Consider the following 249,128-nt stretch of genomic DNA (forward strand, 5'->3'; position numbering starts at 1 on the left):
AGGATCAATTCCCAACATCTCTGGCTAAAACTATCAGGCTAGAGGAAATATCCTTGTCTCAGACACAGGAGAGTGATGACCATCTTACAATATGCTTTGCTTGATGGACCTGTGGTCTGACCTGATAATGTTGTGCTCTGTTTAACCAGTGGAGGATTCTAAAAGGCAAGTTTGCTTCAGTTACAGCAGGGATGGGGAACCTCAGGCCTGAAGGCTAAATGTGGCCCACTAGGACTCTCGACCTGGCCCTTGGAATGCTACCTTGGCTGCACCTCCTCTTCTTCCCAGACTGTGTCCCTCCCCAAGCCTGCTTGGCAACCTCCATGAGTGCTTTTGCATGGCTGGCATATGTCTTTGAACACTGATGATGCTACCTGCTTGCTTGGTTGGAGGACAGAGAGGGGTGAGTGAATGTGCATGGAAACTAGCCTATTGTGCAAAGGTGAAATTGATTGCCTTGCTCCACCCACTTTTACCTCTGGCCACACCCACCACTGCAGCCCCCGGAAGGTTACCCAGAAAGGAATGTGGCCCTTGGCCTGGAAAACTCAGGAGCTCTCAAAACACAACAGCAAACATGTGAGTTAACAAGACTTCCATCCACGCATATCACCAAGTGCTTATTTCTGAAAGATATCTCCGTTGAAGTGCCTCTCTGATTGAGCAAGCCTGAAATGGTACTCGAAGGCATTTATCTTAACCATTATTAGATTTTGATTTAGGTCTCCCTAGACACTCCAGCCTGGCGATACGGCCCTGGGGTTCCTCCGAGAGCTTAAATACAGTTCATCTTTGGAGAATACCTTTTAACCCAAGGCAAGATTTTAAAAGCGGCTTTGTGTGTGTATGTGTGCATGTGTTTTTTTATTATACAAAAAAACCTTTCTACATTCCCTCCCACCACTACCAATTACTAATTTAACAGACAGAAATACAGCTATGATTTATTGATGGTTCCAATCCAATGGTAAATTTGCCTTAAGTATACACTGCAAGCATATACAGGAATCAAATGTGTAAGAACGCCCAATACTGTACCTAATGCCGCAAGCTTAAATGCACTTGCTAGGGCGTGAGCCTCACTGAGCGCACTGGGACTTGCTTCTGAGTAAATATGATAGGATTGTGCTGCAAGGCTCTCGAGGGGGTGAGATTATTTATTTATTTGAAACATTTTTAACCCGCCCTTCATCGCAAAGCGATACCAGGGTGCGGTAGGAAATAAATGAAAAGCACAAAATCTCAGTTCCAAGTCCAGAAAGAAATAAAAGCAAATATTAAAGCCACAGTGATAACCAATACTGAAGCCCAGAAAAGCATTAATGTCTCATGAGGGGCTAAAATAAGTGGGTTTTCAACTGGGACGGATCATGTAGTATTTCAAATGGATTGTTGGATATTACCACAGTACTTTAATTGATTTAAGCTGTATATTTTTATAGTCATCATTTTAATTATGACAGCTATAGCATATGTGATCTTTCTTGTATATTTGGTTGATCTCAATATGGCTTGTAAACTGCCTTGCCCATAGTACTGCAGAAAGGCAGGATAGAAATTAAAAATGAAATTACACTGATGCAGATTCACAAATTTAAAAATAATGGTGGGTGACAGTCATTGCTAGACATTATCCAGGAGGTGCTAATTAAGAAACAAATAGCCAGTCTCAAAACAAAAACAAAAAACTGTAGTCAGCACCCTTAACTACAGCTCCCAGAATTCTTTGTGGGAAACGATGACCATTTAAAGTGATATCATGAGGCTTTAAATGTATGGGGCGGGCGTGGCCTGAAACTTTTTTAACATCATGTTTTAAAATGTAGCAACCCACCTCATAACATTAGCATGAAGGGCAGGAAAATTAATAATAATAATAATAATAATAATAATAATAATAATACTGTCAAGGTAATCCATGCTAGTATCAGGCGATAGACTCTGCATTTCTGTCCAGCAATACTGGCTGCTATAGGCTACAGTGGTACCTCGGGTTACATATGCTTCAGGTTACATATACTTCAGGTTACAGACTCCGCTAACCCAGAAATAGTGCTTCAGGTTAAGAACTTTGCTTCAGGATGAGAACAGAAATCGTGCTCTGGCGGTGCGGCGGTAGCAGGAGGCCCCATTAGCTAAAGTGGTGCTTCAGGTTAAGAACAGTTTCAGGTTAAGAACAGACCTCCGGAACTAATTAAGTACTTAACCCGAGGTACCACTGTACTGCTTTTGTGTAATGTGGAGCCCACAACTTCCTTCAGGAGCAAATAGACTGACCACAATTATTGGCAAGATGAGCCACTGGTGAATGACTTGCTCCTGTTTATGTGAGCTCAGGATGTGGTCTGTGCCATTTGAGATGCAGGTTTCCAATTAGGGTAACATCAGCCGACTGCAAAAATGAAAGAGATGTGGATAGCTGTAAAACACACTAAGAATGCAAAATTGCGGGTAAGGTTTCTCCTGCTAGCTCCACACATCAGGGCCATCCCATTCTCTCACAAACCAGCTCATCCCACAAACCATACTGATCTGATCTCTCGTCAACGCGAAATCCAAAGCAGCTGCAAAGTATATGAGGTGCCAACACACATTCTTTCACTATCTCATTCCCCTTCCCCTCCCAAACATGGTTGCATTTAGTTCAACTCCACTTGGGAAGAACTAGCAGCTCAATCTTCAACACAGGCTTTACACAGATGGAAGTGAGGGTCACGGAGTTCAATGAGACTTGCACCCCAAATAAGGTGCATAGGATTGCAGTCTGAATTAGTCTGTGTTGTGCTTTGCCAGGAGTTGGGGGACAGGGTGGAGTTGTTAAAATTTTATACATGTGATCAACATCTTCAAGAGAGAGAGGTGGAGTTATGTAGCCTCTGTATCACCGCATCCAACAGATGCCTTTATGTGAAGTGCAGCTACCATGAAGGAAGCTATTGCAACCAGAGGCATCACTGCAATGGTACAACTTTACCAGCTATCCTTCATAGGGAGCTGGGAAGGTGAGGGGGAACACACATGGGTATGGATCCCTGGGATGTGCAGTACATCTCTCCACAGAGAGATATAGGAATGCCCTGTGGAATCCTTGTCTCCTTGTCAACAGAATCTCAGCGTTCCCATGAGCATACAGTGCTACCTCTGGTTATGTATTTAATTCATTCCAGAGGTCTGTTCTTAACCGGAAACTGTTCTTAACCTGAAGCACCACTTTAGCTAATGGGGCCTTCCGCTGCTGCCACACGATTTCTGTTCTCATCCTGAAGCAAAGTTCTAAACCTGAGGTACTATTTCTGGGTTAGCGGAGTCTGTAACCTGAAGCGTATGTAACCTGGGGTACCACTGTACTAGCATCTCCCTCATTTCTCAGTGGCTTTTTCTGGCTCCATTTCTGTCGGCGCTGACCAGCTGAGTTTGCAATTAGAAAGAACGATAGTAAAGATTTTAACAAGTATTGGTACCAGAAAATTGGGACAACACGTGGAAGATAAGGACAACTGCAGCATATGTATTTAGATGTAAAAAAAAGACATTAGCTTCAGACCAACAGAGTAATCCATTGTCAGGCACCAAACTACAACTGCCTGGTGAATTAAATCAAACACTTCAAAGTCATGGTTTTTTAAAAAAAAGATGTCACCAAGTAGTAAGATCATATTGTATGGTTTTAGAAAACCTCATGACCATCTTATTCCACATAACTGGTAAATGTGGGAAGCTAAAATGTACTTTCTCAATAGATGACCCTCAGAGACCTCAGTGGGAGTTTTGCCTTGGTTTCAATCTATTTCTTCTTCTTCTGTACACCACACACTACAAGGAAAGAAAAATACCACACAAAATTAAAGCGAACTCTTGCATAGAGTTAACATAAACACAAAAATATTGCCAGTGGGTATAAAGTTCTTGGCCATGCAAATACATTCCAATTATCCCAACGGGCCAATTAAGGAATGAACTATTTAAAGCACACAATTCCTTCATTTCATTTCTCTCCTTGTTTGCTTCTTGATGCGCCAGATGTTGTTGCTGGTGCTGTGAAAATATCATAATAAGATCATAATTATAAGGTTTGTTGAATTGTTGAGCAAAGGCTCCACTTATTTACATGTAAATGTGTACACTGGTAATTGAAGCATTGCAAAGCTTCTTTCTGTCTTCCTGACTCCAGGAAAATGTATATCTTGCCAGCAGTTGGAAGTCTCTCTCTCTCTCTCTCTCTCTCTCTCTCTCTCTCTCACACACACACACACACGGTTGGATTCAGAAAGGAAAGCTGTGATTTCTGCAAGTCCTTTCTCTACTTCCACTCTCAGTCCAGCCCTGCTTGTACTTTTTCAAGCCATGCTTTATGAAATATTAGAAGGAAAAAGATAAACACTTTTTTCTTTCTAATTTGCTACGCACACTTCACCACTGTGGGAATGTTGAGGGTGGCAGGAGAGGATATATTGTTTATGAATATCCTTCCTAACATGCAGTAGCAAGTTTCTTCACTTAGCAGAGTGCATTCCCCTTTTTATGCAGCAGAAAGCTGGTTGCAAACTCATGTGAGCTTCTTAAGACAACAAGCAATTCAGTCTGGCTTATCCAGATTGAGATATGCTCTAATATTCCTGTTAAGACCCCTTTGAATCCCTCCTAAAAGAATAAAAACACCGCAGTCTTATTCATAACTAACAAAAAGTAGTTTTACTCATGATCAGGCAGAGCACAGTGTGATCCCTGAAGGCAGGTTTTAGGTTTAAAGTTGCAAACATGTACAAACAGGTTTACCCCATATGAGAAATGACCTGGGGAACTGCTTTGGCAGTCAGTAGTCCAGTCCAGGTGATGCAGGAAGCAGGCAGGACAAACAGGAAGGTCAAAAAGAGAAAGGTAGCTACGTGATTGGACCTTTTGTTAGGTCAGGTAAGGTCACGCCCACCTTTTAGTCACACGCAAGGAAGGATGCTCCAGGCCAGGAGGAACAGGAAGTTTTGACTGGCTGGACTAAATATTCCCTTGCATGTCCACTCTAGCAAAACAAGGTATGTTGTACTTGACTGCTCTCAGTGGATTACATCACACAACCACAAGATCCCATGTCAGGGTACATGTGTTCAATAGAACACTTTCAAAAGCATGAAAATACCACTTAAAACTACCTACCTTATTTCTGTTATTGTAAGTTGTTTTAAAATGTCTTTAACATTGTGTTTTAGTTGTTGTGACCCACCCTGGGACTTTAGGGTGAAGGGCAGGTAAATAATAGTAATACAGTGGTACCTCGGGTTAAGTACTTAATTCGTTCCAGAAGTCCGTTCTTAACCTGAAACTATTCTTAATCTGAAGCACCACTTTAGCTAATGGGGCCTCCCGCTGCTGCCGCGCCACTGGAGCACGATTTCTGTTCTCATCCTGAAGCAAAGTTCTTAACCCGAGGTACTATTTCTGGGTTAGCGGAGTCTGTAACCTGAAGCGTATGTGTCAGAGCTGCTTCCAGATCCTAGCTCACAGAGGATCACGCTAGCCAGCGATCATTAAATAAAAGTCTTTATTGAGTTACAGTTTCCATTCTCAAGCTGCTGCGTGCAACTCTACGTCTCATGGTTAGATCGGCGAAGCCCCATCTGAGTCTCCGCCCCTTGTACACCAACTTAATATCCTAGCCTTGCTCCACCTTTTCCACCTGACTGTTCTTCTCTGGGTCCCTCTGCCCCCCGGGGTCTCTTCCTTCCGGGATTCCTCTGACGCTGACGCTGACCCCCCTGACTCTTCTCCCTCCTTTCGGCGGGCTTTAGGACCTGGCTCCCTTTCCGGGCTGCCTACTGCGCCACCTTCCTGTGCATTTGAACTTGGCACGCGCGCCCAACCTTCCACCTTCCGTCTGACCGTTTCTTCGCTCCCCGATGGAGGTGTGGCCACTCCTGACTCGTGCCCTCCCCCCTGTTGTGAGCTGCCAGCGCTTGATCCCTGGCGCCCTTCCTCTTCCCTGCTCTCTGGCGGTGACGCTGGTCCTGATTTCCAACTGCTCCCCTCTGAGTCCCCTCTGGCTCTATCTTCCTGGGGTGTCCCCCTAGGCTCCCCCCTTGCCCTGGCCACTGGTGCTCCTTTCTGTGAATCTTCTGATTCACTGGAAAGACTCGGAGATCTCGGGTCGTCGTCATCACTCATCTTTTCTTCTGCCTCCTCTCCCTCGCTCTCTGTTTCCTCCCTTGCCCTTGCCTCTGCTCCTGAACCCCTGACAGTATGTAACCTGAAGTGTATGTAACCCGAGGTACCACTGTAAGAATAGTAACAACAACAACATAATTAAAGCTGCACAGAGATTTCTATGGTACAGAATCTGATTTAAAAGGAACTCATCTGTTCCCAGAGTACAGGCAAATGAACCAGTTTGCTTAAGAGCTGAACTCTTGCAAAGTGCAGGCTGTTGGGATGGGTTGTTTTCTGTGGGAAGACCAAGCTACAATGTAGTATGTTTCCTCACATCCTTGGATTCTGTAATAGGTTTTGCCTCACTTGTTCTAGGACTGCTCTAGGAGTAATCACACAATGTGAACAACACTTCTTCCTAAAGTGAAGCCTTTGTGAGTTGCAGATGATGATGAGAAGAGGGCTTGGCTCACTGCACGTCAGCAGTTACAATTGCCACTAACTGGAGTTAGTGTTTTCTATAGTTGCACCCCTGCAACAATACATTTAAAAAGCTGTAGAATATTAATCAGCCCAAGGCTTGGTTGAAGAGGAACGTTTTTGCCTGGTGCCTAAATATGTATAATGAAGGCACCAGATAAACCTCCCTGGGGAGAGCATTTCATAAATGAGAAGCCACTACAGAGAAGGCCCATTCTTGTGTTCCCACCCTCTGGACGTCTCATGGATGAGGCACATGAAGAAGGACCTCAGATGATGATTGGAGAGTCTGGGTTGGCTTATATGGGAAGAGGCAGTCCTTGAGGTATTGTGGTCCTGAGCCATTTAAGGCTTTATAGGTCAAAACCAGCACTTTGAATTGGGCCTGGAAGTTAATTGGCAGTCAGTGCAGTCAGGCCAGAACTGGTGTAAAACTGTCTTGTCCCAGCAAACAACCTGGCCACTGAATTCTACACCAGCTGAAGCTTCCAAACCATCTTCAGAGGCAGCCCTGCATATAATGTGTTGCAGTAATCTAACCTAGAGGTTACCAGAGCATAGACAACAGAAGTTAGGCTATCCTTGTCCAGATAGGGGCACAACTGAGCCACCAGCTGATGGAAGGCACTCTGTACTGAGGCCACCTGAGCCCCAAGTGACAGCAAAGGTACCCCAATCTACATATCCATTCCTTCAGAGGGAGTGCAACCCCATCAAGAGCCATCTCACCCATCTAGTACTATTTTAAGAGTGATCATTCATGTTGTGCTTGTGATCATAGGTTGGTCCCTAGATTGAACCAGCAGGGCTCCTCTTACATTCTCACTCCCCTTCTTCCTTTAGCTTGCTTTTGAAGAACCCACCATGCTCTTCGCAGTACAATTTGGCAATAATTATTTCCTTCCTCGAGCCAAATATAAAAAGCTCCCACTTTCCTCAAGCCCGTCACTTTATGGCACACGCCCCAAATAGAAGAGACACTAACAGGGCTATTGTCAGCTCCTGTTATCAGTGGGATAGTACATTAAATTCTGTTTTATTTATGGGAATGCTGTGTGTAATAACTTATTCCCAAACACTGAATGACAAAAGAACCTCTCTAAGTGTGTGCTGCTCTCTTTCTTTCTTTCTTTCTTTCTTTCTTTCTTTCTTTCTTTGCTAGCATGTCATAAATGATGATGCAACTACACAGAAATTTGCAAAAGGAGGGTGGTAGTTCAGTGGTAGAGTCCTATCCCCAAATATGCAGCTAGAACTGGAAAGAACTGGGGAGAGGAAACTGCTTTATTTCAAGGCAGGCCATTGGTCATTGCTGCAGATCTCCAGCACATTTTTCTGTCCTCTCTGGAGATGTCAGGTATTGAACCTGGAATGTATCTGCATGCAAAGGACATGCTCTACTCCTGGATTACTGCTCTTCTGCCTGAGCTTGATGGGCAGTACAGTGGTACCTTGGGTTACAGACGCTTCAGGTTACAGACGCTTCAGGTTACAGACTCCTCTAACCCAGAAGTAGTACCTCGGGTTAAGAACTTTGCTTCAGGATGAGAACAGAAATCACACGACGACGGCACAGCGGCAGCAGGAGGCCCCATTAGCTAAAGTGGTATCTCAGGTTAAGGACAGTTTCAGGTTAAGAACGGAACTCCGGAATGAATTACGTTCTTAACCTGAGGTACCACTGTATAAGGCAACTTCCTACTTTCCCCAAAAATGGTGGTTCCTGGATAGATATTATTAGATTGTGAAGAAGTTAAGTGCAGGTTAGCTTGATTCATACTTGTTGCTTTTCATTGGCAAAGGTGGTGTAACCTACTCCTTAATTCAAGAGGCATTAGGGTGGACTGTGACCAGGATTCCCTGGCTGCTTGGTGACACACTTCATTCTCATGTCTCACATTCCATAATGAGTCTGTGAAATTAAGCTTTGAGCATTAATCCTTATATTTGTTCATATATGAAATGATAGAGGTTGCATGGAAATGCCTGAAGAGGGTCTCAGTGATTTGCTAAACAAATCACACATACCTTGGTATTTTTTCTCCCAAAGATGGACTGTGTTTGTGTACTGTCTTCAGTGCTTTCCCTCCAAAGCAATTCCTAATATTACATTATGTCAAGGATTGCCAATGTGGTGCCTTTGGGAGCTGGTGTGCCTCCTAGGACCTCCTAAGATGCTTGCAAAAAATAAATAACCTTCAAAAATCCACCATACAAAAGTGACTGGTTCAGATCCTGCTTGAATGGGCTTAAAGTTGCCTACGTTGAACAAAGCCCACCTTTCACTGGATGTCAGCATTGAGACCCACAGGCATCATCCATGCCAACCACCCAATCCTACAACAATGCACAGGCACAGTGGGAGACAGCTATAACCTTCAGATCCTGCTTGTAGGCATCTCGTTAGACATTGAGGGAAAGTGGGTTCAGAGTGAGATGTAGCTCTGATCCAGCAGGGCTCTTCTCATTTTCTCATGTTCTCAAGTGAATTATTAGACATGCATTCTCAGATTGATGCCAGCCATGAACGTTGCTAGTTTATATTAATTGTAAAATTGATTATGATGGATATGTTTCCATAAATAAGCAACTAATGCATTATATTCCAGATTCACCAGGGAGAAGAAATGTATCTTTTATTTCCCACCTATCTAACCTGCATTTTAAAAACCAGAGAATCAAGAAGGATTGGAGAAATAAATTCTAAATGGTGAATGCAAAAATATAAAAGCAGCAAAAATTATATCGGTTGATCTTCCACTTAGGATTTTCTGACATGCACCATTCTAAGAATCATGGTCTGAATGCCCTCACAATCTCTCTCTCTCTCTCTCTCTCATATCAAACAGCTGGTTATGAATCACCCTCCCACTATCTTTAAATGGATGATCAATAGAATATTTCCCCATAAAACATTTAGTTTGAAATCTGATTTTAAGTGCATTAGAGGGGGTTTTTGCACACCAAATGAGTGAATGTCATAATACATTGTCATCAAATATGAAGGAAATACAGCTCAGACGAATTGTCATATTTATTTATGAGTCCATAAAAACACATTGTGAAAGTCTTGGCACATTTTTTGGGGGAAGCCAGTTTGAACTTGGATGAAAAGTTAAAAGCCTTAAAGGCGATATGGCCCTGATTTATTATTGGAATGTTTTTAATTGCAGTTGCAACGAGTCACAGGTATAAAAGAGGTTCTGCTTTTAATGGCCGTGCCTCTTGTGAGGGTTTCCTGCTTCTTTAAAAATGATATACTTCCAAGATATTTCCTACCACTACCCTATTGATTTGGCAAGATTTACTGTAGATTAGTGTGCCTAGGGTGTGGAAACCCAAGTGGTCCCAGCTTCCCAAGAGTAGGGGCCTGTGGGAGATGCTCTATATATCCAGAAAGGTCCCACCTTCAGTGTAACGCATGTGTTGGAAAAACAACATGAGAGCAGTAAAGGATAATCCTTGGCTAAAAGAAAATCTGATTTCTTTGGGGATGTTTCCAAAATTCTCAACAAAACTTATCCCCAATTCTGGGAGCTTCATGTAAGCTGGTATTGCATCTGATGTGCAATGGCAGCATATGTGTTGCGGGAACAAAGGCACACAGTTGTTGGGATATATCTAGTGAAGTCACTGCATTCACAGAATGACTTCTGCTTGCACAACAGAACTTCCCCTCCCTTCCCATGTAACATCCCCCCAAATCTGTTCCAGAGTGTTGAGGAATCACACAGAGGAGATTCGAGAGGCTGTGGGAATGCACAGGGGGAGGAGAGAAATGAGAATTTCCATTGCACAAGTGGAAGTCGTCCTACACGTGTGATGACTTTGTTGGATACAACCAGTACCAGTGCTATTTTATTATTATTTTTTAGAAAAAGAGGTGCTGGAACTCACTATGAATGCCTCCCCTTTTCTCTTATAATGGCAATAGCACCTACCTGAGAGGTGATGGAACTGAGTTCCGGTGATTTCTGACTGGGGAAAAAGCCCTGGATACAACCCAATGTATTCAATGCCACTTCTTGCCTGGCCCTCAACTGACTTTAGCTATCCAGAAATGGGATGTTGAGTTTTCAGCAGAAAGTTCATTAACAGCTACCATTCTAGGTGCTGTGGCAGAGAAACGGCAAAATCTGATGAGAAGAATTATTAGAAACAGCAAGTCTCATAAGGCCATTATTTTAATCTATAGAAGGCTTAGCCAATGTAGAACATTCTTTTTAAATTGTAGAACATTCTTTTTCTAAATTGTATTTATTGGGTTTTGAATAACGTATAGGAGGATGGGGGGGGGGGGAGAACCGTGATCCCAAAAGGGTACCCAAGTCCTTTACAGCCAGAGAAAGCATCATGAATTAGTCTTGCATAGCAAAGAATTTACCATGCTTACAGAAAGTTATGTGTTTGTCTATCACTACAGGTGTGGCAAATGAACTAATAAATTACCACTGTCACAGCCTTTGCTCATCCTAATAGGTTCATGCAATCTTATTGAGTTCCCATCTAAATTCAGGCTTTATTCTGATTGCATTTACAGGATCCAGACCAGAGGAACGCCTCTACCATGTACCTCCTTCTTTGTAAGTGAAATAAAACCATACCATTTTACAAAGCATTTTCCTGATGTTATTGGTCTACAACTCCCAATATCTTTTAGCACTGACCATATGGGCTGGGACTGATGGGACTTGAGGTGCAGGCCATCATACTGGCTACCCGATAAAGTGTTGACATTTTGACGGTGGTGTGCCACTCTGGCTGCCCCAACACACTGTGGGTGTTGGAAGTGTCAGGACAAAGGCGGATCGAGGGGAATGCAAACAGTTTGGTCACACCAGGCATGGAGCTTCTAGGGTGCTGTAGCAAGACCACAATTATGACATCCAATGGAAGGCTCGGGGTGTGCTGGATGTCACACAGGGTGCCACTGAAATTTGAGACACCAAGGTCTGCCACTGTGTTGGGATGCAACTGAGCTTGTATTAAGGCTGATGGGTTTTGCATGGGGAGAGAGAGAGTGTGTGTGTCTTTCCAACTTAACCTGTACTGACCCTCCTTCTGATGCTTTCAGGGTTGCTGACCTTATTGCCTCTTGCCGCTTCTTCTTGATCCCACCTTGGGAGAGGAGATGTCTTTCCTTTGTCTTGCCTGCAGAGATGAAAAAGAAAGCATGGCGCTTTGCATAGCCAATGTGGTTTGAAAAGGTCCTAGTTCTTTCTATCAAGCATGTATTTCCTATAATAATCTTAGCTTCCTTATGTTTATACCCAAAGTCTCAGTGTGATTGCTTTCAGGGTAAAAGCATGCTCCAGGCAGGGATTCGTAGTTAAGCTCAACTTCTGCTGATGCACATAAACTCCAGATGCTAACAGTGGGCATTGGATAAGGTGCAGAAAAGTACGAGTAAAATGATCAGAAGTAGAGAAATTCCAATTCAACCCTCTGTTGAATTGGAACAAATGTCAATCCGTGGAAAACTTTATCTTTTGGACCGGTCCTAAAATATCTCCTAATCCCTCTTACCTTTCACAGTGGGTGGCTTTGTGGCATGGCACCTACAGATCACAGGTTGCTGACATTGCTCAGACATTAATGGACTGCAACTCCCATAAGGCCTTGACCATTGCCAAGCTGGCCAGAAATGAAGGGAGATGGAAGTGCTGCAGCAGGTCTTCTGCCCTTGCATTAAAAAGACAAAGAAATATTGTCTTTTGAAATATCTTCAGATTCATATTTCCAATTTGATCTTAGAACATCACCTCCTCCAAAACTGTGCCCTGGATTTCTCCTTGACTGACAAGCCACCACAGATTATTTCTCCTATTAAATCGAAATTGGTGTCATATACTACTTCAATGAGTTACCTTATCTAAGAGATTTGGCCTTCTTAGTTCTCATTCTCCACAATTAAAACACTTTATCACCATAATCACATGTGCCTTGTTGACATCCCATATATTCTTGGTGAGGTCTTCCCCACCCACACAGTGCCTTTTCTAGCATAGATTTCATCAGCTGGCAATAGCTGTTGAGAGAAGGCAAAATAATCAGACAGGTTCCACAAATAAGCCATCTTATACTCCTGTTTGTCAAAACAATTAGTGTTCGTTGTGGGTTTATTCAGTTAGATCTGCAGTGACTGATCACTATAAATTATGTATTAAGGTCGTCCACATATACTTGTTTATTCATGCATAGACCTGAAGAATTTCCACCTTCTCCATGCAAAAATACACACAGAAACAAACAAAAATACTCTAAACCTGAATGCAAAAAAAGCCCATTCTCTGGATCAAAAATCTACTTTGTTCTCTGCAGGAATTTTCACTCCAAGATTATATTCTTAAATTTCAGATCCTTTGAATCTTCTCTTCCATCTCTTGCTGCATAATTGCCCCTGCTGCCCCTCCCTTTTAGAAAAAAATTAAAGCCCACAGAATGACACTTTAAATGCTCAGTTTGAATTCAACCATTGTTTTATTTCCCCCTCCATTTTGGAAAGGTGCCGTTTAAAAAACCTGTCTGTCAACACACTCAGTAAATTGCCTTTTAAATTAAAACTCATTGCCCAAACTAATTCTTGGTGATGTTGCAAACAAAATTAAAGATTGCATGTAGAATCTAAGCCATCGTTTAAAAAGAAAAGGAACATTCATTTCTAATAGCAGGGATTTCTCTCCCCTGCCCGCAGCAAAACTGTTGCAATGAAATACAAATTTGAAGTTTGTGGGAGTAATTTGTGCCTAAGTGTCTATTTAAACAGGAATTGTTTCAACCAATGTACAAGTAGATTGGGGAAAATGGGGTTTCTGTGACCTCTAAAACCTGTTTGTTTGTTTGTTTTTTATGTCTTTCCTGAAAATAGTTCACAACATGTTTTGAAGGCATCTAGAAAGTCAAAACTATTTCCCCATGAAATGGAGAGCAGAACCCAAGAAGCCATTAATGCAAGGTTTATGCCAATGTTTACAACTCACCAAGAAAGAGCTTGCAAGGATTTTTTGACAGGCAATTTCCATCCCCTCCAGCCTGCTATGTGAGACGAAAGGGATTCAGCATAAGCAGTTGTGGAATTGCAAAGCAAGAAAAGAAGACATGATTTCTGATCCTACACACACACACACAATCAAAAGGGAGGGGTAGGGTGGGTGTTGTTTTAGTTAAAACAGGAAGAAGTTGAGTAGTATTCTACAAAGTTGCACAGATTTTGTATAGAAACATAGTTTAAAACACCAGGTGCCAATGGGTTATTTAAAATGGTTACCATACTGCAACTGATGAAGCAGGCTCTAGTCAACAAAAGCTTATACACATATTTAGTCTTTTATGATGCAATAAGACTCTTGTTTCTTGCTGCAACAGAGTAACACAGCTGCCTCTCTGGAACTGACACTGTGGTACTCGCGCCAATGTATACACATAGATTATGGCGTGGTGGGGGGAATTGCTAAAGGGCTGTAAAAGAGAGTGCTTAATTGCAAAAGGCCATCTTATAAAGCAACCCACGGCTGCCGGACACCATCCAGGTAATTAATCCTTTTTTCACCCCTATACTTTTTAATTAAGGAATGTACTGATTTGCATTATCTAAACCACAAAATTGATTTTTCATTTTCTCGTCCGTGGAATGATGTCTTGGGTGTCAGGATTCTCATTTGTTTGTAAAGACCAGAGCAAGAGAAATAAATTAATGTACTGTATTAAAAGCAGGGAGGTGGACAGAGACTTGCCAATGATTCAAGGTAGAGAGCCATTAACACAGACATATTCTTGAGGTTTGAACAACCTTTTCATTTCAGCTGTGCTCGGAGCATTCAGGAAGTGTGTCAAGAGCTTATATATTATATATTTTATTATATATGATATATCTAGATATATATACACAGATATAGTTGATGTACATTTTTAAATGGTCTGACATATAAAAGCATACATAAAAATTGCTGAGCCAAATGATTTAGAACAAGTCATTTTATTTCACTATAATTAATGTACTCTTCCCACTAGGGATTTATGCAATTAAATAATTAGCCATAATGTCACCCAAGGGTGTTCTTAATGACTTTTCGTATACATTTGTCTCTGTTAACAATAACTCAGCCTTATCAAGCTGATATTTTCCAGGGGAAACCTTTATTTTCTTTGTCTTTAAAAAAAAATTAAAGAAAAAAAAAGATTAGTCAGTTTTCTACTTTTAAGTTTGATTTGAAGCTTATTTCCACTCTTTTCAAAGAGTACAGATAGACCTTTAGGGGATCTAGTTGAGGTTTTCTATTTCTATTATTAAAGTACGTTAATAGCTATATAACATTATAGACCAACTTCTGCAAAAAGGGGGAAATGATTATTATTTTTAAAGGGAGTATTCATGGAATCAAAATGAAATTTCAGCTGCTGTTTGAGTGTAATCAGAACTACTCTTATGTCATAGACTCATAGAATTGTAGAGTTGTCAGTGTTTTAATATCCTGACTCGGACAGAAAAAGCAATGAAGACATTGTCACATGAGCATTTTATTATTATTAGAAAATCAACTACTGTAACTCTCTTGATGGCTTCATTCCAATTCACAGGGCTTCAAAATTACTGTGCTCTGGGCTGTTTCACACATAACACAACACAACAAATGTACTGTGCATCTACGCACAATAAAAAAATAGACCTAACCCCTATTTTCTCTGGTGCTTACCCATACAATGTGTGCATCTTCAAATGCTTATTAGTTGCGTTCACACATTGCTGCATTTTGGTGTAGAGCAACAACAACAACAAAGTTTTAAAATGAAACACCTGAAAAGACCCTAAATCACATTGATAGAAATGTTGCTAAGATTAATTCAGAGAGAGAGAAGAAATATCACCTTTATGAAGGCTGAGTAATGTCCACAATTCATTATATTAGTTTTCAGACTAAAAATCAGATTCTTTTTCTTTTTAACGACCCAAGGGGAGAGGAAATTGCAAAGCTTTCAGTTGTGGACCCTAATGTGGCATAGTTTTGGACTGGGAATAGGGAAACATGAGTTCAAATCTCCACTCTGCCATGATGTTCACTGAGTGACTAAGGATCAATCACTATTTCTTAGTTCACCCAGTTTCAGAAGCCTTCTTTAAAAAAAGAGATAGGATTTTTATTTTTACTTTGTCATGAGGATGGAGAAAGTCATGTACATGAGCTCCTTGGGAGAAGAGCAAGGTTTATACATAGTTAACCCTCCATCTCTTTTTTCCTTTTCTTTTCTTTTCTCTTTCTTTTCGCAATGCCATGTGACCTTCATCACATCCACACCCCAGTTTGCTCATCATGAATCAAACACCTCCTTCACTCTCTGAATGCAGGACAGGAGCAGTTCATTTTTACTTTCCAAATTACAGAAAAGTTTAGCTTTTTGTTAGGTCTGTTCTGTGTTTCATGTGGAAGAATGATGGGATACAAATATGATGAATCAACGCCTTTTTTTATAAACCATTTTGCTGTGAAGCTCACTGGGGCACCTTGGGCCAGTCACTGCCTCTCAGCCTAACCTACCTCACAGGGCTGTTGTGTGGATAAAAGGGGGTGGGACTAGGGTTGGGAAGGCCTAGGCTCATCAAAGTCTTGAAGCTCACCAGGGGATCTTGGTCCGGTGACCCTCTCTTGGCCTTGTCTACCTCACAGGGTTGTGGTCAGGATAAATGGGGGAGGTCAGAGAACCATGTACACCACCTTGCACTCCTTGTAGAAAAAGTGGGGCTTTAAATTATAAATGCTGGTAACTTTGCCTCAGCTCCTACTGTTGATGGTAGCTGAGAGATTGGAAGTCATCACCATAAGGCCTTCCCACCAGAATGAGTTTTACTGGGAAAACAGTAAGATAAGAGGAGCCTGTTGGATCAGCCCAATGGCCCATCTAGCCCTTCATCCTATTATCCTATTATCATGTGACCAAGCAGATACCTGGAGGGGGGAACCTACAGGGGGAGCAGGTCCCCCCCTGCTGCCCCCAGGTCAGGGGGTGGGCTCTGAAAAACCAGTTGCTGGCTATGAGGGAAGTTTGTTGTTTAGAATAGCTTTGCAAGGGCATTTGAAATGCAATGGTTGATTTAGAACTTAATAACCACTGGCTGCAGAAGAACTTGCTTTTTTGTGGTGGGGGTGGGGAGGTTATAAAAGACCAGAAAGCAGAAGGGACTCCAAAGGCCCTCAGCACAGTGGGGAAGAGAACTAGCAGGCTCACAGTCCCCAGTTTGCAAAGTTTGCAACTGAGTGAGAGATGCATTAGCAGAGATTTCTACCTGACTGAGCGTATTCCATCCCCTGCAGAAACAGGTTGACTCTGTTTATTCCCCCTCTTTGGCTTGTGGGAGAAGCGGGAGGGAGGAGAGAGTCCTCTCCCGCTGCTGCTCTAATCTATATCTAAAAGCTGTTTGATCAGATTTCCGGATTCACTCGCGGCTCTCTAGCGCCACCCTTAGAGAATGCGCGCAACTTCCATTGCTTTTCTGTTTGGTTTCCTGGGTCCCTCCACACACACACACGCACACTTGACTTTTAAGTTATTATATTTGCCTTCGCACATCAACCACTTCAGAGGGGGAGGCTTTGTGCCTTATTAGCTGATCCAAAAGAACAGCAAGGCGTAGCAGGAAGAATCCGAAGAGGGAGAAAAGGCTGACTTCTTTTCCTCCTCTGCCGTTCAAAACCTGTTGCAAGCGACTCTCTCTCTCCCTGTTGGGGTGGGTTTGGTCACACCCGAAGAATCGGAGGAACTGTGAACAGGCAGACGAGATCCGCTGCAGCGAGTCACAAAGGGATGTGCAACCAGAACCCGGTGTGGTTGCAAAACAAGGGAATATCCGTGGCGTTGCTCGTTTTACAACGGAGAGGTTAGAAAAAGATAACAGACGACATGCCTGCCCCTACCCACCGCCTCCCGCGACCCTTGATAACACACACTCCAGAATAACGCCTGGTTCGCTCTGGTTACGGGTACACGTGAAGAGTGAAAACTTCAGAATCACTTCTGATTACGAAGCTTACTCCGAAATAACTTGTGCTTTTCTTTGATACGCATACATTTAAAAGGCTCCTAAAGAACGCCTGGATTTTTGGATTTTTGTTTTGTTTTATACCTTCACATAGAGGCATAAAACAAATTAGCCTCCAATTAGCTTAAGGTATCGTACATAAGAAGAGAAGACTCCGGGATCACTCCGGGATTTTCTTTTACATAAACCGAGAGCGAGGGAAACTCTAATAAGGATTTTCTTAAATGCAAATAAAAACACACATATTCAGATGCGTGCGCGTGTGAGTATTAAATGCGCGCGCACCCCCCCAAACCCAGGTACGACAGAGAGAGAGAAGGCGGGGGACGAGGAATGTCCCCTTCGGTGCCAAGATCTCACATCGGTGGCCAACGGGCAGCGTCGTATCAAGTTGAATGGTTCAACGAGGGCCTTCCCATTTGTTAATTGATGCAATTACACCCCAGTGGCAATGGGCAGCCTGGTCTCTGGGCAGCCATCAATCATTCTCTCCTTGATCTGTCAGTGCCTCCTCTCTGCGGCTCTCCGCCGCCTCCCCTGGTGCTTCGCTGGGTTCCTGCTTATGCGAGGCCATTTCCAGATTCTGGTGGGGAGGGTCCCTTAGGAGCCCCGGATTTACACTGGACGAGATGCTCGGAAAAAGGAGGGCTGGTCCGGTGGGATCTAAGAGGGAGGGCGAGAGCAGAATAGAGGAGGAAGTCTCGTCTCTTCCCTCAACGCCCCAGCTAGGTCCTATTTGTCTGTTTCTGTCTGCCCCCACCCCCGGGGGAGGGAAAAAAAATAAGGGTGGGGGGACGAGCTGTTTATAGAAGGGTTTCAACTAATCATTTACCATACGGTCACAGACCCGTTCAGAGAAGGGTTTCTTTTCTGCCCTATTTTGAATTTTGGGATTTCTTGGGGACTAGCAAAAGGCAGAGAACTTTATTGAAAGTTCTTAAAACCCCGTGTGTATTTGTGTCTATTGGAAATATTCTGTGCCCCTTAAACAAAGGCGTCCCTTTTTAACCGGGCAGGAGAATATAAGTATTTTGAAGGTGCATAATCTGGCCCAGAAAGGGCAAAGTATATTTCGAGGTGAGCGAGAAGTGTCCCACATGTTAAGATATGGGAGGCAGTATATGTTAGTGACAGAGTCCATACACTGAGGAGGGGGGCTTGCCCCCTTCCCTCCTCTGGCGCCACCCATGGTGAGTCCCCATGTTAGAAGAGGCGCTCCTTTCCGTGCCAGGGTGAAAGGGAGAGGTCCCTTCTAAAACTCTATCTGGGTATGAGGTAGGCAGCTAGCAACTAAGACCAGTCTCGAACTTCAGCTCCCATCGCCTGTGGTCACTGACCACGCTGGCTGGGGGTCCAAGAGTATATGGAGGGCCACAGGTGAGCCACACCTGAAACACACACGCCAAAACCCCAACTATTTTTTTATTCGTATTCCAAAGTGGGCATTGGTGAACTGAGTCAATCAATTAACCGTAAAACAGATTAATCCATTGGATTAATTATTGAAAGGCATGGCAGTCCCGATTCTCCCAGTTCCTATCCCCTCTCTCAAACACGCTGATCCAATGCATGCTTACTCAGAAATAAGTGCCCTCCGGCCCTTCCCATTGAATTCAGTTGCACTTACTCCCAAGTAAGCGTGCATAAGGTTCCATGGCGTCCTACAGCTCAACACCGTAGAATGCATGTCCACCCAGGAGGAAGGTCCATTGAGTGGAACTTCGCTGACCGTGCATCGCACCCCGCGGATGCTCGGGATCCAGGAAGTCTGGTGCCACTCTAGAATCACCTGCTGCACCATTTCCCTGTTTGGAAACCTAGCTCATAAAACGTGGATCCCTTGTTTAGGAAAGACGAGTCAATGATAAGAGCGGGGGAGAGAAATACGTTGAAATCATTTGTGCACTGACGGCCGACAACGGGGGAAAATAATTTCTTTTACAGTAATATAATCATCACACGCCAATAAAAGTTGCGTCTTTTTACAGCCAGGTTAAATACGCATCTTCCAGGTGGTCGACGGATTGATCCAGAAGATCATAAAGTGCGTGTGGGTTGCCTGAGGGTGGAGGAGAGAGAACACAGCCTCGTTTGGAAAGGCTGCAGCAATACAAAGTTTCTGGCTGGAGGGACTACTGAAGCCCTCCATTAACTTTAGGATAGAGCAATTCCTGTGCATATATGTTCAGAGGTAAGCCCCATTGAGTACAATGAGTACCAGGCAAGTTTGCGTATGTTTTGAGACTTTTTTGTTATTGTGTGTGTTTAGATGGGGGGGGGGGCGTGTTAAGGAGAAAACCTTAAGAGTGGAGATTTAAAAAGGAGATGGGATAGTAATTCTTGCGCCATCAATATACAGGTCTTTATAAAGAGCAACCCGCGCAAAAAAGGGGCTTCTCGCAATTTACCAACCATATTTCGACCGGAAGAGGAGAAGAGAACGGGTAGGCGAGGGATGACTATGAGCAAAGAGTTTCACCGTGATCCTCTATTATTACAGTCTGACCCCTTCTCCTTTATTTAGCTATGGGTCCAGCAGGGAAAGGAGTGCTTGTGCAAAGGGGATTCCTACGCCCCCACTGTAGGGCCTACAGGGTGACAACGGCAGGCGACGAAGTTACTAAGGATTCTGGGTGCCCATGGGGTGGCCATGGGGTTGGGGACAGGTAAGCGAGTTATACTGATTGGGGAAATGGTCTTCCTGATCTGTCATTGGACCAATGAGCTCATCCCATGTTGATGTGAGGAGTGGAAAGGAGGAAAGAAAATCAGGTCGCGATCCTGTAGGCATTTTAGCTGGCGCTAAAGCCCATTTAACTCAACTGAGTTGAACATGCCTAGGACTGAGATTAGGATTGGACCTCATAGGACGGGTATAGAGTGGTAAACAGCAGCTCCCGAGAGTTCATTTGTTCCTGTGGGGTGAGTGGGGGAGCCCCCTAGGGGAAGCAAGTGTGTTTCCCTAGGTGGTGGTGAAGGAGACGTGGTGTTTCTTCCCGCTGGTGGCGATGGCGCTGCAGTGGAGGAACGTAAAGGTGAATTCTGTCCTTTTGTGTTCTCAAATCTGGGTTTGGGTTGTGTGACAAGAGAGAGGGGAGGGGAGAGGTATGGGAAAGCAAATAAATGAACAGCAACAACAAGAACTAGAGATTTATAGAGGGAGATATTTAACCCTTTCCCAGCAGGGACGGACAAGAATGAAGCTGCCCGTTTGTTTCACAGCAGAGGCACGATGAAGTCCTTTCCTGCGGTGATACATAGCAATTGTAATAGTTGTAATAGTTAATAATAATAATAATAATATATTCCAAAAGAAACCAAGCAAATAAACTAAGCTGTGGGAGAGAAAGGTTGTGTGAGCATGCATGTCTAATATTGTTGTTGTTTTGTTTTTGTTTTTTGCGGGGGCATCCCATGAATCCGTTTCCAACACAAACGGGTAGCAAAAGAGCGAGTAAGTTTAAGAATGCACCAGAACTCTTCCTTGGGCTGGGTGGCGCAAGCGGGAACTGGGAGTAAAGGAAACCGCGGGGAAGCTGGTTTGTCATGGAAGTCATCGCTTCTGCCTTGGTCGACAACAATGCACTTTTGTTGTATAGGCAGAAAGGGGCGTGGTTAGGGGCGGGCCTGAAGGGCGCCTGCACTTTCGAATTGACCACACGACTGCTTGTCATTACCTTCTGCAAAAAAAGAAAAGAAAAAAGAGGCAAGGTTAGGGCTCTGCCTTTAAATTTGACGTGCACAGAGGCCCCGTTCACGGAATAAATAACAACAACAATAACAACAATAATGTCAGATACAAACAAGGGCGCCTTTTAAGATGCTCAGCGCGAGGCTCAGGATTGGCACGAAGAACTCAGGATTACTTATGACGTCACTCGGCTCCGCTGGCTGGGGAGCGGCGCGCGAAAGGACTCGAACGGGAACAGAAAAACAATGCACAAGCGAACTCTTCCACGGCTTGCCAGCTTTGACGTTTCCTTCCCACCCACCTACTCCGGGCACCCCTCCACCACCATCATCACCAATTTCTTTTCAACATCCTCCTCTCCCCTCCCCCCCCCGCCTCTCCAACGAAACTCGTCCTCTGTTGAGCTGTTCTCCCCCTCCATAGATTCTATCTATCTATCCATCTATAAATGATCTATATCTATATTTATAGCCCCCCTCTCTTTCCAAGAAGCATCAGGATGAGGAGGGGGCGGGCGGGGAGCTCCGGCGGAGGCTGCGAGCCTCTTTTCCGCAGATGCCCGCTTGCAATCATTTATAATTCACGTGTGTAGAGAGGGAGGGCGGGGCGGGGGGGGGTGTTGCGAAGAGAAGAAATAAAAAATAATCCATCGCAATCCTGCTCGTAATTGATCGTCATCAAGAGGCAGCGTGGGGATGGGGGTGTGAAAAGGTGGGTCGGGAGGGAAGGAGGGGGAGGACTCAGTGGCGAAGGATTTGGGGAGGGGGGGAGAAAGGGGGGGTCACCCAAACCTCCGTTCAAAAAAAGAAAACCCACCCCAAACAAAACTGGAAAGCAACGATGTCTTTTTCACAGCTTGGATATCCTTACAACACGTCTTCTCAGGTAAGTCCAAACACCCACCACCACTTTTTTTTTTTTTTAGTGTGGGGGGAGAACCGGGTCTGTGGCGTGGCGTGCAATGTCAGGTATCTTTTCAAAGCCTCCTTTGCATTTATCTAGTTTTAATCATTTTTGTTTGTTTGTTTCAAATATCTGGAGGAGATGCTGCGTCGCCCCCTCCCACCTTCCTTTGATCTGTGTGATGGGTGTCTGCGTGCGCGTGTTTGAATGAATGGGAGATATGGTGAACCGGCAGACTGCTCCTACCCAAGTTTACTCAGGAGTAAGACAGGCTGTTTGCAATGGGACTCAATCCCAATGAGATTGCAATGGGTTCAATCCCAATGAGTTTGCAATGGGACTCAATCCCAACCTCACCAATGAAAGATGCAGAGGATCGCAGCAAGAATTTGTTTTCTCATGACTACCTGTTCAGTTTTAAGTGGTGGCAAGTTTAGGCGGAAGGGGGGCGGGTGTTCCTGAAGTTCAGTTGATCTGCAAATCTCTCATTGATTTTCCACTGAAGGCGATCCGTGTATGTGTTGTTTGGGTACAAGGTATTTATAGGACTGGCACAGTTTGGGTGTGCTCCCCCTCCTCTCAGCTCCAATAAATATTGACATACGGTTCTTTGAGTGAGAAAATAACTTGGAAATAAAGTTTTGCCAAGGCGACCAAAGCTGTTCTAAGATACTGACTTGGAAGATACTGACTTGGAAGGAAAGTCCTATCGATTCCAATGGAAATTATTGACTCGTCGCAGTTTTATCACGCGAAGAGGCATTCCTACGCATACCTGGTTGAGAAGTCAGTCCCGTTTTGGAAGGGGGCGATTGCTACTGAGCCCACACGCTTTCGTAGTCCAATTTAGATTTGGATTTCGGATTCTGCTTATTCCGGTGTAATCCACGAGAGTCAGCCCCCCCCCCAATTATTTGTTTTCTTTTTACCTGAGGGGTAGGCGGAGGTAGAGACCTGGGAGGGCGAGGTGTGTATGTGAGAGAAAGAATAACAGCGTATGCAGCCAATTAATTCAGTGTCATTTACTCTATTGTGTCATACGGTGTAATGCAAATTGCAAAAGTATACTATGACTTGATCTAGAATTCAGGAACCTACCTTACAGCGGTCCATCAAGTTCAGTATTGTCTACACTGACTGGCAGCCGTTCTCCAGGCTTTCAGGTGGGGGTGTATCTCCCAGGTTTATCTTATATATACTTTAAAGAGAGAGAAAATCGGTCTTTTAATTGACTGGTATCCGCTGCTCTCTCATGGGAGCAACCTTTCTGCTTCCTCTTGCTTTCCAAGCCTTCCTGCCTGACTTCGGTCCCAGGTGCCTCATCCCCGCCGACTTCGTGCCTCTGCGGATGAAGCTGGAAGCCTCCCACAGTATTACACCTGCACAGCCTCCCCTCCCCGCTACCTGCATTCCCCCCCCCCCCCATATAATTTAAGGGAAGGTGGTATCTTTTATGAGTCTCATCCGGCTTGCCACGATGGTACCTTCCCTCTCTCTCCCTTTCCATTAAGATTTTCAAGCCACTCGGTGGATCAGGAATTCTAAGCAAAACGTTACATTCGCTTTGGGGGCTTCCTTTGCTGTAAATTGGGGTTGGCTTAGGAGACTCTGCACTTCTGGCGTCCCGCTTTGGACAGCCTCCTCCGGACCCCTGGATCTCCACAGCCCTATTTACCGGCTGGATCCTACTCGGAAGGAAGCACCGTCCGTTTCTTCAGGGCTAACAAGGGCTTCTCCCCCAGCACCCAACCACCCACTCCAAATGTGCTTTGCAATTAACGTGAAATTGTTTCTCGACTTTCTTTCTTGCGTTTTTCTAATTATTTCTCTCTCCCTCTCTCTCTGAACTCCAGTTTTTCGTCTCAGCCACCTCTAGCACCACTTGCTGTGACTCAGGGACTCGATCCGTCTCCGATGTGTCCTCGGGATCTTCTTCCCAAACGGCCACCCTCTGCTGCCCCTCTTACGAGAACAGGCTGTTGGCCGGCTCTAGGACGGACCTCAATGCGGCGCTGGGGATGTACGGCTCGCCCTACGCAGCTGCGGCCGGCCAAAGTTACGCCAATTATCTCCCGTACGGAGCGGATCCGTCCACACTGTACACCACGCTGGTGAGTGAAGGGAAGGCACAGGCCTTCCGCTCCCCTATGACTTTCGCGCTACAATTTGGTTACTAAGAAGAAAAGGGGGCGCTAGTCCCTGTTGACCTGGTAATGCACCTAATCGTATTAGCAGTTTTGCAGCTGGGGGAGGGGAATCAGAATGCATTTACATTACAAGGCGATGATGTTTACTCGGAAGTAAAATCCTGCGCTGTTTCTTGATGTTTGGTTCCCTTCTGAGTGTCTTTCCTAGCGTACAATTCTTACTAGGAAATTATAAAGCCCCACTGAGATCCGTGCTACTTACTTCCGAGTAGACCTATTGGGATTTGGGGAGGTCCGTGTAGACCTGTTGGGTATTGAGAGTAACCTTAGGTACTCCAAGGTAGGAGTAGGCCCGCCCCACTGGACAGAACTGGGTCAAAGGTTTGGGATCCTTTCCGCAGGGCTGGGGGATATGCATAATGTTATTCTGAGCAAACATGCACAGACTCGGGCCGCCGGGCAGCGGTCCCTGTCCACACTCACCTGGAAGAGCGCGCGGGGAATTTAACTGGGATCTGCACAAAACCAAAGCGGCGTGGAAAGGAGGACTTGCGGTTGTACACAGATTCGGGTCCCCAAATTCCACAAGAGCAATTCTTAGACTCCAAGCAGAAACCTCTCCTCCACTTTCCATCGATGATTTGCGACTGTAAGCTCATTGAAGGCCGGGACCTATTGTTTTGTCTTGTTTCTTAATTGTCATGCGTTGCTCCCAAAACGATGTCAAGATAATGTAAAAATAAAATAAAATAAAGAGCTCCATCCCTGTACCTCGCTCATCATACACAAAAGGGTCTCTGCCCCGAGGTAGCTTGCAGTTATTACACTGATCAGGAGAGGAAACCAAAAAGAGGGAGACTATAAAAGAGAGAGACAATTCTATTGTCATCTCAGAAGTAATTCCTTGTGAGTCCAATGGAGCGTACACATCGGCAAATGTCATTATAATTACACCCTAAGGTCGTTTTCTAAAACTAGCATGCTTCAGAAACTTTATATTTATGATAAGTTCATTAAAAAACCTATCCCCCTTTTCTAGCCGATCCACCCATTCTTGACTTCCAAGCGAAACAAAATTTAGGAATTTTTAGTTAAAAAGCAGCAAAATGGGACAAGCTCTGCGTTAAAGTTGGTAGGATTTTAACAATGCAGCTCCCTACCTGTTTCTTTGCAAACAGGTCCCATTTGTTCAACGGCAATTGCTGCTCAGTAAATGTGTTTTAGGACTGCAGTTTCAGGATCGTACCATAGAGGTGAAAACCCAACATGGGAATTGTGTATGCGTATAGTCAACCCTGGCCTCAATGCAAACGGGAAGAAATAGCAACTTCGGAAATCGTCCCCAAATAGTCCTGTACTCAGCTGGGGCTTACCCCCATGAAAGCCTGGACAGCCTAAACGCTCTCATTAGTCCAAAAGGTACTTAATCCGGATTAAGGAATCCAGAGAATCGGGTGCGATTTCCCACAGTCATTGCTATTGGTTAGTTGGGGCATCTCGGCCCGGAGCAGGGTGGGCGGGAAAGGAAGGAAAAAGCATGCGGGATCTCCCTTCGTACTCAGCCTTAAAACACTTTTAATGTGTTTTCTAGAACTCCCAGTACGACATCAAGGACGGCTCCTCCGCTTTGCACGCGGGGATTGCACAGCCCACGGCCGCCGCCTACTACACCTACGAGCATTCCTTTGGGCAGTACCAATACGACAGGTAACAAGCGCTTTGATCAGCCGAGCGGGAGCTCTTTAGATCTGCCCGCGACTGTTGGGAGCTACAGCAGCGGCAAACCTCCGACATTCTCCCTCCCCCGCCCTATCAATTGACTCGTCTCTTTCTGTGTTAATCCCGGGCGATCTGGGGAGCAGCCCTCAGGAATAGCACGACTCCATTCGAAGGTTTGCTTTTGCAGTGGCGCCTGGAATGCTGGCGTGCTTTGCAAAGGGCAAAGGAGCCCCTTCCAATGCCTTTCAAGCGACTCCTCTGTACCTGATACTGAGTGGGATCACAATGACACATAGCAGCTCTCCAGGATTTCAAACAAGGAACCTTCTCACACGGCCAGAGTTGACTCTGGGGCCTTCTGCATACATTGCAGAGGGTGGTGATCCTATGGATATTCATTTACTGTCTTCATTTATATAGCTGTCCCGTAACAGAACTTTTGTGAGGGGCTCCCACAGCAATAAAATAATAGGCTAACATTAACATACAGTATAAAACAATAAAAACTAGAGCAAATCAACTGAGGGAGAAACTCTGGGAATCATAGCTCTGTGAGGGGAATACAAGTCTCCTCCTAACAACCCTCAGCAGCTACAGTTCCCAGAATTCTTTGGGGGGAAGCCATGACTTTTCAAAGCGGGGTCTTAATACTTTAAATGTACGTGTGAATGTGGCCTGTCTAGAGTGAAAGGCAACAGCTCTCCAGGAGATAGAAGCCCTTCTTGAGGATGCCTGAGACTAATCTGGGACTGTCTCCATGCAAATCTTGTCCTTTTGTCACTGACCTTTGTAAGCTAGTTACTCTGCTGTCAGTACAACCTTTCATCTGGCCTAGCAATTTATACATGCAAAAGAGGGCAGGCCAGCACCAAGACCTGTATTTTTTCATAATAATCACTATTATAATTATTAAGCAATATAGCATTGGGGTTTGCCTAAATCTTTTTATTTGGTTCAGGCCAATGGCATCCTGTTCTCACAGTGGCCAACCAGATGCCTGTGGGAAACAGTCAAGCAGGACCTGAGCAGGAGACCACTCTCCCTCCTGTGGTTTCCAGCAGTGGGTATTCAGATGCATTACTGCCTCTGACTGTGGAGGCAAAACACAGCCATTCTGGCTTGTAGCCATTGGTATCCTCCATAAATTCATCTTTCATAGCCATCAAAAATCCTCTTTCATAGCCATCCAAGTTGGTGCCCATCACTGCCTCCTGGGGCGATTCCATAGTTTAACTAGGTGCTATGTGAATAATTTATTCACTATGTGAAGTAATTATTTTTATCTGTGATGAATCTTCCAGCATTGTTCTAGTGTTATGAGACAGGGAGGAAAACTTTTCTCTACCCACTTTCTCCATGTCATGCATAATTTTATAAAACTGCAACCCAGATGAGGATCCTGCAATCCTCCAGATGTTGTTGGATCCCAACTTCCATCAGCCAGTGGGGCCAGTGATTAGGGATGATGATGATGATAATAAAGATATTATTTATACCCTGCTCATCTGGCTGGGTTTCCCCAGCCACTCTGGGCAGCTTCCAACCGAATTTTAAAAACAATACAACATCAAACATTAAAAACTTCCCTAAATGGGGCCGCCTTCAGTTGTCTTTTAATGATGGGAGCTGGAGTCCAACAACATATGGGAGATGCACAATTCCCCATAATTTCCCTACTTTCTGCTGGTAGACCTCTTCTGTCTTAAACTTCCCACAGCACTGAGAAGCCACAATGAGGAAAAGTATGGCCTGCTGCTTTTCTGTTGCTTTTGGGTGATGTGTGTGAGTGTTGTTAGGTTGAAGTCCTATATTCACTTACAAGAGAGTAAGCCCCATTGAACTTAGAGGGATTTACCTCTGAGTAAATAGGTACCACTCCAGCAGGAAGGTAAATGGCATTTTCATGAGCTGCTCTGGTTCACCAGAATGACCCGGATAAAGCGAGATGAGCGCTGCAACCCCAGAGTCAGCCACGACTGGACCTAATGGCCAGGGGTCCCTTTACCTTTAAACGTGCATAAGATGGTATTGCCAATAGGGCTCTGAAGAGGAAGTAGTTTCTATCTCACACTATCCTGTACTTTTCTTTTTTATATACGTAAATAGAAGAAAGTACTCACCACCTGCAAGATGCAAATGACTAGAATATTCAATTAAAATATATTTGAGTAACATTTCTCATTCTTGCCATCTTTTAGACCTGATGATAGCAAAAGGTGTAGAAATGCAATCCTTTGCAGGCATGCTCAGAAGTCCTATTGAGTTTAGTAGAACATGCTCCCCTGTAAGGGTATATAGAATTCTATCTAAACACTCTTATTGGGGAGTAAGCTCCATTGTATTCGGTGGATCAAACTTGTGAGTAAATTTGCCTAGAATCACCAACAAATGGCCTCCACAATTGGAGACATTATGCTGTTAGTTGCTGGAAACTGCAGGGGGGAAGATGCTCTTGTGCTCAGGTCTTGTCTGTGGGTATCCCGTAGGAATTTGGTTGGCACTGTGAGAACAGGATGCTGGACTAGATGGGCCACTAGTCTCATCCAGCAGGTGTGTCTTATGTTCTTAAGCCTATGAATGGGCTGTAGTTATCTTCTCATTGTTCATTTTGACACTGTTCCAATTTGTGGTTCCATTCTGCCTGAAAAGTAGCATATGCACCCCCATACTGGCTCAGAAAATCATGCTCAGCATCTCTATCTTTCTCCCAGATATGGAACAGTGGATTTTAGCAGCTCAGCCAGACGCAAGAATGCCACCCGAGAGACCACTAGCACTTTGAAGACGTGGCTGTATGAGCACCGGAAAAACCCCTACCCTACCAAAGGAGAGAAGATCATGCTGGCCATCATCACCAAGATGACCCTCACTCAGGTCTCTACCTGGTTCGCCAATGCTCGGAGAAGGCTCAAGAAAGAGAATAAGATGACCTGGTCTCCAAAAAACAAAGCAGGAGAAGAGAGGCGAGAGGATGGGAGAAGGAATGGTGAAGACTGTGGCAGTGAAAATGAAAGCAAAGGTAGGCTTGGAAATGGACTTGCTGGATGCCTCTTGATCTAATCTACTTTACAGAGTGGTTGTGAAGATATAATGGATTCTTTGGAAGAAAACATAAAATAAAGTAATTATTATATTGTATTTCCTGGAGCCATCTGGTTGACCACTGTGGAGTGCAGGGGGCTGGTCTTGATAGACCGGGGTGGAGAACTTTTGGGCCTCCAGAGGTTGCTGGACTGCAGAATCCATCAACCCCAGATGGCAGGATCAAGACTGATGGGAGTTGTAGTCCAGCAACATCTTGAGGGACACAGATATTCTCCAACTCTGAGATACTGTAGATCTTTGATCTGATCTCTCAAGGCTCCTCTTATGTTCAGTTGTTGATGCCCTGCTGGATCACACCAAATGTCTATCAAGTGGTCTACCAGATGCCTCCAGTAAGCCCACAGCGCCCCACCTGTGCTCAGTGGTGTACTGTCTCTGCTTTGAATACAGAATCCAGCCATCACAATGAATGGCCGTTGGTAGAACTGTATTATTATTTTTCATAAACCATCTTAAAAGCTATCTAAGATAATGGCCAACACCACATCTCTGTAGCAGGAAGTGCCATAAATTTGATTATATGTAGTGTGACTAAATACACACACACACACACACACACACACACACAATTTTGTCTAATGTCTAATTCAATATCGGATATGAAGGGAATGCCTTATTTGCTTCTTGTCCTTGGTATTTAGCTAGAGGTTGTCTGAATGTGAAAGTACTAAACTATCACTGTCTGTAAATGAGAAGTGCAAAGTTCTGATCTCCTTGCATTTTGGCATGGTAGTTCAGGGCTGGCTGGCCCAATACATTTTGCCGCTTGAGGCAAAACTAGTCAATTGTGCCCCCCTGCCACTTCTCCTCTTCCCTTCCCCCACCGCTACCGCCTCCTCCTCCTCTTCCACCTGAAGTGATTGGAGGTGGCATAGAAAAGCCCTGGCATGCTGAAGCTGGTGGTGGAGAAAAAAAGCCAGAGTGGAGAAGGCAGTGCTAGTGGTGGCCCCATTCTTCTCAAGTGGCAGCCATGAGTGAAAAACTCAAGAGGCAATAAGTGGTCTTCTCCTTGGGATCCCGGATTCACCACCCCTACCAGTTGTCCCCAGCCGGCCACCTGAGGTGACTACCTCATTGAGGCTAGTGTGTGGCCTGGCCTTGCAGTTACTCAACCTTCTTGTGGGTTGTTGTTGGTGTTTACACATATCCTTTCTGCCCCTGCTTTTCGTTCCAAAATACAGATCCCAAAAGATGCAAAGAAGAAAAGGAATTGCAGTTGAGCGATCTGGAGGACTTGGACGAGGAGGAGGCTGAAATCAAGCTGGAGGCTGAGCCGAAGCATCCACACCAAGAAGGCCCTGGTGTGGGCAGCACCTTGGCCGAGACAGAAAAAAACAACTGCAACCTTAGCCTGCCCAGCCACTTTCAGGCCTTCCCCTGTGCCAAAGCTGACTCGGCACTTACGGGGGACTTCCTTGGCCACAAGGGAGGAGCCACCTTGGTGGGTGGCCTTGGAAATCATGGCCAACCCTACGAAGCCCCTGAGAAGCCCAGGATCTGGTCTTTAGCTCACACAGCGGGGGCCAATGTGATTGTGGGACCCATGAGCCATCCTGCTCAAAGGACAGAGAGCCCTGACTGTTTGGTGCTAAGAGGAAGGCCCCCTGGGGCTGTGGGACAATGCGGTGAGGAGAGGCCCCTGGGCAGCCTTGTGAGAACACAGTCTATTCATGACAAGGCCTTGGAGGAGCTGGCTCAACCGACCAAGATCTTTAAGAATTCGACCTTCAACCTGCAGTCCATCTCTTTAAACTATGCTTCCTATCCCATGCTGGGCGAGACCTGTCAGTATTCAGCAGGAACTGAAGGTAGCCAGCTTCTTGAGATTCCCCCCTTTCTTTCCATATCCAGAAGCACTGCTTGATTTTAGTGAACGGAAGTTTATGTGGTGTGAAAAGCTCTGCCATGGTTTTCTAGGTCCAGGACCACATAATGCACAGCCATTTTTCATGTAGTTACTGGATGCTAAATTTCTCCCCTCTTTTTGGGGAAGGAGCACCGATGTCCTCTTCTGCATTATCCAAAAGATGAGTGAGCTTAACTTGGATTCTGAGAAATCTTTGACAAGTCGGTGGATTCACACAACCATTTTGAATTGGCAAAGTTATTCAGAACCTTCCTTGTCTTTGTGGTGAAACAGTGACTGGTTATCCTTCTGAAAATGTCTGAGGTGTGGGTTGATCCATGCGGTGGTGGAAACCAGGATATCATCAAAATGTGTCTGGATGTGTCAATGTCAGGCAGCTAAGTCAATGTGACAAAAATAGAAAGAGAAATTCAGAATTAAATTCAGGAGCCTTGGCCAGTTCAAAATGGTCTTGTGAATCCATCTGTTTCTCAAAGAACTTCTGGGAAGTAATGATCTTTCCATGTAGTAGAGTGTCACAACATGACAAGGAAAAGTCAATGTGCAATAAGTTCACCACTTATTTTAAAATACGTTAGTGGCAAAAATCAAATGTATGTCCAGCAAGAGAACAATATGGTGAAGCTGCTAGGTATCATATAGTTAGGTTTTGACTGAATGGTGAAAATGGACCTCTGTACATGCTCAGAGCCATGTCCTCACTGGTGATCCAACCTACAGGTACAGGGGGAAATAGCCCCTTTCCTTGAAAAGATTCAGATTTGATCTGAAATGATTTTTTGTAGGGGGGGGGGAGGTAGAAATTTCAATCTGGAATCTTCAACATAAGCCTTAAAACCTGAAGGATTCTTCGTATGTCTTGCTGATTAAAGTTAGCACAGCAAGGTTCAGCATTTGATTAGTGCATTCAATAAATCATAATAGAATTGTAGAGTTGGAAGGAACCCTGAGGGTCATCTAGTCCAACCCTCTGCCCACAGCTGTCCCAGGGTGGCCTTGAACCACTAACTTTCTGGTTAATAGCTGGACCCATTGTGCCACCCACTTTTGTGTGGTAACCAAGGCTCTACCCTTCAGATGAATTCCAATTTCTATCAGCCCCAGCCAATGTGTCCAGTGGTCCCTGAAGATGGGAGCTGTAGTCCAACAACATATGGAGGGAAAAACATTGGCTGCTTGTGCCCTAAAGACTAAAGATACATTAATGCAACCACATTTTGAATGTTACTCCCCACCCCTCACTCCCACCCTATGTTTGCTTCCCTGGGAGTATGGCTTACTGAACACACTGGAACTTATTTCTGAGTCAACTTCTGAAACTAGAACGTGAGGATCTCAGGTTGAAGTAAGTGCCACCTAGGGTCAAAATAAGCTGTCAGAAAACTGTCCTTCCTTTTAATATTTTTTTAGAGGTTGTTGTGTGTTTCTTCTGTGCTATGTATTGCTGTGGTGTTGCTGAAGTGCACCATTTGACTTCATGGAGACCTTCACCATCATAAGCGCATACAGGAATGCAGCATAATAATAATAATAATAATAATAATAATAATAATAATACTCCACCCATCTGGCTGGGTTTCCCCAGCCACTCTGAGCGGTTCACAGCGTATATAAAAACATAATAAAACATCAAACATTAAAATCCTACCAATACAGGGCTGCCTTCAGATGTCTTCTAAAAATTGTGTCCTTCTTTATCTCCTTGACATCTGAAGGGAGAGCATTCCACAGGAAGGGTGCCACTGACAAGCAGGGCCTTCTGGTTCCCTGTAACTTTGCTTCTCATAGTGAGGGAGCTGCCAGAAGACCCTCAGAGGAGGACCTCAGTGTCTGGGCAGAACAATGGAGGTGGAGATGCTGCTTCAGGTATACTGGGCCAAGGCCATTTAGGGCTTTGAGGGTTAGCACCAACACTTTGAATTGTCCATCTAGCTCACTATTGTCTACACTGACTAGATGCAGTTTTCCAGGGTTTCAGACCAGGGTTTCTCCCAGCCCTGCTTGGAAATGTCAAGGATTGAACCTGGGACCTTCTGGTTGCTCTACCACTGAGCTACAGCCCTCACTCTGTGCAAATGAATACTTCTGACAGACAAATGAGAGGTGTTAGCAAAGCAAAGCAAGCTTCAGGAACACACTTATAAATAAGCAAACAGAACCTACAATAAAATCTTGCAATGCATCCTGAGCTCTTACTAGGAGAGCTTCTGTTCAGGTTTCCTGCCAGCCATCCCTTCCTCTAGATACCATCAGTTGTTAAGGGGCTGAAGCAAGAACCTTTTCTTCTGCAATTTGTTTTCTTTTCCAACTGATGCTCTACATTCTGTAGGTACAAATCATGTTCAGTCTTTGTAAGGCTATATTATGGAGCTTTTGTCCATTTTTTAAAAAAAAACCTTTTTTTTTTTTTGTTGTATTTTTTGAAAAATTTCATGTTTCCCCAAATAGGTGATCATAGACACTCCTGCCTCACTTTTTGCATTATTTCAGTTGGCACTTAGCACTTGTTCATTACTGTAGTGATTATCCCTTTCCCCTTCTGAAATTCGTAGCATGGACATTCCTATAAGGACAGTGTTATGCTGAAACTTAGAGAGCTTCCTTAAATCTTGAACTGCATGTATGGAAATGACAAACAAGGAATGGGGTTTTTTTTCTTGCAGTGTTCCCTGAATTGTTACAGAGACATTTTACGGTATTAGATGATGGACCAAGTTATGGCTGGAAATACTGGCAAATATTGGAGAGACATGTCATTGTTATATCAAATTACAGAATTGCAGTATTGGAAGGGACCTACAAGGGCCATATAGCCAAACCCTGTGCAATGCAGGTATCACAGCTAAAGAATCCCTGAGACATGGCCACCCACCCTGTGTTTTGAAACCTCTTTACGGAGAGTCCACTACCATCTGTGGTAATCTGTTCCACTGTAGAACAGCTCTTACCATCAGAAAGTTCTTCCTACGGTTTAGGTAGAATCTCCTTTCCTGTAATTCAAATCCATTGGTTTGGGTCCTACCTTCTGGAGCAGCAGAAGACAATCTTGCTCTATCTTCCACGTGAAAGTGAATTTACCATTTCTTCTGCCACTGCAGCTCTGATAATATCATCTGATTATCTCTGATGGCTGCATCTCTCAGTTGACAGAGCTGGGATGATACAATCTCATACAGTGTAGAGATGCAGCAAAATCTGCCACACACACCTGACATGGAGGCCAATGAGAAGAAAACCAGGCCAGAACAGGGACTCATTCAGAGGCACAGAGGGCAACCTCTGTGAATGGGCTCACATGAATCTTTATTTCAGTTTGCAATACAACGGGAGTTTAATTTTGGGGATGGAAAGAAATAAGGCAGGGATGGGGAGCTTGTGGTCCTCCATATGTTGCTGGATTATAACCCTTCATGTGGCTTGGACTGATGTGGGTTGGAGTCCCAAAACATTTGGAATGCCACAGGTTCTGAAACGAAGGTCTGACAAGGGGGAAATGGCTAAGTTGCATTCAAATATCTCAGTGCTGGAGTTCTGACACCTGCTTAAGAAAGGTGATGGTGGGGCAGAGGTGGCAGTTTTCACCAGCTTCACTGCAGTTCCCCATGCCCACCAAGAATATAATTGCTCTGGAGGGTTGGGAGAACCAACTGGAGCAGCATGTGGTCCATTAGCACAGGGATGGAGTACCAATTGCCCTCTAAATATTGTTGGACTCAAACTCCCATTTGCCTCAGCCAGCGTGGCAAATGGTGAGAGATGATGGAAGTCCAAAAATTCCAGGCTCCTGTTTTTTGCAGTAATGCCTCCACTAGACCATTTGGATCCAGCATATTGATTATGGAGTCATTTGCAGTCAAAATCTGGGAATGTTGAAGAGAGTTGGGAAAGTTGTCCACTGACTCTGATCAAGTATGGTGGTTTTTAAAACAACAACAACAACACCCCAAACAAACATTTTCTTTTGTTAAAACAGGGTTTGGGAGAAACATGAGAGGCACTCAAGGTTCCCTAGACCTAAGCGAAGTCTGTCTCAGTCAGCATAAAGACAAACTGAGAACAGCTTTCAGGCCAGTGCTGAAGAGGTGAGAAAGGTGAGTGCCGGAAGAGTTTATACTGTAAGCTGTGATTGCTGAGAAATGCCTCAGTTTAGGATTTCCACCTTCCCCAAAGGTACCTTATCTGTAATTCATTGAGACATAGAAAGTTGCCTTAAACTGAGCCAGACCACTGATCCACATAGCTCAGTATTGTCTACACTGACTGACTGCAGCTCTCAAGGGTTTCAGACAGGGGTCTCTCTCAGCAATACCAGGAGATGCTGGGGATTGAACCTGGGGTCTTCTGCATTGAACCTGGGGTCTTCCCTAAAAATAAAAAACCCAGATGGACTCAGAAGAGTGGCAGCTAGTCTCTTAGGCATATAGGAAACTGCCTAGTACTTCAGTTCAAATATATACTCTATCATCTATCTATCATCTATATCTATCTATCTATCTATCTATCTATCTATCTATCTATCTATCTATCATCTATCTATCTATCTATCTATCTATCTATCTATCTATCATCATCTATCATCTATCTCTATCATCTATCTATCTATCATCTATCTATCTCTATCTATCATCTATCTATCTATCTATCTATCTATCTATCTATCTATCTATCTATCATCTATCTATCTATCTATCTATCTATCTATCTATCTATCCATCCACCTATTCCTTGGATAGAAAACTCTATTATCTGATTCCAATTTTGTACTTTTATGTTGGTGTAACCTGCCCTGGGTAGTTCAGAAATCTAATTACTATGAAGAATATTTTTCACTCAATGCCAGGTGATGTGCTGATCTCTTTTCTCTTTCTCAGGCTCATGAAATCCAGCATGCTGGTGAAACATCTCAAGAAGATTTGGAACTTGCAGGCTTTCAGAAGGAACACCCGTCATTCCCAATGCAAATTCCCTTTCTCTCTTTATCTCCGTGTGTATGTATGTGTGTTTCTTCTCCCTCTCTCTTTCTCTCCACACCCTCCAAAGCATGAACTGCAGCTACAGCTTCTCATGGTAATGGAAGAGAAGAGATGATATTATATATGCACAACTTTCAAGGGACACCAGAGGAAGTCCAACCAGGAAAGCAGCTGTAGGATCTTGTCTGTGCTACATTATATGAACACATCCCACACACTGAATTTTGCCACCAGATATATAATTGGACTAGTAATGTCTAGTAAGTTTCAAAAAAAGTTTCAAAAAATGCATTCTGATTTTTGGGGAGGCTTTGGCTTCTGTAATAGACCTACATTGTCTTCTGTGAGAGGCAAGCTGTCAACATGGTTGCTGAGAGATCGTTCAATCTTCCTCTGTTCCTCAAAAATCTATGTGGGATATGGGGGTTCTTCTTTCTTCCTCCATCTTTTCAAAAACAAACAAAAATGACACTTTTTAAAACCCCTTTGTCTTTTTTATTTTTTAAATAAGAGGTATTTGTCAGCCATGTTGTCTTGTACTCTGAAGGGGATTCTTTGGTAGTGCAAAATGCAAGTCTGTTATTTTCTGTCCTTGTACAAAGATATCACGGGAAAGTATTTTTTAAAGTCTCTAATTAAAAACCAAACAAATGAATGTTGTCAAAACAGAAGTGTGACCTTGAAAAGGCCGTGTGTGTGCGTGTGTGTGAGAGAGCAATACCAAGCTGTCATGCACTTTATTTATTTCTCATCTATTTATTTATTGCACTTCTCAACCACCCTTCATCCAAATAAACCCCAGGGCAATTTGCAAACAGATCAATAAAATGCAGATAAAAATACAAACTATCAATTCTGGTGCAAAATGTGGCAGCTAGGTTGTTTGTGGCAGCAAACTACCACCAGAATAAAGCAGCCAACTAGCAAAATTTGTACCAGTTACCAATCTGCTGCTGGTGTTGGTACTAACATAAAAATCCCTATATAGCTCAGGAGCATGTTACTTGAGAGACTGCCTTATCTTTTATACATCTTTTATACATGCTATAGTATGTATAGTATGCTTCTCCTGCAAGTTCCAAAGGCCTCAGAAACCTGCTCTGCAGGAACTCAGATTACAGTTTTTAGTGTGGCTGCCCCTGTTCTGTGGAAGAGCATTCCTGTTGAGATACAATAGGGATCCACTATTTGCACTTTCTGGAAACAATTGAAGACATTTTTGTATCCACAGGCTTTCCCAGATGGATAAATTGGTGTTTACCACAAGGGCCCGCTTGTTAGGGTTTTGGTCTTCTTTTAAATGTATTAGTTGTTTTTGTGTTTTTAACCGCTTTTAATTATTTTGTATGCAAATCACTTTGAGGCAGAGGTTTACAAAATGATTGATAAACCAGTGATGATAATGATAATAATGTATCAGCAATTGAAACAGGGTAGAAATACAACAGCCTGCATAATACACCCCAATTTCTGAAATCTTGGAGAGTCTAATCAGCAACACCAGAAGCCTGGATGAAGAAGTGTGCTCTTACTTGGCACCAGAAGCCCATTGATGCAATAGCTAAGTTCACCTCTAGGTAAAGGTAAAGGGGACCCCTGACTGTTAAGTCCAGTTGCGGACTACTCTGGGGTTGTAGAGTGGGCAATTCTGTGGCCTGGCTGCCACTATAAAAGGCTCTGTTTCATGTTGCCATACAGCAAACAAACCCCGCCCATGGGACAAGAGCCACTGTCGTGTGTCAAATAGACTGTTGGAATAAGAGCTGGGAGACAAGGGTTGAAATCTTAATTCAGTCATGAAGCTCACTGGGTGACCTTGGGCCAGTCTTGGGCTGGATTGTTGTGCGGATAAAAGGGGGAGAGGGGGCACCATATACTCCTTGGGTTCCTAGGGGGGAAGGTGGTATGATTGTAAGAACCTCAAGGCCCTGGTTACCTGGTATAAGAGACCCAACAGCTGCTGGAGTCCCAGGATGTTAAGGGTTTTGTATGTCAACATGAATACCTTAGTTTTTGCCCAGTAATGTTTTTCTTCACTAACAAACTTGGGGGCTAACGCAGACCACTTAAAATAGGTGTGACATGATCCTGCACAGATGCTGTAAGATAGGCACCCTACTATCTACAGTTTGCACAAGCTGAAGTTTCCAAACTGTTTCAAAGGGTAACCCCACATACAGTGCGTTACAGTAACCCAGACACAAGGTTACCAGAGCATGTAGAACTGTAGCTAGACTATATATATATGGAAGCGGCTATAGCTGACAAACCAGCCAGAGCTGGTAAAAGGCAGTCCTAGCCACTGAAGCCATTTGAATGTGACCCCATATAGAACAGGCCAATTATTAAATTCCCAGACATTAGAACCTCCCACCAACAGTTCCTCCATCTTGTCAGGATTCAACTCATGTAGGGAAAAGAGTGACTGTCCATCTGATCTGGTAATGCCAACTTTGGTCTCTCCCATTATTTACACTGGAAATGATTATAGTTGCTGGAGATTTGTTTATTTTGTTACATTTTTCTCTGATCCTCTACATATATACTTCTTCCACCTGCATGTTATCCTCTCAACAACCTTGTGAATCAGGTCAGGCTGAGAGAGTGACTTGCCCAATCTCAACCAGTGAGTTTAAGGGAGAGTTGAAAAAAGGTCTCCATGGTGCTTGTCTAACACTGTATAATGTTTAGAATTCAACTGCTATACTGCACTACACTGCATGGAAAGCATGTGCTCTGTCACTGCACTATGAGGTCCTTTCTTCTTTCCTGTCCTTTAGAATTATAGGGACAACAGACTAAGAGTTCATAATGTGCATAGGTCACAGAGTAGGACAAGAAACCTGGTCTGGCACTGGATTTCAGGACCTTGGACAGCTGGTTGGTCCTACAGTCTGTACTCGGGTCTGGGCACAGGAGATCCCACTCCTTTGAATATGTGTCTGGCTTGTTGAAAGAGAGCATGGCACTTCCTTCCGGGAGAGAATAACCATGTTCTGGAGCAGGCAAAGTAGGACATTGTTAGTGGGTCATCATCCCTAATTCAGTGAAAAGAGCAACACTGCACTGGACAAGGATGAGACAGAAAGGAGCAAACCCTTCTGCATTCTTCAGTTTTAATTAAAAGTGTCACAAAACACTTTCTCGACAGACTAATAACCCACACAGAGGCCAAGGGAAGAATGTGGCTTTGTTCCATCCACGCACCCATCCCCAGTCACTGGAAGCCTTGTCCATAATTTAATCACTGTGCTAATTAGGAGGTCATCTGTAGATCAACCCAATACCAGCTTTCCCCCAAGTTCAACAGGGTCAACATTTTACATTAAGTCATTTGTGATCAATAAAGCCCAATGGATTCTGCTTTCATAAATCAGTGCAATCAATCCAGGATATTGAGTCAAGATTGATTCATGGATTTGAGGCAAAAAAGGGGCAGTAACTTAGGGGTGAAGGGAGGTGTCGGGTTTGGGAGGCAATACGGTCTATGGCCCAAACTCATATTATTGTGGACTGATTAACACATGCTTACAATCACTTGGTTATCCAAACTTGAATTAAGAAAATTAGAAGAGCCTTGTTGGACCAGACCAAAGGCCTATCTTGTCCATCATTCTCCTTTCATAGTGGGCAACCAGATGCCTATGGGAAGTCTGTAAGCAAGTCATGATTGCAACAATGGCCCAATCATGATATCCAGCAACCATATCTTTTCTGGTATGGAAAATAATACAGTACTTGTGACTAGTAGCTGAATGAGTGAACAATCTCCACTGAAAAGCACGTAGTTTGGGGTGATACGGAGTGATGCTAGGACTATGACAAAGTCATTCTGCTAGGCAAACCCTCTGCTGATTCTGCAGTGATTGTGAGGAACATGCCCGAGTGAACCTATCCTAGGATTGAAAGGGTTTTGCCCTGGAATCATAAACCCATTACACTTGAAGGAAGACCCACAGATTTCAGTGAAAGGTTTCTAAATTTCGGGCACACTAGTTGATTTGCAGGGTTGTTGCCCATGAGTCACACTGGGCTTTGCCTCTTGTGATAAAGACATTCTGAGGGAAATTGTGGGGGGGTCACACTGGAAAGCAAAGTTTAAAAGACTGCAACAGAATTGCTGTACATAAACCTAACCAGTCTTGCTCCTTTTCTTTGTGGTTCCTACTCTGGCAAAACTTTCATATGCAAACAATTCAATAAGTTAAAAAAGAGTATAGACTTATTTTACCTCCTCCAGTTGGCAAAAACTCAATTCATAATGGTCATCCAGTTATCCTTTGGAACTAGTTATCACTTGAGCCATATTCAAGCATTCAGTACCTTTGGGTACCAAAGGCATGTAGGAGCCGGTGGGAATGCATAGGCTAGTCCTCCACCCTCAACAATGCCATGTGTGCTGGCAACATGTACCAGCTGGTGCATGAATGGCTCAGTCCGTAGTCACTGCAGTGTAGATAGACTTCCCTCCACAGGGACAGGAACCTTAGTTGGCTAGTGTTGCTACCCTCTTGGAGGAAGCCCCATGTTGGTTGAAGTGTCTTTTATGTTTCAGGGAAGATGTTGCTGGCATGCATGTAGTTAGCAAAGGGGAAGGACTAGCCCAGAGTATCCTGTGTGAATGCCTGTATGTGACTTGGTATGCAGAGAACTTGATTTTTCATCAATGTATTACTCAGCATTTTGTGGCTCATTGTGAACAAGTTGACTCCACAGGTTTGCCTTGTGAAGTCAAGTGAAAGGATTGCCTCTGACCATGTGATCTTGCATACATCCCTCCACCATCTAGGGTGTGGCGGATTAGGTTCAAGGACAGGGCCGTTGCTGTGGAACTTGCTGTCCCAGGAGACCTGACTCATTTATTCCCTTTCTGCTATCTGGTGACATGCTAAAATGGCTCAGGACTGAAAAAGGAAGATGTGGCTTAGCCCATGGTAAGTGCAAGCGTTGGCTTGCATGAGTGAAAACAGTCATCACAGATCATCAACCACCACTGACAGAGCATTCACAGCATCCGGCATCACCTCAAGCATGACCCTCTTTAACAGAGGCAGCTCACTGGTCCTGCAAGAACTCATTGAGTGGAACAAATGCAGGCATGTGTGAATCACTTCTTCCCGAGAGCAAAATGTAAGAGTTTATAAGAGTGACTGTTCTTGTGAATACCTTTTGGATGATTGAGGGCTGCTACAAGAGACCATTTGGTTATGTGTGCCATATGTGCACATTTGATGTGCATGATGCACATTCCCTAATATAAATCTAGCTCAATCCTTGGTCATATATATATATATATATATGAATATGATATCTTCCTGTCCGTTATCCTGTCCTTTTCTTGCATCCTTCTTGGGTAAGCCCAGGAGATCAAGGAAGAAGCAGCACAAGCTGGCGGGGTGACCTGCAGCTTAGAGGCAAAGAAATTAAGCTGTGAAAAGATAAACATTATTTCAAGTCGGATTTGAAGGATTAGTGCTTGTAATAAAGAGTATTAGGCCCATTCAGGGGCTTTTGCAAGGCAGCTTTCTTGGTTTCTCCTCCCCTTCCCTTTGCAGAAGAGACTCCAGGTACATCCCTGTATTCAATCGAGCTGCTCTTTCGGTTCCTACAAATCATTTAGCGAGGAGCTGGAAACCACTGCTGGTAGATGTAGGTCTCTCAGGACCAAGACCATCGGTATCCACCAGGCAAAGATCATTATTTCAGTGTACGTGATTCCTGATTGGCTGGGATCTTTCAATGGGAAATTAAAAAAAAGGAAAACATAGCCACCAAAGCAGGTCAAGAGGTACTAAAGTAACTTTGGACTGATGAATGCAGGAAGAGATAGTTTGGTGAAGGAGGTAGCTTTTTGTTAAGGCTTGCTCTGTAGAACCACAACTGCACAATCCAAGGATTTGGTTTTTTAGGACAAAACAAACATAAATTCAAAGCAATTATTCTCTAGAAAGATTCAAATCATGCATATGTATTTAAAGAACATTTGATGATGTGTGAGAGGCTGAAGCAGAAGTGGGGCTCAGCTGCATGACCCCACAATTCTCTCATGTGTTTTCTCAATGCCTTGGGGTTGTCTGAACCGTCCCCCCCACAACTAGGCTACTTTGTATAGTGTTGACTTGATCAATGCATTCATTAAAATCGTTCTTGTCCATTCTTGCCCAGATATATTAAAGAGTACAACTTATATCTGGGCATTTTTGGTGGTGGATAACAAGTTCCTCAAAGTGCTGACAGCACTGGCACAGCAGACATGTATATGCTGTCTAGCTAAGGCAGTGCCTGTGTTGAAGAACATCCTACTTCTATTCTGCATGGTTTTGATTTGAAATGCTCATGCATTCAGTTTGCAGGTCTGCTCCTTTTTTAAAAAAACAAATTCCTCTTGCAGGTACTACTATGCTCATAATTAGTACTGGGGAAAGGTTTTGCCCCAAACCTTTCAGAATCAAGAGGCTCATTTACTTTGTTTGGGAGATGAGGCAGGTCATGACAATGGGCTAAATAGTTGGCTCTGAGGCTGCAATACTATACAAATTTACCTAGGAGTCAGTTCTATTGAACCCTGTGAGACTTGTGTCTTATGACTGCACTGTTGGAATAATCGCTGATAGGTTAAGATCACCCCTTGTTTGGTAGGAGAAACATTGTCCACACTCTGGTCGGCTTCATTTGCCCATAGAAATGTGAGCAGAGAGCTAGTTGTGAATGGCTAGATAGTGTTATGATGTCTTGCCAACAAGTATGTGACTCATGACTGGCTGGGATAATTCATTAAGTTAAAGAAAGACAATATATGGTCCACAAATCAACGGAAGGGGGGGAATAGTGGGTACCCCAAAATTGGTGGTGCCCAGGATTTCTGAGTACTTATGAAAAAGTAGGATTAATAGCACTGAGTGGGACAGTCGCCTCAAAATTGGTATTTCCAAGCAAAATATTATCCTGAAGTACATTTTACTCATCACTATATTACACTATGAAGAAGCAAAAGGAAGAAGGACCCTTAACAAAGAACAATGGACACAAACAACACTAGCCATTTTCCCCATGTGCAAAAATGTGCAACAGCTAAAGTTAATCCAAGGATTCAGTCTAGACACATTTTGTGGTGCTGCAAATGGAACTGACTTATTTCCTTATTTTTTAAAAAGTGGAATGTGTGTGTAATTTGATGTGATTACAATATATCAACATAAATGTTCATAAATTCAGATTTCAAAACCAAACCACATCTAACTAATTATCACAAGAGCAGCAGAGGTCAACTGCAATCCAATGGAATGGTTTAGAAGATCCTAATCTGGATTGTTGTTTCAGACCAACTGAATCTTTCTTCATTCTGTAATAATTTCACAAACATGTATGTACACGCACGCACACACATGCGCGCGCGCACACACACACACACACACCTGCTTAATGTAAATATTATGTATTGTCATGAACTGTCAGAGCTGGAACTAAAAAATCTTAGCTGTGTGTGCATTTGTTCTGGGTTCAATGGAGGTTAGTGCATTTGGATGAATGGGGCACTGCCCTAACAGCCTCAATCTGCCCTCAGTCAGCCACCACCTGCCTGCCTTCTTACTTAAATCTAGGCCAGAAGGTAGCACTGGGCTGTCAGCTTCCTCCTATTTAGTCTTGTGTTGGCATTAGAGGAGGGAGAAAGAAAGACGCCGAACTCGGTGAGCTCTGCTTGTCATTGACTTTGGCTCTACTTACCATTGGCCATACCACCCATCACCCAACTGGTCCCAATGGGTGGCAACCATCACCATCTGGGTGGTGAGACAACAGAGCTTCAGTTTTATTATCTTCCAGCACAATCAAGTCCTCTCTGGTTCTGGACCCAGGTTGGCCACTGGGCTCTCCTGGACAGGAAGGGCTTTGAAGGTCCCCCTGTTTGGTCTGGGATTTGGCCTAAGCAATAAGGTCTTCCTGGTTCTACTATGTTCCTTGGTTCAGATTCTCTTGTTCAGCTCCTGATGCTTGGTTTTTGGCTCTTGCTTGTCTCTTTCAGCTGTCCAGTACTGGCTGGGGCTGATTAGAATTGTAGTACAAATGTGTAGAGGGCAACAGGTTGTTGAAGCCTGACTTTGTCTTTAGTGACTAAAGACAGAGGTAGAAACAAGGTGCCCCTCTTTCAAAGGGTGAGTAGTTGCCAGTGAAGGGCATGGTCTAAGACAGTGATGGCCAAACTTGGCCCTCCAGCTGTTTTTGGACTACAACTCCCATCATCCCTAGCTAACAGGACCAGTGGTCAGGGATGATGGGAATTGTAGTCCCAAAACAGCTGGAGGGCCATCAATGGTCTAGCAGGAGGATGTATGAATGGGGTGTGGTGTAAGGGGACTTCCCAGGGCCAGATGGAAAGGCTTGAAGGGCCACATTTGGCCCTCAGGCCTAACATCTCCCACCTCTTGGCTTCCCTCAGCTTTTGTGGCATGCCATGCAGTGTTAAAAGTCTTGTTTTGATCAACCTTTCCAAATTGCTGCTACTGCTTGGTACAATTCCAACCCTACCAATTTACATTAGGAAGATTAAATCAGAAAACGCCGATTGCAAGACACCCTTAAGAATGCAGCCGGTGTGGTTTTAAGCGCCAGGAACTGAATTAAGGTGACCTATCAGGAGTCTTTTAAGATTTGTATTTATTCCCCCACCCACCCCACTCCTTTCAATTCTCCTTTTATTAAAGGTCAAGCGAGCCTTGCTGCAGATTATCCAGCTATCTCAGACCTCCCTGCAATCTGTCATACCGGCAAGATATGTATCGCAAATCTCTCAAAATATAATCTTTCGGAATCATATTCTGAATACTGTTTTGATTAAAAATCAGACTGATGCGGAACTAATATGAAAAGGACTAGGCGTGTAGCAAGGGGAGGTCTTCAGATTTAATAATCAAAATAAACTAATGGGTTCAGCCAGATTGGTCTTTTCCAAAGGAAAGACACTCTCCACACATTCATTAAGTACAATGATTAAAATTTGTCAGAAGATCTTGGCTATAGATATATAAAAGACAGAGCGTTGTAGATGCTTATGCCCCCCCCCCCCGGGACTTGTTTACTCTAACAACAATGGTTTAGAAAAGGGTTTTTTTTTTTTTTTTCAGAACAAAAGAAAGTTATAAGGACTGATCCTGCCACATACATGAGGATCTTTTAAGGAAGGAATGGGAAACATGTGCTCCAGCCAAGTTGCTGAACCACAATTCCCATCATCCCTGACCATTGGCCAAGATGGCTGAGTCTGAGGTGGAGAATCTGGCCCAATAAATGTGACTGTTTAGGCTGCAGTCCTATCCCTATAACCATGGGAGTGAGCACCACAAAATGTAATGAGGCTTACTTTTGAGTAGATGTTAGTTGACAAATCACTTGTCCCTTAACCCATCAACTGGTGCATCAATTAAAATTAAATGCATTACTGAATCTTCAACTGAGTTGACTTTTTGAAAGGTAACATTGAATCAGGGAGCTTTTTGAAAGAAACCCACCAAAAGTGTTGAGCTTTTTGGGGAACACCCCCATTGTGATTTTAAGCTTTTGGAGCTGATTCCCCTGCTTTCCCCATACATCTGGGTTTCCTGATTGGGTAAAATTCCCACCCAAAGACCTGGGCATGTCATGACTTTTCCTGATGTATGGCAAGCCTACCAATTTAGTCCAGCATCCTGTTTTCACAGTCACCAAACAGATGCCAATAGGAAGCTCAGAAGCAGGACACAAGCCCAAGAGCACACTCCTCACTTCTGATTCCCAGTGACTTGTATTCAGAGACATGCTAGCTACTAGCCACTGAATCTGTATATTCCATTCAGTTGTCTAATCCTCTTTTACAGCCATAAAAAGGAAGTATCATTACCATATAATAAATTATTATTTATTATATCCATTCTGAAGGAAATCAGTCCTGAGTGCTCACTGGAAGGACAGATTCTGAAGTTGAGGCTCCAATACTTTGGCCACATCATGAGAAGAGAAGGCTCCCTGGAAAATACCCTGATGTTGGGAAAGATGGAGGGCACAAGGAGAAGGGGATGACAGAGGATGAGATGGTTGGTCAGTGTTCTCAAAGCTACCAGCATGAGTTTGGCCAAACTGCAGCAGGCAATGGAAGACAGAAGTGCCTGGCGTGCTCTGGTCCATGGGGTCACGAAGAGTCGGACACGACTAAACGACTAAACAACAACAAAATATAATAATAAATAATAAGCAATTATTAGAAGGGAAAATTCATGCCTGATTACCATAATGCACCAAAGGCAAAGTAGCCTAGAAAACAAAATTACTGTCCTCTTTGTTCCTCTTCTTTGGAGGGGATTCCATTTGGAGGAAGGAGGAAAATGCAGGGGGGTATACAAGTTTCTTATCCTGGAGGAGCACCATGTATGCCAGCTTGAGTTCCTTAGAGGAAAGGTGGGATATAAATACAACAAGCAATCAAACAATAGTAACAATATGTTAATGATTGCAGCCTATTGGTTTATCTTTTGTCACCAAAAGCCAGTTTCAGTATATATATATTTTTCTCTCTTTCTTCTGGCTCAGGCTTTGGCCTCCAGGGAAAGAAAATTATTAATTTAAGGGATAGTAACTGAGTGTGCCTCTCTCTGTGTCCTTCTCATCAAACTTGGCGTACTAGTCTATTTCCAGTTTATCTCAGAAGCCAGTTAGGACAGAGAGGTAGAGATAGCTCTTGTGACTTTATGGCTTTTTATGTAGTTCAGCACCAGCTCCTTGAAATGAACCTAGCAGCAATAGGGGGGTTTTTTTGGTGTAATGTGCTCCCAGTGAAAGACTCCAGCCTGCACCATATTGCCCAGTGCATCGTGTTGGACTACAACTCTCATAATCCCTGACCATTAACTGTGCTGGCTGGGGCTGATGACAATTGTAGTTTATAACACCTGAGAGGCACCAGATTGGGGAAGGCTGATCCTACTCCATCAGAAGGTGCACATATTGACATTTCCAAAGAGCTATCAAGGGCAGCCCTGGAAAAAGATCACTGGTGTAGTCTCATCTAAAAGTGATGGCAGTCACTGGGTTTGAGAGAACAAAGGCTAGAGATTTCTCACCAAATGATTGAGGCAAAACCAATAACAGCAATTTCCTGGCCTCTGTGAGATGTGACCATATTGCTTGTCAAGGGTTCTCATGCAGCAAGGGTATCTTATCTTCCCAGATGTCAAGGGCTCCGGATGCAATGCTTCTTGCTTTTAAGAGGGGAGGGGAGGAAAAAGAGCTCCCAGATTAGATAGAAATGTACAAGGTTCTGGATTGTCAATTCCCATTGTTCTCCAATTAGCAAACATACATACATTTCCCCCCAGATTATTTCCACCTGTTGCTCCCCCCCTCTCTTTTTGTATCTCATGAGATCGGCGGAACTGGGAACTCTCGATGGATGCCAACTGGGTTAGGAAGAAGGTTTTTTAAACATACACACACGCAAACACAAAGTTGAAATGCTAATGGAGTTCAATGCGGATTAGTATAGTCCATCTGCACAGTTGATTACACCCGGTCAAAGAGAGTGAAGGGAAGGAATGTGTGCACTGCATTGTATGGGATCATGTCTAGTCTCTCTTGGTATTTCTGGGACAGCTGATGCCACCCTCTCTTCATATAATGAAAGCTGCTAATGATTTTTTGTTGAAATTAATTGGAACATCCAGCAGAGCCCCTGGCACTCAAGTTATCCATGAAAAGCTGGCTTTGTACACTGGAGACTAGATGATTCCTCCACTCACCCCCTCCAAGAGTTCCAGTGCCCTTCTAGTGACCCAAGCGGCCTGTGGGATGATACTGGGGGAGTTCCACAGCCACAGCTGATGAGGAGCAGATCGAAGTGTGAGTGGCTTTCTTGACTTACATTTCCAATGTCATACTGGGGAAAAAGAAAACGAACCATTGCTTATTTTGTCTTTTCAATTTTATTTTTTTTGAGTAGGTGCTGGAGTGCAAGCCTACAGTTTTGGTCTTTGAAGTAGACACTCTGCTTCCAAGATCCCAAGGCACTCAAATGTACATGGAGTGAAGACAGACATTCTAAGGGTGAAGACAGATGTAACATTCCAAAAGAGAAGACAGTCACAACACTCTGCAAACACAGTCTAAATCAGCCTTTCTCAACCTGCTGGTCCCCAGATGTTGATGAACTACAACTCCCATCACCCCTTGTTAGCAAGGCCAGAGCTCAGGGATGATGGGAGTTGTAGTCCAACAACATCTGGGGACCCACAGGTTGAGAACCGCTGGTCTAAATGATTTGAATATTAATATGAGGTTCTTGTATTAATATACAAACCCATGAATATCTTGGGTCCAAGAAACCTTAAAGACTACCTGAGCCCTATATCCCAGCTTGATCTCTAAGTCTCCCTGTTCATTGTCCTCCATGATTCAGAAACCAGGCTAGATTCAACTAGAGGTTGGGCATTTAGTGTTGATGGGTTCATGCTCTGAAATATTCTTCCAGCAGAGATTCAACCTTGCTGCCAGCCTGTCTTTTGGCCCAGAGGCCGACAACCAAGGTCTGTTAACCCTGATCCCAGGTGTCATTTCAGGACTCCAGCATCTGCTCGTGGGCTCTTTCTAAGATTGTTTTTACCTGATTTATCTAAAAACAAACTGCAAGCCTGAACAAGGTGGATAACATCCTGGGAAAATTGAATGATTTTTTTAATCTGGATTTCCCTCCCTGCCTCAGCCCTACCACCAATCTATTAAGAAGGATCACTTCTTCTTCTTTTTTTAGCCCGAATATCAAAAGCTGGATTTTTGTGATGAACAGGAAACATCCTTGCGCTCTTCTGCTTTCCTGCAAGCTGTCACCTTGACTTTCTTAACTGTGATGTGGTGGTGTTCAGCTTTTCACTAGCTTCTAGAAGGAATAACAGCACTCAGATCAGAGAGAGAGAGAGAGAGAGAGAGAGAGAGAGAGAGAGAGATGCACGCAAATTTACATCTTTGAGTAAATTACCTTGGTGAGGGTCTCACTGGCATTGTACTCTGCAGCTTGCTTTGCAGCCCTTTTGCTTGGTCCCAGCTCCCACCAAACTAGCAGTTTGAAAGCACACCAAAAGCGCAAGTAGATAAATAGGTACTGCTCCAGCGGGAAGGTAAACAGCATTTCTGTGTGCTGCTCTGGTTTCGGTGTTCCATTGCGCCAAAAGTGGCTTAGTCATGCTGGTCACATGACCTGGAAAAACTGTCTGTGGACAAACACCTGCTCCCTCAGCCTGTAAAGCGAGATGAGCGCTGCAACCCCAGAGTCGTCTGCGACTGGACTTAACTGTCAGGGGTCCTTTACCTTTTAGTATAGAAAAATAAAGTTTTTTAAAAGAATAGAGGGCCAGGAGATCCAACATCCAGTGTAAAAGTCCTGTGCCTTAAGCCCCCTAACCAAGGTTCCTGGGCAGAGGCATACCTTATCAGCAGAGACAGAAGTCCAGTTAAATTTTGCATTTGATACATTCCAGGATCAGCACCATACCCTTTCTTTCTGAGACTTCCCCTTTACCCAGGGAGCCTCAGCCACCCATCAGAATTCCTTGAGCATCCACATCTATTGGAACTTAACCTGCTACATGAACCTTTTGTCTGAACTCTTATGTAAAAAAAACCTTGCCTCACTCAGGGCAATTAGGCGTCAAGTATCTAAACAGGAAATGAGAGAGATTTTCCTCATTTCCTTTCAATTACAGGGATAATGTAATCTCTCCTTCTATATACCCTTTAAAGAACCTTGGCTAAAAGGATAATGAATGCTAATAGGTAGAATTTGATAAAAGAATCAGATACACCAGTAATGTTGGACACCTACAAGTCAAACAGGAGGGCTTGAGGATGCATTAGGCGTTAGGTCTTTGCTGATGTACCAACAGATAATTGCTATGTTGTGTTTAAATATCTTCAATCTTCTAAGCAGCTGCCTGAGGCCAGTCATTGTATTTATTATTCATTATATTATATGTAAAAATTAGCGCGCATAGTGTGTGCTGGGTCACAGAGGTGCCACAAACCTCTCTCCCCGTACTTATTGTGTAAGAGTCATTTCAGCTATAATGATTAGTGGGGGGAACAGGTGAAGCACCATTATTTTGTGTTTCCTGCTTCCTGCATGTATGCATTATCTCCAGAGAGGGATTTTCTGTGGAGAGCATCAGTTTGCACACTACTCTTTGGAAGTAGATGAGAATATTCTTCTTTGAAAGTAATGGAGAAGCATAAGGGGACATGAAACTGAAAGCAACTGCACTTCTTGTGCAGTTGATTTGAGGTAGAAAATTGGATGTGCAATTGATTTGAGTTTCCTGTTCCCCAGCTTAAGTCAATTGCACTTCCTGTTTCCCCCATTTGGTGCTGTGTCCCCGAAAATGGCTCTCAGTGTTTTTGTCCATAGACAAGCAGCAGATCATGTGGTTACACTCTTCTGAGTGTGTACTACTCTAGGCTGCAAGTGGCTGCATGTGTGTAACAACCACCCAAAAACTGCCCCCACCCAAAGAAAAAATAATTAGGATGCTGGTAAGAAGAAGGCTATGATGGTACCCTTTGGTTTGGAATATTAGATTGCTTTCAGAAGTGAGGCCCATACTTCATATTTTGAATTGAAACAACTCCACATGCTCTCTGAAGTAGTGCAGTCTAGGTACAATTTTATTAAGCAATTTGTTATCTCTTTACTTGGAACATGGACAAGACACAAGTATGGAAAAGTGCCTGGTTTGACAAAAGGCCAGCTGGGAACATTAAACTAATACATCCTTAGAGGTCAGAAAAGCCCTGATCACTGTGGATGCAGCACTTTTGGGGGGTCTCACGTGCCTGTGAGGTTTGGCTGGCCCTTACCAGGGGGTGAGCCTTAAGAATGGCAAGCCCTGACGTGTGGAACTCCTTCCCAATAGAGGTTTGGCATGAGCCATCCCTGCTCATTTTTTATAAGTTTTTAAAAAAATAACTGGGTCATTCAGACACGACTTTCAAACCTGAGATTGTTTGCCAACCAGCTCTTAGTGATGTGCTTGATGTTTTTATTGCAATAGTGCATTTTAAAGACTGTATAACCCTGGTAATATTTTATAATGAAAGCTTATCAACATTTAAAATACATTTTAAAACAATACCAATGGTGCAACCCTATCCAAATCCATTCATGTTTATTATAGGATCCCGATACAACTTTACTATTTCCTTGCAGTTTTCATCACTGTTTATACTCTATTCATTTTGTTTTTAACATACTCTATTGCATGTGTGTTTTCTCCAAGGATGCCTTTCCCTGGTACTTGTCTGGGAAAGGGAGGAGGGATACATCGTACAAGACAATATGCAGTACCAAAACTACTGAGTGAGAAAGAAAAGAATAATAATAATAATAAAAGCCAACAGAAAACTGTAAGGACATCCCTGTGGAAGGGAAGGAGTGAAGAAGCAGGCTCATCTCCTTTGCTTTTGTTTTTTTAATAACCAATAAAATAAAATAAAATAAAGCCACAACTGTTTTACGGTTTCCTTCCATTGATTTCTCCCACCTGCTTTTTCTTCTAGGAATTCTTTTCTTGCCTTCCTACCTGGGTTCTTGGCCAATTTATTTTGCCTACTGCTGGAGTGTTAGCTGGGGACTTTGGGGATGAGGGATCTGCTAGCTTTCAGACATGCGAGGGTGGGGATTTTCAGCTGCATGTGCCTGTTAAAGTAAATAATTAGGGCTTGGAAAGAGGGAGGGAGGGGAAGTGGGGTGAGAGAGGAGGCAGCAATAAAACACTAGTCAGTGTGCTTTCCAGTTGATCCAATCTCTACACATTGGGCTCCCATATTTCTAGCATACTGTTGCCCACACAACATATACAAACTGAACATAGCATGGAGGGGCTCACGGCATTAACACTCCAGCAGACCCTCCTTAAATATGGTTAATGAAGGTTCAGGGAAGAGAAGGTGTGGATAAGATAATCAAGGGGAGGGCTATCAAACATGTATCAAGTAACTACACTCAGGATCGAGAATCAATCTAGATCGAAAGCAGCATGTTGAGGACAAGCGAGAATGATTCCAGACCAAGGAAAACAACATTAATGTGCTATGAATGGGTTAATGCATATGTAGCCAAACGCTATATTGCACTCACAATCAGGATGCTGTTCCAGTTGCTATATGTCAAAAAGGATATTCTTTAACTGGACAAGCTGGAGGAAAGGGACACAGAAATGGGTTGCGGAGGACTTTCCTTACAAGAAAAAGTTGTGGCATTTGGCTTGTAATTTAGGTAAGAAGGTGACCAACACGGGCTGGTGTGTTTGTGTGTGTGTGTGTTGAGAAAGTGACATTGTCTCATAAGGGAGACATTCAATGAAACTGGTCAACAAACTAGACAGTCCTATCATAGGAAGCACCTTATACCAAATCAGTCTAATGGTTCAACTAGCTCAGGACTGTCTAAACTGACTAGCAATGGGTATCTGCAGTTTCAGGCAGGGATCTTTCCTGGATGTCAGGGAACTGCCATCAGTGCCGGAGGGAGAGAGAGAGCTCCAGAGGGATCCCAGAGAGCGTCACGGGATTGGGAGAGGCAGCCCATCTTCTGGGGAAGGGAATCAGCCCAGCTCCAGTAGAGAAGGGGGGCAGATGGGGGAATCTGAGAGGGAGTCACAGGACTCCTTGCCTGGGAGCAGCGGGGGGAGGAAGGGTCCTCCGCTGCCTACGCCTTCCTTGCGCAGAAGGCTTCCGTGCAGGGAAAGTAGGAGGCGACTGGGCGTGAAAGAACTTCTTTGCTGGAAGAAGTTTAAGAAACGCCCACTGACGGATTCTGCCAGTGATTGAGACAGCCACGGGTGAGTGGCTGTCCGGACAGAAAAGGTTCACTTAGGCAACCCAGCCAGGTGTGGGCACCGGCTTACGCACGAGCAACCCCTTGAACCATCACACTAGCCTTACCTGGAGATGCTGGGGATTGAACCTGGGACTTTTTGCATACAAAGTGTGAACTCTACCATGCCCAATAATAAAAAGTTGCATTATAGTATGTCCATTGGTCCATTTTGTTCTCACTGATTTGCTGTTTTTCAGACTGTACATAAAAGCTCCGTTTCCTTATCATGTTAAGTGACTCATGCCCCAACAAATAAGATCTTTCCAGCACTTTAGAAGTAGGGGGAGAATGTGGCTCTGTGGTAGAGCATCTGCTTTGCATGCAGAAGGCTCCAGGTTCAATCCCTGGTATCTCCAGGTAGGGCTAGGAATGTTCCTTGTCTGAAACCCTGGAGAAAGCCTCTGCCAGTCAGGATTGCCAATACTTAACTACTTTGACCAGTGGTCATTATTTTGACATTATTTTTCAGCCATCAGCAAATGGACTGAGATCCATCCATTCAAAAGAATGGCAGCAAAATGGATTTACAAGTGTTGGTTTGTTCAAACAACAGTCTATTAAAATAACCTCTGGACATCCTGGCACGATTGCATGTTTACAAGGATGATGTATTTAGTTTTAATCAGGCCTTACAAGGATGTTCCCAAGTCAATTTTAAAAAGATTACTTCTAGTCTAGTCACATTTTAAGTGTTTGTGACATTATGCAAATAAGAGTCCACACAAAACAAAATCAGATGGCCAGATAATTGACCATTAATCTTTGATAAAAAAATGTCACATATAAAAAAAATTACAGGGCTTGGAAATCAGCTTAGTACGCAGTCTCCTGGGCCTTCTCTGAGTCAAATAACTCTTGTACATCCTAAGCGGATCTCTGATTGCTGTAAGTTGAAAAATAACAATTGCTTTTAAACAAACCCATAAAGAAATTGAAATCAATTGGGTCACACCTGGTGTAATTTAGAGCTGAATTTCGTCCACTGTGTGGTCAGATTTTTTATTATTATTAAAAAGATCCAAAACAAAACAAACAAGCCAAGGCATGTGCAGAAACAATGAACTCTGATTTGATGTACTACACGGTAATCTTCCTTCTAAGCCAGTCAAAACACAGCAGGTTGATGACAGAGCTTGGATTGAAATCCAATTTATTCATAAAGATACAGTGCTGTTTTAAACAAACTGTTCTTTTATGGAAATAATGATCCCTGATTGGCTGACAGAAACAAAGGTCTCTTTCATAAGCCAATAAAAACATGGAGAAGGACATTCAGAGTGCTGTGAGTTGCTGTTACTGTGCCCACAAGCATCCATCAGACCAGGAGTGCAATCCAACTCCTATTTAAGTCACAAACGAGGCACCCATTGATTGGTTTGGAGCAGGATCATACCTGAAATGGGCATCTCTCCATCCATCCTTTAGCACAATAAGCAAAGCTATCATGCACTGACATCTCTGATTCTGTATTGCTAAGATCTGGTAAGCAACGAGCCCGTTTTCAGAGTTGTTTTCCCTAAATGTCTCTGTGCTAGATAACCAATATTTGTGAAAACAGGCAGAATCTCACCAGCCAGCCAACTATATTTATTCAGCATCAGCTCTGCCAGCTCTTTCTGAGGCATGTTTTCTGAACCATGGTGGAAATGCCAGCATTTAAAAATCCGGTGGCCCTGTCATCATTAGTTCATTTTAGAGTCACTGCAAAATAACTGTTAATCACCATAAACCTAAACAACAAGTCCTTTTCGGAATTTTCGGCAAAAGGCTTCTGACGTTGCTAATAACGTAATGGCGAGGCGTCGGAATGCTTCCCCAGCATAACAAGCATCAGCACATAGCTTAATAAATCATTAGTCTACCCACAAGCAAATAAATATGTCTGAAAACCAAAGAGAGGAAAACAACATACAGCATGTGACATCAACAACTTTGAGGCTCCTCGCTTGTAGCATTAGAACTGAACTAGCATGCTAATATGACATTTACAAATAATACCTAACCGCAGCCTAATTAACTTATTGTGTGCATGCTAAAGCAGCATACATATTGTATTAGAAGGTGGGGGCGGGAGATGTTATTTGTTCTGTTGCATGGGAACTTAATATATTTGCATATTTAACAAATCGTTACAGGGAAGGGATTTATTTTTAAAAATGCAGAGACCGTCACTGTGCAGTAAGCACATTTCAAAGACACAACATTGTGTGTGTGTGTGTGTGTGTGTGTGTGTGTGTGAAGTGCCTTTCTATAGCTGACTGGCTTGAAGAAGGCTGAGTTGTTGTTGTTGCTGCTGCTTTATAGACAACCAATATGAATGAAACGTCTGGTGTTACTGTGACATGCGGAAGGATCTGCTAGTAGTCAAATTCTACTCTCTCAGACAGCACTGAAATGCTGAGAGTGGGGTGTAGCTCCATGGTAAAGCATCTGCTTTGCATTCAGAAGTCTCAAGCTAAATAGCATCCCCAACTAGGACTGGGAATGTCCCCTGATGACAACAACAACAAAAACATTTTATTACGGCCGTAGACCAGCATAATGTCCCCTGGCTGAAACCCTGGAGAGCCACTGCGAGTCGCCAACAGCATTGAGCTAGGTGTGCCCATGGTCTGACTTGGTCATGCAGCTTCCTACATCTCTAGGATCCCGGCCACGTTTGATTCCCCCTTCCTCCACTGCTCAAAAATATTTAAAGAATAGTGAGCATGTACTGATGATTACTATTATTTAAGTGCCATTAATGAGCATGGCATTTTAAAGAGGACGGGTCTCTGCCCAAAGAGGCTTGAAAACTCAAATCTGACAAAAGGCAGACAAGAACAGAAGAGACATCAAGGGAGGGAGGTGAGAAGTAAGCCCTCTTTATCTATTTTAAGGCATCAGCCAAAAGACTTCTTTTTTACCTGGGCATTTGACCCATAATTTGAATGGTTTTAAATGCTTGTGGCCTCTTTCAGTGGGATCTGTAAGACCTGCATTTTATTTGTATAGATGTGGGGTTTTGTTTTTGTTTTAACTGGTTGTGTTTTTCCACCCACAAAATGTATGAACCTAAATGTAGCTAGCCTTTGAAATTCACACTTCTCCCACCTTTGCAATGCAGTTCTCCAGCCAAAATATGTGTACAAAATGTGTACATTAAGAGAAAGTGCATAAAGCTCATTTATTAGTTATTATGTCAAACAAAACTGCATGCTATTTGGGAACAAATGTTTCAAATGCTTTTAAATTACCTGTGTTTTAAACTACCCCCCTCCTGAGAATTTATATTTTTTTAACCACTTAGATGTTTTCTTACAATCAAGCAGTATACAAATGTTGTTAAAGAAATAAGTGCATATATGGGCAGGGAATGCACCGAAATGTGTATATTGGGGGCGAGGATGCACACTAAAATGCTGATGAATTTTTATGAGGACTTTTTTTTTTAAATGCAAACTGATGTTGAAAAGTAGAAAACTGATGTTTGAAAAAAATCAGAAACCAAAATGGATAGATCCACCCATCCTTAAGCAGTCTACAAGCCATTTGTCCCAACATGCCAGAGACAGTGCTTATTTTTCAGTACTTGTCCCTGTTTGGGTTTTTGGAGATGCTTTCCATAAACTTTTCTAGTCTTCACATTAGTGCACCTGAGTCCTCCAAGTTTCAGCTCTTTTTCCTCTTACCTGTGCACAAGGGCCAGAACATCTTGACTCTGCTGGCATGCAAGCATAAATAACACGTAAATAATGCATGCACAGAGACCCCAAATGCCATGGCACAGCTTCCACTCCTCCCCAATTCCTCCAACTCCCTCTCCAGACAGTGAGTGTTGCTGAATATATTTGAGTTTGCAGCTATTCTGTACTAAGAACAGCCAAATTCTGACATCAGATTGAGCAGTTGATTCTACTTTCTTGGCTGTTATTTTAAAGAAATCCGAAATGGAGAGTTCATTAAAAGTATACAAGAGTCTCCCTATTTTTCAACTGTGACATAGTGGAAGGTGGATTTGTGGCAACCCTGGAGGAGGCTGAATATGAACCTGAAATTCCGAAGCTTCCATGCTCCTTCACAGGAGGAACCTGCACAATTTTGATTTGCTGTGAGCAAAATGAAAACCTGGTCAGATCATACCAAATTTCCATCTAGTCCAGCATCCTCTTTCTCAAAGTGGCCAACTAGATGCCACCTGAGAAGTCCATAAGCAGAACACAAGGCTCGGAGACCTCTCCTGCTGTTGTTGTTTATCAGCAGCTGGCAACCAGAGGTATCCTGCCTTTCATGGTGGAAGTAACATACAGTCCTCATGACTGTGCAGTGTCATGGAGGAAAGGACTCTCTAAGGGCAGGGAGAAAAATAGCTTATTTTCTCACAGAGAAGGAAATTCACTCAGCAATCTTCGTTCAGGGCTGGTGGGTCAGTACACCTCTCTTCTTCCTTCTTCTACCCTTTCTAGCTTCCAGACCAGTCCTACCATTTGGCAGAGTAAGGCAGATGACTTAGGTGGCAGCTGCCAGGAGAAAGTGTTGGTAGTCCCCATCTCCACTGTTCACCCTGAGCCACCTAATCTAGCCTGTCCTGCACCTCCTAAGCTAGCCTGCTGACCTCTGATGGGTAGTCTCCTGCTGACAGTGCTTAAAGGGGTAAAATGGCCAGCCCAGTATGGAATTTGGGAGGTGATGTCATTCTGTCTCTCAGGCAGCAAAATTTCTTGGACCATCTCTAACCGCTTTCTTTCTTTGTTTAGCCTGTTGACCTCTCATGCTGCTATCTATAACAGCTGAAGGCAGGAGTAGGGGTCATTTTTCAATCTGAGGGCCAGATTGATTTATTTGTAGCCTTTTGAGGGCCACATGCTAGCGGTGTGCAGGGCCAGAGGCAAAGGTGGGCAAACAATGAATATGTATATTACCTTTGTATAGTAGGCTAGTTCTGCTCATACACTCACTATGCTCTCTACCTTCCAGCAAGCTAAGCACAAGGCATAACCAGAGTTCAAGGACACATTCCAGCCAGGCAAAAATACCCGTGGTCCAAAGCAGTGAAGGCTGTGGCCTAGGGAAAGGTGATGTGGACTGGGGAGAATTCTGAGGCCCAGATAGAGAGACATGGGGGCCAGGTTTGGGCCCCAGTCATTGGCCCCTTGAGACTTGATGTTCCCTAAACCTGAGCTAAACCCATGGTCTACTGGCATCCATGAGTGAGGTTGTTTCTGGGACTTTTAAGCCCCAGGAATGGCTAGTCAGTATTTCAATGAGTTGGGCAACAGGACAAGTCCAGAAAAGCATGATTCACTGGGCAGGGTGGCATCTAAGGAATCTGTCTGCAGAGAGCAGAAGGCAGTAGTCTACAAGACAGTGACCTAGCTAGGCAAGGCCAGCATTAATTGTTGCTCAAGCAAGAAGAAAAACCTGACATGGAATTACATAGAACATATGTTCTTCTTGGTTAAAGACAGGGAGAAATTAGGGACAGGGGAGAAATCCAGTTCATATTTAAAGGCGAACCCACCAGATTCACATTATCTGAAACTGTATGCAAAGTGAAATACAGACATCCCTCAAAAATTGCTCATCTCTGAATTTTGCAACATTTGTCGAGCCAAGTGATGCTTAACAAAATGCATATAAGTGCATATATCCAATAAAATTAGCATGCAAAAATGCATTATATTAGGGGCAACTGCTTTGCTTATTTGGTAAAATTGTATACAAAAATGTACTGTATCTGTCAGGAGAAATTCATACTAAAAAGTTGATGGATTTTCATGAGTACTTTAAGCAAAAATTGCAACCTGATGCAGAAATGTGGAGAACTGGATTTAAGATTGGAAAAATGAGGAACTGAGAGAAACCAAAGTTGACTGATTCACACACATTGCTTAGAGCCCAGCTAGTCAGGCAGAGCAAAAGGGCTTCTGGGGTGGAGTCTGAAGGGGATAATGCATCTCCTTCCTCTTTGCAGCGTCCCTTGAGTAGATCACCATAACTGACATCAGCATGCACACCAGGATCTCCCAGCAGTCCAGATTTAGCTTCCAATTTCCCTTGCTCCACAGTTAATCAAGCAATGTTTTCACTCATAAGTTGTCCATATTTAGCCAAGAAAGCAACACTTCTTGTGTGGAAAGATGAAACCTAATATGTCTCAAGCTTTAAAACTATTTGTAATGAAAACTTCATTACAGAGACATATAACTCACCATCCATCATCTCTAAATAAGCAATCTCTAAAATGGAAAACTGTCTGTATTTAATTTGATGGACTGGCTGTTCATTGTTCTTATTCTTCTGGGGTTGAGGTTTATTTATTTGCTTTAAAAAGGCGGGGGGAGGGAGGAGAGACAGGTGAGTTAAAGAGAAAGCCTTGGAAATGGTTATTTGAAAACTGTATCTGTGATCTGTTTCTTTTTCCCCAAAGGCAGACTCTATTCTTGAAGTCAATTAGGCAGCCTTTGCCAACCTGGTGCCCTCCAGATTTTCTGGACTACAACTCCCATCAGCCCCAGCATTGGCTTTATGAACTTTGAAGCATCTGGCCTGCACCCTTTTATATATTTATTTCCCAATTTGGTTTTCCAAACACTGTTTCTTTGCGGTTTCCTGGAGCCCTCGTGACAAAGCCACATTTCGAGTTCCTGGAGGGCACTGCCGAACAGACAAAATTTGTTTCTAATTTTACATCTGCCAAAACACATTCCTGTGTTAACAAATACATGCCAGCAAAAATTGGTAGGCCCTCACCCGAAACTCCCTCAAGACAAAAAAAGCTAAGAGGAAATCAAATTACGACCAAAATGTAGCATAAATATTTTCACACTTCTCTCTCTCTCTCTCTCTCTCTCTCTCTCTCTCTTTGCTTGTGAAGCCTCATTCCCAAATGAAGGTTTTATTTCATTTCTTCCCCTGTCAGGATCTTCAGGGACTTTTCAGGATTGTGTGAAATGTGTTCTAACTGTATGCGACAGAGGATTGATGCAACATTCTTAGGGCATGCCCCAGATATGCCCTTTTCCTGATAAGGTAGTGGTGAATATAAATACACACACACACATATATCAATGGCAGAACATAAAACCATACAATCTGTTATCAATAGTATGGAGAGGTCTAGGCCCGGGTTCCCAACCTTTCTCCTACTCAGAGAAGACCCATTGGAAATAATAGGACATAGCAACTTAAAGCCATTAATTTCATTGGGTCATCTCTGAGTATAACTTAGTTGGATACCATTCCATTTCTTTAATTTTATTTCCATGATTTATGAAAGTTGTACAAAATCATAGTGATATAAATAGGAATAATATACAATTCATGTCTATTTAAAACTATTAAAGAAGCCTAAGGCACATTGCATTACACAGAATATAAATCCTCCCATATTGCACAAACTTTGGTTTTTGGCTGTTCTTATCGCTAATCATATTTTCCAAATAATGAACTGTCCTGAGCACACCCAGCACAAGGAGGACAACTGGCCGGTAGTTTAATTCTTTAATGACAAGGCTTGCACTTATATTAGCTCCTAAGGTGCACTGAAAACATGCACACACTTCTGGCAACAAAGTAGCAGGCATCCCAAGCCAGACTGTTGGAGCAAAAGCATGACAATGCCTCCTCACAAACTTAAGTGCCTTTGCCTGATGGAGCACACACAAGCAACCTGTGTCTTCTCCTACACAGAAGTTGGCACTGTGCCTGTCTCTTCAAGCCCCCTCTGGTCCTTGGAAACAGTGAGAAAGGAGACAGAGGGGATTCTACTAACCTGCTCTCTTCCTCCACTCCTGCTATGTCCTGCATCTCTTCCCCCATCTCCAACTGCCCAGACTCTCACGGCAGGCACAACACACCATAAATCACTGACCCCTTCACCTGGATCAGCCTGGGGGGGTGCCTCTGTCACACATGCCTCGGAGCCCTGCCAGGCCATGACATGAACTCCAAGTTAATAGTAGCTAATCTATTCTCCCAATTTAAGTACCTCATTCTCTATCATGTGTGAATTTGCTGTGGAATAGACTTCCCAGCAAGACGGCTGGAAGTGGCGGTCAGAGCAGGAAGGTCATCCACCTGAGGATTATGGAAGTTGTTGACTTGATGGATGTTCCTAAGGGCTGCCAGCAAGGGCAGGATGACAATTGGGCCCATGGTATATTGTCACTGCCAGGGTTGAGGCCTGGAAACTGAGGTTTCCTCAGAGAAGGGACAAGTGGGAACAGGACATCTCAATGGATCTCCACATTGTCTGTGACCGTGGTGAGCAGTTGGCTCCAAAAATCCCCAGGACCAAAGGTCTTCACAGCAGTTGCTTGGATTCCTGGCTGGTTGTTAGACCTCTCCTCGCCAATCCCAGAGTCACAGGAGCAAAGAAGATGGGGAGCCAGGCAGGAGCTCCTGGACTGCTGGCAACATGTCTAGTCAGCTGTATTTGAGGCAACTCAGGATGGTGAAGTGTGCCAACAATCACACAGCTCAAGGCCTGACTGAGAGCCAGGAAGGGATGGAGTCCACAGCTAATATGTAAGTTCTCAAATGGAATTGCTTCATTGCTGTAGAAACAGGTCCTTTAGAGGTCAGTGTTAAGTCTTCATAAACACTCACATAGTTAGTTCATTCCTGGTTATTGCTACATATGGTTTAAAATGAACTGACCAATCACTTACATGAAAATTATCAGAGTTCACAAATATGTTCCTCCATGTAAGAACATAAGAAGAACCCTGCTAGGTCAGGACAAAGGCCCACCTAACCCAGTATCTCACAGTGGCTAACCAGAGATCCCAGTGAGAAGTCCCCAAGCAGGACTTGAGTGCAACAACGTTCTCCCCACTTGCAAATCCCACCAATTGGTATTCAGAGGCACATTGCCTCTGAGAGTGGAATCAGAACATTGCCATTGTTGCTAGTGGCCCTTCATGGACTTTGTAGAGGGAAGCTCAAACCACCAGATTCCATTTGGCATCCATGTGCAGATTGGTGTCATTACACCAAGTGGCTTAAATATCTACATAGATCTTTATCCTGCTCTCTATAGAAAGAAAAAGATAAACATGATTTGCAAGAGAAGTCAAATTAACAATCAATTACAAACTAATGGGTTCTAATCAATAAGTTCATTTCACTAAAAGGACCAAGGAGAAAGAAGACAAATCTGTAATTTTATTTAACATAATGAGATGGTTGAAAGAAAGTGTCTGTGTGGTGGGGAAAACACACAACTAAACTGAACCAGGCAGCAAACACTCTGGTTTAAGAGTGTTATTTCCATCTGATTCTTCTGGCTTTTCTTTTTGTGTCTTAAGGCTTAGAGTGTTGATTACTGTTTTTATATTTTACTCTTACTCTCTCTCTCTCTCTCTCTCTCTCTCTCTCTCTCTGTGTGTGTGTGTGTGTAGGTTTATAGTTGTAGAGGTGGAATCTGAGCCTTCTGAATAGCTGCTTCTCTGAGTTAGATGTGTAATGCTTGTGTCAGTCTGCTCCCTAGTGTTATTTCAGAGGTGCAACACCTTAGCTATGTAAAAAGGAAATCCACATATAATTGAAAATGAAAAAGACTAGGGAATGCTGTGTAAGAACCCTGATATATTGAGGGAAATTATACAATGCCCTAACTGTCCAGTTAGCTTTCATTATCATTTGGGATAAAGAAAGAATATGCACATGACCAGCTGAATATACTTATTGATTAGGCTAGCATCAATATACAAGCCAGAATAGTTATCACAGACATAATGCTACCATACCCTCCAAGTGTCCCAATTTTCCAGGGACAGTCCTGGAATTATGCAAGCCATACCGGCTTCTGATTTGATCCTGGAATGCTCCTATTTCCCTGCCAGCAGCAGCGCCCCCAAGCTCAGGGACGAGAATGAGCCAGCGCTTGTCCTAAGCAATGGTAGTGGTGGTGGTGGCAGCTGCTGCGGGGGAACATTCTATTGCCTCTCCATGGCTGCCGCTGCCAGCTTCCCTTGGGCAGAATGGCCACTAATGCACAACCAAAGGAAAGGACACAGATTTGCTTAGGATTTGCATGTGACAATTTATTATATAGAGATGTAAAACTAGCAATAATTGCTATCCATTAAACAGAAATATGTCTCACCACCCTAGAGAAGACTGTGACCAGGTGACATAAATGCTCACTCTGTTTGTTGTGTTAACTGTTGATGGGTGACCTTATGACTCTCACCCAGCTCTCCCTCTTTATGGTTCCCCTGGAAGCTAGAAACTCTTAAAGCTGTACACAGACTAGATGCCCTTTAAATAGAGGACAGTCACTTGTAAAGTAGGACATAGGGCCACCATAGAGGCAGGTGGCCCCTCCTCCTAATATGAAATCTTAACTTACAAATGGTACAGGGTGAGACCCTCATGCCTAACTGGGAAAGGGCAACCAAAATTATCAAGAGAATGGAGTGACACCCCTATGAGGAAAGGTTGCAACAATTAGGACTTTTTTTAATTGAGAGAAAAGGCAAATAAGAGGAGACATGATAGAATCTTACAAAATTATGCATGTTATGGGGAAAGTGGATAAAGAGAAGTTTTTATTCTCACTTAAGACCAGAACTCATGGACATCCAAGGAAGCTGAACGTCTGAAGACTCAGGGCCGAGAAAAGGAAGTCTTGATTTGGTTGTATGTTAGTTGCTCTGGGAACCCCTTTGGGAAGAGCAGGACACAAATGCTCTAAACTGAATGAATGAATACTTCTTTCATGCAGAGCTTAGTTAAACTATGAAACTTACTCCCAACTTGGATGACTTTAAAGGATGATTAGGCAAATTGATGGAGGAGAAGGCTATTAGTGAGGCGGATGGCGCTGTGGTCTGAACCACTGAGCCTCTTGGGCTTGCCAATCAGAAGGTCGGCAGGTCAAATCCCCACGATGGGGTGGGCTCTTGTTGCTCTGTCCCAGCTCCTGCCAACCTAGCAGTTTGAAAGCATGCCAGTGCAAGTAGATAAATAGGTACCAATGCGGCGGAAAGGTAAACGGCATTTCCGTGCGCTGCTCTGGTTTCGGTGTTCCGTTGCACCAGAAGCAGCTTAATCATGCTGGCCACATGACTTGGACTGTGAACAAACGCTGGCTCCCTCGGCCAGTAAAATGAGATGAATGCCACAACCCCAGATTCGTTTGCGACTGGACTTAACAGTCAGGGGTCCTTTCCCTTTACCTTTTTAGTCATGATGGATATGCTCAGTCTTCACAATTCAAGGCAGCATGCTTCTGCATTCCAGTTTCTGGAAACTACAGGAGGACAAAGTGCTCTGTTGAGCACAAGACATCTGGTTGGCTACTGTGAGAACAGGATGCTGCACTAGATCTAGCCTGATCCAGCTCTCTTATGTGAGCAGCTGAAAAAAGAAAAGCAGGCTGAAATTGTATGGCTTCTCCCAAATAATCCTGGGAAGTGTACTTTCCCCTTATATAGTTATAATCACTAGCACTCCTAGCTAACTACAGATCCCAGGTTTCTTTGGAGGAGGTCATAAATTTTAAATATACTTTCAGCGTACAGTGTCCATATGACCACATGGCTCTAACATCAGCCTACCTTTGTGTGGATTTTGGAACGGTGCTTATACACGTCACCTGCAACCACAGCAGTAAAAATATTTTTAAAATAGCAAATGAGTTGTATCCAATATTAGTTTTACTCAAAGATTAATGGAAGTGACTAAATTAGGTACATTAATTTTAATAGGTCTACTCTGTGTAGAACATTGTTGGATGCACTCCAGTGTGGTGTTGTAGGGAGGGGGGATTATTGTCATGAGAAGGGGTAGCTTAATCCTTTCCTTCTCTCTGCCTTGGGAGGCAGGCCTCTGTTGATACCACCCATAAATTATGGCTGCAGTTGTTGAATTCCTATTCCATGCTTCCTCCCCAAGGAGCCCATAGTGGCAAATATCAAGGTGTTAAAACAGTAGATTTAAAGCAAAAAAGAGCTCTATTCAAAACATTAAAACACAATTTAAAAGCATCTTAAATCATTTAAAGTGTACACATCCAGATATTAATTTCATGGTTGCCATGGCCAATGTCTATCAGCCATCAAATGCCTGGATTAGCAGGAATGTTTTTAAATTTCTCCTGAAAATCAATAATGAGGGAGATAGAGCACCATGGAGATTGTTCCACAAATGAGAAATGCCTATCAAGAAGGCCCTTCCATGGGTCAATGCCAACTCGGCAGCAGCCAGAGATGGCACCACCAACATGGTCTCCCATGCTAATCATAGGGCCCAAGATGGCTGATACTGGGGGAGGCACATTTGAAAGTACTTGGGTTCTGAGCCATTTAGGACTTTGTATTGGTAACTTGAGCTGGGCTTACCAGCTGAGTTTCAGTCAGTGAAGCGATTTCATGACTACTGACACATGGTCCCATCCGGCTGCTCAGTTTACCAATCTAGCTGTCACATTCTGCAGTATCAGCAGCCTTGAGATTGCCTTCAAGTGGAGCCCCATCTAAAGCACACTGCAGTAGGAGAGCAATAGAGCATGGACAAACTGAGGCCAGGCAATTCTAGTGCAACAACAGGCAGAGCTGTTGAACTCACCTAAGTTGGGAATAAGCACACCTAGCTGGAGAAGACATTTGAGACTCTAGTGACCAGTTGGAATTCAGAAACACTTCCATACTATGAACCTGTTCTGTCAGAGGCAGTGGTAGACTGCAACCCCTCCTAGGACAGGTCATACACCTAGTTGCCAGACATGGTATTCCTTCAACAGTTAACAGCAGATGCTGGGGGTGATTATTATTAGGACTGCAGTGAGGACATGGCTAAACTTCCTCTCCCCATGTGCTACAGCCCTGACAAAAGTTGGAAGTGACACATTCAGGGCCACATCTAATGTTGCCTTGAGACTTTAGAGAGCCCGTCTTGAAGACAGAACAGCTCTAGATGTTCTTCATCTGCTCTTCATCTGTGAAAAGAACCAGGCTAGTGATATTTGTGAGATAATCATCTCTTAAGCAAGAGGCACCAAGGCAAATCATATCCATCATTTGCCATGTTCTATACCTGATCCCAGATGTTGGGAATGGGTCTCAGGTCCAAATTAAGCCTGACATGGAGGAAACCTAAGAATCTGTCACCATTCAAGAAAGATTTATTTATCAATTCCTGTAAAAGTGGTGCATGCAGTATATGCATAAGGTGATGTTGGCACTATAAATGTGTCTTTATTGATCTTGCTGTTCACTGTAGTGCAGATTAGGAAGAAAGTGGGTACCTAGCAAGCCTTAGCATTGCTCAGAGTTAGGCTTCAGGTACTAAAACCAATTAATGCACTTCAGGTTTCCCCAAACAATTACTTAAAAGCCCTTCAGAAGAAATCGGGGTGAATTTCAATCAATGAAAATGACAGTTTTGCACTTTGGTAAATAAGTGGTACGGGAGAGATGTCTTACTTAAAGCAGTGGCATGCTTGTTCATTAAGCGCTAATTGCAGAGGTTTCCAAATGAAGCATCACAAAATGCATTGCCTTCCACTACCAATGTTCGGGGGGCGGGAAACAGCCTGGAAAACCTTATTATTAGTCTGCTTTTAATTATGAAAATAGCAGCCGCAGAGAATTCTAAGCACCTTCTTTCTCTCGGTCATTCGTTACAGGGGCAAAAATATGAAACACTTTTGACAATGAAGTGTTCATATTTCAAGCTTATACAGTCGCTGCTAAAATGCCATACTCAGGGAAAAAAATCAATTTTATTAAAGTCCTCCAAGCACCAATGGGACCTGCATGCAACTAAGCAATTTTAAAAACATGTCCATAAGCAGGGGCTCTTTGATTCATGTTTACAGCAAGATTACATTTGGACCATTTTCAAAATGATCCACATGCTGCTGCCACAGCCACCCTGCAGATTGCAGAAATGGTTTTGGGGTGCAAATGTTGTGGGGGGAGGTCTTTTTCAAAAGGGTGACCTAACTTGGAATTTCATAGAATGATAGAACACTCTGCAATGCTCCTGGCTCACCCCAACTACAGATACAGAGTTATGAGTGAACACACCTGCTCCTTTTGTCTTTATTGGTCCACTTGTACAGATAACTGTATACACTTGAGGGTTTGGGGTATGGTTAGCCAGGAGAAGACAAGATGGAGAGGTGATGTGATAGTCCTCTTCAAATATCTGAAGGGCTTTCACATGGAAGATGGAGCAAACTTGTTTTCTCCTGCTCTGGAGGGTTGGACCCAAACCAATGGATTCAAGTTACAAGAAAGGAGGTTCCAACTAAACATTAGGAAGAACTTTCTGGCAGTCAGAGCTGCAAAATAGTGCGGTGTGGTGGAGTCTCCTTCACTGGAGGTTTTTAAACAGAGGTTGAATGGCCGTATGTTAGGGATTCTTTAGTTGTGATTCCTGCATTGCAGAGGCTTAGACTAGATGACCCTCAGGGTGCCTTCCAACTCTACAGACTGAAAGACTGTTTGGTCTTCCTACACAGTTCCTGTTTGCACTGCCTTAGCCTCCCCAACATGCCCCATTGGCAGCCATTTTCTGAAAGGCATCCAGGACTCTCTCACAAAATTCAAATATGTGAATCGGAGGTAGGATATGAGAAGCCCCATTGGTATCTTTCCTTTCCTTTCCTTTTAGGACCTTGTGTGTAGAAAGGAAAAGTACCCATGCTTATATCTGTGTGCCATATATAAAGCAATGGAGCAACTGCATGAATTGTTAATGGAATTACTATTTCAGAAGTTGCTGGAAACCAAAGAAGCTGAGAGTGCTCTTCTGCTTGGGTCATGTTTGAGGGCTTCCCATGGGATTTAGGGTGGCCACTGTAAGAACAGGATGCTGGACTAGATGGTCCATTGGCCTGATCCACCAGAATCTTCTTACATTCTTAGGAATGGGCAGGAATGGAAAGGGACTAGGTTCTGGAGAAGTACTGGCAAATTGGAGCAAGACCTTCCTCTCCTCCATCTCCGCCAAAATATTTCTGGCTTTGTGTGTGTGTGTGTGTGTTGTGTTGTTGTTGTTTTTTGCCTGACTCCAGTGTAATCAAAAGTGCATTACTTTGAGTACTTCAAAAACTTCATTTTTGTTCATCTTTTCCAGATTTGAAGTTTCTTTCTGTGAAAAAAAAATCATACAAGCAGGTTCTGAATAATTTCATTACTTTTTTCCTCGATAAATATTACAATAAGAGACCATCAGTATGTGTCTATCAAGCATTACAGATCCAGGTTTGCTGAGAATTACTTAAATAACAGAGGGTAAGTATTCATTCCATTAAATACTGAACTGGGATCTGTGGCAAAAGTAACACAATGTGGGGAGAAAAGGGAATGTCTCTCTTAAATGGAAATTTCACAACTCTAATCCATAATTCCAAACAATTGCTGTGTTTCAATGGATGCTGAACCTTGCATGGATGTCTTGGTGAAAAGCAGAAGTAATATATTAGTGCAATATTAAAATTACATTTTAATATAAAGTACCTGAGACACCCCCCAAACTATTAACCCTAAAGCCAATGACTATTCATTAGCTAAGTCAATTTTGAATCCCATTAGGTTTTACATTGTGTAAATTCCCACTGAAATTGATTCACGAAACCAGGGCTTTGATGGGTCTGAAATTAAAAGGAGAGAAGAAAGCATACTACTAATTGAAGAACATAATTTGATCGCCTGTAAAGGGTGTGGAGTCTAATGACTGTGAGACGACAGTTTTAATTAAAGATTGTGGGCCAAACTAAGAGAGGTGCAAGAAAGGCACAAATCAAGACTAAAAAAATATCAAACTGCCTTACTTTAGGAATCTGCCCCAAACTGTGGAACTGTAATGACAAAACTTATGCACTGTCCTTTCTCCTATCTCCATCCTTACACATGGAACTATCTGTGGGAGGTTAAGGCTTACAGGGGATGCAGGAGCTGTTTAAACAAGAAGAGAGTATACAGGACCTTGGACAGCTCCAAGGGCTCTGCTAATGAGAGATGTTGCCTCTGCAAGGAGCTAGAGCCAACTGAAGCCATATGATGGTTGACCAGCAGTGGTTGCTGGTGCCCATTGTGACTGGTAGCATAGAGGGCAGGGTGGTGCTAGAGCTAATGACAGATAAGGTTATTTGCTGTCTCACAAACACCCACTGACCAGCTCAAAAGTGCATCAAAAACCCTGCACCCCACCCATGAGAATTTCACTGAAATTTTATTTACCCTTTGAAATTTTTGAGTGCAATCCCCCCCATTAATTTATGGGAAAACCAGGTGGGGCGTACACAATCAGTGTTCAGCTCAGTGCCACCTGAAGCCTCACTTAGCATAGATGCGAGAATAGCCTCACTCAGGTTTCCATCAGCTGTGTCTTGTGAGGTCAGTGGACCTACAACAGGTCCTCAGAAGATGGATGGAATATATGGGGATGAAAGTACTGAAGGAGGCCATCTTTAATGTATCAAGGACTCAAGCTGCTTCAGACTTTAAAGCAGGAGATTCCAACTTTTCCAGGACAATAGACACATTTGGAATTTTGAAAAAGTGCTGTGGGTGCCAGTCACAAAATGGCTACTGTGGGTATGTAACAGCACAAAATGGCTGTCATGAGGGTCATGGCATAATGGCTTCTGTGTAGGTGATGCTGAGACAGCACAAACAGGACAGAGCAGAAAGAGCAATCTCTTCTAAGTAGTTTATAAAGCATTAGGTGGGGGTCAGAGGCAAACATGGTTGGGGCAATTAATATGAATTTGTATCTTTGTACAGTCAGCTAGGGTTTACACACATGCATACACACACACACACACACACACACACACACACACACACACCTGTCTATTCTCCATCTGGGCAAACAATAATCATTATCAGAGATTCCAGCCAGGCAATAGCACTCCAGAGAGTGTGATATGAAGGTGGTGAGGGGCATGGCTTGGGGAAGGAAGGTATGGCCGTGGGTCTTGAAGTCCAAAGAACCAGACAGAGAGGCCAGATTTGGACCCCAGGCCTGATGTTCCCCACTCTTGAGACATTTCCTCTCTGGAAATGGCAGCAGCTAATGTTCTTCCTTCAATCCTGATCATCAATCTGACTGTGAAGTCCAAGACCACCACACTGATTCATCCCCTGCATGCTTGATGACATACAGACTCAATTAGGTCTCTACAGTTTATGACCCACCAAGCCAAACACAGCTCACCAGCCATGTATGGTGGCCTCGGGGTCTTCCTATTTGTGGCTGCTTGTTTGGAAACACTGGAGGGAAGGGGTCCTCCATCAGCTGGCAGGCATTAATGAAAAGCCAGTAGGCTGCATTTGGCACCGTGGCTCACACTTTGTGTGCACCTGGCTAGATGAAGCTTTCAACCTCACTGCAAAACAGGTGGGAACCAAAGCAGCCAAAGACCCAAATAGGTCATGCATAAGAAGAGGTTTTTCCTTGAAGATCTTTGGAATGTGTTGGCCTCAATAAATGTATGTACCTGGAGGCTTCCTTTCTTTGCCCCATCTATCTATCTATTTTTAGGGCCTTCACATTTTCTTTCCTTTTTGTTCTTTGATATGAACCTAATTTTGATCTCTAACGGCATTGTAGAAAACCTTATCCAGACAAGGGAGAGGGCCTTTTCAGTTGTGGCTCCCCTTTAGTGCAGCAACTTTCCTAGTGAGGTTCACCTGGTGCCTTCACTGACATCTTCTCAGTGCCAAGTAAAAATGTATCTTTTTCCTCCAGGCTTTCGATGCACTAGGAGGATGTTATCTGCTGTTTGTGTGCTGCTAAAGCTTCCTGCTGCTCCTCTACAGGGGTTGCGTTGTCTGTGTGTTTTGCTCTTGTGTGTGAATGTGTTTGTTTATATTATACCCTAGGCTCACCTATGTCTTAAATATATTGTAAGCTACTCGGAGGCCCTTTGTGTAACAAATGCTGTCAATGACTGCTAGCCACAATGGCTATACTCTGCTTCAATGGTCAGAAGCAGTAATTCTTCTGAATACAAGTTGATGGAAACCACAGGAGGGGAGACTTGCTATTGCTTTCGTGCCTTGTTTGCAGGTTTTCAGCAATCATCTGATTGGCCACAGTTAGAACAGGATGCTGGACAAGATGGGCCATTGGCCTGATCCAGCAGACACATGTTCTTAAGTGACTAATACTAACATCAAGAAATTTACTTTCACGTATATATACAGGCACTTGCCTTCATGGCCAAATTCACAAAAGCCAGCTGTTTAGAACAACAGAATTAGTGGGTGGCAATGAAGAGGTCAATTTGAACTCTGAGCAGACCCTCCTTCCTGCGCTGCCACTCCTGGTCAATAGCTTCTGCAACTCATATATGTGGACAAAGCAAGAATGATGAGGAGTTGAATATATTTGGCCTTGCAGAACTTTCATTTTATTGACTTGGGGTATTGTGGACCCCTCCCCATTTTTCAGTGCCTGCGAGATGCCTGGCATTCAGAAAGATTTGTTATGTAAATGACATAATTGTACGTTTCCATATTTTAACATCAAATGGAATGATTGACTACAGAAGTCGGGCTGTCTACAGGTGGGGGTCAATTATCATCTGAATAATCACGCTGCCACACAAGAATAGCATAGCTGTGGAGTGTGACATACTTTTATCTCTATGCATTTCAATGAAGTCAGGCTGGTACATAAAAGGTTATCACCTAGGAAACATATTTTCCTAAGCACAAGTTAAACATGCAAGCGAGATCCGCATAGATATTCAATTTAGCCAGTCAACCCTAACCTATTAATATTTTAACAAAATCCAGTGAGGATAATTTTTTTCTTCTTTGATCCCATTTCATTCGAGCGGCCTGGGAAAAGGGAAGAAAAATTAAAAACAAAATAGTCAAGCATACAGAATGAGGTTATGTATTAAGTGGGCTATTTAATGTTTCTGGCATTTCATAGCCCTGGGGGAAGAGTGGATGGATTTAACAATCAAGATCGGTGTTTCTCTGGGACCCACAAAGTTCGAGAAACATAAAATAATCTATACTTCCAAGCTGACAAATCGTACCTGACACTCTGCTTCATCTCACCGGGACTCTTTAGATCAGCGTTAATCATCTGTTACAGGGAGTGAGGAGAAAAGTAAATCACACTTAGTTGAAAAGTGAGATGCAAGGTCTGTGGGCAGAGGTTTTAATCAATAATGTGCAGGATAATAACCAGTAGCTATTGTTCAAATCTTCAAATGCTAAAAGGGGAAGATGCAAAATGGGGGGGGGGGGACCAACCAAAGGGAATCAGGTGGAAATAAGCAGCTTGTCTTAGCCACTCCAGGGAGAAAAACACATACGCTCCTTTTCTTATAGTCTAGGCTAGGATGGGGAACCCTTGGCCCTCCAGATGTTGCTGAACTACTCCTATCAGCCTTAACAAGCATGCCTAATGGCCAGGGATGATAGGAGTTTAGCAACATGTGAAGGGGCAAAGTTCATCCACACCTGGTCTAGCCAAAGGCTCGCCTCCTGTTTGAGTGCTGAGATCAGGAACTCCAGAAAGTCAAATGCAATGTATGTACCGTGGCTCAGTAAAATTTGCCTTGGCAATACTCCAAAGTATTGTGGAATTCATCTTTTAATTGCAACTGCTGGGGAAGTTAGCGCAATGACCTCCAGATGTTGCCAGACTCCAACTGCCATCATTCCTGTTCATTGGTCATGGTGGCTGGGGCTACGTTCACATGACAATTTATTCCGGGTTCATTATATTTCTCTCATTGTTGATTTCCATATTATATGTGAGCATTCACATGATGTTAAAGCCACTTCCCAAACTATAGTGGAATACAGCACAAGTTTAGCATTCATTTCCATATTATATGCAAACATATTTTTTCCTTTAATCAAATAAAATGGGGGGGGGGGGGGGAGTATTAAACATCCACTAGATTCCACTAAATTCCCAGAAGTGGCTTTTACATCATGTGAAAGCTCAACTATAATGCAGAATTTAAGTGCTTATGATACAGAAAAATGCATGCCAAAAATATGTATTTTATGGGGAAATGTGTGGAAAAGCAACAGAAATACACATTTTAAGGACAGAATGCATGAAAAACATGTACCTTAGGGGAAAGTGTCTACTATCTAAATGCAAGATTTGTGTGTGTGTGTTATTTTTAAAATCCACAAAAACTAGGATGGAACAGACCTGTGATGGGGTGCATGCAAAACTGGCACAGAATGGACATAGATTGATCTGTAGATCCAAATATCTTCTCTGCTTATTTTATGGTATAATGAATTCCACAAAGTTGAGCTGTTCTCTGTTTCCAACATCTCTGCTAGGTAAGGGAACAGACATTTTATAAAACCGTGCTGCCCCCCAACAAATTAGTCTTCACCTCCGAATGCAATGTATTCTGTAATAAAGAAATGTCATTAACTAGGATTAGTACTAGCAAGTAATGAGAGAGATTAGGAAAATATTATCATAATGAATCTATCACTCTGTCTATAAGTCATGGGGTCATCAGCAACACCCTTCTTTCATTAAAGAGGTGCAAAAGAAAATGTGAAATTCAGTTTCATCTATTATTAGTCTATTGATTGTGTGGCAGACAGGTTTCCTTTGACCGTGCAGACAGAACATAGTCACCATGACCAGTCGCAACTGATAGCCTTCTTCTCCATGAATTCGTCCAGTCCTCTTTTGAAGCCATCCAAGTTGGTGGCCATCAGTGCCTCCTGTGGGAGCAAGTTCTGTAGTTTAACTAAGTGCAGTGCAAAGAAGTGCTTTCAAATGCCTCATGTGACTTCAGCCCCTATCCAGGGATTGCTTAGCAGTGCTTCATCAAGTACCATTGAGCAATCAAGTGATGAGAGCTCAACTGACCAATATGCACATGTGAACTATCCTTAAGAGTTGGAAAGAAACTATGTATGGAAAGGGACTGCTGGAAAGCTGAGTGCTTTCCCTCTTATTGACCTTGTTGCAAGTGATACGTTGGGCTACATGGGAAAATGTCAAGCCCATGAAACATCACACGATAACCAGGTTCCAGGCCAACTTGAAAGAACTCTAAATATAAAAACACAGTGGGGAAAACATGCCAAGCTAGATTGCCCTTAAGAATGCTTGAACAGACGGGTAAACATTCCAAAATTAACTACCAAGCAAAAAAAGACAGAAATTTAAAACTGCAACCTTATACTCACTAACTTGGGAGTAAGCCATCATCAGTATGGCTTACTTCTGAGTAAAACATGCACTGGACTGAAAGGTAGTCCCTCAAAATGTATGGCTGTAAAAAACATTGCACATATATATTTGTAGTCAGGGCAATTATCTTATATAATATAGGCAACAGTTTTTTTACACTATTATTTTCGAAGGCAGCAACTCATTTATTTCATTCCTTTTCTCAGTCACTTTGTATCAAGTATCTCAAAGTCCATTTATTGCATGAACAAATCCAGTTTGTGATGTGATCTGGCCCTCTCTTCTTGGTACAGTTTTGCAGCAGTACTAAAGAAGCAGCAATACATAGAAAAGTGTGGGTGTTAATGTTGCATGATCCAAACATGGTTGGCCTTTCAAAGCAATGCCTCCAGTGGTTTTGAAGCTTAATAGCTCATCTATTCCTACAGTTTCTCCATCTTCACCCTTTTTCTTTTTTAAAAAAATAATAATGCAATTTTGAACATACCAATTATGTCACCAACATCTGGAAAAAGGCACAAACCCTGGAGTCGAACCCGGTCATGGCTTTAAGAAGCTGTCGTTCTCTATTTATCCTGATTGATTTGTACAAAGCCATAATTATACAGAACATTAGCATTACCAGTTGCCAATGTTGAGTTTCTTTAAAGGAAAAACCCTGTTTGGTGGCTTAAAACACAAATGTACAAAAATATCCTAGATCAGGTACTAGATGCATGGAAATGGTAAACATAGTTAGTGTTGGTGTTCTTCAAAGTCACATCCACATAGTGCTTGACTCCCAGCCACTGGCTTTTGAAAGAAAACCTGGTGGCATCTGATTCTTATGAGTTGTCTCTGACAATCATAAATTGGTCACTACCATTGCCAGTGATGATTCAGCTATTTTTATGGGGTGAAGGCTTAGCGTTATACTATGAGACTCTGCACTGCACTCAGCTGAATCTCAAGTCCTTGTTGTTGCTCTTTCTGTTTTTAAATTTCTGTACATTTAATTATAAGTTGTCTTGAGTCTTGCTTTTAAAAGGGCGTCTAAGAAATCTCATAAATAACACTTGGTGATATCCAGCTAAGTTGGAGTAGGCACACTGAAATCAATGGACTTAAGTTAGACATGCTCATTGATGTCAGTGCATCTCAGTTATATATTCGGTTACGCGGAAGAAAAGAAAAAGGGAAGAGATTTGGTGAATTATGTATAGTTGCTAGTTTGTATGATCAGAGGCCCTTCCTTCCTCCAGTTCAGCATGGTAATGATATGTAAAGTGATTTGCCACAGGCTGCCTGTGAAACCAGTTCTTCCTTTCAAATACCACCAGTCAACTACCTAGTAAGACCTTTTGCAGAAAATACCTAACAGTTCAGGGGAATGGAGAAGGGGGGAAAAAAACAGGGAACAACAACAACAACCCACCAAACAGGGAAACCCATGCACATTCTTTCAATTTCTAAAGGGAAATTTGACTCTGGCCATAGAACAAAGAGGAAAGAAATGGAAGTAGGAGAAAATCAAAGAAAAAGTGATGTGGATTCAAGGAGATCAGATGGTGCACTTATTGCAGTTGGAGGCCTTCAATCAGTCAAATGAAAGGCACATTTGTATTAAGATACCTACAAGGCACAGAGAGAAAGCCTTGATCAGGTGTGTAAGATTTAAGTTACCACTCTCTTGCTGAGAGATGCAGACCCACCTTCTAGACTATCTGTTCTCAATATTGAAACTTCATTTTTCTTTCCCCCCCCCGCTGCAAACATGAGATGAAAGCCATTCCACCCCCCTTCTGCAATGCTGTACATTGTGTTAAACATGCTGTTTTCAGCCTCAGTTGTGCAGAATCACAAACTTCCCATACCCCAAGGAGACAGTCACTGCATATACAAATGTACATTGAAATAGGATGAAGAAGGGAGTGGGGATGTGGTGTGACTTGTAAAGTAAGGACAGCCCCTCTTCAAGTCTGAAGCAATAGGGTGCAGTTAGACCTGATCACCAAATTCAACAAACCTTTATTTAAACCAAGGGAGAGCGTAAATTTTGCTGGGGCAAATGACAATTATTCTAATTTATACTGGCATATACAGAACAATTATATATAATAATATTAGTCAGAGTATTTATTACCATTGCCCCTTTCATTATTGGTTGCAGCAAAGCTACATCTTCATGTTCTTCAGACCAGAACCCATCTTTAACCCAAATATGCTTGGAAGCCCATTTCTTGAGTTTTTACTGGGGCTGTGCATCAGATTTGACCAAAGCTCAAATCCTCAACCAAATCAGCTGATTCAGGTGGCTCCAGTCTTTGATCAGCTTGGGTCGAGATAAAATGGATTATATTTCAATCTGTGGAATTTCTTTCCAAATTGGCATCTAAGCATATTTATTAGGACATGGACATTTGTTGAAAATCTGTGTCCTCTTTCATGGCAATGTTCAAGTAGCCACCCTCACTTCCAGCTGAATTTGCAATGTTTTGGTGTGCTCTGAAAAGCACCCAACTGATACCATCAATGAGAGCTGTACAAAGATATCATGTGGTTTTCCCCGTACCCAAGAGCTACGTGGAAAGTCTTCTCATGCATGGATCATCATTTGGCTTTCTAGAATTTGCACCCTTGTTGTGTTTCATCACCCACTGTTTGTCACACAATGGCTCCCCACAAACCACTACACACACCCTGGATGCCAATGCTCTTCCTCCTATATTCCCATTCAATTGCTGTGCTCTGCAGGAGAGGATATCATCTTATCAGAAGATCTGTTTCTCACACTATAGGAACTGGGACTTCAGTGTGGCAGCACTGAATTCTCCCCCTTTCAGTATTAGACAGGCATCATTTTTATTGTCTTTTCAGCCCTGACTGAAGACCTTCCTCTTCCACCAAGCCAAGCCTTTTAAGCAAAGGTCTTTCTCTATCTGCATCTTTATTGAAATTGTTTTTAGATGTTTTAATTGTTTTATGACTTGTGCATTTGCTGCCCTGGTCTCCTTTGGGGGAGAAGAAGAAAAAGAAAAAGAAAAAGAAAAAGAAGAAGAAGAAGAAGAAGAAGAAGAAGAAGAAGACATAGGAGACAGATGAGGAGGAGAAGGCTGAGCACAGATTAGAACACTTGCCAAGATTCTACCTATCTGGATAAACTTCCCTACATAAAAATGCTTTTAGCAGGCTCTAAAAATAGCACAGTAAAGGCACCTGACTGATGTCAATAGGCAGAGAGTTCCAAAGTGTGGGTGACAGAATCTCACTCCTGTCAGCAATTGTGCTGCAGCACCTTGCACTAACTGCAGCTTCCGGATCAAGTTTTAATTGGTGTTGTGATGTTTTTTATTGGCTCCACGTACAACTACCTTAGAAAATTATCTTTTGATCAAGAAACAATGGACAGTTTGGGGTTGAGGAATGAGTGGGAAACAGACAGCTTGTGCTGGGGTTTTCTGGAGACTGCATATATTTTTTCCAGTGTTTTCATCACTGATAAAAAATAAATAAAGGCATGCAAATAGATTTATTCCTGAAGCCAAAGACTTGGATTTTATTACTAAGTTAGTTCATGATTTCCTTGCATAGTTCCAATTTAGGATGATGTAAATTGTTATGGCTCTGGCTATATTAAATGGTATGATTTGAAGTTGGCTCAATCTAAAACAGTCAGATTGGATATATTCAGATGCAGGAAGCTGGTTCCTGCCAAGTGGTGCCAGTTTCAACCTTTTTATGGTAGAATTAATTGTGCTTGTTATGCCTCTTTCAAGGGATCAGAAAGGGGGAAATCCCAGCAAAGCCACTCACACTGGATATTCTGAAATTATGTATACAGTTCCTCCCTCTAACAGATGCAGCTTTCTTCATCCAGGTACCTTATGACATAACGAATGGCCCTGGAAAAGTGTTTGCAGCTAAATATGCCACAACTTTTGCAAGCTGTTCAGATCTCTTTTGTGAACATGCAATGAAGACGAATGCTGAAAGATTCAGGACAGAAAGAAGAAAGTGGAGTGGAGAGTTAAACTGTGGAACTCATTCTCACAGGAGGCATTGATGGCCACCAGCTTGAAAGGCTTTAAAATAGGATTGGACAAATTCAAGGAGGAGAAGATTATCAAAGTCTACTAGCCATGGTGGCTCTGCTCTGTCTCCATGGCTGGAGGCAGTAATGCTCCTGAATACCACTTGCTGAAAGCCAGAGGAGAGGAGAGTGCTCTCATGCTTGAGTCCTGCTTGCGGGCTTCCTATGAGGATCTGGTGGCCGCTGTGAGAACAAGATGCTAGACTAGATAGGCCATTTGCCTGATCCAGAAGACTCTCTTCATGTCCTTATGCCCTTAGCTATCCAACTTTTGTACTTTGTGGTGTGTGTGTTTTGACACTGGCCTTTGGACTACACAAGAATGTAAGTTTGAAGATGCAACACTATATGGACACTTTGAAGTGCATTTCTCTTACTCCAGACATGGTGGAGAAATGCGGAAGGAAGGAAGGAAGGAAGGAAGGAAGGAAGGAAGGAAGGAAGGAAGGAAGCAATTTCACATTGCACAAAACAGCCCAGGGCCAAAGCCAACACAGCCTTGTATTCTATAAAAACCTCAAGCGACCAAAAATTCCATAATGACAATATGAAGCATATTTACTACAGCATGTGAAGAAAACATAGTTCCTTCCAGTGCTTTTTTTCTAAAAAGGTAGTTGCTGGTACTCACCATGAAGTTGTTACGGTAAGTGCCACACTTTTAGCAACAACAAAAGAGGTGCCTGTGCTGTGTACCCTTGAGTACCCCCTGAAATAAAAAAAAAATGGTTCCTTCCTAATTAATAGGGATGTGAGGCAAGTGAAAAGCCACCCTGCCAGCATTCTCATTCCTGGTCTTGGTGTCACCCCTGCAGAACTCAGCAGTGGGGAGAATGGGTTCTGGCTCACACTGGCTCTGGCTCTAATTACTGTTGGTATCCCTGCCTTCAGCTCTACCAATAGGCACCAGCTACCACTGGCCAGAGGCAAAAGTGAGTGGAGCCACAGGTATGACTCTAATCTGCGTACTGTAGGGTATGTTCTAGACCTGCAAGTTCCAGAGGTTTCTGCAGCCACATACAGAGATGTTTTCATCCTTCATCCATGCAGGGGAGGTAAGAATCATTGCAATTCAAGGATCCATTTGAGCCAGGCAAAAGCATTATGGCTGAGGATTAGGTCTGAGCAGGAGAGATGGATGGGTTTCAGAGTAAAGGCGATGCAAAGCAGGATGAAGGACCACCCCAGGCACACCACAATGCAAGTGATTTGTGCAGAATATGGGATGGAAGGAACATGTCAGTGTTGAAACTGTCCTCCTTTTGTATGATGAAATGTGCAAAAAAATTCCAATGGGCAGAAACAGAAGCCAAGACTTTCAATTCCTCTGGGTTTTCTAAGAAGGAAAAGAGCCAGAATTACAAGGTGCTAATCCTTAAATGTTCACTATTTCAGGGAAGTATTTTTGCTCGTTAATATTCATCTTGCAGTAAAGCATCCAAATATCTAAGCCAGCAATACGAGCACCAGGCAAGTTGTCCCCTGGGAAAGCAGTGGGAGACTTGTACATCTAACCACAGTCGTACTCTACAGATCAGTTAACAGACCCCGGGTTACACGGCTGTTAGCGATGGTTGGCTTTCTGGGGTCTTTATCTACTTTAGGCATTTGCAAAGCATCAGGAAAAACAGCCTAAAGAGCATTTCTTGGGAGCTCATATATCATTCAGCTCCTCAAAGAAAACCTCTAATTGAGCTTTTATAGGGAGAAAAAACCCCCAAACTGCTTTTGTACAAAGAAGCAAAGAGAAGCTCTGTAGAGGGCCTCAATGATGTATCCCTCATGGAAGAACTGTATTTCAAAGATGAAGATGCCACCATTCTGCAACGCTTCCATGGTGGTTTACAAGAGTGAGATATGTTCCTGCCAGCTGGTTCACGCCAACAGTCTGATGCCTGCATTTTAAACTGACTGCAGGTTCTGAGCAGTCTTCAAGGACAGCCTGATATACAATGCATTACAGTAGCCCAGGGATGCTAGCATGGTTCTTCCCAGATGTTGCTGGACTGCAGCACCCATCACCCCGGTGATTGGCCGTGCTGGCTGAGCTTATATGAGTCCAACAATATTTGGAAGGCACCAGATCATCTACCCTAAGCTGTAGAACTCCATACAGAGGTACATTTGGCACCTTCATTATACAGTTTTTGGTGACTGCTGAAGACGCACCTTTTCACCCTGACCTTTGACACCTGAGAGGCATATTTCTAGGACCCATCTTTTTGTAATTTTAAGTTGTTTTAAACTGTTTTTAATATTATGTTTTGATTTTAATGTTGTATTTAACATGTTTTAGCTTGTTCTAGGAGCAAAGGGTGGATAATAAATTGAACAACAACAATGCCTGCAGTAGTCAATCCTAGAAGTTACCAAAATGGGGAAAATGTCATCAGGATTTCTCTGTCTAGCAGTGACCACAGCTGGCCCTTCCAGTCCAACTGATGACCAGACAGCATGGCCTAATGAGGGCTATAGTCCTAGAACATCTGGAGGGGCATAGGTTAACTTTAGGGGGAGCACAATTCCACCCTGAGCATATCCCCAAACAGACAAACCACCTATTCACAGAATATCCATCTTAGTAGTCAGGACTGGACTGAGTTTCAGTGTGTTGGTGCTCATTTGGAGCACTACTGATTCCATGCACAGAAGTTCAACTCTCCTATTGCTGCAACTGGATATGATGAGATCCAGAAATAGAAATTGAGCTGGTTGTTAGGAACATGATCAGACTTCTAGTCCACCTAGCTAAGTAACATCTTCATTGTCTGACAGCACATCTTCAAGGAGTCACATAGGAGACATTCCCAGAATTTCCCAAAGAATCTGGGGGCTGAAGCTGAAACCTTCTGCAAGCAAGGCAGATGCTCTACCACTGAGCTACAACCCTCCCTCAAACCTGCTGATGGCACGTCACTTCAAATCCCTGTAGGACATTGCTAAGCAGTTTCTGGTAGTTGCCAAACACCTTAGAACCTAGTGAAACTCCATAGCACAATCCCATAAGACAGCAGTAGATCCCTAGTACCACCTTCTGGAATGATTTGGTATTAGGGCTGTGCTTGCTCCCCCCCCCCCCCGTCTTGTAGGGGTCTGTTTCCCCAGTGTGTTTCCTTTGTTGGAATTCACTGGTGAACCGGATCCCTGCGGCCAGCTGGATTGAACCCTCTGCTCATCTGATGATGTGCCCATCTGATGCCAGCCCCCTGACAGTCTTGGATTACTCTAGGCAGCCTAACCCAACCTGAGTGATCCGGGTTTGTTACCACCCAATTTGGTTTAAGTCTGGAACCTCTCAAATTGGCTGATTCAGTTCAGACTTCAGGCTTTGGCCAAATCTGATGCACAGCGCTATTGGGTACATGGTCTCAGTCTTGCAGTATGCAGGCATCTGGAATGGCTAAGGATCATATAATGGAGATGATAGAATGTGATGTTTGGCACTAATTTCATATCCAGCACAGATTCCTGTGCATTGCTCAAATCAGACCACCTCTGTGGGTTTTGCCAAGCCTTTCCACCTCTCATCTGCAGGAATCAAGTACTTATTTCTTCTTATCTATGTGCATAAACACATGGTCCTTAAAAGAAAATGCAAGAAGCACACATGACCCTGTAATGGTAATGTAATTTTCTTCATTGTGTGGGGAAAGAACAACAAGCACTTTCAATTTCCAGCTTTTAATTAACAAAATAGTTTGTAAGAGAGGTAGAGTTGGGGGCAGAGGGAAGAAATGACTTTTAATTAGAAACATCTGATCTCATGGTATGCCCTCAACTGGGCTGGAAGTGTGGCCAAAAACCAGAAGCTTTATCTCAGCCTAAAGGACATTCCTCTGATGGAGGGGGTTGGAAAACACCCTTTGTGGGATAGGCTCAGGCACTTCAAAGACTCCGTAAGCTGTAGCAAAATTCTCTCTCTTTCTTACAATGTGGTTCAACTTTTGGGATCTTGAGGCAGTGGTTCAGAGCTCTGCCAGCACCCCTCATCCCCTGCCTTAACTGAAACCTCATAGATTTGCAGAGGCAAGGGGAAACAGCTTGTCCTGAAACAGTGCTAGAGAACAGCAGTAGAATCAGGGAGGTACTATCTGACACAACAGTGATGGGAAACCTCAGGCCAAGAGGATGGACTGAATTCAGACAAATTCATGGAAAATAAGTCTATCAATGGCTACTAGTCACGTTGGATATGCTATCCTTCCACAGCAATGCTTCTGAATATCTACTGCTGGAAACCACAGGTGGGGAGAGTGTTCTTGCGCTTGGGTCCTGTTTGTGGATGTCCCAACTTGGTTGGTCTCTGTGAGAACAGGATGCTTCAACAGATGGGCCTTGGGCCTGCTCCACCAGCCTCTTCTTATGATTTTGTCCCTATTGTGAATACTAGTGCCTGGAGAACAACATCAGGAGAGGGCTGTTACCTTAAATATCCTTGCTTGTGAACTTCCCCATGGTATCTGGCATGTGAGCCAGAAAGGCTCTTCTCATTTGCTCAGAGAGAGAAAATCTGCAATGGACATGCACAAAGTGTTGGCCACACCCAATCTGGACTTTGATCTTCAAATTCTGTGTGGGTCAGGGGGATACTTTCCAGGCTGAGGGTCACATTCCCTTCTGGCAACCTTCTGGGGTCTGCATGCCAGTGGTGAGTAGGGCCAGAGGTGAGCATGGAAGGAGCTAAGCATCAAACACAAACCTCTCTGTCCTCCATCCAGGCATGCAAGAGGCATTATCAGCATTCAAGCACACATTCTAGCCAGCTTGGGGAGAGGCGGGGTCATGTCTTGGGGAGGGGTGTCACCTTGGGAGACTTCTTGGAGCCAGACTGAAGTACCTGGAGGGATGCATTTGTCTCTTGCACCAGAGGTTCCTCACCCTTTCTTTAGATGTTTCACTTTGAATGATGCCATTCAAGTTGGGGTGATCATAATGTAGAAGTGTTTTGGGGAGGGAAAGAGTTCCATAATTCATCATGGCTCCATATTAAAAAGAGTACTTTCTCTCTCTCTAATTATCACTCTGATTACATTTTTTTAAAGTAAAAAGAATCTATCAAAGCTAACAGGACTCAGAAGATTTGAGAAAGTAAATACCATATGCAAATTTCATTTCCCATTTCAGCTGGAGACCAGAGTTAGTATTTCGAAAGTTGATTAGGAAGCCCCACTCCCTTGATACAGGATTTCCTCCCTATCAGTCAGATGGAATATTTTGCAGTTTCAACAAAAATAGGACTTAACATATATATTAGCAAGAGGTGAAGCTGTTGTACCCCAAACAGGCAGAATTGAGCAACCCTGGAGTCCATTTCAGGCATTCTAAAATCCCTCACACAGTGAGAGGCAGCTGTCGTGAGCACGGCATCACAGCCTTGCTCCATCACTCTCAAAAGCTGGAGGGATAACTTCAGGAGTGTGAGAGCCAGTGTGGTGTAGTGGTTAGAGTGCTGAAATAGAACCTGGAAGACCAAGGGTCAAATCCCCATTCAGCCATGAAGCTGACTCGATGACCTTGGATCAGTCTCCAGCTCTCATTTTAACCTACCACACATGTTTGTTAGAAGGGAAGGTCACATATGCCACCTTGAACTCCTTGGAGGAAAAGCGGGATATAAATGTGCAGAGAGAGAGAGAGACAGACAGAGAGAGAGAGAGAGAGAGAGAGAGAGGAAAGCTGCTACATTTTGGGAGGCTCACTGTGTGATTTAGAAATCAGTACTAAACCCATGGAGGGATGCGGGTTGGCGCTGTGGGTTAAACCACAGAGCCTAGGACTTGCTGATCAGAAGGTCGGCGGTTCGAATCCCTGTGACGGGGTGAGGTCCCATTGTTCGGTCCCTGCTCCTGCCAACCTAGCAGTTCGAAAGCACATCAAAGTGCAAGTAGATAAATAGGTACTGCTCTGGTGGGAAGGTAAATGGTGTTTCCGTGTGCTGCTCTGGTTCGCCAGAAGCGGCTTAGTCATGCTGGCCACATGACCCAGAAGCTGTTTGCGGACAAACGCTGGTTCCCTCGGCCCTAGAGCGAGATGAACGCGCAAGCCCAGAGTCGGTCATGACTGGACCTAATGGTCAGGGGTCCCTTTACCTTTACCTTTACCTTTACTAAACCCATGGGTGGAAATATTACTATTAAGCTAGGACCATCAGCTCTTAGCTGCAGAGGCCTACTGAAATTGCTTCTACACAGGGCCTTTCCTTATGTGTAGCTCAGCCACTGGTTATTGTACACCCCAGCACAGAGGTTGACTTATAAGTATTTTTGTGCTGTTTTAGGAATGTGTTACATTCAACACCTGGATTCTTTAGTTATTGTGAAGTATAGAAACCAACCAAACAACCAATAAATCTTTTGACCGGAGTGAATCAGATCCAAGTCCCTAAATACATGCATTCATACACCATTCATAATATCTTATCCAATAACAATACAAAAAAAACACACCAAGAATAAAAGTATAAGCAACAATAGCAACAATATCTGCTATATATTTTGGAAAGTAGTTTATCTGTCTTTCTATCTATCTGTCTGGCTGACTGACCATCTGTTCACTATAGGTTTGGATGTGTCTTGAGATATCATTGTCAAACCCAGCACAGGGGATTCCAAGGTGGGGGCAGCGGTCTTCATTAATGTTTGCATGCCGGGCGCCATTTTGAATTAAGATAGCAGACCAAACCATGGCTTTGCCTGGTTTTTGGTGTGATGAGTTCAAATTCACTTATTGCACGATCTAAAAACCCATGCTGATATTTCTAGGTTTCTACAAATTCCCAGGCAATTCTGGGCATTCCCTGCTAAGCAATACTTGAAATATGGACCATTGGAAAGATATAAGGACCAGCCCCCAAAGAGCTACAGTATCAGGGTTGTCTCTTTTGGGTAAATTCCTTAATAAAAGGCTTCATCATCACAAGCAGTCTGAAAGAGATGTGATTTTTAAAGCCTGCTTTAAAAAGTCATAGTGTTGGCTTTGTTCTCACCTCTGTGGTGAGGAAGTTCCTCTGTTTAAGGGGCCACTCCAGATGAGGACCTGTTTTTAGTGCCTGTCTCTAGTTCAGTTGTGGGGAACCTTTGTCCTTCCAGATGTTGCTGGTGTCCAACTCCCATCAGCCCCAACCAGCGTAGCTACAGTCAGGGATGATGGAAGTTGTAGTCTAGCAGCATCAGGAGGGCCACAGGTTCCCTCATCCAGATACACAGGCATTTTCTTTGCTCTGTTCATCTATAGAGCCTAATCCTGCAAAGCTTAACCAGGAAGAGAGGCCATGAGAGGGGGCAGGGAGAAAGGTCAATAGGACTTTGGGCTCTGTCAATCCACTGGGATTTGGGGCATATTGGATTAAAAAGCCTATATAATGCAAAACATTTTCTCAATTATATAAAATTCTTGCCTGCTTTAAGGAACTTGGCATTTCAAACGAATCCAGGGGCTTAAACACCTCTCCCATCTGGAAGGGAGATTGTGCCCTTGTAGAAATATATATATATATATATATATATATATATATGCATGCTTCTGTTACAGAAAGCATCTTGTCTCTTTTACTGAGAAAGCATGATTCATTTCACAGAAATTCTCATCTGCTATTAATCTTTCAGGATATAGTTAGTGTTCTGATATTTTTTTCCAGATATTGTTTTATAGAGGGATTTGAAGTAGCTTTCCCTAGGCAGCCTGAAAGATTATTCAGTGATTATAAGCAACTCAATACTGTATGACAGCATCTTCATGCAAGGGACTTACAATCATGTTTCATTAATTCAGCTTGAACGAAGCCTCATTTTGGGCCTTGAGGAGCTTAAGATTTATGTGAAATTAATAACATAACAGATGTCTTCACAATTTGGTTCCTTCAGAAAAAAAAGGAGAAGGAGAAGGAGACCCTGATTACTTTGAAAACTTCAATGCTTTAAAATGCAGACTGAGGGAGTTGTCACTCTTGGGTAAGGGAGTTACTCCTTTCTATCTGCCATCCCTCTGAACTGAATAGAATTTAAATGTCAGCTTTATATGAAATAGCCCAAATAGTCATTATTGCCTACAATAAACAAGCAATCAAAAGCTATCACTTCCATTAATAAGTGACATCGGACATTTTAACTAAAACACAGGGAGATCAAACCTCCACCTTTTGATCTGCAGGTGGGAACAGGGCAAGAGGGAAGTAGACAAGGAAGAATATTCAGGAATTGGATTTCCCACTGTCCTTTGTTGCTGATAATTTAATCATATTTTCCTCATAGGAAAACAAAATATATCTGAGTTGACACAAAAATCTCCACTTTATAAGAGAGCCGAAAGCCTCTCTTGTGGATGTCTCTGCCTAAGGCCAAGTCTCTTCTTTTCTTCCTTTTCTTCTTTATTTTAAATCCAAAGGATAACTTTAAGCACTGGGTTTTTCAAAAGTCAATTCTTTTATCTGGGCACAGGGAACACTAGGTGCCCTGCAAGCTGCATTTAAACACATTCGTGTGCTCCCAGTTATCTCAAAGGAAACTGACTATGTGTTTATCTCCCGAAGACCAAATAATAACAGTAATTGAAATGAAATGGGAGAGGGTAAAATAAATAAAACGTTTTCACTTTGCTTCCCACCCCGCTCCTTTAAAAAATACAGAAAGGAGATCCAATATGCTAAGGGCGCAGGGGAACAATGTCTTCTTAAAATTCAAATAATTTGAGTGAAGCTGATAGGAGGGGAAGAAAGTCATTTGAGATGGTCTGATATGCAAAGCAAGTTACATTAAGGGCCTGGGAATGGAGACGGCACTGAGTATTATGGTTAAAGGCAGTGTCGGCGAAGTAATAAAAATTAGTCCATTTGATTGTTGTGGACACGGTTCATGCGCTAGCTCCACATTTCTAATGAGGCAGCCCCTTCATCACCACCACCACCCCTTGTTTCTTGCAGCCCACCCTGGGCATCTTGACTGAGCTGCTACTCCACTCTGCCAAGAGGTAAGAGTGCAGAGAGATAAAGGCAAGGAATCAAATGCTTTTAATGGGAATAATAAAACCCAAAACATAGTTGTCCCCCCATCTGAGGACCACAGGAGGAAATATCATTAGCATTTGTTGGAACAGACAAAGCAATGACTTCTGAACATGATTCTCTCTCTCTCTCTCAAATTAATACCAAGGAATTCCTTAGGCATACAGAAATGCACTCATCTAGCAACTCAATAATCAAAAGCCTATGGTAAACTCCGTGTCCATTGCTTGAGATGTTTGGAAACAGTGCTGTTCCAGAGATGACATGCTTGTTCCACGCTGAAAAAAACCCCATCCACCATGCATATGAATGGGTGGGTGGAGAGAATCCTTTTTTTTAAAAAAAGTCCTTCTGGGCAAATGTCTGGGGGCCACATGCCTGTGGAGCATGTTTCAGGGAGCCAGAAACAAATGCAGTTGGAGGAATAAAGGCAAATGTTAGCTTTGTACGCTATGCTGGTTTCAGCACAGCTGCCCTGCCCCTCTGTGTCCTGCATCAAGACAGGCAAGAGGGATGGACATATTCCAGCCTAAGATCTCCCACTGAGCTTCCTGGCCAAGTAGGGATTTGAATCCTGATTCAACACTCAGGGGTGGAGGAAGGGGGGTGCGGTAGGTGCGGGCCGCCCCGGGTGTCACCACTGAGGGGGGTGACAAAATGCCAGGCGGCACTCACTGTGGTGCCTGCAGTGTGCCTGAGCCACATGTCTCTCGTGGGAGAGACGCGGTCGCTTGGGCACATGCAGGCTCTGTGCCACCCAAACGGTCCACCCACTGCCTCCCCCCCGCCTGTAGGGCACCTGAGTGGGAGGAGGCAGGCAGACTCCGGGGGCCCCACAGTGCGCCCCACAGTGTGCCCCTATGGGTGGCTCGCACCGCCCCTGGGCGCACCGCCCCAGGCACCCGAGCAGCTTCCTCCACCGCTGTCAACACTTTAACCACTATGCCACACTGTCTCCCCAGCATAGTCTAACCACCACATGAATTTTGTGCAAGCAAACCAGGATGGCTGCTGAATAAACAGGACTTCTGGAGGAATTCAGACACACCTTTTGAAGTCTTGGCCTCTAGCCAGACAACAGAAAGGAGTTTGCTTTGTTTCAGGAGGGCCTTTGAGGGTATGCTAATTTGCTGCCACCCACCTTTTGTCGGGTGGGGGTGGGGGAGAAGCTGAAAGAAATTAGGAGAGGAATTTTAACAGCACTTAGCAGCAGTGCTAACCGTGTTCTTGCTCAGAAAAGGCAGGTCCGTGATGGGCAATTTCATCCAACTTGGCAGGAGGAAGTCCCAGACCACTAAATCCATCTGCCAAATAGCATTCCCAGTCCCACCAGTGATGCAGTTAAATGGGTAAAGGTTCATAGGAAAGGATGGTCTTATGAGAATACCTCGATGATAATAATAATGATAATAATAATAATAATCATAATCATAATAATCATAATAATCATAATAATAATGCCTGTCAAGGCTATATTCCATGAACTCTGGAATTTGCTTCCATGGCAGGCACTGATGACCACCAACTAGGATGGCTTTAAAAGAAGATTATACAAATTCACAGAGAACAAGGTTATCAGTGGCTATCATCTGCTGTCAGAGAAGCAGTATGCATCTGAATATCAGTTGATAGAAACTGCATGAAGCGAGAGTTGTTGTTGCACTCAGGTCCTCAGTTGTTGTTGCACTTGTAAGCATCCGGTTGGATGCTGTGAGAGCAGGACGTTTGACCAGATGGGCTTTTGCCCTGATTCAGCAGAGCTCATATGTTCTTATGTACATACGCCCATATAGCCAATTACAAAGTTACATTTAGGCTCTGTTTAATGCTTGTTCCATTCATTTTAAGAGTATGAAACTTAAGCACAACTGAGCAAACATTTGCCTGACTATTCAGAAGTGCAGAATAAATGTGGAATGTGCCCTATTTAATCTCCTTACGCTGAAATCCACTGAGCAAAATTATAATTTGATATGGCTCAACTTAGCCAATAGAAACTCATAAAATGTCTTAACATCATAATACATTGTACAAAAGAATCGCTAAGCACCATAAAGCATATGGGAATATGGGTCTGTATTCCTCTATTACAGTCTGCCAGCACCGCATATTAAAATGATTTCTGTTTAAGTGCAAGGCTCCCCGAGGAGTATCCCAGCCTTAATTAAAATGTCTATATATATATATATATAAGGCAAAAGTCCATAGGGGACTTCATTTTGTTTTTAACTCTTTCAGACAGCTCTTTCTTAACTCATTAATTCCACTTCCCAACTTTGGGGACAATTAAAAGGAGGAGTGTCTGCGAAGCTTTCTTTCTTAATTAAATGGTGTTATAATGAATGCAGACGTATACCAGGAGGCACTGAGCAGCTGGTGCATTGAGCAGGGGTTGCCCCCTGCACTCCCAGAAGGAGTCTCATGCCTTTAACAACTCTATAGCATAGGTCTGTATCCATAGCTATTAGTCATGATCATGCGTGGAGCATCCAGGGTCACAGGCAGTCTACCCCTGGATTCCAGTTGCTGGAGAGCAATAATAAAGCAGGTTGTGGTCATTGTGTCCTGATTGTGGGCTTCCTATCTGGTTGGCCATTGTGAAAAATGGGATGCTGGACCAGATGGATGTTTGGTGTGACCCAGGTATTCTGGTGCTCAGGCTGGAACATCACAACTTCAGCTTCTCCAGAGAGAAATGCAGGGATAGATCTGTAGCTCAGCAGTAGAGAATCTGCTTTGCATGCAGAAGGTCCCAGGATCAAGCCTTGGCATCTCCAGGTAGGGCTGGGAATGGCTCCTGGTCTAAAATGCTGGCATGGAAATTACTGAGCTAGATAAACTAAGGGTCTGACTCTATATAATGCAGCTTCTGGTGTTCCTATAGCAAAAAACATGTAGCTTTCCATCCATTCCAGGCACAGAACCACTATCAAGTGGCAACCCCATAAACTTCCGCTTTGCCCGGGTCTGTAACTTCAGAGTGTCCACAAAGATCACTCTCATCACCATTCCCACTCAGAGCAAACTCAAGCAATGCCTATCAGTTTGTCAGAAAAACAGGATCACCCCAAAATAAAGTAGTGGCTTCCATACCCTCAAGGGACACCCTAGGTATGAAGAAATACATACATTTTTTGGATTTAATGAAAATTGCATTTTAAGGCTGCATGGCTTGGGAGTCATCTGAGCACACTGATGACTTTATCTTGCTTCTCAATGGTTCTGATTTGCTTGACACCCAAACATCTGAGCTCACTATTAGAGGGATGAATCGAGAGCTGCCACAAAATGTTGCAGTCAGGGAGTCTTTTTTTCTAGTCCCACCTGGAGCTGCCATGGATTGAACCTCAGACCTTCTGTACAAAGAGCAGGTGCTCCGCCAATGAGCTATGAGCCTTCCTTATAGGATGATGATGATGCGTCCACAGCTCAGTTTTGAAATGTGAAGACGTTCATGTAACTGAACCCAAGGCGGGGTTGCCCAGAGTGAACAGTGGGAGATGCTCTCCCATCTCAGTAGGTAGCTAAGCTGCACTGAAGGAAAGTAGTTAAACAGTTAATTTTTGTTGCCAATCAGCCTCCTGCTGTAATTAATAAAGTTGTGACCTTAGTCTAATCCACTCTGGTTGCCTCATTTCATTCTGCCTTCTTTTGCATAAGATGCACCCGGCAACTACATTGATTTGCATTTTTACATTGGTACAATCATATATAGGATTACTTCAAGATTGCTCTCTTTTTCGCAGCTTTTTATCAATACGCATGAGTAGACCGAGGAGAAAATGCAAACAAATTGAAGGAAATGAACGCTGTGGCAAACTGTACGTGTTCTAATTGCTGGTGTATTTTTTTGGGAGATGTTCTTACTTGACCCAAAATTCATGAGAACTAGGGCAGAGTGATCTGAGCGGGGGTGTTAAAAAAAAGAGTAAGAAACAGAATAAAGGAAATCCTTTTGTCCCTAACAACAAGTCAGAGATGCCAAGATGTTGAAAGCACTGATATCTCACTTTCCAATGAGAAAGTCTCAGGCTCAAAATTTTCAATGCGAATTGGAAAATAGAAATTCCTTCCTTAGACAATGAAGAAATTTAACACAGTTCAATCATTTCACCTGCTTTTTTAATGTTGATGGGTGTGTGATAATCCTTATGTTAGCCCAAAAGGTTAAGAATCCATGCAGAATGAGGAGATATTAGTAGTCAGTAGGCTTGGAAAAGAACCTCAAGGTTGAAAAAGTACTGTTACAGGCTTGGGGCATCCATCAGTCTGGATGATACCTGTGAGTCCCTTTGAAACCAGTTAATGTGTATCTGTGAGGTTAGAATCAATAAGAGGAAACTGAACCAACCAAACCAGTTCCTTTGTTAAGGTAATGGCAAGTTCAGTACTTCCATTTACATGTCCAAAGAGGTAGCTCTGTTGCCTTGGAGACAAATGGGTGGGCCTTTTCCCACCTCACCTAGGTGGATACCACATCATCCTCTGATGGAGAATAGCAGGCCAGAGGGTGGGGGTGGGGGGCTTTTGGCTGATTCTGGAAGCTGGATACACAGAGGCATATCTTGCTTGGTAGTGTACCCAAAGCTGTGCCTTGGGGGCTTCTCTAGAAACCTGTTGGAATGGTAATGCAATGAGTCACTCCACCCTATGCTTAGGTTGGGTATATGTGTAAATAAAGCCATATATCCTAAAGATACCATGATCTCCATTGACCTTTGTTCCAATAAAATCTCATTTATTGAAGATTTTTAAACAGACATTGGGTGACAATCTGTCAATAATAATAATAATAATAATAATAATAATAATATATTTATACCCCGCCGACCTTGCTGGGTTTCCCCAGCCACTCTGGGTGGCTCCCAACAGAATATTAAAAGAGAATAAAACATCAAACATTAAAAACTTCCCTAAATAGGGCTGCCTTCAGATGTCTTCTAGAAGTCAGATAGTTGCTTATTCCCTTGACATCTGAAGGGAGGGCGTTCCACAGGGCGGGCACCACTACCGAGAAGGTGCTCTGCCTGGTTCCCTATAACCTCACTTATTGCAGTGAGGGAACCACCAGAAGGCCCTTGGAGTTGGACCTCAGTGTCCAGGCTGAATGATGGGGGTGGAGACGCTCCTTCAGGCATACTGGACCGAGGCCGTTTAGGGCTTTAAAGGTCAGCACCAACACTTTGAATTGTGCTCGGAAACGTACTGGGAGCCAATGTAGGTCTTTCAGGACCAGTGTTATGTGGTCTCGGTGGCCCCTCCCAGTCACCAGTCTAGCTGCTGCAGTCTGGATTAGTTGCAGTTTCCGGGTCACCTTCAAAGGTAGCCTCACATAGAGCACATTGCAGTAGTCCAAGTGGGAGATAACTAGAGTATGCACAGCTCTGGTGAGACAGGGATTCCTTAGCTGTGATTCCTGCATTGCAGGGGGTTGGACTAGATGCCCCCTGGGGTCCCTGCCAACTCTACAGTTCTATGGTTATATGAAATGTATAGTGGCAGTGGGCCCCAATATAAGGAACAAGGAGTTGGCAAACACATGATGTGAGCTGGGCAGATTTATTTTACCAGCCTTGCAGCTGCGTTTTTGCTAGCAAGTGAGAGTCAGAGCTTTGGGGTTATGACCAGCCTTCTACACACACACACACACACACACACAGACAGAGAGAGAGAGAGAGAGAGAGAACACATGTTTTCGATACTGTACTTTCCTTGAATAATTTGCCAAGGAATTACTCCCGTTAGTGTTCCTTCCTAATGTAGCAGCAAGCTCTTTTTAAAAAAAATAATAATATATGCAACCATTATTAAATAGGTCCTCGGTGAATAGAGTTTAATTTCAAGCCTGTTAACATACTGTGTATGCTGATCCCATTGACTTCAAATGGACTATGGATCAGGCCTGCAGGGGGTTATAAAGAGCAGAAGGAGAACAGACACACAGGCCAGCCAAACAATTCACCTTGCTCCCCTTTGAATAGCAGAGTCCTTGCTCCCTCTAGAGGGAAAGGAAGGCAAGCAAACTTTGAATTGCAGTGGAACAAGAGCAGCTACAGTAAGCCAGCAGTTTAACTTGTGCACATTCAGCTATATGAATGAGGCAAAAATTACAAGTACATTTAAAAGAGGGCAGGGCTCCAGGTGGCAGTCCCACCTGACATTGAACCTGGTGGACTTTGACTATACGTGATTTTGGCTTTGGAAATTAACCCCCATATACGTTGTGGACTTACTGTACATTAAGTGGGAAACATGGGTCCCCGAGATACAGCCAGCTTTCCAAACCTGTGGTAGGGTGAGAGGGATGGGCTAGCCTATTTTTGTACCGAGTTGATTACATATAAACTGAATTATAAGTCTGTTCGGTCCCAGATTTTGCGCGCGCGCGTGTGTGTGTGTGTGTGTGTGTGTGTTTAATGAATCAGAAACCCTTAAAAGTTTGGAAGGGACCCAGGGTGTCATCCAGACTGACCAACAACAACAACAACAACAAATAATTGTGGAGCTGGGAGAGGGCAACTACATTGATTAAGAGTCTGGAGCAACTGTGCAGTGTTTGGGACTTTTAAGTTTAGAATAAAAGGTAAGTATGGTGGGCCTGATCCAGCCTGCAGCCTGATCCAGCGCTGCTCCTCTTATGTTCTCAGGTTCATAATACATCGGAGCATTGCAAGCTGGAAAATTCATTAAGTAATAATGAATTACAGCAACATCATCAATCACATTGTTTATTTTGTATAGTTATACCCTCCCTTTCTCTAATCATGGGATGCAGTGTGGTATATATAGACCTCTGCAGGCCATCTCCCATCCAGGCTCTCAAACCTGGTCATGAGTCTCAAGACAGGGTTCTCGGAATTGCAGGCTGCTTCTTACAGCATGTGTCTTATTTATATAGCAAATGATGAAGAAACTAGAAGCCTGAAGGGACAGCTTTACAGCTTGAGTGACCATCTGTCATGTATGATCTTGTTGAGGTTCCTGCAGTGCAGCGGGGTGGACTAGATGACCCTCGGGAACCCTTCCAGCTCTACAATTCTATATGATTTATGTAGGAAGAGGATGAAGGTGCTATCCCAGCTTTAACCACCAGAGGGAGGCATACAATAGCCTTCACATACACAGGTCAGAATGTGGATCCTAAATGAGACCCGAATATATCGCTGTGACTATGTTTGCATCAATGGGTGCTTGTTTCTTTAACATGAAAAAGCAGGCTTTGTCGAGAACCCAGGAGAGTTGGGGTGGGGTGGGGATGAGCTCAAGGGGAAGACATCACACAATGCAAAGTTAATTCATTTGTATATTAAACCTCTGCAAAATGCAACGATGGCCTCTGGCTAAGACGACTTTCAAAAGGGATTAGCCAAATACACAGAGCATAAATGGAACCTCTAGCTTCAGTGGCAGTCTACCACTGAGAAGTAAATGCTGGGAGGGGCAGCAAGGGAGAGGGCTCTTGTCTTGCCTTTCCACTGAATTGGCAATGATGAACTAGGGGCAGTATAGGAAAGCAGGCTTATACTGAGTCAGACCATTGGTCCATCTAGCGCATGGGTAGGCAAACTAAGGCCCGGGGGCCGGATCTGGCACAATCGCCTTCTAAATCCGGCCCGCGGACAGTCCAGGAATCAGCATGTTTTTACATAAGTAGAATGTGTGCTTTTATTTAAAATGCATCTCTGGGTTATTTGTGGGGCATAGGAATTTGTTCAAAATATAATCCGGCCCCCCACAAGGTCTGAGGGACAGTGGACCGGCCCCCTGCTGAAAAAGTTTGCTGACCCCTGTGACTAGCGCATGATTGTCTGCACTGACTGGCAGCAGCTCTCTAGGATTTCCTGCAGGAGCTTCCCCCCACCCCCCACCCCCAGCCATTCCTGGAGATGACAGGAATTGAACTTGAGTATACTCCATGCAAGGCAGATGCTCTGTCAACTGAGCTACTGTCCTCCCCCTGTTAAGGACACAGGAAGTCACCTTAAACTGAGTCAGGCTATTGAGCCATTTAGCTCTGTATCATCAACACTCACTGGCCGCAACTTCCCATGGTTTGGGGGCAGGGAAGGGTCTTCCCCAGTCCTAACTAGAGATACAAGGGTTTGAAACTGGGACCTTCTGCATGCAAAACAGATGTTCTACCATTAAGTCACCTTGGGGCCAAAATGGATGAAGACTTGATGAAGATGGAACAGGGTGCAGTGGCACAACAGGGAATCATGGGAGGACAGAAACATGTTTGGTGGCGGAAATGACTGGCAGAATCCGAGACCAGGGAGAAGAGTCGGTGGAAGAAGATTGGAAGAAATTCAAAGACTATCTACAGAAATATTGCAAAATTAATGAATGTTAGAATGATGTTGGATAGAAATTAAGTGGTTTTCAGCTGTAATACTATAAGGGAATATGAAAAATGGATTATTAATAGGTAAAAATTTAACGTTACAATATTTTAAGATTAAAGACTAGGATAAACAAAGAGGGTAAGGATTTGCTGAACCAACAAACCTAACTGGAATACAAAAAAGGGAGGCGTGAGGAGGTTCGGGAAACAAGTTAATGAAAAATAAGTAATGGAAAGATTGAGTTGTTTTTAACCATTTTTATTTTGTATTTTTTTTCCTTTTTTCCTTTTTATTTTGTAACATTTTGAAAATCTCAATAAATATCTTATAAAAAAAAAAAGAAACATGTTTGGAAAGGGCAGGGGAGTAGCAACATTGTCCAATGATGTTCACTGTTGTGTATACCATACCCAATGTTGTGAATGAAATTTAGCGCGACATGTCAACATATCAGTCAAGAACCACAGTTCCATAATGCAACAGTAGTGTGCTGTAGTGTGAAAGGAACATTAGGAAACAGGACAGAGGTGCTAGTATTATAATCAGAAAAACTAACACCATATTCTCCATGCCTGAATGCACCCCTAGTCTGAGACTGTAAACTCAGGGTAGCCAAGATGGTGGGTTGGACTCCATCTCCCATAATCCCCATCCACTGGCCATGTCAGCTGGGGATGATGGGAGCTGGAGACTAACAACAACTTGAGAGCAGTAGGCTGCTCTAACTGTTATGCCACACTGGCTCCCTAATGTGAAACCTAGAGCTAAAACCCCCACAAATGTTGGCAACCATCCTTCGCGAGTCAGGAAGTAGACTCCAGATCCCATTTTAAAAAGGCTGTTGCATTTTTAATCACTATCTTAACAGCACTATCTTTAGCACTGTAAATTACAGGATGAAATACGGCACCTCCATTGAGGTCTCACTATTAATTTTTACATTTCAAAAAGCTCTTAGCCATCCTATAAAGTTTTATGAGCACTTCTGGTCTACCCTGACCTAATGAGTGAGAGGTGTCAGAGAAAAGAAATGACCCCTAAGAGGCTTCATTTTGGGCCATCTATCTGGCAGGCACACATGTCCACTTAGCCTAAACTCCTCCACATACAAGCTATGTAATAGGGTAACAATAATAATTTATTTTAACAATAATAATAATGCTGCATATTTTGAGATTACACACCAGCATTTCCAGCTTTCCATTAATGGCATTTCAGCCAGAAAGCTTATTATGGACAGTTCAGCTGTTTCCAGGCTCGTTTTTCATTGAATCTCAATTGGGAGTAGATATAAACTTCTCAAGGTTACATGGCTCCTTGCTTCCCTGTCACACATTGCCACAAATGACCAAACTCTAAATCAGGGCCAAGAAACCAGTGACTCTCCTGCTCTTGCTGGATTCCAACACTCACCAGCCCCGGCCAGAATGGGCAATGGTCAAGATGGTGGCAGTTAAAGTCCAACATCCGAAGGGCCACAGGTTCCCCATCTCTGTTCCAGATGAAAAGAGGATGCTGATGCAGAACAAGCATAAGTTCATCAAGTTCCTTTTAATCTATACTGACTGCTCCATAAAATTTCTGCTTGGGCTGATTTCAAGCTTACTTTCTAAATTTGGTGATGGAATCCTCAAGAGGGAAGGGAAATCGCCACCAGATATTTCTGACTCCTACAAAAGGACTCTACATACTCAAAAGCTCTTTTGCACAACACCCAATGAAACTACATTGCAGTTGTCCCCAGTTAGCAAACACAGTCCTTATTTTCTGGACCCTCTCCCTGGTAACTCTGTTTCAGCTTTGACCCATTTTTTCCCTTTTGGGGCAGCAATCCTAAGTATGAGGGTGTCCCTTAGGGTAACTATGTGCCCTCCTTTCAGGGCCAGATTTAGGTTTGATGAGGCCCTGAGCTACTGAAGGTAATGGGGCCTTTATATGTCCAGCTGTCCTTTGTCAACAAAAAATTGTTGCTGTTTTTTGTGTTGAATATATGCTATATGGCAATTTATGGACCTAATAGGTATCTAAAGCCATTTGCACATAACAAAAGGCTAGCAGGCGGGGCCCATTAATTACATCATAGGAGGCTACACAACACAAAACACTGCTGCTGTATGTAGGTTTTATTTTGTTTTTTATCTTATATTTTGGAAATGTACATCCAGTTTTTCCCCTTTATTTTTTTTTGGGGGGGGGGCAAGAGCATGGGGCCCTAAGCTATAGCTTGTTTAGCTTATACATAAATCCGGCACTGCCTCCTTTACAGGGTAAAATCCTCTCTTTAAGGTCACCCATGTTTGATGAAGTCCTTTGTTTGGAAGGTTCTCTGGCACAAGTTCAAAACCCTCAAGAACCGAAGGCAGGAGAGCAGGGCTCCCCAGGGGTCTTGAAAGTGCTCATCAACAGTTAGTGCCTGGAAAGAGAATTGAGCAGGCACCTGGGTCACCAGGTCACTGCCTCCTTTCACTCTGGTGAAATGTATTTCCTCTACATGTGCATTTATGGCATGACTTCCTAAAATTCTCCACCTGATTTGTAGGGGGGAAATTTGGCAAAGCGGGGGATTTCACCAAGTTGTCTCCAGAAGAGTGGGTGGAAATCTTGAACACTTCAAGTGGAAGTGTAAAAGAAACAATTTTTGGTGGGTAGGGATGAGGCAGAGAATTTCTCAGAAAATAATCTGAATGTTGAATCAAACTATTGTTAGTTCAACCTGGTGGATGAAGGAAGCAAGAGATTAAGAATAGAGGAGGGCGGGGGGGGGGGGAAAGCTTCACCAATATTAAAATAATATTAAATAATATTAAATCTGAATCCACAGTTGTGCCCAAAATTCTCTGCCAAGGAGAGTGGGCTGAAATTCTCAGAAAATGCCCTTAAAAATTATTTTTTCAATACATTTGAACCCAGCTGCAAATCCCTTGTCAAAAAGGCTCAGCAGCTCCATCATTTGCCGGATGTGATTTGTTTCTAATGTATGAATTAAATGGCATGGGGACATTTCCTGCGGACAGCAGACATGCGTCTTCCCAACTTCCTTGTACAGAGTATTTTGCTTAGAATAATTTGTGACTTGTTACAGAGGGGATTAGAGAAAGAGAAAGAAAGGGGCTTGATAGCTACAGTGTTACTAATTAAATATTAAATCAAAGCCACTCTTGTTAAGTCTATTATCCTTACATCTCTGGTATGCGTGCTCTGAACTCGGCACATTATTTCGAGCAGTTATTGGAATCATCTGTTGAGGGAAATCTCATTTCTCATTGCCAAATCTGGTGTTGGAACGGCAAAACTAAAAGCGTGGGGGCCAGCTTCATGCTGCGTCCATGTGTAGGCTTCCAAGAATTTATTGACCTGGATTCCACATGGTGGTTATTCATCTGAAGCCCATCTCAGCTTCTTCTGCTCCTTTGCTGTCAACCTATGAGTGAAAGTTGGAATGGTTTTTGTTCGTCTGTTAGGAATTATAGGTACCGACATCATAGAACTGTAGAGCTGGAAGGGACCCAAATAGCCAACTAGTCTCAGCACCTGCAAAGTAGGAATAACACAGCTGGACATCACACACAGAAACACAGGAAGACGCCTTATGTTGAGTCAGACCACTGGTTCATCTAGGTCTGACTGGCAGAAGTTCTCAAAAATCCCCATCAGGAGACATTCTCAGGTCCTTCCTGGAAATGCTGGGGATTGAACCCAGGCCCTTCTGCATGCAAAACCAGTGCTCTACCACCAAGCTACAACCCTTCCCCATAAGAACATGAAATGGCAGGAGACCCAACCCAACTCCATATACAGTGGTACCTCGGATTACATATGCTTCAGGTTGCAGACTCCGCTAACCCAGAAATATTACCTCAGGTTAAGAACTTTGCTTCAGGATGAGAACAGAAATTGTGCTCTGGCAGCACGGCAGCAGCAGGAGGCCCCATTAGCTAAAGTGGTCCTTCAGGTTAAGAACAGTTTCAGGTTAAGAACAGACCTCCAGAACGAATTAAGTTCTTAACTTGAGGTACCACTGTAAATGCAGAAGAGAACCACCCTCTTGTTGAAGTGTTTGGCTCCCGGGCCAATAATATTTTTATTCCCGTCGGGGTTATGTATTCCTTCCAGTAGCACCTTAGAGACCAACTAAGTTTGTCATTGGTATGAGCTTTCGCATGCATGCACGAAGGAAGGATTTTTTTTTTAAAAAAAATTGACTATGGCAGACCAACACGGCTACCTACCTGTAACTGGGGTTATGTATGGTTTGGACCCTCACCAGGAAAACACAGTTGGGCCGCAAGAATTGCTAGCAGGTTATGTGTCCCATTGCTTTCCAATACAAATGAGCAAATCTGTCAGTTGAGGTTTCTCTCACTTCCTCATTTATCTACACTTTTAAGTTCAGTTCTCTGCATTTCCACATCAGTTTGTGATTTATGTCTTTTAATGTCCTTGTGAAAACCCACCAGCTTCAGACTGAAAGCATGATGATACCCATAGCTGTCAACTTTTCCCTTTTTTTGCAAGGAATCCTATTTGGAATAAGGGAATTTCCCTTTAAAAAGGGGGAAAGTTGATAGCTATGATGATACCACTTGAAACAGCCATGGGCTCCTCCCCCCCCCCCCCAGTATTCTGGGGAATGTAGTTTGTTACGGGTGCTGAGAGTTGTTAGGAGCCCCCCCCCCATTCCCCTGAGAGAGCTACAACCCCCAAGAGCAGTTTAACAGTCAATCCTCTCTTCCCAAGGAACTCTGGGAATTATAGCTCTGTAAGAGGAATGGGGTCTCCTAACAATTCTCAGCACCTTAAGAAGCTATATTTTTCAGAATTCTTTATGAAAAGCCATGGACTGTTTAAAGTGGTATCATGGTGCTTTCAATGTATGGTGTGGAGACATATGGTCTCCGCCTGAATTTTCTGTATTTAGGTCAATTTGGTCACTAAACTGCACTGCTTTCCTTAGGACCTGGCTCACTAGGGGTTATTTTACATATTTGGGGCAAAACATCACCCTGAGATAATTTTTCCTATCCTGTCATTGCATGGAAAATGTTTCTTCACAACTGCCGCCACATGGCCAGATCAACACCTAAGAAAAGAAAGAAAGAATTTGCCATCATTTTCTAGAATGCAGTTAAATATTGATTTCATCACATGAAGAGAAAACTTCAGCATAGGAGAGTCATGATGGCATCTCCCCATCAAATATCCACATCTATCTATCTCTATAGATCAGCAAAGGAAGCTTCTGAATGGTCAAGTACCAAGAAATATCAGTAGACCTCTATGAAAAGAGGCTGACATGGAACGGCCACATATTTCTAAAGGGAGAACATTGCACTCAGGTATTTTTAAAATAAGAAAATTGGGTTGGTATTACTAAAGATACATCCTCGCATGTTTCACAAGTAGACCCTTAAATTAAAAAAACAGACACCTGCTCTATTTTATTGAATACTGAACCAGTTCACACAAGTAAATACACTTGTTCAAAGGAATTCAAGGAGTAATTCTTCGCTTGAAAGAGCATGTGATTTAATCCATTGTTATATTCTTAGCTGGCTCATTTTCTAAGATCTTTGTCACATTTGCTATAATTTAATATTTTAGATATCCTTTAAACGAGTGTGAAAGCTTTTCAATGCCTTTCTTTATTCAGAAAAGTTCTCCCTTTTTTTGCCTATAATTGAGTTCAAACTGGTTTTGTGAGAGACTTCTTCAGATAAACTGTATACATTTTTGTTCTTATCTCACTTTCCAGCTTTTGATCAACAGCAGCGTATGAGTGTATGTATGTTACATTCAAGAGCTAACCAAATTTATTCAACAGATTATACATTAATTTTGCTATTAGAACATAATATGAACAGATAATCCACAGCAATGTGTCAGAATTTTTCTTGAAACTGAATTTAATTATAACGAGTAATGTGTGTCTGAGAATTATAATTATGAAGACTCGTGTTCTGTAAATCTGAAATGACAGATTATATTTCAAAGCCTCATTGCAAAGGAATTACAGCACCAATTTATTAGTTGTAAATGTCTGATTATTGTGGCTTTGCTTAAAAAAAAACCCCATGATCAGAGTATATTCTAGCTGGATTTAATCCTTCTGACCAAAGAGAGAGATTTCATACAGAAAGTGGACACTGTGTTAATTTGTTTACAGGACACGCATTCAAACAATTTATCTTTGTTTCACAGTCCCTGAACGGTAATGATTTAAAGATACTTTATGCAACTTTGTACTATATTTCCCTGCAGGGAAAGTGATTAAGAAATGTGCATTAACCTAGCAGCGGTACAATTATCGCTTTAGGTCTCCAACATTGTTTCATGTGTAGCTCCTTTTGTTACATAGCGATAACATGCAGATAGGAGGGTGGATTCCACTTCATTGACCATGAGTTCCTTTGCATGACAGTCAGCTGAGGAAAGCACCAGAGGTTTTGCTATTTATCAGCCTTTCGCCTCCTGCTCAAAGCAGCTAACTTCCCAACCAGGCCATTAGGTGATGAGCAAGCTTAATGAGGTGGAGTCTCCTGAATAGAATGCTCCTGTGTTAAACACAGGAAAGCGTAATGGGGTTCGGACACTCAATCTGGCATTGTTGCACTTCTAATGATGTCCCCCTTAATGGAATGGGCCTGCTGTGTGTCATAATAGAATATGTCATTTCAGCATTCGTCAGAGAGTAAAGCTTTTAAAGAACCTGGTCACTGATCCAGAATAACACAGGAACATAGGAACTGCCTTATACCCAGTCAGACCATTGTTCCATCGAGTTCAGTTTTGTCCACATTGACTGACAGCAGCTGTCCAGGATCTCCAACAGAAATCTTTTTCGAGTCCTACATGAAGAAATTGAGGGTTGAACCTGTGATCTTCTGGGTTTAAAGCTTGTTCTCCACCACTAAACTATGGGCATAGGACCTTTCACTGAGTCACACCATTTGTCTATCTAGCTCAGTATTATCTTTACTGGCAGCAGCACTTTAGGGTTTCAAATAGAGATACTGTCCCAACTTTGCCTGACAATGCCAGGGATTAAACCAAGGACCTTCTGCATGCAAAGCAGGTGTCCTATTGCTGAGCTGCGGTCCTTCACCAGTTTAGTTGTACAGACAGTTCAGAATTCTAAGATCCAGGGGAAAATTGTGTTGGAGATGATTTCAGAACCAAACCAACCATATTTCTCTAGATGCTATTTTACCAAGGAACTCCCAAAACCCACTGATGAGCTTTTGGTGATGTGACGTGCATTTCTTGGACAGGAAACAGTGTACATGGCTGAGTGATCCCAAAATTATTTTGAGGAACACATGAAAAGTTTCCAGTACAGGTTTTAAACAGGATCAGCTTGACTGTGTTAACTTGGTGAACCCACACTGACGAAATGTAACGGAAACACCCACCCAAATCCATATCTCTATCGCGTTTTCCTTATTCAGAAAGTCACATCCAATCCTGAGTGCTTTTCCATGCAAAGTTTCCATGGGCAAGCCAAGAGAAGCATGCTGGGAGGCTTGATAAGAATTCCATGCTGAGCAAACTGGCACACTGTCATCTTTTCATTGGCTCTGTGTCTGCAACCTAACCCAATGCAAGTAAATTCAAGAACAGCTGATGTGAGAGGAGGGAAGTGAAAACATGCGTTCCTTGCCAGCTGATTGGACCACAGAAACTAGCATCATTTCTGGTCTCTGTTGCGTTATGGTTCTGAAGGGACATACTGTAGAGCAGCCAGAAGCAGGAGTAGTTCATCACTGCAGTAAGTCATTTGAATTTCAACACAAGGGCCACAATTTTTTACTTCTTTTGCTACTACACCTGTGTATGTTGCCAGGAGGTCAGGAAACCAAGGACCAATTGAGGGAGTTTGGTATGTTTAGCCTGGAGAAGAGAAGGCTGAGAGGTGACATGATAGCCATCTTCAAATGTCTAAAGGGCTCTCACATGGAAGATGAAGCAAACTCGTCTTCCGCTGCTCCAGAGGGTAGGACCTGAATGAATGAATTCAAATCGCAAGAAAGGAGGTTCTGCCTAAACACTAGGAAGACGTTGATGATGGTAAGAGCTAATCAACAATGGAATGAACTACGTGGGAAGGTGGTAGGCTCTCCTTCATTGGAGGTTTCTAGACATACGTTGGGGAGCTATCTGTCAGAGACTCTTTGTGATTCCTGCCTTGCAGAGGATTGGACTAGATGAACCTTGGGGTCCCTTTCAGCTCTAGAATTCTTTGATTCTATGGAATAGCCTTCTGTATTGGCCTGATGCCAGGTACCTTATACTGAGTCAGACCATTGGTCCATACAGCTCAGTATGGTGAGCACTGACTAGCAGCAGTTCTCCAGGATTTTAGGGAGGGCATCTCTCCCAGACCTACTTGGAGATGCTGGGGATTGAAGCTAGGACCTTTTGCATGCAAACCAGATGTTCTAGCACTGAGCCACAGCCCTCCCCCAAGGCCCAGAGGTTTGCCTGGCATGAACAACTAGGATCTTGCCCCGGGTGTCGAAATAACTACTTACAACACTGTACTAACTAAATATATATTGGCAATGATTATATGATGATTAATGTTAGAATGCCTAACCTCTCTTTCCCAGAGCAGGTATCATGCAACCCAAAGAACCTGTGCATCCAAACTGATACTGATTAGTTCGTACATAATAAATTATCCCAAAGCAACCTTTGACGCCACACATCCCCTAACACTTTAAAATTAAAACTAAATTCAATTTAAAGGAAGGGGGGGAGGGAAACGCTCCTGCAAACCATTTTTCCCTTAAATTAATCTTCAATGAACTTGCCGTTTTGGCCTTCCCGCTGGATGCAGATAATCAATCTTGACATGGGGAACGGAAGCCCTTGCAAGGAAGTAGAATTAGAGCAGGGATCTGAGGCAGCAACATGAAAAGAGATATTATCAGTATTTTATTAGGAACAATTAAGCTAATACTCAATTAGTTTCCATCCCCGAAGCCAAATGACAGATCGGAAAACAAAGAACGAGCCCCCGACAAGGTGTTCATTTTCTAATAAATGGCCAGTGCGACGAATCATTTATTGGTGTTTTGCCCCCCGGTCAAAGTCTCTGGGTGACCTGCCTAGTGCGAGGCGATGGTGCTGGCCAGATGCCAACATTAACTGTACTTATTACACTCATCCCATGCAGAACGCATCCATCTCTGGCTCAGCTCTGACATCCCATTTATTCCAAGATTCATTTGTCATGTCCCCCAATCACCAAAATGAATAGAAACTTCCCAGCATGATGGATTGCAGTCCTAATTAGGAGTAAAGACAAGATCTACACTCAAGTAGGGTTTTCTCTCTCCCTCTCCCTCTCCGGCACTCTTTCTTCTAATACAAAAAGGGTGCCCAGCCAATGTCCTTCTGAAGTGCCCGGATGCTCTAGGTCAATGGGTCGTCAAGGAGCTGTCACCCTCCCATAAAAGCTTGATTTCCCTGCATCAGAAACACTTTCCAAGGGGGAAGGAACCATTGGACACACATTTTCCCCCAGACGTAGGATTTCTCATGGGTAAGACATTAATAGAGAGAGAGAGGAATGGAATCATGTTAACACTATTGAAGTCCATCACATGCTCCCCAAGGCTGTGTAATCAGGCTGGGAAAAGACTCTACCAGTCAGTATAGATAATGTTGAGCTCGAAGGACCATTGCACAGCTCATATCTCCTTTCAAAGCTCTGCCCTCCCCACCAGGGACCAGTACTTGCAATGAGAAGAGTATAGGAATGTAGGAAGCTGACTTACACCGAGTCAGACCATTGGGGTCCATCTAACTCAATTTTTCCTGTACTGACTGGAAGCAGCTCTCCGAGATTTCAGACAGGGCTCTTCTCCCAGCCTTACCTGGAGATGCCTGAGATTGAACTTGTGACCTTCTGCATGCAAAAACACTTGCTTTACCACTGAGCTGCATCCTTTCCCTGGCATGGATATATGCAATGATGTCATTTTGTATCATATGAATGAAAATATCACACACATACACCATATTCATTACACAAGTATGAACATCCATAGCATAAACGAATACGAATTTGGAACACACATTAATATCTAAATTAATCCCAAGGTGGTCTCTGCTTTCCCAACACCTTTTGCTCATTACAACATCTTGTATCAAAAAGTGGCCATAAACCTTCTATTGATGGCAAAGAGCTTTTAAAAATGTGAAAATTCAAGGGTGAGACCTCCAAGGAGGCATAATATTTTATGTCTTAATTTATGGGAAGAAAGACTCCTCTTGTTGCCATTAATATAATAATAAAAAAATGGCAATGTCTTCCCTTGTGCAAAGCCTTTGCTTATTTTAAGCACTCTCACAAGCCCCTTTGGCTCCAGAACAGGTTTGCATTATGGAGCTACAAATCAAAGAAACTGGGATTTTAAAAAAGAAAACTTGGAATGGGTCTGACCAGAAATGCAAGGCAGAACTACACATTGCATTATTTTATTACTTACTAACAGTGTTTACATGCCACCCAGTAACAAGTGTTTCTTGGAGGGGTAGTGAAAGCATTGAAACTCACCAAAAATCACAGAAAAATAAAAATGAATATATGAATTCCAGGGTACAAATTTCAGAAGCATTGTGTGAAGCAGCACAGAGCAATAGATGCCATCACTAAATAGAGGAAAAGCTATAACCCATCTAAAATTCAATGGATGCAAAGTCTCACAATAAAGCTGGAAGTAAAAGGGTGGGCAGAGGGGAAGACCTTACACTGGAAATACCACAAGGAAGGTCTTAGGCAGGTCACTCTTGCCTGGGAGGTCATTCCGTAACTAGGATGCCACTACTGAGAAGGTCCAAGGTGTCACAAACTAGGATACCTTAAAAGAGGACTGGGCAGATTCATAGATGATGATTCATCAGTAGCTACAAGCCATGATGTCTATTTTTCACAGAGAGTGCTGTTGGGCTGTTTTTGGACTTCCCATGGGTATCTGACAGGCGACTGTAGGGGTGCATTCAGACATGAATAACATTGTGTTAGTTTTTCTTATTATAATGCTATTGCTTCTGTCTCATCTCCTAATATTCCTTTTCCACTGCAGTACCTGGAATTATGGCTTTTTGACCAAGTACACTGGCCCAACTCACTAAATTTCATTCATACCGGGTGGGGGGGAGTGTGGCACAACAATGGCCATCATTGAACGATGCTGCTAGCTTCCTACCCTTCCCACACATGAATGCTTCTGTTCCTTCATGATTCCCATGAGAGAAAAAGGAGGAAATAAGTGTATTTAGCAGCTGCCTCTTCCCATATGAACCTACCTGGTCCCTGAGATCATCTTTTGAGGCCCTCCTTCGTGTGCCTCCTCCTTGAGGGGTCCGGAGGGTGGCAACGCGAGAACAGGCCTTCTCTGCAGTGGCTCCCCATCCATGGAATGCTCTCCCCAGGGAAGTTCACCTGGCCCTTCATTATACACCTTTAGGCACCAGACAAAAATGTTCCTTTATAACCAGGCCTTTGGTTGATCTTATTGATGTCCAACACCCTTTTAGAATGTGCCTTTTGGGGAGCAGGGGTTATTGGGTTACTGCTTTTAGTTTGATTTTTTTTATATGTTGTGATGTTGTTGTGAGCCGCCCTGAGATCTCTGGGTATAGGGGGGTGTATAAGTTGAATAAATAATAATAATAATACCATCTCAAATTTTGTCATTTTGCAGTGTCAGTTTTCTGGGTGGTGGGGGGCAGCAATCATGTTTTTTTTCCTGAATCAAATAGTATGGAAATGAACACTAAAGATGTGTTATATTCCATTGGTTGTCCAAAAGCGGCTTTTACATCATGTTAAAGGTCAAATATAATATGGAAATTAACAGGGAAATGCAAGGGAAATGGAATAAATTGCTGTAGGAATACTGGATGTTATGTCATCTGAAGGTTCTGGGGAGGAAACAGGAGGAAAAGAAAGAAAGAGGGGATAAACTGCTATCTATAAGCACCCCTAGTTCTGAATGCTGTTCTGAATGTTGGTGTTCACTATGGAGGAACAAACAGCCTTTCATTCTCCTGGTATGGGCTTGTACTACAAAGGATCACCCTCCTTTTAGTTTCCGCTCTACATCCTGCTGCAAGCTCTCTTTTTAAAAGAACAAGAGATATCCAGGTATTTGCTTCATGGACAGGACGTGATCTTTGCTCTCATTTCTTCCTCCTTTAGGTAACTTTGCATCTTCGCCTCTAAGGGTATGCATTTTGTCCCTCTATCTGTCTTAACTACAATTGGCCAGATTTTGGCAAAATTTAAAGGATGAGCCAAATGAACTGATTTAGTCTGAATATACCCTAAAAGCAAAATCCTGAAAACCACTTTCAAAGCAATCTTTCTGCTTCTGCGAAGATGGATAATTTAATCTTCGTCATTGGCCTGTCTCTGTCAAAGAGAACAATGGATAGTCTATTCACAACTGATGACTATATAGAAATTAATATTAGTAAAAGGTGTCCATTTAGTGTCTCACCTTCTGTGCTAAAGGTGACAGGTGTGATGGATGCCTCCCCAGACAATGGATTTATCTTTAAAATGGGGTAATTACACAGGGGATGCATGGTTGACATAATGACATTGTGGTTTTATATTAATAAAGGAAAGAAAGAATCCTCCTCCAAGCAGAAGACAGTATGGTCAAGCCAAGTCATATTCTTGACTGTGTAAGGGTGAAATTTTGTAACTTTAGTAAAAAATAATAACTGTTTCCTTTGTGTGTGCATATATAACAGGTTCTTTCTCATGCATTGTCATTGCCACTGGGCTAAGTTCAAGGTGTTAGTGCTGGTGTATGAAGCTTGAGATCAAGGTGCCTAAAAGTTTGTCTTGTCCTTTATATATCCAACTGATCACTGCAGTCTGTGGGAGAGGGCATCTTACAGATGCCATAGCACCAGAAGATCCTGTCTGCTTGAGAGGCAGAATCAGGCCATAAGTGAGATGGCACCTACCCTCCTGTTACGTATCAAGACAGGTGCTGCCTCTGTCGTTTTATTGGCTTTTGTTGGAGATCTTTTTGCTTCAACAAATCTTCTAAATGAATATTTTTTATGCCAGCCAATATCTGCATCAGATTTGAAATGGTTCTTAGAAATGCAATTGTTTTCAACTGTTTTTATATATCCAGTTCTTTTAGGGTATTGCAAATTTGCTTCGGGTTGTTTCGTAGGAAGCAATTCAGAAATGAAGTCAGTCAAACCTTCCTAGTGTTTCAGGAACTGCTGAGGTTAGAAGGACCATAACTCAATAGTTCAGCTTCTGCTTTCCATGGGTCCTAGTTTCAACTCCAGGTACGCCTGGGAAAGACAACCCCCACCTCTGCTTTGAAACCAGCCTGAATGAACTTCAAATTGGGCAGGGGGAGCGTCCCCGATGCTTCCACAGCTCCTTCTGGTGGTCCATACCATCTGGAGAACACTGGGTATTCAAAGGCTGGATTAAGCCGGGTTGGAAATTACTGCGACTTCCCATGAGCCTTTGGGACGAAGTGGGATTATTTTTGGGGGGGTGGATCTTATGAAACAATAATATACACAGGACATATGAGACTTATGGTGCATTCAGACATGGGGAATTGTGTTCGTTTTCTTGGTTATGATAATAGCACTTGTGTTCTCTTTTCTAATGTTCCTTTCATACTGCAGTATCTGTTGTTTTATGAAATGGTGACTGATACACTGGCACGACATGTTCAGTTTAATTCACAGCAGTGGGTGTGGTGTGACACAGCAACCAAGGTCTTTCGACAACATCACCGTTCCCCACCCCCTTCTCACAAGTGTGTGCTTATGTTCCGCCATGATGGCCCCATGAAAACAGCAGGAAAGAACTGTATGCCAGTATACTGCCCCAAATTTTGTCACTTTACTCCCACAATTTCCCGGGTTAGGGGGGCTGCATATTCCATTAACTTTCTGGAACTGTCTTTTATGTCTTGGGAAAGCTCAAATACAATGCAAAAAATAACAGTTGTGGAAACGTTGGTGAAATAGAATAAACTGCCATATGAATGCAGCCTCACTGGCACCTGCTGTTATTTGTACCAATAAATATAACCAGATGCTTTGAAATAAAATAAAATAAAATAAAATAAATAAAATAAAATAAAATAAAATAAAATAAAATAGAATAAAATAGAATAAAATAGAATAGAATAAAATAAAATAAAATAAAATAAAGCAAAGCAGCAAACCTTTTGGGAAAATACAGCCATCACTGGGATTATGAACAAGCTGATCTTCATTTAATTCCCTCTGCAGTCACCACAGAATAAATGCCTGATAATTATCCGCCCCCAGGTGCTGTGATCAGAAATATTCTATTTAATGTCTCAGCCATATCGTCAGGAAGGCATCTTATAAATAGCTGTTGATTTCCCTGTTCATGCAAATAATCTTTTTGCAGGGAAAGAGCTTCTTAGAGAGTAGAAGTACCACCTCTCTCCTCAAATTCCATTTCAGATGTTTGATTCCCAAGGGAAAAGGAATTGGATCACATCAGGAAGGAAAGGAAAGAGGAGGGGTGGGGGGAACTGCGGGCTAGATTAAGGATGTTATAATAATATTCCTTTGTTCAGCATCTGCGTGCTGGAGAGATTACACAATCTTTGCCCGATCTCGGTTGAGGGGATTTGAAACTACTTGTCGACAATCTTGAGACTGGATGAAAGGAACATACAGTCCTTTCTCGTGTCCCCCATGCTGACCTCTCTGGGTTCAGAACAGCAGCTAGAATTCATGAGCCCCTTTTCACCATTCAGTTTCGTATGTAGTCAAAACATGCTGCAGTAACACTCTTGGGCACACTGGGAAATGCAAACTTCTGAAAATGTATCCAGTATAGCATATGCCAGGAAAACTATAAAACTACTTCCAAGCTGTGACTCCAGCTTGAGGAAGAGACTGAGGCTCCATCCGCACTATGCATTTAAAGCTTTAAACAGTCATGGCTTCCTCCACAGAATCCTGCAAAATGTGTGTGTGTGCGCGCCTCAGCTGCAAATAGCACTAAAGGTACATTCACACCCTACATTAAGTCACTATCATCTCACTTTAAATAGTCATGGCTTCCCCCAAAGAATTCTGGGAGATGTAGTTTGTTAAGAGTGCTGAGAGGTGCTTTAAGACTCCTATCCTCCTCCCAGAGCTTCAGTTCCCAGAGTGGTTCAACAATCAGTGCCTCTTTCACAGAGTCTGGGAGTTGTAGTTCTGTGATTGGAACAGGTCTTCTCACAACTCTCTGTGCCCTTAACAAACTACAGTTCCCAGAATTCTTTGGGGTAAAGTCCTTGCTGTTTAAAGTGGTATCCTGGTGCTATAAATGTACAGTGTGAATGTGGCCTAAATTTGGAAACGTCTGCTCTTAATTCTGACAGTGCACACACTCCCTTAGGCAATGTCATTATGTTATTTGGGTTTTGTTTGTTAAAGAAGAAAGGTTTACAATATTGTAAACCTTTCTTCTTTAACAACAATAAAGATTCCAGACCATAACGACACTGCCTGAGGGAGAAAAGGGAGGTTGTGGGGGGATATATTAGTAGGAAATTTGCCGACCACTTTTAACAAGGAGGAACATGTTGAGATGAGTGAGACAATGCATACCAAATGAATTTAAGCAAACTATTAAGAGAAGCCAGCCAATATTTTTTCTTCCCTCCCCTTTTTGCAATGTGTTTGTCCAATTGCAAACAAGGCACATACGAACCTTCCCCAATTCCAATCTCCTGGAGAAGAGCCACTTCACTGGATGCTGCCAATGATTAACATGTCAGGCGTGCAATTTCCGTTTGCAGAAGACTGACGCCAAAGCACATGTGCTGGTGGGTGTGAGAGGTTCCAGCAGGGATGGAGGGCTATGTAAAAGGTTTGCATATGATGGGCACCTTTAGGGATTGGAGAGAAATTGCATGATGGGCCTATGTAGCTATCCTTTGAAATATATGTTTCTCCGAATTTTGCAATGAAGTTCTCTGACACCCAAAATGCGTATAAAAATGTATATGTAACAGGGGATGTGTGCCTACAAATGCATGTATTACTGAAAAAAGCTCCCACACAATACATTGATTTGATTTATTACCTGCCCTTCACAGGGCGGGTCACTGCAATGCAAAAAATACAATACAGTGGTACCTCGGGTTAAGTATTTAATTCGTTCTGGAGGTCTGTACTTAACCTGAAACTGTTCTTAACCTGAAGCACCACTTTAGCTAATGGGGCTTCCTGCTGCCGCCACACCATCGGAGCACGATTTCTGTTCTCATCCTGAAGCAAAGTTCTTAACCCGAGGTACTATTTCTGGGTTAGCAGAGTCTGTAACCTGAAGCGTATGTAACCCGAGGTACCACTGTATTAAAAACCAGTTACAACTCTTCATCCATCTCTTTCTTACACAGAGAGGCATGCAGCCTCCCCACTCTTTTTTCACACACACCTTTACCCCCTCTCACACATACAAATATTTCCTCTTTTTGCCCTCTCGCCTTCTCATTCTCTCTCTCTCTCTCTCTCTCTCTCACACACACACACACACCTTCCAACACAATGTGGCCCAAATCTGGGATGCCATCTCCTGGGTCAGAATTCCTGCACAGGTCATGTAACCAACACGAGATTGCGGGCGCAGAAAAAACACTTTTTCTGGAGTGAGATCTCAGCCCAAAATTGCACGAGAGAAAGACACCTAAAATGGCCCTGTGCTGGATGTCCCAGTTTTTCTGTGGCAGTTGATGGGTATGCACTTCCACACAGACACACACACACAAAATACTTATCCACCCCCCCTCTCTTTCACACACATACACTTTAATCTCCCCACAGAGTTCCCAACACAGCCAATATGATGCTTCCATGTTTGTGAGAAGGTTAAAGTCTTGATTTACCAGAGGCATGAGTGCAGTGATGCTTTGTATATCAGAATTTCTGGAGTGTGGAGACTTTAACTACCACCACCCCAAAATCCTGATGCAGCCAAGGAAGGAGCACCATGACCAACAAGATCTATGAGAAGACTGTTCAGGCAAATGCTAATTTCCCCTCCCTGCAGAGTTCTTATTGGAGGGGAGTAGGAGAAAAGGTAGCTCTGTTTCGAACTATCCCTGGCCTGTAACCTGACCTTCAATTTCCAGGGATGATTTTACTGGCAAGGACATGGAGCATGCCCTCCTCCTTCACATTGTTGTTGCTTCTGTCCCACAGAAGTGTACAGAGGTAATGAATGGACAGAGAATGCGACAAGCTCTCCCAATTCCACAGCTATTTGTTTTGCTCAGAGTACGGAAATAACCCACCACAGGAGCCCAGACCTTGCTGGCAGCTTGGAAGCCATGATTGTGCAAAATCTGTCTGAAATGCAAACATCTGGTATTCTCATTATACCAAGCTTACTCCTTCTACAGGGACTAGAAATGTATCTCCAGGAGGGAACAAGTTTAAGATGTTGCAACAGCCCATTCTTTGTACACAGAACATAAAGGCAAATTTCTAGATGGAGACACATACATGCTCTCCCTCCTGCATGTCCACAAGTGTCATTTAGAATTGCACTGGAGCCACCAAACAAAGAAAGGAAAATCTATCTTGCTGGGATGAAAAGCAGAGATCTCATGTTCACCCTATTTGCCCACATAGCAATAGCCTCCAGAAGATCAAAAGAGACTACGAGGCTCTGGGCAGGAAATTGAAGCAATTAAATGCACAAATTGTCATCTCATCTGTCCTCCCAGTTGAACGACGTGGCCCAGGGAGAAAGGGAAAAATAGTGGAAGTGAACAGCTGGCTTCGCAAATGGTGTAAACAGGAACGGTTTGGATTCTTAGATCACGGACTGCAGTTTCTTGAAGATGGACTTCTTGCAAGCGATGGGCTGCACCTCAGAACGGTTGGGAGGAATGTTTTTGCCAAAAATCTCAGAAACCTCATCAGGAGGGCTTTAAACTGACTAATGTGGGGGAGGGAGACAGTGCTCCTGAAGGTAGGAGTCTATCAATTGATGAAGATGATCATCCAAATGTCATAGACCAAATGGAGCAAACAGCACGCAGACCTAGTGGTGGGAGGAAAAAATCCTCAAATAAGAGACACGGGGGAATGATTAATGGACTTCAATGTCTGTACACTAATGCGCAAAGCATGGGAAATAAACAAGATGAGCTTGAGCTCTTGGTACAGCAAACTAAATATGACATAATAGGCATCACTGAAACCTGGTGGGATAAGTCCCACAATTGGAATGTAATAATGGAGGGATACAATCTATTTCAGAGAAACAGACCAGACAAGAAAGGAGGAGGAGTGGCGATATATGTCAGGGATGTGTATACCTGTGAAGAGATCCAAGATTTAGAACCTCAAAGCCAAAGTGAGAGCATTTGGGTCAAAATTAAGGGAGAGAAGAATAACAGTGACCTCATTGTGGGAGTTTACTATAGATCCCCAAGCCAAAAGGAGGACATAGATGATGCCTTCCTGGAACAGATGGCCAAGCATACAAAAGGAAGGGAGATAGTAGTAATGGGGGACTTCAATTACCCGGATATTTGTTGGATGTCAAACTCAGCCAAGAGCATAAGGTCAAACAGATTCCTCACTGGCCTTGCAGACAACTTCATTGTCCAGAAAGTGGGAGAAGCAACAAGAGGAACAGCCATTTTAGATCTGGTCCTAACCAATGTTGATGACCTGGTTAGTGGGGTAGAAGTGGAAGGATCATTAGGCGCGAGTGATCATGCTCTTCTGAAGTTTACTATACAGCGGAAAGGAGCAGCCAAGCATACTAGGACTCAATTTCTTGACTTTAAGAAAGCCGACTTCATAAAACTTAGGGAAGTGCTGGGTGAGATCCCATGGACAGTAATACTAAAAGGAAAGGGAGTTCATGATGGCTGGGAGTTTGTTAAGAGGGAGATACTAAAAGCACAACGTCAGGCAATACCAATGAGACGGAAACATGGAAGGTGCCTAAGGAAGCCAGGGTGGCTATCTAAAGAACTTTTAACTGAGTTAAGATTAAAAAAGGATGTGTACAAAAAATGGAAAAGGGGGGAAACCACCAAAGAGGAATTCAAACAAATAGCCAGCACGTGTAGACACAAAGTCAGAAAAGCTAAAGCACAGAATGAACTCAGGCTTGCTAGAGAGGTTAAAAGCAACAAAAAAGGCTTTTATGGGTATGTTCGTAGCAAAAGGAAGAACAAAGAAACAGTGGGGTCACTCAGAGGAGAAGATGGTGAAATGCAAACAGGGGACACAGAAAGGGCTGAACTCCTCAATGCCTTCTTTGCCTCAGTCTTCTCCGATAAAGAAAACAATGCCCGACCTGAAAAATTTGGAGCAAATAAGGAGATAGTACAAGAATACTTGGCTAGTTTATATGTATTCAAGTCTCCAGGGCCAGATGAACTGCATCCAAGAGTATTAAAAGAACTGGCAGATGTGATCTCAGAACCACTGGCAGTCATCTTTGAGAATTCCTGGAGAACAGGCGAAGTCCCGGCAGACTGGAGGAGGGCAAATGTTGTCCCTATTTTCAAAAAGGGGAAAAGAGAGGACCCAAATAATTACCACCCAGTCAGTCTGACATCAATACCAGGGAAGATTCTGGAGTAGATCATTAAGCAAACAGTCTGTGAGCACCTAGAAAGGAATGCTGTGATCCCCAATAGTCAGCATGGATTTCTGAAAAATAAGTCATGTCAGACTAACCTGATCTCGTTTTTTGACAGAATTACAAGCCTGGTAGATGAAGGGAACGCAGTGGATGTAGCCTACCTTGATTTCAGCAAGGCATTTGACAAGGTGCCCCATGATATTCTTGTAAAGAAGCTGGTAAAATGCGGTCTTGACTATGCTACCACTCAGTGGATTTGTAACTGGCTGACTGACCGAACCCAAAGGGTGCTCATCAATGGTTCCTCTTCATCCTGGAGAAGAGTGACTAGTGGGGTGCCACAGGGTTCTGTCTTGGGCCCGGTCTTATTCAACATCTTTATCAACGACTTGGATGATGGACTCAAGGGCATCCTGATCAAATTTGCAGATGACACCAAACTGGGAGGGGTGGCTAACAGCCCAGAGGACAGGATCACACTTCAAAACAACCTTGACAGATTAGAGAACTGGGCCAAAACAAACAAGATGAATTTTAACAGGGAGAAACGTAAAGTATTGCACTTGGGCAAAAAAAATGAGAGGCACAAATACAAGATGGGTGACACCTGGCTTGAGAGCAGTACATGTGAAAAGGATCTAGGAGTCTTGGTTGACCACAAACTTGACATGAGCCAACAGTGTGACGCGGCAGCTAAAAAAGCCAATGCAATTCTGGGCTGCATCAATAGGAGTATAGCATCTAGATCAAGGGAAGTAATAGTGCCACTGTATTCTGCTCTGGTCAGACCTCACCTGGAGTACTGTGTCCAGTTCTGGGCACCACAGTTCAAGAAGGACACTGACAAACTGGAACGTGTCCAGAGGAGGGCAACCAAAATGGTCAAAGGCCTGGAAACGATGCCTTATGAGGAACGGCTAAGGGAGCTGGGCATGTTAAGCCTGGAGAAGAGGAGGTTAAGGGGTGATATGATAGCCATGTTCAAATATATAAAAGGATGTCACATAGAGGAGGGAGAAAGGTTGTTTTCTGCTGCTCCAGAGAAGCGGACACGGAGCAATGGATCCAAACTACAAGAAAGAAGATTCCACCTAAACATTAGGAAGAACTTCCTGACAGTAAGAGCTGTTCGACAGTGGAATTTGCTGCCAAGGAGTGTGGTGGAGTCTCCTTCTTTGGAGGTCTTTAAGCAGAGGCTTGACAACCATATGTCAGGAGTGCTCTGATGGTGTTTCCTGCTTGGCAGGGGGTTGGACTCGATGGCTCTTGTGGTCTCTTCCAACTCTATGATTCTATGATTCTGTGCCCCACTAGAGTTATTGTGCTGTCATGCCAGGCTGACTGTTGAGGAAGCATTGCCCGCACATTTGCCTCCTCAATGATACCATTATTAGCCATTGGGCTAAGTTCAAGGTGCTGTTACTGTGTGTAAAAGCCCTATGTAGTTGTGCCGAGATACCTAAAACATCGCTCCAACGATACACCCAACCAATAACTCCATTCTGTAGCAGTGGTCCTCCTTCACTTTGATCTGAGCCATAAGACCTCCAGAATCATAGAATTATAGAATTGGAAGGGGTACCAAGGGTCTTCTAGTCCAACCCCCTGCAATCACAGGTGACAGGTGGTCATCCAACCTCTGTTTAAAACCCCCCAACAAAGTAGGGTTCACACCTTCTAAGGGAGTGTATTCCACTGTCTAATAGCTCTTAGCCATCAGAAAGCTGTAACATTTAGTTGGAATCTCCTTTCTTGTTTCATTGGTTTGAGGCCTACCCAATGTAGGAACCAGGCCTTTGGTGTGGCAGCACCTACTCTTTGAAACACCGCCCCCATTCCACATGAGGCAAGCACAATCTCAGTTATTCTTCCAGTGACTCCTGAAGACCTTCCATGTCCAGCAAGCCTGGACTTTTTTCTTTTTTAAAAAAACGTTTAGGGGTATTTCCATTTTCTCTCATTTTGACTCTAGCGAATCACCATTTTATAGTTCAAATCGGGGAAAAGAAATACAGTAAATGAACAAAAGTACAAAGATTCACAAAATGTTTAAGGGTATTCGTACCCCTGCATCCCCCCCCCCGAAGAAAATCTCTCTCTCTCTCTCTCTCTCTCTCTCTCTCTCTCTCTGTGTGTGTGTGTTCTCAACATTTTTTTTGATTTTTAATGTTCTTACTCATCACTTGGATGTGTTTCATGGGAAGTGATTGGGAAATGCAATAAATAGTGCTAGCATTGGGGAGCGTAATAATAAGGTGGCAAAGCAGCAGTTAGGCTCAGCATTAGTAACTGCAGGGAGACCTTAACAAAAGAAAACACAAGCAGGTGACAGGTTTGCAAAAGAGAAGGGGGCAAAAGTGTTGCGCAGAACTCATTGCTCATGATCTGTGATGCCTTCCAAGGCGTATGGCAAGCATTTATTGGCACACATGCTAATGTGGATAAAATCTACTGGGTTCTTGGAAAAACAATCACTTCATCCTTGTTACCGGAGGGCTGAATCTGGGTCAACAGATGCATTTTGGATAGGCACCAATTCTTAAATGATTTAGGATTCTGATCTGGGGAGGTGGGATGGGAGGGGGAAGGTTAGACTCTACAACAGTTCACAGCAGAAGGAGTGCCCTTTGCTCAATGTCCAATTTTGTTTGCTTGCCTCCTATTACATCTCTGCGAGCCCTGAATGTTATAAAACACATCTCTCATAAACAGAGAAGGGATTCGGCTAAACAGCTCTAATGGGCACCAATGCTCCGGATTATAGCTTGATACAAGTTCAAGTTATTTATATGTGTTTCAACTGAAAACATCCCGTCTGGATTTTGAATATCACAAGATTAATCTTGCTAAGGCATAACCGTGCAGATGGTCAGACAAGAAAAATTAGACAAATATGAAAATAATAATAATATACTCTTCTTGTGCAACGGAAAATATGATTTGTCTTCCAAGGAGATTATAACCGGAGCTACTGTAGCAAAGAAAATCTGATCTTGCAGAAACATTCTCTCTTTTTTTTGGCTCCAAGTTTCCTTTGTCTTTTAAACACATGCCTCATTCAGCCAAAAGGTGATCAAGAAATCTAAAGCTCACCTCCACTCCTCAAACATGTTAAAAAAAAAGGGTTGATAAGCTAAGCAAGCATTTCTACTCTTTGTAACCTAAATGCAGGATTACAGTAATGCACTGAAAACTGGGATGTCCTTAAGAACATAAGAATTGTTTTGAGTGATTCCAGCTGAAAGTTTCATTTTGCAGGCAGCCCAGAAAACTATTCTTACTGGGTGATTGAAAAATGGAGTGAATCAATAAAATTGAAATCAGGACCAAGGCTGCTCTTCAGAAGGATCTGGCCCTGTTCTCTCTAACCAGGTGCTCTCTACATGTTTTGGACTATGATGCCCAGGATTCCTGACTTGCTGCCTCAGGTTGAATGTCCTGAATCTTCCAATATTTGGCTTCATTGGATCATAGAATCAGAGTTGGAAAGGACCCAAAGGGTTGTCTAGTCCAACCCTCTGCAATGCAGGAATCTCAAAATCTCAAAAGGCTTTCAATTGCCCACAAATGTTACTTTTCTATTGCCCCAGCACCTCTTCTAAGTGAGTTCCCAAATGTGATGTAGATATCTGAGCCATGGGGGACCACAAACAGTGACTCCCTCAAAGATCTCAGTGATCAGGCAGAGATATTATCGGACAGTCCTTTGGTATCCTGGTATACCTGAGTGGCATTCAACTAAGTTTTACTCTGAGTAGATGCATTGAAATTAATGACTGTGACTAAGAGCTTGTCCACACTTCCTCTTGTCCCGCTGTTTCCCCCCAAGGAAAACTGCTCTTTAGTGCTCAGTTGGAGTAAACAGCAATTTGGGTTTCCCCGGGATTACTATTCATTCTGGTCTATTATTTTCCCTTGTAAAGGAACAGAACAAGGAGGAGGCCACTCAGACCCTTGCTTTTTAGGCACGGCACAAGCAGAAGTCTGAATGAGCCCTAAGTTTGGTTAATTTCAATGGGTCTATTCTGAATAAAACGTAGTTGAATAATATGCTTACTTTTTGTGTGTTTTATTTATTTATTTTTTAAAAGACAAACCTGGAAATAGGCCCCAATGATGCAGTTTGCAATATATTATTGAACATGGGGCCTCAAGGTCTACAAATCAACTCAGGTTTGGCAGGAGGAACCAAAAGGAAGCCGGCATATCTCTCCACCAGGAAAGAGTGTGAATGCTGTAAAAAGCCAAGGCAAAGATGACCCATATCCAATTTGCAACAAAGCACTGGAGCACTGACAAATGGCGGATGCCAGATCAAAGATGGCTGGCAAGGACCAGTGCAACTCACATAGAACTATGGGGGGGGGGGGTTAGGGGGTAGAGAGACCAAAGGATCAAAATATTGGCAGCAATCTCCTTGATGTCTTTCCTTTCCAAATCAACTGGGCAAATGGCAAGGAAGCCTTTCCCGTCCAATCTCTGCTCCCTGATGATCAGTGTTCTGTAGCTGTAATTACAGCCTTACATTTGTATATCAACTGACTAATATACTGGGCACATTCTATTGCATCGGGAACACATTTGCATGAAGACTAGGCTCCAAAACCCACACACAGCCATAGAGTGCTCAGAGTGCAGTCCCCCCCCCCCCCAGCTGGCCTGAAAAACTGCTGACTGCCTGGAGATGTTTGTTAGTGAAACCTTGGAAGTGGACACCTCGCTTTTTAAGAAGGAAAGATGGTGAAGAGGGTTTCATCAATCCTGCATTTGTTCATTTATTTTCCCTTGCTGCTTTCTAACTCCTTTGATTCACCTCACCTTAATCTCCGTAGGTTCTCAATTGTGACATCTGCTAGGGGCAGGCAAATTCCCAGCAAAAGAAAACAGCCATCAATCTTTAACTAGTACTAGCATTGGTGCTCCTACAGCTAAGTAGCTATTGGCAGAGATTGACCTGGGTGCTGCCTATGCGCTTGCTGCTGCGCCTCTCTAACATTTGTCCAGCTTATGCATCTCTAAAGGAGCACATTATAAAGACTCAGGGTTGTATCCAATGCTAGTCCAACTCAAAAGCAGACCCGTGGAAGGTGATGGACACGACTCGCTTGGTTTCATTAGTTCAATAGGTCAAATTGGAGGATAATGTAGTTGGGTGCAATGTAGTGCACATCTCTAGTGATTCAGCCAAAAATGGTCATTGACTCTGGAAAGAATAGTCCACTGGTCCACTTCGAACCATTCATTGAAGAGTCAGCACAAAACATTGGGAGAAATGTAGTAGACACAATTAAAGGAAACCAGCCAGCCACTTGTCTTTCCAAGGGGCTGGCATGGTATTCAGCAGAGAGCATTCCTTTTCCTGAGAGCTTAGCCCACCAAAGGCCATTAGAATATCATGGGTTAATCTATGGGTGGTGTGTTCTGACTCCTTTGGGCTTTGTGGAAACACACACACACACACACACACACACACACACACACACTATTCTCCAAAGGATTCCTACAATGTCACGTTTATATAACCTGGATGAATCCCAACTTAATTAAATTGCCCGGGGACCAACTGCCTGTGTCAATATAATATTGGGACAGGCTGGGGGGAAGCTCTCCATTTATGTGGATGTGTCATGGCTCAGTGGCTGCTGTTCTGTCAAGCATCTGGCAGAGTCGTCTCATCCGATTCGTAGGAACAAGCTCTGCTTTTGCATTTTGGAATTCGACAAAAGATCACCCAGCTGCCAGTGGACCATCAAAGCCTAAAGACCAAATAAGTGCCTGGATTGCCTCCAGCAGCCCTTTTGCAGGCCTTATTATTACTGACAATGGAGTCGGAATCACAAAAGCAGCAAGACTGCAAACGTAACCGTGTGCCAGGGCTTTGAACATCATCGGCAGCTGTTGCGACAGGAGTTCTTGCAGGCAGGAACAGCAACGATGGTGGGCAACATCTCCAAGCAGATGCCTGCAAAAACCTGACCCCACTTTAGAGCTGCAGGACAAATCTCTCTTTCATTTTCTTACTGGAATGTGAAATATGAACAGTGAAAGATGCCGAAGGCCTGTCCAAATCCGGAAAAGGATTTGTGCTTCCATGCATAAGCTGTGGCTGCACAACTTCTCTCTTGCCTGGCAAGAAGCAGGATAAATCCTAGCAACAACCTGACTCAGAATGACTTCCTATGGGAAGGGTGGGGAGTCTCAGGCCTGGAGGCCATACACAGCCCACCAGGTCTCTCTTTATCCCCAGGGCCCAATGACTGACTAGGCCCCTTTTATCTGGACCCTGAGCCTCTCCACAAGCTACACACCCCTCCCTGGCCCTTTTTGGAGTCTTCCTCAGTTACTTTTGTTTGACTGGATTGTGTTCTTGAACTGATGTAATGCCTCCTGTTTGATGGGATGGAGGACTCTAACTTTCCACAGTTGAAAGAAAGGTACCAAGTACATCAGTTGCCCTACCCACGTCTCCCATTGGCATGTGGTCCCCAGAAGATTGCTCATGAGGGAATGAGGTCTTTGAGCCAAGAAAAGTTTCCTCAGCCCTTCAGTTGGTGACTGACCAGATACTGTGATGTGGTCCATTGATGCAACACACGTTCTTACCTTTTGCTCCTGGATTGCAGGATGTTGGGGTGCAGTCCAACTCTACAATTCTAGGATTCTATATTCACTACCTGCCATCTTTGTTGAATGCTGTTTGTCTCTCCCAATGCTGCTCTTCGAGTTCTCTCTCTACCCAGCTCAGAAACTCTCCATTGACTGAAATCAATCTCACTCTGTGCTGGCCAGCATGTAAATGCATTATCTTTTCCTTTCATCCCCCTCCCCCCAAATTTAATAAGAGAAAACAGAGCCTGTGGACTGTTTTGGCATAGTTTATATGCCCCCCGAACCACACCACATGTGAGATTGCAAGCAAAATTGCAACCCCTTTAAAACATGGCCAGAAATGTGCACTTTGCAGTGTCCCCCATGCTCTCTCTATCTCTATCTCTTATTTTAAAAAAGAAATACAGCCTTTCCTCAAAGTTTACACTATCTGTGTAATTTTGCAACTGAGGATTAGAGAGGATTAAGTCATTGCTAGACTGTGTCTCCCAGGGAGTGTTGGCAAAGATATTTCTTTCACACATTTCCAAGATGAGTCAAGGCTTTGGACTGGTTTCAATAGAGGTTGCTTTGTATAGAGTATCATAAAGGAGAGTGTGGCCCAAAATTGTAAATCTAGTTTCACAGTTTGCCCATCCTTACTTTTTAAAATGGAAAAAAAACCATTGTGGAAATCATCAGTGGAAAACAATCTCCATTTCGCCCATAGAACATATCACATCCATTAAAAAGGTATATATTCTGCATGTATTGTATAAATAAGATAGTACGTAAATATAAACACAAATAACAGCTCAGAGCCTGCCATTTCCTTTGCTCCTGCTGGATCTTTTACCATCAAGTATCCTGTAGGAAGTATCTCAGCAGAGCAGGGATAGTCAACCATTGGTCATTCAGGTTAGAGCCAGGGATGCGGTACGGCCACATCAGCACCATAACAAGCCTCCTCCACTAATATGTCACATTTATTTCATTTATTTGATTCATAAATTTTATGTGTTTGATTTGTAAAAAGACCAAACCTTGAAGCAAAAATACCCAATAAAATTATAAATAAAAACAGTTAAAAGCAACAATTTAAAACCCTGCCCTGAAAAAAGTATTAATCAAATGATAAGCTAAGAACCAGATTAAAAGACATGTCAACATTCTACATGTCTTTGTAAAAAAAAAGGTAAAGGACCCCTGACAGTTAAGTCCAGTCGCGAACGATTCTGGGGTTGCGCTGCTCATCTCACTTTACTGGCCAAGGGAGCCGACGTTTGTCCACAGACAGTTTTTCTGGGTCATGTGGCCAGTATGACTAAGCCGCTTCTGGCAAAACCAGAGCAGTGCACAGAAATGCCGTTTACCTTCCCACCGGAGCGGTACCTATTTATCTACCTGCACCTGACGTGCTTTTGAACTGCTAGGTTGGCAGGAGCTGGGACAGAGCAACGGGAGCTCACCCCGTCACAGGGATTCGAACTGCCAACCTTCTGATCGGCAAGCCCTAGGCTCAGTGGTTTAGACCACAGCCAAGTGTCTTTGTAGGCTTGCCTAAACAAAAGTGTTTTAGCAGGTACCTAAAAGAGTACAGTGAATGTGCCTGCCTGCTGTCACTAAGCAGGGAGTTCCAAAGTGTGGGTGCTGCTACACCAAAAAATCAATCTTTTGCAAATACAGAATGAATATTACATGATGCTTGTAACACTGTCAGTTCTGCAGACTGAGAGCAGCTAAGTTAGCATATATGGAATAAGATGATCTTGCAGGTAAACTGGTTAGGGGCTCTTTTGTTACTCCAATGCATTTTTCCCCCCTGAATTGAAAGTGGTTCGGATCCATAGCAAACATTTCTTTCTGTCCTTCCTAGAATACCCACTGTCACTGCCTCCTGTTTCCCTCCACTTTTGAAACTGCAAAATGTGACTTTGCTATTGAAAGCCATTAAGGAGAGATAATATTTCATTCAGGTGAGCATTGCCTTTCCGCTTGAAGGGGGTGGGGGACCACCATTGTGAGCTTAGTACAGAATTTAATTTGATGTATATCTGCAGGAAGTAAGCCTGACATAAAAATAAAAAAATAAAAATATTTTTTTTAAAAAAGTAAGAGCTCACAGCTGGGTTCAATATGGGATTTGACACTGTTTTCCTCTAAGCTCTTTACCAAATGGGTACACTTTCTGAAATAGCCACATGTCCACCTTATTATGATCTTTCCTGGAAAAAGCAACAACCCCAGAAATACCTTTAATCTGAAATATGACATTCACACGCTTACTTTGCAAAAGAGCTGACAAAATATGAATGGTTTTATTTACCGTGTGCGTGCGGTTTTATTAAAAGTTGGGCTTCTCGTCAAAGCACTGCTGTTAAGTCGTATGCCATCAGTGTGCCCTGTTCTTCATTAAAACAGGCAGGATATCAAAGCAAAATGCATACAAACACATAAATGGAGAGGAATTTGAGGGCTGAGCTGTAATCTGCACAATGGCAGTGGCTAAGGATCACCACCAGTGATAAAGGAATTCAGATTTGGGCTGCAGAGCCAGAACTTGGAACAAGCTCTTGGTGGCTCAAGCATCAAGATTGAAAAAGTTTCCTCTAGCCATTAGCCACAGAGGGGACGGGAATGAATGGTCACAATCATGCATATCCAGCCACACAACCCAGCCAGCTGTGGACACAATGGGATATTTCTTGTTGGTTATGGGAAGATGCGCTATAGGCCAGTTTATAAAGCTGGTATGGGGTAAATGTGCTCCTCACCCCCACATTCCCATCACCCTCCAGCTTGCAAAATCCAAGGAATATATCTCCAGAACACAAACTGTTTCTGTCATTTGGAATTCTGTTTCAGTGAATCTATCTGGTACAACAGAACCTCACAGTCTGGCTTAAAATCTGGCAGAAATGGATTTTGTCAGTATTTCTACCCAGTATGTGATGCCCTCTTGAAGATGCAGTGAGCACCCCAAACATCAGCCATAGTAAGCATTACGCCTGGTTAGGCCAACATTTAAGAACAGGCCTACAAAGGCCTCCCGTTCCCATCTGGCTGACGTCTTCTGGGCCTTTTCCATAGAGTTCTTTATCCACCCCTTATCCGCCCCTTATCCCTTTCAAACATCTGGTGCTTGAGCTCCATCAGTGGCTCCTGCCTCCTGCCTCAGTTGTTTTCATGCCAGAGCATTGAACATCTTGTAGTATCAAGGAGGACACCAGCCAAAGCACCAGCTTCCAGAGGGGACACCGATCCAGTTTTCCCATTGTCAGCACAATTCCTTCAAGCGAGAGCTAATCCAGTGACATGCTTGTCTGATGGGCTTCTTGCCATCCGTGTACATAGACAGAGGCATGACCTGAGGCTCTGGGCCATTCCAAGTGGTACTAACGAAACCTTCCTAGCCAGAACTCTACCAGGCAACTCTGGGCATTGTTTGGGTCTGCCAGAGCCAGGAAAGAGAAGCTTCTGCAAAATCATTATCCAGGAAAGCTAACAGCAGGGGCCAAACAAAGCATTAGTGGAGATCCAAAGCAGCTAGAAAAGTATTTTTAAAACGGAAGAGGAACCTAAACTTTTCTGAAGAAAATGGTGTTGACCAAAACAGTATTCATCATATAATCAAACTGGCATGTATGGATGGGTTATTCATCCCATTCTCCAAACTGGGCATGAGACAGGACCAGCCAAAAATGGTGCCTCCTCATTCCATGCATGGGAGAGGCCTTAGCTCAGTGGTAGAGTATCTGCAGGGTAATGCCAACTGTAAGGAAGGGGAAATGGCACATCAGTGGGTTTTTTGGCTATGGAAGTGTATAGGGCATATATCAGGGCTATAGGACTGCTTGGGGGCAGTATAGGGTTTGCAAGGTGATTGGAGTATAGGAGTTTGCAAGGTGATTGACTGCACTTCATCCCACCTCCTCAGGCGGTCACTACCCAACCTTTCCCTTGGCTCTCTGAACCCTCTTAAAACACCAAGGGCTCTCTCAATAGACCTTAGGAAAGGATCCCCGTGGATTTTAGGTTCTGTGCTATTTCCAAGAGTTCACCTAGAATACATTCATGTGATTCCTTAAAGGCTGAAACGATCAAATTAAACCCAGCGCTCATTAACACTTACCTTTCTAGGCACAGTTCCAGGTTCTCCAGGTCCTCGTCTGAGCTGTTGCTGTTGTTATTGTTTGTCTGGTGCTTTCCCCAGGAAAACCCGGGTTTTACCACTGGGTTGCTGTTTGCTCCAATTTGGTGGTAAAATGTGGGTTTCTCTGGGAAAATGCCACCAGGACAAAACACACAGAGACACACACCTGCTTGGAAACAGACCTGGAAAGTCTGGACCTGTCCCTTGAAAGCATGGAGCAAAAGGGCTTATCTACACTTACCTTTCCTATACTCTTTCCAGGCATGGTCCACAATTTAAAGCTCTCTGTTCAAGTACTTTTTATTTTTTTTCGCACTAGAGCTTTCCTGGCAAAAACCCACTCTTTAAAGCTCAATCGGAGCAAACGTCAATCTGAGGAAAATCTGAATTGATGTTTGCTCCGATTCAGCTTTAATGAGCAGGTTTTTGTGGGGGAATCTCTAGGCAAAAAGAAAAATAAAAACCCACAAGCAGGGCATAAGGTAAGTGCGGATAAGCCTTAAATGTGAATGAATCCATAGTACATTAGTTCAGCTGTTTCATTCTTTGTGTCCACTAGATGGCATGAGGAAATCATTCTCTTCATAAGAATGCATTCCCGACTTCCTGATTTGACTGCCTTTCAAATCTGCAGACTTTTTAAAGACAGATTGAGTGTGAATAGAACAATCTATTTTGCTTTTCAAAATTTTAATTCGTTTTCCTGAAAATTGTAAGGTTTCCCAAAAAATTATGAACAAACCAATCACATGATATATGATTATATGCAACACATAACATCTAAAGCTGTTTATGCTGAGTGTATATTGACACGTAAGAGAATAAGGGCAATCATCCAATGAAATAAAAGGTGATCTAACTCACTAATCTATCAGCTGCATTTGCATATGTCTAAAATAAAGACTTTGTGGCAGAGCAACTGCTTTGCATGTGTAAGTTCCCAGGTTCAATCCTCTTGTCCAGGGGTCAGCAAACTTTTTCAGCAGGGGGCCAGTCCACTGTCCCTCAGACCTTGTGGGGGGCTGGACTATATTTTTTTTTGGGGGGGGAGAACAAATTCCTATGCCCCACAAATAACCCAGAGATGCATTTTAAATAAAAGCACACATTCTACTCATGTAAAAGCATGCTGATTCCCGGACCCTCCGCGGGCTGGATTTAGAAGGCGATTGGGCCAGATTTGGCCCCTGGGCCTTGGTTTACCTACCCATGCTCTTGTCAGCTGGACTCCTGTAGAGAAGGGCATCCCAATGCTGTATCCCATTTGTGGACCACACAATCTTGAGATCATTTTCCCTATTGCAAATCCAAGAGCGATACCAACAGAAATGTCATTGGCAGGTGGTGTTGATGGAAACGGCAGATGCTCTTTCACTCATTTCCCCTTTGAAAAATCCCTAGCTTACCAGCTCAAGAAGAAAACCTGGTACAATTGAATTAAGTAACACTGGCAATTTCCTTTTGGACTTTTACAAGGACATATTTAATAATAAAAATAACATTTTAAATAAATAAATGTAAGCTCTTCAACAACAACAGTTTCGACCAAGTATCTGTGAGTAATAGCCTGGATTAAAAAACAGAGTTACACAAACTTAAACCTTTGCTTGAGGGGTATTGAATATACTAGGGCCAAGACTGCATCATAAATGTACACAAGTACTCAATGTGATTTGCTTTTTAATACTAGAAAATGAAAGAGGATAAAAAGGAGGAGAACTCCTTTAGATCAGACCAAACCTCCACCTAATACAGCATCCTACCCCAATGTTTTATGAAAGTCCTTGAGGTCAACACCTCTCTCTGGGCGGCTTCCAACTGAATATTAAAAACAATACAGCATCAGACATTAAAAACTTCCCTAAACAGGGCCACCTTCAGTTGTCTTTTAAAAGTAAAATAGTTGTTTATTGCCTTGACATCTGCTGGGAGGGCGTTCCACAGGGCGGGCGCCACTACTGAGAAGACCCTCTGCCTGGTTCCCTGTAACCTCACTTCTCGCAGCAAGGGAACCACCAGAAGGCCCTCGGCGCTAGACCTCAGTGTCCGGGCTGGATGATGGGGGTGGAGACGCTCCTTCAGGTATTTGCCATTGTTTGCCACCTCTAGCAACTGGTGATAAGAAGTCTGCTGCCTCTTAATTAGAGCCAACTAGACCCACCCTACAGGAACCTACGTGATCCACAATTGCAGATTGTGTATTTATCGGAAACATTTATACATCACCTTTTATAATGAATGTTAAATAGTACTGGGCCTCATCTAGATCCTTTTGTGTATGGTGTGGGGGGGTCATCTTTGGGTTGCATTAGTCTAAACAGAATTAGATGATGAGGATGACAATGATGCAATGCAACAAGAGAAATCTAAGCTGCCACCAGAGGGCACTTCATACTAAGTTGTCACTTCATATTACTAAATTAAAGGGAAGGAAAGGAATGGGAATTGTGATTCTTCTTGGAAATGCTGGAAGGTATTCAGTGCAAAGCCGCCCAGAGTGGCCGGGGAAGCCCAGCCAGATGGGCGGGGTATAAATAATAAATTATTATTATTATTATTATTATTATTATTATTATTATTATTATAAAGGTTGCAGCATTTGTGGCTTTTTAGTTTGGGAAGAGGTGAGTACGAGGTGCAAGGTGTGGAGCAAGTAAGTAGATAAAAGTTTGTTTTTTTCTCCCTCCCTCCTTCATAATACATTGGGAACATCCATTGAAGCTGAATGTTGGAAGGGTGAAGACAGATAAAATGCTTATTCACACAGTGCATGGTTTTGGAACTCATCTCCTGCAGGAGGCAGTGATGGCCACCAATATGGACAGCTTGAAAAAATAATTGAACAGATTCATGGAGGAAAAGGCTATCAATGGCTACTAACCAAGATTTCTACGTTCTTCCCCCATTGCCAGAGGCAGTAGTCATTCTGAATATGAGTTGCTGGAAATTGCAGGAGCAGAGAGTACGTTTCTGCTCAGATCCTGCTTACAGGTTTCCCACAGGCATCTGACTGGCCGCTGCGAGTACATAATGCTGGTCTAGGTGGACCTTTGGCCTGATCCAGCAAGCCTGTTCTTGTGCTGTTATGGTTTTACTAGGCAGCACTTTATCATTTTAGCATGCTCATTAGCACATGCTAATGCAACCCAGAACTCTCTTGTTTCCTAAGTTGCTATAGTACTGCAGACGTTTGCGCCATAAATTGAGCTGCACAGCTTCTCAAGCCAATGTGTTGTGGGCTTCAATGTTCCAGCAAGAAGCACTCAGCTGGCAGTGCACCAGGAATAATATGTACACTGAGGGTGGTGCTGCAGCCTTATGAAAACCTTGGACCAGCGAGAGTTTTATATGTATTTTAAAATAACATTAGCGTGCATTGAACAACCACCAGAGACTGGCTTGGCTTTCAAAAAAGAAAAAAGAAAAAAGGTGGCTAGAGCTAACATAAATATCTCTGCACATATTATTCAAGAGACTTTGTAACACCTCAGTTACTTGGCCCATGGCCCGCTGTTCAGTTGTTAGACACAAAGGAGTGAGGCATTTTCACTCTGGAATAGGACACGAGCTGATTCCTATTCCTCCAGCCTTGCTGAATGGTGCAAACAGGAACAGAGAGTAACCGCAAATGCCAGGTGACTTGTCTTCGACTCTCCCTCCAAATGGATGACTTGGTGAGAGACCGCCACCACCTCACCTCATTTTTCTCCTGACGAAACTGCCCCCCAGTATACTGCAAGGAAAGAGCCTTCTGGTTTCCAGCTTACACCCTAAGCATTGTAACTGGCAGCTCTTGGATATGAAATCCTGTTTGGCTCTCTGGGTGCTATACTTATATGTGTGCAGCCGTGAAAAGTTCTCAGGCTCCTTGTGTGAACCAAACCATCAATTTATAGTCACTTTCTCCTTCCAGGTGCTCTAAACATCTCTCTGCACCCTGTGACAGGGAGCTAAACTTCTGCCAAGGACACCCAAGGCAAGTTTGCACCCAAAGCTGGCATGCATATTTGTGGTATGATAAGGTCAAAGCACATAAAGCATTTAAAAATCATATTGTCAGGAAAGCATTGTTTAATGTCTGGATAAGATACAAGGACCTACTTGAAAATAAAACCCCAAGGTGGTTGTCACCGATGGAAGCGAAGGCTCAGAAAAAGCTCAATATGGAGGCCAAATGGCCGAAATATTGGGAAATTTTGGAACAAGAGGGAGACAGATTGAAATTGCAGAGTTTTGAAAAACTAAAAAATAAAGCGCGAGATTGGCTTCATTATTATCAGATAATGGAGGCATATAATTTGGACAAGAAAATTGGCTTCCAGGTGGAAAAATCAAAATTGGAAACAGAACTGTTAGAACCCAAAACCAAGATTTTGTCAAAGATATATAACTTGCTGTTGAATTGGAATACTCAGGATGAAACGGTGAAATCTGCTATGATTAAATGGGCACAAGATGTTGGACATAACATAATGATGGCTGACTGGGAACAGTTATGGACCACAGGTATGAAGTTTACGGCATGTAATGCCTTAAGAGAGAATATTATGAAAATGATATACAGGTGGTACATGACACCAGTCAAGCTTGCAAAAATCTATCATTTGCCCAATAATAAATGTTGGAAATGTAAAGAAACCGAAGGTACATTCTTTCACCTTTGGTGGACGTGCCCAAGGATTAAGGCTTTCTGGGAGATGATTTATAATGAAATGAAAAGGGTATTTAAATATACCTTTCTGAAGAAACCAGAGGCCTTTCTCCTGGGCATGGTCGGCCAAATGGTGCCAAAGAAGGACAGAACTTTCTTTATGTATGCCACAACAGCAGCAAGAATACTTATTGCAAAGTATTGGAAGACACAAGATCTACCCACTCTGGAAGAATGGCAGATGAAGGTGATGGACTACATGGAATTGGCGGAAATGACTGGCAGAATCCAAGACCAGGGAGAAGAGTCGGTGGAAGAAGATTGGAAGAAATTTAAAGACTATTTACAGAAATATTGTAAAATTAATGAATGTTAGAATGATGTCAGAATGAAGTTAAGTGGTTTTAGCAGCAATGTTATAAAGGTGTATGTAAAAATGGATTGTTAACAGGTGAGAATCTAAACCTATAATATATTAAGTTAAAGGATTAAGATAAAAACAAAGAGGGAAGGGAATTGCTGAATGAATTAACTGAACTGGAATACAAAAAAAGGAGGCGTGAGGAGGTCAGGGAAACAAGTAAATGAAATGTAAGGCATGGAAAAATGATTTGTTTTTTTAAAATATTTTTTATTATTATTTTGTATTTTGTATTTCTTCTTTTTTCTATTTTTCTTTTTCTTATATATGTAACTTTTCTCTTTTTTGGAAACCTTAATAAATATTATTTTTTTAAAAAAAAAAGTTTGCACCCAAAGCTTATAAAAACAGACACATGATTTTCAGCTGGCAGGCTTATGAAAAAGTCAGAAATTACTGGGTAAAAAATATGTTTAAAATATAGGGTCATCTCCAGCTGAGGGGACCGACAGAAATTAATGCACCTAAGTTTGTCATTTCTCCTCATTTCAATGAGTCTGCTTTGAGTATTGACTAACACCGGAGACAACACATAGAATATATGATTTGCTACTCCATAACATTTAATCCATTATACATTTACATTATACATTATACATTATACATATATGCGGGTGGCGCTGTGGGTTAAACCACAGAACCTAGGACTTGCCGATCAGAAGGTCAGCGGTTTGAATCCCAGTGATAGGGTGAGCTCCTGCCAACCTAGCAGTTCGAAAGCATGTCAAAGTGTAAATAGATAAATAGGTACCGCTCCAGTGGGAAGGTAAACTGTGTTTCCTTGTGCTTCTCTGGTATGCCAGAAGCGGCTTAGTCATGCTGGCCACATGACCCGGAAGCTGTACACCGGCTCCCCTGGCCAATAAAGTGAGATGAGCGCTGCGACCCCAGAATCGGCCACGACTGGACCTAATACCTTTTTATTTCCCATGTAGACAAACAAGAACACATTCCAGCCATACAGAAATACTCTGGGTGCAGAATATGGTAAGCAAGATGCCTGGCCTGGGAAGGGAATTATGGTCTGGGCCAGATAGAGAGGTGTTTGCTGTTTGCATAGACTAGACCTCAGTCTCACAAGGAAGTGGGTTTCAGACTAAAACTTTATCATGAAAGCTCAATTGAAGGGTATACATTACATAACAGAACTAAGCAGAGTCTTTGGATCTAGAAAGAGGAAACTGTTGGAAAATGTGGCAGGACGTAGGAAGTCTGAGAAAAGAACTTTTCACTTACTGCAAGCCACCTCATGTGATCACACTTGGAACTCTATTTATTTTATTTTTATTTTGCTGAACAAAACTTATAGCCCCCTTAATAATAATAATAATATAAATAGATAGAACTGTATATACAATGTCCATAAGAAAATCTGGATAGAATCAACAGGATCCAAAAACAAGGAGGGAATAAAATATATTATTAAAAATATAGGTAAAAGTTGACAGAGTTAAAGAACCACTATGCACAATAAAATTACATGTCTGGGTTTGGGATTGCTGAAACAAAAACAAAAAAAAGAAGGATTTTTGCAGGCATTGAAAAGAACACAATGAAAGTGCCTGCCTGATATAAATAGGTCTTGCCACTAATCTAAAAGCAACAAGGACTTTATTTAATGAAACAAAACACGTTTCCTCCTATTTGGGTAAGTATAAGATATCCCAGCCCACAGTTCCATAGAGTTTTAACATAATTCCCACCACCTTCTTGAGTGAATACAGCTGGGGGGGGGGGGGGAAGAGGCAAACCTTACATGCACACACATCCATGGCTGATACATTTCCAGATATATATTTTTGTTTATTCTTGTAGTCTATACATGTAAAATTAGGATGCTGGAAGATTTTACATGGAGGTTTTTAAAGGAGTAGAATGACCACATTTGTCATCTTGAGACCCCTTATTGTACTGGGAGATTTAAAACACATGATTGCGGAAGCCCCAGACAGTATTTTATGGATTATAAAGTTCCCCTTCATAAAAATAAAATAAAATGGGGAAATGTGTGTAGTTAATGTTTGATCAAAGGTGACGGAAACTCAGTTTTCATGATTTTGTTTCAGAAATTACTGCCCTTGATATGAGCACTCATCAATTTTTATTCTGTAAGTTGAATGGCTTTAAAACTGAATTTTACAAATGTCTTGAAGATGAAGTTCTGCCATGCTTTGATCCACCTCTTTGTTATAATACGTTCTATGAATTCATTTGGATGACCTTGATTTCTTTCATCTCCAGAGAGGGCAGATATATTCCCCCCCCCCCCCGACCTGCCAAAACTCAGTTTTCCTTTCCGACACTTTCTGAATTTGGAATTTTCTGCCGCAGAAGTATTATGAATGTGATGTAGTCAGGTGTGGGTAGATTTCAAACGCTGGGACTCCTCCCCCATTGCCCCAACCCCGAAGATCATAAAACACAACTAGGTGCAAAATTGTGTTGGGGGTGATAGACCAGAAGCCCGGTGTCAGATGCTGTTGGTATCTATGCACAGCTTCCCTGTGTGGTGAGCCACTGAACTGCAGGCAGAAACTTCTCGGTGAAGTACTCTCAGGCCCTGGTCTGGCTCCATCCATCCTGGTCACTGGATCCTCCTGGGAAGGACAGTTGGTTGGCTCCCTGTTCCAGCTGAGCCTTGCTTAAGCAACAAAGTCTTCCTGAGCGCTGGTGTTCCCCTGTGTCATTTGTTGTTCTTGATTCATAGTAATAGAAATAGTAATTGTCAGAGCTGCTTCCAGATCCTAGCTCACAGAGGATCACGCTAGCCAGCGATCATTAAATAAAAGTCTTTATTGAGTTACAGTTTCCATTCTCAAGCTGCTGCGTGCAACTCTACGTCTCATGGTTAGATCGGCGAAGCTCCATCTGAGTCTCCGCCCCTTGTACACCAACTTAATATCCTAGCCTTGCTCCACCTTTTCCGCCTGACTGTTCTTCTCTGGGTCCCTCTGCCCCCCGGGGTCTCTTCCTTCCGGGATTCCTCTGACGCTGACGCTGACCCCCCTGACTCTTCTCCCTCCTTTCGGCGGGCTTTAGGACCTGGCTCCCTTTCCGGGCTGCCTACTGCGCCACCTTCCTGTGCATTTGAACTTGGCACGCGCGCCCAACCTTCCACCTTCCGTCTGACCGTTTCTTCGCTCCCCGATGGAGGTGTGGCCACTCCTGACTCGTGCCCTCCCCCCTGTTGTGAGCTGCCAGCGCTTGATCCCTGGCGCCCTTCCTCTTCCCTGCTCTCTGGCGGTGACGCTGGTCCTGATTTCCAACTGCTCCCCTCTGAGTCCCCTCTGGCTCTATCTTCCTGGGGTGTCCCCCTAGGCTCCCCCCTTGCCCTGGCCACTGGTGCTCCTTTCTGTGAATCTTCTGATTCACTGGAAAGACTCGGAGATCTCGGGTCGTCGTCATCACTCATCTTTTCTTCTGCCTCCTCTCCCTCGCTCTCTGTTTCCTCCCTTGCCCTTGCCTCTGCTCCTGAACCCCTGACATCCATCCCCCCCTCGAAGCCCCCTCTTCCCCCCTCCCCTCCTTCCGGTGCGGGATCTGGGTGCTGCCGTGTCAGGGGGACGAATGTCGGATACCGTTCGCTTCCCGTGGCGGGCCGCCATCCGAAGTCTTCCGGTTCTTCCTCCCTGCTCTCGTTGACGACGGTCACCTCCGCTTCCATCTCTGTGCCGCCGTGCTCGAAACCCGGGTCGTCCCCGAAAACGTCCATGTCCGTCTCTCCCTCGTTGCCTTCTGGAGACGTTGCTCGTCCTGGACCCTCCAGCCACCTTCTGCGGAACTGCTCCTCTGGTCGATCATCCCACCAATACGAGGGTTCTGAAGCAGATCCCGAGGGTGACCCCTCCGGGGAACGGGCGTCTCGTGTCGGTTCCTCGTCCGAGTCGAACCCCCGGAACGTGCTGGCTGAAAGCGTGGGCGTGAAAAGCCAGTCGTCGAAAAAGTCTGCTGGCATTGGCCTATGTGGGAAGAGGGCATGAAACTCTTCTTTGAGCAGAGGTTCGTCTAAAGCGTAGCCCGGCACCCAGCTGTTGGCACTGGCCGGGGTGCCCTCCTTGGCGAGAAGGTATTCTACCCCCTCTTCCCCCCATCTGGAGTCCAAAATCTCCGTGACTTCGTTGATGCGCTCCTCCTGTGCCACTCCCCCTTGCCCGGTTCTCTCTCGGAGCGGACCCGGTGCCGTTCCTGGTTCCTGAAACCTGTGAGGTGCCTTGTAGGGAGTGAGCACCGATCTGTGGAACACCGGATGCATTCTGGAACCCTCCGGAAGAGCCAGCCTGAAAGCCACCGGGTTGACCTGTTCGTCGACTTGGTAGGGCCCCAGTTGTTTATGCCCTAGTTTCTTCTTCGCCAACGACCTGGCCGGCACTGCGTGGGCTGCTAACCAGACCCAGTCTCCCACATGGATCTCTTCGCCAACCCTTCTGTGTTTGTCCGCTTGTACCTTGTATGCGTGTTTAGCCAGCTCCAGGTGCCGCCGCAGCTGATCGTGGACCTCCTGCAACTCCGACGCGAACGCATCTGCTGTCTGCGGCTCCCCCCTCCCCCATTCTTTCCAGTCCCGGGAAGGTTCTAGGGTGCCTCCCGTTGTTGGCGAAGAACGGCGTGACCCCCGTGGACACGTGCTTCGTGTTGTTGTAGGCGAACTCGGCGAGAGGCAGGTAATCCACCCACGTCGCAGGCTGTTGATTCGCATAACATCTCAGGTACTGCTGCATGATGGCATTGACCCGCTCCGCTTGCCCGTTGGTCTGCGGGTGTCTAGCCGACGCCAGGTTGATCTTGACGTTCAGGAAGCCCATCAGCCTCTGCCAGAAGTTTGAGATGAACTGTCGCCCTCGGTCGGACAGAATAGACCGCGGCAGACCGTGAACCTTGAACACGTGGTCTATGAACAGTTTGGCGGTTTGTTCCGCCGTGGCCACCTTCGCACACGGAATGAAATGTGCCATCTTGGAGAACAAATCCACCACCAGCAGCACAGCCGTCTTGCCCCTCGAGCTGGGCAGATCCGTGACAAAGTCCAGGGCCACTCTCTCCCATGGTTCGAACGGAGTTTGCAGCGGTTCCAGCAGTCCGGCCGGCGGTCTGTGCACTGGTTTGGCCCTCTGGCAGGTGTCACACCTCGCCACGTAGTCCGCGACTTCCCCTCTCATTCCGGGCCACCAGAAGTCTCTGGCTACTAATTCCACCGTCTTCTCCTTGCCAAAGTGCCCGGCAGTGGGCGCGTCGTGCAGCTGCTGCAGTACCTTGGCGCGAAGTTCGTCTCCCGGCACGTAGATGGCCCCTTTACGGATGAGCAAACCATCTCGCAGCTGGAACTCGTCGGTCGCTGCCGTGCCCCTGTGCACCTCTGCCATCTTTGCTTGCGCGAAGGAGTCATCCTGCAACGCTCGTCGCACCGCATCCAGGTCAACTGTCGCCGCCGCGCACGCCCACACTGTCGGTGCGAAGATGTGCATGGCGGCCGCTGGCGTTGCCTCCTCCAGATACTGTGGCTTACGGGAGAGAGCATCCGCCATGATGTTGGTGTCCCCCGGGACATACTCTATTCGGAAGTCGAAATTCGCAAAGAACTCAGCCCAACGTATCTGCCTCTGGTTCAGGAACTGTGCCGTGCGCCAGTGCTCTAGATTCTTGTGGTCCGTGCAGACCTGCACCGTGTGCTTGGCGCCGATCAGGAAGTGCCTCCACGCTTTGAACGCTGCATGAATGGCCAGCAACTCCCTGTCCCAGATGGTGTAGTTCTGTTCGGACTTGCTGAGCTTCCTTGAGTAAAACGCTCCCGGCCTCCAAACCCCCTGCGGGTCTTTCTGCAGCAGGACTGCTCCCACGGCTCTGTCCGAAGCGTCTGTCTCCACCCTCATCGGCCTGCTGGGGTTGACATGAAGCAGCTGCTCTTCCGACGCGAAGAGACGCTTGAGTGCCTGAAAGGACTGCTCCGCCTGCTCTGTCCAGATGAACTTCTTTTTCTTGGAGCTGAGCGTGTCCGTGATGGCCGCTGTCTGCATCGCAAAGCCTTTGATAAACTTGCGATAGAAGTTTGCGAAGCCGACAAACCGTTGGACCTCCTTCCGGTTGCGTGGGCTTTTCCAATCCAACACTGCTCGGACCTTGGCGCTGTCCATGGCGAGCCCTTTATCAGACAACTTGTAGCCCAGGAAATCCACCTCGGTCACGTCGAATTGGCACTTCTCCAGCTTGGCGTAAAGCCTATGTTGCTGTAGCCTGCTCAGCACTTCCTTGACGTGTCTGTCATGCTCCTGCTGCGATTCCGAAAAGATCAGGATGTCATCCAAGAAACAGACGCACGTCTTGTAGAGGAGCCCCGCCAACACGTGATGCATGAAAGCTTGAAAAACGTGGGAGCCGTTTTGCAATCCAAAAGGCATAACTCTATATTCGTAGGTGCCCAGGGGCGTGAACATGGCTGTCTTCCACTCATCTCCCTCCCGCATGCGAATGAGGTTGTATGCCCCTCGCAGGTCCAACTTGGTGAACACTCTGCCTTTCCGTACCTTTGCGAGGAGGTCGTCGATTCGGGGCATGGGGAAGTCCGATGGCTTGGTCACACTGTTCAAGATGCGAAAGTCCACTACAAGTCTTTTTTGGGGCGTGTCCCGCTTCTTAACAAAGAATACTGGACTGCCCCCCGCTGCCTTGGACTCTCGGATGAAACCGCGCTCCAAATTATGATCTATGAACTCTTTGAGTTCCTGCAGTTCGTCCTCAGACATGGAATACAGCTTCCCTTTGGGCAGCGCCGCCCCCGGCAGCAGGTCAATTTTGCAGTCATATGGTCTGTGGGGGGGTAGCCTGTCTGCCTCCTTCTCGCAGAAAACCTCCAAAAATTCTGCGTACTTGTGGGGAACCGCTTGCAGCGTGCCTAGCTGCAGCTGTGACTCCTCTTCCCCTCCTTCCTGCCTGGGCACGATGCAGTGTTCAGCGCAAAAGGAAGAGCCGAAGGTCAGCTGCCTCTGGTACCAAGCCAGCGTCGGGCTGTGCTTGTCCAGCCAACTCATGCCCAATACAATGGGCGTGTCCGATAGTTGAGTGACATTGAAGCTGATGATTTCCCTGTGATTCCCAAGTCGCATCACCATTGGTGGCGTCTGCTTCACCACTTGCCCCCCTAGCAGCTCCCTGCCATCCACCGTGACAACCTGCAGGGGCAGCGTGGCAGGCAGCAACTGTATAGCGTGCCGGTCGACAAAGTCCTGCCCTATAAAGTCCGCATTGCTTCCGGAGTCAATGGTGATTGGCACGTCCATGGTGATTCCATTGGGCAGCTGGAGCGACGCGGTGAGCCTCACTACTGGTTTGGGCGGGAGGGGGTCCATGGGCTGTAAAATCTCTGGGGACTGCTTCACTGACACGTCTGGCTGGGCCCCAGTGCCTCTTCCTCCAACCAGACTCCGTCGTTTCCCTGCTGTGGTTGTCCTTGCTGCGTTGCTGCAGTTACCATTGCTGAGGCTGCAGTGTGCTTGTGGAGCCTCTGGGGACACTCTTTCGCCATATGCTGTGGATCATCGCAGATGTAACACTTCCTGTTCCCTCTAGGAGGCTTCGCTTTCACTGCTGCCGGTGCTAGGGCTCTGGCTGCTGACTGAGCCCTTGCACCTCCAACCTCCATAGGTTCCGCTCCTCCTCCTGGCGGAGGCGTGGATTGCGCACGCGCTGCTTCTCTGGGAAGGAAGGAGGAGCCCCTGGCTGGTTCGCGCCCTCCACGCCCTTCGTCCCTGCTCCACAGACGTCCTTCCAGCCGCACCCCCACCGCCAGCGCCCTCTGAACGATTTCCTGCGTGGTCCGGGGTCTCTCCCCCCTCGCAATTTCATCTTTAACCGAGCCGTGCAATCCCTCCCAAAACAGGTCTCTTACAGGAGCCGAATCTCTGTCCCATTCCAGGGCACTGACCAAAGCGAAAAAGCAGGCATGGTACTGCCTTACGCTGGCCCTCCCTTGCTTCAGTCCATGTATCTGCTGCCGAGCAAGATCCACGTCAATGCTTGATAAAAAGCACCCATCCATCGCTTTAATAAAGGCATCCGCATTTTGGAGCGCCGGATCCTTATCTCTCCACAAATTGCGCAGCCATGCTTTAGCATCTCCATGCAAATGGGACATGATGAATCCCACCTTCTCTTGCTCATCTCTAAAGTCTTTGTTCAGCAGTTGCAGTGCACACATTACATCTGCTCTAAAGTTGGGGTACTGTTGCAAATTCCCATCGAAGTGAGAGACCAGACCGCCTGTTCGTCTCCCCAACCCAATCCCCTCCGGTTTGGGTGTCAGTTGCCCTTGCTTCGTAAGCACTTCCAACCTGACCTGGAGATCCCTGTAGGCGGCAGCTGCGTCCTCCTCTCTCTTCCTGGATGCAAGAGCCTCGGCATTCAGTCGTGTCACTGCTTCTCTGAGTTCCGCTATCTGCTGTTCGGCCGTCATGTTGTCTGCCGTTCGTGAGCTCGCTAGTAGGCACCCGCTTTCTCTCCTCTCCGCGAGGACGTAGATGCCCACAATTATGGGATGGAGCTTACTGTCAGAGCTGCTTCCAGATCCTAGCTCACAGAGGATCACGCTAGCCAGCGATCATTAAATAAAAGTCTTTATTGAGTTACAGTTTCCATTCTCAAGCTGCTGCGTGCAACTCTACGTCTCATGGTTAGATCGGCGAAGCTCCATCTGAGTCTCCGCCCCTTGTACACCAACTTAATATCCTAGCCTTGCTCCACCTTTTCCGCCTGACTGTTCTTCTCTGGGTCCCTCTGCCCCCCGGGGTCTCTTCCTTCCGGGATTCCTCTGACGCTGACGCTGACCCCCCTGACTCTTCTCCCTCCTTTCGGCGGGCTTTAGGACCTGGCTCCCTTTCCGGGCTGCCTACTGCGCCACCTTCCTGTGCATTTGAACTTGGCACGCGCGCCCAACCTTCCACCTTCCGTCTGACCGTTTCTTCGCTCCCCGATGGAGGTGTGGCCACTCCTGACTCGTGCCCTCCCCCCTGTTGTGAGCTGCCAGCGCTTGATCCCTGGCGCCCTTCCTCTTCCCTGCTCTCTGGCGGTGACGCTGGTCCTGATTTCCAACTGCTCCCCTCTGAGTCCCCTCTGGCTCTATCTTCCTGGGGTGTCCCCCTAGGCTCCCCCCTTGCCCTGGCCACTGGTGCTCCTTTCTGTGAATCTTCTGATTCACTGGAAAGACTCGGAGATCTCGGGTCGTCGTCATCACTCATCTTTTCTTCTGCCTCCTCTCCCTCGCTCTCTGTTTCCTCCCTTGCCCTTGCCTCTGCTCCTGAACCCCTGACAGTAATGCACTTCAGGATTAAATCAAATGATTGGTCCAGCATTCTTTTCTCACAGTGGCCAACTGGATACCTCTGAGAAGCCAACAAGCATCATTCTCCTGCTTAGGACCTCCAATAGTTGGTATTCAGAGGCACATTACCTTTAACACTGGGGTTACCGTAATTCACAGTCATCCTGGCTAGTACCTGTTGATAGCCAATTCATCTAATATTTTTTTAAAGCCCTCTAACTTGGTGGCCATCTCTACACCTTGTGATATAGTAATGGCCACCAACTTAGATGGCTTTAAAAAGGGATGAGACGTGTTCTGGTTCTTCATGGCTAAACTGGGATTTGAACTCTGATCTTCCAGGTCCTAGTCCAGCTCTCTAACACCACAGCAGCTTCAGCCATTCTTGATATTCAGACTAATATCTCTGAATGTACCAGACTTTCTTGAATGTAAAATTTTAAAAAATAACATCAGAAAGACTACAGTGACTGGGTTTTTCAAATGTTGAAATGATGTGATGCAATCTTATGACTGACTCAGTGAACAACTATGTCTGACACAGGATTAAATGGGATCTAGGCTCTTGGATTTGACTGCTGCATTGTAAAAGTCAATTTTGCTGAGGTGCAGGATTTATATTTCCTAAGAAACATGTTAATTAAAAGCACCCGTGTCCAAACAGAAGCCAAGAAGGAAAAAAGACTGAGAGGAACATTTGGTAGGGTAGGGGTCTAGCTCAGTCCCTGCTCCTGCCAACCTAGCAGTTCAAAGGCACATCAAAGTGCAAGTAGATAAATAGGTACCTGTGCTGGTCTCGTGGGTTACCCAAGAGGCGAGGTCCAAGTCTGGTCTGTGGACAAAGGTGCAACATGGAGGCAGTCCATAGTAGCTGAAGCTGGGTGCAGGGCAGGGAGTCAGATGAAGTCAGGAACAGGCATGCAAGCAGGGAGCCGGGGCGGGACAGCTGCTCAGGCAGGAACTAGCAACCAACAATGTTGCTCCCACAACTTGGGACTGGGGCTGGCCAACTTTTATCTGCCCTGAGGCATAGGGCGGCCCCGATCCTCTGGTGACTCACCTTTCCTGGCCTGGAGGCGAGCACTCTTCCTACGGGAACTTAGTTCCCTCCGCCTCTCTGCCCTGAGCCTCTGGAGCTCAGGAGAGGCTGGAGGGTTACCAGACCCAGAGGCAACCTCAGCTTCCTCTGACGGGGCTGAGAGTGGAGCACCTGCAGGTAATGGGTCCTCCATCACCTCAGGAGCCAGAGCAGACTCAGCTGATGCCTGCACCAGTGAGGAACCTTCATGCTCATGCCCCAGCCCCAGCTCAGCTGGTTCTGGAGGCGGGGAATCCTTTGCAGCCTGGGATACCTCAGGTTCAGCATCCGAGTCCAAATCCCAGTACTGCTCCGGCGGGAAGGTATATGGCTTTTCCGTGCACTGCTCTGGTTCGCCAGAAGTGGCTTAGTCATGCTGGCCACATGACCCAGAAGCTGTACGCTGGCTCCCTCAACCAGTAAAGCGAGATGAGCGCCTCAACCCTAGAGTCGGCCCCGACTGGACCTAATGGTCAGGGGTCCCTTTACCTTTAGCCTTCTGCATTCATCTTTACTTATATTTACTCTCATGAAAGCACTGAATATATTTAATGAATGAGAATATAAAGGTGAATGTAGAATGGGGAAAATTATTGATAAGTATCACACAATATTTTTGAAACATCTGAATGGTTATATCAATACTATGCTGGATTTGCCAGGAAATTATAAAAGGGAAGCTAAGCCTGCAACAAAAAGTTGCAGTGTGGAGTGCTCCTGTTCAGAGTTCCAGACAGCCATGCCCTTTTCCAGGAAACTCCATTCCATTTCTCCCTTCCTTGAGTTCCCAGCCCTCTGTCTGACAGTCATCCAGCAATCCACCACTGCTAGGCATGCTCAGTTCTCATTGAACCTGGGTAGGATATCTTCCCCTAAATCAGGCTTCCTCAAGCTTGGTCCTACAGATGTTTTGGGACTACTATTCCCATCATCCCTAACCACTGGTCCTGCTAGCTAGGGATCATGGGAGTTGTAGGCAAAAAAACATCTGGAGGGCCGAGTTTGAGGAAGCCTGCCCTAAGCAGTTCCCACCCCACAAACACACATATCTAAAGAATCTGGGGTTTTGTAGTTCTCCAAACTCTGAGATTCCCCAAGCTTCTGCATTAATGGTTCTGTCTTGGCTACATATAGATTAGCTATTATTATTATTATTATTATTATTATTATTATTATTACCCCAGTCAGTATACATACTGTATTTGAAACTGATTTTATATATTATTTGTTTTAATTACTTTTATATGTGCAATTTGGTTTACATGTGATATGTGTGTGTATCTATCTATCTATCTATCTATCATCTATCTATCATCTATCATCTATCATCTCTATATTTATCTATCATTACTAGGTGATGCTTCATAGGAAGCAATTCATAAATGGCATTATTGTCATTATTATTATTATTATTATTATTATTATTATTATTATTGAATGTATGAATCACCATTCTCAAGGCAATTTACAATCCTAAACTAAAAACAACAACAGCTAAAGATGGATTTTAAAAGAATACAAATAAACATCCAAGCCAGAGACCCAAAAGCAAAACAAAAAACCCAAGTTTCCACCCAGCTGGGAAAATTTGTCAGAACAATAACGTCTTCCATGTTTTGTTTTGCTTTGCTTTGCTTTGCTTTGCTTTGCTTTGCTTTGCTTTGCTTTGCTTTGCTTTGCTTTGCTTTGCTTTGCTTTGTTGTTGTTTTTTAAGTGCAGAGTGTGTGAGCCTGTTGTTTGATATTAACCTATATGTTATATTGAATACAGGGATGGGTGGAGCTACTCTTTTCAGCTTTGGAAAAAGTTCCCCCGCAGATCTGGATTTCCCATCTGAATGCCTTGCTACATCTCTGCTACTCGTTCCTGGAAGCCGACTCAAACCCATGTCTGAAAGCTGCTCATTTTGTACAGAACTATAAGCTGTCCTCTGTTCAGGGCACATGAGGCCAAAGACCAACTTGTCTCCAGCAGTCGGGCAGACCAGAAGGCTGACCACCAGAGAGATAAGAAATGAGTTGTTTTGAATCAAACTATCAGTCCATCCACCCCTGCACATTCTGACACTGGACAGAATGTAGCTCAGCGGCAGAGCACATGTTTTGCATGCCAGAAAACCACAAGTTCAGTCTGTGCCCTCTCCAAACGAAAAATGAAACGAAATGAAACAATAAAATCTTGGGTGGCTGGCAAGACTTGGGGGCCAAGATCCTGGAGAGCTGCTGCCTATCAGAATAGGCAGGGCTGGGCTGGATTATTCAGCTTCCTCCAACTAAACATTTGGAATAACTTTACAACAGCAAGAGTTGTTTGACCCTGGAACTGACTACCTTGGCCATGGTCTCTCCATCACTGGATGTTTTTAAACAAAAGCTGGATGGTCATCTGCCAGGGACTCCAGTTTTGATTCCTGCATTGCATGAGGTTGGACTAGATGACACCTGGAATTCCTTCCAACTCTACACTTCTATTATTCTTTGATTCTGTGTGAAAGAAATTGGTTCAGATCACTTTTTAATTTGAATGTACTGGATTCCTACTGCCCAAAGCAGTATGTGAATGTAAACACATCTTTCAGAATTCACACTCCTCAAATTCACATTCACATTTTGCAATGCACTTCTCCAACCCCAGCACCCCTAAAAATGCATCACAAAAATACAGGAGAGATCTATATAAAAATGCATAATTTGGTGAAAGCAACATTTAAAAATGTATCAGTTTAGGAGAAATTGCTTGCAATGGGCAAAATTGCATGCAAAATATAGTTGTACCTCGGTTTACAAACTTAATCTGTTCCAGAAGTCCGATCTTAAACTGAAACCGTTCTTAAACCGAGGCACACTTTCCCTAATGAGGCCTCCCACCACCGGTGCCCTTCCACCATTCAGATTACATTTTTAGAGTGAGGTAAAGTTTGCAAACCAGGACACTACTTCCAGTTTTGCGGCGTTCGTAAACCGAATAGTTCGTAAACAGGGCTGTTCTTAAACCGAGGTACCACTGTATGTATATTGGGTGCAATGAGCGTTAAAATGCTAACCAATTTTCTGTTGGATTTTGCTTTTTGATTGCAAATGGATGTAGAAATGTGGTGAGCTGAAGAATTGGGACACGGGGGAATGAGAAATAAAAAATTGACAGATTTTTCCATCCCTGAGTTAAAATGCAAAGGAGACTCTGCAAGCCACACACACACACAGACACGCACACACACACACACACACACACATATATATATATACATATATCTCGTATTTTTCGCTCCATAAGACACACTTTTTTCCTCCTAAAAAGTAAGAGGAAATGTCTGTGCGTCTTATGGAGCGAATGCATGGTCCCTGGAGCCAAATTGCCCTGGGGCAAAAAGCAGATCGTGCTTTTATTTTTTTAGAAAGAGGGAAGGGGGTATTGAAACAAAGCCACCTAGCAACTGATCAGCAAGCTATCCGGAGGGGAGATAAGGGACTCTAGTGATAAAGGAGGCTGCCTGTAAAGACAGCGAACTTGCAAGGAGAGGAGACAGGAAGATTAAAGCAATGAGGAGAGAAATTAGAAGAAAAGGAGGAACAAAAAACTGCTCCAGCTAAAGAAAAGACACTAAGGCAAACAAGAGGGAAGGGAATGTTGAAACAAAGCCACTGAGCAGCTGATTGGCAAGGGATCGGGAGGGAGATAAGGGACTCTAGACATAAAGGAAGCTGCCTGGAAGGGGGGAGGTAAAAGCACATGGATCCTCAGGATTTTTGCATTGGGACACCCCAAATTCACCATCAGATCACAAAGCATGTCCATGGCTACAGCCTTCACGAAAAAACAACAACAACGCATCCACTGTTTCGTGAGGTCGCAATGGTGCAAAAGCGTGGTTACAATGCATGGATCCACATGGATCCTCAGGATTTTAGCACTGGGTAACTCCAAATTCCGCATGAGAAAACATAGCATGTCCATGGCTACAGCCTGCACCAAACAAATCACACATCCATTGTTTCGTGGGGCCGCAATCGTGCAAAAACGTGGTTACAAAGCACAGATCCACATGGATTCTCAGGAATTTTGCATTGGGCTACCCCAAACTCACCGTCAAATCACATATCATGTCTGTGGCTACAGCATGAACCACAAAAATCATACATCCACTGTTTTGTTCAGAAAAAAACTAGCTACGTCTTATTGTCAGGTGCATCTTATGGAGCGAAAAAGTACCTCTGGTTAAGAACTTTGCTTCAGGATGAGAACAGAAATCGTGCTCCGGCGGCGCAGCGGCAGCGGGAGGCCCCATTAGCTAAAGTGGTGCTTCAGGTTAAAAACAGTTTCAGGTTAAGAACGGACCTCCGGAACGAATTAAGTACTTAACCCGAGGTACCGCTGAAAATAGCTCTAAGCTGTGCACAGAAAACTGAAGCAAGAACAGACTACTTAAACAAAATACTAGAAAAATACACTGTCACATATTAAAATGTTACACACACACACACACATTTTCTTTCTGACAGACCCTCTCAGCCTCCGAGTTTTCATTCAGGGTCTATCAGACCTCATACAAAGTCTCATAATGAAAAGAGTTACTGGAAATAATGGGTATCACTCTAGTCTCTCACTCTAGACTGGCTCTTTATGTGCAGGACCAAGGTGTATGGTACTTCCTCAGGCTGCCCACAACTTTGTCTTATTCAGCTGCACTTCCCACACCCAGTTCCAGGTTCAGCAGGTTAGCAGATTTCCCAGAGGTCCAAAGGATGTGGAAAGGGCTCCCCCTCCACTCACAGCTCTTTCTTCACCCTCTGTCCTCTCCCTCCATCTTCTTCGATGCTGACTGCTGCTATGACACAGGCATGCATCACAGCCAAGTTGGTCTCCTGAAGTTTGACCTCACTTGGTGTGTAATATCTGAGCCAGAGGAACACTTGCAATCCGAGTCTTCTGAGTGTCATAACTCATCAAGCAATAAAGCAAAGTCAAAAGAATCAGAGCGACAATCGACAAAGCTCTGTGCATCATTAATGAATGATGAGGGCAAGAAGACAGAAGATAACTTTCCATGCATATAATAATGATGGCTTTGCTTGTGATTCTCTGTGTCTCTTCATGTTTAATAAGACGTATTGGAATTAAAAATTTAAAACCTAAGGCCATGCATTCCATAAAAGATGAGGGGGCAAGTTATTCTCTCACCAAAGTTAAGATGTCACCATTACACATTGGATTAAAATAAGGACCTGTATGGAGCACAGAGCACTGCAGACTGGTGCCTGTTGCAACTGGTAGGGTGGTAGGCAGGGAGCCCAACAGTAGGTGGCACCAGAGACAGGGAGAGCCAACTAATTCTGGTTTTGCACCCATCCTCCTCTCTGCTGAGTTCTATAAGGAACAGCACTGAGACTAAGGAGGAGAAACCTGACAGGCAGTGCCACCCCCTTGGCTGGATGTAAGTAAGAAGACAGGCAGGCAGGTGGGGGCTGACTGAGGGTGGACTGAGGTCAGAGAACCAGGCTCCACTAGCTGTTCAAGTAGTACAATGGGATCTGCAATAGGTAGGGTGGGAGTTGCAGGTTTCTCAGACCTGATCACTGAAGGACACACTTTTCTCAATTAAAAATGGAAATGCGATTCCACTCTAGATCTGCTTACTTTTTTATAATAGTTTAGAAGGCATGGATTTCCTATCTCCTGGGTTTGAAGAAGTCCCCCATTTGAATTGCAGGGCTATCTGTTCCAAATCCAGTTTAACAGTAAGGAACAATCAGAAAGGGACACGGGTGGCACTGTGGGTTAAACCACAGAGCCTAAGACTTGCTGATCAGAAGGTCGGCGGTTCGAATCCCCGTGACGGGGTGAGCTTCTGTTGCTCGGTCCCTGCTCCTGCCAACCTAGCAGTTTGAAAGCACATCAAAGTGCAAGTAGATAAATAAGGACCGCTCCGGTGAGAAGGTAAATGGCGTTTCTGTGTGCTGCTCTGGTTCGCCAGAAGCGGCTTAGTCATGCTGGCCACATGCCCCGGAACCTGTACACTGGCTCCCTCGGCCAATAAAGCGAGATGAGCACCGCAACCCCAGAGTCGGCCACGACTGGACCTAATGGTCAGGGGTCCCTTTACCTTTACCTTTAACCATCAGAAGGAAATGTGTGGGAAGGTACACAGCTCACGCTGGTCTCAGTCCTCCCCACTATGGCAAGCAGCACAGCATGTCTATTTAAGTTCAAGTAACAGTTTCTCGTACATGCATGCAAATGCTATGCAAATCTATGTCCTTTTTTGGTGGGTCCTTTTCTCCTTTTGTGGCTGCACTAATTGCTGTTGTCACAGGGTGGTCAGGGAATTCTGTTTGGTGGCATCCCACTACAACAGTGACTTGTACATCAGTTGTGGTCAGGGAGCAAAAGAAGGGGGCTGTTGCAACTCACATTGTGCAAGGACCAGATGCCCTAACTCTCCTCCTCTATGAAGAATATTTGCAGCCCTTGAGACTTTTTAGTTTAGAGAACCTCTGTCTGGTTGCATCACTGCAGCATACCAGAATGAAAAAGGGAGAGGCCCAGTGGCAGTGAGGTCAGCATGGTGCAAACACATTGGCAGAAGTGTAGGATTGGATCTGTCCATTTGTTTGCACCACGCCAACCTCACCTCTGCCATGCCCTTCCATCGCCTACAAATGCCTGCTGGAAAAGGTGCTTAACCAGCTGCCTAGGACTACAAATAAATGAGGTTTGATATGCGCCAGTGGTGCAGGGGATAAGTTTGGTTACATGTTTTCTTTTTTCTTTATATATATATTTTTCTTATCTTGAAGATCAGTTAAAAAAATTGAACTGCCAGATCATTTTGGTAAGGCCCTCTAGGAAATGCAGCCTCCCTGTGAGATGGACTCCGTGCTCCCCAATCTAACCTGGATGCAGTTTAATTCAGTTAAATAAACGGAGTTTAATCCAGCCTCAATGGAAAAGAAAAAAGAAAAAACTTTGCAACTGGCTGAGGTGAATCTCATGATTTTACCTTAATATCTTAGCTATGCCAGGGGACTCCTGGAAAAACCCTTTGGTGTTGTTCTTGGCACTGACCAGTGTGACTCACCCCAAAGCTATGGAGCATCTGCTCATTTCATAAGCACTTTTGCGTCTGCCTTTTATATACACAGCTGGGGACAATTTCTCCTTTTCCATTTAGTGCTGCATCTTTTCATCACAAGCTATTAGCCTTGTTGTTTTGATTGCTTCAGGGACAAGGACATGCAATTCTTTTAATACTTATACTTCCAGCACCATCACAACCGAAAGCTTTCGTCAGATGCCCCCAAACAGCAGAAATGTCCCTTTCATCAAATGCTCCAAAGTCGCATTGGAGTAATACTGTGATTAAGGCCAATTAAAATGCGAGAAAATAGCAAGCAAGCCATCCTGGGGTCTCAAAAACTCTTCCATGGGCTGCAAAAGCAAAATAAGAAAAGTGGTGGCAGGGGAAAGAGAGGCAGGAAGGGCCCCTCCAGACATCCTTCTTATTGTGCATTCATGATTATTTGTGCTCACAGTGCTTTTGGGGCACTCCTATGTGAGCCCGCTTTCAAAACTATTTGCATCTGCAATAGTTTCAGAGCAGGCACACTCCATCCTTCCCAATCAGTGCATGTCCCAGAACTTTCTTCTGAAATACTGTAACTTCTGAAACCACAGATGTTCTGGTTCACTTTCATTCTGCTTCTGTTCTGCTCTAGCTCCTGGGGCAGCAATGTGGCAACATTGGAGAAGCATTGCAGAACGAAGTAAAGCAGAATATATTCAGCACTCAGTCACTATTATTGTGTTGCAGACACAGAAGACAAACTCCAGCCAGGCAAAAACACACAAAGATGGGGCAAAGCAGGGGTGGGGAAGGGTGTGACTGAGGAGGAGGTGTGTCGTAGGAGAGCAATTAAAGACAGTTCCATATGTACAGTTGAAGACAGTTCCAGTGCATATGTAGACTGGGATAAAGATCTCTGTTTAAAGTGTTGAAAGAGGAAAGGTATTTATTTGGTATTGAAAAGGCCATAGAGATGGTGCTCTTCTAATATTTAACAGGAGAGAATTACAATGGTAGGTGCAACCACAAGAAAGGCCTGATTCCTATAATGTACAATGGTGCCTCAGGTTACAGATGCTTCAGGTTACAGACGCTTCAGGTTACAGACTCCGCTAACCCAGAAATAGTACCTTGGGTTAGGAACTTTGCTTCAGGATGAGAACAGAAATCGTGTGGTGGCAGTGGGAGGCCCCATTAGCTAAAGTGGTACCTCAGGTTAAGAACAGTTTCAGGTTAAGAACGGACCTCCAGAACGAATTAAGTTCATAACCTGAGGTACCACTGTACTGATTGGGCATCCTGATAAGGAAGTATCTTATTAGAATGCAGTGATTGATTGGGTATATAAGGAATATACCCAAATGTATTACTAATAAGTAATATATATGATTGTGTGAATGTCCACTGACTCTCAATATTCCAGTGCTAAACCACTGTATGCACATTTCTCTTTGATTAGATTCTCCCCCTTCCCACAGCCAAAACAAGGAAATGTTTTATTCTAGATACAATGGTACCTCAGGTTACAGGCACTTCAGGTTACAGATGCTTCAGGTTACAGACTCCGCTAACCCAGAAATAGCACCTCAGATTAAGAACTTTGCTTCAGGATGAGAACAGAAATCGTGTGGTGGCAGTGCGGAAGCAGTGGGAGGCCCCATTAGCTAAAGTGGTACCTCAGGTTAAGAACAGTTTCAGGTTAATAACGGACCTCCAGAACGAATTAAGTTCTTAACCTGAGGTACCATTGTATGTCAGTTCTCCCATTTCCCTGCAAAACAGTTGCAAAATAATAATTCACTTTACTTCTTAATTTTATTCTTTAGTTTCAAAAAATACATATAACATCCCCACATACACCCACCCCCAGATATGTTCTATGCATGTACAAGGCAACTAATGCAATCAAACATTAAGTAAGTTTGCCAATACTTTAGTATTGGTTACATCAGTTAGGTCTGTTTCTACTCTGCATCTTAACAGATGGTCCCAGAGTGAACCATGGGGAGCTGGTAGTGACATTGTCCATTCCAGTGTATCGAATAGACATGGACCATGTATTTGTATTTGTATTGGTGTTCCTAATTAGATTCTTCACCTACTGGAGGACTCCTGAAAGATAAGGGTAGAGCGGGAGATGACAGAGGTCCTTTTGGTCATATTTGCACCTTGTGACTCCAAGACAATAGGGGAACTGTTTGCCAGATGAAAAGCAGATTCATTCCTCCCCAGTGGCTCTGATGAAGAGTAATTTGCATGCTGTCTGTAACACCACTGGTCAGAGGGAATTGGTTTCCCATCTAAGGCAGAACACTCTTAAATCCTTTGCCATTTCCACTGCTATCCATTTGATTTTAATTAAAGCACTGCCATGAATTATAAAAGAGCAGATCTTCAAAGCCATTAATTACAGCCCCCTTGGTGTCTTTGTGCTAACATTATAATGACAAGTGGGGTGGGGAAAAACACACAGTCTATCAACATGCAGTGGGGGAGATGGCAGCTAGAACTACCCAAGCAAAACTATTATTCTGACATCCTTGGCATTGGGCTTTCTGATTGGGAGAGGAGGCACATCTCCTGTGAATATGGGCAGACCTGCAAGGGGGATTCATTCAGTCTGGGAATGGCATCTGCCTGTATGGAGCACCTCTTTGGAAATGGGTCAATCCATGACAGGGATGGGCTCACCTGACTATTGGGGTTTCCCTCAGTTTTTCATTTTTCCACCAGTCTTCAGTTCTCCATATTTCCATATCAATTTGCAATTTTTTTAAGTCCTCATGAAAATTCACCAGCATTTTATTGGGAATTTCTCCCTACATATACCTATTTTTTACAAAACAATTTCCCCTAAAAAAAATACATTTTAATAAGTTGCATTCATCAACATATGCATGTTACCCTAATATATACATTTATTGGGGGGGGGGCTGGAAAACTATGTTGCAAAATTCAGAGAAGCACGAATTTTGTGTTTTCCAGTCTATTAAACTGATAAGAACAGATGCTACACTTGATGTTAGCCAAAAGGCCGAGAAGTGATGTGTTTTCCATTCTAATATTAATTCGGTAGCTGCAAATTGTTGCTGTTGTTGTTACCCACTCTTCCTATCAAAGGAGCCCAAGGCAGCAAACAACAAACAATTAAAACATCTTTTTAAAAAAATAATTTTTAATTGGGGAAGATCTTGACTTAAAAGGCTTGGCTTCAGGAGGTACTAAACAGACAACAGTGATGGTGCCTGTCTAATATTCAATAGAAGGCATTCCAAAGGTGCCACAGTGCTACAGACCTAATTCCTACACTGTGTGGAGCAGACCTCCTGATAAGATGCAAGGGGCCCTCAGAGGCAGAGCACAGTGATGGATCATCATCATATCTTTATTTATACTCCACCTTTTCCTCTGACAGGGACTCAAAGCAGCTTACAGATAAAAATGAGTACAGCTTAAATATACAAACAGGATGTATTGGGGTGAGACAATCCTTCAGCTATTGGGCAGGTATTCAGATGAATTAGGCAGGTCCTCTGTTAATTGTGAACTGAATCAAATTCCTTCCCCACTTCCGTAATCCATATGCACATTTGCAGAATGAATCTGTGGAAGCAGGAAAGTTAAATAAGACCACATTTGGAGTTTCATTGCTGGGAGTTGCAAGTGGGGAGAGCACAAGAGTGCTCAGTAGTGCCGGATTTATGTATAGGCTAAGTAGGATGAAGCCTAGGGCCTCTAAATCTAGGGGGCCTTGCCAGCCTGCCCGCTTCCCAGCAGGCAACCTCCCCTCTCCCCAAATTGCAAACCCAAGACTTCATGCAAGGGCAGGGCAAGTTAGGCTAGCCAGTGGGGCCCAATTTGAAGAAGGGCCCAACTTTAGTTTTTTGTTGTTGTTTTTTGTAGGGCCCCAGTTCACAGGCAAAGTCTGCAAAATCTTAGAGATATAAATAAAATCCGTCTAGATTGCTCTGGTGTGGGGGGCCGCTTAGGAGCGGCAGGCGGGGCCCAATTTGGCCAAATTGCTCCAATTGTGTTAAGGTCAGCCCTGATCAGACTGGACAAGCCCTGCACCTTCTAGGTCCCTGGTGTCACTATTCAGAGTACAGACTCAAGGACGTTATGGAAATAAAGGGGGGCACTTACTGGAAATCATTTCTGTCACCTCTCCCCACCAAATCCTGGGACGATGAACCCAGCCACCTTTTATTCACAGTTGCATAAGCACTACACTACGGCATGGCCATAAACCTGTACATTCAACCACTGAAATACACACCCGATACGTAGCAATGGACATTTATGTTACTGCATTATGAATGAACACTGTGTTTTATTAATGGACTCTGTATTTTTGGAATTACCTAAGAGCCACCAAGAGGGAGCTCTAGAATCGACAACAAACCAATCGGGTACTACCAAACAGTGACCCCTATTGCTAAAAGCAGGTAACCAGCAGGAAACGCTTCAGCTCAGCTTTTGCACTGTTTACTGAGCACCCCCTGCTGTGCAGATAATGAAGAAAGCTCTAAAAATGCTTTTGCAGTTAATCAAAACTATCCAGGAATCCTTCTAGTTGGTTAATTGGTTCGGCAACTTCCATGCACATGACATGTGATGCTAATTATTTTCCCCAAGAGTTAAATGATAACTAATCAGAGGCAGCTACAGTTGCAAATGGCAACAAAATATCTGTGAAAGGAAGAGGAGCAAATTTCCTCAAGTGTGTTGCAGGTAGAAATACTGTTTGTAATGAAGTGAGAGCAGTAGTTTACTTGCTTGAATTGACAAATAATAAAGTTTTGGGAATTTAAATTATAGATTAAAACTGATTACTTAATTCAGAAGGAGATTGTAAAAAAAACTGGAGCCTAATTTGAATAGTACAGTGCCTGGTATCTGGTGGGCAGACCAAAGCACTTGTTAGGAGACCTATGAGATTCAGGTGAGGGTCAAATGCCTTGTCAGTCCCAGCAGGTATATAAGAGGCCTGCGGTGAAGGCAACAATGGGAGTGATTCCCTATATGGGTGAGTGCATGAGTTAGAGCTAGGTTTGTGGCTGAGGCAGTTAAAGCATCCCTCCACTTATGCAGAGGTTAAGGCCCAGGCCTTATTTTAAGAATAACATTACAAGTTCATTTTCCTAAGAAATAATGCTTATTCCACAAAATGTCATTTCAAAGAGAAATTGTGAATTGCAGAATTTTAAATCCCCATCATCCTTGGCTTCACTCAATTTTGTTTATAACATTCTTCCATTTTCTTTTAGTTGTGAGGGTGAGGGTGAGGGGCCTCACAAGTGGAGTAGCCTAAGGCCTCTCTTCATCTAAATCTGGCCCTGGTGCTCAGGTTTTGTTTTTAGGCCATAGGTATCTGGCTGGCCCTGTGAGAATAGCATCCCTGGTCACCCGATGGTCAATCTAACCCAGCTGCCACTAGATCTACAGGTCTTAGGGATAGATCAGTGCCAGACAGCTGCTGCACAAGATCCTTTAACTGGCACTTAGCATCTAGGGCCAGCATAAGAACATAATGACTCCATCTAGTCCAGAATTCTCTTCTCCCAGTGATTATCAGATGCCTGTGAGAAGCCCACAAGGAGGCTATGGGCACGACAGCATCTTCCACTTATGATCCCCTGCATCTGGCATTCAGAGACATGTTGTCTCCAGTACTGGAAGTAATATACAGCCATCATGACAAGCAGCCATTGAGAGTCTTGACCTCCATGAATTTCAGAACCCCAATCATGACAAATTATCCAGTAAGCCACCCGTCCCTGGTCTTAAGTTCTGCTCTAAGGCATTCAGAAATTTAAGGACATCCTGAACACACTTATCCTACTCCCTGTGGATCGTTGGTATCCTTCGTCCAGCTCCGACTCAAGGAAGGGAGCAACGTCCATATCCTTGGAATGACTCTCCTTCAATTGGAAGCCACAACTCAAGGGACATTTTACCAGTGTGGCTGGGCCCAGCCGGCCTCGTTATCCAGTCTCAGAAATGCTGCTTAAGCCCCCCTCTGTATTCATCTCCTAAACAAGCATATGATTCCTTCAGCAATGCATCTGAGCTGAAACTTGTAGCAAGTTGTAGTATGGAAAGGCATAAACTGGTCTGTCAACTCTTGTCTCTTTTTCTTTTCACTGTTCAAAGAGGGATCTGTCTGTTGCTACCTTAAAATCTTAGCAAAACACACATCTGGTAACTGCCCCTTCTCTTCTCTCCCCCCCCCTTCATGTTTCCACTGGGTTTTCAGACTTCCTCTTGCGGTGATTTGGAGACTGCGCATCTGGATTTCTTAAACATACAAAGGAATTGCTGGAGCAAGCAAAAGCAGAAAGAGAGCCCTGAGAAAAGTTAAGATGTGTTGATAAGCAGCTGATGGGACCTTGCAACTCAAGACACTGACAGTGCCAAGCTCTTTACGAAGACAGGGCTTCAGGGAAATAATACGAATCGAAGCAAAATGAAGATGCACATCTCCTTCAGCTTTGCTGGTTGCATGCTTAAAATCCTGTTGATCCACACCTCCATTTTTCACCCAGCCTCAGCTCCACCACCACCAACTTTGAGGCTTTCAGAAGACGTGCCAGGCAGAGAACTGATCCCATCACCCATCATAAAGTTTCCAGGGGACATTTCTCCAAAAACTGACAAAGAACTGGCATTGGTAAGTATGTGTTTGTTTGTTTGTTTGTTTGTGCCCCCCCCCATTTCCCTTTGAATAATATTTTGCAAAGTTTGTCTTGCTAATTCTCTGATTCTCTGTAACCCAATAGCCACGGCTTTCCATCTCTGAGGTTCCTGGGTGGGGAATAGGAGCTGGCAAAATTATCAGCTTTCAAAATGTTGAAGCAAGCTCTGTTTCCCCTCATAAAACTTTTAAAGTCAGGCCAGAAGTCTGTATTTTTGAATGGCTGCCCTCTGCCTCTGCAAACAAAGTTCATCAAATTGCTGAAGATTTAACAGGGGAAGAGGGGGGGTAGCGGAATTGTATAGAAAGTAAACAGGGTTTTTTAAATTTTGTTTCTGAAGCATAGCTTAAGTATAGCCTGAAAGACAATTACTGTACACAGGTGGCTTTGTTTTTAGCAGATATAATGACTAGTCTCGACCAAGATCTGCTTGAAGCAGTAACTGCCCCTTGAAGCTATTCTCAAACTATGTTCTATCACTATTTCTGAAGCTGCACTGAAAAAGTTTGGGAGGATGTCTGCTCTTAGACATTATAGCTAGTTACAGATTTATTTTTTCTGTGTTTATTTGATCTGTCATAAAAAGCGACCTTACAGAAATGAAGATTTTAGGAAAAAGGGAACCATAACATGTGCATTGCAATCTGATGCATTTAACTGAATTGTCCTTCATGGGGCTTACTCACAAGTAGATATAGTATCACAGCCTAACAGGGTAACCCTATGGATGTTTACATGGAAGGAATCCCATTGATCTCAGTGGGGCTTACACCCTAGAACTAAATGTATCTTAGGCTGCAAGTCAGAATGGTGCAGTGGTTAGAATGTTGAAATAGGACCTGGGAAACCAGGGTTCAAATCCACACTTGGTCATGAAGCTCACTGGGGCAGTTGCTGCCTCTCAGCCTAACCTATCTCATAGGGTTGTTGTTGGGAGAAAGAACCATGTATGACACCTGGAGCTCCTTGGAGAAAAGATGGAATAGAAATGCAATCAACCCATCTTTACAAGGGTGTAAGCCCCATTGAGCGTAATGGGTCTTCCTCCTGAGACAGCATGCAAAGGTCTGTGCAGTTAGGGCAGGAAAAACCAATGCGGTACCATACAGATGTTGCTGATCTCCCACTTCATCTTTCACTATTGACCATGCTGGCTAAGGCTGATGGGTACTGGGCCCCATCTGTACCATACATCTAAATAACTATCCTACCACTTTAAAGAGTCAAATATTTTCAGGCTCTAGATTGGCCCCACCCAGCCAGGCTGGTAACTGAGCTGTGCTAAGGAAAGGTCAACATAAGGGCTTCCTGTTCAGGCTGGGACCCTGTCCGAGCAACAGGCTGTCTTCACCCTGGTGTGTTTTTGTGAATCCTTTGGCTCTGATTTCCTGGCTCTCCTTCAGACTCTTCAAAATGCTGGGTCGATTTGGGTTGCCTGAGCCCAAGCCCAGACACCATCACCACACAAATTGGCTTGAATTGGTTTGGGATTCAGGCATTGGCTAAATCTGGTGTACAGCCCTACCACATTCCCTTGTGGGCAGCCTTCCAGAAGCCACATACCAGGGTCAAGGAAGATCAGGGGCAAAAGTGAGTAGTGCAATCAATGTGACTCTTACCTTCATACAGCTAGGTACATTCCAGCCATGCAAAAGTCAGTGTTTGCTACACCCACCCACATCACCTCTCCATCCAGGCATGATCATGCAATTCAAGCCAGGCTAAAGCACTGGAGGAGACTAAAGAGCACTGCTGTTGAGGGGTGTGGCTTTGGGCATGGCTGTCCCATCCTTGAGGAAGACGCCCCAGGACATAGAATCTGCAGGCACCCACCCCTTGCCACTTCCAGGGCCCCACAAAATTGTGTGGAAGCCTCTGGGAGATCTTGTGTGGCTCTCTTGTGATCTTCCTGGAACCTGCAACCTCACCTCACAACCCTGGTAAGTGAGGCTTTGGCAGAGATGGCAAGCAGGGGTGAGAAGTGCATGCACAGGGCAGTACCTTCCCATTTCTCCTCAGGCTGTGAAATGGAAGGTGCTACCACTGGCTTTGGGAGAGGACACAGCTTAAGGAGAGCCCTGGAGTTGGTAGCCAACACTGTCTCCTGTGAAAACGAGTTCCATAGTTTAATCATGCACTGCGTGAAGAAATGCTTTCTTTGGGTAAGGAAGTACTGTTGTTGAGCTATGGGCCCATCCAGACTGGGGGTGGTTGTTTTTCACAGATGTATTCTACAATATGTCATTGACACAATAAAAGTGCATCAGTGGGTTATACTAGGTGGCCCACACACATCATTTTGCTTTATTTGTTGTTCTGCAATTCTTCCCCATTGTTGCCATCTGGCGGGACACACTTGCATGCTAGTGCAACTAAATTGGGATGAAACCACAACAACCCTAGTAACAGGATTTCAGTAGGAAGTTATAGGGTCGGGGAGAGAGGGGGTTTATTGGTTTGTTTTCTACTTGTTCTTATTTGTATTATATATCTTCTGGGGGGTTTTCTTGTATTTTTATGTTGTGAATCCCCCTAAGATTCACTGATAAAGGGCGGTATACAAATTTAATAAATAATAATAACAATAATAATATAGGATATGCAGTGATCATAAGTGAAGCAGCATGTCCATGCCAAAACTTTTGCAGACACAAATGATGTTGAGAGCAGGACCATGTATAATTACTCCCAAGACCTTCATAAGCACCAATCATCATGGTGATGACCAAAGTGTATCTGGATGAACCCTACATAGCTCAACGTTGGCTGGAGTTGCTGGGAGTTGCAGTCGAAAACATTTGTGAGGCAATTTGCAAGACATCCAGGTGGAGTAGTCTGGTAGAAAGCACAAAACTTAGCTTAGTGTTTGGGAGGTGGCTTTGGTAGTGCAACACAACAGAATTTTTTTGGACAAGTCTGGAATGCGAATCCCATAGCAAGTAGCTGTCTATTTGTTTAAGGAAGGGAGCATCTGGAGGAGACCACATCGATTGCTTCTGGCTTAAGTTATAAAGCCAAGAAAAACATTACTGGGAGGTGGGCAGGGAGTAACACTGTTTTTCTGGCAACTGTTTGAAAAACAGAAGAATCCAGCCAGGCAAGCTTCCCCCCTCCTTCCCCTGGTGAATTGGCATGGCAACTCTAATCCCACCCACACTGTGATTAGCAGACTGTTGCCCTGATATTATCAGTGACTCGAATAAGGTGCAGAAAAGGGCAGACAAAGTGCCCAGAGGTATGGGATACCTTCTGTACAGTGGTACCTCGGGTTAAGAACTTAATTCGTTCTGGAGGTCCGTTCTTAACCTGAAACTGTTCTTAACCTGAAGCACCACTTTAGCTAATGAGGCCTCCTGCTGCTGCTGAGCCACTGCTACGTGATTTCTGTTCTGATCCTGAAGCAAAGTTCTTAACCCGAGGTACTATTTCTGCTGTCGGTTTTTGAAATCTGCATGAGTATCACCAAGCATGAGCAATAATTCTGACCCCTATTTCCCCCTCATGCTAATGGGATTGCAGACTAGGCCCAGCCCTGTTTAGACTCCCAGGCCCTGGTAACTACTCCCCTCCCCACCACACTTTTCACCTACCATCACCTGTACTTGGACCTTGAATGTTAGTTACTTTCATTTAAATGCTTTGCTAGTGACAAGTACAACTGAAAGTGTATAGTCCATTGTGTCCAAAACCCTTGCAAACATGTCCACCATTCATTGTTGCTTTAGAAATATTTACCAGCTCACCTATTCACACATTTTCATTATGTGTGTGTGTGTGTGTGTGTGTGTGTGCGCGTGCGTGCGTGCGTGCGTGCTTAGCAGCTTAACAATTCCCATCTACAAAAGCTGCCCTCTCTGGTCACCTTGAAATAATTCCTTCTCACCACTGGTTAGTCATCAGACAAGTTTCCAAACTTCATAAAAAGCCTGTTGTGACTGATTGTGCTGTTTTCTTTTCTTTTTGGTTGAAGCAATACCTCAACAAGTATTATGGGTGCCCGAAAGACAACTGCAACCTCATGGTGCTAAAAGATACCTTGAAGAAAATGCAGAAATTCTTTGGGCTTCCTGAAACTGGAGAACTGGACCAAAACACCATAGATACAATGAAGAAACCCCGTTGTGGCAATCCGGATGTGGCCAATTATAATTTCTTCCCGAGAAAACCAAAATGGGAGAAAAATCTCGTCACATACAGGTATGCATACATACTATCAGGCAAAACATTCCATGTTAGGGTGCAATCTTAACCTCGCTTATCTGGGAGCAAGTCCCATTGAGTAGACAGGCATACCTTGGTTGTCCCAAGAAGGAAGCCTTTTTATAACTTCTAGCAGTTTAGCAAGGCCTTCTTACCAGGTAACTTTGGAGGGGAGAAGGAGATCTATCTATCAGATTCACTGGTCCCAAGCTGTTTAAAGCCTTACAAGTCCACATGAATGTCTTAAAGCTAGCTTGGTAAGCAAACCAGCAGCCAGTATGCTTGTAATGATATTATATTGATTTGTTCTTGTTCTTATTATGTATTTTCTGTTCTCATTTTGTATTTTTATGTTGTGAACTGCCCTGTGATCATGAGATGAAGGGCAGTATACAAATTTTGATGATGATGATGACAGACAGAGAGAGATCAAAAAATGGAAGTAGATTTGTAAGAGTAGTTTCAAAACATCTCCTCCTCTTTGCTTCAAATGTATAGGAGGAAAAGCAAAGCATGAATGGGTTACCTCTGAGACACCAGTGTTGTACAGGACAAAGCAAGCCTGGGGTGCAATGTAGCTTTCCCAGAATTGAAATCTCAACACTAAGAGATGCCCTACTCTTTACACAGCTGGAGCAATCCGAACCCTCAATATTCATCATTAAAAAGAGGGGGAGCATCTTTGGCCATTATTCCAGAACACCATGAGTTCTTCTGGGAGAATAATGGCTATCCCTTTCTTTCAAATGCTGTTGTTCCATACAACTCCACAGAACAAAACACCACAGGCTCCACTTTGTCTGCCTCTCTCTCCTTCTGCTTCTTAAAAAATAAAATAAAATAAATGTAGTTTTTTTTAATCTGGCACTTTGATCTGGAGGTATTAACCCCACATCCATGTTATGCCTGCAGAAAGAAAGCCGAACCAAAATTACCCTGCGATCTGGACAGCAAATAGTTTAACAAGCACTTCATCGTCCATTAAAGTCTGGAGGGATAAGTCTTAGGCGGAGGAAGTACAGCAGGGCTCTTTTAATGATTTCCATATCTATTTAAGTCCTGTGGCTCAGCTTTTTAGTGTGTGCATCTTTTTCCAGTGCCTCGTACAGACAGTGTTGCTGGCCAGAAATTAATAATGGCACACAAGCAAGGTTGTGTGTGTGTGTGTGTGTGTGAGAGAGAGAGAGAGAGAGAGAGAGAGGCTGCAATTCTGTTTGTACTTATTTAGGAATAAGCCCCACTGAACACCGTGGAACTCGCTTTAAGAAAAAAAACCAAGGGATCAGGCCATACATTTTGTAGGAATTCTGGCTTAAAGCAAGGATGGGGAACATCTGTGGTCCTCTAGATATTGTTTGGCTACAGCTCCTGTCATCTCTGAATTTGGGCTTGCTGGGAGTTGGAGTCAAATAACATATGGATGTTCTCTATCCCTGGTTTGAAAGGTTGCTTTATGCTTTCTTTCCGGAGCATTTTAGGGACATTGACCCAAGTTTTGGGTCTTTCCTATTAAGCCCCAGATCCCCTGAGCTTCTCTTCCTTTAAGCACTTTAAAAGAAATTGTTTAAAGGGGTTGTTACTCATGGTGCAAATTGCCATGCCAGTGAGATCCAAGGCACCCCGCTATCTTAATTTGCACATATAAACTAGTCCTCCCCAGGTGGACCCAATCTGGCACAACCTGTTCTGGCCAAATCCCAGGTTAATCCCAATCTGCCCAATTTGCTTTGGGATTTGGCTATACAGTAGCTGGTTCACAGCTCTAGTAATATAATAACCACCACCATCACCACCACCAGCAGCATTACAAGAACACTGTGCAACAAGGAATTAGAACAGACATGAATCCTTCACACACATACCCCCCCAAAATAACGAGTCTTATATTAAAAGACTGATAGCTATAGGGCTCTTTGTATTGCTTTTGCTGCAAGAGACTTAGTGTGGCTGCTATCCCTTTCGGGGATTTTCTCCACCTGATCCATACCCTTCTCTGTTTTCTCACCCCACCCTACCCTACTTTTATTGTGAAGGATTTTAGGCTACACCCCAGATCTGGACTCAGAGACTGTGGATGATGCTTTTGCCCGAGCCTTTAAAGTCTGGAGTGATGTCACACCACTGGAGTTTTCCCGAATTCATGATGGTGAAGCAGATATCATGATCAATTTTGGACGATGGGGTAAATATCTCCATACAGCATTAAGGATAAGAAAACCTGAGGGACAATATAGCTCTCTGTCCATTTCTGCCTTCTCCCTTCTGTATCTATCTTGGTCTGCACAGGGGATTTATTACCTGGTACTTTACCCTTTCCCACCAGCTCTCTTCCAATGCATGAACAGAAATACATTCAGGAGATCTAGGTATGTAGACCACCCACCCACAGAGCACTTGACTGGACTAGTCCAATAGCATATATATAGTGTACTTCAGAACTGTTCAAATTCACCTGGTACAGTCATTATCTCAGTTGTCCTTACATCAGGTAGCAGAACTAGGAATTCTCTCAAGGGGAAAGGAGAAAAGAGTAGGGCCAAGGGTGGTTTGGGATGGCTCTGAGGGCTGATCAGAACAATTGGGGGAAGGTTTAGAGGCCATGACCAGTTCAAAACCACCATCATGATTGGTGGGAGAGAGACAGCCACTCCTTTTTTTTTTTTTATAAATTTTTATTGGGTTTTCAAATTTTTTAAAGACAAACACACAAAAATACAACAAAAACAAAACAAGACAAGGTTTCCTAACCTTGTTCCCTGGACTCCCCCCCACCCCCCTTCTTACATCCCTATTCCCATAATTAGCTCAGCAAGTTCTAGCTTCTCCTCCTTAACCTATAGATTAATATTTTTTATATAACTCTTCCTAGTTAACCCCATTTTTCTTATCCCCATCTCTTATAAACATTTAGATTCTTTCCTAAGGTCGACCCAAATTCCCTTCCACAGATTTCATTTTTATATTAGATATAGGCCCTATTCACCCGACCCAAAATTCATAAACATTTTTACAATTCTGCTTTCCCCTCCCCCCCCCCAGGTACTAGTCCCTTCTCAAATAAAAGTCAGCAGTAGTTTTTAGCCTGGATTCCTCACGTCCGAGGCTTTCAAATCTCTTTCAGTTCCTCTCCGCCAGTTTTGTTGGAAATCCTTTATGTTGGTCGTCAGGTCTCGAAGCAGTTCAATCTCCGTCACTCCAGTTTTTCTTCCCACCAGGATGCTTGATAACAACTGCTGCCAAAAATCAACCAGTCTTTCATGTTCAACAGGGGAGCCCCAATCATATTTCTTATTTCCTTTAAGTTCCTGTATTCCAAATACTTTAGGGGCCCCCTCTTTCATCTTTAACATCTTTTGCAGGTTTATAATCCATGTACTCCAAGAGTCTTTTTCCTTGCACTCCACCATTGTAGGCTTTTTGTTGATATTTCCCATCTGTACTTTCTCCTCCAATTCTTGAGATGTCACTTCTATTTCAGCTGCAGATTCCTTTCCTGTCAAGTCCTTAATGCATTCAGCAGAGTTACTTATTCCAGAGGTCAAGGTCATGAGTTGTTTATTCATAGTCAAGCTCTGCTCTTGCAATATTCCCACGAGAAAAAACATCCTGTCTATCTGTGCCTGTAATTTTCCATCTGCAGCCATTGTAATACCTTAAGAATCCCCCTAGGGGGATTCTAGTTGTTTTGTAAACTTTTTCCAACAGTCCAAATCTTTTTTGTTTCTTTCTTTCAAATTTCCAACAACTTTGTTTCGATTTATAGCACTTTTAGTCCAGAGAGATATTAGTTAACAAACTTTTAACTGAAACTGTCCCTTTGACAGCTCTTTTGACAGCTGTCAAACTCCTTATTCCTCTTCAACAGGCTCAAACGCGGGACTCCCCCTGGTCCGGGGGGGGGGATTTCATCAAAAATTTCCAAAGTTCCACTCTCACTCTCCAGTACAACACTTCTTTTGTCAAATCGTGGAAGTTAGTTTCTTTTATATTAAACAAAATAACCTCTCCACCTTAGTTCTCCGTTCCTTGCTTAGAATTGTCTGTAAGTAAGGGGGGTGCGGACTTCCTTTTAGCACACACCCCGGTCGTCTCGAATTCACAGGAAAAGTTTCTTAAAGCCAAATTCCATCTACTCACGGGTTATTCTTTTTCAGTCCAATTTTCAAGGAAGGAAGTCAGCGCTCTCCAGTCCTGGCTCGCGGCTTCGCTCCACCGAGGTAGCAATCGACTCTCAGCGCCACGCCACCCTCCGTACCCTCTCCGCAGCCTTTAAAAAGGCTCTTCGTGGGTCGGGGGGGCGCTTAAGGCGCCCACCGAGTCTTCCCGTCCGCAGGCTTCAGCGCCTGCGGTTTCTAAGGGTCCCCGCGTCGCCGGCGCGGCAAGACCCGTCCTCAGCGGAGCCGATTCCCTCCGCAGCTCGGAGGGAATCCGCCATTTCCTGATCGCGCCAACCCGGAAGTCCGAGACAGCCACTCCTGTCTTTGAGGCCCTCCAGACAAGTGGGACATTTTTTGTGGGTGTCTTCTGCAACATGTCTTTGATGCATCAGTGGTGGATTTATACTGGGCATCATTCCACTCTATTCATTGTTCTGGATTGCTTCTCTGGTGTTCATTCATTGTTGCCATTTGGAGGAGGACTATAGTGCAACAAAAGTGGGATAATACCACCACCACCCTGGAACATTTGGGGTATAAATAGTTACAGGATTTCAGGACGAAGCTAACAGGACATGTAGCAATTGGAAATGAAGCAGTATCTCTGCCTTGAAACATTTGCATGCTCAAACAGGACTGAAAGTGAGATTGCCTAAAGCTGCCCTGATGCCATCCTGACCACAAATCCTCATGAAGGAACAATGAAAAAGGATATCTGGAGGGGCTTTTATTTCAACTGACCTGAACGTGGGCAGTTGGGCACATGCAGACATACTCACCCAACCAGGCCCATTTTGTTTGTTTGGTCCATTACAATGGCATCATAGAATTGATTATTTGGAAGGGATCTGGTTGTCCACTGTGAGAAAAGGATGCTGGGCTAGATGGGCTTTTGGCCTGATCCAGCAGGTCCCTTCCTATGTTATTAAGTCTGCTCCATTCTTCTGGGATTCTGCCCTTCTATTTCTAGGAAGGGGTTTCACTTCTCAGCTATGCTCTGCCAGTGTGCCTTCGGCTGGCCTTGCTCTAACCTAAGGTACACATAGCTGAGAACTCAGGGTTTGGCTGGGAGCATCTGACATTTGTTTCCAATGGCAAGGGATCAAACCCAGAAAGTCCTCAGTGATGCAAAAGTGGTCACCGCAGGCAGTGTCGTTGGCCAGGCTGCTGGTGAGAAACTGATGAATAACAGGGTTATGCCCTTGCCAGGAGGTTGCTTTTCCAAGAAAAGCTTTCGGTGAAATAACGGGAGAAGCCAAGAACTTGGCCTTCACCCGAGGAGGAAGGAGAGACTTGAAATGACTTGGTGCAGAAAATACACACAGCTTTATTCATAGACACTCAAGGGGGGGGGGAGAGAGAGAGAGAGAGACCCTGAATAGCTCCAAGGTAGAACATCTGCTTTGTATGCATAAGGTCCCAGGTTCAGTTCCTGGCATCTTAGTATAAGGCAGTTTCCTATGTTGGTGGGGAGACCACAATAAAGAAGGCAAAAAAGGAAAATGCAGTGTTTATTTATATATTTCAGAGGTGTGTTTTCCCACTACTGCCAATAGGTCCCAAAGAAGATTTTTCATCAATAAAATGTAAATCAGCACAAGAGATTAAAAATCAAATATAATAAAAAGAATTCCTTAACTCAAACGCACACAAAGTAAAACAGAAAGGGAAGCATCATCAGCCCATAAAAATTGTAGAAAAAACAACCTAGCTATTTTAAAGAGGGCATGATTATTCAACCATTTTAGATATTTGTTTTCCTGTATTTAATGCCACTTGATTTCTTCTTTCTTCTGCAGAGCATGGTGATGGGTATCCTTTTGATGGAAAGGATGGTCTCCTGGCTCACGCCTTTGCCCCTGGGCCCGGGGTTGGTGGGGACTCCCATTTTGACGATGATGAGCTTTGGACTTTGGGTGAAGGACAAGGTATGGCAGCTGCTGATTGATTCAAAACATCGCCAAATGTCGACTGTTACCAGAAAGACTGGACAGCAAAACAGTGTAGGTCAGCTTTCCCCAACCCAATACTATCTAGATGTTGTTGGACTCCAACCCCCACCATCCCTAACCACTGACTATGCTAGCTGAGGCTGATGGGAATTGGAGTCTGAAATATACAGAGGACACCAGATTTGGGAAGGCTGGTGTAGATTTAGGGCTGATCCCTCAGAATTACCTTCAGGTGACCATTGGCAATGTTGGCTCAGGGTGATAGGTGTTGGAGTCCAGCAACATTTTCATATGCTAATATTTAGGAACTTATGCAAAATACTATAATTTAAATGCATCTCACACCAGAGTGGGGAAGATTAGAACCAGGTGAATGGTGAGCACCAGCTCACTTTGAGGTCTTCACAGATTAGCTTACATTAAACAGCTTCCACTGTTTAATGTATTTCCAGATGACTCTCCTGTAGTTCAATGTCTAAGCAAGTTCTTTTAGCTACCGTGTTCTTTGACACCCCGCTCTAGAAATTATACTGAGAAACTCACATTTATATTTTGACCCCTCCTGACAGAGTCTCTGTTCTTTCCCTTTCAAGTTGTTAGAGTGAAATACGGCAATGCAGATGGGGAATTCTGCAAATTCCCATTCCTGTTCAACGACAAAGAATATAACAGCTGCACCGACGCGGGTCGGAGTGATGGATTCCTTTGGTGTTCGACAACATACAACTTTGATGCGGATGGCAAATACGGATTCTGTCCCCATGAATGTAAGTTGACTGACAGAAGCAGAGAGCTGCGCTTTGTTTTAATTTGGAAGCATATTGTGGCCTTTCCCAGATGACATGTATGATGTCTTTAGTTTCTCATTGGAAATATGGGGTCAATGGTTGTATCAGTGTGCCTCCAATTGTGTAAGCTGGCCAGGTCCCTTCCATGCAAAATCCCTTTGGAGACATCAGAGTGCTGGTCTGGACATGATAGTTTTGGGGTGCACTTGTGGTATAGTGCTTTAAATAGAAGGTACAAATGTGGCTGAAATCTCACCGCTATCAACATGAAACCAATCAGCTTTTTGCTTTTAAGATTTTTGCCTACTCCATCCCAGATATTTAGCAAAACTAAAAAAATGACGTATTTAATCTTGTTTTGTTGGTTTGGTGTTGTTTTTCCAAGGCTTTGTTTCCCCATAAGCTTGCCACACAAGGGGATCCCACCACAGGTGATATGATGTCCCCTGGTGTACTCCAAGAAGCCAAAAAATTAGAGACAGGCTCTTACTCAGGGGTCGGCAAGGCTTACTGGGCATGGGCTGGATCACTCCCGCAGAGATCCTCCGTGGGCCAGGCCGGCCCAGCGCTACACCGCATATCACTTCTGTGCATGCCTAGATGCCGAAAATCGTGCCTGCGCAGATGCAATTTCCAGTGTCTGGGCATGCACAGAACTGATTTCTGGAGCCGCGGAAGAGAGTCCCCACGCCGCTTTAGCGCAGCACGTAAGGACTCACTGAGCGGGTGTCTCAGTTTGGGGTTGGCTCATGAGCTGGTTAAATGACCCTCATGGGCCCCTTCCGGTTTACTGGAGCATTATGCCAACAACATATAATTTGGACTTCTTAATCCCCACAACTGGTTTTCTGAGGCAAACCTCTTTTGGCAGTGGTGTTGCTAGTAGCCATGATGGCTATGTACTCATGGATAGTTTTATCTCCTGTGAATTTATCTACTCTCCTTTTAAAGCCTTCCAAGTTGGTGGCCATCTTGTGGCAGTGTATTCCCTTGTTTAAGTATGCACTGTGTGCAATGCTAAAATTTGTCTGGTCTGAATCGCTCATCATTGAACTTCACTGGATAACCTAAGTTTCTAGTATTATGGAGAGGGAGAGGGAGAGGGAGAGGGAGAGAGAGATTACTCTTGGCTTGCTCTTTAATTCTTTTTTAAACTAGAATGGATGGAATTTGAACCACTTGTATTCAAAGCATGCATTCTGCCATGCTCTGCTAGGGGAAGTGGGTCTGGAACCTGAAGAATGGTGGTGCTTGCACATCACACTAATAAAATCTCTGCAAAATAAGAGTGATGCTTTATCTTGGGCAGGTACCAGGAAATAGACCCTACTCATTGTAAGTGCAGTAGAAAAATATGAGTTGCACTTTGATGAGTTCCATCTGTCCACTTCCATATTGTAAGACAAGAATTATAGAGCTCTTATCGGTCTCTCAGAGAGATATAACTGTATGTTGCCAAAGATAGGAAAAGTGAGATGAGACCATTAGATCCCAGTTATCTTCATTCTGCCACATTTTGTTGTACGGGAAGCCTTGAAGCTTTCAGAGGCAGAAAATGATTTTTAAGCTCAGCAAATATCTTGGGGCTTTTCTTCTTCTTACAAAGCTCTTCAAGCTGCCCAGTTTTTAAGCAGAGAAAAAGTGACGCTCTATACTTTGAGAAACCACACATTCAAATACTGAGGGGAAAGTTCTGTGGAATCTGGCAAGCTGAGCTTCTATTTGGTTCCTTGCTCTTGCTAGCTGTGGATATAGAAAGTCAAGATTTACAGACAATTTCTCTCTTTGAAATTTGGAAGGAATTCTTAAAGGGGAAAAACTTGTTCACAGATTGTAAAATTGGTGCGGTCTGTTGTTCTCAAGCCAGGATGTCAAATGTGGAGACAATTTTTAGGAAGGAGGAAAGTTAGATGCTAAATATATATGTATCTACTTTCTCTCTGCCAACACACTTTGCTCCTCCTAATAAAATATCTCTCTGGCTGGTCCTGTAGTGGGAAATGATGTCCCTGTTCTCTTCCAGCATTATGTCCTTCTATTTCTTATACACCAGCAGCATTGTCAGATCCCTTAAATGTCGAACCTGACACTTGGGAGGTGCAGCCTTGGAGCTAAAAGGTGATGCTTGGCAGAATTGGGGGTGGAGACTGGTGAGAAAAGGTGCAGCCTAGTGGTACATGAGCACAGAAGGTTGGACCATGCCTTGTACCAATCTACCACCTATTAAGCTACCAGGAAATGACTCAGCACAAACAATACAGAGACTGCAGAAGGGACAGAGAGAGTTTGAAGAAGAATGCAAGCTTGTTTAAATAATGTTCTTCATTTTATATTACTCCTGCTTGATTCTTAATGATAGCTCACACCAACCGAAAAATGGCTGACACCTCCAAATGGAGCCTTGTGGATGAGGTGAGGTGGAGAGAATTTCAGAAGCAAAGAAGTAGCTTGCTCACTTGAATCTTTCTGCTCATCTTGATAGCCTTCCTCCATCTTCCATGGAGGCAAACCAGTGGCATTATCACAGTACAGGTACACATTCAGGCAGGCAAAAGCACCTAAGGAGGACGCAGAGCAGGGTTGGTGAGTGTGTGGTCTTGGAAGAGAGGCATGGGCAGAAGAGGCCTAGGGACAAGATAGAAAGCCCTGTGGAGCCACATCTGGTTCTCAGGCCTGAGGTTCCTACCTCTTTTTAAACACAAAACCCCATGGCCCTTATGTTTCAAATGAGCATGTTCCAGCTTGCATCCTGACCGGGACAGAGTGACTTCTTTCTTTATGGTTGTCAAATCACTAAAGACTTCTCTGCTGTTCACACAGCAAAGAAGGCTAAAGAAAATGGCAGAAAGACAAAGGCCTGTTTGACTTTTCCCTGTGTCTTCCTGTGTCAGCCAGGAGCCTACAGTCACTCCAGGATGAAGCAACATTGTACTCAGTTTCCATATGTTTGTGATGGATTTGGGTTTGGTTTTTTTGCAACTTGTACATGGCTAATAAAATGTGCATTTGAAAATGTGGAGGCGTACAGCTGGAAGAAGCTTAAGTGGAAAGCGAGTGACTCATCTTAGCTCACTCATCTTTTTTTGTTTGCTCCAGCAAAGATACTTTGCAGAAAAAGAATTCAAACACAGGCCTTTGGATAACATTTCTTCTCCTGGAACTTCTTTGCCCTAGATCAGGAAAAGTGAGGAACCTCAGACCCAGGGGCCAAAAGTGGCTGACTTGTGAGCAGAGGATTCCCTCCTGTGGTGCATTTGAGGTCTTCCCTTGGTGCTCACTCTCCCCTCTCTGCCCCATTGGTCATTGAGCTGAAAAAGAAAGTTGAGAAAGTGACTCTCTTTCCCACTTTCTCTTTCAGTTCTGTGTGCATTTCAAAGCTCAGAAGAGCCTTGGATCTTACTTTTGCCCAGATCTCTTGGGAGAATCGTGTGTGTGTGTGTGTGTGCTCGCACGTGCACACACACTTTCTCTCTTTCTGTCTCTTGGAAGGGAGTTGATCTGAGGGAGAGAAATGATCAAAGGATGTGCTGCCCACAGCATTCACTCCAAAATCCAAATGTGCCTACATTGAACTAAAAAGGTTGGCATCCTCTGGTCTACAATGTTTAACTGGACTTCCTGGCAGACCAAGAATGATTCATGGGCTGCAGGTTCCTCACTCCTAGAAGGTTGCAGGTCTAATCCTGGACAACCACTCTCAGTCAATGACAACTGTGCAATGGTAGCAGCTTTTCAGGGTTTCAGGCAAAAGTCTTTGCCAGCAGTACCTGGAGATACCAGAGACTAAGCCTGGGACTTTCTGCACACAAGGTACACACTCTACCATTGGGCTTGCATCAAGTTACATAGCGGCAAATCCAGAAGGGCAGGATCCCTTCATCATTGTTGCAGGCTAGATTATACAGCTTCCTAAGATGATAGAATAACCTTACAATTATACAACAGTAAGGGGTGCATTGCAACAATCAATGCAGATCTCCATGTGTTGCCTTTCAGCTAGATCTACTGTTTTCTGTGCATGTACATGGACAAATGTTTTTGAGTGCTCCAATATCATCTTTTGGGGTGACTTGAGTTGTGTTTTCCTTGAAGTTCCATGGTATGTAACAGAAATTGTGCACTGTCCTTGTGAAACAGAATAACCCTGCGGTGTTCTTCTTATGTGCCTTCTCCAGAGTGACCCCAGGAGCCAATCCTCAGTAGCTGACTGACCTCCTTTCACTCTAATTGGCTCCAATCAGAACAAAGAGTGAGAATACTTCTCAGTGGCTGCAAAGCTCCCCTTTCATGGTGATTGGGCAGCTGTAGGAGATGGGGACCCTACTGCAGAAGTAGTAATAGCTCTTTGCCTCATCACTGATTCCAGACCACTATACCTCTGGCCGCGCAGTGGCGTAGCGTGGGTTGTCAGCACCCGGGGCAAGGCCGCGTAGCCACATGTGCAGTGGATTAAAGCGCAAATGATATCTTCCAAATGTTTGAAATGTCTTCCTCCTCCTTCTGCAGTGCTATTCACAATGGGTGGAAATGGTGATGGGCAGCCGTGCAAGTTCCCCTTCAAATTTCAAGGCAGCACCTATGATAGCTGTACCACGGAAGGAAGAACAGATGGATACAGATGGTGTGGGACCACTGAAGATTATGATCGAGATAAGAAATTTGGATTTTGTCCAGAGACAGGTAGAGTCGCTTTGCTATTGCATGGGTAGATTTATGTCAATGAAAGCAACCTCTCCCCTATGACATTGGTGGCTGTGTGTTAATGCTTCTTAAATAATTACTCTTCTCTTTGGAGAGAGGACCTTTTCAGGTTTCTTAATCTCCTAAGGATGGGAAGATGGAACGAAGCAGGTGTTACTTTTCATGCCAGATGATGATGTATGACAGTGGTGGCAGGTGCTCTTTGGGACTGGTGGGGTAGAAGGCCCAGGGACCACTAGTAGGTGGCGCTGGAGCCAATGACGGGCAGAACCAGAGTCATCTTGCTCCCTGCTGAGTTCTGCAGGGGCAACACTGCAAAAAATAAGATGTGGGTAAACTGAAGGAACCAAAAGCTGAAACAAACTAGAATTCCAGGAGCACAGACAGAATGGCAGAGTGAATCCAGAAAATAATGAAGGGGCTGAATGGGAAAGGGAGAAATCAGCTCTTATTTTTGCTTCTTCTTTTCTGCAGCAATGTCAACAGTTGGTGGAAACTCTGAAGGAGCACCCTGTGTTTTTCCTTTCATATTCCTTGGGAATAAGTACGAGTCCTGTACCAGCTCTGGGCGTCAGGATGGGAAGATGTGGTGTTCCTCAACTAGCAACTATGATGAAGACCGCAAGTGGGGATTTTGTCCAGATCAAGGTAGCTCTTTTCCTCATATTTATTATTTATTATTTGATTTACATCCCACTTTTCTCCAAGGAGCTCCCAGTGGCATACATGGATCTCCCTCTCTTCATATTATCCCCACAATAACCCTGTGAGGTAGATTAAGCTGAGAAGTTGTGACTGGCCCAAGGTCACCCAGAGAGCTTCATGGCCAAGTGGGGATTTGAACCCTGGTCTTCCAGATTCTAGTCTAACTCCCTAACCACTACACCACACTGGCTGTCATATATGCATACTAGCTCCAGTTCTCTAAAGTAGGAATTGGGGATGCACAATCACTCTAGTTCCAGCATGGGTAGGGATAAATTTGACACAGTTAGCATTTAAAGGTGAACCTACATATCTTGCCCTTTCTCAAACATTATACAAATTGAATCAATATCATCCTTCAATATTTGCACTTCTTTGAATTTTGCATTGTGGTTCTCCCATCATGTAATGTATACAAAAATGCCAATGCAGGGGGTAAAGTGTGCATACATATACATATCTTTGTGAAAATAACATACAAAAATATATTAGGGGAAATTACTTTGCAAACATATGTATTCTATATTAGGCAAAATTGCACACAAATGGGTGTGTTAGGAAGCATTTGGAACAAAATGGTGGTGGAAACTGAGGTGGAAATATGGAGAACTGAACTTAAAAGTTGCAAAATGAGAAACAAAACTGCTGGTATCCTCCCACTCCTAAGAAGAAAATAGCAGGGCTGCCCTCTGGGGTCTCCTGGGCTCTACACATGTCTGGCATGATTCAGGGGGGGGGGCATTTTGTGATTCACCTCAGGTGCCAAAATGTCTTCAGCCAGCCCTGCTTGTGGACATTCCACTATGTCCCTATGTGGATTTGGTTAGGATGATTCCAGGGGTTCCAGGGAAATCCTAAAAAAAATATGCATCTTAAAACAGTCACCTGAGCAAAAAAGCAAATTGAGGCATACTTATGAAGCATACTGAGAGTTGTTCTGCATTCCTTCATCTCCTTAGTCTTGCTTTTAACAGAATATAGCTGCTTGGAGCAGCTTCTGGATGTGGCACCTCAACAACGGCAGATAGAAATTATTTCAAAAACAGTGCAGGAAGTGACTGTGCACCATTTTCTTCTCTTTTATTGTACATACGACATACCCTCATGCTTTACGGCTGGGTGCAGCCATTTTGCTGAGCACACAACCCTCCCTCCTCTTAAACATGTTGGTCTTGGGGTAAGCTTGCAAAACAGATTGAACCAGATTGTGGTTGCGTTTGTCCTTGGTGAATCAAAACATCTCACTTAGGCACTTCTCAGAAATACGACCTAGAATATTATGTAGAATAGATTGCAAAACAGCAAAACATAAAACAAATGAGTCACCTTCACAACAGGAAGAAGAGTTGTCTCATGAAATTTCCTAAGTGATGACCTCTGAAGACAGGAACATAGGAAGCATTCAACTGAAGGCCAGAACAAAGTTTACAAGCACAACTGTGGTCACATGTGGTTATTTCCATATTAAATTGAACCCTGCTTTTTCAGTAATTCTGATAATGTGGAGTGAACCTATACATGTTTCTTGTTGTTGCTGCTGCTCCTGCTGCTGTTCTCATTCTTCTTCATTATTCCTCGCAAAATTACAACATACAATGTTAAAAACAGTTAAAACCAATTTCAGTCAAGAAAATAGGGTGGGTCCCAAAATATGCATTTGTCAAAGGCCATGGTAAAGAGATTTATATTCAACATCTGACACAGACTACACAATGAAGGTGCCAGATGCACAACCATGGGGAGGGAATTCCACAGCTTAGGGGCTACTACCAAAAGCGTATGTAGGGAAGGAGGGGGCCCTTCAGATATTTAAGGCCTAAGTTGTTTGTGTATGTCAGAGGCCAGGGCACAACACAAGATCCCACTCTGCTTTCCACACTCATTCAAAGATTTCTGAAAAGAAGCTATAACAGTTGAATGATACTGTAAACGCAATGTCACCTCTTTTCCTTTGTGCCAACAATGCAGTGCCACCTGTCCCCGGGCTTTCTCTGCTGAACACCTGGAATATTTTTAAACACTCCATAGCACCTCAGAAGCTTTGCTAGCACAGCTAGGCTATGTCTGATTTCAGTACACAGAAGCCGGATCTCTTCCAACCCCTAGTAGCAGAGCTTTTAAGGAATAGTCAGATTGGCTCTGTAATTAAATATATAGATAGCATTATGTTCAAACTGCCCCAAACCCGGTTTGTTTTTCTTTCAGGCTACAGCCTTTTCCTGGTTGCTGCTCATGAATTTGGTCATGCCATGGGACTAGAGCATTCTGAAGATCCTGGAGCACTCATGGCCCCCATCTATACCTACACCAAGAACTTTCGGCTTTCCCAGGATGACATCACGGGAATCCAGGAACTTTATGGTAATATTTCCACTTGTCCAAAACACATGTACTACATTTTGGCCTATAGCAGAACACATACTGTCCAAAGAAGCTTAGCTGATACAAAACCCCCTGAGACATCTCAGGTATTCTACCAGCCAGGCTGATAAAGATAGTGTTTAAATAAGACTGAATATCCCTTGCCACAGGGTTGGCCCTACCATTAGGCTGAGTGAGGCAGACTCCTTGGGCAGAGAATGCTGAGGGGCAAGGAGCAGTGATAAGGTGCTGGAGGACAGATCTGTGTGCCTTTCATTCTGCCCTGGGACCCATAGGCTCTCAGTTGCAATGGACATATGAACCCAGGGACATAAGAAGTTGCCTTATACTGAGTCATACCTTTGGTCCATCTAATACAGAGTGGTAGCAGCTCTCCAGGGTTTCAGACAGGGGACAATCCAAGCCCTACCTGGAGGTGCTGGGAGTTGAACCTGGAGCTTTCTGAATGCAAAGAAGATGCTCTGTCACTAAGCTGCAGCCTTCTTTTTACCACTGGATCCTGCTGCCCCATTTCCAATGCTAACATAAGATACATCTGCCAGTCTGGTCAGCTTCTGTCTATGGAGCAAGGGAGTAGCCATTTGTCCTTTGCCTCATGCTTCAAATGGTCACCCCTTTCCATCCACCTCTATTTGTTGCCCTGATCCTCAGGCACTACATTTTACTTTCACCAGAAATAAATTTGGAAATGAAATTGTGTTGTCCTCTTGTTGACATCTCTTTTTTAAAAAAGGAATAATCACATTGAGACCTCATTCCATTATCAACCTTCCCTTTATTTGCAGGGGGCTCTACTGATGTTGGTCCAGGCCCAAGTCCAACACTTGGGCCAGTCACCCCTGAACTATGCAACCAAGACATTGTATTTGATGCTGTTGCTCAACTCAGAGGGGAAATCTTCTACTTCAAAGACCGGTAGGTGGGAGGAAATAGTCTGTTTTACTCAAGTTATCTTGTACCGAAGCAAAAGCAGAAGCCGAGGGTCTATGATCAAGTGTTATTCATGTTGTTGGGTTCTGCAGGGTCAGTCTGGATGATGCCTTGAGTCAAGTGGTATAGATAAATAAATGAAGAAGAGGTGCAGCATCTGATGAGCTACATTCTTTGAAAGAAGGGACTCTTGGAGATAAACTGAAGTTGGCATGTTTGCTATATCTGGGACTTCCTGTCTCTCCCTTTAATTCTCTACTTAGACTAGCTCTTGTTTTGCTATGGCAATAAACATGTTAAAAGTATTGTCAGCAGTACTGCCAAGAGAAGGAAAACCCCAGTTCCAATGTTACAAAACTGGCAAGGACAAAAATGTCAGTGGATATTGCATTGTTCCAGACATACAAGAACTGTGTACATTTTTAAAATGACCAGATTTGTTCCAACAGTTTTGGAAGCTGACCCAGTTATGTGCAGCGCAGAAACATGAGAGGCTTGGATGCTTTAACTTAAACCAAATAACCCATCCAGGCATGCTCAGGAAAAGGAGCTTTCAAAATCCAAGCCACTTAATAGTTGTTGGTGCCGGCTGCATGCCCAGAAATCTCTCCCCTGTTGAATTTTTCAGCTGGAATTCTCTTGGATTTTCCTGAAGTACTAAAATGGCCCTTTCTAACTTGCTAACTCTGGCTTGAAAAAGAAAGGCCCTGTTATCTTGTCTCATCCCTCCCTCCACTGCAGAGAGACAGAATGGTTCCATACCTGAGATCAGGGATTGGGATCCTGTGACCCAGCAGAAGTTCATGAACTGCAGCTCCCATATCCCTGATCATTGGTCATTCTAACAGGGGTTGTTTGGAGCGGGAGTCCAGCAATATATTGAGGGTAACAAATTACCATCTCCTCTTAATACAAGGCATTCAGTAAATTAGTTGCTTGTGAGATTGGCTCACTGGTGTCAGCTTCCCCCCTCCCTTTGAACAAAATATGAAACCTTAGATGGAATAATATCTAAGGTAACTTTTCTGCTCCGTCAATGGAAAAACTTATAGAGCTGTATTCAATGCAGTTCAAGGTTAAATTCACTTCATGGTATACTTGTTGTACTGGTGAAGTGTCTTGCAGTGCAAGAGAATGCATGAGCAGATTGCTGGTAACTTTGTTGCACAACAGATGGCACAATCTCTTGTGCAACGAGTTTCTGCCAGTGCAGCTGTTGTCTTGGTTTCATCTACTGTTGAACATTAAAATTAACCCATCCACTAGCACAAAAGCCCTTGCAGTAGTGAACGGAGAACACTGGGTACAACCCAAAATTTGCTTCCCCTGTGATGACACGTGACCACTGACCTATGATAGTATCTCATGCATCTTGGTATGCTCATGAACACCAGGGTGGTCTAGGTGGGTCTATTGGCACAGGATGTTCAACAGCTTCCGTTCTGTCCAAGTGACAAACCGTGGAAAGGTCCTATGTGATTACTTCTGCCCATGTGGCTGTAATATTAATTGTGCATTCTGCAGCCGTGTCAGCTGGGACAACAACAGTAGCAGCAGACGGGAGTGCGAAGAAGACCATATTTTGCACATAAATTGTGCTGCGAAGGCCACCTAAGTCCATGTTCCAGTTACAAATCATGACTGTTCTTTTTCACTCCTGCTGAAATCCAGCCTCCATTCCACAAAATGCAAAGCTGGATATTGCTGGTAGACAAGGTTCTAATACAAGCAAGGAATTTTCTTGACGTTCAGCAAATTGCAGCCTCATCCTTTTGGGAAGGGTTCAGCAAACTTGTTGCCTACTGAAATGGCCAGCTGGTACAAGGCCATTTTGTGTGTGTGCGTCCTTTGAATAAAATGAACTGCTTATCAAGCAAAGTTGGGGGGGGGGCAGAGAGAGAGAATCACAATGGTGCTTTTGTTAACATCTTGGGCTTCTCCACTCCCTTTCCACACACACAATCAACCACCACCACCGAAATCAAACTGCAGTTTTTTAATGCTCATAAATCGGAAGGAGGCACTGCCTTATACATAAAACAGCTCCTAAATTACCCGCTTTATTCCTCTGATGAGCGGTTTTAATGCTCCAGGCTTCATTTACAGCCAAGCTGTTTGATAGATGATCATTAGATTTGATCTTTTTGGTTGCTACAATCATAATCATCCAGAGTAATGCACCCAATACAAATGTTGGCATTTGCCAAATGCGTATCCATCTGTTCAATGTGCAGCGACGGGGATGGTTGAAAGGGTTTAAGTGCCTTGTAAATGGGTTTATTTGCTGGGATAATTGAAGCACCAAATACATTCTTTTTTTCTGTTCTGCGGTAAGAATTAATGTAAGTGCTAGTGAACCAGTTATAAACCATCAACGGCTGTGTGCGGCACATTAAGGTGTCTATGGGACAAAAATGCCTCCCAAAGAAAGGAAGGCTCACCAACCTTTGATGCAATTTTGTTTAAAAAAAATCCTAATCATTATGTTTGTGTTGCTGATGGAGTGTGTGTGTGTGTGTGCGCTGCGCGCGCGCGCGTACACACACACACACAGGCACTTAAATGCACACACGCACCTTTGCCAGCAGTGATGAGAAACAGATGTGCCAATGAATCAGCCCTTTGTAAACTCACTGTGATTTTTCTGCCTAGATTCATCTGGAGGACGGCAAACCAACGAAACAGGCCAAGTGGTCCTTTGCTGATTGCTACGTTCTGGCCAGAGCTCCCAGAAAAAATTGACGCTGTCTACGAGGCCCCTCAAGAAGAGAAATCAGTCTTTTTTTCAGGTAGGCTTGGATGGAAGGTGTACAGTAAGCACAGTTTGCAGAAGTATGGCATTCTGTATCCTTTTATTCTGTAGACCACGTTCTTAAATGATAAACTCAGGATGGCTAGGTTGGAGCCCTCCAGTTGTTGTTAGACTGCAACTCCCATCATCCCTGGCCAGTGGCCAAGCAGGCTGGGGCTGATGGGAGATGTAGTTAGGCAACATCTGGAGGGCTATCCCTGACTTAGAGGGGGAAAGTCATGATGCAACACAATTCATGCCATCAAGAAATGCATGAAAGACCTTAAGAAAATTAATAACAGATCAGTATCCTGGTGGTGGGAAAGGGGGCTTTAACTGTTTAACCCATTACAGACCTGTGCTGGAACTTCCTCTGCCCCTTTGCTATGACTGCTGGTTGTTTACTTTATTATTATTATTATTATTATTATTATTATTATTATTATTTATTATATAGCAAAGTGCTCCTATCTGAAAGTAAAAAATACAGCGATAATAAATTAAATATAAAAGCACTGCATGCCCTTTTGTGACTCACAAATCAGCTGGTTGTGGCAGCAACTTCCTTCTACCTAATGGTAGGGCTGGACCTGTGACTTGGGCTTTTCATATTTTGCAGCAGCAACTCCCAGCTTGCTGTTAGGATAATGTGAAAAGGACCCCATAGTTCTGGGACAGACCAACAGGCCACTCCCTGTGAAGAGGAATTGACCTATTGTGTTCTGTTTTTGTTTTTCATTTGGTTTCGGGTTTGTTTGTTTCAAAGTATTGTAATTTTTTCTTGATTTTATTATTTTATCTTTTTGTAAACCGCTTTGAAGGTTTTCCTTTTTAAAAAATATCAAACAGTGTATAAATTTTAAGAAATGAATAAAATAAACCACCAGGAACTGTAGCTCTGGGGGACGCTCAGCACCATTAAGAAATCTCAGCTCCCAGGATTCTCTGGGGGAAGCTATAACTGTTTAAAGTGGTGTTATAGTGCTTTTAAATATACGGAGTGAATGTGGCCTCATGGGGCAATGAAAGCGAGGGAGAGATTGCATTTCCTCTTGACCATTTACGTGTGTGCCTATTGATATCGGCTGCAGTTGTGCTGGCTGACCTAGTGGAATTGGGAGGTTGTTGTCAATGTTTTGAATAACTGAGCCAGCAAAAAAGAAAAGTGTGTTGTTATCCATTGCAACATGACTAAACATCTCCAGGCATGCTAAAGGGAAAAAAGGGAGGGAAAACCTATGGCTAGATGCTGCTCAACAATTTCTTTAAAGGGAAGGGGAAAGTCCGATAATGAATTCCACATGGCTAAAGGGCCGCTGAGCTTGGATTCCATGATAAACTGGATGTAGCCAAAACACCTCATTTGTCTGTGTCCAAGCATTACATCCCCACTCCCCCTGTGGGACCGTAGGGTGAAGTAGGGTTTTAAATACTGTTTGCTGAAGAAATTTACCGTAGTTAGCTCACTATATGGAAAAATCCAAAACAATGCAAACTGGCAAATTGCTAAGAGGTCAGCAAGCAAATCTCTGTGTTCCAAATGTTATCAAACAAAAACACCCCCAGTTCTCATCTCAAGAGAGTAAGAGTCATGTGGTGGGCCTTTGCCCAATTTAAAATAATGTACAGGCTAACCTAAAACTAATAAAAAGAATGTGCATGCATAAACATTCTGGTTGCTTGGGCACATGGAAGCTATAAAGTATGTAGGCTATACCAGTAAGATGAAACAATAATGGGTTTGAGTTCTTGGTTTCTGTTTATACCATTTGCAGTGTGGCATCCATCTCTGAACCACTCCTAAAAGTGTAGGCCTCAAGCATGCCGAGTTCCAACTTTTCTAAAGAAACGCTTTTTCCCTGTTGATCACTAGGTCACCACCACATATATTACAAAAGCCACTCCATCTCTTCCTGGAGGGTGACAAAGGGTCAGAGTCAATGTGGCTCACTCTCAAGGAGAGGACTACGCTAACAGCACTACTCAAACTTGAGATCCACCAGGCTGAGAGGGTTTGGATTTGGCTAGTCTTGAGCTTTCCCAGCTCAGCCAAAGCTATACTGGCACAGGGGCAGACTTGGGTCTTTCAGAATTCAGCAGCGCCCTGTGTAAGCCCAGAATTCAGTGCCCTCCCCATGCCTCTCACCTTCCATTCTGCTCAATTCACTACATCATAGTTGTGACACCCCGCAGTGCCCCTTAGGCTTGGTGCCCAGTGTGGCAGAACCTGTAGCACTGTCCCAAATCTGCCTTTAGCAGGTGTAATTCCCTTACCCCAGCTGAGCCGGAGATATGCTGGTGCAAATCCCTTACCTGGCTCAACTTCAGCCAGTGGAATTTACACCAGTGTAAATCCCCCCAAAGTGCCATTCCAGGGGTGTGGCAGCAGCATGGCAGGGACAGGACGGAGCAAAGCAAAGCAAAGAGAGACATCTATTCCAAACCCATTTCAGCTCGGTCCTGTGAGCTAGCAGCCCAATGGATATTAGCCAGCAAAAAGGGTAGTCCAAGTGAAATTCCAACTGAAAAGAGTTTGGGATAGGGACAACTTAATCTGGTGAAAATTACATTGGATTTTTTTAAAAAAATTGGGTTGTTCTGTTAATTTCTCTCTCTGGTACACAAACTTGCTGTTGCTTCCAGGTGAGTGTTCTGTTGAGAATTCATCTTGCTTCCTTTGCACAAAGTTTGAAGGGACGTTATATTGCATTATGTTAAGCAATTGTTACCTCATACTTAATTTTGTGACAGCAGTCACGAAATTAAAAGACGCCTGCTCCTTGGGAGAAAGGCGATGGCAAACCTAGACAGCATCTTAAAAAGCAGAGACATCACCTTGCCAACAAAGGTCCGTATAGTTAAAGCCATGGTTTTCCCAGTAGTGATGTATGGAAGTGAGAGCTGGACCATAAAGAAGGCTGATCACCAAAGAATTGATGCTTTTGAATTATGGTGCTGGAGGAGACTCTTGAGAGTCCCATGGACTGCAAGAAGATCAAACCTCTCCATTCTTAAGGAAATCAGCCCTGAGTGCTCACTGGAATGACAGATCCTGAAGCTGAGGCTCCAATACTTTGGCCACCTCATGAGAAGAGAAGACTCCCTGGAAAAGACCCTGATGTTGGGAAAGATTGAGGGCACAAGAAGAAGGGGACAACAGAGAACGAGATGGTTGGACAGTGTTCTCGAAGCTACAAACATGAGTCTGACCAAACTGCGGGAGGCAGTAGAAAACAGGAGTGCCTGGCGTGCTCTGGTCCATGGGGTCACGAAGAGTCGGACACGACTAAACAACTAAACAACAACCACCTCATACTTTCCAGTGAATATCCCCCATTGTTTTCCTTACTGGACAAAGTTCAGCTTTTCTGGAAGCAGGTTAGCTGCATCAAAATGCCAAATCCACTTCAGTTGCACAACCTAAATTTGCCAGGATGCAACTGTGTATCCCATTCACAAAACAGAAACACCCCCGAGCCCCAACTTTTGAGCTGGAAAAGTTCTGAAATGAACTTTTGGCTCCTCTCTACCCATTCCCCCTTTAGCTAAACTGTGAGGAAATCTGAGAAGCTCGGATCGAGGTAACCCTTTTCCCTTCCCGCTAACCTCATTTGTAAGTGAGATCATTATTAAACTTGATGCTTTTGTTTTCACAGGAAATGAATACTGGGTTTATTCAGGCTACAACTTGGAAAGAGGTTATCCAAAGAGACTCACCAGTCTGGGTTTACCTCCTGATGTGCAACGTGTCAATGCAGCTTTTAGTTGGAGCAAAAACAAGAAGACCTACATTTTTGCAGGGGACAAATTTTGGAGGTAATACATTTTCAGCAGGCAACCAGTGGCTGGACACTACAATGCTGGGCACTTACTCCCTGCTAAGATTCAGATTTCAAGGCATTTTGCTTTTTCTTTGACGGAGACCAGAGCATCTCAGTTGCAGGAGAGTCAAAAGCAGTTTAGATTAGGGATATACAGTTGCTTTGAATGAATCACATGTAGAAGTTGGGGATCTGTGCCTCAACAGAGCAAAACTGAGTTCCCGTGATGCACACAACAAGACAAGATGGGAATTTAGGCTGATCCATAGCTCTCTGTTGACAGTGGCTTAGAGAAAGGATAAATAAATATAAACTAAACCATATGGAGGAAAATTAAACACTTTTATTTCCTTCTCCCCAACCCAACCCCAAATGGCATGGAACCCAGATATGTATTATATTAAAATTAATGGGCTGCCCACTAAGATTGCAGTCCTCAAGCTTCTTCTCAGGCAGAAACCTTTCCCCAGGCTTTCCCAGTGTTACTACAGGCTCATATGAAGCTGCCTGCTAGTGAAACAGACCATTGCATCATCTAGCTCGGGGATAGCTGATGTGGTATGTGCTACCTGTTGCTGGACTCCAGCTCCCATCAGCCTTGACCAGCATGGCCAGTGACCAGGGATGAAGGGAACTCTAATTCAACAACTTCTAGAAGGCACCTATTGGGCTACCCCTGATCTAGGCCATGATAGTCTCTTCTGAGCAGCGGTGATACAGATGGGCTTTGTGGAAGACAGCAGCTTGTGCCATTAGGTATTTGGTATAACTATCACAAAACTCTGCTAATATTTAATATTTCACAGGTACAATGAAGTAAAGAAGAAAATGGACCCTGGCTTCCCTAAATTAATTGCAGATGCTTGGAATGGTGTTCCAGACAACCTAGATGCTGTGTTTGACGTGAGCGGAAGTGGTAAGTTGCCATCTTGTTCCTAGTGTCAGTTGCTGTTGCCGCTGCTGCTGCTGCTGCTGTTGCTTCTGAGGTCGATTGCTCCAGTCTGCTGCATGAATCCTGAGAGACATTCCCTTTGGAGGTGGTCACCAAATCGGCTGATGGCTTGGCGTGCCGCCTGCAGCCGCAGAACAGCTTTTCTCTTCAATTAAAACGTCCCACTGCAGCAAGGAAATTTAGGAAGCCTGACCTTTCCTGAACTTTTCCGGGCTGTCTAAATAACTCATCTCCAGCAGAGTAATCAAAACCACTTTTAATGCAGCACAGATTGTGGTTAAGAACTGCTGCATTCATTGCTGTGCCGGCAACCAAGACTCCCCTTGAACTGAATCTCCTGAATAACTAAAGACCTTTCATGGGGGTAGGAGGAAAGAAAGATTAGACTCTGGTTCAATTTATATCAATTTTCTCCTTTAAAATAATAAAATAAAATAAAATGATAACTTAAAACCAGAATATATATATATATATATATATATATATATATATATATATATATGCCGCAAGTAAATACTCAAATAGAAATTCTCAGCATCCCCATAGAATCACAGTTCCCATAAAGCATATTTTATGTGGCTTATGTTTGTACTTCTGAAGCAGCTTAATAATGATTTTTCTTAATTATTATTGTTGGGGGAGGGGGTTTCCTAACCCCACAAGGTGTAACTCAGTGGTTCCCAAACATTTTTGGGCCACCGTCCCATTGGTTCTGTAAACTCATATCCTGTGCTCCCTACCCTATAAAAAGCATTACAGTGGTACCTCGGGTTAAGAACTTAATTCATTCTGGAGGTCTGTTCTTAACCTGAAACTGTTCTTAACCTGAAGCACCACTTTAGCTAATGGGGCCGCCCACTGTCACCGCACTGCGCTGCCAGAGCAGAATTTCTGTTAAGCAAAGTTCTTAACCCAAGATACTATTTCTGGGTTAGTGGAGTCTGTAACCTGAAGCGCATGTAACCCGAGGTACCACTGTATTCAGTTTGCATGACCCAGTAACAAAGATAACAACACAATGAATTCAAAACAGTAAGAATTAATTGCATGTTTGTTCAAAATCCAGTTAAAGCTATTTAGCTTAATTCATTCAACAAAATAGATGAATGTGATCCAGCGATACCAGCTTTTCAAAGTCTGATAGTCCTTTACACCTCCGTTGCCCACCCCCTTGCCTCTTAGCAGTCTCCTAGGCAATCTCACTGCTCCCCAGGGGACAGTACCACTCATTTTGGGAACCACTGGTATAACTGGATGTCACATAGCTTGAAAACCCCGGGGTTAACTAGTCGTAATAGTTGTTCTAGACCGAACAAAGTTCAAAAGCCTCCAGCCAACTTCAGAATCATTGAGTTGAACCCCTTTCCTTGCTTTGCTGTGATTTTTGTGTTTCCCATAAGTTTGTTTTACCTGACAATGAATTGAAAACACTTACTTCTTCTTTACAGGCCACAGCTATTTCTTCAAGGACTGGTATTATCTCAAAATGGAAGACCAGAGTCTAAAGATTGTTAAAGTTGGCAATGTGAAATCTGATTGGCTGGGTTGCTAAGCAGCGTGTCGTCTTAATAATGTCAACTACAGCAAAATCTACACTTTTTTGTTTTTTGTTTTGTAAAAGTCTTATGTCTTACCTGCAATTAGAGATAGATCTGTATGCTAATTCACGGGCCAGTCTGGTACTGGCACCAAGTCACTAAGTACCACTATTTGGCAGAACTTTGTTTTATTATTATTAAATCGTTCTGTTTAAGCATATGTACTTAGAAGCAAGTTCCATAAAATGCATGGAATTTCCTTTTAAGTAGATGCATATAGAATCGGGGCACAGTAGGTCTTTGTTTCTTCCTCTCTTCATTCATTAATTTAAGACTTTTGCAACTTTTTGGCATGCAGCAAGTTATGTTTACTTATGTAGCCTGACACTTGCTACATTTTTCTGTGTGTGCAGATTGGTGCTAAGGACAGAACAGCAAACTCTGAAGGAATTCTCACCTGAGCAGAGATCAGATGTTTGAATGTGCCTGCATATAAATAAATAAATCCCGCTGTACATTGAAAGCTAGCATTGCAATGAGAAAGCTAGGGTCAAACATTCTTCCTGACATGCTAGCTTTCCAAGTGCATGGAGGTTTGTTTATGTATATGGGAGAACATTCAAACACTTGATCCCACAGCTACAGTCTGAAGTGGTGCCATCTAGCAACAGATACTTCACATGGAACTGCTGATTATGTAACTTAGTTCTTAGTCACTTGATAGTCAATGGATTTCAACAGGTCTTGGTGAGGCCATAGTAATGTACACTACTGGAGCCAAAGTAAAATTGTACTGTCTTTCAAAATCCAGCTCCATCCCCCAAAAGAAAATACTCAAAATACTCGAGTACTTGAAATGGTTGTTTGCCATTTAAAACATATCAGTGTCCAAATATCCACCAAGAGGGGCCCTCAAAATTGTAACTTGGATTTCAGAATTAAAATGTTGACACATGTCCTTTCTCAGCTTGAATGTGTGTTTTCTGTTTTGTTTTTAAACCCAGCTTCAGTTCAAGTTTGCCAAAGGGTTGTATGCAATATTCTTTCTACTCAGAGTTGACCCATTAAAATAGATGTACCTAAGTTAGTCATGACCATTAATTTCAACGGGTCAACTTTGGGTTAGGACTAATGTTGCATCCAAATTATGCTCACTATCTGTGAATACTTCCATTCTTGTCATTCCCTGGAAAACGTCATTCTTTCTTTACATTCACATTTCTTCACACACCAAAGTGGAAAGACTGACCAAAGGGGCACGGGATGCCTAGGAATTGGTTGGAACAGGATGGGATCAACAGGGACAAACTTGTATGAAATGTATTGCTTTAAAGTACTTTTTACTGGAATGCCTTTACCTTAAATTAGCAAACTGCTTCTTGCACTTTCTTTCCTATTACAACCTCCCCCTCCCTTTCTTTTTATACGGTTATATCAAGGTGATTCCTCTTCTCTTTGGCTTCATTCACACGGCAGTCCATTCCATTTCCCCAGCTGTTAATTTCCACATTATATTTCGGCTTTCACGTAACACAGAAAGCCACCTAAAGAAATATAGTGATATATTCAAGTTTAGCAATTTGCTTCAAGGAAAACAAAATGTTTGCAAATAACACAGAAAGTTGCACAATATTCTGCTGTATTTCCAGAAGTAGCATTTATGTTATGTGAAGGCTTAAATATAATGCAGAAATTAACAGTAAGGAAAAGTGGAATAAATTATTGTGTGAATGCAGCCTCCATCTCTCCCCTGCTCCTTCCTTGTTAGATTTAAAGCATTGGGTGACGCCAAGTGTTCACTGTACAACCTGATGGAATATTTTATGTTCATACAGAAAGATTTTTTTAAAAAGGGAAAGTAAGTCTGCATACATGAAATGTCAGTGGTATAAATAAATAAAAGAAAATAACAGTTCTAGCTCACGTGTTGTCAATTTCTGAACTGATTTGTATTTTGGGGTAATCTGGATAGCTTATTAACTTGCCCAATTCTCATGAAGGTGGTAGAACTGTGCCTGGGCTCACTGGCGGAGGAAGAGGGTGTGGTGGGTGTGCACCACCCCACCCATCCCTGAGGGTGGGTGACATCACCGCCCTGCCCCATTGGGACGCTCACCGCTCGCTGGAACAGCTAGCTCTGCCTCTGCCTGGGCTGTGCCATGTCAGACACTGAAACTGTGACTAACTGCATCAGGTTATACAGTGGTACCTCGGGTTAAGAACTTAATTTGTTCCGGAGGTCCATTCTTAACCTGAAACTGTTCTTAACCTGAGGTACCACTTTAGCTAATGGGGCCTGCTGTGCTGCCGCTGCGCAATTTCTGTTCTCATCCTGAAGCAAAGTTCTTAACCTGAGGTACTATTTCTGGGTAAGCGGAGTCTGTAACCTGAAGCGTCTGTAATCTGAAGTGTCTGTAACCCAAGGTACCACTGTACTATAGTCACCCTTTAACCCTCAAAAGTGTCTACATAGGCTGGCAGCAGCCCTCCAGAATCTCAGGCGCAGGTCTCTTGCATCACTAAATCTTTTAACTGGAGAGGCGTCAGGAATTGAACCCTGTGTGAGGGTAAGGCTCCTTTAAGAGATTGGATGGAAGACACAGCCAAAAGGATATTAGAAATGAGGAGTGTAGCCAACAGGAGAGAGAGAGTGTGGGTGGGGGGCAGAGAACAAATTGGAAAGTTAACTAAGGGGGAGGTCTCTGGTGCTAAATCACTGTGAAATGTTGGTTGTGAGCATTCAGCTGTTTCCAGCATCACTTCGTAATACAGAGCTGGAGACCCAGGGAACATTCCAAGCATGTACCCTATGCAGAGGCATCTCTTACACCGTTGGCAAGGAGCTGTAACACACACCCTGAAAAAGTCACTTTACTGCAAAAGCAACATTAGAAATTACTACATTTTACCCAACTCAAGTACTCACAAAGTGTCTGGAGCGAGGGTGCGGCAAGGAGGAAAGGTGATAAAAAATCACAAGCCTTTCTCTTGTGCATGATCCCACCATGACAGCAGCTGTGCATCGCTACACAAACACGCACTGTAGTCTTCGTACTGCCTTGCCATTTCTCCTACAGCTTAGCTGCCAGCTCTTGTTTAAACTCATGGCCTTTACGCAGATAACTGGAGACAGATTTCTGTGATGAATTTTGCACACCACTGGCAGGGACTGATTTTGCCAACCGCTAGGTAGGCCTCTGTCTCTACCACTGCCCCTTGCCTGTGCTTGGTCCCAGCATGCTGCCCTATGGTCTGGAATAAATGTATGTACAAAGGTAATTATATAGGCATGATTCCACCTAACAGTCTAGAGATCAAGGAACTGCTCAGTTTCCTTTTTGCCCTCACTTTCCTTTTTACCTGGAAGAGCTATTGCAAGGATGAGGAAGCTATGCCCCCTGCCTGGCCAATGGCCGGAAATGGTGGAATTTGTTGTCCAGTGATATCTGGAGGGCCACGGGTGCACTTCCTCTGCTCTGTTGGGCTTGCCTCTGGTTCATTCTTACTTGCTAGACACTTGCCAGCTACCTCTGAATGGCAGGAAATTCAGGGCAGCCTTTCTAAGGTCAGACATCTTTGAAATGGCATTAGTCAATATGCAATGGATGTTTAGTGAGTTTAACTGCTCTCGTTTATGAATGGGGTGGGGTGAGAAACCTGGGGCTCTCCAAATGTTGGAATCCATCTCTCATCAGCCCCGGACATCATTTCGTGACTAATGGTCAGAGAATTATGGGAGTTGTAGTCCAGTAACATCTTGATGGACACAGGTTTCCCACCCCCATGGGTTAGGGAATTTTGCTTAAGACTACACAATGTTGTAAGGGACGTGGGTGGTACTGTGGGTTAAACCACAGAGCCTAGGATTTGCCGATCAGAAGGTCGGTGGTTCGAATCCCCCTGATGGGGTGAGCGCCCGTTGCTCGGTCCCTGCTCCTGCCAACCTAGCAGTTCAAAAGCACATCAAAGTGCAAGTAGATAAATAGGTACTGCTCTGGCGGGAAGGTAAACGGCATTTCAGTGTGCTGCTCTGGTTCGCCAGAAGCAGCTTAGTCATGCTGGCCACATGACCCGGAAGCTGTACGCCGGCTCCCTCGGCCAATAAAGCAAGATGAGTGCCACAACCCCAAAGTTGGTCATGACTGGACCTTACGGTCAGGGGTCCCTTTACCTTTACCTTTTACACAATGTTGTGCAAAAATTTGTATGTAGCATAGCTTTTCCAGGCTATGTACACACTCTCATTTACTCTGCAACTAGCATGCTCCCACTACTGGTTTGGAGAGCCATATACAACAAACCAATAGCCACGATCTGTATCTAGCCTGTTGTTTCTTATGGAATACTGCATTTAGATGTGTGTTCCCACAAACCAGCTCTGAACAGAGAAAAAATAATGGCACAGCTGCATCTAAAACTGGTAATGTGTGTGCAGCGCCAGGCCTTGGTAAAAACAAAAACAAATAAACAACCCTCTGCCGGCCAGATCATCCCTTGTTTTCTCTCCATGCCAGCCACCTTGAAGGATGCAAAGATAGTAGTACAGAGAAGAACAATGGCATCACCTTCCTAAAACCCAATTTACAAAGAGCAGCAATCCCATAAAACACAACCGAACTTTCAGGAAATCTCTTAACAGCTCATAGTTGTCCCGTGCAAATGCCTCAGGGACATCTCTGAAGGGAGGAAACAGACTTGTTCCAGACAGTGACTAACTTGTTTGGCCATGAGGGCTCTGTCAGTGGAGCCAAAACAAACCCCAACTTTAAAAGAATAATTAATCTGAGCATACATTGGCCCGGAATTTGGTAATGTGACAAAGCAGTTGTTCTAATGCAGGAGGTCTGCTTCTTTTGCAAAGCAAGCATTTCAAAACCCTGGGATTAGCCTTGTGGGCCAGGGCTTTAGTTTTCCACATTCTAGAGCTAAGAGCTGAGAGACAGCTTCACCCATGAGCAAAAGGCAAGGCAAGTGGAGGTGGCCAGCCCTGAGAGCTGCTGAAAGAGGCATGAATCCATCAACTGGATGGGCCCACAGCAGATTTGCTATGTTGTGTGTGCATTTCAGACCATATTCACCTAAGAGAAATCAAGCAAGTCTGGCTCTCTGAAGGATGGAACAGACCTTCTTCAAAACCATTTCTCCTCCCAGAATGTTGATGCTGATTATTTCCCAGGTATTCACTGACTACTCCAGTACTGAATGATTTGGGGCAAAAATAAACCTGATTGCTTCTGGAACAGAAATTCTATTTTTTAAAATACTTTTTAAATTAATTTTAACATACAAAAATTTTAGACATACCACACAAATTATTTTACATATATCCTTATTTGGACTTTCTTCAGCATCTCTGATAGCCTTCCGTCTTAATTATTTCTCCTGCAATTCTTAACTTAATATTGCCTTTACATATTCCAACAAAACATTTCTTCCTTTCCATTTTTACAATATTTCTTAAATTACTCCTCACAGAGCTTCTTGTAATCCTACAAACATAATTTGATCATCGCAAATACTTTTCAGATATTCAGTAAATTTAGTCCAGTCTTCGGTAAACTTCTGATCTCGCCGGCCTCGGATCCTTCCTGTTAGCTTGTCTAATTCTGCGTAGTCCATCAATTTCATCCTCCATTCTTCTAATGTTGGTAATTCTTCTTGCTTCCATTTTTGGGCCAGTAGTATTCTTGCTGCTGTTACTGCATATAAAAACAACTTACAGCCTTTCCTTTTTATATCATTTCCAACAATACCTAAAAGAAATGCTTCTGGCTTTTTAATAAAAGTATATTTCAACATTTTTTTCAACTCATTATATATCATCTCCCAGAAGCATTTCACCTTTTTACATTCCCACCACATATGATAAAATGATCCTTCTTTTTCTTTACATTTCCAACATTGATTGCTAACTTTATACATTTTTGCTAACTTAACTGGCGTGATGTACCATCTATACATCATCTTCATCACGTTTTCTTTCAATGCATTACATGCAGTAAATCTCAAACCTTCTTTCCATAATTTGACCCACTCACTTAATTGAATATTATATCCTAGATCTTTTGCCCAATGAATCATAACTGATTTTACCTCCTCGTCCTTCAAGTGCCACTCCAGCAGTAGTTTATACATTTTTGACAGAATTTTAAAATCATTATTTAATATTTCTTGTTGAAACCTCGATTCTTTTTCACAGAAACCATTTTCTTTGATATCTTGTTTAAACACTTCGTTCACCTGATAATAATGTAACCAATCATTAGCATACTGTTTCACTTCTTCATGTGGCTTTAGTCTCCATTTTCCTCCTTCTTTAATTACTAATTCCCTATATGTTATCCATCTCCCACTCATATTAACCTTTTTTACACACATCATTTCCAATGGAGACAACAAATGTGGTGTTTTTTGTTCCAATAGATTTTTATACTTATCCCAAATTTCAATAAGAACAGAACAGAAATTCTAGTCAACTTACTAGCCATCTCTTGCTGAGGCTACTGCAGTCTTCTTAACATTTATAGCAGAGCTTTCCAAACTGTGTATAGTGACATGTTAGTATGTTGGCTGCAGTGTGTAGGTGTGTCACACGAATGCTCTCCGTGCTTCTCCTAGGAATGGAAAGGGGTTGTCCCCAACATAAAAGTTTGGAAAGCTCTGGTTAATAGAGTTAGGCTTGAGTTTTCAACCCCAACTCTGTTGTGATCTGATTGGACTGACTTGGACCAACCTCTTCCTCTTGAGCCTCAGCCTACACATCTGTAAAATAGGATGAACCAGAACCTTAATAAGTTATGGATACACAGCTTAGGTCCAAGCTAACTGAAAGATCATATTCCCTCACATGAACCTGCCTTGATTTTCAGGTGTTCAAAGGAGACTCTTCTCTCAGTCCCACTGCCCTCACAGGAACACTTGGAGGGGACACAGAGAAGGTCCTTCTCGGTGGCTGCTCCCAGAGTCTGGAACTCCCTCCCTGGAGATGCTTGTCAGGCTCCCTCCTTGTTGTCCTTCCACAACCAGGTGAAGACATTCTTTTCCAGCAGGCTTTTGGGAACTGACTGTTTCTAATGAAAGGACTGGTGCTGTGCTTGTCTTATTGTAATTATTTGTATATTTTAAACATATTATATATAGATGTATATAGTATTAATCAGATGGATTTTAATTGTTTTTTAATAATTGTTTTTTCTATGTTTCTAGCAATTCTTGTTTTTATTTGTAAGCCAACTTGAGTCCCACAATGGAAAAAGGCACACTACTACTACTACTACTACTACTACTAATTATAATAATGCTACCCTGAGCCTTCTTTATACAACAAATTATATATCTAAATTAAAAGGGGACTATTACAGTTTAGAAATTAAATATATTGTTTCTCCTGTGCTTTCATTTCAGTTACACTGTCTTATGAATCCTGAAACTGGGACAAATGGATCTTTTTAGAGTTTACAGTTAGGAACAAGCAAGCTGATACAGCTCAATAAAATGGACAAACACTGACATCTGGAGGCCAGATAAAAGACTGCACCGTTCCCGGGATACATGTGTCAATTCATTGTAAGAATCTGACTTTTGGACAAGTTTCCTGTTTGGATTCTTTCCTCTGCTACAGTAGCAAAAAACAGGGGTGGCATCCATCTAAGCCTTATTCAGAGCAGACCCACTGAAATTAATGGACCTAACTTCGTCATGCTCATTAATTTCAAGGGGTCTCCTCTGAGTAAAACATAGTTAAATGTCATCCGTTGTCTGTTGTATCTCAGTAGCCATGCTGCTACTGCTACTAATAGTCAATACAGAATTTTCTTCTTGAAAGTTGTCTATCTTCACAAAAGAGCATTCTATTATTCTGACTCTTTCTTAGGACAATTTTGAATTTCTTTAGGATTTCAGCGGGTGTGGTGTGTTGAGCACAAGTTAAATGTTTCTTCATCACTCTGCAGCCTCCCCAGCTGCTCACACATCCTGATCTGAAAAAGCCCCGTGCGAGGTGTTACATCACCACACCTCCCCCTGGACTTTGGTTTAAGTGTGGACACCCAAGAAGAGTGAAGAGTGCAGGCCACGGGTGAGATGCTTTCCAGAACAAAAGGATGGACTCTTCTAAAAAAAGTGGGAGGGAATTTGGGCACAGTATCACTTGAGAGAAACTATTTTTATGCATTTCATTTATTAATGGTTTCCTATGAAGCACCTCAAGGCGATCTCACAACTCAACAAAAACGTATATGAAACTATTGTTTGTTTTTGTTTGTTTGTTTGTTTGTTTGTTTGTTTGTTTGTTTGTATCTCACCTTTCTCCCAGAACTGAGACTCAAGGTGGCTCACACAAATTGAAACAAATACAAATAAAACACTAAAAACAGATAGGCTATAGTTTAAAAGTTACTGAGCTACCTATAGCATTAAAACAATGTAATAAAGGACAAAAAGGATGGATCCAGTCTAGCCTCTCTAGGAAAGGCATTCCAAAGTAAGGATTCATTGGTGACTCAGAGTTCAACCATCATTGTTCAGGGAAGTTTTTAATGTGTGACATTTTAATGTATTTTTAATCTTTGTTGGAAGCCGCCCAGAGTGGCTGGGGAATAAAATTATTATTATTATTATTATTATTATTATTATTATTATTATTATTATTACTATTATTGTGGTGCAATGTCTGACAGCCACAGAAGTTAAACCCACCCATCCATAGGTTTCAAAGCACAATGAATACAAAGATGAAAGAATAAACATCCTCACAGAAAAACAAAAATCCCACAGTCACTGTGAAATAAGCTGAAAAGCTTTCCTTGATTTTAAAAAAAAAAACCAAAAAACTTTGGAGGGTAGGACATGAACCAATCAATTCAAAAAGGAGATTCTGACTAAACACCAGGAAGAACTTTCTGATGGTAAGAGCTGTTTGACAGTGGAAGAGACTTCCTTGGAAGGTTGTGGTCTCCGTACCAATTTATTCATGTATAAGCTATATACAGTCCTTTAAAAGTGGCCCCGTGGATACAGAGTACACATGTTCCTATGACACCCCACTGCTATTAACATTCTGAGAGACTGCAGGAAATTTTGCTCACAGCTCTCTCACATCATTTCTACTTTCTGCTTACACTCTTGGCCACACTGAAGTATAATAGCTTCCTGGGAGCCACTTGCTTACTGAGAATCATGGAAGATTAAGAGATAGATAAAATGATCCTCACTGATTATAGCTGCACTACTTCACTATGGCCACCAGATGGGGGCCCATTTTCAAAGTACCGGTAGGTGCTAAGCATTCTACATATCAGGGGTAGTTTGAGCTGAACCAGACAAAGGTGCACAAATGTCAGCTCACAGGGATTGAGGTGCAATGTTTGTTACGGGATGGGATGTTAACCCTAACCAGGAATGCAGACTAATAGTGTATGACCAAAATAAAACTGTGATTCTTCATGTTGCTCAAAATCATTCATTATTTGACTTCAAATGCTCCAGATTAAATATTCCAGGTACAAACCCCACTTTTCAACTTCAAGTAGAATATCTACCCCATGTTGTTATAATCCCATAGGCAACACCAGGGGGGGGGGAGGGCCAAGCATCTCCCCTAACCAAGGAGTTTGCCCCACTTGTCTGTCCCCCCATTTCTGAGCTCCTGTCATTAGCATATCCTGTTATTTTTCTTTCTCATTCCCATCAAAATATACTGTATTTTCCTGTGTATAACACACACCCTATTTTGGGGGACTCCAAATTTAGAAAATGGGGGGAGATTGCCCAGAGCTGCTGAGCTTTGGGGAGGGGATTTACGAAAAACGCTCACCCGCCTGTCATACTCTGCCACTCATATGCGTCGCAAAAGTAAACTATCATCTGTCCCCTCACCGGCAGAAGCTGCCAATCTCCTGCCCAATTGCTGCAGCGACAGCCAATCAACACCAGCCCTTGCTGCAGGCACCAATAACACAACCAATAGCCACTGACAACAAATCCCGCGTCCCCCCTGTGCACTATCTATGTATGACGACCCCTGATTTTTAACATATTTTTTAATTAAAAAACCACCCTCGTTTTATACACGGAAAAGTACAGTACTTTGCCTCTTCTGTGCCCTTCCCCCCCTTTTTTTTTCTGGTGCAGCCACTGTGTGACTCCCATACTATCTTTCTTCCAAGAAGCTTTGCAGCCAATTAGAGATTTCAACCTGACTCTCTCCAAGGTCTCATCCAACCCTCTAACCCAGGAATGGGGAATCTTCCTCAGCTTTAGGGTCACATTTCCCCTCCCTTCTGGGGGATGCATGCCACAGTGGGTGGGGGACCAGAGGCAAAAGTAGGTGGAGCAACAAATCTGATTCTTACCTTTGCAGAGTGGCTTACATTCCAGTCACATAAAGACCAGAGGTTGCTATACCCACACAACCACAGATCTCTTCAATCCAGACAAGCATTATCACCATTCACACTGCAGTTCATTCCATTTCCCAACTTTCCCCTAACGGTTCATTTCCTCATTATATTTGAGGTTTCACAAAATGTGAAATCCATTTCCAAAAAAACCTAATGGAATATAACACATGTTTAGTTCTCATTTCTGTGTTACAGTGGTACCTCTGGTTAAGAACTTAATTCGTGCCGGAGGTCCGTTCTTAACCTGAAACTGTTCTTAACCTGAAGCACCACTTTAGCTAACAGGACCTCCAGCTGCCTCTGCGCCGCCGGAGCACGATTTCTGTTCTCACCCTGAAGCAAAGTTCTTAACCTGAGGTACTATTTCTGGGTTAGTGGAGTCTGTAACCTGAAGCGTATATAACCTGGATCATTTGTAACTCGAGGTACCACTGTATTTGATTCCAGAAAAACTCTGTTTGCAGTCACCTTAATGTGGAGAATCATGGGAGCAGAGTGACAAAATTTGGGGTGCTATAGCAGCATGCCCCCTTCATGGATCACTGCCTTGCCGTGGCGAAGGGGCTTGAATAACTCAGAGAAGCTATGAGCTATGCTGTGCAGGGCACCCAAGATGGACAGGTCATAGTGGAGAGTTTTGACCAAACGTGATCCACCTGGAGCAGGAACTGGCAAGCCACTCCAGTATCCCTGCCAAGAACACTCCATGGACAAAGGCAACAGGCATATAAAAGTTATGACGCTGGAAGATGAGCCCCTCAGTTCGGAAGGCGTCCAACATGCTACTGAGGAAGAGCGGAGGACAAGTGCAAGTAGATTCAGAGCTGATGAAGCGGCTGGGCCAAAGCCGAAAGGTCGCTCAGTTGCGGATATGCCTGGAAGCAAAAGGAAAGTCCAATGCTGTAAAGAAAAATATTGCATAGGAACCTGGAATGTAAGAACCATGAACCTGGGTAAGTTGGATGTGGTCAAAAGTGAGATGGGAAGAATAAATATTGACATCCTGGGCACAAGTGAACTAAAATGGACGGGAATGGGTGAATTCAGTTCGGATGACCATCATATCTACTACTGTGGGCAAGAATCCTGTAAAAGAAATGGAGTGGCCCTCATAGTAAGCAAAAGAGTGGTGAAAGCTGTACTGGGATGCAATCTCAAAAATGATAGAATGATCTCGATATGAATCCAAGGCAGACCTTTTAACATCACAGTAATCCAAGTTTATGCACCAACTACTGGTGCTGAAGAAACTGAAATTGACCAATTCTATGAAGACTTACAACACCTTACAACACCTTATAGAAAAGGATGTTCTTCTCATTATAGGGGATTGGGATGCTAAAGTAGGGAATCAAGAGATAAAAGGAACAACTGGCAAGTTTGGCCTTGGAATTCAAAACGAAGAAGGCAAAGGCTAATAGAGTTCTGCCAAGAGAACAAGCTGGTCATCACAAACACACTTTTCCAACAACACAAGAGACGACTCTACACATGGACATCACCAGATGGGCAGCATCAAAATCAGACTGATTATATTCTCTGCAGCCAAAGATGGAGAAGCTCTATACAGTCAGCAAAAACAAGACCTGGAGCTGACTGTCGCTCAGATCATCAGCTTCTTATAGCAAAATTCAAGCTTAAATTGAAGAAAGTAGGAAAAACCACTGGGCCGGTAAGATGCAATCTAAATAAAATCCATTATGAATACCCAGTGGAAGTGAGGAAGAGGTTTAAGGATTTAGATTTGGTGGACAGAGTGCCTGAAGAACTATGGATGGAGGCTTGTAGCATTATACAGGAGGCAGCAACAAAAACCATCCCAATGAAAAGGAAATGCAAGAAAGCAAAGTGGCTGTCCAACGAGGCCTTACAACTAGTGGGGGAGAGAAGGCAAGCAAAATGCGAGGGAGACAGTGAAAAATACAGGAAATTGAATGCAGATTTCAAAAAAATAGCAAGGAGAGACAAGAAGGCCTTCTTAAATGAGCAATGCAAAGAAATGGAGGAAAACAATAGAATGAGAAAAACCAGAGATCTGTTCAAGAAAATTGGAGATATGAAAGGAACATTTCGTACAAAGATTACCATAATAAAGGACAAAAGTAGTAAGGACCTAACAGAAGTAGAAGACATCAAGAAGAGGTGGCAAGAATACACAGAGGAATTATACCAGAAAGATATGGATGTCTCGTACACCCCAGGTAGTGTGGTTGCTGACTTTGAGCCAGACATCCTGGAGAGTGAAGTCAAATGGGCCTTAGAAAGCACTGCTAATAACAAGGCCAGTGGAAGTGATGATATTCCAGCTGAACTATTTAAAAATTTAAAAGATGATGCTGTTAAGGTGCTACACTCAATATGCCAGCAAGTTTGGAAAACTCAGCAGTGGCCAGAGGATTGGAGAAGATCAGTCTACATCCCAATCCCAAAGAAGGGCAGTGCCAAAGAATGTTCCAACTACTGCACAATTGCACTTATTTCACACGCTAACAAGGTTATGCTTAAAATTCTACAAGGCAGGCTTAAGCAGTATGTGGACCGAGAACTCCCAGAAGTGCAAGCTGGATTTCGAAGGGGCAGAGGAACCAGAGACCAAATTGCAAACATGCACTGGATTATGGAGAAAGCTAGAGAGTTCCAGAAAGGCATCTACTTCTGCTTCATTGACTATGCAAAAGCCTTTGACTGTGTCGAACACAGCAAAGAAATGGGAGTGCCTGATCACCTCATCTGTCTCACTGAGTGCTCACTGGAAGTACAGATCCTGAAGCTGAGGCTCCAATACTTTGGCCACCTCATGAGAAGAGAAGACTCCGTGGAAAAGACCCTGATGTTGGGAAAGATTGAGGGCACAAGGAGAAGGGGATGACAGAGGACGAGGGGTCACGAAGAGTCGGACACGGCTAAACAACTAAACAACAACAAACCAGCATGCAGTTCTTTCCTGATGTTTCCATGGGGGAATCATGGGGGAACAGAGGCGCACATGTGCAGAAAGGTTGAGGGAGTAGTGACATTGTCCAATGATGTTCATTGATGTGATTTCCAGATGGAGAGGTGTCCTTCAGCCCCTGGGTCTGATGATCTCAATCTTACTCTAACTACTTTCTGGAAACTTATGTTCATGGACTGGAAAGACACAATTGCTATATTGTTTATTTCATGACAGCAGCAATCTGCCCAGTTACAGCCTATTATAAAAGTAAAGGAACCCCTGACCATTAGGTCCAGTCGTGGCCGACTCTGCAGTTGTGGCGCTCATCTCGCTTTATTGGCTGAGGGAGCCACCGTACAGCTTCTGGGTCATGTGGCCAGCATGACTAAGCCGCTTCTGGCGAACCAGAGCAGCACATGGAAATGCCGTTTACCTTCCCACTGGAGTGGTACCTATTCATCTACTTGCACTTTGACATGCTTTCAAACTGCTAGGTTGGCAGGAGCAGGGACCGAACAATGGGAGCTCACCCCATAGCGGGGATTTGAACCGCCGACCTTCTGATTGGCAAGTCCTAGGCTCTGTGGTTTAACCCACAGCGCCACCCGTGTCCCATTATAGGATCCTATTATAGTATCCTATTATAGGATGCTGTATATTCCACACAGTTCACTGCAGGAGCAGAGGTCCGAAGTCTAGTCTCTTGCCCTAGCTGAGAAACCTTCTGGAAAACTTGCTGGAAACCACAGGAGGGAAGAGTGGTCTTGTGCTCAAATCCTGTTTGTGGGTTTCCCTTTGGGGCATCTGATTGGCCACTGTGAGAACAAGATGCTTGACTTGATGGGCCCTTGGCCTGATCCAGGAGGCTCTTATGTGTTTTATGCAAAGACCTCTTCCTGAGTTATGTGGCCAGTACGAGAGGTGTAATACAACTGCCCCTTCTTCGGAAAAGATTTATTACCAATACACTTCCCCAGCTAAGCAGTTCCTGATGGCTGTTGCTAAGTGGATGTTTTCATATGATTAAGCTTTATTTTATTTATTTATTTATTTATTTATTTGGTTGGTTGGTTTTTGTTTTTTTTTAAAGGCTTCCCTTTTTTAAAAAGCAGGTGAACGGGAAATAAACTGCTTAAATATTTCCTCTTTCTAAAGCTTTGCGTTTCCTTTTCATTCTTCCTGTTTTATTTTGCTCTTGGCTTCTCATATTGGGGGGGGGGAAGGGAGGGGAGAACGGCACAGCTCTTTTGTTTGTCACATAAACCCATATATGGGGGCAGAACCTGCTATGAGTAACTCCTCAGGAAACAGATCTGGGGGTTGTGGTTGACAGCTCAATTCTAACATCAGGTCATTGTATGAAGAGGCAATGAAAAGGGGTCCCATGAGCCATGGATGGGTTTGGCCAAAAAGGGAAAACTTTCCTTCACCACCACGATTACAACAAATGACATCTGAATATGTATATAAGAGATTTTGCCACCCTGGCACCCTAAAGATGTATTGGATTACAATGCCCATCAGCCCCAGCCCGGGGGGGGGGGGTTGATTCAGTTTGCATTTAAAGGCAGAATTACCTAAGTTACACTTTTCAAAAATGAGAACTGATACACAGTCTTTTACTTCAGTTTACGTGCCAGATTGCCTCACTCCATAAAAGCTCCCTGGACCGCTCTGATCTGCAGAACTGGCACCTGTTGCAGGTGCCACATAAAAGTTATTCTGCATTTGTCAGAAACTGATCTTGCAGCGTGGCAGCACCTACACTTTGGAAATTATCACCTGCTAAAGTCCGCAGAGGAAGCTGCTCTTAAAAGGCAGAGGAGCAGGTTCCGGTCAATAAGTTGGCAACTGTCCCAAACAACCGCAATTTAGAGTCTTAATACAGGTCTTCCAGCACAGCTAACCGACCTAAAATAGCCATCGCCTGCTAGAGTCCGCCGAGGAAGCTGCTGTTAAAAGGCAGAGGAGCAGTGACAGGTGGAAACGTTGGCAAACCCCCCCTCCCAGCTCCCAGGCTGATGGATTGTGCGCAGGCGCCCTGGAGACAAGGAGGAGCCGAGCGCCTTTCGCAGCATCTCCCGGTTCTCTTTTCGCCTGGCCGCGATGACTCTGTGCACAGAAGCGGCCGTGGCGACGCTGGGAGGCGGATCTGCAGCCCAGGCGGGAGGCGGCGGCATGTCGGAGCCAGCGCTGCAACCGAGGGCGGTCTTCACCTTGCCCAGGCAGCAGTCGCTCGCCTCGCCGCTGGTGATCAACCCCTTCGTGCAAGAGACGCGCCTGGATGCAAAGGATAAATCCCGGGTACAGGGGATTGACAGCCGCTGTAAACAGACCCCGGGGGTGGGGAAGGAGGATGGCCGGGCGCAGCCGGGGTGAACGGCACGGGGGCAGCCTGCGAGCTCGCTAGGGAGGGGGTTAAAGGGGCCCTTTGCAAATGCCTCTTCAATGATGATGATAATAATAACAAAGCGCGCGCACGACGCTGCGCTTTGCAAACATTGACAGGCGTTTTTAAAGCAAAAAGCCATGCTGAAGATTGCAGAAATGAAATCTGTTGCAGTTATTTCTGGGTCTCCGTTTGGTGCCCGCCGACAGAGAAGGGGGTGGCGGCGGTTCTGGCTGAAAAGAGTCTGCCCTCCTTATTACATAAGCAGGCGAAGAATGCGTTCTGTTAGAATTCCTCAGAGCCCCACCTGCCTGGCGCTCCCGGGTCAACTTCCTGCAAGCTAAAGAGGCAGCTTCATCCTTCAGCTGGCAGCTGGATGCAAACCGTTTGCATCCTTTCTCTCTCATTTTTTGTATGGATCATGTGAGGGTTCTTTGGTTTTTTGGGGGGTGGAGAGAGTTTGCCCTGATCTCAGCCAGGGCCTCAGCTGATTGATCCGTGAAATGGGGATAAGGCATCATTTATAAGCGAGGCAAATAAAATACTGAGTGGTAATAGTTTATACAAATCTTCTAGTTAGCATTGTCCCCTTTTATGGTTCTAGTGTCTTTTAATAGTTGAACCCCACATGTGCTTAAACCAACAAAATCTATTTTCCTGGTCAGAGATAAGAATATGTGAACTTGACTGGAGTCAGACAGTGTGTATGGAACTTTGATTGGTGGACAATATATGGGGTCCTCAGTGGAGGCCCTTTAGCCGAGCTGGAAATGTCAGCATTGGACCCTTCTGGTTGCGAAGCCTGTGCTCTGCTTCTGTGGCCCCTTCTTATACATACATGATGGGCTTCTCCAGATGGGATGCTTATTGAACATCCTGTTTTGCTTGGATGCTGTGGTTAGGTTATAACTGGCTATATTTATTTATTTATTTAGAGGGGAAGTGCTATAGATAATCCATTTTGCACACAGAAAGTATCCTGTTCAATTCCTGGCATCTCCAGGTAGGGGCTGGACAAGTCCCCTACCTGAAAACCTAGAGAGATGCTGCCAGTCCGTGTAGACAGTACTGAGCTAGATGGAAGAATGCAATAGAAGGCAGCTTTCTATGTTTCTTCTATTTAAGGGCAAGGGTAGAGCATCTGCTTTGCAGGCAGAAAGACCCGAGTTAAGTCCCCAACACCTGGAGTGGGAGAGACTCCTGCCTGAAGCCCTGAAGAGCCTCTGTCAGTCAGTGTAAACAATATTGAGCTTGATAGACCAATGTATGTTTTGTTTTGTTTATTTATCAGTTGAATGTATGTACTGTCCTTCATCCGAAGATCACAGGGTGGTATACAACATAAAAATTCAAAATGAGAGCACAAAATTAATAACCAAGAACCAAAAACAACACCCACCAACAAATTCAAAGGCCAGAGATAGTTTAAACAGCCAAAGGCCTGATTATAGAGGCCTGGTTATGTTCTAACTTGATATAAGGCAGGTTCCTATGTCCAGACAGGCGTGGCAGGAAATTGTTGCCGTTCTTATTTTCTATGTGCAATAAATTAATTTGCTTCCTTTTGCTTTCATACTGCTGCTGTTAGGTAAGCCACTATTCTTTCCATTTTAAAGATGAGAAACTGAGTCCATGCTTTGATGGGGGCATGCAGACTTCAAGTCTGTTGGATCTCCTAAAAGAAAAGAAAAGAAAGAAACCTAAGAAGTACCAACAGAAAGCATACTGTTAGAATTAAAGAATGAGCCTTTGAGCATGTTCTGAGCTCCAAATTTTGTTTTCAATGCAAGAATGTGAATTGAGCTTGCAGCCCTTTAAACACAAAATAAGTTCATATCTGGTTTGCTTTCTGCATTCCTGTGGCCTAATTTAGAAGTGGGAAAACTATTTTGTTGTTACTGTTTTTAAACATTTGGAAAGTTTTGCTGATCTAAGGCAGATTGCCCAGAAATATATTATCAGTGGGTACTGTCCTGTTTTCTCCCCCCTCCCTTCCTCAATATATTGGGAACAGCATAGCTCAGTATGACCAGAATATATTGCTGATGGTCCAAAGGTAAGGGTGGCAGCTGTTTCTCCATCCACTTTTGCCTCTGGCCACACCAACTACTGGCATGCAAACTCCCCTACAACCCACCCACCCCCCGGCCCAGCCTGGAATATTCAGGGAATATGGCCTTCCAGCTGAACATATGTAGATTCCCCACCCATGAAGTAGGCGGTTCTGGGACAGATGAACAAATTGTCTGACCTGGTAGGAGACCGTTTCTGGTGAACTTAACTTTATAGCTAATGGGATCAGATTTAGACATGGAATCTCCATCTCATCTCACCTTAAGGTGTTTCTGGAATTCCAGATATACTTCAAACTCCAACCTCTGCAAATGGTTGTATTCCAGTACAGAGTATTGTTATTCTAATACTGCCATAGATTAGAAGTGAGGGATGCACACACACACACACACACACACAGAGTGGTACATACCTCGGGTTACAGATGCTTCAGGTTACAGACTCCGCTAACCCAGAAATAGTACCTTGGGTTAAAAACTTTGCTTCAGGATGAGAACAGAAATTGTGCTCCGGTGGCGCGGTGGCAGCAGGAGGCCCCATTAGCTAAAGTGGTGCTTCAGGTTAAGAACAGTTTCAGGTTAAGAACGCACCTCCGGAATGAATTAAGTTCTTAACCCAAGGTACCACTGTACAAACTAGCAATCCTGGCAACTTGATGCCCCCCTCTGCCCATTACACAGATTTCAGATTAGCAGTTGCTTTGTTCAACATTCTTAATAAAGTGGTATGTTGAATCCTGCATTGTGGTGGGCTTTGATCATAAATATAAGATTTTTGCTTTACGCAGACATTCTGATACTTTCCTGACTTCTGTTTCAAGCCAAGAGTTGTCAGTGTCTGGTTCAAACTTCTGCTTTCTCACTTCTCAGCAAATTCTCCGCCCCCCCTCCAGTAAATGTTTCCAGGATTTCCATATTGTAATTTTCTTTTAGAGGAAGAAGTAAAAGAAGTTTTTTGTGAAATGTTAACCACAAGAAAAGTGCCACTGAAGTGACATTTACCACAGATAGCTGCAAGCACACATTAAACTCTGGTGTAGACAAGCGCTTGTAATCAGAATGAATGCTTCATAAAGATGGAACATTCATTAAGATTTGTTGAAAGGACAAGACTATGTTCTACCACTCGTTGGAGTCAGCCAGTAGACGCTACTTATATTGGAAGATTCAGGGCAGGTAAAAGAAAGGATATTTTCATGCAGGAACTTGCTCCCACAGAGGGCAGTAATGGCCACCAACCTAGATGGTTTTAAAAGATTAGACAGATTCATGGAGGAAAGAAGAAGAAGAAGAGTTTGGATTTGATATCCCGCTTTATCACTACCCAAAGGAGTCTCAAAGCGGCTAACAATCTCCTTTCCCTTCCTCCCCCACAACAAACACTCTGTGAGGTGAGTGGGGCTGAGAGACTTCAGAGGAGTGTGACTAGCCCAAGGTCACCCAGCAGCTGCATGTGGAGGAGCAGGGAATCAAATCCGGTTCACCAGATTATGAGTCCACTGCTCTTAACCACTAATCCACACTGGCTCTGGCCATGATGGCTGTACTCTGGCTCCACAACACAACAAAGAGGTGCAGGGACTCAGTTCTAGAAAGAAAAAAGCCCTGCCCATAGGCATCTGGCTGGCCAGTGTTAAAACTGGATGCTGGACTAAATGGGCCATTGGCCTGATCCAGCAGGCTCTTCTTATCTTTTTAACATCTGATGTCATGTGTAACCTTACTGCAAACTTTGCACAAGCAAATTGTGTTGAACGCTCACCAAGAGGGCCATCTCGAAGTAACCTGTGTTGTTTTTAGCATTGTAGCATAGTAGATGACCACAAACTCTGCATACAGGAAGTCCTGTGTTCTATTGCCAAATTCTTTAAGTGGGGTAGGGAATAACCCTGCCTAAAATTATGGGACACACACACAGAGAGAGAGAGAGAGAGAGAGAGTGTCACAGAGTCTCCACCTCTGCCTTAGTGGCTTTCTAAGGTTGTTCCCATGTTGCTAGTTTGCTGTGGACCTCTGAACTACACCCAGAAGAAAGGCACCCTGCCAACATTTTCTGAGGTCATTTTAATCCTAGGAAGATGACAGGTTGATCCAGAGCATCTAAATCATGCCCAAGGAATGTTTTCTGCAGCATGTCTGAGCTTTATCATGCAGTCTGATGCAGGTCTACACGGAAGTAAGTGCCACTGACTTCAGTGGGACTTCACCTGTCAGGGATTCTTTAGCTGTGATTCCTGCATTGCTGGCAGTTGGACTGGATGCCCCATTGTGTTCCTTCCAGCTCTACAATTTTATGATCCTATGTATGTGTGGCGTTGCAGTCTAAACTGAGTAGTGGAGGCACAGGGCATGCAAACCCAGCCAACAGAACTAGACGAGCAAAGAGGAAGCTTATGAAACTTTGTGTGTTTCCTTTATGTGGCCGGAAATGAGGGCTGACTCCCAGCCAGCCCTGTGAAACTTCTCCACTCTGAACCCACCTTCCATTTCGTTGAGAAGTGTAGTGCTTCTCTTCTATCTTGTAATTTCAAAGCTAAGATAAACCACTTCCCTTCCAGTCACCTTGGAGGCCCTTCCACATGCCCAGTATATGATGACTGGGAGATACTTCTTTCCTGCTTCCTGAAATTGCTATCTTTCAGGGCATCTGACTGTTTCTTTAGATGCTCTTAATGCGTTTTAAGTGATTTCAATGTATTTTTAACCAGTTTAATCCAGATTTACTGTTTCTGCAGGGTTTTGGTGTTTTTTTTAATCTATCCAGATTAAATGGAAACATAATATGGGGTGACAGTTTGGTGAGGATGATGTGACATTGAGACTCCACAATAAGCTGCTATGGGGAAGTACCCAGAGCATATCTGCCTTGGTGGCAAAGAGGAAGACTGGACAGTTTTCAAACCCAGGCTATCAAAGCAGAGCCTGTTCTCTGCCCTGCTTCCACCCCGCAGATCTTCTGCTTTTTTTACCATGACCTGCAGAAGGGATGTTCTCAGTGCAAATGAATTGAATGCAGCAGCAGGTGGCATTATGTTTTTTGGGGAGGACCTATCAGCAGATTTAAATGTTCAAGAAAGTATGTGGGACTGTCCCTTCAGGACCAAACCACTTCCAAAATGCAGATTGAGGGTGTTTATATTTTGAGTACTCTCCTAATATATCAGAGGTGGACCTTGGGAATCTGCCCAAGGCGCACCCCTCACCAGCCTGCTGTCCCCATCATTGAGAGTTTTTGGCTGGCTAGGATGTGTCCTTGAAGGTGATAGTGCCTATTCCCTGCCAGGATGGAAGATGGAAAGGTGTAAACCTCTGACTTTCCTGTGGCTAGAACAGAGCCTCTTGTACAAATATTTTAAAAGTGCCAATTCTTCCACCCACTGTTGCCTCTGGTCCACCCACCACTGATCTTCAGCCCCCAGAATGCTTCATGGATTGAAAAAGGTTCCCCACCCTTCAATGCTGAATGCTAAGTTTTTCCTATGCACAGGGAAGGTTGTTCTTCCCCCTGCTCTGTGTATGGAAATGGAGCCATTGTTGCTGCAGCTGGTGATAGCTGTTGGTTACAGAGGTCATACTCCCTGATACTGTTCAAGGTAAAATGTTATTTACCTATTTAGCGCCAAAGATCACAGGTTTTTCATATGGCTGCAGGACCAGCATGTTTCCTCAAAAAGCAGGTTTAACCTGACATTCTGAAGAAGTGTTGTAAACGTTCATTAATGCTCCAAGACAGTTTTTCATTACTTGTTGCTCCAAAAGCCTGCAAAGACTGTAATTCTCTTCATTTTCAGTACCATATTTAGAGGAAAGCAATTCTTTTAAAAGCTCTGTAAAAATGTTTGCTAGAGCCTTTTAAAAAGAAAAAGAAAAAAACTTGCTTGAGAGATCAAAAACATAATTTTTGATTTGTTTATTTTCTTTTTAACAGCAAAAGGAAGCCAATAGCTTCTTGCTCCATTTTTCAGCAGATTTGGCCGAAAGTTGCCTTCAGGGATCTGAAGAGAGGCCACTCCATGTGAGGAAAGGCTTCTTCATGCATGGGTCCTTTTTACAGGGACATACAAATCTTCTCCATGAAGACAGTCAAGTCTTTCTCTGTAGTGTGTTGAAATTGGCAGACTCTTTGGCCTGGGCAGCTTCATCAATAAATACAGCTCACATTCTGCAAGAATTGATAAGTGCCTGAATATGCCATTTCTCCAAGCTTGAGTGTGATGAATGGCAGAAGTGATCTGCATTTGTGGCTTCACAAATGTGGCTTGCTCTGTGCCACCTGTTTGCTGGGAATCACAAGTGGGGAGAAGGCTGTTGCACTTTGGAGTACGCTTTCCAAGGCCATCTGGTTGGCACTGTGAGAACAGGGTGCTGGATTTGATGGGCTTCTGACTTGACCCAGCAGGGCTCTTCTTAGGTTGCTATTCTTATTTTGGGCATTGAATCTCATGTGTGCATGTTTTAAAGTCCCATTTTTCAGAATGGAGGTCTTGTGGATTCCACAAACAATTTCAGTTGTCCGTTTTGTCATGGAGGTAATCTGAGGTTGCATTGCAGTTTATTCTGTATTCCTGATGTCCCCCTGACTGTTAATTTCCACATGATAGTTCAGCTTTCATACTACATAAAAGCCACTTCAGGAAATATAGTGGAATATAGCACACTTTTAGCATTCATTTCAGTATTACCAGCTTCCAGAATAAATCCATTTGCAAATAACACGGAAATGAGGGCTAAACCTGCTCTATATTCCACTATATTTCTGAAAATGGCTTTTACTTTGTGTGAAAGCTCAAATATAATGTGGAAATTAACAGTTAGTGCAAAGTGGGGAAGACAGAGTGAGCTGCTGTGTGAATGCAGCCAGAGAATGCTGATTCTCCTCCTCAGTCAGGGAGGCCCAAGCATCATCATTCACAGCCAGGGTGTGAATTCACATCAGGGAATTGGGGGAGGGAGTCTGTGGCCTTCTAAGTGCTGGTGGACTCCCAGATCCCACCATTCCTGACCATGCTGGCTGGGGCTGAGGGGATTTGGAGCACATCACAATCTGGTGGGCCACAGGTTCTCCACCCCTGATGTGCATGGCATTTTTTACATCAGACACAACCTTAGGATGCCATTGTTTTTGAACATAAGAAGAGGTCTGCTGGGTCAGGCCAGTGGCTCATCTAGACCAGCATCCTGTTCTCACAGTGGCCAACCAGATGCCTGTGGGAAGCCCTCAAGAATGGAGCAGAGCACAAGAGCCCTCTCCCCCCCTGCAGTTTCCAGCACCTGGTGTTCAGAAGCATTGCTGCCTCTGACAGTGGAGGTAGGCATGGGCCACACAAACTTCCTCAAAGAACACTGATGAAATAACTTGAAAACAGGAAATGAACCTGGTGTCCCAAAACTGCACGGCTAACCTTCCTTGACCTTCATGAGAAGACGCTACAAATGTTTTGTACTGATAGGAAATGGTGATTATTTTTCTGTAAGCTGACCTCAAATCAGGGGGCAGCCACCCCCTTGTTTTGGCTTCATCCATTAGATCATCAGCCCCAGCCTTTTGCACCAAATATCCAAAACTTCTCTGTGAAACTGTAAACTTGTATTGAATACCTCACAGGAAGAGAATTTCACAACTTCCTCAGAACTTCGTTCTGCTGTTCCTCCTATAAACATCAGATGACGAGACACACAGTCTTTGAAGGTGAAATGCTACTGGTTTAGCCACAAGTTAATAATAGTAATAATAATTGTTACACTTGTCAGGGATACTAATTGGCCCATTATCTTATTTGGCATAAAGAAACTGCTTTTACCTGTCTTGCCCCTGTGTGGACTTGCCCCTTTGCACTCGTTTTAATTTGGAGGAAAAATCGCTGCTGTCTTTCAAGTTTCTCATTCAGTGTGAGGTCACTTTCTGTGTTCCTAAGTTAATTAAGTTACTTTGGTGTATTGTGATCTGCTGGGCTTCTAACTAATCCTATTCTGCCTTTGTCCTTGCAGACCTAGTTGCTGCGAAATATGAGAGAGGGAAATTGGCTCCTTAGAAATAGGAAGTTTGGCAAGGGTTATGACTTGAGGCTTGTTCAGATGTTACGCTGAGCACAGGTACAAAGTAGCTCTACCCGTGTACAAATGTTTGTGTGGAAGTGTGCAGTGGTGGTGGTGCAGTGGTTAGGGTGCCGGGCCAGAACCTTGGAGACCAGGGTTCAATTCCCTATGTGACCCATGAAGCACTCATCACCTTTCAACCTAACAGGGTTGTTATGAGGATCAAATGGAGTTGAGGGTAGGATAACGATGTACACCGCTTTGAGCTCCTTGGAGGAAAGGTGAGATCAAAATGCAAGGAGAAACAGAATCATAGAATTGGAAGGATCCACTGGGGTCTTTCACCCAATGTGGAGCTCAAACGCATGACCCTGGGATTAAGAGTCTCATGCTCTACTAGACTGAGCTGTCCAGCCTCATGCACCATGATTCACTCTGCCAATGAAACACCTGTGCATCACAGAACCTCCTTTTGTGGAGGGGTGTTTCACATCAGTTTACATATGTCAATGCTCTTGAACCCTACAGTGGTCCCTCGGGTTCAGAACTGAATTTGTTCTGGAGGTCCGTTCTTAACCTGAAACTGTTCTTAACCTGAAGCACCACTTTAGCTAATGGGGCCTCCCTCTCCTGTCGCACCGCCGGAGCACGATTTCTGTTCTCATCCTGAAGCAAAGTTCTTAACCCGAGGTACTATTTCTGGGTTAGCGGAGTCTGTAACCTGAAGCGTATGTAACCTGAAGCGTATGTAATCCAAGGTACCACTGTACTTCAGTTTGTGTGTGCCATCTGGGACCAGAAATCCAAGTATACAACAATGCATAATGCTGTGTCAGTTTGTCTTCAAATATTTACATTAAATTTGCTTTGAGTTATCTCTTTCTTAAAACCCAAAAGGAAAAACAACAATCCCGTTCCATGTTAGAGCCAATACTTAGTCAAATAATGCTAATCAGGAAGTTGCTTTCTGTGTATTTTGGCAATTGGTCAATGATTAGGTAACCAGCAAGTTATTTCCAGAGACATCTCTGCCTGGGACGTGACCAAAAGACTAACTGAGAATTCTAAGGGTGTAGGGAGCCTTATAGCAACCCAGGCAGAGCATCTAGCTCAGTACTGCCAACACTGGCTGGCAGCAGCTGTCCAGGATTTCAGATAGAAGTCTTTCCCAGTCCGACTTGGAGATGCCAGGGATTGAACCTGGGACCTTCTGCATGAAAACCACATGCTCTACTATTGAACTGTCCCTAAGCAATCTTCTGCAATGCCTAAATAAACCAGGACTCAATTGCTTGGGACTTTTGCCCGCTACGTTCCCTGTATGCCTGCATGTTACTGGGTTACTTGGCCTTTGATGACTAGGCAGCCTCTATTGGAAACCACAGCATTTTGAGGTTATTGTGTTACTGATTTATATACTTCTTAGTTGCCAAAGAGTCTTCTAAGCCATTTACAGGTATAAACCCAATTACGGGGGGGGGGGGGAGGCATGCATAATTAAAATACATGATGAAACAAGGCTACCCTGTGAGAATTCAGGCCCATTTCGAGGGATCTGGGCCTAGTTCAAGTCAGGTTGAGACAGATAATGTCAATGGCCCAGGATCATCCAGTGAGATTCATGGCTGATTGGGGATTTAAATCCTGATCTCCCAGGTCGTAGTCTGATGGCTTAAGCCATTATACCATGCTGGTTCAGCTAGGTTATCAGTGGTTTGTTACTGAGTTGGTAGATGCGATCACCGCTGTACCTCTGGCATGTGTCCTTTGGAAACAAACAAGTGAATTGAAACATCACTTGTGGCCTAGCTGACTGGTTGACTCTGTCTCTTTATTTTCCAGGCTTTCTTGTTCGGGCTGATTCTGGTCCCTCTCCGTATCCTATGCATGCTCTTCATTTTGCTGGTGGCCTGGCCGTTTGCAGTCCTGGCAACTTCCTGCACCCCTGAGAAGGGGACTAAGCCACTTCTGGGATGGCAAAGGTAACATGGCTGTTGAGGACCTCTTAATAGGGAAGGCTTGCTGAATACAGCAGGACTTGTCCTAGTAACTGCTTTGCACATTATTTGCAAGGACCTCTTTGTCCTCATACTGGAATGACGCAACCTCCACAATCATGGGTACAGCATCTCTCCATGGACTTCCAGGAAATAAGAGTGGTTACATGGCACCCGAGGTTGCAGTCCTAAATAACATTGCCTAGGGAAGTAACTTACATTGAACTGAGGATTGCATTGTGTAGGCCAGCACATTTTGCAAGGCAGACAAGTGTTTTGACTGCCTTTGCGACGTAGAACTTAATGTGGGAGAACCATCGCTTAGAATGTCATTGTCTTTTTGGAGCACTGGGATTTGCAAGAACCTTAACTTTGTAGCATATTCATATGGCACCATCAGATCTGCCCCTTGGCACACAACGAGGTCCTGTGTCCTTCCCAGTTAAAAATAACAAGAAAGACTTTTTGGCGTGCCTACTTTGATGGGGGTTTTAATATGTTTTATTTGTTTTTGAATGTGTGTAGCCATTTTCCCTGTAGTTTTTATGTGGGGCATGTGCATTTCTGAATATTACCAGTTTTTCATCCAATTTTGTGTATGGGATTGCTCCCTAAGTCTATGTAAGGTGAATGATGGTGGTAATAGTCACCAATGTAATTGTCATCATAATAAAATAATAACAACTGATGTACCTGAGAGGGGGTTGCAACAATATTATGTATGTTGAAAGATTTGGGACAGATAAAATAAAGGACTGTTCACACAGCGAACAGTTAAGCTATGGAGCCCACTCCCACAGGAAGCAATGATGGCCACAACTTCAGTGGCTTTCAAAGAGGGGTAGACAACTTCATGGATGACAAGGCTATCAGTGACGACTAGCCATGACAGCTCTGCTCTGCCTCTGCCTCTTTCTTCAGGAGTAAATGCTTCTGAATACCAGTAGCTGGAAACCACAGGAGAGCAGAGTGCTCTTGTGCTCAAGTCCTGCTTGTGGGTTTCCTAAATGAGGCATCTGGTTTGCCACTGTGAGAACCGGATGCTGGTTTAGATGGGCCATTGGCAACCTATTCTAATGTTCTTAATGCAGGCTAAGCTCTTTATGAATTTTAAAAATGTCATATATATTTGTTTATATGGTGCTCTCAGTGTACATAACAACACAAAGCATGTGTTGGGAGCTGCAGACCCGGGGAGCCAATTGCGGCCCTCTGAGCTTCTCTGTCTGGTCCTCTAGTTTCTCTCCAGGGTTAGGGGTAGTGATCTTGGTGATGAGTGAAGTAATGAGGTTCCCAATTTCCTTTTCTTTTTTCCCTTAGGAGAGTGTGCTATGCCAGCCTCACGATCTTAGGCCGTGCCTTATTTTTTGTGATGGGCTTCCGAGTCAAAGTGAAGGGGGAAGTAGCTAGTCCTGAGGAGGCACCGATCCTTACTGCAGCACCACACTCGAGCTTCTTCGATGGGATCGTCTGTGTTCTGGCAGGCTTGCCGTCGACAGTGTCTAGGCAAGAGAATCTCTCTGTGCCCATTCTTGGGAGTAAGTGTTCTTATGAGGCTTGAGGGAATGTAGGCTGCTTTCGCCCAGTTTAAGTCTTTCACACACACACACACACACACACACACACACACAGGTGAATGAGATGGTAGAGTTCTTGGATCACAGAACAAAATCCAGAATGATGTAGCATTCTGAAAAGAGATGGAGAATCCTCTGGTCCTCCTGACGTTGTTGGACTCCCAACTCTCATCAACTGCATACAGTGTGGCCATTGGTTTTGACATGCCAACTTGTCACCCATGCATGGGTAAACTCAGGACTGCACTCCAGATTCTTTCCTTTGAAATAAAGTCATGTGACATCATCGGATTGACAGGAGGGCAGCCCTTAGCCATCCATTAAAATGGCACTAGTGAGAGCTCAGGATCTGGCCTACCTGTCAGTGTGTGGCAGCTGTGAAATAGGTGAATTCCATGCTAAGGATCTCCAGGAAAGGAATTGAAAATAAAACTTCATACATCACAATGCCGTTACAGTGGTACCTTGGTTTACGAACTTAATCCGTTCCGGAAGTCTGTTCTTAAACCAAAGAGTTCTTAAACCAAGGCGTGCTTTCCCATAGCGGCGGGGGACTCAATTTACAAATGGAACACACTCAACAGGAAGCGGAACATGTTCTGCTTCCAAGGCAAAGTTCACAAACCAAAGCACCTACTTCTGGGTTTGCAGTGTTCTTAATCCAAGTTGTTCATAAACTAAGCTATTCTTAAACCAAGGTACCACTGTATACAAATCTATGGTGCAACCACATTTGGAATACTGTGTACAGTTCTGGTCACCTTGCCTCAGCAAGGCTACTATAAAGTTGGAAAAGGTTCAGAAAAGAGCAGCCAAAACGATCAAGGGGATGGAGCAACTCCTCTGTGAGGAAAGCTTGTGACATCTGGGAGTTTTTAGTTTAGAGAAAATGTGAGTAAGTGGTGTCGTCATTTAAGTTTGTAAAAATATAGATGGCATAGAAAGTGGATAGAGGACAGTTTTTTCCCCTCCCTCTCTCTTAACTCTAGAACTCCCACTCTGGAATGTTGGAGGTTTAGGATAAAGTTAAACTATGGAACTTACTCCCAACTTGGATGGCTTTAAAAGAGGATTGGGCAATATCATGGAAGATAAGGCTATCATTGGCACCTATCTTTGACAGCTGTTCACTGCCTCTATGGTGGAGGCAGTATGCCTCTGAATACCAGTTTCTGGGAATCACAAGTGAGTTGAGTGCTGTTGTCCTCAGGTCCTCTCTGTATTCTAAAGTTCTGGTTAGGTATTTTAATATTGTTATACCATCTCCTCCACACATGATATGGGTGGTAGTCTAGAAATGTTTTTAATAAATAAACCGATTTTGACTGGTGCTTAGGCTCAAGAAAGAATTCTTAGATTTTTGGGGGTGGGTGGATGGGCCTTAGAAATGCTTGTATCACCCAACAATGATAGGAATCTTTCTTTCTTCCTTCCTTCCTTCCTTCCTTCCTTCCTTCCTTCCTTCCTTCTTTCTTTTTTGCTATTAAACAGGGATCCTCAGTGCTCTCCAGCCTGTTGTGGTGTCCCGTGTCGATCCTGATTCTCGGAGGAACACAATCAAAGAAATAACCCGTCGAGCAACTTCAGGGGAGCAATGGCCCCAGGTAAGATTTTTAAGATGGTTTAGCTGCTAAAAAGCTGAACCATCGTTGTGCAAGTTGCTCCTCCAGGCTCTTCATGACAAATGTTGAGAAATGAAGGAGTCATCTGAGATAAATGGAGGATGTTGTAAGCATAAATGAGAGAGCCCTGTTGCCCTGTAGGGGTCCAGGTAAACAGCTGACCTAACCCCATCTGCAGTATACATTTTAAGTAGTTTCATGCAAATGTAAACAGTAATGGCTTCTCCCAAAGAATCCTGGAAACTGTAGTTTATTGAGGGTACTGAGAGTCGTTAGGAGACCCCCTATTTCCTGTTAAACCACCCATGGTATTGTGGTTTGAATGGTAACTCATTCAAAATTATTCATAGATGGTACCTGATTCCCTGTACTCAAGTACTAATAGCCCACTATGCAGGAGAGCTTAAGGAAAATCAGGTGCCTATTTTCATAAGTGGTGATTTTGTGAAAAGATACAGGAAAAAATATATTATGAAATGTGACTTATCATGGATCGGATACTGGACTTAGTTCCCAGGGTGGCATTGTTATCTATATTTGATGAAGAAAGTCAAAACATTACAAACAAGGGCTCATTACAATTCTTACTATCCATGACACGCTTGACAATAGGTAGAAGTTGGTAAGTTTCAGGAGACAACTTGCTGCCTGAATGGTACCAACAAATTCAGAAAATTGCATCATTGGGAAAACTGACACCAAAGGTGAACGACAGGAAGAATTTCAAAAAAAGACAGAAAAGAAGTTCCAAACGATATGCTATCTCCTTATTAAACAAGTAGCACAAAAATACATAACCGGCATCCATATGTGGACTCTTGTGGAACAATTGTAAAGATGACACTAATAAACAAAAATAATTTTGGTTGTAAGTAAGGAGGCACAAATATTTTACAGTACAACATAGATTCAATCAATGCTCTTAGCTAAATGCTCCTTATATGTTTATGATTATGTATATTCGGTGGTTCCCCCCTCCCCAAAGCAAATAAAGTGATTAAAAAACAACAACAACTGCAGGTTTGAAAGGTTCAGTCAGTGATCTTGATTCAAAATGGTTCCCCATGATATCCAGACATAGGAAAAAACCTTCTCTGCTATCTCAGGAGCCAGCATGCCACATTTGGTTATGGCATCTTAAGTGGTGTCCAAATGTATAGCAAACAAACACATTTCCAAAATATGTGGCAGATATAGCATATGGAAAGTGGAATGGAACAACAGAGGCAGAATTAGATCAGGGTTATGGAGGCAGAAAGCTCTGACAGTGATCCATGGTTTGAGACCTGGGGTGTTATAAAGGTGTTCCTGTTTCTCTTCCATCAGATTTTGGAGCATATGTATTGCAAGAAACAGGACAGCATTCCTGGAGTGTCACTACAGGTTCTGTTATTGTAGGGTCTTCCCCAGCCACTGTTCCAAACAGCCCCAGCCATTGTGGCCAGTGATCAAGGATGATGGGACTTTGAGTCCAACAATATCTTATGGCCCACAGATTAAGAAAGAAAGGTTCAGAAAGACGTGCACCTCCCCCCCCCCCCATTGCTGTCTGAAGGAACCATTGGCAAATGAGTCTTGAACAAGAATTGCTGAATTTGTGGGACAGTTTAAATCAATGGAATATGCATGTCTTCTCCTCTTTTTTTGATCCCAGGTATTGATTTTCCCAGAAGGTACCTGTACAAACCGTTCATGTCTGATCACTTTTAAACAAGGTGAGGAAGGCTGTGTCAGATGCATTGCTGCTGAAAAGCTAGAGGTGGGGGGGAGGGAGTGTGTAACATTTGAAAAGCAGATTTAAAGCATGAACCTTTTCAGAGGAATGGAGGAGGTGCCTCCAGGCTACAGAGTCTGAAATGGACCCATGAATCAGAGTTCTGGGGTTGCAAGGTAAAGGTAAAAGATAAAGGATCCCTGGACGGTTAAGTCCAGTCAAAGGCGACTATGGGGTTGAGGCACTCATCTCCCTTTTCAGGCCGAGGGAGCTGGCATTTGTCCACAGACAGCTTTCTGGGTCATGTGGCCAGCATGATTAAACTTCTACTGGTGCAGCAGGACACCTTGATGAGTGCCAGAGTGCATGGAAACACTGTTTACCTTTCCGTTGCAGTGGAACCTATTTATCTACTTGCACTGGTGTGCTTTTGAACTGCTAGGTTGGGAGAAGCTGGGAGCAACAGGAGCTCACCCCATCATGCAGATTCAAGCTGCTGACCTTCTGATCAGCAAACCCAAGAGGCTCAGTGGTTTAGACCACAGCACCACCCTCTAGCTAGCCCTACTCAGAGTACACCTATTGAAATCAATGGAATTATTCCAAGTCTACTCTGAATAGGAACAGCAGTGAACACATGATCTGCCTGGATAAAATCAGGAGAGTCTGCTTTGGAATATGAGTTCAATTCCTTCCTTACCAGGAGTGAACTTTTTATGCAAGGTTCTAGTACTGCAAAAAAAAAAAAAAAAAAAAAAGTATTATTGAGCTCAAATGTGCCCCATTAATCCCAACTGTATATCTTTTACACCTGGCTCTGGTTGGTAGATCCTTTGGGGTTCTTGTGGAAAGCTAAATAACAATACTGGAATGTGCCCATTTCTGGAATAGATGTAATCTGACTTGGTTTAAGGCAACGTTCTGTCTTCTGTATGTGAGGAATGTTTCTTTATATGGAGAGCTTCCCTCTTGTGGTCTGAAGTGGTACAGTCCAGAAATGAGCCTAGATCTCACCAACACAATAGACTTCCAAAAGACAATAGACAACCATAAGAGTTGGTGTGATTTTCTGCCTAGGGAGTTGGAACCAATCTGCACTCTGTTGTTATAGGGCCTTTAGAACAAAACAGAAAGGGGATTTAGGTGGCAACTGTATAGCTATGTATGCTTTATCTGATAAATTTCATCCCCCCCCCCATTGCAATCTTTAAAATAGGAATGGGGAACCTTTGGTTCCCCAGATGTTGCCAATCTGCACCTCCCATCAGCCCCAGAAAACTTGGACCAATAGCCAGAGGTGCTGGGAGTTCAGCAACATCTGGATGACCAGCAGTTCCCGACTCCTACTTTAAAGCCCAGGCTACAGTTCCACAGACTTCAGCTGTCTATTCCAGTGAACATTGAATCCCTCTACTCTCCTGCTGACTGCCACCCAGCTCCAAGGTAGTGGTGAAACTGAAACTGGCCCCGGGACAGGATCCCATACTATCAGATTTGCCTAGGTTGGTGGTCTTCATTTTTCAACCTGGGATGCACCTTTTAACCATGACATGCTTTAGGAGACCCAATTCATTTTTGACTACATATTTGGTGATAGCACTTCAGTTGTGATCTACCTTTGATCAGGAAACTTGTCCAGTAGTAGATCCACCAACATATAACAAGTCTGTTAAGGATGTGGTCCCTAACAGCTGTGATTTCCTGGGATTTGGGCATCTGAGTGAACATGGAAAGCCCTTAACTCAACATGTTAATCTGAATGGTTCTTGTTGGTGGTGTCCATTGATTATTATTCCTAGGCACAAACCATAGTCCACATAATTTCTCCCCGTGGTGATTTTTCTTGTCTGGCTTGCATTTCCAGGGGCCTTTATTCCTGGCGTTCCTGTTCAACCAGTGCTCCTTCGGTATCCAAATAAATTGGTAAGTTCCCTCCCAATTATTTTATTGATAGAATCAGTTGGGTAGGGAACCTCAGACCTGGGGGCCAGATGTGGCTCCCCTGAACTCATTATCTGGCCCACAGAAGTCTTCGCAGGCCACATCCCTCATTGCCCATGCTTTACATTCCTCTTGAGTGTTTCTACCTGGCTGGAATGAGTCCTTGAACTCTGATAATGCCCCTTGCTAGCCTGGATAGAGAATAGAAAAGAGCATATTAACACATTTTGCTTTGCTTGTGGCCCACCTACCCACTACCGGCATGTGGCCCTCAGAAAGTTGCCAGAATGGAAATATGGCCCTTGGACTGAAAAAAAGATTCCCCACCCCTTTAAGAAATCAAAAGTCTTGACTTGTTGCAATCCCTCTAGAATGAGCCATTTCCCTGATACAAACCATGGCCACATCTGCACTATACGTACATTTAAAGTTCTGCTTTGTTCTGCTTTTAACAGTTGTGGTTTCCCAAAAAACCTCCAGAAAGTGTATGTAAAGAGTGCTGAGCATGATTAGGAGACCCCTTTCCCCCTCACAGAACTACAATTCCCAGAGTCCCCTGTGAAGAGTGATTGTTAAGCCACTCTGGAAATTACAGCTCTGTGAGGGGAATAGGGGTCTCCTAACAACTCTCCGCAACCTTAACAAACTGCACTTCCCATGATTCTTTGGCAGATGGTATGATACTGCTTTAAATGTATAGTGTAGACAAGGCCCCTAAAAGCATTGTTTTCCTGAGGTGATCTGAATGTTCAGCCTGTGGTTCTGAGTCTGCGATGGCCCATTCACACATGCAGACCACCATTTGGGTGTGCGAACTATCCCACGATAGGCTCCCTCTATGCATTCTGTCATGCTGCCTGCTGACGAAGAAAACTCCACCTGAAATACAGCTGAGAGCACACTCTGGCATCCTCTCACCACAGACACCACCGTCACCAAGGGCAGGAAACTGGTTAAGCTTTTCCACCAGTGGTTTCTGCAAGTTAAACCTCTTGGCATTGCCACATCTAAGTAAACAACAGTTATTTGCTCCTGTGAGGTAACGTGACAGGCCTGTGCGGTCTTGCCTCATATCGTGTTAGGGCTGAGGAACCATTTTCAGCCTGGGGGCTGTGTTCCTTCTGCAGGGTCAGAGACAAAAGTGAGCAGAGCAGTGGGTGCAAATGGTAACCCCCCCTATTGTTCAGGCAAGCAGGCAAACAGATTTTTCAGAGTTCAAGGACACATTCCAACCCCACAGAAAGATTCAAGGAGGGTTCAAAGCAGGAGCCAGATGGAGAGACTCAGGGGGCTGCATTTGCCTCCCTGGACCAGAGTCTCAGCACTCATACTGTATGTTATGGTTTGGAAATTTTGGGTCTGGCGCTCTGTGCCTTGTCTGTTAGTTCACAGTAGGGATGGGAGGATGTGCCAGATCCAGCCCTCTCGGCCTCTCATTTTTCCATTCTTGAAGTAGGTTTTCTACATTTCTGCACCAATTTATGTTTTCTTTAAAAAAAAAAAAAAAAATCTGCGTGAAAATTCTTCAAAGTGATAGTGCGAATTTCTCCGCGTGAACACACTTTTACAATGTGGTTTTGATGAATGTACACATTTCACCAGCAATTTCTCTTAACATAACACCATTTTTGCATGTTGTTTTCACTAACACATTTTAATGCACACATTTCCCCTCTAACACATGCGTTCTTGCAGACATTAACAGGCATCGCGAAATTCAAATAAGCGCAAAATTCGAAAGATGCCTGTATTTCAATCCTTGTGTTGTTTTGGACAGTGCAAATGTGATAAATTTTGCTTTAGGTGCAAACAGAATCAAATTTTCTCCCCCATCCCTTGTCAGGAGCCATAAACCAATTTCTGCTCTTGCTGTTTGTTTATTTAGAGCATTTGTACCCCTACTCTTCAGCCAAAAAGGCTCCCAGACTGACTTATATACAAACAGTTAAAACAAGACAGCCCCTGCCCACAGGCTTAGAACCTAGAAAAAACACCACATACTGTAGAAGGAGAAAGGCATGGGGAGGGGATGATGGGTGTGGTCAAATTCTGGCACCAGTTCTTATATAGTTGTTCTTATAATGACCAGTTGGCATAGTTCAGGGGCAGGAGGTGCCTGATGAAGGTGGACTTGTGGCAAAGCTGATGAAGTGAGTGAGTCCTGCTGGCCACCTCTCCCACTGAGACAGCCTCGTGATATTCCTGTCCCCATGTGACTGTTGAGGGAGAGGAGGCCTGATGGAGCTGTTGGAGTGAGTTCTGTGTCTCCTCCTCTGTTTCATCTGATAAGGTGGAGGGGAGGAGGTTGTGGCCCTCCAGGTGTTGCTAGATTCCAAGTCTCATCAACCATGGCTAGGGTGACCAGTGGTCAGGGATGGTGAGACTTGGTCCACAGCCTCTGGAGAAACACAGGTATCCTGCTAGAGACTTGCTAGTGAATCAGGCCCATGTCCTGGTCTCGGCTGTGCTTTGCTTTCCATTTGTCCAACGAGCTGTTTATAACTATTCATTTATTTTATTTGCTTGCCTCTAGGATACCGTGACGTGGACTTGGCAGGGCTACAATTTGTAAGTGGCACCACCCTAAAGACAAACGTTTTTATCGCCGGCGGCTGTTGACAATAGTAGTTGCAGCATCTTTGTATGTGCTGCATATACAGATCTTTAGATATGGGTGCCATGTTCAGAAGGTTCAGAAGGTTTATATCGCAGCAATTGTATACTAATGGGGCAGCGGTAGGGAACCATTCTCATCCCAAGGGCTGTGTTCCCTTCTGAGCAACCTTTGGGGTGGGGGTGGGGTGGGGCACATGCTGGTAGTGAGCAAGGCCAGAAGCGAAAGTTGGTGGAGCAACACATTACCTAGGTCACTCATCCCTTCCTGTCCTCCCTCCCTGTCCTCCATCCAGGTAAGCCAGAAACATTATCCAAGTTCAAGGACAGGCAAAAGCACTCAATGATGAGTTGATGGGTTGTAGGCTGGATACGGCTATCAATGGTTACTACCTGTGGTGGCTACACTCTGCCTGCATGATTGGAGGCACTATGCTTCCGAAAACCAGTTGCTGGAAGTCTCAGGGGAGAGATGCTTCTGTGCTCATGTCCGGCTCTCAGGTTTTCCCCAGGCATCTGGTTGGCCACTGTGAGAACCATACCCATAACTTGAACCCATGGGGGCTGGGGTCTTAAACAAGCCCCTTTCCTTTCAGCTTCATCCATAATAATGCTGTTTTGTTTACAGCGTCCAGATTGTCAGCCACTCTGGAAAGGCATTGCATAAATTACATAAATTGTTAAAATGCATTAAATAGCCTATCATCTCAAGGCTGTAGCAAGGATTACTAGCAAGGATGTGAGACACTTCATTGCAAAGCCTAATTATCATTACAAGTGCCTTCTAAAAATATTTAGATCTGCTTTGTGATGTGCATTTGAAAACTTAGCTGTTTAAATGTCACATTTAAATGGATTGATTTGAAAATGGTTTGCAACCTTTGTTTTATTTTAATTCTTTTCCAGCAAGGAGGCATTAGTCTTGACTTTGTGCCAGCTGTTTACAAAAGTTGAAGTGGAGGTGAGAACCAGAGAAATGCTGCTATTTTAAACCTGAATGTGTTGATTAGTTTGCAAGCAATTAGTTTGCAATTGCAAATGTTTGAGAACTGACATTGAGCAATGATAGAAAAGCTTCCTTTCTCTTCTTCCCTGCTAAATTGGACCTAGAGGGTTTGCCCCTCTCCCCAATCCTGTGCTTTAAATAAACTCTCATGTTCTTCTTTTTAAAAAGCACGTGTTGTTGTTTAACCCTTGGCCACTGCCGAAATAATTGGAAATAATTGGAAAGATACACTGATCAGGTGAGAAAATTAAAGGAACCAGGGAAGGTGAAGAAGGGAAGTCGTAAATGATTTTATAGAAAGATATGGATGGGGAAATGCTTATTTTAATGTGAATGTGATTTTGAAAAATGTAACACTGAAAAATATAAATAAAATTAAAACTTGAGGCTTAGCATGTTAAGATGTGAGAAATGCTAAAATCGATTAAAACTTCAGTACCCCCCCTTCCTCCTTCCCTTTTGCAGAAAAAGGAACAAACTATATTCCATTTTTAAACCATTTTTATTGTAGTGCTTGGGGCCACCATCCCTACTTGCATTGCTCACCAACCCCTGCACCAAAAGCCCACCTCTTCCCAAGACATAACCCCCTCGCTTTATACCTAACCCAACCCCCTCACATCCCCGCTGCTCCTTCCAGCTCCCCCTATATCCTCAAAGCTCTGCTGTGTCCCTTCACTCCTGCTTTATTCAACTCTCTGCTGTTGTTTAAAACCACCATTTTAAAACCAGCCTCCTCTTTTGTTCCCGTGATCCTCTACTGTGGCTTCATGCAAATCGGAATTCTGATGAAGCACTAAAAATCTTCCATTGCGAGCTGCACAACGACAGCCTTACCTTTTTATGTATATAAGAAGAAAACGTATATCCATTTTGTGAATCCAGGCCTTGCGTATTGATAAGAGATACTCTGCAGCCACCTTCAAATAGTAGATCATGTCTTGACATGGACACACGCTGGGGTCAGCGCCTTGCCAGCTAGCCTGCCCTCACTGTTGCACATCCTCTGCCCCAGCCCCCACTCCTGATATCCCCAGACCAGCATAGCTGTATGGCGAAAGGGGAAGCCTAAACCTGCTCCCAGCCCACACATTGAAATCAATGCTAACTTCCCCAAACGGCTTGTGCCACGACTGTGTTGAAGTAGCCATCCCATTCATTGTTATAGTTAATTTAAAGAGTTATAGTTAATTTAAAGAGTTATAGTTAATTTAAAGAGTTATAGTTACAGACAGTGCTTTTTTTCTGGGGGTAAAGTAAAGGTAAAGGGACCCCTGACCATTAGGTCCAGTCATGGCCGACTCTGGGGTTGCGGCGCTTATTTCACTTTATTGGCCGAGGGAGCCGGCATACACCTTCCAGGTCATGTGGCCAGCATGACCAAGCTGCTTCTGGCGAACCAGAGCTGCGCACGGAAACGCCGTTTACCTTCCCGCTGGAGCGGTACCTATTTATCTACTTGCACTTTGACGTGCTTTCAAACTGCTAGGTTGGCAGGAGCAGGGACCGAGCAACGGGAGCTCACCCCGTCGCGGGGATTTTAACTGCCAACCTTCTGATTGGCAAGTCCTAGGCTTTGTGGTTTAACCCACAGCGCCACCCGTGTCCCAGGGGTACGTATACCCCTAAACATTTTGTGAATCTAAGTTTGGCCTCATTGAGGGGCAGTATTTCAATCTGAGTAGGAAAATTACAGTACCCCTAAACATTTGGGGGGGGGGGGAGCACTGGTTACAGAGGTTTTTAGTGCAGCTAATTTTTGCCGTTGAGCATTTTGCTTTTTTAATATATATGGATGTGCTGCCATCTACTGGCAGACCTGCTTATCTTCCCCAGCAGATTTCATCAAGTTTGTATATTGCATGGATATATAGAGGCCCAATCTGCACTGTACTTTTGAAGCAGCATCATACCACCCGAAACAGCCATGGCTTCCTCAAAAAAATCCTAGGAGGTGTGGTTTGTTAAGGGTGTTCATAGTTGCTAGGGGACCCCAGAGCTACAATTCCCAGAGCTCCTGGAGGGGAGGAGGGGTTGATTGTTTTACCACTCTGGGAATTGTAGCTCTGTGCGGATTAGCAAACTACAGCTTCCAGGATGCTTCAGGGGAAGCTATGACTGCTTAAAGTGATATGATATAGACCCATTGATAGATTTGATATATGCATACATAAATAGATATACAGGTAATAGCCAACAATTGACATACATTAGACCTGTTGAAATAAATGGATTCAAAATCAAATCCATTTATTTTAGTAGTCCTGAAATATAACCTACCTAGGTTATTAAGACTCTACTGGCTTGTGTAACTGCATTTTTATTATTATTTCAGTTTCTTCCAGTCTACATTCCCTCCAAGGAAGAAAAGAAAGATCCAGTCCTTTTTGCCAGTGGAGTCCGTAACAAAATGGCAAGGTGACGTGGGAATCCTTTTGCAAGGTTACCTTAAGGTGGCAGGTGACTGGTGTAAAATTATATCAGGCTTGAATCCTTCCAGCCTGTGTGAGTGCCACTACATAATTGGTGGAGAACCCCAGACTCTTCAACACTCTCTATCCAACTCTCGGGACTCTTCCTAAGCCAAATCCCTTCTCTCTGGGTCACTCACAGAGAGGTCTCCTAACTGTCAGCACCCTTAACAAACTACAGCTCCCAGAATTCTTGGGGGAAGCCACAACTGTTTTACGTGGTACAGTGCTTTAAATGTATGGTGTATCAAACATTCCTCAGCCACCTTGAAAGGAAACATGAGCACATCAAAGGCCCTGCATCACACTCAAGAGAAGGTCACCAAAATTTTTACTCTCTTTGATGATTTTTCAGTGCAGTTTTGTTTCTCATTAACTGATGGCAAACAACCAATCAAATATGGTGAAATCTTTCAGGATAGCGCTAGTTTATAAAGTCAGTGCTTTTACTTTGCCTAGAACAAGAAGATGAGCTTACCTTCTAAAGTGGTGTCATACATATGTTTAATTTCAGGGCTTTGGATGTGGCCACTACGGACCACACGTACGAAGACTGCCGCCTGATGATCTCGGCCGGACAGCTGACCTTGCCCATGGAGGCAGGATTGGTGGAATTCACCAAAATCAGCAAGAAACTGAAGTAAGTGCTTTGCTTTTGCTTGATTCAGAGGAAAGATTTGTGGGCTGTTGAATGCTTGACTTGAAAGATGCTCTGCTTGTATCCAACATCTGGAAGGCCACAGGTCTCCCTGTCCCTGCTGCATATGGATAGCAAACTCGAATGTGGCTCCTTGGGTAGCTAATCCATCCATGCACAATAAAGAACTCCAGGGTTTGCAGATGTACAAGGGAAATAATGGGGCAGGGGGATAATCCTAAATAGTTCAAGCAGGATTGAGTGTGTTTAGTGGCCATGGGATTCTGGCTGACTGTAGGAAGGGGGAGACAGAACCATAAGGTGAAGGGGGAATGGAATGGAATGGAGCATGGAATGGCTCTGGCTAGCTGGCTGGCTGGAGGCATGAACAGGAGCATGCTTCTTTGCTACTTTTCTTTTACTTTTGAGCCCTCAGTGGCCTTTACTAATGGCAAGTGGGGCCTCTGGACTTTTTCTTCCCTTTCAATAGTCTAAAATGGGACAGCGTCAGAGAGCAGTTGGACCAGTTTGCTGCGATCGCCAGCACCTCCAAGGGGGGCAGGATTGGAATCGAGGAGTTTGCCAACTACCTGAAGCTGCCCGTCTCCGATGCTCTTGAACAGCTGTTTGCCCTATTTGACAGGGTAAGCATGCTCCCCCACTCCCTCCATAATCCTTCCTGCAGAAGCTGTGCTTGTAATTCAATCCTCATGCAGTCTTCTTCTTTTTCAATAAAAAGAATCCAAATTTACCATAAGGAGGAGAGATGATGCATTGCTGGGCGAGCAGGGGGACAGCATAGAATCAGTGCAAGGAAGGAGGAACGGGGAATGAGGTTAAAAAGAGTCTGGCGTCTCCAGGGAAAGGGTTTGCAACTGCCGATGCACTGTGAGAAGCAGCTGCCTTTGTTCATGTGCAGCAGAGGGCGGAGTCCTGCAACGCCCATGGATTCCAGCTGTGAAAGACGACATGTATGGGCATGGCAGGCGGTAATTGCTTTGACAGATCCGTTGCTCTTGTAGCGCACACCCAACTGTGCTCTCCTCAGACGCCCTCGGAGCTTTTTGGAAGGTGCTTGGGTCTCTCCGAGTCTTCGCCATGTTCCTCGTTCAGGCTTTGTTGGACACCGCTACCAGTGGCGGTGGTGGTGGTGGCGGTGGTAGCGCTGGAGGAGCCCTTCTGAGAAGCATTGCAGGAGGTGGAGGAGGTGGTGGTGCTGGCGGAGCCCTACTGAGAAGCATTGCAGGAGGAGGTGGTGGTGGTGCTGGTGGAGCCCTCATGAAAGGCCTCGGAGGTGGAGGTGGTGCTGGGGGAGCCCTGGTGAGAGGCCTTGGGGGGCTCTTGGCAGGAGGAGGTGGCGGAAGCAAAGCGGGGAACATTGTGGGGATCGTCGGGGGAATCGTCAACCTCATCAGCGACGCGGCAGCTCAGTACACTCCCGAGCCGCCACCGACCCCCCGCAGCCATTTTGCAAATGTGGAAGCCAACGAGAGCGAGGAGATGCGCCAGTTCCGCCGCCTCTTTGCCCAGCTGGCTGGCGACGACATGGAGGTGTGCCCCACGGAGCTGATGGAAATCCTCAACAAGGTGATGGCCAGGCACCAGGACCTGAAAGGCGGGGGCTTCAGCCTGGACACCTGCCGGAGCATGGTGTCCGTCATGGACAGCGACACCACGGGCAAGCTGGACTTCTACCAGTTCAGATACCTGTGGAATAACATCAAGAAGTGGCAGTGCGTCTTCAAGCAGCACATGGGCCCGGCGGGGACCATTGAAATGGCCCGGCTGCCTGATGCCTTCAAGGCCGCCGGCTTTCACCTACATGAGCAGATCTACGCGCTAATCATCCGCCGGTACGCCGACGAAGACGGCAGCATGGATTTCAACAACTTCATCAGCTGCCTGGTGCGCCTGGATGGCATGTTCCGAGCCTTCAAGTCCCTGGACAGGGCTGGCGATGGCAAAGTCCAGATGAACATCCAGGACTGGCTGCAGTTGACCATGTACTCTTGAAAGCAACCCAGGGGGCAGGGAGGAGAATCCGGCACTCATTCCCAGCTTCAGGCTGCAAGCGCTACTTTTTAGTTACATAGCTGGACTCTGTTTCTTTCTGGAAATGAGGCTGACTCTCGTGCCATCGCTATGTTTTAGGCTTGCCAGGGAAATAGGCAAGGTAGGGGAGGTTGTATACTTACATCTGGCTTTACTCAAGGTGCTCATTTTAGCTTTGTTGTCTATGGTTTGCAAAGTTTTCCTTTAAGTGTTTTTGTTTAAGTAATGAAAATGGCTGGTGTGTTTTAGAAATGCATTGTTTATCATTTTGGGAGCATGCATACACTTTTCTTGTGTAAGCTGTACTCGTGTCTAGGACCAAAACTGTATTTTTAAAAGTGTCTAAATTGGGCAGAGAAGACTGTTGCTTTCACAGGCAGCAATCATGTGTTGAAGGGTGTGGGGTGTCTCTGATATATAGTTATACTGCAGGAAAATGCATCGCTGTATGGTGCAGGCCGGAACCCCTGCCCCCTCCCAAAAAATCCTCCTCAAATCTTTCCTCTCTGCAGATGTTTACTGTACACCATCAGGGGCTTGCGGAGACCAGTTCCCATTCCTATGCCATCTCCCATTTACATTTCTCCCCCCCCCCCCGACACCTCATCATTCTATATTCGCTAGCTTGTTTTTGGGTGGTGCTGTTCCTCTTCTGAAACGTGACTGGCACTCGGCCACCCAAGTCCGCTGTTAGCTGGAATGCTGTAAACTTAGACACAGGAATGGGTACTGGGGGGAGAGCGAGTTGCAAGCTGAGCAGAGTTGTAGTCCGTAGCTTTTGTTCAGTGTTTTGCATCATTTTGCCCAAGGGCACATTTGAATCCCAAGCAAGCAGTGACAAAGTAGATATTTGGCTAATTCATGGCCATGAAGGGGTGAAAATAAGGGCAAATAAACTTGGATCATAACAACAAAGAAAGAGGTTTCTGCCATTTATTTGATCATGTTGCAGTTTGGTATGACCCAGGGCGGGGGGTGAGAGAAACTTATTTTTGCACTCAGCAATGCAATAACTTGAAAACTGGGAGGGCGTGGGGAAACCCTCATTGATGTTTATAGTAGAATAGAGCCCAGGGCTTCAGATCCCTGGGCAATACCTCATTTCTTCTTAATGCTTTCTTACTTTAAACCAGAGCTGGGGAACCTTTGGGCCTGGGAGATGCATGTGGCCCCCCAGACCATTATTTCTGGCCCTCAGGACTCTCACCCTTCCCCAGCTCTGCTTTGCACCCACCTCTGTTGTTTTACACCTGACAGAAATCTGTCCTTGACCTGTGATCATGCCTCTTGCAGCTGTTTTTGAAACAGGAGCCATCAATGAGACCTCAGCTGGTAACCTGGTCGCTGCATTGTGAACCCGTCGAAGTTTCCAAATTGCCTTCAAGGGCAGCTCCATGCAGAGTGACTTGCAGTAGATCAATGTGAGATGCTGGGCATTGCATCTTTCACCTTCTGCATGCAGAGATGCTCTGCCACTGAGCTATAGCCTTGTCCATATATGAACAAAGGAAGCCAGGTGCCTTATACCAAACCAGGTCCTTTCTCCATGGCACCACATTGGCATCGCAATATGCAGCAACATCGCCTGTCTACGTATTTGACCTTCTACCTTTGAGGATGGGGGAGAAGGAAAAGAGGTGCACAGACAGAGAGAACACACACAGAGAGAGAACAGTGAACTCCACATTGTAACTTCTCTTCTCCCTTTCTTGTACATGCCCCAGGTTTGCACCTCTTCTAAAACCACCTCTTCATCTTTCCACCATGTTACCAGTTCTGACTTTATGTTGAATCCTGGCTCTCCTCCTTTTCTTTTTCAGACCTAAACCCAGGTGTTTGCGTGTTTAGTAAACGGAGTGTGCAGAGATGATTCATATTTTCTTGGCAAGCCCTTTCTCAAATTAAGAAACCCAGACACCTATTTTTGGCATGGCTCATCTCCCCACCCAAAGTGGGAACGCCCTACCATGTCCGTTGTTCTTCATATTGGTTTTTGGAATGGTGTTATTTGAATAGCTGCAGCTGGCCTGGGAGGGCCTCTGTAAACATTGTATGATGTGCACAGCCAATCCTTGCTGGCTATTTTTCTTTTCTTTTCGTAAAGAGGAGCTGTTTTAGGAGGGGGCCATTTGGAACTGGAAAAGTAGGTGATGGCGGAGTGGGGGAATAATCACTGACTTAGCTGTCTTCGCAACATGCACTCCATCTCTAGGAAGTTCCAAGTGTATGTTTGCTCTATCAAAGGTGCTAAAAGCAACAACACTCAAAATCATTTTAATTATGATTACTTCTCACTCCAATTGCCAACCCTGCCTGCCCACCAAGCTCTTTGTCAACTCACTTCCATTTACACATCACCCACCCCTTGCCTATCCCCTAATACCTCACTTCAAGCCCTCCCCCGACCACTTGCTGCAACCTCACCCCTTTTTAAAGAAGAGGGGCAAGATTCAAAGAGCAGTTTGCCATATCACTCTTTGAAGTGTGTCCCCCTTTCTGTTAAAATGCTCACCTGGGCCTCCTCCTACCCACACAGCTTGCTTGCTCACCTGCCTGCCACCTGTTGGCAGGCAGGTGAACTGCAGCATGACAGTTGCCTTACATTTATATGCATATAGGAGGAATGAAGGTTCATTGTGTTTTCAGTTTTGACAGTTAACCTCTCTTTAGCTCATGAAGCTTCACTGGGCATTTTCTGCATACTTTCCCTGCAACTTTCATATTTGCATCCATGAGAACATAAAAATGCAAGCATTATTGAAGATAACACACAAAATTGCATGTTATTATTCCATTGCCTGTCAGAAATGTGTATATTAGTCAAAACTGCATGTTTACCAGGAGGAATTCACACTAAATGCTGGTGAATTTATAGAAGATTATTGAAAAGGAAATTTGCAGATTGCTGCAGTGGTGCAGAGAATTTCACTTTAAGACTAGAAATAGGAGAAACGAAAATTGGCTAATTCTTCCATGATGGTAATGGCAAAAGGGATTTGGCAGGTATCTATTGACATCGACTTTTGATGCCAACCCAACACACTAGTACCAGTATGCTACAAACCCATCCTTTATTTTTAATACAGGAGGCAGGAAAGAAGAGAAAATACTAATCTAGGCTTGTGATCTTTGCTACATTAACAAATAAAATAACTTTTATTTGTCTTTGCAAGCCTGTTCTCTCCCCGCTCCCAAGAGTAGAAATACTTTTTTCTCCCCTTACTGGGGATGCAGATTGGGGTGGGAGGGAGGCAGTTAAATGTGCTAATTCCAGTTTGCACACATTCCATTCTTTTAAGGCAGAGCCCATCCCTTCCTCTGCCTTAAAGTCTGGAAACTGGCCAGTCTCTGAGGGCTGGTATGCCAGCCTCTTTCAGATGATATAGCCAGTGGCTTGAAATGAAGCCTGCTCCTTGCACTAGAATATTGTGTGTGGGTGCATACACACAGAGAGAAACACACACATACACTACACATATAAATATTTACATAAAGGATATAGTTTGTAAGATAAATAAATAAATGCATATTAAAGCAAAATAAGCAGAAATGTTAGGGTTCCCATACGTCTGGGAATTTCCAGACATGTCCTATTTTGGGGGTCCTTCATGCACATCTGGGGGGAATTTTACACTTTAAACAAATGTCTAGGATTTTGGTTGTGTGTGTGTGTGCACCAGCAGCTCTGGTTCAGGCTCTGGCACGGGCGCAATTGCCCTAAAAAAGCTCAACAACTTTTTGTGTCCCTATTTTTTACCCCTTGAAATATGGCAACCCTAAGAAATGTATAAGACCCAAAACATATTAAGCAGTCCACTCTTATGGGTCAGGGAAAGCCTGGATGAAAAGATAAATCATCACAAGATGTCTAAGCAGCTGGTGGTTGTCGTTTTATGTATATAACAGAGGGGAGGGCATTCCACAGAAGAGGGGCAACAGCAGAAAACACCCATTTTCTGTGATATTCTGTAGGGTGTGGTGTGACAAGTAGAATTCTCTGTGAAGATGAATTGATGGTTGATCATTTTTTTGGAACTGTAGCTCTGTGAGGGGAATAGGGGTCCCCTAACAACTCCCAGCACCCTCAACAAACTACGGCTTCCATAATCCTTTGGGGGAAGCCATGGCTGATTAGAGTGGCGTCATAGTGCTTTAAATGTATGCTGTGAATGTGGCCCAACAATGTCAGGGAGGGGAGAGCAGCACATGCCCTTTGAATGTTGCCCTGCATTTCTTACAGAATGGAGATGGTACCATAGACTTCAGAGAGTACGTTATTGGTTTGTCCGTGGTTTGCAACCCTGCCAACACAGAACAGACCATTCAAATGGCATTTCAGGTAAGTCCTCAAGCTTAGCATCTTAACTCCAAAAAGAGTTCCGCTATACATATAAACTTTCAAAATCCATGGGGGGGGGCTCTAACAAAGTACTGCTCAGAGTAGGCCCATTGAAATCAATGGACTTAGTAGAGTAGCCATGGCCATTATTGTCAATAGGTTTAATATTTTTAAAAAGATAGTGAAATATACTCGGAGTCGAGAGTGGATTTCAAGCTCTTTATTCAGCTGCATTCTGAATCCTATTGTTCTAGGACCAATCAGACTGCTGCCTTTTGGATCCTATTCAACTCAGTATATAACAGATAGATTGCTGCAAACTAAGGGGGGGAGTTTTTAAAATCTAAATTATTTCACAGAAGCTGCAGCGTGTAGATACAGCCAGAGTTTCCTGATGAAATAGAAAATGCCTAATGCCTCCATATGGCATTGTTTTCCTTTAATTTATTTTGTAAAATATTTATCTTATTGATTAAATGATTCATTTCAAGAAAGCTCATGCATTAAATGAATTAGCAAATGCTTATATTTATCTAGTCTGTTGATCTAGTCTCTTTATCTAAACTGCAGCCTTATCAAGAGTGCCCATCTCACATTACTTTACACAGTGATGTATGGTTTGCTCAAATTCCTAACCCTCCCTTGATGTGCCATGCCACCACCCTCCATCTGTTGAGGGTTCCTCTGTAATTCCCTTGACTTATTTAACTGTAAAGCCCTTTTGGCTGTTCCCAATGTAACAACAGTTCCCATTGCGAAACATCAACACGTGCCTCTTTTCTCCAGCTCTTTGACGTCGATGAAGATGGCATCATAAACGAAGACGAATTTAGCTTAATTATGCGTTCAGCGCTTGGGCTTCCTAGCCTCGACGTTTCTAATCTGTTCAAGGAAATAGATGCTGACAACTCTAAAAAGCTCTCCTATGGTAAGTGTCGCCAAGCCAAAAGTGTCATTGCTTCCTTGGGAATTGTTGTCTGGACCTGAGGATGCCAAGTTGACTGGGTGAATCCTTAGGTTTTACCTACAGTCCCAGTATTTCTGTTCAGAAACCAATGATAGCTCAACAAGGTGGACCTCCTTTTACATCTGTAGTGTAACTGCAGCCCTCTAAGCATTTATTGTTGTAAGTATGGTGCCCCCTAAAAGTTGTAATTAACTATCATTTTCGGATATCACGGTTCCCGCGCTTCCAGTCTGTTGCTCTTTTCAGGTGGGATTCAAGTTGTACATTTAGAGTGGTTTTGGTGGTATTGAGCAACCAACTCCCTTTCGCAAAAGATTCAACTTTTTGTGACATGGAAAGTGGTGGGGAAATGGCTCTGGAAAGTGTGGGGGCAACACCCGCAACGTCATCTAACCTCCCTGCAAGCAAATGAGAATGAAGGCTCTTTAAAGAGCCAGTGGCGTCTAATCTCCTTGCAAACAACTCAGATTGAATGTGCAGTAAATGGTCTATCTAGACCAGCGGTTCTCAACCCGTGGGTCCCCACATGTTGTTGGACTACAACTCCCATCATCCCTGAGCTCTGGCCCTGCTAGCTAGGGGTGATGGGAGTTGTAGTTCAACAACATCTGAGGACCCACAGATACAGAAAGGCTTATCTAGACGTACCCTTAATCATAGTTTAGTGCAGAGGGGAGGAACCTCCAGGCCAAATTGGGGTTCTCAGAGGTATTTATTTGCCCTGCGAGGCTGCTTTCCCCCCAGCCAAGCCTAGCTGCCCCACATCTGATGTCATGGGGAGTCAGGTGTCAGGGAGGTAAAACTGCGGCCGAAAAAGAACAATTGGAAGACTTAAAGTGCAATCTCAATTGTTCCTTAACAAGTAGAGCTTGCAATTAGCAGCTTTTGAATTTAGTGCCAAAAGGAAGGCCCAGTCACTCAGATGGGTTTCACTCAGAAGCTCCTAACTGGAGCACCTGAACGGAGCCAGTTTACCCTGACATGGAAACATGGACAGTAGACTTTTGTCTGAACCTAACACTGTGGTTTAATATTAACTGTGGTTTGTTTAAACAATCCAATTTCCCAGTACATGTTTTGCAGTTGGCTAGTCTCAGTCAAACCACGGGCTATCAGTCCAGACGACATGATGAGGTGCACCTCAGCAAAAGCAGAAGCTCATGCTAAAGCTATGGTTTAACGCAATGCCCAAACTCCCCCAGTGTTAGAAATAACTTCTTGTGCTTCTTGATTTTCAGAAGAGTTCAAGGATTTTGCTCTTAAACATCCCGAATACGCCAAACTGTTCACAACATACCTCGAGCTACAACGTTGCCAAATATTTCCAGAGACAGAATTGACTTGCAGCACTCCGGCTGTGAAAACCCCAGTTTCAGAGATTGCCTCGGTGCCAAGGAATAAAGTTTGTCCTCAGGCCAGTGATGATGACCATTCCATTGTCAGTGTCTCTGATAAAAAAGAAGACTGAATCTAAAAGGCCGAATATATTTGTGTGTATGTGTTGATGTTTTGTATTTTATTTTTAATATAAAGAACATACGGATTTTCTTCTTTTTTAAAAAAAAATATGCCGTTTTTAAATTTTTATCAGAGAAGGCAAAGATAAAAAAAATTAATTGCTTAAAAAATTATCCAACTAGTTTTAATGAGTCAATTATTCTATTTATTATTTTTATTTTTATCACTTGGGCTGCATTAATTGCACCCCTGTTTTATTGGGCTGCTTGCACTGAGGCAAAATGCAATACAATGGTTACTCTCTTGGAAAGAATGCCATTGATTCCCCACTCCCACCCTGCCTTTGTGGCAAATGTTTCCAAACAATTAATAACTACAGTGGTACCTTGGGTTACATACGCTTCAGGTTGCATACGTTTCAGGTTACAGACTCCACTAACCCAGAAATAGTACCTTGGGTTAAGTACTTTGCTTCAGGATGAGAACAGAAATCATGCTCCAGCGGCGCGGTGGCAGCGGCAGGCCCCATTAGCTAAAGTGGTGCTTCAGCTTAAGAACAGTTTCCGGTTAAAAATGAACCTCTGGAACGAAATAAGTACTTAACCCAAGGCACCACTCGGGTTAAGTAGCAAACAGGTTGCTCTAAGCTAACTTGGCCTTTTGGAGCAGAAGTGGAAATGTAAGATCATAAATTAATAGGGTTGGACCTTGCATTTGGGGTGACCTATGTATCAGAACGAAGATTATGCTATCTCCATTTTTATAGTTGTCCTTGTCTGCCCCTTCATTCTACCCCCAGAGTCTATGCCTTCCTCCACCTTCCTCTTCCCTTCTCTGAATTAGTATCTGATTTCAGTTCTGTGTACTGATTGGTCTATTGGATGACCACCTTGATTGACCCCCCCCCCCTTCCTTTGGAAAAAGGAAAGCACATCATGGCTGTAATATGGGAGAAATCTGGTGGACTGTACTCTTTTATCCCTCACTTAAGCAGGAAGAAGGTAAGAGAAGGTCCTTGCTTGGGAACCACCTCACTCCCATGCCAAAACCAGCAGTGAGTCTTCCAATTGGACACTTGATGTGTTGACTGATCAGATGACACCCTCAACGTTCTGGGACAGCTGTACAAAGACTGTATCAGTCCCCAAAATAGTCATAATTTTGCTCCTCACTGTTATTCCATTTGTGGCCCTCTTGAGGATCATTTCCCAATTGACTATGTCTGCATTGTACCTACTGAGAAACCAGACGTGCATGTACGGTAGCTCTTCTGATATCTTTCTTGGCCTGTGTCCTGGGGTTAACTTCAACTGGGGAGATGGTAGAAGAGGAGGGTGTATAGATTGAGAAGAGAAAATCCTCCAAACACTGATACAGATCTGTAACCCCATCCTCAAGGAGCTGAATTTGTCTTTATTTATTTATTTAATTCAGGAGATCTAATCACGACATCATACTAGCTGGTCTGATAGTATCATCACAGGCTATTTTACCAGCCAGCTAACTATCTTTGAAGGTTCTTCAGCAGAGTACATTTGTCTATAGAATAAATGTGTGTGTGTTCAGAAAGGGGAATGTGCTCACTCAGGGGATTTTGGCCTTGTAACTATACTGAAAAGCCATTTTACAATATTTTTGCACTCTACAAAATATTGCCTAGTGTTGTCTATCTTAACCTAACAAATGCCTGTCTTGTCCTTATCTGGCCACCTTGGTTGGAAGCGGTCTTCTGGAGTGGAAACTATGTGACTATTATAGAAAATAAATTAAAAATAAAATAATATGGTTTATTTGCACATGATGGTGCATATGGTTGGCTTTGTGCTTAAAATAAGAGCTGGATCTGCTGCTATAGGCTTTCGTGTGTGACTGGTACTAGTTCAGTGTTTAAAAAATTAGAGCTGTAGATTCAGCAACTGTGTAACGAATGTTTACTCCTTAGATGCTCAGGAGAGAAAGTGGACTGAAGGTGTATGGATTGGTGCAATTTCTGAAGCTAATTAGGGCCTGGCTACTTTATTTTAAATCTGTGGATGCTGCTCCAAGGTGGAAAAGAGGAGTAGAAAGGCATCACATACAAAAACTAAGTGGTCTAGAGTAGAGATAAAGGAGACATTAGAAAATTTGATCAATTTTGCACTTTCCAAAACAATATCCAAACCAAAACACAGCTTTCCTTCAAATGCCACTCTTACCTGAATTTTGCAATGCAGTTCTCCAACCAATGTTTTTTTTAAAAAAATGCATATATTTGGGGTAAGTGTGGATAGAAATGGACATGCTGAAGAAAATAACATACGAAAGTGCATTTTACCAGGTGAAAGTGCTTGCAGAAATGTAAATATTAGTAAAAGTTGCGTGCCAAAAAACAAAAAGCGTTTATCAGGAGAAATTAGCTCTAAAAGAGTGATGAATTTGTGTTAGGATTTTTTTGAGTGAGTCGCGAATTGCTGCAAAATGTGGAGAACTGAATTTAAGATAGGAAAAACAATAAACTTAGAAAATTAAAACTGACATATCCTCCCATCCCTACTCTAGAGTACGGCTTTTTGTAGACAGAAAATGGTATCCCTTTCAAAAGTTTGGGTCCATGTTGTGCAGCATCCATTGAGTAAGACATCCCCTTTGGATTTAAACATAGTGGCTGGTGCTTATTGGGGCTGGTAGGGTGTAAGGCAGGAGCCCAACAGTAGGTGGCGCCAGAGCCAATGACAACCTAGAGCCAGATAAGTCTAGTATTGTTTCCATCCACCTCCCTGATGAGTTCTACAAGAGGCAACACTGAGACTAAGGAGGAGGAAGCTGGTGGTCAGTGCCACCCTCTGGACTAACTGCAAGAAGGCAGGCAGGTGGGGGCTGGCTGAGGGCACACTGTGGCTGGTACGGCAGTGACCTAATGGACCAGCTTCCAGGGTTAATCTTGTGTTGGACTGTAGTCCAATGCTAAGTGCAAGGAAATAGGGCTGATAGCCACATGTGTGCAAAGCAAGCAAGAATTCAGTGAAGGAGGAAATGTACTTTTACTAGAGTTATGTCTATAATTGCAGAAGTGAAGCTACTTACATTTCTGGAATTGCACATGAGTTTAAAGAAGCTCTGTTGGGAGAAGGTGGGTGGGAAAACATAGGGGTTCATTTGAACAGAACTCTTGCAGAGAATATCTGAGTTTCTGGGTCCTAAACAACAAATATCAGGGGAAAACAGTAAAATGCCATCTATACAGTAAAATCTATACAATCTAAACAGTAAAATGCAATCGATAAGCCATAGGTAGGATATTGCCTTTCAAATTAACAAATAAGGTTGCTATATTGTTTCCATTTGCTTTATGGTTTCCTGTTTATGTATGGTGTTTCCTCTTCAAAGTTTGTGGGTTTTATGTGCTTTTTAAATAAACATCTAAATGATGCAGTGTCTCCATAGATGAAAAACTCCAAATGGTTTCTGAATCATTTTTTATAATTGTTGAAATGAGGTGTTCCTCTGTATTTGGGAACCAAAGACAGAGTGAGGGACCTCCAGATTCCCAGACTGTCCCTGTGCCTTTAACCTCTCAGCTGACCTCCCTATCTCTTTGATGTTAGACTGATATGTCTTATGGTTGCACCCTGTTTACAACTTCCTCCTCCTTCTCACACTTCCAGAATTTTGCAATGCAGTTCTCCAGCCAGCTAAGGTTTGCAAAAAAAAAGGGTAAGATATCCTAACCAAATTTTGCCTGATGGTCAGCTGCCCTGCCAATAGAGGAGCTATTTCATTTCAGTGACCTTTTTTCATCCATTTCATCCATTACTTTTAAAGCCAAAGTGAAAAAAGCCCAAGTTGTAAAATAATAATAATAATAATAATTCTAAAGAAATCCTCCCTCTCGGGTCGCACTGTAGCAGGCTGTGAGCGCTTAAGAGTCTCACCCTCGATTACTATTTGCAGGAAGTCAGAAGCCAAACCTCTTGTGACATTAAGGAGGTGTGTTTGCCATCTGCTTGAAAATGTGGACATTTCATTAGGAGGGAAGTTAACCTGACATTTCATTAAGCCAAAATGCAAACACAGACATTTAATTTGATCAAAAGGCAGCCAGTATGCTTTGAAGCCTGGTCCTGCATATGTTTACTCGGAAGCAAGCCTTACGGAGTTCACTACGACTTGGTCCTTCAACTGCATATTTCATGGGGGGGGAGCCTGCAGCGGGGGGCTTTAATTGCTTCTTGTTTCTTGAGATACAAAAGAACCTGCAGACAGAAAAATTTTTACATGATAAACAGATAGCAGTCAGTAAGGTAAAGGTAAAGGACCCCTGAATGGTTAAGTCCAGTCAAAGGCGAATATGGGGTGTGGCGCTCATCTCGCTTTTCAGGCCAAGGGAGCCAGCGTTTGTCCACAGACAGCTTTCCGGGTCATGTTGCCAGCATGACATCTGCTCAACAACCAAAGCTAATTTTCCCTCCCACTCTTATTTCAAAGCTATTTTTGTCTTTGTATCAGAAAAGCACCGGACAATTTGGTTGCCAATGAATATTGCTGCAAATATTTCTGAGATCATGGCCTTTCCAACGAGTGGCTCCTGTCTAGGTTTGTTGATTGTCTTACTTTAAATGTTGTGAGGATCCTATGCCCTTTTAAAATGTGTTTTTTTGGGGGGAGGGTTATTGGGTTGTTGTTTTTTGATTATGTATTTTGTGGTTTTCTATTTTGATTTTATTCTGTGAACTGCCCTGAGACCTCCAAGTGTAGGGTGGTATATAAATTAAAACAACAACAACACCTGCTTCTGGTGCAACAGGACATTGTGACAAGTACCAGAGCTCATGGAAATGCTGTTTACCTTCTCGCCACAGTGGTACCTATTTACCTACTTGCACTGGTGTGCTTTTGAACTGCTAGGTTGGCAAGAGCTGGGACAGAGCAACGGGAGCTCACCACCATTGCACGGATTCAGACCGCTGACCTTCTGATCTGCAAGCCCAAAGAGGCTTGGTGGTTGATACACACACCCAGTTTGTAGAGGATGGATGAATCTGTCAATTCTACTTAGCTAGGTTACTCAATTTTTTACCTGAAATTCAAGGTTGTTAAGAGACCCCTATCCCCTCTCTCAGAGCTACAATTCACAGAATTCGTCAACAGTCAATCCCTCTTCCCAAGGAACTTAGGGAATTGTAGCTCTTGGAGGAGAATAATGGTCTCCTAACAACACCTTACCACAGTTTCTGGGATTCTTTGGGGGAAATCATGACCCTTTAAAGTGGTGTGCTACTGCTTTAACAGTGCAGATGAGGTCTTATAGCACATGAATCAGGCTGCTGAAATCATTAAACAAAGAATGAAGGCTCCTTATCTTCATTCCACCCCCCCCCCCCTTTTAAATTTTTATTGAAACTTTAGGCTCCTTCTCTTCAGATGTTCTTGCTGTACATGTAGATTCCTGGGGACGCGACTCCCCACTCACGCTTTGGGGACAGCAAAGCCACCCTCATCAGATTATGGTTTTGTCACAACTATGGAATCCGAGAGATGTTCACCCTGTGAGTCAGGATCACTTGATCCCAGCTGTGTGAGAGCCAGCTGAGATGTGCTTGGTGATGAGAGAAGGGCAATCAGAGATACTCTTTTAATTCTTATCTTATAGGTTGCCAGGTTCTGGGTATTGGTGTTATCCTGAAAGCTGGCAAGGGAGAGTAGAGAAAGGGTGCCCTCTTGTGGTCCACGGCTTATATTGCATAATACATGCCCCACAATGAGAAGACATAAGAGGGCTCCTCCATGCAACCCATCTTTGAGGATTCATGCTAATTTTTTTTACACAGAGGTTGGATTATACCCAAGCATTCATTCTGGTTGTTTTGTGGGCCAGTTATATGACAGTAAACATTTGATCTGATTGGCTGGTGTGGTATTTAAACATCTTCCCTTCAGTCATTGCACCTCCCTCTTTTCCTGGGTAGATGTAGATGAGCCTTTGGCACTGGAAGGCCAATATCTGAAGCACCCCACCCCAAATGCTGCTAAGGTCCCAATGAGATCTGTGCCCACTGTTTCCACATCTCTTTCATTTATGAGCCATTGAACATGGATCATGCCTCTTGCTTGCCTGGATGAAACGAATTGTGACCTTGAAAAACTAAAAACTAAAAACTGGTTGCCTTATAGTGTGCCCACATTTCACGCAGGAGAGCTGGGTTCCATACGGCTAATGTGCATATATGAAAGTCGTGCATAGTCAAAATTGTGCTATCCTTGGAGCCATCCCACAGCTAGCCAGTCTGGGGTGAAGAGAGAGCACCCCCTCTAGTCCCAGAGCTGGCGTGCAGCAGGTTTGCTTGGGATTACCCATCATAAAGAGTGTTTTTAAGCTCTCTGCCTTGCTTTTGGGGGCAAGGCATGCGGACTCTTGGAGTACTACTAGGGATGCTCTTGTGAGATGCCATGGGACAATCTCAGTTCCTGTGTGATCTCACAAGAGAATCCATACCCGTCCTGTATGGTGTATGGTTGAAATCATGCAAGTTAAATGGGCTGGAGCTACTTTCATGGCATCCTTGTACAGTCATACCTCTTGTTACGTTTGGTTCAGGTTACATCTTTTCAGGTTGTGTCCTGCGGCGACCCAGAAGTACCGGAAAGGGTTAATTCCGGGATTTGACACTCGCGCACGCACAGATGCACAAAATGGCGTCATGAGCATGCACAGAAGTGGCAAATTGTGACCTGTGTGTGTGCAGACATGCAGACACAGGTCGTGTCCCTTTCAGGTTGTGAACAGGGTTCCAGAACAGATCCTGTTCTCAACCAGAGGTACCACTGTATGAGGAAAGAGGGAGAAGAAAGAGAGAGAGCAGGAGGAAGGGGCAGAGGTTAGGTGTTCAGTGGGAAGCCACACATTCCATATTCCCTGACTACCTCTTAGTCCTGTCCCTGCCTCCTACTGGCTGGAGGCATGCAAGGTTGCTTATGCCCAACAAGATAAAGGCTCACAGAAATTTACAGCCTAAGTTGTACAGGGCTTCATAGGCAGAACCAGCCTGTCCATGAGGCAAGGTGAGGCAGCAGGCTCCTGAGGGTGACACCACCAGGCAGCTGACACTTGGCACTGCCAGGCTGCTGTCAGATGATTGCCACCCCCTCCTGCTCCACCATGACACCAACCCCACTGCCACACCTCCTCCTCTGATGCCTGGAGGTGGCCCAGGGAAGCCCCCTTCCAATAGTGATGCCCTGCAAGCACTTTTCCTCTAGGAGAAGCACTCATGGGGCCTCACCCCGTCCTTTCCTATTGTGATGTTCTGCAGGCACTTGTGGAGCCTTGCCCACCCCTGAATGCCTAGCCCCACTCCCAATGATGCTGATTTTCACACTCCTTCCTTTTCTCATCCCGATACTGATGCTCCCTGCCACATCTCATCCCAATGCTGCCTGCCATCTCACTGAACTGGTAGGGCAGTCTGAATTGGGCCTGGAGACAGACCAGTTGCCAGTGCAGCTGCTATAACAAGTGAGTCGTGTCAGAAGCGGTTTTAGAGTGGCATGACTGGTGAGCTGCAGGGGGCGCCAAAACAATGCTGTAGAACCGAGTGTGAGAGGCTGGGGGGGGGGGCACGCCAAATGGTTAGCATTGCACAGGGCACTGCTGAAATTTGAAAAACCCAAAGTCCTTCATTGGTCATATACTCCCTGTAACCAGCCCTGATCAACAGTCTGGCTGCAGCTCTTTGGGCCAGTTGCAGTTTCTGATTTTCAAAGGCAGCCCCACGTAGAGCACATTACAGGAATCTAAATGGGATGTGTCTCATTGCGGCTACATGAATTTTCATGATGGCTGTAGAAAAAATTCACAAGCTGGTGCACGCATGTGGCAAACTGAAGATGGGCCACATCAGAAGCTGAAATGCATGGATTTGTCCTTCTTTACCCACAGGAAGGACACAGCAGGCCAGAAGTTTTCTCCTACCTCATTCTGCTGCAGCGTCTCATTTCCCAGACCAAATGTGCTTCAATTAAGCTCCTCTCTTCTAACCTTTTTGCTTATCAGTTCAACTTTATCTAATATAAACTACTAAGGCTTCTTTGGATCAATTATACCTCCTCCCCTATGTAATTTCTAAAGCTTAATATCTCTGTTACTTGTCAGCCCCTGGGGCAAAGTTGTCCGACTGACTCCTATAAACAATCTCAAGCCTTTAATTCAATTGGATCTTCTTCTTCTCTTTCTTTTTTTACCACAGCCCAGGCAATTAACGTAACTCTTTTATGGACAAGGAGCCTCTTTAGAAATAATCCAATCGCTCATATTAAAATACAGGCCCTCACAAGAGCTGCCAAATAACTTGTCATAACTCTTGAGGACGGAGTTTCCAGCTTCTTTCATTTTGAAACCATCAGCTCAAGAAGCAGGGCTTCCAAGCAATGCACATGATACACCCTTGGGGGCAACTGGAGGTTCCCCTGGGGCCAGTCAGTGAAACATCACTTTATGTACCCTTAGAGAGAGATTTGTAAGAACATAAGAAGAGCCTGCTGGGTCAAGCCAAAGGCCCATCTAGCCCAAGCATCCTATTCTCACAGGGACCAAGCAGGACCCCCAAGAACAAGAGCCCTCTCCCTTCCTGCAATTTCCAACAACTGGTATTCAGAAGCATTGTTACCTTTAACTGTTGTGGCAGAACATAGCCATTATGGCTAGTAGCCATTGATAGCCCTCTCCTCCATGAATATACAGTGGTACCTTGGGTTACACACGCTTCAGGTTACATATGCTTCAGGTTACAGACTTCGCTAACCCAGAAATATTACCTCGGGTTAAGAACTTTGCTTCAGGATGAGAACAGAAATCGTGCTCTGGCGGCACGGTGGCAGCGGGTGGCCCCATTAGCTAAAGTGGTGCTTCAGGTTAAGAACAGTTTCAGGTTAAGAACAGACCTCCAGAACGAATTAGGTAAGTTCTTAACCTGAGGTACCACTGTATCTTAGCATTCCATAGTCAATACTTTTAAAAGTACATAATTTGTTTTTAAACTGCTTCTAGTGCTGTATTTTAAACTGGTCCAACCCACCCCAACACTTCTGTGTGAAGGGTGGGTTAATAATATAATATTATATTATGTAATATTAAAATAATAATAATAATGTAAAAAACTGCAGCTATAAAAACAATTTTAAAATATTACTTATATAAAAACAGGTAAAACAACCATTCCTTAAACACTGAGTGACAGTAAAGGATATATAATGTGATCCTCATCAGCAACAGGATATGTTTTCTATTATACAAATCCTTCTACAGGATGACCTAAATGCTTAAAAAAAAATGATTCTCTCAAAGTTGGAGAGCCTAAAATGACAGATGTTCCCAATCTTAAAATTTCACATTATGCCACAGCAGCCAAAATTGGCTCTCCCCGCAACCCAAACCTCCTCAGTCAGAACTTCTGCAACAATAAAAGTTTCCACTCATCCACCAAAACTATCTTCTAACATTCAGAAGAAGAAGAAAAATCTGGATTCTTTTGTGAATAATTTGATCTGTACAACTGCTTTTGAGAGTGAGTGGGATATGCAGATTTCAGAGCCTATAAATGCTGAAAAAACATGGAGATTTTGGCACAAGCTGAAACGGTATGGGCAAGCTCTCACTTGGAGATGCTAGGGGTAGAGATTAGGTTAGTAGTGCTTGGAGTAAGGCCATGGCTCTTTGGCAGAATATGTGCTTTGCATGCAGCAGGTCCTAGATTTAAATTAAGACAATTGAAACCCACAAAAAAAATTAAAATCACATACCCTCAGAGGTGTTAATTGCACAGTTTTCATGTCCAGTATCATGTTTTTGATTTTCTCCTGAAAGTCAGTAATGAGTGAAGCATATGCACCTCACCAGGAAGAGTATTCCACAAACAGGGAGCCACCACCAAGAATGCCCTATTATGGGTCAATGCCAACTGGGTGGCAGCTGGAGGCAAAAGCACCAAAAAGGGATCCCCAGCCAAGCACAGGTCCTGAGATGGTTGTGATTGGTTTTGGCTAATATTAGTAAAGCATCCCTGCTGCATTTGGGAGTCCTTGTGCACATTCTGCTGAATGAGGTCCCGGACATCCACCCCAAATGTCTGCCCTGCCACAATCAAGAGTCTGCAAGCATGCTCCTCTATTTGTCTGTAAAACACTGTAGGGTATGGAACAGGGAATGACTTCTGGCACAGGCCTTGACCCAAGTTGGGTATGCTAGGAGTAACCAGGTCAGTGCCCTCTGTATGTTGTTGGACTCCCAACATCCATCAACCCCAGTTGGCATAGCCAACAGATACTAAGGGCCAGTGAGAGTGGGCAGAGCTCTCTCTCTCTCTCTTTCTCTCTCTCTCTCTCTCTTCCCTGCCCATCAGGCTCTCTTTGCAGGCTTTCAAACTAGACAAGAACAAAAATGAAGAGTGCTGTGTAATTGCAAATCTGCTACTGGTTTTGTTTTGTTTTTTAAAGGGTGGGGGCAAAGGTTTTATAGGATCTGATGAAAAGGCAGAGTATAAGCTTGCTTGTTTTGAAACCCAAGGTACCCAGTGGAGGCTGATCTGTTAGGGCAAGTGGGGCACTGCCCCACCAACCTGAATCTGCCCTCAGCCAGCCTTCACCGGCCTGCCTTCTTCATGACAAATGGCCCTGGGCTGGCAGCTTCCTCCCTCCTTAGTCTCAGCATTACCCTCATAAAAGTTAGCAGCGATGAGGAGGAGGAGGACAAGTCTGGAATGATTAGGTCCACCTCTTGCTTGGTCTCCCTGCCTTCTGCACTTTTTCCGCCCCTCGTTGATCCCGCCCAAAGGCAACATCTCTCCTTAGGCTGTGCCTCTGTTAAAGAAAGAAAAGAAAAGCTAGCCTATCTATGCACGAGTTTTAAGGCTTCTTTCAACCCGTAGCTTCTGTGTTTAAACAGCTGCTGCCTTTCCAGCCAAGAGCTCATTGAATTTATCGCCCATGTCAGCTAATGTTTGCAAAGCAGTACAGCAGTTTCTGGACCTCATTCTCTGCTGTGATTTTCACTTCATATTTCATATTTCAGCTTGAAAACATCGCCGCTGAAGGCCTTGAAATGGTTTGGGCACCTTCCATCATGGCTGCGGAGTGAAGGAGGTTGTTAATCCTTACAAGGCAAAAGGTGTGATTTGCAGAAAATTAGGCTCATACTAAAATTCATTCCATTTTTTCCCTTCTTTCTCCACTACTTGCCATGCCTTCTCCCAAAGAATCCTGGGCATTGTCATTTGGGCTGCCTTCACACAGCTGTTTGGTCCACTTCCCCGACATTTCCCTAGCTAATTTCTATAGTATTTTTGAGCTTTCACAGGACATAAAAGCCACTTCTGGGAAGCCAATGCTGAAGACTCATTCCTGTGTTATTTGATTCCAGGAAAAACCCTGTGTGCAGCTCCCTTAACCTGAAAAACAAGGGGGATAGTGACAGAATTTGGACCAGTATATTGGCAGACCATTCATTCCTGCTGTTTTCATGGGGGAATCCTGGGGGAACAGGAGCACGCATGTATAAAAGGGTGGGGGAACAGCGATGATGTCCAATGATGTTCACTGTTGTGTCATACCACGCCCACTGGTGCAAATGAAATATAGCACAGAATGTGACATATTGGTCAAAATGCTCCAGTTCTGTAAAACAACAAGTACTGGAGTATGAAAGGAATGTTAGAAAACAGGACAGAAGGACATACTTTGCAACCAGGGAAACAAATGTGATTATTTCCCAGGAGTGCATGCATCCTTGGTGAAGATATCCTTGGGCTGTGTACACATTCCTACTTACTCTGTCTCTAGTTCACTTCCACCACTGGTGCTGGAAGCCAAGTAACCAAAGTGTTTGCCACAGTTCAAAGGTGTCCTATATAGCTTCTTGAGAAACACTTCTACTGGATGCCCTTTCCCTCCAATCAGTTTCCATTTGATCTGAAAATGGAAGCTGATGTGTGTGCATTCCAGGCACCAGTGGCACATGCTCAGATAACAGCACATGCACAAGCGACAGCTTCAGTGAACTGGAGTGCAGGGCGAGGAAACAAATCAGGTAATGGGCTTCAGGTGAAGACATCCCTGCCCATCTCCGGTATGTACAGCAAGGTAAGATTGTGACTTGAAACACAGTTGGAGGGTAAACAATCTCACTGCATTTCAAGCTGCCAATGTGTGCAGAGTCTTAGTTAGAGCTGGGTGGGAAACATTGGCAGGTACTGCTGGGCTACATCTCCCCTCAGTCCTGACCACTGGCCATACTGGCTGGGGTTGATGGGAGTTAACTATGGGAGCACATTGTTAAACGATGGAAGGCACTGATAGCCAATGGTGGTTTTAAAAGATTAGACAAATTCATGGAGGCAAAAGTTCTCAATGACTGCTAGCCATGATGGCTATGCTCTGCTTCCACAATCAGATGTAGTAATGCTTCTGAATATGAGCTTCTGGAAACCGCAGGGGAAGGAACTGCTCCTGTTCTCAAGTCCTGCTTGCAGGCTTCTCATGGACACCTGGTTGGCCATTGTGAGAACCAGATGTTGGACTAGATGGGTCATCGGCCTGATCCAGCAGAGTCTTCTCATGTTCTTATATTCATATGTTCTCATCCAGCAGGCTCTCCTTATGTCCTCTAGAGGCTGCTCATGTGTTACATTGAATGCAGGTGAAACCTGTCTCTACGCATGTATAAGTGTTTGTGTGAAAGGGATTTGTTGATTTGGGCAGCTCAACTATTCCTGCACACATGTACTCAGACTGTACACTGGTTGGATGCAATGTGTGAACACCACTTCTCTCACCACCCATGGCCCACCTCCTTTAAGAGTGCCTGCTGTGTCTCTCCCCATCTCCTTTTGCATTTGTAAATGTAGCAAGCATTACAAAAATGTCCTACTTTCTCCAGCGGTGAAGTGAGGTAGGGAAAGGCAGGGATGAAACACAACCACTTGTTTCACAGCAGGAACGACGACACCATCTCCTGGGGTGCTATCTGCCTGTTTTCTGTATGCCAAATAAATAAAGCTCCCCACCCTCTCGAGAGAGAAGCCTACCCAATAAGCAAAGCGAAGGTAGGCTAACATGGTTAAGTACTAAACAACACCACTGTCTATTTATACGCTACCTTTTCATAGTTAAAATCATGCTTAAGGTGGCTTTCAGTATGGTAAGAGTTACATAATTAGAAAACATATATATAACAAAAGCAGTCATAAGCAATATATTGAAAATATCAACAATTATGCAATAAAACCAAACAATCCCCACACAACGGAAAGGAGGTGTGGAGGGGCTCTTCACTTATAGGGTGGCTGAATACGTTGAAGAACTGAGTGCTTGTGGGACCCCAGACATTTGTCACCTTAATTTGCCCAGAGCCATCTATATCCACATGCAAATATTTTGCAAATTGGTGCAATGTGCTTGTGCCCTGCCATCGAGTCTTTTAAGTAGCAACACTACTGGAGGTCAGAAACAAAGCAGGAGATGTATAGATTTCACCACTCAAAAAGAATTGTCTTTCCTCTGGTCTGATCCAGCCTCTCTTCAAAGTTTAAAGCATCTCAGGCCTCAGGGTGATCAATGCCACCAACTGAAGGCACCAGCTTCTCCTTACCGACTCCTCACCCCCACCCCACCCAAGCAAAAGCAAACACAGCCAGATTGTTTTCTCTATCCCCTTTCTCCCTTGCCTGCAACTGCTTCAAGTGCTGTCAAGCCCCATTAGGCACAACGTGGTCCAGACTGATTCAAGATTAAGCCCTTTTTTGGTGAAATCCAATTGAGGACTTTTCTTACCTTGAGGGGGCGGCTGATATTACATTAACTAAGGCTGCCCACACTTTTCCACCCAGAAGCTCCGCAGAAAGAGAGAGAGGGAGAGGTGGAGAGAGAGGATCAAATTCTTCAGGGGAAACAACTATTGGGGTGGGGGAGAGAAGGGGTTTCTGGGGCACCCCCTCCTTAATGCACTGAAGATCAAACCCGCTCCCCACTCCAAAGTCTTGAGCCTTCAGGAGAGAAAAGAATCCTTCCAGCTGCTCCAGGCTAAACCTACTTTCTCCAGTAAGGGAAAGCGATCAGGATGCTCCAGGGCAAAACATCTGGGAGGTTTTTATTAATACAGTAATTCAATCACGTGGAAAGAAGAGAGACACAGAGGTTTAAAAAGCTCTCTGGTGCCTTGCCTACAGCTTTTCCTCTGGTCCCAAAGGAGAGCCGGGTCTGCGACACTCATCCTGCCCTGCTGCTCCTGTATATGTCTCACCCACCAAGCTCGGCAACCTTTGGGGCATGGGACATCTATTTTGGTTGAGTGTCATCTTCTGCTAAGAGAATTAACCTGTCTGCTGGTGAGTTTTCATAAGACCTCTGTTAAAGCAGGGGTTGGTTTTGTGGGGGTGGGGTGGGTTAAGTTTTGTGGGGTTTTGAAGAAGCAAGGTGTGACCTCTGTCTCTATACACAACAATATTGTCTATTTTATGCAGTAGGGAGGAGTGGGTCTGGTGTTTTCAGTTTCTCTTTCTTTCTCATTTTTCCATTCTGAAATTCATTTCTCCACATTGCTACATAAGGTTGTGGGGTTTTTTTTTTATGTCTTCATGAAAATTTACCTGCTAATTTCTCCCATTTTCTGTATGCCATTTTTGCCAAATATTTTTGTAAAACAATGTTCCCGGCTGTGATGCATTTTTGTATGTTATTGTCATTAATATATGCTCTCACTCTCTCTTTTGCACACTTTACCCTAATATATATATTTTGTACACATTACTTGGATGGAGAACTGCATTGCAAAATTCAGAGAAGTGCATATTTCAAACACTGCCTGCGTTTTTGGTCCTCATACTGTTTTGGAAAGCACCAATTAGATGTCCCTTTAAATGTGAACTGAACTGAATTTCTGCTCCATCTCCATCTACAGTGTGCAGATGAGTGTGCTGATGTGCACAGCATCATCACGGCAGACTGTGTGTCAGTCTGCTGCACTGCCTGACTGTGTCTTCCATATACAAGGTGTGAAATTTGTCTCAACAATGGGCCTGGCAAAACCTTAACAGTGTATATCTGAAGCACAGTTGTGTAAGACAGTGCATAGCTGGTTGTGTTTGGGGTTCTCTCTTGTGTGTCTGTGTGGAGGCATGTTTGTGTGAACAGTTCCTCTGCAATAGCTTTGGCTAACCCTGGTTCTGTTTACACTGTAATTGTAGGTAAATCCTGATAACCCACATTTATCTCCCATTTCATGCATATGCATTCTAGGAACTATGCAGAATGGGAGTGGGGAATCTTTGGTCCTCCAGATGTTGCCGAACTTCAAGTTTGAAATCACATTGATTTTCATGAGAGGGGAAAACATGTGCTTAACGTACTTCTTAGGCTGAAATCAATGAAGTAAAAAAAAAACCACACACCAAAAACTCTTGATTTGGGCTAGATTGCCCCAGGGCATGAGATGTGTCACTGTTGCCCACTTCCTTCAGGGCACACAGATTGGTTAGGCAGACATTATTTTTTTAATGCATTATTGAAACTGATTTCCCTGTCCTTTGTTGTTTCCTACTCTCTGATTCGAAGCTGAATTTTGCTTGTTTTTATTCTTCACCCTTCACTCCAATAAGTGGAACAAAGGCAAACATTTTATAGCACAAATTGGACCACTATTGGATTGCGGTTTGAGCTTGAGAATGTGTGTGTGTGAAAGAGAGACAGACAGACAGACAGATGTCTGCTAAAAACACGGGAAGAACTACATTGGATGAAGACTATGACGGGATGGAGCAGGGAGAGGAATTCACTTCAGATCTCATTTAAAGATGACGATAACTTCTCAAAGCAATATACAAGCCAAAATGCAGCTTTCTTTTAGACTTCACTCTTCGCCATATTTTGGGAGGCGGTGTGAAAATGCATGTACTGGGGGAAAGTGTGTGTAAAAATGCACATATTGCTGAAAATAACACATGAAGATGCATCATACTAGGGGAAATTACTTGCCAAATATTCCATTAGGCAAGATTGCAATCCAAAAAAATTGTATATAGTAGGAGAAAGTTACACTAAACTGCTGATGGGTTTTCATTAGGACTTTTTGTTTTTTGTTTTTTTAAAGCAAACCGATGTGGAAATGTGTAGAACTGAACTGAAGGTTTGAAAAATGAGACACTAAGAGAAACTGAAATCGACATATTTGCCCATTCATTCTGACATGACATAACTATTCCAGAAGGAATTAAAGCCACCCTCTGGACTATGTTTTGATTTTGTTGTTTGGGGAGGGGTAGTACTTCTGGTGGAGGACATGTTGTGCTCCTTCTGGGGTAATTTGTCCAACTTTGGTCTCCGCATTGCATTCAGCTCTCACCTGTGCCTCCTAAAAGCTGTCAGCATGTGACAGTGGCCACACCCCAAGAATGGCTTTGACTAGCTGGCAAAATCAGGTGAGGGTAGCCAATTGGTCTCAAAACACTTGGCGAGTCAGGGACTTCCCGTGCATGCAAAGACAGGCTCTGGTGGGTTGAGTGGATGAGACCAATAATGGGTTCAATGGTCAAGAAGACAGTTTCTGAATGTGCTGTAGAGGGAAGTGAGGGGCAGATGAGGCTAATTAATCTAGGAAGGTAGCCCATCTAGGAGAAGGGAAACTCTGATCCTAAACCTCCGCTGCCTTGTGGGATATCTTCAAGAGAAGAAAATGCTAAGGAGTAAACCCTACACAAATCCAGAGTGGAATCCTTAAGACTGTTGGATGGCACCTTGTATGCCTCCTTCTGGCAAATGCTGCAGCCAAGCTGGTGCCAGATGTATTGCTCTGCTTTTCTTTGGACCACATCAGTGAGGCAGAGAGCCAGGTATTGTCGTCTGAGCAGCCCAGGACCTCCATACTCAC

General features: G+C 43.8%; 4 protein-coding genes and 1 long non-coding RNA gene across 5 annotated transcripts; all 5 read left to right on the plus strand.

The window, feature by feature from the left end:
• The first annotated feature begins 6,046 nt into the window (after nucleotides 1-6,046).
• Nucleotides 6,047-235,671, plus strand: LOC308483058. Its single transcript, XR_013989572.1, has 2 exons — nucleotides 6,047-6,233; nucleotides 234,412-235,671. It is a non-coding gene; the product is annotated as an uncharacterized lncRNA (long non-coding RNA).
• IRX6 (iroquois homeobox 6) lies at nucleotides 22,139-36,687 on the plus strand. Its single transcript, XM_081016546.1, has 7 exons — nucleotides 22,139-22,226; nucleotides 24,098-24,355; nucleotides 25,983-26,098; nucleotides 28,822-29,129; nucleotides 30,397-31,023; nucleotides 35,056-35,173; nucleotides 35,954-36,687. The coding sequence occupies exons 1-6, from the start codon at nucleotides 22,182-22,184 to the stop codon at nucleotides 35,166-35,168; spliced, it is 1,467 nt and encodes a 488-aa protein (XP_080872672.1). The 5' UTR covers nucleotides 22,139-22,181; the 3' UTR covers nucleotides 35,169-35,173; nucleotides 35,954-36,687.
• MMP2 (matrix metallopeptidase 2) lies at nucleotides 154,667-185,932 on the plus strand. The gene is made up of 13 exons (XM_081016582.1): nucleotides 154,667-155,072; nucleotides 159,068-159,294; nucleotides 161,331-161,479; nucleotides 165,254-165,382; nucleotides 166,000-166,173; nucleotides 170,701-170,874; nucleotides 171,370-171,543; nucleotides 173,806-173,961; nucleotides 174,768-174,897; nucleotides 177,565-177,701; nucleotides 181,360-181,519; nucleotides 182,331-182,440; nucleotides 183,925-185,932. The coding sequence occupies exons 1-13, from the start codon at nucleotides 154,869-154,871 to the stop codon at nucleotides 184,026-184,028; spliced, it is 2,028 nt and encodes a 675-aa protein (XP_080872708.1). The 5' UTR covers nucleotides 154,667-154,868; the 3' UTR covers nucleotides 184,029-185,932.
• On the plus strand, nucleotides 199,412-235,671 carry LPCAT2 (lysophosphatidylcholine acyltransferase 2). Its single transcript, XM_081016584.1, has 14 exons — nucleotides 199,412-199,653; nucleotides 209,689-209,828; nucleotides 211,164-211,381; nucleotides 212,912-213,024; nucleotides 214,697-214,757; nucleotides 216,621-216,679; nucleotides 219,231-219,265; nucleotides 220,217-220,271; nucleotides 222,652-222,734; nucleotides 223,302-223,427; nucleotides 223,915-224,068; nucleotides 229,717-229,815; nucleotides 230,602-230,743; nucleotides 232,021-235,671. Exons 1-14 carry the CDS (start codon nucleotides 199,456-199,458, stop codon nucleotides 232,248-232,250), a joined length of 1,713 nt encoding a protein of 570 aa, XP_080872710.1. The 5' UTR covers nucleotides 199,412-199,455; the 3' UTR covers nucleotides 232,251-235,671.
• Nucleotides 224,136-226,395, plus strand: CAPNS2 (calpain small subunit 2). Its single transcript, XM_081016608.1, has one exon. The coding sequence runs from the start codon at nucleotides 224,523-224,525 to the stop codon at nucleotides 225,435-225,437; it is 915 nt and encodes a 304-aa protein (XP_080872734.1). The 5' UTR covers nucleotides 224,136-224,522; the 3' UTR covers nucleotides 225,438-226,395.
• Nucleotides 235,672-249,128: the final 13,457 nt, after the last annotated feature.

The sequence above is a fragment of the Podarcis pityusensis genome (genome assembly GCF_964106645.2).
Source record: "Podarcis pityusensis genome assembly, chromosome: 8".
In the NCBI taxonomy this organism is placed as follows: domain Eukaryota; kingdom Metazoa; phylum Chordata; class Lepidosauria; order Squamata; family Lacertidae; genus Podarcis; species Podarcis pityusensis.

What these genes read in the sequence shown, in the direction of transcription:
- CAPNS2 (XM_081016608.1), top strand. Translation starts at nt 224,523, where the DNA reads ATGTTCCTCGTTCAGGCTTTGTTGGACACCGCTACCAGTGGCGGTGGT.
- MMP2 (XM_081016582.1), top strand. Translation starts at nt 154,869, where the DNA reads ATGAAGATGCACATCTCCTTCAGCTTTGCTGGTTGCATGCTTAAAATC. An exon ending in GACTTTGGGTGAAGGACAAG is followed by an intron (nt 165,383 to 165,999) that starts GTATGGCAGCTG and finishes TTCCCTTTCAAG; the next exon opens with TTGTTAGAGTGAAATACGGC. An exon ending in ATCTTCTACTTCAAAGACCG is followed by an intron (nt 174,898 to 177,564) that starts GTAGGTGGGAGG and finishes TTTTCTGCCTAG; the next exon opens with ATTCATCTGGAGGACGGCAA.
- LPCAT2 (XM_081016584.1), top strand. Translation starts at nt 199,456, where the DNA reads ATGACTCTGTGCACAGAAGCGGCCGTGGCGACGCTGGGAGGCGGATCT. An exon ending in CCACTTCTGGGATGGCAAAG is followed by an intron (nt 209,829 to 211,163) that starts GTAACATGGCTG and finishes TTTTTCCCTTAG; the next exon opens with GAGAGTGTGCTATGCCAGCC. An exon ending in TCTGATCACTTTTAAACAAG is followed by an intron (nt 214,758 to 216,620) that starts GTGAGGAAGGCT and finishes TTGCATTTCCAG; the next exon opens with GGGCCTTTATTCCTGGCGTT.
- IRX6 (XM_081016546.1), top strand. Translation starts at nt 22,182, where the DNA reads ATGTCTTTTTCACAGCTTGGATATCCTTACAACACGTCTTCTCAG. An exon ending in GGGCAGTACCAATACGACAG is followed by an intron (nt 26,099 to 28,821) that starts GTAACAAGCGCT and finishes TCTTTCTCCCAG; the next exon opens with ATATGGAACAGTGGATTTTA. An exon ending in CAGTGAAAATGAAAGCAAAG is followed by an intron (nt 29,130 to 30,396) that starts GTAGGCTTGGAA and finishes TCCAAAATACAG; the next exon opens with ATCCCAAAAGATGCAAAGAA.